This window comes from Myotis nattereri (genome assembly GCF_964212035.1).
Source record: "Myotis nattereri genome assembly, chromosome: 8".
Lineage (NCBI taxonomy): Eukaryota > Metazoa > Chordata > Mammalia > Chiroptera > Vespertilionidae > Myotis > Myotis nattereri.
Window position 1 is genome coordinate 60810139 of NC_138083.1, and position 288358 is coordinate 61098496.

A 288358-nucleotide genomic window follows, 5' to 3' on the forward strand; every position below is an offset into this window, starting at 1 on the left:
CTGCTCTCCAGCTTTCTAAGAGATCGTATAAGGCTGACACGTGGCTTCACTAGAAACACGCGCTGGACCCCCCTCCCATCACTATCTGAACGTCCAGGGGACCCCCGTCCTTTCCAGCGCCTCCCCCCCCCCCCACACACACACACCTCTCCCCTCTCCCGCCGGTGCCCAGGCCCCTATCTATGCAGGATGCGCAGGAGCCACGCTCCTGGCAGCCGGCAGCCCGGGTGGCTGTGGGTCTCCGCCGCCTGCAGAGCTGCACAACGCGGTCAGGTGAATGGCTCCGCCCCCGGGTCCGAGCCCACACCGCCCACACCTTCCAACGGCCGCCAACGGCCACCAATTGCCACCAACGGCCACCAAAGGCTAAACCCAAGCCACAGGGCGGCCCCACTCCCCCATCCTCAGGGCTCCCTGACCCCGCCCCTCCGCCGGGCCAGCCCCGCCCACCGGGCCCTCCGCGCTCTCAGGTCCCCCCCCCCCCCCCCCGCCTTTCCCCGGGGGTGGCGGGGAGGCGGTGGAGCCGTGGCCAGCCTGGCCGCAGTGAACAGCTTCCTGGGCCGGAGCGACTCCGCATCCCGGGCCCTGGTCCCCTTCCCGCGCCCCGCCACGCTGACCCAGAGGACGTGGCCGGGAGGAACTTGGCGCTGTGTTCCCTGCCTGTCGGCGGGAGAAGTGGGGACCGGCTGAGAGAGCCAGGCAGCCGCTGCCCCGCAGGGGAAAGTCTGAAAGAGGCCAAGAAAGCCAGCCGTGGGGACCCGGGAGGGCGGCTGGCAGACGCTGGCTCCTGTGACCGGAGACCCACGCTCCGGGGTTAGTTGCGCGGGCAGACGGGTCAGAAGGGCTTGGGGCTGGCTCTGAGCGGAGCCAACGCGCCCCGAGGCGGGAGCCAGTCCCAGGCCAGCGGCCACTCCCAGCACCCTTATCCTGGCTGCCAGCTGGGCCAGCTGTACTCCGTGCCACCCGCTCCTCCCCAATTTCTGTACCATTTCTTTCGAAAGTAGACCAATGCCCACGGCCATCCATAAAGATGACTGGAGTCCTGTCCAGAGATCCTGGCTGGGCGGAGGTCGGGGTGGGGGGTCAGGAAACGCAGAGTCTGAATGGGGCTGAGGATCTGAGATAAAGGAGGCACAGGCAACAGAGGTTTCAGGCGAGATTCCAGGCCAGGGAACCTGGGCTGAGGGCCGCTCCCGGCTGTTATGGCCCTGGGAGTCAAGGACAGTGCTCAGGAAGAGCCACGGGCTCAGTAGGATCTGGTAGATGTGATCCTATCACCTGCTCAGGGAAAGTGGGTGAGGCATCAACAGCTTCTGCTCCAGCATGGTAGCTGCTTGCTGGGGAGTGGCGGGAGGGTGATAGAGAAGTGACCATCATGGCCTCTGCTGGTGGGAAAAGGCAAGGCAGGGCTGGATTACAGGATGGTGAAGGTTATGTGCTCTTTTGACAGAGGTGGTTGAGGCTTACTTCAAAACTAGATGCACAGAAACAATGGATAGGGCTTGCTTAAGGCAAAGATAAAACTCTCACTAAGAAATTATATACCTGGGGTATGACTACCCACCATGACCCTGCCCAGTTAAGAATTTGTGATCAGATCACCCCCTGAGGTTACTTTTCATAGAACCCCCTTTTTCCTCCACATTATAATGGGATCTCTACCATCTAACACAGTGGCTAGCACGTGATAGTTGTTCAATATAAATTGAATAAATGAATGTTATCTTTAGCAGCTTGGAAGTATAAGATCTTGTGATTACTTTCTTATTCTCCACTGTTCATTATCTGTGAGAGTCATTTATGTAATAAGTAAAAGCCCATAAGGATTATCTTGATTAATAGCTTGGTCTAAAAATACTCCCCTATGGATTATTTTTAGTCTAAATTGTCCAAAAATAACTTTACCTGTGAGGTCAGTACTGCCATTTGGGAAGTAGGCAGCTGTTTCCAAAAGTTTTAGACCAATATTCAGATTACTTGGGCTCCCTGTTATTTATTAGATGTGATATATTGTATATAGGATATTGACACTCCTCCTCTGTGAAATGAAGAATCTCATTTCTGCCTGCTGCATAATCATTGTTAAAATGAGATCATTTCTGTAAGAGCACTTTGAAAATTCTAGGACTCTTTCTAGAACTCTAGAACTGTTGGAACTTAGTTATTTTTGTTATTTCTTTTCAGTAATTGATCCAGGCCCAACCACTCTACCTTATGGTTTGTTTACAGTTCACAATACCCATATGGAATGATGACAGTACCCTCCCTTGCTCTCCCCCACTTTGAACTTGATTTCTTCTTAAAGACTAGAGGCCCGGTGCACAACATTCATGCACTGGAGAGGTGGAGGTCCCTCAACCCAGCCAGCGCCCCTCGCAGTCTGGGATCCCTCGGGGGATGTCCGCCTGCTCCTCCCAAGGGGTCCTTAGCACTGCAACAGAGGAGGGAGAGGCTTTGCCAGCACTGCTGCGCTGGCCAGCTGTGAGCCCAGCTTCTGGCTGAGTGGCACTCCCGCTGTGGGAGCACACTGACCACCAGGGGCCAGCTCCTGCGTTGAGCGTCTGCCCTCTGGTGGTCAGTGTGCATCATAGCGACCAGTCATTCTGCCATTCAGTCAATTTGCATATTAGGGTTTTATTATATAGGATCTTTGGTTTCTTTAATGTTTCTTCTTAAAGGTATTTACAGATGCAATTAATCCTTTTATTGTCTGTGCAGGAGTAAGCTCTCTAATGTTTTATTTGCATCCTGTATTAGATACAATGCCACACACATTTCCTTTGTCCAGTTACTTCTTGATGGCAAGAAAACTATTTGTGGACTGAAATCTGAGGTATAAAATGTGCCATTCTTCACTATCAAACAATCTAAAAGCACATGAAACTTGAAGTGATTCTGCAGAATAATGACTAATGCTCACCTGACAAAATCCCAAACTCTGTTTTAGCTCTATTAATAAGTGGGCAGGGAGAGTAGGAATGAGGAAGAGGGAAGAGGGAGGGAGGGGCACAAAGTCTGAGGCAACTCTACAGTCTGCTCTGTCCCCTGGTTTGAATCACTGCTTCACCCAAGGTGCTAACCTGAGGTCTAGAATGGCCAAGCTGTCATCTCCTGCTGTGGATGGTTTCCATAGAAACATGAACAGAAAGGCCACCCACAGTTCCCTGAGGGCCCCCTTGTGCACTTTCACTGCTAAGATGCAAATGCTCCTTTCCTAACCCAGCGGCCCAGGTGGCTGCCTTTAGGCTGCAGGAGTGTGCATTCTTAAGTTGCCAGGTGCTACAGAACTCAGACTTCCCAATGGGCTGCTACCTTTCTCTAATATCTTCATGCAGACTTAACTGGGAAGGATGTGCAGATGGCCACAGGAGTTCAGAAACATGAGCAAGGCACAGAAGATGGATATAGGGAACTTGACCACAGTTGCCTTTCTTGTTTATCAAATTAAAATCTCTCACAGAAATAGAAATTGAATTTATCATCCTCCAGATTGGAAAAGCAGGTCACTGCTAAGAGAGGTAGAGACCTCTTCTCCAAGTAAGCATTTGAAAAATGAAATCAGTTTTCTAAAGATTACGGAATAACAATCATTTTGACCCCAGCCATGGCCACAGAGCAAAACTAAATATATTTGGAGGGAATCAAATAAGACTTCAGAAATCTGGGTTTAAAACTGCTTAGTTCATTGAAAAGAATGTATGTGTGGCTTTTAAATTTTCCTTCTTTTGAAATTGTACACATTCTCCCAGAGAAAGTAACTGATTAAGGAAAACTGTCTCATTCCAAGGGGTGAAAATAAAAAGACAATGAAGGAAGAGCAAACTAGTTGCAATGCCTTTTGTCCTGAAAAGTGCTGTGATGTCCTGGCTCAACAACGATACATCTAAAGGAGGTTCCAGCTCTTTCCTTTGCTCCCTGTACCCCCTGACCCCCTGCAGCCGATCTTAATGCTTATGTGGCAAACAGCTGGTGCCCTCTGCTGGAGAATAACCAATAGCACTGCTTCCCTGTTGTAGAAATCAGAACTTAAAAATTTTGGTAAAGACAGGAAAGTATTCATTTTCTGCTCTAATCTATTATATTCTATAATGATATTTTATTTTCTAAAATCTTACAAATAAAACTGTGAAATTCTGTCAAGTAATTAACAGAATTATTCAATGTTTACAAAGATTCATTAAAAGAACTTGAACGAAGCCAATGAATTCAGTGTACATTTTAAACTATTTAATAGAGGTATTTGTTGTACATGTGGTTTTAGTTTAACATAAACACAAACTTTCTCTATGAAAACACTTAACCTGAGTTGGAAATGAAATCTGAAGAAATTTTAATTCACAAAAATAACTATTCAAAATATAAGCAATAATTGATCTGAATTGAGGAGTTTCCCTGAAGTTCAGGGCTCAGACCCAGGACAGGAATGAGGGAAAACTCCTTGTATTTCAAAAGCTCTGCTGAAGTCATAGGATTGCACTTGCGGGCCCTTAATGAGAGTGAGCTTTCTCAAACAGCCCCGGAAGGAGGTCTTGCTGCTCAGGCAGTTTTGCTTTACATCAGCTGTTTGGGAAAGAAGAGAAGTCCTGGTTAATTTTGTTAAAATGACATGCACAACACAATAAGAACAAAAATAAACTCAACTGGCTTTTATATCAAAATTAGAATAATATTCTTCCACACATGTGGCTTTTGTGATATGTCGATGAAAACTTTAAGTATGTAATAATTTAAAGGCATAGTTGTGACTTAAAATGTCATAAGAGGTGTTTATTTTATCATTTGTAACAGTTACTTGGAACGTCTGAAAATGCATAATTCTAACCCAAAACCAATGTGGGAGGATGAGATATGTATTTGTCTTCTAAAATGATTATCCACCCAAAAATGATTCCTTATACTGGGACTCACCTACGGTGAGTTGCCTCAGTAAACTCCCCCAGCTTCTTTTGCATCACATCAAATATTCTCTGAGTCTTACCTAATCATCAATTTACATGTGTATTTTATTTTAATTTCCCAAGAATTCCTAGGTATTTGAAATAGCCTTTCTAAAACGGTAAAGGATTTGTTACCCAAACAATGTATTTTTCTTAATCCCTATTCTGTATCCACCTGAATTAAGACTTCCCCTAGCGACAATGCCCTGAAAAGTGAAAGAGCAGAGCTGACACCCATACGTACCAGGATAGCCACCAACATAAATGGGATTGTTGGTGTCCACTGAGGTGGACTGGATGTGTGGACTTTCAGCATGAACGGCGTTCCCATCCACGACCAGCACCACGCGGTGCTTGCTTTTGTTTGCTTGCAGTGTGTGCCATTTTCCATCACAGAGAGTGTGGGGAGCTTTGGGCTCGTACGCCGCTGTTATCCTACCAGCACCATTGTTAACATGAAATAAGAGCTAAACAAACAACAGACACAAGCAAACATCTTAGTGAAGCTTTCCGTATTTAAGGAGCACAGTCCATTTCTATAAATCACTTTAAGTGGATAAAATACTAGCCTTTTGCCAAAAGGGGGAGCAAACTAAAAAGTAAGCACTCGTTTTTAAAAATAGCCTACGGTTTGGCTCGGTGGATAGAGCGTCAGCCTGCGGACTGAAAGGTCCCGGGTTCGATTCCGGTCAAGGGCATGTACCTGGGTTGTGGGCACATCCCCAGTGGGGGATGTGCAGGAGGCAGCTGATCAATGTTTCTCATCGATGTTTCTAACTCTATCTCTCTCCCTTCCTCTCTGTAAAAAATCAATAAAATATATTTTAAAAATAAATAAATAAAAAATAAAAATAGCCTCTTAAAGAATTCAGATGCTATCTTATCCCTGAAATTTCAGAAAGGGCAACGGCCACCTCCATGGGAACACGGCTGAGCCACCACCTAACTTAGCATTGTGTCCTCAAGTCGATTCCCCCTTTTCAGGACAACAGGAGCTGATGGTTTTACTGCGGGTGTCAGTTCCTAGCAGCTGCTAGGACCTGTGGAGCAACATTTACTAACTCCCTTCTGACAAACTATCGATGCTCCACCACAACCACATGGGAGGGGAGAATTTTAAGTATACTCTTGTAGGGTTCTTATGTTATGTGTGAAGCTACTCAGTATTATTTCAAGGTAGATTGTGACAAATTAAAGATGTATATCGTAAACCCTGGGGCAACCACTAAAAATGTTTTAAAAGAACAATAAAATAAGCCAGTAATAGTGGTAAAATACACAGTACATCAAACATTACATTTTTTACAACTAATACACTGTGGAGAGTGGCTACAGCGTTTGGACAGGTTCAAGCCTGAGATTAACGTGAGGACACGATGCTCTCGTGGCAAAGCCACGTGCATCTCCCAGCACAATTAGAGCCAACGGCTATAGCTGTGACCTTGACCTTACGGTCCGAACCTGTGGTCCCACATGGCTGAGTGATATGGGCTGCAGGAGGTGCAGGAAGTAAACAAAGCTTGATGAGGTACATGGAATTGAGTAGAATCGAAACCTGGGAGAACATTGTAACCACACCCTTACTTTGCCTCTTGGAATCTGACTATAAAATAAAGACTCAGCTTGCAGGCTGTGGCACTGCCTCTCCATCAGAGAGAGCAACACCCCATCTAGACCTAGCTTTTTTCTCTGTCTTTTCTAAATCTTTCACCGCTGCCTCACAGGTTCACCCATGGCCATGCCGGCTCACCACATTACACTTCTGATAACATTTTTCAAATGTCACATAATTTTCAAAATCCTTTTGAAGTACAGAGGAGGAAGAAAGTTGGCTATAAGCCACAGGGTAGAGAGCAGCAATATGATGTAGAGGCAGTTTTTTTTGGACATGATGGTGAAGTAAGAAGGAGAAAGGTGAAGCAAAAGGTCAGATGACTTCTATTCTCCCCACCCTCATTTAGGATCTCCTAAGAACCAAAACCCCTGTGGGGAGTAAGCAGGAAATACTAGAAACAAGAGGTAAGTTTGGGGGAATCCAGAGCATAGAGACTTGTTCCTTGTTTTTCCAGGAGGCAGTAGCTCAAGAAGAGCCAAGCATGTTAGTCCCAAGCAACTTGAGTTGACCACAGTGCAATAGAAATGGTGGCAGAAATGGTAGAGAGAGGACCCTCTTCCACCACCCTGACTCCCCATGTCTTATGAGTGGCAGGGCAGACATTCCCAGGTTTTCATAGGACCCTCTGGGGGATATAGAAGGTGGCCGAAGATGAAGAGGCAGCCGTGCCTATGACAGCTGGGATGGGAAGCCTGGTCTACAAGGGACATTGGCCAAATCTCCAGGAGCAGTCCCCTTGCACTGGCAATGCTCCTACAGCCACCAGGGACAACTGGCCAAGTGCACAATAACAGGCTGTGTCTGAAGATCTGGAAAGTGCTTATACCTCACCTGCTGTCAGGAGAGAGCACACGGAAAAGGAAAAGGCCAATTAAGGCTCCCTTCCCCTTAATCTAGTAAATAAAGCACACCCGGATGGACTCGAAGGGGAGAGGAAGAATGAGAACTGGCAGAAACAATGAAGGAGACATTTTTAAAACAAGAGACTAAAGTACTGTTAATTATTGAGATCATTTTGTTCCCAACACGAAGACTAGAGCCTGAAAAGCCAGAGCAGAATACTTATAGAAAAAAATGTGTTTTTTTGCATTAAAAAAATTAAACTGTGGTACATCATCCCATGGAATACTTGGCAAATAAATAGAAATGAACTATTGGTGCACATAACAACCCAACTAAACCACCAGGAAATGAGGCTGAGTTGAAAAGACAATCTCAGTAGGACACATACTGTATGACTTCATTTGTATAACAATCCTGAAGATGAAGAACAGATCAGTGGTTGCCAGGGGTTAGGATGCAGGGAGAAAGTCAGAGGGGTAGCTCCAGGGAGACTGTAGTAATGGTACAATTAAGGGTCTTGATTGTGGTGGGGTACATGAAGCTACACATATGGTAAAACACATACATGTATAACTGGCTCAACTTAAGCTCAGTGGATTGTGCCAATGCCAGTTTCATGGATTTGATGTTGCACTAGAATTATGCAAGATGCTGCCACTGAGGAGCCTAGGCAAAATGTGAAAAGAGGACCTTTCATTGCAACTTCCTATGCATCTGTAATTATTTCCAAATAAAATTAGGAAAAATGGAGCATCTGTTCAGCAACTTAGTTTCACATTGTTCAGGAAAAAGAAGTTGTATTATAGTTGCAGTTTTGCTTTAAATTCAAATTTAAAATTATAAAAGAAGTTCTTTAAAAGTATTTTAGGACTAGAGGCCCGGTGCACAAAACTCATGCACAGGTAGGGTCCATAGGTCTGGCCTGCGATCAGGTTCTCCGCCTCCCCACCTCCCTGCCTCCTCCTTCCCTCTCTCCCTCAGCACCCGCTGCCACTGGTCGCCCGCCATGTTTGTACCGCCCCTGGTCGTCAGTGCATGTCATAGCAAGCAATCGAACTCCTGGTCTCCCGACTGAACTCCCGGTCTCCTGGTCAAACTCCTGAGGGGACACTTTGCATATTAGCCTTTTATATATATAGATTATCTATTTTTTAAATATTGAACCTTTTCTCCATTCCATTAAAGTGTGGGTCTAGGTATTTCTACTATTTCTCAACTGCTCTTATCTCAGACCCTGGGTCAAAGGGTGACTTGATGGAGATAAGCACCTACCTTGCCATTCACAATCTCTAATCCAATGGCATCCACTTTGGCGCTGCTGATCCCCAAGAGAACGCCGTTCTCTGAGGAGGTACGAAACTCAAGTGTGATGTTCACATCTGAACGAACTTTGTAGCCTTCTTTGACTGAAAAACACAAAGAGAGCCCCGAGTTATGGGTGAGTCTTGCCTGGCCTAAGAAGGCTCAGGTTGGAGAGATCCCACCAACCCACAGTAGGCTGGACTGGATGGACATTTGGACTCCTGACTGAGGTTCAGGAGACCTGGCTCTAGTAGCTCTTTCTCTGGATCCAGCTCCACCACCTGCAAGTCACCTCTCTCCTGTGAGCCTCAGCTTGCACATCTGTAAGATGAAGTGATGCTTCTAAAGACACACCATCAGTGGGTCTAAGCCAGACTGGAGACAAAGCAGGCCCATCCTCTCATCTAGAGCCACGCAGGGAAAAAGCAAAGGGATTTATCATCTGTGCAATAGTCCATTTATTTGCCCAATATCTACATACTGGGTATGACATCATTCACTGAGTATATTAGAATTCACACAAGCTTTTTAAAAATTGTTTTAAATTAAAAAAATTATTGATTGATTTGAGAGAGAGAGAGAAACATTGATTTGTTACTTCACTTATTTATGCATTCATTGGTTGATTCTTGTATGGGCCCTAACTGGGGATTGAACCTACAACCTTGGTGTATCAGGACAATACTCGAATCAACTTAGCAACCAGGCCAGGGCCCCCACTAGGTTCTTTTGTTTGTTTTGTTTTTCTTTTTTAAGTGGAGACTTAATTGAACAAATTTTTTATTCGGGTGAATAAAAAAGCTGAGATAAATTGGGGATACTAGCAATAATAGCAGGCAGTTACCACACCCAGGGCTGAAGGAAAAATGGGAGCAGGTGGTATTACCAGAGCTTGGAAGCACAGAGTGGAGGAGAAAAGTGTACTAGCTTCTCCCCTTTTCCCTCCTGCCCCGGTCTTCGCTGAAGCCGAGGGCAAATTAGCCAGAGAGGTTAGTTCCCTGTGATAGAAAGGAGAACAGAAAGAACAGGAGCATGGTTCTGAGTGCAAATAGGAAGCCAACCAGCAAATTAAGTATCTAAAATGAGGAGGCAATGCCAGGTACATTATGAGGGCTAGTTCTAAGCCTGGAGGAATTTACATTCTAAAGCAATTTAGAGATTTAAAATTCCTCGGCTTCTAATCGATATTTTCAACAATCTAACTGGAGTTAATTTCTTCATCAAATCCAACTTGCATTTGGCTGGCTGGTATTTTATGCTGCTGACTTTTAATTCAAAGGCCTTTATGAACTTGGACAGCAAGAGCATGTCTTACATAAACATGGGGAGGGTACAGATGAAAGCAGGGCCACATGTTGCCAGGAGCTGCACTGCCCCTGGGGTGGGAGCCTTTGTCAGGCCATCTGGGTAGCACAGGAAGTGAGAAAGCTGTACATTAGAAGTGGAGAAATCAGAATACACTGGAACATGTAACTAAATGGTCTTACTGCAGCCTTGTCCAGTGGGTCCTGTCCTGTCATATAACTCCCGGGTCCAAATCATCTTACAGTGCAAGAGAATCCCAGAGATGTCTTTTGAGATTTTCGATAATACATACCAAGAGCTACATATCCACTTCCTTCAAAGAAAGTTCCTTCTTGGGCCTCTGCATAGCACTGGGCTACTGCAAATGCAGACACTGGGCTGCCTTTGTCCAGCTGCTTGCTGTTCACTGTCACCTCCCCAATGCAAGCGGGGATGCTGTGGGTGACCTAAACCAAACGACGTGAGAGGGGATGGCAGTGAATATAACAAGGAGGGCAAGGGCAACATTTTCCTATAGTTCCACAAAACACATTCAAATACTATCGTTTGATTTTTAAAATGGAATTGCCACAGTACTTCACATGAATGTCTAACTGAAAGCATAGTTAGACGCTTTAAGTATCTTTGCTAGTAATGCAGTATATGTATTTTCTATTATTTTGGAGAAATATCATGGAAATCAGGAATGAGTTTTCTAATCTGCAAACACAAAGTCCCTGGACTTTCCCAAATTTCACTGGATCTGAGTAGCTGTGGAAAGACAAATGTTCATTAACTAAAAGGAGGGCCGGCCGGGCTTCAAGGGGAAGCCCACACACACAAACTAGAGATGTGGTTTGAAAGGTTTGCATCTTGCAGCCAAACCCCAGGTCCAAAAGCAAGACAATTTAAACAAAGACATGCTCCTCTAAAAGTAAACGCAACAAAGATAAAGGTAATATGGGCCCCATACGGAAAATGCTGCTTACATTTCCAATGTTCCTGGGCCTGTAATCGGAGGGAAGGCCTCCCAGGTACAACTTTCCTTCCACATCCAAGGTGGTGCCATCTCCCACCGTGCTCACCATGGGGGATTCCTGGCCATCAACCGTCATGAAGCCCTTTCTTTTAAAGTACTCTGTCTTGACCTAGAGCAAAACGAAAACATCCATGATTTTTAAGGCTGGGAAAACATTAACAGATGTTTGTTTGAAACTCGGTTCATTAGAGCTGTAATAAGCTGACTGACATCCTAAAGGATGGCTCAGTTTTACACAGCTGGCGTTGCTAGGAGACTGAGCCTGGCAGAAGACGGAAGTAGGCACAGGCAATGCATGTTTTAGAAAAGTGTACCAGAGTCTGACTGATAAGAGAGCAGGTGTCATGATCTCAGGTTTGGGCCATTCACACCGTGGGTGACTTAATTTACTTCTTGTCAAGTTGAGAACATTTTGGGACCTTTCATTTATTCCACCAATGTTTGCTGAGTCCTATGAGGGGTCAGGCACTGAGCTAGGTCCTGGGGATATTTCAGGAAGCAGGAAAGGCCCCTGCCTGCAAGGCACTTATATTCTATAGGAGAGATGACACGCACAAAGCAAGCTAGAAACCCAAGGGAATAATGTTACTACGAGGGATAGATGGAATAACACTTGGAAGGCGTGACCAGAAGCTTCCTGGGAGCGTACCGTGTGCCACTTGCCATCACTGAGCAGCGCAGGGTGGGAGACCTTTGTCCTTCCTTTCCCAAGGTCAAACATGAAGTGGAGGTGGCCCCCGTGCAGCTGGAGTGTGGCGTAATCCACTTGGTTCTGGTGGGCCATGTAGTAAATCAGCCCACTGGAGGCAAATGTTCGGATACTTAGCTGAACTGAGAGCCTGGAGGAAAAGAAGAGCTCAGCCCGCAGAAAAGAAAAAGCTTTCCTCACATTTACTTTCTAAAATAACCTCAAGGAGAGGACCCAGTAATTATTCCAACATTATATGTAGCATCTCAGGAGAGTATGGTTACTGCATGCCCATATCTGCCAGGCACTGTTCTAGGAGCTGAGGCTAAGGCAGTGAACAAAAGGAGGTTTCCTTCTCCCACGAAACAAATTCCAGAAATATACCAGAGAGCTGAGACTGGGTCGTGAGGAGGCCAGTGGTGGCTATGTTAAGTAGGCAGGAAGGCAACCCTGAAAGATGGTATTTCAGCTGAACTCGGAATGACAGACTGGAGCAAGTCCCATGAACCTCTGCAGGAAATCCTCACGACAGCCACGTGGGAGATGGCACCACACAGTGGGGAAGGGAAAGGCTGTGTCTGGTGATCTCCCACAAAGGCAATGTGGGGTTATTGAAGCAACCTGGGATAGGGAAGGGGTGTGTGGCTCCATCCTCATGAATGAGGGGCTCTGGGAGGCAGTATTTAGGTTTCATTTTAAGTGAATTGGGAAGTCACAGGAGGGTTTTAAGAAGAGGAGTGGGCATGGCTTGATTTATATCTTAAAAGAAACTTCAATGTAAAGAACAAATCTGATGGGGCCAGGGTGACAGCAGGCTCAGGCAGGCAGCTGTTAGAGGCCTGGTGGTGGCTTCGGCCAGGGTGGTGGTTGGGGGGGATGCAGAAGAGGTGATCTAATGCATGAAATGCTCTGGAGGAAGAAGCAATAGGACTTGCAGATGGACTGAATTTGGAGAGGGAAAGAAAATAACCTCAAGATTTGGGCCTTGGACAACCAGGTGGATGGTGATGATGTTTACAGAAACAGCAGAGACCAGGGGGACAGGTTTGGGGAAGACTGTGAATTTCCTTTTGGTGTGTTGAGATTGAGGAGCCTTTCCCAATCCACAGAGATGCCAAGTAGCCAGCTGGGTACACAACTCCTGAGTTCTAAGTGAAGGTCAGGGCTAGAGATGTGGGTGTTGGGCAAATTGAAGGTATTTCAAAGTCGCCTGGGAGAATATGGGGAAGGGCCCTTGGCCTTTACTGGTGGAAGATGAGCCAGCAAAGGAGACTGAGCAGGGAGAGAGCAGGAAATCAGGAGTGTGTGGGTCAAGCATGTCAAGTGGCCAAGTGTGCATGATGCTGCTGAGGGCCCAGCAGCAGAGGTACAACAGGAGGTGCCATAGCAGGTCTTGGGACAACTCTGGAACTAGGAGCAGAGGAGTGCCTGCTTTGGCAGCACATACAGGAAAATCAGAACAATACAGAGAAGATTCGCATGGCCCCTGTGCAAGGATGACATGCAAATTCAGGAAGCGTTCCATATATATATATATATATATATATATATATATATATATATATACATACACATACACACACATATTTATATGTTAACATATATATGTGTTATATGTTAACATATATATATATATATGTGTGTGTATATATATGTTAAAGAGCAACAGAGGAGTGAGGGGAGGCTGACTGGATGGGTAGGGGAGGAAATGAGGGGTGAGAAAAGGCAGACAGCCACATAAAACAACTCCTTCAAGAAATCTTACTGCACAACAGACCCAGGATACCATTGCGCAGTAATGGTATCCTGCAGAGTTTCTACTTTAAAAGTTAAAAACTACTAGAGAGGGCATGGTTACAGGCATAAACTCTAGGGCCGCAGTGCCTGGGTTTGAATTCCAGCTCTGCTGTGTGACTCTGAGCAGATGACTTGACTTCCCCGTGCCTCTCAATTTCCTTGTCTATAAAGTGAAGGTAACAAGAATACCTTCCTCCTAGGATAGCTCTGAGGACTAAGTTGGGGGGTGTGTGTAAAACATACGGAGACAGTCTCTGGCAGTGTTTACTCCTCTGTTCTCATTGATGATGGGAGCGATGAGGATTCTTTGTTGATGAGAATTGTGTATGAAAGAAGGAGATATGGTTGCTGCTGTTGTCTCTGACAGGAGAGGTGACAGGTTGTGGAGGGCGAGCGAGAGGAGAACGAGGACTGTTTCTCCATGGTCGCAGGGGAAGAGGGGGAGGGTGGGGACAAAAGCAGTGGAGTGCTCTTTTCGGAGATGGACAGATGAAGTTCTGTCTTCTCAGTGAGGCAAATCATCAGCTGCGGCAGGAAGTGGGATATATGAGTTTTGAGAAAAGAGGAGAAACTATGAAATAATAATAAAAATATATAAGCATAATAAAGAAATGTATTGGCTCCCCATGTAGCCTGAGGTTCTATGTGTAGCCATAGCTTTAATGTCAAACCAGGTAGGAAGGAGACATGCATTTCTGCAGCCTTGACCACCAGCTTGGGTTCTGGCATGAATTAGTCCAAGAACCAGTGTGGGTTTTACCTGTAGTCAAGGTAGAGGAGATGAGGGTATTAAGGGGGTTTGCAAGGGAATGTGTAATAATGCCATCCCACCTCTCAGAGTAGGGGATAAATTGCACTTTGGGGGTAGAGAAGGGGGTGATGATCATGAGAAAGCATGAGGGCTTAGAGGGCTTGATGAAGCTGAGAAACAGAGTAGAGATGAGGAAGAGGTAATTACATAGGATGCTTAAAGTAGAGACTTTGGAGGTGGAATAAATACTTATGAAGTAGGTAAGGGTATGCCCATGGGGAGAGAGTGGCTGGGGAGGGAGAAAAAGCTCTGACAGACCGGAACCAGAGGACTTGGAAGGCCCGGTGTTGGGTGGCCGTGAAATCGTGGAGAATGACGGCAGGAGTGGTACCAAAGGACACTAAGCTACAGGCTGAAGGTGGTGGGGGTGGGGGTTGGTCACAGAGGGCAACAACAAGAGGAGCAGGGCCTGGCAGAGTCTAGAGACATGAACTTCAGATCAGCCAGAGATTCGATGCAGAGAGGAGAGAGGTGGAGTTGGAGGTACCTTGGCCAGCCTCAGGCCTCTAGATCTGCGGCATGTGAGCCAGCGTCCCCTGAGAAGGTTCCTTGGGGACAGGCAGTTTTGAGGGCAAGATAGAATGTGTCGACCAATGTGAATGTGGCCCCGGGGAATTCTGAGGGGCACAGTGAGAGTTTGGGTAGACAATTTCATGAGATTAGTGAATCCTTACAATAGAATGGTGTTGAAAGTCTATAGACGATGATAGATCTAGAGGACTTTGGTTCTGGACTGAGGAGTGACTTAGATAGATTCTTCATGCTTTCCTACATCACACAGAGGCTAAACCAACCATCATCTACAAAAGGTGAAGATAAATCGCAGGAACCCCACTTCTCCACGCTGTAAGCATCTGATTTGCATGAAGGCTGCTTTCCTATCTCCTTGCCTTCTCATTGTGCCTTTCTGTTGCCAGTTGAGCGCTCCATAATCAATACAAGAAGCTGTTTTGGGGAAGGCCCATTGCAAGGAATACCTCCCTATTCATGTAGCAATAGGACGCCTTATAAGAACGTCAGAACAACGCCTACCTCTTTCTGACAGCCAACTGATTGAAAGGCAGCACGAAATGGCTGCTTTGTGCGAGTCCAAACTGGTGAGCATTGGGGACATACTCTGGGGTTCCGTCCATGGCGCACTGTTGCTGTAAGAGACACACAAGACTCTCAGCCACACACCTCCAGGACCCCCACTAACACGTGCACAGTTTTCCATGAAATAAACATCTCAGAAGCAATGGTATCAGAACACCAACAACCATAAATACATGTTTTCACTGATTTAATCTTTGTTTTAAAGAATTTACTGGTGGCCCTTTATCTGTCCACAAAGGCAATTGGAGTGTCTGTCTTTCCCCTTAATCCCACTCAAGTGGTGAGGCCTTGCTGCTGCCCACCTTCCCGCAGCTCGGAAGAGCCTGGAGATGTCAGCCCCGCAGGAGCCGCTGCAGCACAGGCCTGGGACACCACAAGTGCCCACAGGTGGCAGCAGGGCCTCCGAGTTTGATGTCTCTAATTCCTCATGGACAGGAGGCGAAGCCAAGAGGAGTCCAGCTGGAAGGGGCCCCTAGACCCCCAGGCAGAATGTGAGGAGCCAGAGAAGGTGCCCAGGCACCTGTGCCCCACAGTGCCCTCCACACACTGACCCCAACCCAGTGAGGCCTCGGACTCAGTCTCCCAGCTTGGGGTGGGCAGATGCTACCGGAGGACTGTCCTGGATGCAAACACTGGCCCTGGGAAGGAACTGCTTTTCCCGAGACAGCGCCAGCATCTAAGTAATTAGAGCGCGTGCTTTCAACCAAGGAAACGGAGAAAGCACAAAAGGGAAGAGACACTGAAAACTAATAATGGCTGTTGTTAAAAATATTTGCTCAAAACTGGCTTTTCCTAGATGAATCAAATCCTTTTTTTAAAGCAACAGTGATATGTACAATGGCTTGCATTAAGTACTTATTTTCATATTTCTGACTAAATCCAAAGTGATCATGAATCCTTAGAGAAACTCTGTAAAAAGCTTGTGGTTTGGCAGCCAAATGTAAGTGCTTGAGTGCTATACTCAATCCGTAAAGGCTGCACCACTTCACCTGTGAGTCTGCTGAGGACCATACCCCGCCCTGCCCCTGCACTGCTTTTCATCGCAGGGATGACTCCTTTAACTGTCCAGGCTCCTTTGAAAAGTGGCTTCCAGCTGGCTCTACCAATGGAGGGTCATGCTGGGAGGTTGGAGGGCGGGTGGATGGAAGAAGCTGAGTGCTTCCCCCTCCCTTCTGGCTCACATTAGCCTCCCTGGCAGGGCCCGTCTTCTCTGTGCTTCCATACCCACCAGAAGGCTGGCTCCCTCAGCAGTCCTGCCCCCAGACTGGCGGCACCACCTCCTCCCTTTTCATCACTGCTCCAGTGGGCTCATTCAGCTTCCTCTACTCTGTGAAATGAGTAATTTCCTCTGGGCTGCGCCTGATACAATGACAGAAAACTCTTCTTACTGGACGTGGTAAAGGATGAGGCTCTGGCAGGAGCTCACTGTCCTCTTCCTGAAGAGCCAGCCTAGGCTTTTCTGAAAGCAAGCAGCTGTCCAGGTCCACTCGTTCATAGCCGGCCGCACCAGTGAAATCCAAAGGTCTAGACACAAAGTGTTTTCAAAAATAATCAAAAGATTGCAAGCTAACACACAAATCAATGTCACCTACTTATTGAACAAATAAAATTCTTAAAAAAAATATTGATATTGTTGCAGAAGACCAGAGAAAAACCAAGCAATGCTTTGGAGCAGTGGTTCTCAACCTTCTGGCCCTTTAAATACAGTTCCTCATGTTGTGACCCAACCATAAAATTATTTTCGTTGCTACTTCATAACTGTAATGTTACTACTGTTATGAATTGTATGTAAATATCTGATATGCAGGATGGTCTTAGGCGACCCCTGCGAAAGGGTCGTTCGACCACCAAAGGGATCTCGACCCACAGGTTGAGAACCACTGCTTTAGAAAAAAGGAGTTACACTGTTTATTACGCCAGCGGAATAACTCCTCAATTCTGAGTAAAGTAACATGCAGGGGGCTTCTCTTTTATATCTTTCTGAGGTTTTGTCCCTCAAATATGGATTATGCTTCTGGTCCCTTCACAGGCTTTGCAAAAAGGCCCCAGGTGTTGGGGGTCTTGAGACCATATCTGATGGTCTGGCCTGGCGCCAGCACTAATAACCGCTGCCCTCCGGGGCTGCGCACTGTTCAGCGTTTACGGCCTCTGTACTGAGGTAACAGGTTTTGCAAGGCCAGTTTCTGTGAAAGAGGCAGTGACTTAATTATAGGTTATCAAGAATGTACACTGGGCTTGCTGGCACAGATTCAGATTGCTAGCCCCCCAAATATCAGGGTTAGATTGGAATTAGCCTTTTTAGCCTTCTCAATATAACCAAACTGACCATCTTTCACAGTGACTAGAAGCCCAGCTATGCTTATATATTCTCGTTTGATGTTTCTGCCTCCCACCTCCTCCCCACATTGTTGTCCACCCGGCCATTCCTGAGCATCCTTCAAGAACTGGTTGGAAGGTGGTCACCTCCTCCTGCAGCCTTGGCTGGGCCGCCTCAGGGCCAGATTCTGCCTCTGGCTCTCACAGCACTGCCCAGTGGCTTCAGTCAAACACTGATCATTTCTTAACAGGTTTCTCTTTGCCAGAAAGTCATGAACTACACTTGTCAGAAGTCTCTTTACCCTGAAGCCTGGCAACATATCTGCTGCCCACACATACCCTATTGGCACATGCCAAGGACATGGCCATGTACAGCACAGAAACGTTTCTGCCCTACCACGTTCCCAGCCTCATGGCTTTCAGGAGTGTAAAGATGCTTAGTCAATTTGTTAATAAGCAAACAATTGGGCAAATAAATATATCGTGTACAAATAACTAAACCTATAGTCTGACATTATACTTGTGTTGAAATCCAAAGCAATGTGTTATTGCAAATTTCAAAGACTCCTAAGGGATTCTTTCACAAAGAAGGACACTGAGACCATGAAGGATCTAAGTCCTTGCTCAAGGTCACAAGGCAAGTCAAGAGGGGAACTCCAGACTCCACTGCTCAGGGCACATTGAGTTTCCCCTGTGCACACTCTGGTCTGCCAGGTCCAAGCATGGCTTTCGTCCCACCAGCATGCTGACCACAGACACAGGCTGAGTGGGAAAGAACAAAATGCCCATGGGCACATGTTCATTCTCCTCTGCATCATGAGCTCCACACAGGGGGTGGTGACTTCCAGTTCCTAATGAGGCAGTTATTGTTTTGGGAGGAGCCATTACTAATATGAAGCTGCAAGTAGCACAGTTGTAAGGGTTCCTTTAAATCAGTGACCCCCAGACAAAAAGAATCTTCCATCACAAAATCTCTAGTCTCTTAAATACATGCCAACAATATATTTGACCTCTGCTGTTTATTGATAGTCCTGTGGAACTAACGTTTGATGATTTTTTTAAAATTTGTGATGACCAGATTTATCCATTATTTTAAATCCATTTGGGAGACTTCCATGATAGAATAATGGGGTTCACTTCAGGTACTTGTAGAATTTTAGGCAATCTCAAACAGAATAATTAGGTGGCAGATTAGTGTCAGTACTGGTTATTAAAAAATCTGGAAGTCACAAACATGCTGAGCGCAGTTGTACTTACTCCATGTTAAAGATGAGGTTTCTGATACAGCCATGGAATGACCTTCTCATCTGGAGCATCGCTGCCCCGTCACCCTCTGGAACACCCCCTATGTACAGGTTGGACACATTTATTGTCATGCTTTCCGCCAATGGGCCCAAGTTCATTTCTACAGGTTTTGTCTCATCCAGTTGGACAGTGATAATTCTAAAAGGTTGAAGGAGAAAATAAAAGAAATATAATGAAAATTATCCACTTTAATACATAATTCCACAAGTCTGTATTAAATAATAAAAGTTCCCTGAAAATAAAATTTAACATGACATTATGTGTGAATGAAAAGGTGAATCTTGAAAGTTATAACCTACAATTGAACATTCTCCAAAAATGAATGGAATGTTATTAGATATTATTAAATTCAATTGCTTTTAAGAGAGTTTTTTTTACTTCTTTACCTGTAATAAAATGTCCAGTGTGCTTTTAAAAAATTTGATCTATAGTTTTAAAGGGAAATATAAAGGAATGTTGATATTACACATTTTACTTATTCTTTATATTTTACCCTGTATTATTCAGTATTGATAGAGTGCTATTTACTAATACTCTTTGTCACAGAATTATTCCAATGTAAAGATAATTTATACTGGGCCTCAGAAAATGGCAGAGTTAAGGTTCAATTATGAAAATTCTGCAACTATGACAAAGCATATAAAATAATTCCAAAGGAGGGGTTCTAGCCAGGTTCTAGAATTATTTTGAATTATCTAGAACTATAAAAACTGTGACTGCTATGAGAAACTGACTGCCAGTGATGTCACAGTAATCACCCCACTCACTCACAGAAAGAGGCATAACAAGATTCCTACTGTGGAGCCTTGGTGAGGTCACCATGCCCTAGTTACACAGATACCTCCCGCTCCGTATCAAGGAGACAGAGTGCTCTTGTCCGTCGCTGTACGTGCCGGTGGGAGCGTGCAGGAGAGCTCTTCTCAGGCTGGTCCCATCCCCAGGATTAACATGCACTTCAATGTGGCCTTCAATGAGCATGATGGAGAAGAAAGGCTGGAAAGATTTCATAGAGAATTCCACAAAAAACATGACTATATGATTTTAAAAACTGTCATCTTATAAAGGTAATGTGGGAATATTATCATCAAGTAAGCAATTTCTTAAAAATATCACCATCTAAAACAACCATTTTAAATTTTCTATATTACTGTATAATCTCTACTCATATTTTATATTCTGTATTATGTTATTATCACACACCATATCAAAGGTTTGTATTTCCACATCATCTTCATACTTATTATTGCCACATTATGTACCAACAAACAAATATAAGTCATTAATCTATTTCTATTTTTTCCCAGTGTATAATTCACATATTAACACTGTATTAGTTTAAGACGTACAACATAATGATTTGACATATGTATATGTTGTAAAATGATTACAATTAAATTTAGTTAACATACATGTCTTGGCTATTATAAAGAATGCTGCAATGAACATGGGGGTGCAGATATCTTTTCCAGAGAGTGGTTTCATTTCCCCCCAGTATATACCCAGATGTACAACTGGGTCAGACTGTAGTTCTATTTTTTAACTTTTTGATAAAACTCTATAGTGTTTTCCATAGTGACTGCACCAACTTATATTTCTATCATGAATGCAGTAGGGTTACCTTTTCTCCAGAGCTTTGGTAACATTTGTTATTAATTGTCTTTCAGATAATGGCCACTCTAACAGATGTGAGTTGCTAACTCATTGTGGGGTCTATTCCTTTTACTGTTAAAAATTTGGGTAGTTTGCCCTGGCCAGTGTTTTTCAGTGGTTGGAATGTGGGTCTAAGCACCAAAGGTCAAGGATTCAATTCCCAGTCAAGGGCATATACCTCGGTTCAGGTTCAATCTGGGTCTTATGCGGGAGGCAACCAATCAGTATATCTTTCTCACATTGATGTTTCTCTATCTCTCTTCATCCCTTCCTCCCTTCCACTTTCTCTAAAAATCAATGCCAAAAATATCCTTGGGTGAGGATTCACAACAACAACAAATTTAGGTACTTTATATACAATTTTTAACAATCATACATAATGAACATTTAACTTTTTTTCCTGTGAAATTGTTTCTAATATTTGTAAAAGTGGGATTAAAGAGTTGAAGGTTTTGAAAATATTTAAAGCTCTTTAAACTTTTGGTGCCAGATTGAAAAGAGGTCCGTCCACCAGCAGAACTGCTAGCATTGGGTGACAGCATTCCTTTTTGCTAACTTAGTAGCAAACTTTGATTTGCAAGTGGTCTTGTTAAGACTGATGGAGGCAGACAGACTGATGGTTCCTCAAAAAGTTAACCATACAATTATCACATGGCCCAGCAGTTCCATTCCTAGATATGCACCTAAAATAAATGAAAGCAAGTACTCAAACATTTTTGTATGTGAATATTCATAGCAGCATTATTCACTAGCCAAAAGGTAACAACCCCAAATGTTGAGCAATGAACTAATTATGCTATGTACATACATGTATGTTAGTTATAAAAAATACTGATGCATGCTATAATGAACCTTAAAAACATGTTAAGTGAAAGACACTAAAGATCACATTTTGTATGAGTCCTTTTATATAAAACATACAGACAAGATAAATTAATTCACAGATATAGAAAGAGGATTGGTGGTTCCCAAGGCAGGGAGAAAGGGAAGTGGGAAGTAGCTGCTTAATGTCATAGGCTGTTACTTTGGGTGATGAAAATGTTTTGGAACTAGATAGAGGAGGTCACAACACTGTGAGAGCTCTAAATGTCACTAAATTGTTCACTTTAAAATAGTTACTTTTATGTTATATGAATTTCACCTGAAGTGAAAAAAAAAAGAAAAAAGTGGGTGGAGCTCAGAAACCAATCTGGCATTGTTAGCCCTTCATCAAGCGGCATGTGAGGTGTTTCAGTCCTAGCTCTGACCCATGTAGAATAGCTGTATGAGCTCAGGCAGGCTAACCAGGCTCTCTAAACTCACTTCTTCCCCCGCAAAATACAGGAGCAGCATGCACTCTGCAAAGTGGTTGTGATAACTGCACAGCAGTGTCTGTTTAGTGCCGTCCAGAGCAGAGGACTCTGTAAGCTGTAGCTGCATGGCCTCTACTTCATTAAGACGATACATTAGCATTTGTGAAGGTTCTTCAGATGATGTGGTCCATGCAAGTTTGAGCAGAGGAAAGGGTAAATGTCACCTATGCTACTGAAATGAAATATTAACATGGAAAAATATCAACTTTTCTCTCTTCTCCTATGCTGATCCACTCACTGCTTATCGCAGGCCACCTTTCTCTTTCTGCTCCGAGAGAGAGAGAGCGAGAGAGAGAGAGAGAGAGAGAGAGAGAGAGAGAGAGAGAGAGAGAGAGAGAGAGAGAATGAATATGCAAATTAGACCAGGACGCTGTAACAGTCATGGCCAGTCAGGAGGAGGCGGCCTGCACACTTGAGGCCCAGAGAGGAGATGGGGGTCCTGCCTGAGCTGCTGCGCCACCACTCCGGCTCGGGCAGCCCTGAAGCAGACACAGGTAGGGGGGCGGGGGTGGGGTGGGCCTGGGGTGGAAGTCAGACCTGGGTCCACAGCGGCCTGAGGAGTACGCAGAAGACAGACCACTGAGGGTCTTATATACCATAGCAGGGAGCTTAGATTTTATTCCACAGAAGGAGGAAAAGCGGAGAATGTCAAGCATGGGAGCATCCTGGTCTCGCTTTCATTTTAAGTGGACCATTCTGGTGACTGTGGGGAGGATCAATTTAGACAGCTGCAGTGTTCTGGGGCCCAAGGAAAAGAGAGACTGATGTTAGGACTTGACAGAGGCAGTGGATCAGAGACATATTTATGAGGAAACCTGATGGAACTATTTGGCTGATTACCCAGGGATGAAAGCAAACAAAGCAAATGGTATTAGCCTAGGGCAGTGATGGCGAACCTTTTGAGCTCGGCGTGTCAGCATTTTGAAAAACCCTAACTTAACTCTGGTGCCGTGTCACATATAGAAATTTTTTGATATTTGCAACCATAGTAAAACAAATATTTATATTTTTGATATTTATTTTATATATTTAAATGCCGTTTAACAAAGAAAAATCAACCAAAAAAATGAGTTCGCCATCACTGGCCTAGGTTTTCCAGTTTGGGCAACTTTGTTGAATGAGTGATTCTAATAATTGGGAGAAGGTATCAAGGTAAAGGAACAGTGTAAGGGAGCTTGCTTAGTTCAGCAATAGCCAAACAATCAGGACAGAAGACAGACTTAGTGCTCTTTCTTTGCTGCAACGTTTGTTTTTCTACCTTCAGCCAAAACCATGTAAGGCTAATGTGCCATCTTTTCTCCTAATCTAGGATATTATCTATCTACTACACATTCCTATCACCTAAATTAGCTTTCCTGCATGATCCCTTAAAAATACTTATCGAAGTCATTCAATGCCCTGTGAGTATGGGGACTTTCAAGATGTGGAAACATTATGAGCCTATACAGATTGATAAAGAGATATTGGGTGCTCAATTTTTAACAATAAAAATCAGATACTGAATGTGGTCATGCCAGAGGCATAATTTTAATGAGCCAATGTCTCTTTACTGAAGTGTCACACTTCAAAAGAGATCCTGTCAAATAATACAATGCATAACACTCATCTGGGTTGCCTGTTAAAATGTAGGACCACACCTTGAAAAACACTCCTTTTAGAGCTCATTTTGGTGGGTAAATCTCCAAGTAAAGTAATCCTATATAATAAACGTGTAATATGCAAATAGACCAAACGGCAGAACAACCAGTCAGTGGGGTGGCAGGGCCAGCAAGCAGGTGTCGCCAGGCCAGCCAAGGCACATGCCAGCAGACAGAGGGAGGGGATGGCAATGGGGTGTGGGGGAGGGGCGACAACCAGCAACAGTGGGACGATGGGGGCTGGCGCCATCCCCTGATTGCCCATCTGGTTGCCTTCTGCATAGGGAGGCCATGGGCGGCAGCAGTGGCGGGGTGATTCAGGGCAGGGCCGCCCAGCACTGTCCCCAGATAGGCCTGCTGGGGCTGCCTCCCGCAGAGGGAGGCCACCAATGGCTGTGGCGCAATTGGGGGCGGGGCTGGCTGCTCACTGCCCACACCATCCCAATCGGCCTGCCGGTCACCTCCCGCAGAGGGAGGCCAGACTGAGGCTTAGGCCCACTCCCCACTCCTCTAAGCTGTCAGTAAGACATCCCCTGAGGGCTCCCAGACTGTGAGAGGGGGCAGGCTGGGCTGAGGGATCCCCCCCTCCCCTGTGCACGAATTTGGTGCACTGGGCTTCTAGTCCAGTGATGGCAAACCTTTTGAGCTTGGCGTGTCAGCATTTTGAAAAACCCTAACTTAACTCTGGTGCTGTGTCACATATAGAAATTTTTTGATATTTGCAACCATAGTAAAACAAAGACTTGTATTTTTGATATTTATTTTATATATTTAAATGCCATTTAACAAAGAAAAATCAACCAAAAAAAATGAGTACACATGTCATCTCTGACATGCGTGTCATAGGTTTGCCATCACTGCTCTAGTCCTATAATAATAGGTAAACAAAATCCTGCTTCATGGAACAGTATTCTAAATAACTTTACAGAATTTCAAGACTTGCTGTTTTAAACAAAGGATAAAGAGTAGCAACCATAATATGTAGAAGAGAATTCAGTATATACTATCTGAATAAGTTTAAAAAGGATTAGAGGTAGACAGCAAGTATTTTTCTTCTCAGTAGCCAAAAAAAGGAACATGGATTATGCAACACAAAGAAATCACGGATTCATAGGGAAAGATATTCAGCAATAGTCACTTTTACTTATTAAAAATTCATGCCCATAAACAATAACCATTTCCAACTAAGTCATTTCCATCCAGTTGTTCCTGAGGTCACTTCCCTGAGCTCGTGGCTCAACAGCATTTGAGCTACTCACCCCATGGACCTGCCGATTCTCCCCTCGCTTGCCCAGGGCAGCCAGGATGATGCCACTGCTGCTTGTGGTGGCAAATGTTGCCAACAATTCCGATTCTGGTGACAGAGGCTTGGGTGGCAACTCAATGTAGCCGCCTTTCAAGAAGCTAACACTCCGGATAGGCTGGTCACAAAGGAGAGGAAACAGCAGCGTCAGGCCCGTCACACGCTGACCCTCCCGTGGTGGAGGCCACTGTGGACTTGCCCCGCCTCTTTCCTGTTCACCCCACTGCTTTTGGTTTTATTACTTCATTGCGTTAATAACCCAGTGGGCATTTATAGAAACTCGTTCCAATATTTATAAACTGCTTCCCACCTCAAGGATACAGCCTTTTCTCACTCCATAGGAATTTCTGAGTAAGTCAAAGGTCGATCTGGATATTTCCAGGTTTTTGATACAGCCCACGTAGCTTTTGCTGGCAACGCCTCTCCTGTAGGGAAGGACATGAGACCATTATCATTCCACTTATGAAAGAAGGGATGAAAATGGACCTACAAATAAGGAAGATCTATTTCAAGTGTCCTTCTGCAGAAGTGTGTGGCCTCCCTCTAAGAGAGATATTGATGGTAAAAACTGCAGGTCCCAAACAAATGCTCTCCTTAGGACTAAAGAAAGGGAACTAATTTGTGTGTTTGACTATTTCGATAGCTACCTGGATAATATGTTTACACTTCAAGGGAAACGTAGTCATTACAATTTAAACATACTACAATACAGGCCAATAATAAGAAAGACAGAACACTGTCATGAGGAAATCATAGTGCGGAGATTATAATGCAGTCTCCATGTACATAGAACATTTGCTCCATGGGGGCAAGTGCAGGCAATGCAATTTCCTAGGATCACAGGCTAGAGAAGTCATTGGCTATTGTCCAAACTGCATATTCATGAACTTTGTTCTCAAGGAAATAATTCCACTCAGTGAAGTCTGGGATTATTCACAACCCTATTGTAAACTCCAAGTCAATACCATATTTTTCCTAACGGAAGTTGTGACACTGCTGTGATGGGTGGGGTGAGGCTGTACTGTGGTCAGGCTCTCATCTCTAAAACAGACTACTGAAGAGCTCCACGTTACCATCATAAATATCAGCTGGTAACATGGTTTCCTGTTAGAGTCACAACTCAGTTTTCGTTCTCTCCATGCTGAGCAATGAGCTGTGAATCACAACAATGGTATGATTTAGGGCAAATCTCAACTTTTCTGGATCTCAGTCTCTTCCATTGTAGATAAGGGCTTGGCCTTGATACCAAATCTCTTCTGGCATGAGTCTGTGATTTGGGATATTTCCTAGAAAGGAGGCTCTGACCTTTTCTCCAATGTCTACACTCGGTGTTATTTAAGCAAAGCACAGATGAACTATGACACAGCTTGTTGCTACACCCCGAGCACACCGTGCACACCTAATGACAGACTTCCAGCCCTGGCTCTGTCTTGGTGGAGGGGTAAGACCCGGGGCACGTGACCAATTCCCAGAAATTTAGGTGTATTCATTTCTAAGACTGGGAGAGGGGGGTGTGACTGCCATTGTAAACTATGTTCCTTGAAACTTTCAGAAACTTCTGGCAAAAAGGAGGTTGGTAGAAAAGTGGATTCTGCACTGCTCAACCCATAGCAACTGGAGTGGCTGAGCTTCTGTGCCACATATTGGGATTGTGCATAAGAACCTGGCTTTGCCGAGACCGGTTTGGCTCAGTGGATAGAGCGTCGGCCTGCGGACTGGGGGGTCCCGGGTTCGATTCCGGTCGGGGGCATGTACCTGGGTTGCGGGCATATCCCCAGTGGGGGATGTGCAGGAGGCAGCTGGTCGATGTTTCTCTCTCATCGATGTTTCTGACTCTCTATCTCTCTCCCTTCCTCTCTGTAAAAAATCAATAAAATATATTTAAAAAAAAAAAAAAAAAAGAACCTGGCTTTGAGGTGGGGCAGTGCTACAAATACACCTTTGAAAACCACTGGGCTGCGTGACTGTTTGGACATTTGATGATCCCACTCTCTGAAAGCTGTCTTGTCTTGACAGTGGGTCTTCAAAAAAAGTTAGAGCTTAATTTTCCAATAAAAAATTATAAAACTGAAGACAATGAACCACAGAAAGTTTATGTAAAGTATTAAAGTCACAAAGCATGAATCAGTGTGATAAAAGGATGTCATTGCCTCTCTTCTCTGCCATCTTTCATCCAATTTACTGATGCTGGTTTTTCAGCTTTCACATAGGCTGGTTATTCATTCTGATCACACAAAGAGGGAATCCAGATAAGTCTGCAGAAACATTACTTTTTTTATTTTTATTTATTTATTTTTGCCTAGAAAGAGATTCTATTACTCTAAAATGTCCAGAGAGGAGAATGACCTGTGATGGAAAGCAGGGTCTCCAAATATTGCACAGTAACAATTTCTAGATGCTCTAAAGATTATAAATATAAAATCATTAATTGTACTGCAAAAAGCTTTCTTCACTTCCCAATTAATATGACACAGAGTGACTTGAATCAAAGTAGATGTTATGGCTTAAATGGTGCCCTCCCCCAAAGATGCTGAAGTTCTAGCCCTTAGTGTCTGTGAATATGAACTTATTTGAAAATAGGGTCCTCACAGATGTCGTCAAGTTAGTATGCACTCATGGGAGGAGGCCCTAATCCAGTATGACTGGCGTCCTTATCAAAAGGGGTATTTTGGACACAGAGAGACCCACCCAGAGGGGAGACAGCGTGTGGACACAGAATGTTGTTTACATGCTGAGGAAAGCCTGAAGTTGTCAGAAGCTAAGGGAAGGTAGGATGGAGCCTTTCTCACAGGCCTCAGAAGGAAGCAACTGTGCCAACACCTTGATTTTGGACTTGTACCCCCTGAAGAGTGAGAGAATACATTTCTACTATTTAAGTCATCCAGTTTGTGGTAGTCTGTTATGGCAGCCCTAGGAAACCAGTAAAATTAGTTGATAATTCAGAATATGAAAATTCTGCACAGTGGTATCATACCTTACAACTCTTGAATGAGGTAATCCACCCACATAAATTGGATCCTTATCAAGACGATTGAGGTCAGAAGATGCTCCTGGGGTTTCCCCTTGCTTGGTTTCCTTATAACTGGTATTATACGCATCAACAACTGCTAGGAGTCCTAAAGGGGATTGAAAGGAATCAATACAAAATGAAAGTCGCTTCCTACACTAAAGTAAAACACTAACTTCTGCTAACAAAGGTCATTTACCGAGGCATGTTCTTTTACATTCTGCCATTTTGACCAGCAAATGTTCTTGACTATTAACTGAAAATCTCTGTGCAGGTCAATAAATCCAGAAAGAAAATAGAATTGATTTGATTCTTGATTCCCAATTGAGCCTTTAATGTTAAATAATACATTTGGAAAGCAATCTATGAATCTAATATTCCCCTAGAAAAATATGAATCCTGATGCTTAGTATCCCAATGACTTTTTATTAGAATATCATTTAAGAATACCCAGAAAGCCAAAGTAAGTAAAGACCAGATTTTGGAAATATTTCTTTTCCTATGAGGCCAAACAACATCCCATCCACCCAGCTGTGCACATACCTTGCTTCCGGTTCCGCTGGAAGGCGATTTTGTACCAGCTCCCATTGTTATAGCGTCGGTCTGTTACGAGGGCAAGAGGCCCTGAGCCCAGGTCAACTGTAACTTTCACTCTGCCATGGACCAGCTCGATGGATAAAAAGTCTTTCTGTAAAAAAAAAAAAGTAGTAACCCACGGCTGCATCATTATCACAAGATTTCCTTGTCCTTCAAGTCAGGGATGACAGAAACCTTCTGAAGACAAACTGAGAAAGCTGGACCTGGCCCAACAGCCAGAGGCCTATGCTATGAAACTCAGTGTCCACAGAGGCTTTCTGGAATTCCACACGTATGTGAGGTAAACACATGATCCAAACCTACAATTCAGTAAGAGAAGTAGGATCTCTCTGTATCTGTGTCACTGAGACTGGAAAAGGTCTAGTTCTTAAAATAAAGCTAGATGATTGGGAGGAATCACCAGTCCATAAGATAAAAAACGGGACTATGAAAATCCAGTGAATGGATTTCCAACAAGGCCACAGTGGTCAGTGTGAACAGTGAACAAGACATATTATTTAAGATCAAAATTGAACAAACGCTCAGGTGGCATCTATAATGATGGGAAAGCTATTTTCTACTTGGTGCACTTCCAAAGCTGCTTCTGTACTGACATAATAAATTATTTAAATTAGGGATATAATATGACATATATCAGTAAATATATTAGTAAATGCTCATAAAATAGTCATTAAACATCAATATCCTCATGGCAATCTAACTGTATAGACACAGTGGGGCCAAGTGCCCACGGAGATTCTTACGGTGCCATTTGAAGCGAGGTAGAGAAGCAGCCCGTTCGTTGAAAAGGTGCTAAAAAGCATAATAACGTGTGTCACAGTAGCCCGCAGCGTCTTCTCCACGACAGAATAGCCACTCCCATCAAAATGGAAGGACGCGTCTTCATTCTCGGGGCTGCAAAGCAGAGCAGTGAAATACAATCCATCCTCAGGAAGGGGGTTCAAGAGCACAGATGTCACAGTTGCCCAGTTCTCCCTCATAGAATCATGGCAGAGCTATCATTTCCATAAGTGGATGACAGTGTAAATTATAATATCTTAAAATATGCTTGCCATGGGATTATGCAAGACAAATGCCCAATTGCTTTATAAGAAAAAGAAAGTTCATATAGGCAGTATTCTCTGTTGTAAAAAAAAGAATTCTCCAAAGGATGGATAAGTGCTGTAAATATTTCTACTTATCAACTAGATTTCTATTTGTTTTACTTTCCTTTAATGAAACTATTCTTTGTCAATTCTAGTGCTTTCAGGAGAATTTTTAAACTGGCATTTAACTAATACATCAGTGAAACTGGAATTACAATGGAAAATAAATACGTACCATTGTACCAGAAAGATCACTACAAAAAATAGACAAAGAAAACCTCCAAATTCTGCAGGGTGAGCTTACAACAGAATTATATAAAATAGACCACACCATTCTTTTTTAAACGTTATTTTTTTTAAATTGGTCTTAGAGAGCAAGGAAGTGGTGGTGGTGGTGGGGGGGCGGGGGGAGGGAGAGAGAGAGAGAGAGACAGAGACAGAGAGAGAGAGAGAGAGACACTATGATCAGTTGCCTCCTGCATGTGCCCTGACTGGGGACTGAATCTGCAACCTGGATATGTACCCTGACTGGGAATCGAACCCACCAACTTTTGGTGTAGGGGACTAAGCTCCAACCAATTGAGCCACACTGGCCAGGGCAAGGCCACAGCCATTTTCAGATCATTGTGTTTTCTGGTCCTCCCCCTGCCTCAAAAGGCTGACTTGATACAATATAAAAATAACCCCAAACCATTAAATTACAAAGTAACTTCATCTGGAACACATCATTGTTGTGTTTTAAATACTTATTTCGAATCTCATGGGACTTGTGAGTGAAACTTGAATGAGGGTGTTTGTTTTTTTAAATATGAATTTGAATTTTTCCCAGTTGAAGGTGTGAATAATCCAACTCAGTGCCAACTCATCTTCAAGCAGGACATAATAACCAAACAGTAACATTATTTCCATTAACAAAATAAAATGAATGCAAACAAAACAAAAAATAGCAGTGCTTTGTGAAAGCTGAGATTTCATTTATTGCTTCCTGCAGTCTAACTTTTCCTAAAAAAAAAAATCTGTTTTGTTCTTTTAGGAAATAGACCTTCAAGGAAATGTGCTCTGCATAAACTCTTAAACTGTGGCTTCATTCTCAATTCTTTAATTCTTAAACCTGTGGCTTCCTGGAAGCATGTTCCATTGCTCTACTTCTTAGATGACCATAGCTTCATGTCGCTAAGGACACAGACTCTAGAATCAGACTGCTGGGGTTCAAATCCCAGTTCCCCAACTTACTACCTGTGTGAACTCAGAAAAGTTATCTAACCTCTCTGTGCCTCATCCCCTTTATCTGTAAACTAGGGATAATAATAGAACCTCTCTGGGAGAGCTGTACATGATTTAAAACATGCAAAGTTCTGAACATAGTGCCTGGCACACAGCAAATATTCACTCCATTTTAGTTCTGATGATTCTGCTGTGATCGGGGCTCCTCCATGGGTCCCTATTTGGCCTATGAATAGCCGAGCCTCAAAGATTAAGCACCTTGCCCAGAGGCACACTCAAGTGCCTATATCAGCACCTGCCAAAGTGTGTTCTGTGTAACATAAGCACCTACAGAACACTCCTTTTAAAAAAGAATTTGGGGTCAAATGGGTCTGTGAAATGCTGCCACTCTAGCCTCTCCCAGGACAGGGTTACAGTGCCTAGCCTCACAGTAAAGCAACATGCTTAATTTTTTAACTCAGTGTCTCCCAAACATTTATGATCAGGGCACACCCTCCACTGCCACTTAAAAAAACGAATATCTACTAAATCCTACCAAATTCATATTCTTTTAAAAACATATTTCTGGAAATATTAGTTCATATAATTCAAGAATAGTTAGCTCATTTGCTCAGTACCCATAAAAAATATGTTTAATATTGTTAACCTGACAATAAATGTGTGAGAAACCAAGGTTTGTGATTGGCAAATATCATCAAAGTGATGTTGCCTTATGAAATAGTGACACCTGCTGTTGAACTTAGCCTTCGTTTGATCGAGCTAAGTCCATTCGGCCTTAAAGCTCAGCTGGGTAGCCAGCCATCCCTCGACCCAAAAACGCCAGTTCCAGGATTGACATAGAGAGGATGGTAGCACCTGTTAATCCTTCCTGTCAGTTGAACCTTCATGGTCCCATCAGTGGTCGGGGGGTGGGGGTGGGGGGGCTGGAAATCTGGTGGGAGGGCAGTTCTCAAGGAGAACAAAACTTGAGGCCACCCAGAAAATTGACATCCTCATTCCAAAAAAGAGAAGAGCCAGCAATCATCAAATTCACTTATTGCTGCAGCTTGAGGTCAGTGGTTTTAAAATAACCCTGAAAATAACTGATGAAAATTGGGGATATTGTAACAGCTAAAGCAGGGGGACATTTTTCATATTAGAAATATTCAATTTATGTTAAGATTTTCCTTTCCACAAGTAAGATTAATGATCTGGGGTCAGTGTAGGGGACAGAGTCCAGGGGTTAGAACATCTGTCATGTTAGAATTACTAAATTGCTGGGAAGATTTCCTTCCATGCTAGAGAAACAGCATGAGGAAAAAGTGATGGATGATAAAAAAAAAAAAAAAAAAAAAAAAGCCCTGGCTGATGTGGCTCAGTTGGATGAGCATCCGCCCATGCACCAAGAGGTTGTAGGTTCAATTCCTGGTCAGTTCCTGGTGGGGGCACATGCCTGGGTTGCAGGCTCGATCCCCAGTAGGAGGTATGCAGAAGGTAGCCGATTGGTGTTTCTCGCCCTCTCCCTCCCTCTCTCTCTAAAATCAATAAAAACATGTCTTTTTAAAAAAAAAAAAGTGATGGGAGAGGGGGCTTCATTGTGTGTGCTCATGCTCCTGAAGTTCAAGAGCAGGTGTCATTACCTCACAAGGTAATATCACTTTGATGGTATTTGCCAATTACACATTTATTGTCAGGAAAATAACCCTGGGACATTTACCTGGAAATCAATGGGCTGTCACTGCAGGAAGATCAGAGATGAACATTGGTGAACATTCAAATTTATAAAGTATTTTCATATACATCATGTTATATATTCATCACCATAATCCTGGGAGATAGGTAAAATAAGCATGATTACTGTTTTCCTGTTCTGGAAGAAGAAACTAAACCTCTCTCCTTGAGGTGTAGTGACTTATATCTCAGGCCACTGAGAGATTTGGTAGGAGAGCTGGGCCAGGAGCCTGAGTAATTATGATGCTAAACCCAATACTTTTTTTTATTCCTAAGGCTCTTATAATCATGCTTTTGGTCATAACTTTTTGAGCAACTTAAGGAAGGGGTATTAGCAATTAAAAGGCTTAAACTACAAAATCCCAAGCTAGGAGAAAGCAGACCTGACAATAACAAAGTGAAAACTCTCCCACGGAAGTCTAAAGGTGAGTTGCTTCTAACTGATCTTGTCACCACTCACTGTTAAGTATCTATCTGGACAGAGCAGCCCATTAGGTGGGAGATATTATATCTGATGTTACATTTCTTTAATGGAAAAAGGCAATCTATTGCCTTATTTGTTAAAGTGCTATAAAATAGGTCTTCCATACTTACAGGGCTGTAGTTATTTTTTTAGAAAGTAATAGAGGGGATGTTGAGATTGGTGAGGTTAAGTTATTAAATGCCCTCTATTATATCAATACATGCCAAAAGATTTTAGATAGTTGTTCTCCATTAGCAAGTGCATTTATTTCTAGAATTATAGAATTAAGGAATAAAATTATTTATAAAAATTGACAGCACACACACAAAAATCTCATCCTTGGAAGTATTTTCAAAATGAAAATGAATAGTGGTTTATCCAAAGCTTACTGTGGCTCTTTGAGACAGAAGGTGGTTTGAGAAGATGTCTGTGTTTCTTGATTTTATCGTCCATGATCAAAGCATACAGTATAAGACACAGCAATAAGAGTCCTTTGTAAGGGTTAACAATGATACCCATGTGTCCATTAGTAAATCTACATCTTTTCCTTTGCAATAAGAAGACTGACATCATAAACTCTATCCATCCTTGATATACAGGTAAGTTCTTTAAGCAGTTCTCATGTTAATACACTAACTTACATACAATGTTTAAATCGTGGGGAATATTACCTTCCAAAGCAGCCATGGCACTTGCCCTCCCTTTCAACATAGTTCCATAGGCCGATGGACTGTCCATTCAAGAAGGCTTCTCCCATGCAGCCTTTGAAATGAGTAACCTTCACAGCGGGAGACTTCTAAGATAGATGAACACACAAACACAGCCCACATACATTTGGTGAAAAAGAATAAATTCTCTAAATGAATGAAACTCCTCCCTGAAAGCTTATATCTAACAGATCCAAATTTTGAGAAAACATCAAAAAAAAAAAAAGCCAGTTTGTAATCACTGGATTTCCTTCCAATGATGAAGTAGAATACTAGAATGAGTGACAACTGGATGGATCTTAAAAGATCATCTCAGATAGAAGGGTCGCTGCAGAGAAATCTATTTTATAGTGAGAAACAGACCCAGAGAATGTGTGGTCAGTGGTGAGGGCCTGGCTGGCACAGAGACCCATACTCTCACGTGAGAGCGTGCACTAAATTCACACGACTCAACATTGCTCGGTCAGAGGATAACTGGTGTAATAAAATAAGGACAATGCGCTCTTTCACTAAACACTAATTAGTACGAGTCTACCACTAGAGTTAGAACAGAGATAAAGGAACTTTACAGAAATTAATGTGAACTACTGAATGTCTTGTTTCATCATTGGAAGAGAAACGCAAATAGCGAAATGAACCGCTGACTTCTTTTCCATTTGTACTATTTATTAAGTATGATCCTTTACCCTACAAAACCAACCCAACTCTGCAGATGAACCGTCATTAAGCAAAATAAGAGAATCAAGATCTCTTCATCTGAATATTGATATATTCAACAATTTAGTTACATTAATTTTTATTGAAATAAGTTTGACTTATAACATTGTATAAATTTATGTATTAAATCTATATATGGGTAACATCAGCCAATCAGTTGTGTGCAGATGAATGTTCATAGTGTTACCTTGACTTGTCCTCCGAGCCCTCCAACAAACATCAGTGTTGAGTTGTTTATATCCAGAACGTTAGCTGCTCCCAGGGATTTACTTGTTTTTGGTGGTGGCTTTTGAGTTGCACTCATTTCCTTTACAGTCAATGAACCAATGTTTCCAAACCTAAGGGTCACAAAGAATGGCAACAAGAAGCAAACTGAGTCAGCCCACATATGTACATACATGTTTCACACCCAGGCTCCATCTGCTTCTCCCATGTCCGCTGCAACAGCCCCCAGCTGGCCGCCTGCTTCTGTCTTTCCCACCCCCACCCCTAGTTTCCTCTCCAGAATCTGGCAGAGCAGTCTTTTACCATGTAGAACAGTCACAGATAATGGGCTAAACTATATCTGAAATTGTTTACTGCCTTTAATGTGACTTCCTTTTATTGATAACAAAGCAAAAGACAAAATTCCTAACTACACACCATCAATAACAAACCATAATGTTGCCGAAAAGTAAAAAAAAAAAAAAAAGATATACTTAAAGCTGCTTAAGAGTTACCTTTGGAGAGAGGCTTGATAAGGAAGAAATTTGCTCGTGTTTGTTAAGAAAACCCATTCCCCACTTGTATCCTATCCTCTGGCCTCTTCTGCTTGCATCCCACTGCCAGCCACAGGGGATTCCTACCAGGCTGCCTCTACTACCATCTCCTGGGCAGTAAACATTTTACTGGGCTGGCTGCCTCAGACACACCTACCATTCTAAAGGTAACATAAGTTTTAACCTTTTTCTTCTCTTATTGTTGGTTTGGGTAACAATGTTTATTTCTTCTGTAATAAGAAAAAAACCCTATTTCTAAGGGTTCTTTCACTATAATCTAACTTCCTAGAAGTTTCAGACTATTATATGATGTGGAAAACATCATATGCAGCTTTAGATACAGTTTTAGAAAGAGAGATGTTGGAAGAGAACGGTCTCCATTACCTGGTTACGTAGATACTGTGCCATTTGTTGTCATCAATTGGGAAGTCTGGGAATTCCAAGCGTGCTGCCCCGGAGCCCATATCCCAGAGGAAGGCCACTTTCCCTCGCCGCATCTCCACTGCCAGGAAATCAGGCTGGGTGCAGGGGCGTGAGTTGGCATGAGTATACAGGCCAGACTGCTTGCATGACCATTAAAACACTTCAAAGAATGAGTCCTGCCCCACTGGGGTGGCTCGGTGGTTGTGTGTCAACCCATGAACCAGGAGGTCACGGTTCACTTCCCGGTCAGGGCCCATGCCTGGGTTTCAGCCTGGATCCCCAGTAGAGGGCGTGCAGGAGGCAGCCAATCAATTATTCTCTCTCATCATTGATGTTTCTATCTCTCTCTCCTTATCCATTTCTCTCTGAAATCAATAAAAATATATTTTGAAAAATAAAGAATGAGTTCTTACAGCATTATTTCTGCTCATTAAAAAAACAAAATAACATCTTGTTTTGTTTTTAATTCCCACCCCCGCCTTCCAGGAGCTGAAGCAGAACTCAAAGCACTGAGGGTGGTGGCCACCGGATCCATTAGCACCCCACCACCCTGCAGGGCATGGCCCTCCACAATGCCTCCCATAAAATTCCCCAGGAAGACTCGTGTGTGTGTGTGTGTGTGTGTGTGTGTGTGTGTGTGTGTGTGATCACTAGTAGTCTCCAGGGAGCGTGAAGGATGGTATCTTGTGTATCTGCCCAGTCTGAGAAGGGAATAAATGAATGTGAAATACGCAGTAAGAGCCATGAAATCCCACATGAGGAGTTGCACGTGTTTTGCACCCTAGCTCTTAAAAAGACATTTCCAGTAATATCTGGGCTTGCCAATATTTTCTGCCCTAACACAGACAAGGCTTCTGACCCATTTCCACCACACAGCCAGTTATTAATGGTCTTCATAGGGGACTTGCCCTCTGGGGACCATTGGAATCTCATTGGATGGAAGAGCCTGGGTGAAGCATGACAATGGTGAACAGGCCTTAGGGTGCAGGCTTCCACTCCGGGTAACACCCCCCAAGGTCGACCTTATAGACCCAATGCTAAACTCAGTGGCTGCAGAGGTCACAGAAGGCATTACAAAAAGTTCATCTAAGTCACAGCTTGTGATTAAGATTGCAGATGGAGACACTTTTCCTTCCTCAAAGTCACGTTCCCTCTCACAGATACTGAATTATGTAATTTATTTTTAATCTAATGCTACTGGTTTAGCAAAAGGTTATTTCCCTTAGAACAGTGGTTGGCAAACTGGCTCACGAGCCACATGCGGCTCTTTGGCCCTTGAGTGTGGCTCTTCCACAAAATAGCACGTGCGGGCATGCACGTACAGTGCGATTGAAACTTCGTGGCCCATGCGCAGAAGTCGGTTTTCGTCCTGGGCAAGTCTATTTTGAAGATGTGGCCTTAGAAGACGTGGGGGGTATCAGTTGGTTGGGCGACGGGAGACACAGTGCAGGCAGGCCACGGGACACACAGCGTGGGGGAGCTACATTGTTTTGAGGAATGTTCCCTGAGGTCGACCCCTTCCAACTCTCCCATCCACACTTGTCTATCTGAAACAAGTATACAAGACCAGTGTGGATGGGAGAGTTGGAAGGGGTCGACCTCAGCGAATGTACCTCAATCAGATTGAGGACGTTTTTATCAAAGGCCAGCTTAGGAGTACCCTAATTAAGTTAATAGCAATGTACCTACCTATATAGTTTAAGTTTAAAAAATTTGGCTCTCAAAAGAAATTTCAGTCGTCGTACTGTTGATATTTGGCTCTGTTGACTAATGAGTTTGCCAACCACTGCCTTAGAAGAATTAGTGATTTCACCAAAACCCTGTTGTTTTTTCATCAAAAAAAGTGTCAATTTAGAAAACATAGGCATTCATAGGAGACTCGTTGTTGCTTTCTTTGAGTCCATACTCACGCTGGTGCTGCTGCCGAGGTAGAAGAGAAGGTTATCGGGTTCACTCGTCTTAACATTTAGTGTTAAGGTGTTATAGTTGGTTGAAGAGATCGGAGGCTGGTAGGCCCGGATACAATCTCTGTCTGCAGACACAGCAACTTTAATCTGCAGAAGGAGAAAAAGTGCCCAGTCATTCAATGACACATCACATGGGCCGTGCGCCAGGAGTTCAGACGTGCTATTCCCAGGCAGACTGTCACTGTCAGGCAGGTGCCTCTCCTGACAATACATAATGCTTCAGAAGTGAGAAGTCAGGTGGCGGTGAAGAGAAATTTATCTGGTAAAGTATTTAAATCTGAAAAAGTCAGTCATGGAGTTTTAAAAGAGTGTGTTATGTAGAAAATCAACTCTCTCATATGAGATTTAATTCCTTAAAGACAAGGAACTTGCCCTGACCGGTTTGGCTCAGCGGAGAGAGCGTTGGCCTGTGGACTGAAGGGTCCCGGGTTCGATCCCGGTCAAGGGCATGTACCTTGGTTGTGGGCACATCCCCGGTGAGGGGTGTGCAGGAGGCAGCTGATCGATGTTTCTCTCTCATTGATGCTTCTAACTCTCTATCCTTTCCCTTCCTCTCTGTAAAAAATTCAATAAAATACATTTAAAAATAAAAGACAAGAAGCTTATCCAAGTCATCTTGGAATCTTTAGTCCTGCCACAGAGAGCCTATTTGATGATCACTTGTCGAATAAATGGAGTGTTTATCTACTTCGTCTTTCAGCAAATATTTATAGAGCAAATATTACACATATTTCTCTAAGTAATTGTTTGCATATATAGCATATTTTAGCCTAAGTCTGTATTAACCAGAGCATTTGGAGCCATCTGCTGGGCTCACACTTATTTGGTGACTGTAACTAAAACAGGTGGAAGTCAGAGCTCATGTAAACCAACAGCCCTTTCCAACAGTGAGGTCATTTGTGGGGGGAGGGGTGTCAAAGGGCTGGGAACTCCTGTATCTTGGCTAGAAAACTTAGGTGGATAAGCATTAGACCAGAGGTCCCCAGTAGTGTGACAACTGATAGTCTCTCGAAGATCTTATTTCCCTGAAACGCCTCCCCTCAGGAGCACAGCAATGCCACATGCTATGGATGGGTGGCTGGACAACATCTTCCCAGTGTGTGCTTCTCGGTGTGTCAAGTGTCTCGTAGATGTAGTGACCTGGATGCGTGCAGCATTTGTTCATATGCAAATCGTCAGGTCAGGCTCCTAGAGGATGGACTGTACTGTGCAAACATTCCAAAGAATATCGGATTATTAAAACCACCTTGGTAAAATGATGGAAATAACACCATATGCCACCGATGAAATGCAGAGTGATGTTAACCCTTAGGCAACCATTAGCTAATAGTTATGAATCTACAAATCTAAGCTACAAAACTCCATAAAGACATGGAGATCTCCTTGCTGGCAACAGATTGAAACATGTATGAAAATAGAAATTAAAAAAATGAGACTAATATACTTAAGTAAAAATACCTAAGACACTGCTATGAGGAATCTGGTATTATTCAGAGCTGTCAGCAGACATTCCAGGGACCCGGTGAGACAGAAAGCCATTTCTACAGGAATTCTCTGGAACTTGGAGTTCCCGAGAGTCTCAGCTAGGGGGGTACCGGATGACACTGGTAGCAACCGGCCCCACACTCACCGAAGCTGCTTGTTTCCGGGCCTGGCTGATCAGCAATTTAATTTCTGACAGGTTTCTGCTCAGGTTCTCTTCTAATCTCTTCAAAGGCTTCAACCGATCAAATAAAAGGTTGGCTTGTGTTTCCACATCTTTAACTTTTTTCCCAGCTAACAGACCTAACAAATACAAGGTAGCAAGAAAGTTGGGGTTGGGGTGACGGACACAGAGAAATGGACTGGTCATTACTAATGCACTGGATGAAACATAATATCCTAATTATCAAATCCTTGACATTTTGGTACATATGTAAAAAATGCACCAGCTCCGTACATTACCGTAGGCCCTTCTCTTTCTTTATAAATGGAAATCCAGATGTTAGTGCATTTTCATTTTTTTTTTTTTTTTAGGAATGCTGTTTGTGAACAAGGCACCATTGTGCCCTTGGCAAGCTCAAAATTGCATAATGCAGACTTTCCTAATGGGAAGGGAGACCGAGACATACTGGTCATTGAGGAGTCCCGTAGAAGTTCGTTTGCTTCTTGTAAGGTGGCATTGACCTTGGACAGGTCTGTCGATGTGTTCAGCAGCTTCTGACTCAGTCCCACCACATTCTTCAGCGTGCTCGCAGCACTCTGATTGGCAGATATAGCCAGCTCTTTCATTTTGGTTCCTTTGTCTCTGACACCTGAAATAAATTCATATGCAAGCATGCACACCATAAAACGGGGTTTCTTGTGTTTAATGGCAATATTAAGGTTGCTTGTCATATGTGCTACTGCTGCCTTTTAGGGATAAATGAAATAATTTTGGTAAAAGTTCTCTGTATTGAAATGTGATTTCAATACACATGAGAAAACAAAAGCAGCTAATGGCCATGCTCAGGCTCTCACTTATTAAGAAACTAAGCTGCTTTATTTGGTCTCTTTTCTATTTTCCCTTCTCATATCCATTAAATACCTCTTCAAATCATCCCATGTCTGGGTAAGAAGGTTTGGGGATTTAAATGTGTAGGTGGGATGAATGTGTCTCAGGCTAAAGGAAGTGGTATTTTTTCACAACATAACTGGCTGCTAGATATAACACCAGAATACAGACTAAATGGGCACTTAAGATAAACTGGAATTTCATTTTTCTAGAAAAATCTGGGTGATAATGATTTTTAAAAGGCACTAGTATTCATTTTAAAAGTGTAAATCACAACCACAAATGGGACAAACATTAACACTAGGAGAAGCTGGATAAGAAATATACTGGTATTCTTTTTACAACTTTTCTGCAAATTTGAAATTGCTTCCAAACAAAAAGTTATTTTAAAGTATTTAATCAACAAATACCATGTGTCCTCATAAAGAGAGAGAGAGAGAAACATCCACATCAGAAAATGCCCTATTGATTTAAGGTAAGAAATTCAGAGTGCCCAAGCCCAGCTACCCAAGGTGATTTGTGTGCTTATAAAGTGAACCAGCAGATGGAAATTTAGAGATATTTGGGCAACTTATAAGACTTAAAAAAAAAAATCTTATTAAGAAAAAAAGAGAAGGTTGAGGGAATGTAAATAGTGTACTACAGCACAATTAATTTGTATTACACTTTGTAAAAGTTACCGTATTTTAAATTTTAATAAATACTGCACTTGTAAACCGTCAATATTAAAGTGATCTAGTTTAGAATGCTTCGTTGCCTCATGAAGAAGATTTACCAAGCAAGACTTTTTAAATTTCTTACATTTATATGAAAGCAGGAACATTCCTGCTCCTTTACTTGCTGACTTCTTTGAATGACACTTTTTCAGTTACGGCATGTGACAATTGCATGGTAAAAGCCAGCAATCGATATGGTAGCATAAACTCTCTAGTGCTTTTGTTTTTGAGTATAATTCTGGTATTTCAGTTCAAGTATTCTGACCTTCTTAAAAAATAGTGATCTTCACTTCCAAATCATATTCCTCTGCAAGTAAAAACTGTCAGTCCTGGGCTCATTTCCAGCAAGGGCTCTTCATCAAACCGGAGGCAGAACCTCCTCATATTCATGTGTAATGGCTTTGAAATGAGAAGACATTAATTAAATCAAGAACCCCCTTTTCACTTACCTTCAGGAATTGCTCTAAGTATTAAGAGTGATTCATTGGTCTGCCTAGTAATCTTATCAGCATTTTCTTGAAATGTCTTTGCCGTATTTTTCAATTCTCTCAGTTCCAATGTGATACCTATTTAAAGGGGGAAAGTGTTTCCTTTTAAGATGGCCTAATAAAAAGCTGCCTAGGTTTTCTTCATCACTTTGACCCTTTATGGATTGACAGCTTTCTACCGAGACCCTCCCCCATAAAAGCTTCTCCATTAAGACTTCAAGCCCCTGATTATAGAAATTGTGATTTTTAGCTTGCTTGGTCATTTCTCCTACTTTGCTTGTTGCTCTTCTCACTAATATTTCTTCTTAAATTGCATGTCTAATTTAATTAGAGCTCACCTTGAGGTGTTTCAATCACTCATCCTTAATTGGACACATCAATTTCCTACCTACATCTAAATTGTGGCCACCTTTCTTCTCAGGGCTGTAAAACCCCAAACTGGGCTCCCGCCTGATAATCTCCCTCCTTATCTCCCACCTGCTTCCCTGGCCAGGACCCCTCTGCTTCCTGCTTCCTTCTGACCCTCCCCCATCCCAGCAGGTGCTCGACTCAACCTCCTCCAAGTCTGATCAAAGCTGTTGGATCAAAGCTTCACTTTTAGCATTTCTGTTCATAATACACAATCACATTGGATTCTGAGCACATGTTAAAAAATGAATTATTGATAAAATCCTTGATGAACATGATGGTTCTGCCTAAACTTTAATTGCAGGACATTCACTATTTCATGGCCTATGAAATACCTTTAGTTGTATAGACTGAAACCATAGCCCATCAACATTGATGCTAGAGTTGGTGTTTAATGCTTTATGATTGAGAACTGTGCACTTTCTATATGGTGAGTTGACAATGAATTCTAAACTGCATGACTCACAGAGAAACAAAAAATATGCACATATCCACACCCTAAGGGAGAGACACAGTACAGGACATGGAGGTAGTCTAAAAGGTGGGTGAGCTGTTTATAGACCACTATTTACTCTATAGGAAAAGACTTGACATTTTTTATCTATCTATATAAAAGCCTAAGCGACTGCCACAACCGAAAAAACTGAACGGACAACTGAACAGGCTACGTGGGGCGACCAGGCCGGCAGGGGGTTAGTGAGGGGCGACCAAACAACCAAGCAGCAGGCTGCGTGGGGTGACCAGGCTGGCAGGGGGGTTAGTGAGGGGCAACCAAACGACTGAGCAGCAGGCTGTGTGGGGCAACCAGGTCATTAGAAGGGACAGTTAGGGGCAACCAGGCCGGTTGGGGGGGCAGTTGGGGGCAATCAGGCTGGCAGGCAGAGGCAGTTAAGGGTGATCAGGCCAGCAGGGGGGACAGTTAGGGGCGACTAGGCCGGTAGGGGGGGCAGTGAGGGATGATCAGGCTGGCAGGCAGAGGCAGTTAGGGGTGATCAGGCTGGCAGGGGGGGCAGTTAGGGGCAATAAGGCAAGCAGGAAGGTGAACTGTTAGGAGCCTGCAGTCCAGGATTGTGAGAGGGATGTCGGACATCCCCTGAGGGGTCCCGGATTGGAGAGGGTGCAGGCTGGGCTGAGGGGACTACTACCCCCTACCCCATGCACGAATTTCATGCACCGGGCCTCTAGTATATTAGAATATATTAAAGTGAAAAATACACTATCTTATATAAAACTTCCATGTTTCTCTTGTACAACAGATTCCTGCTGCCATTTTATTATGGATATATCATTATGTTATTAGGTAGCTCATATATATGCAAATCATTGCTTACTGAAACTCTTAAGAAAAATGAAACTGCAAAGGTATTTTCTGAAAAAAAACTGACCTTGATGCTTTCTGCTCAGGCTCCTGCTTTCTTTTAGGAATTTGGAGCTGCGCTGGAGAGCTGCTTTCCCATTAGACTCCATGGCTTCTGGGAACTAGGAAACAGAACAATTTACGCGTGGTGACTGGAGGCCGGGGTGGGACCCTGATGGGGATGTGAAGGCAACTCCATCAGAATAGCCTCCCCTCTGGTTCCAAACAGGGAAGTCAACTAGATAACAGGCAGGGAGAGTTTAATTGTCCTAATGCCTGTTTAACATACATCCTAATTATGGCAGAAGAGAAAGACCACAAGCCATTTTTAAATATACGAAGACAAAAACACCCATTAAATAAAGATCTTCATCACAGGTAAGACAAGATGCCTCAAAAATTGGCAGTTACAAAATAGTCACAGAGATGTATAATATAGCATAGGGAACATAGTTAATAATATTGTAATAAGTATTGTGCCAGTTGGGTACTAGACTTATTGGAGGGATCATTTCATAAGTTATATAAATATCTAACCACTATACTGTACACCTGAAACTAACATAACATTGAATGTCAACTGTATTTTTTTAAAAAAATTAAAAAAGATGCCTTGAGTAGGTATCATGAAGCATTATCATTTTGTAATAAGAAATGGTGAGATTTTCCTCATCTTTACATCACTTAGTCCCTAATCTTTATAAAGAAGTATTTATGACTTTAAGAATTAAACATACCACATAATGGCAGAAGCCATAAACAGATCCCACCAGAAAGCAGTGTTGACAAGCATATATTTAAGCCACCAAGTCTCTGCTCAAGCCTCTAAGGAACAATCTCCCACGGTTTTCTAGAAAAGGAAGGCACCCACCGAAGCCCACACGGCTCTTCTTACCAGGCTCGCCTCCATCACAGTCCTGAGAGCATCTTTTGCCAGTTTTTCTGATTCTTCAATCAGGCTCCGAATGTTGGAATGGATGTGGGTTGCGCTGGTTGCATTCAGGGACACAAATCTAACATTTCCAAGGCCACTATGAAATCAGCATATTTACAGGTATTATGATAAACTAAAATTGGACTTCCCCACTATTCTTAAACGCCTCTTAGCCTTCTTTCCCATTAGAGCAGTACCATCAACAAGGAATAACAACCTGTGGATTCCCCTTTGACTCCAAAAGGAATCTTAAGAAGCAGTGACCACGCTGTCACAACAACACTAAGAATGACTGTTTAATTAATACCCAAAGAAGAGATGATGGCTGTTTCCCATCTTTTAACCATTCATCTGTTTCTTCCAGCTGCCCTCTTTTGGTCTCTCTTCAAACCCCTGCATGTGTCTGGGATGTCACTGAGTCTTTGCATTTATTGTAATCTGTGCTGCTAGGCAATTGCTAATTTTCAAAAAGCTTTCCTAAGCATATGTAAGGCTGCTGAATCTTATTTCAAATGGTGTACACCAATTTGATAAGTTCACTAGAGGTTTTGCAGGAAGATCAGATAGTATTTCAATCATCTGAACTTCACTCTTACAAATGGACAAATCACTTAGGAACTTGCCAACTGGTAATGGTGCAATTTCATCCAGCCACTCTATCTTGAAAATAAAATTTGACAATCGACACATCTTTGCCTGGTGTGTAACTCACTTCATTTTCTTCCCAAGGTTATTGAGTTGAGTGATTCCCAAACCAGACATCAGCAGTTATTACTTGTTACTACTTGACTGGCAAAATTTGGTGATTTATAAGTAAAAGATAATAATGTTATTTTATTTAACTTTATGTATCATACCAATTGCTTTTACTGCATATACTAAGTAATAAATGTTTTGTTCTAGCTATGTATGTAGTCAGAATTAGGTTTTCTCTTTTGGGAAATGATGAAAGATGAAAAGAGAGACACTGAGTACCTAATTCCATTTTCTATTACTGATTCCTGTGGCATCTGTAGGCAGTAGTGCTCAATGCAGCACATAATTTATGCAATATTCTATCTTATGTAGTTTTTTTATTGTCTTCATTGTGTAATCTAATAATTTAGGGCAGTTTCCTCAAATTGGAAATATATTTATTTTTCCCCTTCCACAAAAACACATATTCCCAGTGTATCCAGACCATTTCCATCCATAATTTATAACAAATTTTAAATAAATTTACCAATTAATTCAGACTATGGTGCAAATCACTGAAAGGCCTAAAACACTGGTTCCCTCATTTGCTGCTATTAGACCACCTGGGGATATTTTTAGAAAATAGGTCACAACCCAGATAAATTAAGTCACAATCTTTGAGTGGGGGCTGGGAGGACTAGGTTGGACAAAGACATCAGTTTGTTTATTTTTAAATCCTCAGCTGAGGATATGTTCTTATTGATTTTAGAGAGAGAGGAGGGAGATAAAGAGAGAGAGGGTGGTAGAAATATCGATGTGATAGAATCATCCATCAGTTGCCGTCTATGCCTCCACTGGGTATTGAACCAACCTTTTGGTATATGGGATGACATCCAACCAACTGAGCCATCCAGCCAGGGCAAGGCATCAGTATCTTTGAAGTTCCCCAGGTTATTCCGATGTGCAGACAAGTTTGGGAACCACTAGCCTAACACCGTACTTCTCATTTAAAGCCACTTTTAACAAGTGAGGACATATACCCAAAAATATAAGTTTAAGTCATTGTAATGCTATGGTAGACCTTCAGGCAGTAGAAAATAATCAGAGGTGGTATAACATTTCTACAGGTCCAGTGTGGGCAAACACAGCCTCCATCACTGCATAAAGCCAGATAAAGGATAAGTTCCAAAAAGGTAAGAGATGTAAAGAAGTTAATATCTTTGTTCTGTCCACATGTAACTGAAGAAAGCCCTGAGCACTTAGTAGATGCGAAACAAGGTCTTGATGGCTTGATTTGTAACACTAGAGGCCCGGTGCACAAAATTTGTGCATGGGTGGGAGGGTCCCATCGACCCAGTCTGCACCCTCTCCAATTTGGGACCCCTCGGGGGATGTCTGACTGCGGATTTAGACCCGATCCCAGGGATCGGGCCTAAACCGGCAGTTGGACATCCCTCTCACAATCCAGGACTACTGGCTCCTAACCACTCACCCTCCTGCCAGCCTGATCACCTCTAACTGCCTCTGTCTGCCAGCCTAGTCGCCCCCAACTGCCTCCCCCTGCCGGCCTGGTCTCCCCCAACTGCTCCCCCCCCCTGCCAACCTAGTCGTCCCCAACTGCCCCCCTGCCAACCTGGTCGCCCCACGCAGCCAGCTATTCAGTCGTTTGGGTGCCCCTCACTGTCCCCCCTGCTGGCCTTGTCACCCCATGCAGCCTGTCAGTCTGCTGTTCGGTCATTACTGTTACTGTGACAGTGTCCCAGACAATTTGCATATTCCTCTATTATTAGTATAGATTATATTTTCTTAAATGCCTATTTGGTTCAGTTTGCATTTCTCCATCTTATCTTTATGCTGATTGATGGTCAACCATGTTATCTGACATGGAGGAAATCCCCCTTACCATGTAAACAAAACAGGAATCTTCATTTTTAGACAAAAAAGGAAGAGTGACTTAACATTGTGCTCAAAACAGTCATCCTTATTCTCTTTGATCAATGGATCACAACCCCTGGAATTCCTGCAAAATGTGGTCTCACCTGTCCAGAGCCCCTGCTAGCTCCTGGAGCTCAGCTGCATGGCCCTCAGCTTGGTAGACAAGGTCAAGCGCTCTTCGTTTGGACATCTGCATGACCAGGTCATCCACGTGGTGCCTGATTTTGGCAGTCCACCAAAGCAGCTCATCCCGGAGATGCTCTAATTGCTACACAGATAAATCAATACTGTGAATATATAGGCAGCTATTCAGCAATGTGTGTGTGCATATTCATGATTTGGAAATTACTAGTATATTGTGGCTGTGCTGAGTAGAAACTTACTGCCAGCGCGCTCTGTGCAGCCTTGGCACGTGCTGTGGCAGCATCCAGCAATCTTCTTCCTTTGGCGATTAGCACTGAGGTCGAGTTTTGTTCTTCTCGAACACGCAGCTTTTTATCCTGTAGCAAAAATCACCTTTAAGGATGCTCCATTAAGCAAGTCAGCTTCCGAACACGGGGGCCTGACACTGTGTGTTGAGGTCAGGTGAGGGGGCTCGTCTTTTAAAAAGCTGAAATTCGTGTTATTTACATGGGAGAATTTGGTGACTAGCTTTAACTGAGGAGAGAGCTGTTAAGACTCACATTGAACTCTCGCAGGCTGGCCTTGATAATGAGCAGGAGGCGGCTGCTTTCCTGCGTCTTTGCCTCTGCTTCCCTCACCAGGTCTTCTGCTGCCTGCAGTTCACTGTTGTGTTTTGAAAGGAGGCTGCTTGCTGCTTCTTTTATTACCTTCAACTCTTCCTGTGGCTTCTGGTAATTTTTCTGAATTTGTGACAATAAATCTTCAGCAGCCCTGACAAATATAGATGGTTCACATAGTAAGTCAATGAATGACAAAGCCTCTATCATTGAAATGATAGCAGAGGGATTTTTACACTTCTGTGCCTAGTTTTATAGTGTGCAGTAAGGGTAACAGTGGGCAGAAGGCTGTCCTTCAAAGAGCCTGCTTGCAAGGTCTGTAAAATGTTCCCATTGTTCTCTACCTGATGCCAGTGGCTCACTGCTTCCACTGTCTGTGCAAACAGTGTGGTTTACGCTGAACACCTGCTTTCCTTCTGGGACTGTGGAATTTGGGCACATGCTGGGCAGAGGGTGCCCACAGGACTGCCCCCCAATAAAAACCACGAATGCTGAACCTCTAGTGGGCTTCCCTGGGCAGAAACATCACCATGTGCTGCTGCATTTTCGTAGCTGAGGGAAGAATACGCTCTGTGCTCCCTCAAGGAAAGGAAGCCTGAATGGACACCTCAAGGCTCCACTGTGTCTTTTTCCCCAACCCAGCTGTGCCTCCTTAATACCATAGGTTTATGGGCCATGAGCACAACTCTACGCTGAGTCCTGAGATTCCCGGTGAAACTGAATGTGACGGTGCTCTAGGGGACCCTGACACAGGCATAATAAGCAACTAATTTGTGTGCTAAATATTCCCAACAATAGGATTGCCATAGTTCAGCACAAATTACCAATTTTCTAAGGATTATCATTAGAAAAAGCTGATAAATTCCTAAAATAATCCACAAAATTTGAAATAGCATAAGAACAGGGATTATCCATAGAAAATAAGAAAGTGGAGATCAGAGAACACATTTTAAACTTTAATATTTTAAAATAAAAGGTCTTTTTAATAATAATTTAAATTAGCAAATTAAAAAGAAAGAGAACAGCGATCTCAAGAATAACTTTGTTCTAAATAAACACACAAGACCAATAATGACAGAGACAGGGTGGCCACAGGGCCTAGCAGGCGAGGAAAGTCGGGGGCACTGAGGGCGTCAGGGGGGGAGAGGGGCCCTGCCTTCTCCCCTTCCTCTCAAATGTTCTTCAGCAAATGGACTTTACGTAATTAGACTGCAAGATCCTAGTGGGAAAAAAGATCTCTATTGTTCTCCTTTGTGTCCCCAAGTCCTAGCACAATATCTGCCACTGGGGGCTCATTTTGCTGAATGAACAAGTGAGCTGACTGTGGAAAGGTAATGGTGGGAGAGGATGGCCCCACAAAATGACTCCCATGGATCTCCAGGGAATCTCCGTTTCTTATTAGCTCTTAAGTGTGGCTGAGGGAGGGAGCAACTGAGAGCCCAGGATGAGTGGGAAACAGATGGGTGGGGGGACTTTGGTTAGTGGAAAGGGGGTGGGGCTGGAATCAAATATATGACATTTTTGCTCCATCTGGGAGGCAGCGGGGAGCTAAGGAAGGGTAGGAAGCAGAGAATAGCACAGCTGAGCCTGGGGTAGCACCTTAAGAATGAATGGGTCCTGGGAAGAGGAACATGGAGGTGTCAGCGTCTTGCCTGCCAGTGCTTCTTTCTGCCATGCATGTCAGGTGAGGGAAGATGTGGGCAAAAGGTCGGGGTCAAGGCAACATGATTAATCTAGTGTAAATGTAGCAGCATGGTCTCTGACTTAACGGCCCAATTCCACCCATTGTCTTTAGGGGACTGGGTCTCAGATGTACTTCCTTCTGGGGTTCACAGTCACACAGACGTAGGTTTGTGGTCAGGGTCCGAGGTTGAACAGTGGGCAAGTTACTTGCAGTCTCTGAGTCTCAGACTCCCCAGCTGGATGCTCCCCTTCCCCACGAGGTAGCTGAGAGGATCACAGGACAGAACATGAGCAAGAGGCTGGTGCTCTCCTGCATGGAGGAGGGGCTCCACAGACGGCAGACCCCTTCCCCACCTCCTGGGCCCTGGCCTCCTCCAATCTCCCCGCAAGGCATTTGGTTCCCAGGTCTCTCTAGTTCTCCAAATCCCACCCGGTGCCTAAAATCATATCCAATAATGAATAAAGGTGTAAGCTTAATTCTCCAGGGTGTTGCCAGTAGAAGTGTACATTGTTTTAAGTAATCTTTTAGGAAATAATTTGTAAATGAAAGTCAGGAATCATCAACATGCAAATTCATTGGCTAAATGATTTCACTTCTTAATATCCACCCTAGTAATATAATAATGTGAAATATAGAAAAATATTTTTGTCTATGATACCCATCACAACATTATTTAAAATAGCAAAGTAGATTAAAAATAGTTTAAATGTCACAGTATAGAGAATGGAGTTTTGTGTAACTATTTAAGCCAGTGTTTAAGATATTTATCACAACCCTGGAGAAAAGATAGCTTGTGCTATATTACATCAGGTAATAACTGTGTGAAAATACTAAGAAAAATGCCTGAAAGGAAATTACAAGTTCCTAGCGACGATGTCTAACAATCCTTTGTGATCTGTCATTTCACACAGAGGTTTTCAATTAGAGTTTGCATAGCTAAGCTGAATTATTTTGGCATAACATCCATCTATCTTAGAGTTTACAGCACAGGTAGTAGCCGCTGACTAATTTTCTTCCATGATAACTGATTGCATTATACTTGATCTTCAACAAATACAGTACCATGTTGCTGAAGAGACAGAGAGAAACAAAACCCATGGCCTACCAGCACAAACACAGAGCTATTACAATTTTCTCTATTTGGAGGGCCTGGCGGAGTCTCTTCATTTACATGACAATGGGGCCCCTCTCTTTTGTGACATTTCTTCCACAGTGAGAGCTTTCCTTCTTTTACCTCCTCCCACATGCCTTTTCCCCCTCCATACTGAGGTTCTTTCCTCTAATTCGCTGTGTCGTGAATGGCAGCACTTAGAGACTTACTTCAGTTCAAGGGTAGCATTTTGGTGCAACTGCATAAAATGCCTTTTCTGTAAGGTTTCTAGCAAAAATGTCATGTTCTTTTGCATATTCTGAAGAGTGGAACTGGGTAGCTGGAAATCTTCATCCAAGGTCTGATTTAGAGTTGATGCCTTTTCAATAATATCTATGGAGAAAATTTATCAATCATTTAATAAGTCCCTTAAAAGTGGACGGCACTAAACTGGAAGAACTTAGACACTTCTTCAGTGAGGCTACTCTGTTCAGCTGAACTGGTTGAACCTCAAATCTACTCCAGGCCCCCTGTACATCCCAACATACTCTGGACATCCCCTATCAAAACACTCATGGGGGCCCTGGCTGGGTAGCTCAGTTGGTTAGAGCATTGTCCCAATACACTAAGGTTGCGAGTTCGATCCCTAGTCAGGGCACATACAAGAAGCTACCAGTGAATGCATAAATAAGTGGAACAATAAATCGATGTTTCTCTCTCTCTCCCTTCCTTTCTCTCTCAAATGTCAATAAGATAAAAATTGAAACACACACACACACTCATGGACTTGGGATTACTGTTTATTTAATGTTAGTTTTCCCTAGTGCCCTTACTCTCTGTAAGGCAGGGGGCGATGGCCACTGTTACCTCAGCATTTCCTGCGCTGGACACAGCAGACATTTGCACATAAAAGCTGTTCAACAAGTATTTACTGCATGAATGAATCACCAATACTTGATACTACCCTTCTTATTAAGCATATTATTTATTCTAATAATCTTCTTATCTTTTGCCCTATAAAGTCTGATCTGCATTGGATTCTGTACTTACTCCTTACCAGTATGTCCTTACACAATAATCCAAAAAAAAAAGCAAGAATATATTTCTTGTGGCTAGAAAACTGGAAAAAGCAACCTAAAAGCCAGATCAGACGGGACATCCCAATCGAGCAGTGAGTAAAATACTCTAATATTGTGGCTGCACTCTGGGACCACACTGAAGCTCCACATCACATCGGCTCCTATTGTGGGCAAAGGAATGGTGTCGAGAGTTAGCTCAGCGACTCACATGGCACTGCTGCCTTGACATCCATTTTCTGTGGCCAAGAGGCCTGCAGTGACCTTAAACTGACACTTGCCCCCTCATACAAGCATGTGCCCTAGGCAGTAGCCACAGGGTCAGAAGCTAATGTAAGTTCCTATGGTGAAGCCCCTGTGATCCACAGTCTCCCCTGCCTCCCAGAGCCTCCCCCTGTGTGCCCCAAGGATAAGACCTCTGTGCAGCTTACCAGAAGTCTGCTTTTTTGGTTGGGGCCTTAGCTCAGGAACCCCAAAGCACTGCACCCACAGAACCAAATAAAACAGGTGCCCAGGTTCTGTCTCTCTGTCAGCATCCCTGCCTTGCCTTCTCCATTTGGCCCCTTGAGGCAAGCTGGGTACTTTCTCCAGAACTTGTGACTAAAAATTCCTCTTTTCCATTTTCTCCTACGGTCTGTTGCTGGACCTTGCTTGGCTCATCATCTGGCACCCTGTGCACCACTTAGCAAGTCTTAATTTGGGAAATTCATAACAGATAGGAAGGCACCACATCTACTTGATACTTAGGACGTAAGTGTAGCGCATCATATAGAAAATAAATAAGGAAGCATGCATTTTTTTAAAAGATAAAACTCTCAATGAAAGACCATGATCTGGACACATCAGGATCCCCAGTCCTTGGTTCTAGCAGTTGAGCACAAGTATCACACATCTATTCATATGTTGTATAGAGTGAATGGGACTTTTCCTTGCAATGAGCATAGACTCCCCAAGCTAGACACTGACCACACTACCTTGAATGCTTATCTTCAATTTCTCAGTAAATGTCATGAGATCTTGACTCTCGTTGAGGAGTCTTTCAGTCGCCCTGGCCACATGTTGGCTACTTGTTAACACTCTACTGAGCTGATAGAAAATAAAGGTCTCAGGTTAGTCTGACTTGAATAATATGAAGCTTTGATGTTCAAGTTGTCTCTTTTAAATAACAAAATATATTCCAGAATATAAGTATTTACATTACCATATAAACCAAGGTTGATATTTTGGGGTTGGAAATGAAGTGGTTAATGAAATAATTTACTGATAACTTTGTATGAGAAAAGATGCCATATTTTCAAAAGCAGCCTAAGTGGTTATTATACCACAGATTCTCTCAGAGTCTCTACTATGAAGATTCGATATTCACCATATGACCCAAGTATACAGAATGAGAAAGAAAAATCTTAACCAATTTTTACTGACCGCGAGAACTTAGTCAAGGAGTTAAGAACATGGAGTCAGATAAACCAGGTTTTAGGCCCAGTTCTGCCAACCTGGAGACCTACACTAACATCTTCTAGCCTCATCGATAACCTGGGTAATAACAGCACTTACCTCATGGACTTTATGAAGATAAAATTTGATGATGTATGTAAAGCTGGCAGCCCAGGGGCTGAGACTTGCTGGTAGCAGTCCTCAGCTGGTTGTTTTTTTTTATTATTAGGGAATGTTATAATTGGTAAAAGGAAAGGTTGTAATTTCCAGGAATGTAAAGTAACTCAGACTAGGTCTAAAAGTGTTTTATAGTCAAAATCCAAAGAGAATCCTCTTTTATGCATAGAGAGAATTTATTTAAGCAGCTTATCATTTCCTACCAAATGTTTGCTCGCTGAGGCACATAGAGCCCACTCTTAAGCCTTAAACTCATCCCAAATCATTACTAATTTTAAATTAACAGGAGCCAAGCTAATACTTATTTTTAGGGTGCACACCACTATGTATGTGTGTAGATGCTGAGAGACAAAGAGTAGACACATCTATGTATAGATACACTATTAAATACATATCTAAGTATACACACATACATATGCATGTGCACATAAAATTCGTAAGTGAAAATGATAAATTTGGCAATAGGCTCCCTCGCCATCTGTGAATGAGGAAATTCCATTCATCTGACATGGGATAAACAGACTACTGCTGACTTTAGAGCAAGCTCACTTGCCATTCAAAGTCAGAAAATCAGAAGCACATGGCCTAAAGCCCAAAGGTTGTACGAACACCACACAACCAGCGTCAGGCTATGCTGGCTCTGCCCAGCGGATTGCAGCAAGTGGTCCTGGTGTTGGGGAAGTGCCTCTGAGCACCGTGCTCACCACGTGCTTAGTTAATGCAGCCAATTTAGGAGAAGGAAGAAACCTCAGGATCTTTTAATCCCACCCACCCCTTGATTCATAGGAGAAAATGATGCTCAGATGGAAAGGTGACTGCCCAACGGCTCCCTCAGCAGAGGTGACAATAGAAATTAAGCCAGGAGCCTTCCCCATGAACACATTTCTGCCAAGGTTAAAACTGATTTGGTTATAAAGTCCCTGGAGCACAGCTCCTGGGAGGCAGAGGCTGCCCTGACCTAACTGGAACCTTCAAGACCGCCCCAATGCAATTGCTCACAAATGCTGGGTGGGAAGTGAGCCTTTGTGTGAAGAATTTACCTCCCTTTGCAGGTCATCTGTTTGTTCTGTAACACCTTCAAGTTGAAGTTTTACCAGCCCCTGTTGTGTATTTCCTTTTAATAAAGACTCCTACAAAGAATGAAGAAAACAAATCACAATGCTTCAAAATAAATGTTCTGATTCACTGGTTACCAACTATTTTGTTCACATAAATAAATTCTTCTTTCCTTGAAATTGCATTAAAAATAAAATGAATCACATTTACTTAAGTTTTGATTATAGCAACATGCTCCCATCTGCCACCTTTTGCATAATATTCCCCATATATGCCTGGCCGGTGTGGCTCAGTCATTGAATGTCGATCTATGAACCATAAGGTCACGGTTCAATTCTCGGTCAGAGTACATGCCAGGGTTGTGGGCTAATCCCCAGTGTGGGGCAGGCAGGAGGTAGTCAATGATTCTCTCTCATCATTGATGTTTCTTTCTCTCTCTCTCTCTCTCTCTCTCTCTCTCTCTCTCTCTCTCTCTCCCCCCCCCACTCCCTCCCTCTCTCCCTTCCTCTCTGAAAACAATAATATATATAAATATATATACATAATATATTCCCCATACATACTAGTATATGAATTTAAAGTATGTTGTATTGTGCAGAATCCATTACTCCTGCTATTCTTGGGTAAGTCTGGCTTAATTTCATTAGAGTTACATCAATTTTAACCCTAATTGCTAACACTTTTAAAATTTCACTTTTAAAACTTATTAGGCTTAAAAAAACTTATTAGGCTAAAATACAAAAGTATTAAGTAAGTCTTCATAATCACTAACAATTAGTGCTTAATTTATGCCAACAGTCTTCTAATATTTTACTTGCATGATTGTATTTAAACCCTATAACAACCCTATAAAATGGCTATATTATTATTCGGGGTGGGGGTGGGGGTTAATTAAGTGACTTGGCCAAGGTTGCTGTGTAGATAACAATGAAAACAGTAAACAGTTAAGAGTTTACATCCTTAATCTACTGCATAATTTAGGTAAACATAAAAGTTAAAGGAATTGGAAAGTGGTTTAAATGAAAACATAGTTAAAATTGACATATTCATAGATAGAAGGTAGGCTGACAGCTGTTGGCAGGGACTGGGGATGAGTGAAGGGATTGAGAAAATAAAAGAGAGAAAAACTCATGGACATTGACAATGGTGTGGTGATTTCTGCGGTAGTGGGGGTGGGGGAAGGTAGAGGAGGGTATGGGGGAATAAATGGTGAACATACAATACAATGTACAGATGATGTGTTGTGGAATTGTGCTTCTGAAACCTGTTTAATTTTATTAACCAGTGTCACCACAATAAAGTCAATAAAAAGAAAAAAATATTTAAAATTTAAGGCAAGAATTTATCTCACTTGATAAATTTAAAATAGTTATATGCCTGGGGCCCCTAGTAATAAAAAAAAAAATAGTATTGGTAGATTGTGTCTATAGTGAATGAAAAAAAATTTCATATTTCCTGATTTTTATTTTAAAAATGAACACACACACACACACACAAACACACACACACCACACAGGCACACTTGCCTAAGGAAATGTCTAGTCTAAGAAAAGCTTTTAACTAAAAAAGACAGTCAGGAATGACTATCCTTGACACAGTGAATTAATTATCTCAAATTCTAATGTATAGGTTTTAAGGAAAATTAAGAATAATATTTTTTCCAATTAGCATTAAAAATACTAGAGTAGAATGCTGTCAACTGAGTCTATTTCTAACCCACCCCCCCCCCCGCCCCCCGCCTTTTTGGGACCCAGATCCTATTTGACTAAACATAAAACGGTGATATGCCCGCAGAGATTTTTATATAATCTTCCAGGTTAAAAAAAACTTTTGTGCCTAAAATTCAAGTTAAGAATAATACATTTACAGAACATAGTTATCTTTAGCAGATTCCAACATTAAAGAAGATACCACCTCAATTTATTTCCTGTATTTGTATTAGGACAGCTATTTTCAAATAGCCAAAGGTTTGTCTTAAAGAGGCACAAGTGCACTTCGTGCACAAGGTGAAGAACAACGTGGGGTAGAATTTATGAAAAGGCATCTAATGAATAACTCTGAAACAATTAAGGGGTCCTACAGTAAAACAAGTTACTGTTGGATAATAAGGTCCCTGGTCATGTTCAAGGGAAGGCTGGACACCTCCCAGCAGTACACACCGTGAATAAGGAAGCAGGGGGGACAGACAGAATGACTCCTACTGTCCAGCCCAACTCCATATCTCTCAGTGATGCATCTCTGTATTCCCAGTACCTACCCGGAGATATTTGGTTGTATTTTCCAGGTTTGACAAAATTCCATATGGGACAGGAATAATGCTGGTGAGGTTCACAGAAAGACTGGTATCACCAATATTGTCTAAGTCATCCAGCAGCACACCTACGCATTCATCATCACAAGCTAAAAGAAAGAGAAAGTTAAATTAATGCAAAATGGTCTGCACATTTTCCCTTGGGTGTGCATTAGTCATTTTACAATAACAACATAAAGTCATAATAAGGGCAAAGCATACGACAAAGCTTCCAGGAACGGAATCTCACACCATGGGAGGCAAGCGGAGAACGCAAGTCCCTATCCTCAGATGGTGACTCCAAGACTCAGATCAGAGAAGTGACTTCCCTGGTCACACAGGAAGCAACAACTGATCCGAGTGGGTCCCAGGTCGGGTGCACGTTGTGTCAATAGCTCCGACCTTTGCAGTGCATCTGCTCATTTGGGACATGGACCAATGGCAACGAATTTCGAATGTGTTTCCTTGCCGAGCCTGGTCTGTCATTTCCTGAGATAGTTTGCAAACACACCTCCAGCAAATTCAAGAGAAGGAGGCTGGGGAAAATAATGGGTGTGTTTTTGCTTAAAACAAACACATAAACAAAAGCTCTTGAATGCCATGATCCTGACATTACTTCCCCTCCATCTTCCCCATGAACCACTGAGAAGACATTTGTAGATGAGCACTCATGTACTTGCTACTAAAATAAATCAGGACTGGAAAAAAAAAAAAAAAACCCACAGCAGCCAAGAGCTGAAGCCACCAGTGAAATCTGAGTAACACAAATGACAACCCACAAAGGTGTTCTCTGCGCAGACACTTGGCTCCATTAAAGGGATATTAATGCAGATAAACTATGAAGCTGGAATTACTGTGCTGCTTAGAGTGCTAGAGAGATAAATGCTGCTACCCTAGGACCTTCTGCCTCGGCTCCAAATGCACTATGAAAAGTTCAGTTTGGCAGAATACATAGCAATCCTTGCTTAGTTAAAATAGGACTTTCTCCTGCTGATGCCATAGGGCGCAGTAACAGAAATACAATAGGAAAACAGTTGAGAGGAAAAACCACCTTTAAACAGTTAGGAAGGAAAATACCCACAAACACAATTGCTTTCCACCAGAATGTGCCTGGGTTCACATTCCTCGCATCGCAGCCCCGCGGCCCCTGGCCTGCAGACGCACTGCCCAGTCCTGCGGTCACAGTCCCGGTGAACAGAGCCATGCAAGCTGCAATCACACTTCTGGCAGGTGCCGCCTGGCATTCCAGGGTTCCCATGATAGCCCGAGGAGCACCTACAGAAAGGAGAATATGCAGGTACAGACAACAGTATCAGTGCCAGTAAGATAATATATCAACCATTTCTGCCAAGTGAAGTCCAAAGTACACAGTCCCACTTACCTCATTCTACATTTTATATCCTAAAAGGAGGATGAGATAGTCATAGAAGGTGCATTTACTTACCTTAATACATAGATTTGTTTTGGCATATCAATCATGCACAACCAAACTGATACTCTCAAATCACTTTAGTAAATATGTCCTACAATATAAAGCAGCAGATGTGCCTTGCAATTTCCATGCCATAACACCACAACATACCTCTCACAATATTGCCCTTCATAGCCCAGCACACAGGCGTCACAGCGGAAATCGTGATCACCTTCCAAGACACAAGTCGGACTAAAACTGAGAGAAAAACAATGGTTTTTGAATTTTCAGATATACAATTTCAACTCTTGCTGGTGGTACTTGTTCATTACTCTTAGGGTACAAGACACTGTCCTGAAAATTAAGTGATTACAGTGCACAGTTAGACAAGGTTTTTAGGGCTTAAAATATATTGAGCAAAAATATATTAGGGAAAATAAACATGTAACCACTACTTGTGCACCTCTTGTATCCAAAAGATACTCATTAGACACCTGTCCAGTGACAACCATGTGAGGGGAAGGAGGCAGATCTTACAGATTTCCCCTGATTAGTCACTGGTGAAGGGTCTTGTTCTGAGATTTAGGTGAAGAATTATCTGACCTATTAGATGAAAAGGTGATTACAGAGAGCTGTACATGATGACTATGAGTAAGCACGAAAACTAGCAGAGAGAAGAGAGCGGGACAAATGCTGGTGAATATAATGGGCTGCAATGACAGGCAAGTAGGAAAAGGTGGGGCAAAGAAAAGTGAAGAGTGGGGGTGGAATTTGAAAATAAATGGACCAAACGGTAGGGAGTCGTGTGAAGGACAATTTGAAGCAAAATGATAGAGCTGCTCAGAGTGTAATATCCACTCTGATAATGGATCCCCCTCAGTCATGGACTTCTGCTTTTGGCTTATTCCTTCCTCTCTTTTCAACCTCTGCGCCCACATTTTAAATTACCAATACTCCATGCGCCATCTAGAGGCTCAGATGGATACTGCAAACCATTGAAGAAAACCACCTGGGCAGTCTTGGGTTTGGGGCCAGTTAAGAGAAGTTCGAAGAATGAGTTACAAGATTCTCTATCAGCCCTACTTCACTTTTGAGTCTTTTACTCCTTAAACAGCAAAGGGACAGACTTCAGTGGAAACATAAAATGTGTAGAAAACAAAGCATGCATTTTAGGGCCCGTCAGGTACATAGCACATTATAAATGTCCACAGGCTCTTCCTAGCAGTGTAAACTTTAATCCATTATCATAGGCTCTGGGGGTGGTTAGAACCTTTTTTGACTGAAAAAGTAAAATATTCAAACATTACAGAAATATGGGAAGTAGAAAAGTGATATATTCTTCCAAACATTTCTCTGGGCACATACAGCCACGGAGCTATGGATATGAATATACATATGAATATAAACTTTTTCCAAAATGGCATCACACTATATAGTCACAATTAAATAATTAATTGGCCATGCCTCCAATTTTGTACATATAGATATACCTTATTCTTTTCTCAGTGTTTGTATAATATTTCACTCTAGGTATGTACCACAATGTCTATCCATCCCCTGGAGACAGGTATTTCAGTTCCTCCCCAGTTTCTCATGAGTATAAGCAATGATGAAATGTATGCATCTTTACACACATAGGCAAGTATTTCTGTAGTTTAGATTACAGGAGTAGAATTGAGTCAAATTTTATATACAGATTTAATACAAAACATTAATGGTAACAATAAATTTTAGGATGCTTGGTAGTTTACAAGGGAAGTGTACACAGTGTCTCTCCTTTGGTATTCACCATCAAGCATCGCTTTCTTGGAGATAATAGAAGATAGAAGATTCAAACAAATATTGAAAAGAAAACTTCATTTTAGTATACTAAATGGGTATATTTGACCTTTCTGTGTTCAATGCCGTGTCAAATACTCTAAGCAATGATGAAATGATATTTATGAATTACAATTTTCATTAAAGCCAAAGAGGACACACAGATATTCCAACTTCCACTTAAAATCTCTGGTTCTTTTTGGTGTGCAGGTAGATAATGCTACACAATCACCATGAGTGCCAGGGAGACCGGGCCCCAGTGTCAACAATATGTAGCATTTCTGCATTTCATCAATCATCACCAAATATAAATTCTAAACCTGTTCCCTTACACTAAACAGGAACAGAATTCCTTATGTCATTACTCATAAAATTAATAATAATTCACTTCTAGGCACACTGGATACATAGGTCGGAGGCTAAAATTGGTCTTAAAACAAAACAAAACACACACACTAAAAGAAACCCCAACAACCTGAAAGGCCTTTCTTTAATTGGTTCCATTTTCACACCCCAATACCAACACAGATACTTTGCTTTTGAAAAGATTCTCTTCAAGTACTTGTGAGAATTAAAAACTTGTTCTAAAATTAGCCTTTCTCAACACATGGAGAATATTAATTAAAATAGGCCACGAACAGACCCTGGAAACGGGCTGAAAATGGAATCACCCCAGCTTCGGTGGGGCAGGTGTGCAGCGCATCTGCACAAGCTCACCTGGCAGGGCCGCTGCGAGGACAGGTGCACAGAGAGCAGTCGGTGGCTGAGCCCGTCACCTTCCCATAGTACCCGGGAGCGCACACATCACAGTGGTCACCAGACGTGTTATCGCCGCAGTCCTGGGGCCCCATGTTTAAGAAGAGGGAAAATGGGAAGTTGTTAGAGATCATCCTTATCTGGTAACAGCTAAGCATCACCGCATTTCATGTCAGTTTATTTTTTAATTCTTAGGGAAGGGAGTCTTTTCTTCAAGTTTGTTAAATCATGGAAACATGGCCAGCTCTGTGGCCTTCCTTCATTACAAAACTGTACTTATCCAATGCAGCCTAGAAATTACTAATACATTCTTCTTATGGAAAATATCCACAGAGCAGCTAGCTTTTGATCCTTAAAATTTGAATCTAAAATATATAGAGATTTAAAGTGATCTGAAGCACACTGACTTTACACATGGTTGGGGTCAATGATCACATGTAGGGAGTTGAAAGAACAGAATGAATGAATAAATGATGTGGGAAACAGACAGTGAGGGAAGAAAACGCAGGGTTTAGAGCAGCACCAATAGACTCCTGCAATAACAAAATCGTTTCTAGTTAAAATCTTTGTCATCATTTGGACCTAAAATTAGGCTATTAAAAAAATTAAGCTAAAAGACCAAGCAGTTCTTGACATAGAATCCAACACAAAACCTGCGTTTGGCCTTGGGCGCTGGACTGGGCCTGACACAGTGACAGAAGCCACTGAGCAAATGCACTGCCTCAGGCTTTATAGTGGGAAGCAAGAGATGATGTAGAGAGAAACCTTTGTTTATGTTTGAAAAACTACTTTTACATTTTTCTTATTAAAAATGATTCCAATATTTTTCATTTAAAAATTGTATCCCTACTTTACCTGATGAAAATAGATTTTATTGGGACCCAGTTGGCCCCTAAAACTGGAATCTGTTTAGAATAAAATTTACAACCACTCTCTTAAAAAGAAAATATGTTTAAAAGTTGTATATATATATATATATATATATATATATATATACACACTAGAGGCCCAGGGCATGAAATTCGTGCACTTGGGGGTGGAGTCCCTCAGCCCAGCCTGTGCCCTCTTGCAGTCCACAGTCCGGGAGGCTCCAGAAGGAAGCGGGCCTAAGCAGTCAGTCAGACATCCTTAGTGCTGGAGCCTCTCCCACCACCACCGCTGCACTCGCCAGCCGTGAGCCTGGCTTCTGGCTGAGTGGCGCTCCCCCTGTGGGAGCACACTGACCACCAGGGGGCAGCTCCTGCATTAAGCGTCTGCCCCCTGGTGATCAGTGTGCGTCATAGTGACCAATCATTCTGCCATTAGGTTGATTTGCATATTAGCCTTTTATTATATAGGATACATGTATGGATATAGATATAGATATAGATATATAGATATAGATAGATATGGATATATAGATGATAGATATAGATATAGGTATAGATATAGATATAGATATAGATATAGATATAGATATAGATATAGATATGGCTGTTAAAGACTAAATATTAGATGGTGAACAGGACTGAAGCAGACTTTTTGGTTTTTGAAGCAGACTTTTTGGTCATAATTTAATGTCCTGGGAGTATCTAATCTTGTTAAAATAGTTAGCTGCAAATGCAGTCTGAAAGAACTGATCAACTTGTTAAACTGTTCATGTGACCTTCATCCCTATGATTGGCCAAGGGACCTTCCCACTTAATTACATCTCACTTTATGTTGCCTGAAAAATGCCTCCAACATTAAATGCTCCCCCTAACATATGAGCTCCCTGGTTTTCAAGATCCTAGAAAATCAAAGACAAGCTGCCCCAAAGAGTGGCAAGCAAATAAGAACCTGTTCATGTGAACTGACACGTGGGATGAGTTGGTTGCTATGGAAAGTGCACAGAGAACCTGTCAATTTTTCAACTGGAAAAGGACTGAGTCCTATCTCTTGGAAGAGGATAGCTGGGGAGAGGGACCCCCAGGGTATCTCTCTGCTCTTTGGTTTCCCCACCCCCTTTCAGGTCACATTTCTGATCAATCTCTTCTATGATAATACCAAAGGCCCAGTGACATGAAGAGGGAGGAACATCCTATGTGCTGGGTGAAAAAATCAAATCCAAAAGGTCTTGACACCCACCTATACTCTCACAAGTGCCTAGGGAGTGCTTAAGAGACTTTGTCAAATGGAAATGAATGGTTGTACTCCACCACAAGAGAGGTCTCACAGATAAGACTGAAGAAGAAGGTAAGGTCCCAAGTTCAAAGAGCAAGACCTCAGGTGTTGAACTTGTGGAAAGAATGTAAGCATCTTAGTGTCTGGTCCGTTTGGGTCGGGCAGCAGTGACTGGGCATTGGGCCCTGAGCATGCTTTCAGTCAGATGCTGGCCTCACACCTCAGAATGGTGAATGGACTCAGAACCATCACAGGTGACCAGCATGTGCTTGTACCCTGAGGGTGTCTGACTGAGAGGGCTGAATACTTAGAGCCTGTGGACACATGAAAGAAGAGTCTTGTCAAATGTTTTTGCCAATTACTTGTTAAGATACTGCCACTTTTCATGACCAAATTTGAGCTAGTGGCTTGTCTCCATGACTCCAAACACTAAAACTGTACCAATGGGCAGATGATCCAAGGGCACCAGTCCCCGGAGCAATCAGGGCTGCCCAAAGATGAGTTGAGCTGCTGTGGGAGTGAGCTGGACGTGTGTAAATATACATTAAGTAACTGCTTGGCATGGATATTCTAGTTTAGTCTTAAGATCTGAAGGAACTCTGACAAAAACAGGTCTGTTGCAGCCCTGAACTTCCAAGCTCTAAGCCCAGACACTATCTTCCGTTAGAGTAGGTTTGGGTTACAGTAATTAGCAATGCCTTGTAGGGACAAGGATAGAACACAGATCTTCCATAAAAAAAGAGGGAAGAGCAAGAAGCAAAATGTGTTCTGCTCAACACCGTGATTTATAATCTAGATTTATAATCTTTTGTCCAGTCTTCTGGCATTATGCATGTCCACTGTGGTGTTACTGCAAAATTAACAGGCCCAGGGGAGGTCTTCTAGGGTTCCAGGTCACATCTGGCCAACCATTCCCCAGGCAGGGAACTGTCTGGAAACTATCCCTCATGGTTTATGCTGGGAAGATTCGGCCACAATCTTTCATGTTCTTTCCTAGTACAAATAAACAAGTCAGCTGAAGATCTTGGAACTTTGTTCTGGTGAACTCAGGCCAGGAAAGGCAAGGTCATAATTTAGTGTCCTGGGAGTATCTAATCTTGTTAAAATAGTTAGCTGCAAATGCAGTCTGAAAGAACTGATCAACTTGTTAAACTGTTCATCTGACCTTCGTCCCTATGATTGGCCAAGGGACCTTCCCACTTAATTACATCTCACTTTATGTTGCCTGAAATCAATTCTCCTTAAATCCTCAGATGATATTTTCCCCTTTTCTCTATTAGCACTCCCTTTTGCCTGGAGCATGAGCTCATTAGAATGAATAAATTTTTCTTAATAGTGTTGCAGCTATTTGCATCCTCATTAAGTCCATTTTACCTTGGATGACTGGAATAATTCTTTAATTCCACATATATAATGGGGTTAGCAAAGGTTAACACATATCTTTTAATTGAGAAAAACCATGAAGTACTTCAGTTTCTAAATTCACCTATGCACTGCTGTAATTTAGCAATTTCCCTTGTAGAAACTGCTTTTAAATTCCACATATGAAAGGTGCTTCTCAATAAAAGAAGAGGAAGGCAGATCTAGTGTGACTGAAGGCTAGTTGGTCCTCATTCCTCTGGGCCACACCCAGGACCCTTAATGCTTCCAGTGTGTCTCTCTTGGCAGGCAGTCCATTTTTCTTCAGTAAGTTATTTTACATGAGGCAAAAAATGTATACAATTTACCAATGTTTCCACATCCTATATAATAAAGAGGGAATATGCAAATTAATCCTTATGCCATCACAAAATGGCTGCACCCACAGCAGAGGCGAGATTCCCATAATGAGAGATCAGGGACCTGAGGCTGCATGGTGCCAGGCCAGGTCGGGGGACCTGAGGCTGCACTCCCCGCCTGGTGGGGCTTGATGGGGGACCTGAGGCTGTGACCCCTGACTCGGGGGGGGGGGCTTGAGAGGAGTGGGGGCAGCTGGGTCTGGATCTCGCCCAATGGGGGTGGGGCCAGCCAGGTCTGGATCTTGCACGATTTCAAGGTGCACACAGGTTGCCAGGGACTTGACTCTGGGTCCCATGGTGTGCCCCAGACTCTGACAGGAGGAAGATTTTCATATACATTTTACTAATTTTCTTTCATCTCTGACACTTCTATTATAGAGAAAGGGCAAATAGCAATATTAAAATATTTCCTCTAATTAATTCCCTTTTAGTGTGCACAAATTTTGTGCACCGGGCCCCTAGTGTTATTATAAAGGAAGAGGTTTTAGGAGTAGGAAAAGAATATCGTATTATTCTATGTTATCAATAAGGCAGTGACAACTTAAGCAAAATCATGAGCACAAGAGTTCACACTCAATTAGGGCTACAAGACTTCTGTCTGGTCTTGTGGTCCTTTACAATGATCAGAGTTCTCCTCATGTCCCTGAGACCAATCTTGGTCTCTAGGGGAAGGTGTCTAAGACAGCCACAAGAATAATTTTTTTTTTACAAATGCAAAAAGAGTACAGAGAAATACATTTTAAACATTGGCATTAACTTATTTTAATACTTCCAGGTGACTCCTCAATTTTTTAAAAATATGTTTTTATTGATTTTAGAAAGAGAGGAAGGGAAAGGGATAGAAAGACACATCGATCAGCTGCCTCCTGTAACTGATTGAGCCCACAACCCGGGCATGTGCCCTGACCAGGAATTGAACTAGTGACTTCTTGGTTCATGGGTTGATGCTCAACCACTGAGACACATGGCTGAGCTGACTCTTCAAATTCTATGATGTAAAGTTCTCATCTACTGTGACTATAACCACCAGCATCGTTAAATATAAGCAAGGCCCACTTAACCAATTCCCAAATTGATGCCTGCAAACAAATTCAAGGAAGCAGAATTTTTAAAGAATTTCCATTAGCAATCTCAGATCCCTTAGTTAAAATCTTTCTGAAGAAAACATATGTGTATCTTACATTTCACTAAATGTAAGCTTCTCTCTAAACCAAGGGACTGGTGTGACTTTGAACCGGGAATTTCAATGCTCCCTGCTTACCCTGATTCTAACCTTCAAGCAAGCACCCACCCAAACAAGCATACCAGACACTTCCCCGTTTCAGGGTCACAAGTGTTGCTGTGGTTGTTACAGCTGCAGGGCACACAAGGAGCAAGCAGAAGGCGAGGTCCCCTGTCACCACCTTCCGGAAGTTTCCCTCTGTAGTAACCAGGTGCACAGTCCTGAGGGTATGCAAAAGGGAAGAAAGTGAATAAAAATACGATTTTAAATTGGGCAAAAAGTTTGAGTAGGCATTTCTCCAAAGACACACAAATGGAAATGAACACATGAGAAGATGCTCAACATTACAAAACACTAGGGAAGTGCAAATCAAAACCATAATGACACACCACCTCACACCATTAAGATGGCTACTATACTAGTAAAACAACAAAAATCGGTGTTGATGAGGAAGTGGAGAAACTGGAACGTGTGCTTTGCTAGAGGGAACATAAAATGATGGAGTACTATGGAGAGCAGTATGGTAGCTCCTCAAAACTTAAAACAGAACTACCACATGACCTAGCAATTCGACTGAAAAGCTAGGTTTGGAACTGAAAGCAGGGTTTAGAAAGATATTTGTATACCCATGTTCATAGCAGCATTGTTCACAATAGCCAAAAGGTGAAACAACCTATGTATCTTATTGATGGATGCATGGATAGACAGAGTACAGTCTATACATACAACAAGATATTTTTCAGCCTTAAAATGAAGCACATCCGGATTCACTGTACGGCATGAATTAACCTTGAATACATTATGCTAAGTAAATGAGCCAGTCATAAAAAGACAAATACTGTCCTCCGGTTCCACTCATGTGAGGCACTTAGAGTAGACACATTCATAGATAGAGAAAACAGAGTGGTGGTTGCCAAGGACTGGCAAGAGGGGAATGGGAGTTAGTGTCTAATGAGCACAGAGTTTTAGTTTTGCCAGGTGGATAATTCTAAAGATGGGCTGTACATCACTGTGAGTGTACTTAGCCTTATAAAACTTGAAAATGGTTAAAATATATTTATACATATTTTACCACATTAAAAAATTAAGGGAAAAATAATATAATATGATACGCATACGTTCTGTTCATCACTTGGAGCTGCTATAACAAGCATATTTCAACCCAAAACCAGGACGTGGACTTGCATCCCAGTCTCCCCACCTGACATGAGAATCCAGCAGTGCCAGGAGGACAGAGACACTTCTCCAACAGCGAGGCCACCTCCCTCCCCGGGGGCAGCTCATCAGCCTTTCTGCCGACCTCCAGGGAAATGTGTGAAATCCTGGGAAATGGTTGTGTTAACAAGGATGAGAGAAAACACCAATTTTTAGAAAGACACTTCCTAGAAACAGCGCAGTAGGTAATGAAATTTGCACATGTATTATAGCCGCACTTTCCTCTGGATTACAAAGGAAATGTGTGAAAGCACATTCATACTGTCCTTACACAGTGAAGGTTCTCAGGCCACATTTTAGACTTAAAATAGTGTTAGTGCTCTGGCTGGGTAGCTCAGTTCATTGGAGTGTCTCCCATACACCAAAAGGTTTGGGGTTCGATTCCCAGTCAGGACACATACTTAGGTTGTAGGTTCAATCCCTAGTCAGGGTGCATATGGGAGGCAACAGATTGATGTTTCTCCCTCTCCTTCTCCCTTCCTCTCTAAAATCAATGAAAACATGTCCTTGAGTAAGGATAAAAAAAATAGTGTTACAGAAAAATACTTGAAAGACCTCCTGAAGTCCAGTTTGGCCAAAAGTTAGTGGCCTCCTTTACAGGTTAAGTGAGCAGATGACAGCATTCTTGATATGTTACTTACAAAGAAATGAGCATTGCGGTTTAAGGGCAGAAAATAGCAGAACTTAAAAATATTTGTTTACATTTTTCCTCATCTAAGATATTACCATTATGTACTTATATTTTATACCCACATTAGTATGAGAGATAAATACTCTATGCCATTTTTCATACATTTCATATATTTCATTCATTTCATATATTTCACACTAATATTACAATTTAATAAGGTTTTGGTGGAGAAAGAAATACATATATTAATAAATATAGGAGGTAATGGGGGTGAAGTGAGTCAAATCTCATCAAACCCCTTCACTTTGCTTTCACATAAGAAAAATATTTTTAAATTCTAGAAGCTTCCACGTACCTGCTTTGCTGTAGCCCTTGACCATAAGATGCTTTGATGAGAATGTACTCAATGTTGCTAAGAACAGACATAAAATCTGAGCGTGTAACAGGCTTTTCAGAAACAGAATTAAAGTATTTCCAATAATTCTGTGGATGGGAAACACATTCAATGAAAAATTCAGAGTACAAATTCTCAGAAGCACACAAACTTACAAATTTCTCCAGAAATGAGCCCAGTTCTGTGCATGCCACTAAGTTTAATTAAGGAAGACCTCCTGTCACCTCCCAGGAGGCAGCAGTGCCAGTCTCCTGTATCCCCACACATCACCCATGGCAGCCACACAGTGGCCGGTCAGTCAGCATCTCCCTGTGAATGAATACACACTGCCCAGATTCAAGTAAGTCCAAAGACTTCCTACCATTATGTCCACACAGCCAGAGAGTTGTGTAATAAGATCAAGGATTTAAATGCAATTCCCACTAAATTAACATAAGCCTTACATCAGTGTCTTGAGAATAGGAATTTGAGTCATTTTTAGAAATCTTGCTAAACCCATTGGAATTTTGATGCCAGGCCCTCTGAGCTCACTCTCTTACGAGCAGCTTACTGACATCATTATATCCACAGCAAAGCTCACACCTTTGAGGGGCTTATATGAAAAGAGCACATGATCACCTCTTTCATTTCAGCTTCTTGCTCTTGCCTCACTCCGTTCTCCGGTGCGGGTGCATCCATGTAGATGACTTGCTTTCTGGTCCGGCCTCCTCTGATGAGCACTTGAGGCTCAAGGTTGAAGGTGCCCATGCCATTGGAGGAATAGAAGGCCACACTGTACTTCAGTTTGCCCCCATAGGCCAGGAGCTATCAAATAGTAAATGATTGCTTACTTCACTGACACGGTATTGATTTAAAAACATTTCATTACAAGCCTGCTGCCATTTAGAAATCTTGCATCTTAAAAATACATCACATGGGTAGACTGTGCTGTCTAGAATTTGCTTCCCTCTAATTCTACTTAATTACAGATTAAGTTCACTTAAGCTATAGTCCTTTCTTTGTTAAGTGATATTTACAAAGTTTTAAAAAATTAAGTTTATTGGGGTAACACTGGTTAATAACATTATATAATTTTCAGGTGTCAACATTATAATTCAACAACTGTGCATGCTTTTGTGTGCCCCCCCCCCCCCCAAAGGCTAGCTTCCTTCCTTTACTATATAATATTTGACCCCTTTACCCACTTCACCCTCCCGTCACCCCTTCTACACTCATATATGGACTACAGTACAGTTGTTTTTTTAACCACTTTATGGAGGCACAATTGGCTGTGTAAAAAGCTGTATATATTTAATGTATATAACTTGATGAGTTTGGGGATAAGTATACACCTGTGAAACCATCACCCCCATCACAGTCACATCCATCGCCTCCCGCAGCATCCTCTTGATGACACTGACAATGGTAAGTTCCAAAATAACAATCAATGTAGCAATGGTCCCAATTATTTTCAAGCTCCTTTGAATTACAAATTACGTATCTCTGTAGGCTCGCTGGGTGTATATTTGCACATTTTAACCATCAGGGTGAATTCACATACAGATTCCAATGTTTATATAAACAAAAATGCAAGTGATGGCTTCAATGTTCTTTCCCCGAAACTGGACGATTTCTGAGAAAGACCTTGTAAACATCGCAGCCAGGCTTGTATTGAGCTTATATGAGTAAAAACAATAAATATTTTTTGAATGACTGCTTTAAAAGAAAAAGAGATTATGATTTGAATTTTTAAAAGACTAGAAAATTAACCCACACAGTTAGGAGGATTTGTATAAGTATTACACTTTTCCATCCCCCCTTGGAAGAGGAAATTAATAACCTCTTCAGTGAAGGATAGGCCGGCACAGTCTGTAGTGATTCAAATGACACCAGTATCCCCGGGAGCAGGCACCGCTCTCGGCTGGGTGTGGGCCTCACCTGGTCTCCCTGGAACTGCTCCGGCAGCCGCCAGTAAAACGGCTCTGCGTGGACGTGCCGCCTGACGGTCACAGCATCCAGGAGCACGTCAGGGGCCTGGTAATACACCCCCTGGGTCGTGCCCCGGAGGTTACTCTGAGAAACCACTCGCAGAAGAGGCTGATCTGAGCCCAGCGTTATCTAGTTATGAAAGGGAGGGAAAATGCACTTTAGAACACGACTTAACTCCATACCTTTGATTTGTCAGATTCTACCACTATTTCCCAGACATGATAGCTTCATTATTAAAACCTGAATAATGAAAACCTGAATAATGAAGACTTTTCCTTTAATCTTAAACTTCTGGATTAAAATTACCAGAAAGTGTTTTAAGCATTTAGGGTCAAACTGTTGCTATATGGGGACAATGCTCAGTTATATAGAGACCTTTGAGATGTTGCAGTTTCTCTCCTCTCCAACTAAAGCTTTTGATAGATCAGCTAAGGAGCAACACGGAATGCTTTAAGTTCCAGCTCCATATATTTCTTTGGACAGCAGAAGCAGGATTCTGATTCATAAGAAACCCAAATTAGTGTCTCAGTGTTTCTGATGCCACAGAAGCAAAATTTAATGTAAGAACTTGAACTTTCTCCTTAGCCCCACCCGAATCCCAAGGGTTCAGGCTTAAAAACAGAACATGTTAACTGCATGCCTAACTCACCGATGTCCTCACATAACCCTCCAGCTCCGAGCAGAGCTGTGACAGCCCAAAGCAGAAGCACGGGGTGCAGCCCTGAGGGTTGTCAGCATGGAGAGCAAAGGTACCAGCCCGACACTCATTGCATTGAAGGCCAAGGACATTTTCCTGAAGGGGAAGAAATATTAGACTCATTTTTACCTGAAAAAATATACGATTTCTGAAGAAACAGACATGAAATAAACCAAATCATCCAAATAATTTTGGATCAACAAACATCTCTGAACTAGCTGTTCCTTAACCTCTCTGAGGATTAGTTCTCTCAAAAACTCAATCAGTGACTCCCAAACATAGCTGATGATCAGAATCGTCTTGGACACTTTAGAAAAGTACAGAATCCCTGATGAGAGCCTCCTGGAGGGAACCCAGAATCCTTCTGGAGGTCCCAGGTGACTGATGATGGGTCAGGGTGGAGAAGCATGAACCAGGTCCCTCCTGTTCAGACCATGTATAATGAGAACTGCTGTCACGAATAGGGAGGCTAAAGGTATTCACGCATGTTTCCATTACTCCCTGGCCACAGTACGTATATGAGTTTTCCCTGCCTCATCCCCAGTCACTAATCACCACTACCGTCTGGCTTCCATCACGCCAGACCCAGAGAAGGACCAGAGAAGGTGGCCAATGACCTCCTCATAACAAAGCCCTATGGCAAAACTAATGGAAATAAGCATGAGGTTGAAATCTTACCTCCTGGGAAAATAAGAAACACGAATTCCCTCTAGTCTTCTAGCACATACAAAGAATTAATTACTTACCAGCTCTAAAATCACAAGTCTTCTTAACCCTGTGTATCTACTTTACCTGTATGTCCAAGACAAATCAGCTACTCGGCCAACTGAAGCACATGATAGAAAACTCAGTGTTTCTCAAAACAGTTTCATCGTCTGACTTGTAATAATCAGTAAAGAGCCCACTTAAGGAATCATTCATAGTTCTAGAAGAGTATACACAGACTTACTCAGACCTAGAAGGTAGCGTGGACTCATTAGGAGAAGCCTAAAGCCTAGTGCTTAGTTAAAAGCCCAAAAGTCATAATGAGGAGTGAGAGAGGGGAAGAAAGTGGGGTGCCAAGGACCCATACCTTGCAAGAGCAAGTACCAGTTCCCTGTGCACAGCTGCACAGACCTTGTTCCTCATCACAGGTGTCCCCCACGGTCCCTCTCAGGTCACAGTCACAGGCCACACAGTCTGGAAAGTCTCGGAAACCCAGGGCGCACTGATGGCAGCTCGGTCCACCAAAGACAGGCTCACACTGGCAATGGCCAGTGAGCACCTCGCACTGATGACTGGCTGACCCTTCACTGCTGCAATTGCAGGCCTGAAAGAAAAAGCTTAAGTAAATAAAAAGGCAACTTCTACATTTTCATGTGCACACACTGGGATTACAGGAAAACACTAAATGTGGGGAAATCATACAAATGAATGGTCCCTCTCAATGTTGCCACATGGATTCACTTCCCCACATGCCAGCAGGAGGCAGGGACTGCATTGCTGGACATCTGTGCATTTTTGTGGCAGAGGCACATGGGACCAAGACTGTGACCAGAAATTCAATCTGCTTAATACATCCAAACAGTTCAGCAACATTCTTTTAGAAGCCAAGTGATTTTTCTATTTTCAAAACACAAACTATATCTAAGTTTAACTGAAGAAAGTTACATAGAAAATTGGAACCCTGCCCAGCCAGCATAGCTCAGTGGTTGAGTGCTAACCTATGAACCAGGATGTCATGGTTCGATTGCCTGGGTAGTGGACTCGATCCCCAGTGTGGGGCATGTAGGAGGCAGCTGATCAATGATTCTCTCTCATCATTGATGTTTCTACCTCTCTCTCCCTTTCCCTTCCTCTCTGAAATCAATAAAAATATATATTTTTTCAAAAAGCAAATTGGAAACCTGGAAGACTAGACATAAGCCCCCCAGTAAAGTGAGTTATGCCCTTATCCTGAAAGGTAGCATACATTGCAGAGTATATTTTAAAGGCACTAAAATAAAATTTTTGATCTTTTAGCCATCAATCCCACAGCTAGATTCTTGAAGAAAATTTAGAATAATGTATTTTAAGGGTGCAGCTTTTTTTCACTTTGATTCCTATAATCCACACTGGATTTTAAATATAGCTATTCCACAGGTGAAAAATAAAGCTAATAGGTAAAAGAAGAGGAATAAAACTTGCTACAGCAAAGTAGTTCTCAGGTAAGAAGATGCAGAGGTCAGAGCACACACCTGGCATCCGAGCTCCAGGTCGTAGCCCCAGTATCCGTCCTCACATTCTTCACATCTCATGCCTCCAGTGTGAGGAGGGCAGACACACTCCCCTGATTCTGGGTCACATGTATTCTGAGTGTGAGCGCAGTCACAGGCTACGGCAAAGACAGATGGGGATGTTTCATGGCAACGGAAGGGGTAAGAGCTGGTGCTACAAGTTATTCCCTTTTATTAATAATCCAAAAGAGACCACATGATTCCCAAGACCCCTTAGTGTCTCATGGGAAGTGGTGGCTCCTCCCAGGCAAGAAATGCTGCTGAAAGAGAGGTAATTGGGATGCAGTGGGAGAAAGAAAAGACTGGACCAGGGTGGGAGGAGGGTGAGGGGGAAGATAGAGCTAGTATTTAGCAAGCATGTTCTGTATGCCAAATGCTGTGCTACAGACTATGTACAACTTTAAAAATAACTCCTGGATGGAGACTATACTTAGCTTCTCCATTTTACAAAGGAGGAAACTAAAGCTAAGCCAAGCTAAGTAATTAATCTAAGCTCACACAATTAGTAGAACCTGACCAAAGGTTATGGATGTACCCAGAATAGGCAAACAGAGAAGAGGTATGAAACATGTAGGCATGTTCAAAAGAGAAAGAGTATAGGCACTTCACAGATTTAGGAGTCGAAGAAGGGCCCAAAGAAAAGTCTGGGGAATACGATACTGTCTCAATGAATTCAAAAGCTTACGTGTACAGCCACCGTCCTGGAATGCATAGAAGCCGCGTGCACACCTGTCACACCGTTTCCCAGCTACGCCCGGCACGCAGTGACACTGGCCTTCCTCTGTGCAGTCATCCGACAGGGAGCCTGACGGGCTGCAGTTACAGGGCAGGCAGCCGAGCCCCGTGTCCAACCCGTAATAGCCACGCTGTTTCACAGAAGGGGCAGAAATGTGGAAGCAAGACATGTTTTAACAAGTGACTGACAGTATTAGAATGTTTTCCAAATCAAACATAGCATAGAATCATAAAGTGTCATGACCTCATTCTTTTGTAAACTGATACACCCTCCCTAGATAGGGATGCACAGCACAACCAGTCATGTTGGGGCCTTAGCTCTAACCAGCAGTCACGGATTCACTGTCTTTGAACCAAGGTTCAAGGTGTTAACTACAGAAACGCTGACAGATACTCTAATTGCATGCAATGACCGGCAGGCATCTTACCAAGCACTGGTCACACTGCTGTCCAGTCACACGTGCTCTGCAGCTGCACAGCCCAGTCTCAGGATGGCAGACGTCAGAGAGGGAGCCCCTCCCATGGCATTCACAGGCTGGGGCACACAAACATACTGCTCATTTCCCGTACGGTTACAGTAAGAGCCCACAGTCCCCACAGGAAAACATGTAAACATTCGCATTTCAGGTCACAAAACTTAAAAATAAATACATATATTATTTGCAATAACTTTAAATATTTAGTATTTTTCTGAAGAGTAAGCAAAAATAGGTTTGGTAGAAGAAATCATGACAGAGAAAAAAAACTACTGAAGCTATTAAGATAATAATTAGTAAACTAGCTTGGCCAATTTCATCAATTCCTTGAAATTTTAAAAATGAACCACTAATGTATATCCACAAAGTTTCATTAAAAAATATGCAATGAAGATTTCAAAATCAACTTAACCATTTGCTCTCATTCCAATTATATCTATTTTAAAGCTCAGATATGCCAATCTAGATAAATATGATATTCCATAATTTAATAAAAATATTCCCCTGTTCTAACTCATGAGTCATTTGTAGTTCTAATGTACTTACCTTCAGGCCAGACTTTTCCATCTTATCTACAATTATAATGTTGATGAGACAGCTACAAAAATCCCCACCTTTTTAAAGTGATGCAATTTAATGGGTCCATGAAATGTTTAATCGATATTCATTCCACAGCTGTCAATATGCTCTTTACTTAAAATGTTTGATAAGCTCACTGACAAAATATCCCAGGGACATGTACTATTTATGAATACTTGGATTCAGCAAATGCACCACCTCTGTCATATGGTACAGTGATGTGAAGAAAAGAAAAACTGTGAATATCTTAAGCGCAGGCACACCCATGTGGCAGCACACTGCAGTGGGAGGCAGAGCCCTGAGACATGGGAGTTGGAAGGTGGGAGGGAGGTCAGAGGAAGGTGGGATTTGCCTCCTTGACTGACTATGGCCAACCACCAGGCCCCCCTGTCAGCGGAGGTTTGCTCTGGTGTAAGTGGGATGCTAGCAGCTCCTGGGAGGCCTGTGAAGTGCTGTGGGCCCCATTCCTGCTCTGTCCATTCCTGTACCCAAACTGTGAACACGCCACTAACTCTTTCTATTAAACATGCCTTTTTATTTCCTGCATTTCTGCTGCTTTCCCTTCTGGGACCTTGCAGACTCTGGAAGGACTGTCCCTCCCAGGGCTTGTCAATTCCTAGAGACAGTAAACAGCTACAACACCTTCCACATGCACGCCAGCCAATCCAGAGCCCACACTGCCTTCATTACTGGATCTCAAGTTCATTCGGGCTCTCACCTCCCACTATCCACCTGCCCTAATCACCCCAGGGCCATGCCTGAGATAGCTAGGGGCAGCCCCTGTGCCCCAAAGCCTGCTGAAATCATTGAAACCAACCAACTTTAAACCTGTTTACCCTGCCCTGCCCTTTCCTCCTGTGGAAACCACAAGAAAGGCTCTAGCTTACCTGTCCCCTCTTGACCAACCAGGGTGCTTCCCACATGGCAACCCCCATGCTGGCATCTGTGAGTAACAAACTATGTCCTCAATGCTAGTTGTCTCAGATCTGCTGGCCTTACCTAAATAATAATAAAACCTGTATTTCATATTTCAAACATTCCTCAGCGTCCAACCATCCTCAATGGTGTCCCACTGAAAACACACCTCTCCCTCCCTCCCTCCCCCTCTCTCTCTCTCTCTCTCTCTCTCTCTCTCTCTCTCTCTCTCTCTTCCTTAACTTTCTCTCCAAGGTTCCACCTCCCTGATGCCTATCCTCTCCCTCCCTTCTCCTTAGCAGGCTCTGTCCTGGCACCTTATCTACTAAAACAACTCCTCCCAAAGCCTCCAGGGACTTCCCAAGTGCAAGTTCAGTGAGCAGATTCTCAGTCTTCATCTTGCGTACCTTTCTTCGGGCTGGGACCCTCTGGCCACTCTCTCTTTTGGACCTTTCTTAGCAAGGCTTCTGGACACCCACTCGTTGGTTTCTCCCTGTCTTCCCCTGCGCCTCCCCCTCCGTGTCTCACACACCGCTTCCCCGCCCTCTGGGGAAAATTCAAAGTTCACTCCGAGTATGAGCATCACAAAACATTGATGATGATAATAACAAATCATGTTTATCACACTATGTGCCAGTCAGTTTGTGCCTGTCAGATTCCTGGCAATATTTCATTTAACCTTTGTAACAAACTTAGGAGGAAAGCACTATAATTTTCCACATGAAATCTAAACCTTAGAAAGATATGGAACTTGCCATAGGTCACACAACTTCTACATCCTTCTATAACAATTATAATACCAATTATTACTTTAAAAATTGTTCATGTTATAAATAATGCTAATTTAAAATAGTTGCCAATTATAATAGCTATCATTTATTTAATGTCTAGAATTTCAAATTTGTTATCCCTTTGACTTCTCACAAAGATCTTATATATATATATATATATATATATATACATATATATATATATATATATATATATATATATATGATTATGTCCATTTTATGTATAAGAAAATAGTGGCTCAGAGAGGTTAACACATTTGCCTGGGGCTATACAGTTGGTCAGTAATCAACTCCGGACTCTACCCTACATTAGTCAGACTCCAAAGCCTAATAGCGCCCCATTGGTGCTTCTCCTCGACACCATCATGTGTAGCTCCCCAAGAGACTTGAATCATAAATTCCCAGCTCCTATCACAGTACTTAGAAATGTAGGAAATAAAAAGTGCCTGGGAAGTAATAGATACTTAATAAATGGCCAAGATGAAAAGAAACATCATGAGAACTGTAAAAGCATTCCATAAACTTTGAAGCTTTATAAAAACACAAGTTATCAATGTATCTATATGATTAGATTGATGTGATAAACAATCAGATGGTAAGCTATGAAGGTGGCCACACTGCTGAAGATCAGGTTGATTGGCCCAGGGCTATAAAACCTTGTTGTTCTGTGGATGTGTGCCTATAAAAATATTTTTCTGTACCTCTAGCACCATCTTGTGTCTCTACATTGTAATAGCATAGTAGGCCTTCCGCATTTATAGAAAAATTATCCAAAAAAATTTTATAATTGACATTTTAGATCTTTTGCTCTTTCAAGAACTGTGCAAAAAATAAACATCTGAGAGTTGTCTTGGCCTTTGGGCTTTAATTCTGTCATTCGGGACACAGGAAAATCTACTTTTCCTCAGTGAGTGATTCTACCTGATCCATAATTTCAAGGACCTAAGCAGAACCCTGCAGGGCGATGTGGGATGGCTGGGTCAGGCACAGACCGCTGAGACATGCCAGTTTCCAGGGCTAGCGTCTCCCTACTTCCCACGCCACAGCTGGAAAGCCCATCTGCTTCATGAAACCCCTTAGCATCTCCCTCACAAACGTGACAGGCTTTGAGCGTCACTCCTGCTTCATCTCAGTCCCTGGGAGTGGTGCCCAGCACTTTGTAAACTCCCACTTTCTCCTCACCCGGAAGCATGCATCTTTTCCAGGCCATCTGACCTTCAAGTGGAGTAACTGATCAAACTACCGTAAGGACAGCTCAGGTATTGAGTCTATGTCCAGCATAAACACAGGAACCGCTCAGATAAAGCTACCTCAGCACTTTTTGACACCTGTAAGTAAATGGATGGAGACTTCACAGGGTCATGAGTAATGGACTGACTTCACGGCCCAGACACTCACCTCGGCAATTTTTAGCAGTCACAGCATCTCCGTAGAACCCGTCAGCACACCTCTCACAGTGGGCGCCATCCGTGTTCCCAATGCACCGCAGACATTCTCCAGTGACGGAGTCACAGTGCCCGGCCTCCAAGGGGTCGACATTCCCGCTGCAGTTGCAGGGAACACAGGATTCCCCGGGCACTGTTGGGTTTCCGTAGTAACCGTCTGCGCATCTGCATAAAACATCAAAAGAGGGATCCAAATAAATTCCATTTCTCTTGACATCACCCCACCATCCAGGGGTTCTCTGAATGGTTAATCAATCAGACTGACTCCTGTTACATAAGATTTACTGTGAAAGGAATGCAACTATAAGTTCAGGCATTCACAGATTTCCTTCACTCATTTATGGCTCCAAAATGAGCCATAAATCCAAGGGAATGTGAGCCTGGCCCCAGCACTCAGGGATGTCACCCTCTCCTACGGACTGTAACCAGACTCTGCACCGAGACTTAGAGGTGGAAACAGACAACATTGACCTTCAGGCTCCAGAAGACAGCTATTAATCACACCTCCACCCCCATGGAATTATTCAGGGTAATGGGATCTTTAAATGTGTGAAGAGTAAATACTGACTCCTCAGTGGTTCCCATTGTTATTCATGAGAACTCAGATTAGCTCAAGGAGCTCAAAAAATCCCCAGGAAGTTTCAACATTAATTTTTAGTCTATATACTGGCTTTTCTCTATAATTATATCAAATGACAATTACATGCCAAAACACTAAAACCACACTTAACTACACATTTAACAATAAACACACAGAATTTATATTAAAATAGATGTTCAATGCAACTTTTGGAAGCAGTTGAGCGATGCAGTGTACCTCTCGCACCAAGTCCCTGAGTATCCGCGGGCACACTGGTCACACACCACTTCATCTCCATCGTCCAGGTGGCACGTGGGGCTGAAACTGTCAACACATTAGAAGCGAATGCAATTTTCCAGTGGATTGTGTGGAATTTCTAAATAGTTTAAGTGCTTAACTTCTACCACTCCTGTCCTTACAAACTTTAACTGAGTCCTCAAAATTTAGCCCAGATCCCAAGGCCCCTGGTCTCACAGTCAAGCCTATGGGCACCAGATCCTCACACCTGCTCATCCCTCAACCCAGAGTGCACTTCTCCCCCTCTCTGCCTGGATTCACCCAGTTGAACCCCAACGCTCAGCTGTCACCTCCTCCAGGAGGCCTGCTCTGAGTTCCTCTCCTCTGGGTTCCCTGGCGTGGTCTGCCTGCCTCAGAGCCCAGTCCACACAGGCACGAGTGAGCTGGCTTACACACTTCAGTAATCACATTTCCCAAAGGACCCCTCTGCTGACCCAGGTCTCTTCAAACTAGTCCTGAGTCTTGGGGAGGCCTGTGAAGGGGGGTTTAGGGGTGGATAAGAGTCCCTCACAATTTCATCCCAGTAGCCCTGATTGTATCTGTTTTACACACTGGAGTTTCAAATAAAAATCCCCACGGGGGAATTTTTGGATGTGGATGGAGGAAGTTCTAAAGGGTAAACCAGTGAGGGAGAGGGGGCTTTCAGACCGCTGGCCTGCAGGAAGCACGGCCCAGCATGATGTGCAAGGCCTTGCACCTGACTGTCTCTTCCACCTGCCCTCGTGCCTGTGCTCCGACCACCTGCATTCCTCATTCCTCAGACAGATCTGCTGATGCTGCCGCTGCCCACACTGAGTTCCTGCCTGAGATGCCCTTCTCTGATGCCTTTAAATTCCTTCTCACCCTTCAAGACTCAGATCAAGAGCTTCCTCCGAATCTTTCCTGGACAATTCCCACCGTACAGTGGACATGCCTCCCCTGTGGACATGACCACACTGCAGATTCTGGGGGCGGGCAGCCACACTGAACGGTTTGATACTCAGAGTACCTACCACAATACTCAATATATCGTAGGTGTGCAACAAATATTTTTAATAAATTAAATGAAATCTGCCCATTCTCAATGAGCTGAATATTTTGATCATTATATCAAAAACTTTTAAAGCCCAGGAACATGTTTAATTCATCTCTGTATCTCCTATACCTCCTAGCCCAGTGGTAGGCACACAGTATACACTTTATGAAAGACTTGATGACCAAGTTTAGACCAAAAGGGAAACAAAGTATGCAGATGTCCTTGCAATCACACAACTTTCTTTGCATAAGTTAAGACACCAAACTTTTTTTTAATTTCTACCACGCCTGTCCTTAAAAACTTTAACTGAGTCCTCAAAATTTAGCCCAGATCCCAAGGCCCCTAGTCTCACAGTCAAGCCTATGGACACCAGATCCTCACACCGGCTCATCCCTCAACCCAGAGTGCACTCAAAAAGAGAATCCATTCCTCCATTTTAAAATCCTAATTAATGACCACTGGGCAAAATCCACACTCTCATTGCACACACAGTGCTGCTCTGGAGCTATCAGCACACATCTGGATGGAAATTCTGGCCATGTCAGGTGCCAGCTTACTTGTTGGAGGCTGAGGCGAGGGGGCAGGCACAAGGCTGGCAGTCCCCAGGAGTCCCTCGGGCAGGCCGCCCGTAGAAGCCAGGCAGGCACTGCTCACAGTGGTCCCCGGTGGTGCTGTGCTCGCAATCCTAGGACACACGCAGGAAAAGACAGCTCAACTCTAGGTTCTGTAGAGGATTCTCAGATCCATCAAAAACAACTTGAAGTACAATGAAAAAAAAAAAAAAGATAAAATGCTAAAAACTGTTATATGAGGAGGGGTTGCCTGTTGACAGATTAACTAATAAAAATTTTAATGGGTATAAATGGAAGCGTAAGAGCTTATCAGTGTAACTGGTACCCTGTTGTCTTTCTGCAGGAAACAATTAGAAAACTGGGACAGATCTATAATGCAACTGTTCTCAGGCGCCGGGCAACAGAGGGTGCAGGTCTGTGATTCCGAGAGAACGAAGAAATTGGGATGAGTCCTGCAACCACATGTCTTTCTGCCTGGAGACACTTGCCAAGAAGCACGGGGGTGGGGTAGGAGGGTCAGAGTTTAGGAAGGATGAACCTGCTAGAATTTGGGCTTCTTAGAGCAAGAACTCCAGAAATCTATTTGGGAGTCCCCTTCAAATAGCTACTGAATACTAAGCTGCTTGTGTGAAGAATACAACTCCTTGAGGTCAAAGAAAGACAGGTAACCCATAAGCTGAAAAATTCAGAACTCACAAGACATTAGAATTCTAAGCAGTCTGTGTGGGAGACCCCGGTAAACACCCAGCACACTCAGTAGAGACCCCAGACGTAAAATTAGTTCCTAGTACTGCTAACCCTGCCACTGAGTAAAACCTGTACAAGAACCGCCCCCACGAAGTTTTTATTATAAGCCTTGAAACAATCATGCTGACATGCAGGAACTTACCTGTCTACCAAAACAAATTTCCCAGTTCTTTAAAACAAAAGCAACAGAATCTAAAAACTCAACAATATAATAACATTCACCGAACAATATTCATCACACAATCAAAAACTACTGGATATGCTCACACTGCCCAAATATGGGAGAATTTGGAATTCGTGAATTCAGACAGAAAGCAAGTAGGTAAGCCAATAAAGATGTGGGGAGGAGAGAGGGTTTTTGCTTGTGGAAGAATGCTTCCTGCCAACCAACAAGCATGGGGGAAGGGCTGGAGGTGGAGAGCCCTCCTTTTACAGACATTGTAGTGGGTACTGGTTGGGCAAGAATCCTCAATGACTGCAAAATCTAAGGGGAAGTTTGATAATAGGATACTTGCATGGTCTTAAAGTGTCCCCCTCAAACTGCTGATTAATTATAAAAGAAAAGAACAGTAAATACATAGTGGACCAACACCCAGCCTGTGCGATCAGAATGAACACCACCAGTGAAGGAGTGGACATGGTGGGCTCCAACATGCCATGTTCTGAGAAGGACACACTAATGAAGTATTCTGGCTGGAAAAGTATAACCAGAATCTATTCACAGGAAAATAAGAGAAGAACCCCAAAGGAGCGACATTCTATTTTTTGGAAAATTATTATATCCTTCAAGATGCCAATGCCATTAAAGACAAAGAAATGCTGTGCAAATATTTAGACGTAAAGGAGACTAAAGAGACATGACAATAAAATAAAATATCCAATCCTAGATGGGGTTCTGTAATGGAGGGGAAAAATGCTATCTATATATATAAAAGCCTAAGCCACTGTTCAACCATCTGACCAGTAGCTATGACATGCAATGACCACCAGGGGCAGATGCTTTGACTGGCAGCTATGATGTGCACTGACCACCAGGGGGCAGACACTCAGTGCAGGAGCTGCTGAGCTGAGGTGACTTGGCAACTGAGGTTCTCGGATGACGCACCCAGAACCAGAGAGGAGGGAGCCCGATTCCGAGGTGCATCACCCAAGAACCGCCCTCTCACAATCCGGGACCCCTCGGGGGATATCAGAGAGCCAGTTTCGGCCCCATCCCCGCAGGCCAGGCGGAGGGACACCACCAGTGCATGGATGCACTGGGCCTTTAGTAAAATACATAATTGAGTCGGTTGACAACGTTGAAAAATAGACGGTAAATTAGAAAAAATATTAGAGCATTCATGTTAAATTTACTGCAGTTAATAACTGTGCTAAGATTACATAACAGCATATACTTATCCTCAGGACATACATACTGAAATATTTAAAGATAAATGGACATAATGTATGGAACTTATTGGCAGGTAGTTTTAAAATATCATGATTAGATAGGTAAATAATGAGAATAATAAACAGGGAAAACTATGAATAGTAGGTGAATCTGCGTAAGTGGTGGATATTCTAAGTACTGTTCTATTCCTACAATATTTGCATAAATTTGAAATCATTTCCAAATACAGTATTTTTGTAGAAATGGGGAATGAAAACTACTAAATATGAATAGAAGAAGAAAATGTAATCCATCGCCAGGAGAAAAATCTGAAAAGCAGGCAGAGAAAAAAGACACAGCACACAGAGCATCACACAGATAAGAACTGCACTCGACTTTCCATTTGAAACACCGCAAGCCATAAGCAAACGGAACAACTTTCAAGCACTGAAAGAAAAATGTGTGAAAACATATTTCAGCAGTGAAGGTAAAAGAAAGCCTTTTTCAGATAAACAAAAGATAAGAGAATCTGTCAGCCATCAGATTGCAGGGGAGAAATGCCGAAATAGTTCTTCAGGTGGCAGAAACAGATCCAGATGAAATCTGGATTTACATCAAGGAGCAAAGAGCATCACGAATGGGAAAAAAAATGAATAAATACAAAACACATTTTCATTGAAAACATCTCTTTATAAAGTAAAATCACCCTGAGTTAGGTGTGCAGGAGGTGCACAGGAGAAAGGAGATGGTCACACCGGCTGAGGAGGCAGTTGTATGGCTCCAGGGAACCCTGCCCCTGCTCTGCACATTCTTTCCTCCCCGGCTGTCCCATCGGCCTCATCCCTGTGCAGGTGTCACCCAGAGCTTCCTTCTCTGACCTCTACCTACCCCTGCCTGTAATCACCCACCTGTGAGTCCTCTCCTCTCCCCTGGTGTCCACGCTGCTCCATTTCCTTTTACAGCCCTCCTCCTAAAGCCACTAATTTTACAAACACGTTCTCCATCCAACAACTTAAATAATATGCCCAGTTTCTAACTATATCCTTTTCTATGATTCCCAAGGTTGAAAGTTTTCCCAGAGAGTAAATTTCATTGGGGACTATAAACATTTGTATTACATCCCTTTGTACCAGGGTTTCATGAATTTCATTTAAGGTTACCCTAGACCAGAGCTTCTAAACTTGAACGTGTACCCAAATCACCTGAGTTAATTATTGATTCTGACTCCAGAGGTCTGAGAGGGGCCTGAGATTCTGCATTTCTAAAAAGGCTCCCAGATGACACCCATGCTGCCGGTCCTCAGATGATATTTTAGTAGCAACGTCTTAGACTCTTTTCATTCTCCCCACCCCCCTTGGTTTTGATAATCAGTACAAATCAATTAAAAATGCAACTGGCCTTGATAAGCAATTACATAAGCTTACACAAAATAACTAGCTTCATTAAAATGCATTTGATTATGTACAACTGCAACATGCCTGTGATATGTTCTCTTTGCTCAAAGGGCCACATGGGGACTTCTTTCTCTTTGGGAAAACTGTTTTGTAGCTCTTTTACAGAACCTTCCGAGGGTTCGCTTCAGTGTTTTCTCAGGTGTGTGCCACCATCCCCCTACGCGACCATCTCTGTTGGTGGATCTGGTATGCGAAGGATGGAAGGCTCGTAAAACCAGGGAAGTAAAACATCTTCTCTTAATTGGAAAGGAAAGACATGAGGGCTCAAGACGTGCACAGCTGCATTATATGCTCCTCTCTTTGCAAAGCAAAGAAACTGGCTTCTCTGGGACAAGAACAGGGAGAACCCAGAGAAAAGAATAAAGGCTGAGGTAAACTATGGATTTGGGGTGATCATGATGTGTCAGTGTGGGTTCATCGATTGTAACAAAATGCACCCCTCTTGTGGGAGGTGCTGATTACGGGGGAGAATGTACATGTGTGAGGGCAGGACATATATGGGAAATCTCTATACCTTCCTATTTTGCTGCAATCTAAAACTGCTCTTCAAGTGATGAAGTCTTAAAGAATAGGAACACTAGGGAAAAATGGAAACTTCTCTCTAATAAACCATAAATAAAAGGTTAATTTCTGAAAGCTAGAGAGCTATGTACAAGGCCAAGGGCTATACACAGCTACACAAAAGGCAGAATTAAAGGTTTAAAAACAGAACAGAATAAAGCCAAGTTAGATTAAACAGGGAAATGATGCTACTGAGTTTGATATTCCTTAAATATCTAAATTTGTTATTATTTTTGCTGCTTCAAACATTACTTATTTAAAAAGGAAAATAACATTACTTCGGAAAATCCTGGCAGACACCACCTTATTCAAGTGACCTTGGCTAACAGCCCCAGGAAGAGGATAGTGACAAAACCGGGGACGCTGGGGATACACCACCTCCATATCCACCTGCCCCAAATAAACGCATAACCTCCGCCTAATCGTGAGAAAACAGCCCAGCCCCGCGGAGGGACATTCCACAGAAGGCCCAGCGCTCTTCAAAAGTGCCTCCCCCATAAAGACAGGGAGAGAACAGACGCTGTCACGGGTTAGAGGAGACAAGAGCAGTGTGGGGTCCTGGGTTTGAAAGGAGAAAGGACAGGAATGGAAACCTGAGGAATCTGAGTGCAGTCTGCAGTTTAGTTGATGGGACTGTGCCAGTGTTAATTTCTTAGTTTTGATAGCTACTAGGTGATTCAAGATGTGAGTGTTAGGGAAAGTAGGGTGACGCTTATACAGGAAGTCTACTTTGGTAACCCTTTTGTAAATCTAAAATTAATTCCAAAAATTTCAAACTATAAAAATTACCATTTGTGGTGATAGAGCTTTAAGGGCAGTAGCTGTTGGCATTTCCACTTAAATGCGAGTGCACATTTTTGTAAATACATACTAATGCGAGCATGTGCAGATATTCGTCAGCCTACCTGCAACTGGAGCCATAAGTGGCAGGGCCACGACCTGCCGACCACTCCAGATGCTGCCAAAAGCCTCTGCCAGGCTGGCCTTGCACACCCCACTGGCAAAGGGAGAGACGTTTCAAAGCAACAACCTCATCCAGCTGTGGGAAGCTGCGCGCCTGAGGAAACAGCCCAGAGGACTGAGCCTGTGTGTAAGCCATCATTTCACACAGTTCTATAGACACTCTACTTAGAGAACAAAGACATGAACAAAGAACGGAATGAATGCTGTACTTACAGAAAAAAGAACAATTGGGCTCTGGAGAGAAAAAGCCATCCCTGACATCTTGCCAGGCTCCTCTCCAGGGTTCTGATCATTTTCCCTAGCCCTGTGACTCAATCAGTCTCTTTTGGAAAGGGTGTGAACATATCCCTGTAGGATGAATGGGATTCAGCTAATTAACACATGCATTCACTCCATCTGTGAGGAGTGAATCCAACAAAACTCCGGAGTGTGGCCTGGCTTCCAGGCATAAGAGCCTAAAAGAATTCCTGATTGAAGTTAAAAACCAAGTCTTGCCCTGTATCTGCCCCAAAGCTCATTCTCAAGATTAATTACATATTTGCTAAGCCCTGTTTCAGCTCATATTGCATGAAAGAAGTATTTGTTTAAAGAGTTGATTCAAGCTAACAACCATAAAGCATTAGTATTGTACACATGAGTGTGATTATTAGTTTTATTATCCTTCTCATGATATATAATTTTTAAAAAATCCTTGCATTTGCATTTAAACATCTGATCCTTGTTATTTAATCAGTGGACAACGTTTTCTACCTTTATATGGCTTTTTATGGTTTTATAATCTTGCAAAGTAAATAATTACTTTTCATTATTCTAATAAAAACCTACAATGAAGTTATATACCCTTTTCTACTATCACCAAAATAACATATTTTTTCAAAAAAGAGGGGGAAAGCAGGAAATATTTTATGACATGAACTTAAATCTGCAAATTTCCTTTGAGGTTTCGAGGGGAGACATATTCTCCTGTGGAGGAATCATGTTTTTAAAAAATCACTTCTGCACAGCAGGTGACTATGGGGTGGGTAGGAGGGGGGCAGAAGGTTTTGGTAAGACTCACAAAGCAAACGCCTTGAATATCACACTCAGCTGCATGGCCGTGGCATTCACAGGGCTGACAAATTCCTCCAAAGGGTATTCCATCCACGCGGTAATAGCCGGAGAGGCAGGACTGCAAAGGAAGGACAGGCTGCTGAAACCACCTTCCCAATCTATTAGAAACATACACTGCTCGGTCTCCACGGATAGAGAAACTTCTTTCTTTTCTTTTTTCTTATTTTCCCCAAACAGCTTTATGAAGGCATCATTCATGTGCCTTTATAAAGTGGACCCATTTTAAGAGTATAATTCAAAGACTTTTTAGTAAATGTACCAAGTTGTGCAACCATCACTGTATTCCAGATCCTTATTTCTTTTTAAAAGTAGAAGCAAATGGACAAAAGCTTACTGAGTCAGCATACAGCTGTGTGGTATCCCCTCCCCCCACCCCCAATATTGTTAGAAATCATGTCACAACACACAGAACTTTAATAGTGTTTCAATTCTCCCAACTTTATTTCTTTTTCTTTTGCTTCAAATTCATTAAATGTTGCTACCAAAGTGTTTGAATACAGGACCAAGTCAAACTACATCAGTTTACCTGAGCAAGCATTACCGGTCTGCATTTGGACCTGAGTGCTGAGTAGACAATGTGAGCATTCAAGGATGCCTCTCTCTGACCATGAGGAGCAGAGAACCACTCCAGACACAGGAATTCACTTAGTCCTTGTGACAGCTCTGAGAAATATCACCTCTGTTTTATAGACATGGAATCTGAAACACAGGGCAGCTAGATAATGTGCCCATTGTGCCAGTGGAGTGATTCAAAGCCAGGTATGCATACCTCCAGGACCCGTGTCCACCTGCCCGGGGCTACAGCAGCCAGGAAGCACATTTACAATGTAGACTGGGATGATTCGTTTGGAGGCCAGCGCATGCCCAGGGGGCACGGTGGAAGGGGTACAGATTTGTTTTTTATTATAAGAATGCTTACAGAGTGTTTTCATTCTATAGGTAATATATAAATGCATTCATCCACACTGACCGTGGGAAGCTCCCTGACACTTCTACACAGCCATGCTCGCCTTGTCTGCAGATGGGCACTGAGCAGATAGCTGCCTGGAGCTCTGTGTGGTGCCTAGACCACAACCAAAAATCCGGATTCTTTAAGTCAGTCAGCTTCCGAGTAAGAGTTGGATTAAGCAACGAGTTCTTCTGCTTAACAAAAACACTTGAAAATGTGTATTGAGCTTCTTATTCAGACTTTAGTCACCGTCCCATGCACATCAGCAAATTTCCCTCCAAAGCCCAGTGACTCGGTTTCCAGCAGCAGCTGCTCATTGCTGCCCCCGTGCAGTGTGGCTGGCCTCAATTTCTACTTCCGTGATTCTACCTGCCTGTGGGCTCTAGGCTGTCTTATTCCCATATGCCACATGCTAAGAGGTGTTAGAGTTTTTTTTATCCATTAAGCATTATGCACTCAGATATCAGAATCTATAAATATTTTCTGGGCCTAAAAATAAATGTTTCGGGTCTAAATAAAAGTTCATTGGTTAAAAAAATGCCGTGAGTCCTAGCCTGTGTGGCTCAGTTGGTTAGAGCTCTGTCCCATGCACTGAAGGGTCATGGGTTCAATTCCTGGTCAGGTCACATGACTAGGGTTGCAGATTCAATCTCCGGTTGGGGCACGTATGGGAGGAAACCAATCGATGTTTCTTTCTCTCTCTCCCCTCTCTTTTCCTCTCTCTCAAATCAATAAAAAACATATCCTCAGGTGAGGATTAAAAAAAATTTTTTTAAACCCTGAAAAATATTTAAAATAGAAATATTTCATTAAATATTCACACCATGAAAACTTAGGCCAACTTTATGAACCGCAAAGTTTATAATCAATAATGATTCATAAAAACAATTCAGGGTTAAATGTTCTCACTTCATAAAAAAAATGATTGCCAAGAAATCACAACCAATGACAAATGTTCATAACCATAATCAATCATAAACAATTAGAGGCAGGATCACATGATGCTTAACAGACGGATGAAGTTCAAATTCTGATTTGACCACTTCAGTTTCTTAATCTGCAGAACAGAAAGCATAGAAGTACCTGCCTGTATGGTTGTTGCCAGCATTAAAAGAGGTAGCATAGAAAAAGAGCTCAGGATACTGTCCCTCCAGAGGAACCAGATTTCTTTAAACAACGTGGCTTCCAATATCCCTATAGTCCCTCAAAGTCTGAAGTTTAGAAATGCTGGGTTTCTAAAGTTAAAATTCAAATGTGCATCATTCCATCACCTTCTCTGCATGTTTCCCCTTAAGAAGGAGGAAAAGGAAGAAGGCAGGACAGGAGTGTTACCTCGCAGGAGATCCCTGCATAGCCTGGGGGACATTCACAGTGCTCCACCTCGATGGCCAGCGCCAGGTCTATAACGTTAGGGCTAGCTGTATCCAGAGAGACAGAATCCAACCTACATACAGAGATAGGGGTCATTATTCCACTTATTTGCAAACAACACCTAACCTGAAGAGATTCGTAAAGACAAATCCAAACAAAACGGTGATATGACTTTTTTTGTTAAGTGAAGATTTTCATAATACACTTTCTGGAGCTTTCATTATTCCTTGGAAATGCCTTCAGTATTTGGCGCAAAGACGCACTGCTACTTAAAGACGGGCTGTGCCACCCATTCCGAGTTGAAACACTTCAGAAAAATTAATCCAGTCAATTGTCTCATCTCTAATACAGATAAATTGTCCTCACTAATAAATGTGTCATTCTGCATTTGTTTTAGCTGCATCCAATGATTATGCTTAGCTTAGCACTGCCAGAAATTTTAATCTCAAAGTAATAAAATGACTAAGGATAGACACATTAGCTTAAAGGGACTGTAAAATCTAAGACTGTTTACATCAGGAGGGTAAAAACCAGATGCAGTGTGGCCCACAAAACTGTCATCTCATCAGGCATTTCTGAGAAAACCACCCTGAAAATTTCTCACCCTGACGTCAAGTCTATCTCCTACTAGATACATTTTTCTGACAAATATTCTGGCATCTTCAATAAAACGATAGTAATAAAAGTAACTTTTTAAGACAGCTGATTCTATTAGCTGTGTCCTTAAAATAACTGAGTAAAATATATTAAACTTAAAATATATAATGATAAATAAAGACAAGAGTGAAGTATCTGCCTTTTCGATACACACCTGTAAAGAGCCATTTTTGCAGAATTGTAGTTGGCTCTGATCAAGAGATGGGTCACATTGGCCAGGACAGTCATCAGCTGATCTCGATCTATCTCCCTTTTGTTATTAAAGTCTCGGAAGTTCTCAGGAACAAGTCTAACCACGTTAAAGTACTCTTCGTAGGGCTGCAATGACAGGCCCTCAGCCTGGGTGCATAAAGTGAGTCCATTTCCCTAACATTTTGAAACAAGAGGAAATATATTTATAATTCCATGTCATGATCAAAAATGAAAGCAAATTTTGTAATCAGCAACATGGCTTTTCATTTGTGCGTACGTCCTTGGGTATTGGGGTCTATAACTCTTGGTCCGACTATTAGTGATGTTTCATTGTATTCCTCTCAGAGGGATTTGAATAATAAATCTAAAATCTGTGTCCTTTGCTAGGATGCAGAAAAAAAAATTATACTTTTGCCCACAGTTCTCCTCAAAGCAACCAACCCGACACTCCTAACCCTTAATTGAAGAAAAAAAGTAGAAAAAGTAAATAAATATACTTCCTACTTCTCATAAAATTGCCATTAAATTTCCTGTTAAAAATTAAAGATTGCTGTTAACAAAATGTGTGTTTGGCCCGTAGTTTCCAAGTGCTGCAGGTTGGGGATGGAGGGGCAGGACATTAAAGGGAACGGAGAGGTGCAGACACTGCAGACCAGAACCCGAAATATTTCTGACCACCCTGGGAACCTTGTGCACCAGGCTGAGCTGGGGCTTTGTGTGATGGGGGAAAAAAGGGGTGAGGAGAAAGGGACAAGGGACAGGAGGGGTGAGGATTGAGGACAAACATAACAATGCATCTCCTGTCCCCATCAGGCACTGCTGCTGAATCATTCATACGGGGGCAACGTGGCAGGAAGGGGAAGGGGCCTTAAAGGGCCTAAAAGGTAGGTCCACGTCGGAACAAAACTCATCTCCCTTTAAAATGTGACAAGGCGGTCAGCTGTAGGGATCAAGGGAGGAGTGACAGGTGCTGCCCTGAGGCAATTCCAGAAATAGGCCCAAAGACAGAATTCTCACACTCAGTCTCCTGCTATCCAGAGGAGGCAAACCACTGCCAAATGGCCACTTGGCCATGAGCTCCTTGCTACTGTGGCCACGCTCAGCCACTTTGTGTCATACAACTGTCACCCCCCTAAGCTCTTCAGCTCTGTAGCCAAGCAATGGAAAAGCAATTACCTTAATGATGACATCAGCATGAGACATGAGGGCGCTATCCACCGTCTCCACTGGAACATCATAAGACACCGTGTACTTCAGGAATCCACCGAATGCAGTCAGCTGGAATGTTTAGGTGAGAGTGAACACCAAGTGGGGGGCGAGGGGGAGGGGCGCAGAGGGGTTCATGACCGTAGCCCCTCAGCTAGGGGAAGTGGTTGTTAGGAGCCATCTGGAAACAACCAGGCTTTAAGGTTGAAGGGCCATGATATGTAAGGACGTTCACATTAAAGGCAGTGAAAAGAAAGCATAACACACAAATGTTTTGTTTAATGGACATTACCAAAATACAGGACATTTTTAAATGCATCAAAGAAAAATGTACCCCTTTTTAGAGGTCCCAAGGTAAATACTGTAAATGTCTGCTAATCATATAATAGATTTATCTCACTTAAATACTCTAGGGCTGTGGTCGGCAAACTGCAGCTCCCGAGCCACATGCGGCTTTTTGGCCCCTTGAGTGTGGCTCTTCCACAAAATACCACATGCGGGAGCACGTACAGTGCGATTGAAACTTCGTGGCCCATGCGCAGAAGTCAGTTTTCAGCCTGAGCGAGTCTATTTTGAAGAAGTGCTGTTGATATTTGGCTCTGTTGACTAATGAGTTTGCCGACCACTGCTCTAGGGGGTGGAGAGTTTGATCCACAACCATAATCTCAAAATTTTTATCCCATTGCCCTGTCTGTAGGAGAATAATAAGAAACCTGTTTGATCAGCTAAAGAACTAGAGGATTTTTCTTCCTGATCAGATATCCTTTGATGTAAAATACAGATTTTACTTTTGCCAGGTATGTTATAACAATGTAATGTTCAGAATCCAATATTTATACCATAAAGTTGGAGAGGCGATCTGAAGAGACAAAGAACAAGCCAAGAAAACCCCCACAAAATAAAAAACTATGACCTTTGATGATATACTCATATTATAAATAGAAAACATCTTCTATGATTATAATTTGATGGGAAAATAATCATTTTCAAAAATAAACACTATATAAACATGTATAAAACAATCTATAAAATAAAAATATAGTCATCAAGTTAACTAGAAATTTCCCAAGCTACACGACCTACACTGCTATGCAAACACACCATTACATTAAAACACACCAAACTCATGGGAAAGGGGAGCAGAGCACTCCAGTTACTGAGAGAGATTCCACAGACTATACCTTCAGATTAATCAGAATCTGCAGAACAGTGTTATAATTGGGGGGAATGGGACAAAGTCACTGAAAGGAAAGGTGAAATCATATTAACCAACTTTTCACTTTGTAGAATCCCCTTTAGCATTTTCTTAAAATGGAAAGGATTCTACCTGCTCTTAAATGTGAACAACCGTCACCATGATCATGAAACCAGGGGGCATAGCAATAGCCCCCATGTACAGCCTTTCCAAGAGTCTTCTACATGTCAGACTAAAATAAGCACACAACTGACTAACAAATAGGAATGTGACTGCACTTCACGGGGGCCCACAAGACCCAGGGACCCAGAGGACAGCAGATCAGTCTTGGGAGAAGGGACAAGACTTCACACAACAGACTGTCTAGGACGGGCCAGGAAGAACAAAGTTCCCATAACAAAAAGTCAAACAAGGATAAAAAAGGCCCTGCGAGTCAGGTGTAGGTAAACGCTGTATAATTTTCTGTCAAACACTCAAGTGACCAATAAGTTGACTTAAAATGCCAATACAAGTTATTTCTTAATGTGCTCTGAGATCTTTGTCTAAGACGCTACCATGAGAAGTACCTTATTTCCGAGGTAGGCCTTCGGGGCCGCCCAGTAATACTTGGAAGTCAGCCGCTGCATGACCGCGGTGTTGTTGATGCTGATCTGATGACGCCCACCTAGAGCGTCCTGCTGAGATGGAATCTTACGTGGAGTGATCAAGTCGGTGATCAGCCAACCAGACATGTCTTTCACCTTAAAAAAGGGATCCAAGAATTTTAGAATTTGAAGTAGAAGTCGCCTTAGATTTAGCCCAGGCTAGAGCTAGTATGTCCACATGAAGAGACCCGGAATGCTTAAGTAGGGATGCAGTTTAACACACGGGGCCCATAGAAGTTCAGGACCTGTGACCCTTTTACTTGCCAAAGAGCCAGAAAACCTGAGTAGGAGCCACATGTCCCCCAAATCCAGATCAAGTGCAAGCAAATAGGTGAGCAAAGTTGTAAAGTTGTAAAGATGACAGATATATATTTTTAGATTAAAAAATAGCAAAGAACGGAATAAATGCATTGGATAAATTGTCTTTGCTAACCATAACTTCTCCTTTGCTGTTGCCCCCTGCTTTTTAGCCAAATGCCGAAAAGTGTCTAAAAATAGCCTTCAGATCCCATCCTCCCAACTTGTTACCTACGTAGAGATGACAAGTGATCACATATAGGAATTCACTTCCATTCTCAGGGATTGCTAGAAGTTTTTCCTCCCTCCTCCCAACTGCCCCATTCCTCACCATCCTGATGGCAGGTAAGGGAAGGAGGGAAAGGGGATTCAGTGAATAGCACCCCCCCCCCCCACCTGATGCTGAGTACAGGTCTCCTGAGATGGGCATGGGGAGGAGAGGTGGTTACCATGGGTAAGTTCTCCCCTGCAGCTCCTTCCTAACCTCCTGCCATCACACTGTTCCCTGCTAGTCACAAGTTGTTACTCACCCTTGAACTCATCTCTCCAGAACTCGTTCCCAAAACAACTGGGGATCCTTTGCCTGCCCTCATCAACCCTGTGCCACCTGCTGCTGTTCCCACCCTCTCCAGCTTCTTTGAGCTGGAAAATTCTGCACGTCCCCATGTTCTGTGCTTCCTGGACTAAGACCAGTGTGTGCGGGGGAGGGGGGGGAGGGGAAGGTGAGGGGAAGGAGGGGGAGATCCGATCCCACAACTGAATGCATTTCCCCACAGAAAGAAATTAAACACAATGCATTCTACAATACCTTAATATCCTATTGTCTTGAATAGGGACATGTATGTGGGGACAAACACATAACTAGGAAGACACTGTAGCAACACTTTAGTAGGCTGTCTTTGATTCATGCCCATTGTCGTTCCAAATGAAGGAGAGAGGCATTATAGGGAAAAATCAGCCCTGTGGCTTCATAACACAACTTCTAGAGAGCTCATTTGAGGGACACTTTTTTTATCCTCACCCGATTATATGTTTATTTGTTTCAGAGAGAGAGAGAGAGAGAAAGAGAGAGAGAAACATCAATTGATTCCTCCCATATGTGCCCCGACTGGGGATGGAACTCGCAACCTAGGATGTGCTCTGACAGGGAATAGAACCGCAACCTTTTTGATGCATGGGACGATGCTCCTACCACCTGAGCCACTGGGGCAGGGCAGGGGGGTGCACTTATTAAGTCCCACTTCCTGGACGGTGCCCGCACCTGAGTGATGGGCCAGGAAAGACTATCACAGACGTCGGAAACGCCAAAGCAGAAACACGCAGAGCAGCCCTGGGGGTTTCTTTCCTTCAAGTTATAAAATCCTGGCCTGCAGCGATCACAATTTTTCCCTTCAACATTTTCCTGCAAGTCAGAGTAAAAGATTAGCTTTTGAAACCAGTAGGTAGACAGAATAAAAATAACATTAACATAGTATTAAAAAGAGGTGTTTGATGATTCAGAAAAGATGTAAATAAAAACATACTTCGAGTAATGTGAAGCCTGATGATGTCAATATTTCCAGAACAGATATTTTGAAATACCTGTCATTTGATTTTGCAGTCAAGAATGAGGCTAAAGCTCTTAGAGCAAGATCATTATATAGGGTGTCCCCAAAACTGTATACACACACTTGGAATAATTATAAAGGCAGTGTTTATTAAAGTACATTTAATTTTCAAAATTGAGATATCAGCTGTTAAGGTGTGTGTACATTTTTTGGATATCCTGTATAAAAGTGGCACTTTTGTATTATTATTTTTTAATCTTCTAGCTTTGCTGATCTTTCAAATATTTTAATGTTATTTGGCTATGTGACTATTTATCTTATTTACAAATGCTCAAGATTATTTCAGTCATATGACACATGTGCCTAAGACTCAGCTTACATGGAAATAAGCACATAAATTATAATTGAAAGTCCGTAGAATTATAGGGGAAATGGTTATTGATATCAGATCGCCAAATAATATGCCTCCCCAGCCACCTGCCTTTAATGAATATTCTTAGAAATTTAGTGTTTTCCTGGTTCTCCTCCAAACATAAAACTGAAAAATAATGTCATATAAGAAGTAATAGTCAAGGCCTAAGAAATGCAGTATTTTTGGTTTCACCGAGGAAGTAACAGAAATTTCTCTGGAATATATATGGCCATTGCCCAGAGGCACCAAAAAAGAAACCCAGGAGCCCATCTAAGTCCAAGGACATACCCTGTGGCCAACATACCGTCCAGCTTCTCAGGAAGGTGTGAAGAAAGTGGGGAGTTCTGCCTAGACCTTGCTGCTTCGCTCAGGAGCTGACCACCTGAGCCAATGGAATGTTTTCCTTTTCCTAGAAACCTCAAAGAAAACTCAGGGGCAGCTTTAACTCCACGTACCTTGCAGAGACAAGGCTCTGAGCATGGGTCCTCGTTCACGCTGCCAGCCGGACTGCAGTCACAGCGGACACAGGCTGGGTAACCCTTGTAGCCAAATTGGCAGCGATCACATTTTGCTCCTGTGTAGCCTTCCTTGCATGGACATTGACCTGGCCATGTCCCTGGAAGAAAAGAGTGGCAATGACCCAACAGGCAGGGAAAAGATGTTTAAAGCAGCGTCAGCAAACTGTATCTGTACAAGGCCAGAGAGTAAATAGTTTAGGCTTTTTGGCCAGAGTCTGTTGTACTCAGCTCTGCCATTTTTGCTTGAAAGCAGCTATAGATAATTTGTACACAGATGGGCCGAGCTCTCTTCCTATAAAAGTTTATTTACAAAAACAGGCACTGTCAGATATGCTCCATGGACACAGTTTGTCAACCCCTGGTTTAAAGAAAGAAAACAGAGATGAAAGCACGGAGGCTGCTGGGAATGTAAAATGGTACAGCAACTTTGGAAAACCATTTGGGCATTTTAAAAAATGTTAAGCAGAGCCCTCCCAGCATGGCTCAGTGGTTGAGCATCGACCTATGAACCAGAAGGTCACGGTTCGATTCCCAGTCACGACACATGCCCAGGTTGCGGGCTCGATCCCCAGTGGGAGACAGGGAAGTACAGGAGGCAGCCAATCAATGATTCTCTTTCATCATTGATGTTTTTATCTCTCTCCTTCTCCCTTCCTCTATAAAATCAATAAAAATATATATTTTTAAAATGTCAAGCATATAGTTACCATATGATCCAGCAATTCCACTCCTATGCATTTGCCCAAGAAAAATAGAAACATACATCCACTGAAACACTGCGTGCCCGTGTTTGAAGCAGCATTATTCATAACTGCCAGAAAGTCTAAACAACCTAAATGTTCAACTGATGAATGGACATACAAAATGTGCAATATACATACAATAGAATATCTATCATTCAGCAATACAAAGGATTGGAGGGCTGATTCATGCTACAACATGGATGAACCTTGAAAACATTTGCTAAGTGAAAGAATCCAGTCACAAAAAATAACATATATTATATGGTTCTATGCATATGAAATGTTCAGAATAAGCAAATCTATAGAGAGAAAGTAGGCCAGTGGTTGCCTATGGCCAGGAGGAAGGGTGGAGGGAAATAGGGATGGGTAAGGGTTTTTTTACGGGGTGGTAAAAATGCACCAATATTGGATTGTGGTGATATCTGCACCCATGAATATGCTAAAAAACATTGTACATATGAAATAGGTATACTCTATTGTATGGCAATGAATTACATCACAGTATAAAGTTTGAGGGTTTGGGAGATTGTTTCTTAAGCACAGAGGCAGATAGTCAAGGGCAATAAGCACGCTTTGCTTTGAATGCCAGCCTTGAAACTTTCTGGTTCTGTACCCTCAGCCAAGTTTCTTAACTGCTCTGAGACTGTTTCCTTGACTGTAAAATGGGTTAAATGATTTCTATCTGTATGGTTGAAAGTTAAAATGATATATATCTATTTTAAGTGAACCCAGTCAAGGGTAAATGTCATTATCATCATCATCCTCTCATTAACAGGGCAGTTAAGAATCAATACAAATGTGTAATGGACCCTCCACATTGGCAGCAGGCCCCACAGTTGGCACTTCCCTTCCTGCAGGTCATTATCCACTTTACCTGCTAGTGACCGAGACTTTGATGGGGTCACAGAAGTCTTTGAACAGATGCAATCTATTTGGGAGACAGGTATTTCCATGCCCACTGGCCAGTTTTTTGAAACAAAAAGAACACTGACACTTACAGAGTTAACTGGAGGATTTGCTTGCTCTGTGAGAGGAGGTGTATAGCAACATTCCCGTGTCTCCCCAAAAGCTAAATCAAGTGATTGCTATTTACTGTGTTCCACATATGACTTTAAATAAGCCTTATTTCTTCTTTCATCAAATGCCCAATTAACCTCTCAAATGGCATTTCATCACCTCAGCATTGCCATCTCCACACTCTATCTCAGTTCAATCATGATTCTGAATTTGCTTTATTCCTGTGGCCCTTAACCTTTAACCTTGCCTGGCATTGTACTACAAATGGATGTGTTTGTATAGAGTTTGCCTGTGAGCAGCAACCTTGATCATCTTGTTCAAGTATGTGTTCCTAGATCCTAGAAAACTGCCTGATACACATTAGGTACTTGATAAATATTTGGTGAACAAAAGAATCAATAGGAAATCATATCACCAAATTACTACACAACAGTAATAGTTCTTTTAGGGGAAGAAATAGAATATTGGAAACGAATTATAATTATAAGAAGTATTAATCATGCTCTGTTAACCATGATGGCTCTGCTGTGATTAGAGAAAGCACATTGTAACCTCACTGAGAGTTGTACTCCCTGGGACAGGGGAGCTCACATGGAATGCAGTCCATCCTCCTTCCGAGAACTGCCTATCAGTATGGAAAGATTTACGACCTCATGGCCGAAACAATTTAGTCCAGGAGGCACCTGCTCTTTACAACCCCCTGCCCCTATTACCTGCAATCTGGTCCCAGGGTGCCCGGAGGCACCCACCCTCCTGCAACTGCAACTTCCCCCCTCCCCCAAGCCCGCATGACTTGTGCCTACTTTCCCATGCCTGCAATTCCTACTTCCCCACATAATCTTTGTCCTGCTATCCAATATAAGCAGCTGGCTTATGGTGGGGTGCAGAGCAGATTTGTGTGGATGACCTGCTGCTCTCCCATAATGCAAGCATTATTGGAATAAATGCTCATATATGATTCAACCCTGTCTCTGCTTAATTGGCTGAAGTAGTGACAGACAGCCTGTACCCTTTTGTTGTCCGGTTACAGTTTCACTATGTATAAATCTTCCACAAACACACACACAAAAAAGAAAAGAAAAGAAAGAAAAAAGAAATCAATTACAAGCACAATGTACCTCTGTGTAAGTCGGAATGGAGATCATCCTTAATACAGACAGAACTGAGGGACCCCAAAGGGTCACAGTCACAGGGATGGCAAGGGTTGTCCTCGTACGGAGACACCTGAAAGGTAGGGGTTGTCCTGGATTATTTTACTATAAATAATATCAATAATATCAATAATAATATCAATGACAAAGTATCAATTTTTTTATCCAGGATATGACTAGCACAATGATTTGTGTATCCAAGAGGTGCAGGTCTCAGGAAGATAAGGTGAACTCAAGCTAGAAAGCCCAATCAGCTTTTTGATGGTGACAGCAGCTGGATTCATTAGCAGTGCCATCCTTTCCCTTTATCACTACAACCCACTGCCCTCCCCCGCCCCCTGCTGACTCTCAGAGTCATAGATAAGCATCACTTACATGTGCATCAGGTCACCTATGACCAGACCACCACAGGGATTCATGAGACAACTACATTTCAAGTCAATTGAGGATCAACTGGGCACTTCCTATGGGCAAGATACTGGTACAGCTGCTTTAGTTACTGGCTGACTCTTTGCATTGACAGTATTATAAAACTCTGAGATTACATAGCCAAGGGGTCCCCAAATTCAAGTTGAAGAATAATAAGTGGACATCCTAATCTGAGCAAATAAACAGGACTGATAGAGTAGGAAATCTGTATCTGAAAAACACTACTGAGTATAAAAGAAATATTACAAAAGGAAATGAGTCTCCAAGACTGATGCTGACACTTGGGGAAGTCTCCTTTCCACTTTAAGAAGACAATGAAGCTCAGCTATGGAAAAAAAATCTTACCTTGTGTGGTCTATAATATCCATCGATACAGGTTTCACAATTGATTCCCATGGTATTCTGCAGGCAGTTTATGCAAACCCCTCCTCCTCTGTACTGTCCAGCAATATTCAAACTTTTCTTCTGATTTGCAACACTTTCATCATAGTAACAGTCTTTCGCTTTATTGTGGCAATTACATTCTAGAAGAATATTTTAGCATATATATATATATATATATATATATATATATATATATATTCCTATATAAGTTTCTATGACTATAAATTAACTGAAAACTATAGAATAAATATTTTTGATAGCATATGGGCAATCTTATGCATAGCAATTGGAAATAGCTACCATAATTATAAATGTGCACTGTCGTTTGACCCATCAATCTATCTCCTGGGATTATATCTTGCAGAAGTCCTTTCACATTTCTCAATGACATATACAGGGGTAACCATTGCACCATTGCTTATGTTAACAAAAGACTGGTAATAATCAAAATACCCACGATAGCTGTTTTAATTATGTTACACCCATATACAATGGAATTCAATGCTGTTTTTAAAAACAAATGGAAAAAATTAAAAATAATAAATTTTAAAAAATTAAATTAAAAAATACGTAGCATTTCATATTGCAAACATGGAAAGATTCTCATTCAAGATCTATTGTTAAGAATAAAAGCAATGCATTGAATGGCACTCACAGTATGTCAGGTTCTGTGTATAAACTGTGTGAGGTGCAAGAATATATCAGTATATGCTTTGTTTGCATAAAACTTTCAGGAATAACATACTAGGAAATAATAAAAAGTAGAAAGGATGGAGATAGAAAGTAATGCTTTTAATATCTACTTTTATATATTGTTAGGTGTTGGAATCTTATGACTATATTGCCTATTTAAAAATTAAATCCAAATTAATAAAGGATACGCTCATCTCTGGGAAGGAGAATCTTAGATAAAATAACAAATCCATAAACATAAATTCAGGTTTCAATAAATAGTCTAAATTTTATAAAAGTAACCTGCAGATTTGGGAACTACTTAATTACCTAAAAGGAAATTATGTATTCATTACAAATATTGTTAAGTCGCCATAAACTTCAGCACACTAAGAAGAGAAAAATGTTTACATTTTTCCAGTTCTCAGAGGACTTACCTTCACACATGTTACCCGAAGAAATGGTCCCAGGCCTCCAGGGCTGCTGGTGGTACCCAGGACAACACCTGCTGCAGCTCTCCCCACAGGTGTTATGCTCACATTGACACCGTAGTTTCTAGACAACAGGGATACAAAATGGCACCTGAAAACTTACCTGTATATTTTTCTTAAATTTATTTTAAAAGAAGTGTCTCACAGTCAAATACATAGCAAGACTTTAGAATTGAGGATAGATGACTATATCAAAGCAAACTTTATATTTAAGAGCAAACTATACATACATGAGTGGGTTATAAGGAGAAAGTGAAGAGGAATAAAGCAAAACTAAAATATGGGTTAATTAACAAAAGTTTTTCAAAAAAGAGACATTGACTTTAAGGGTTCGAAATCTCCTATTAATAAGTTTCTTGAGGTTCATCTACATATTTTCAGCATCAATAAGAGAATAATCCTATTTGAGTTAAATTAATACAACGATTGGAAAAGAAATCAGAAGTGACTTCATGCAAGTTTAAAATAAGAAGAGAGATGTCATCTTATTTACTGAGTATTAGCTAAAATAGATCAACTTTATCTTGATTTTAGTACCAGAAAAATTGGAAGAGGGAGACTAAGGGAGGAGGGGAATCCTCCTTTTAAAATAATATAAACATAATTTATAACTGCACATGCTTTTTGCTTGCCTCTTTCAGAGAGAAGAGCTTCAAATTTCATAAGGTCACTGAATGGTACAGTTTTAAATGATTAAAATGGTAAATTCTATGTTATGTATATTTTATGACAAAATAGTATAAATTAGAAGTATATTCTCCAAAGAAAGCAAAATAAAATTGTTGAAAAAATTGAAAATTTATGGTGACCTAACAACAACAACAAAACATGAAACCAATTAAATTATCAAAAAATCCTTTTATAACTTCAGCATTTGCCTTGAATAAAAAAGCACAATGCAAACATTACAGCTATAACTTCTACTTTGATGTTTAAGCAAAATGAAATACTGGAACTCACCTTTGTAGTTTCATCCCATGGGCAGCTACTGGCATGGCCATAACAAATACACATTCCTCCAACAGAAATGTCTTTTATTGAATAGTAATACTAAGGAAAAAAGTTTCAAACAAAAATTAAAACCTATTAATTGCACTGAAAAGTAAAAGGCAGTATTCCAACAAATATCCCAGTTGTTATTGATAATCTGAAGATAATTAGACATATATTTTAAAATACATCATGCACAAAGAATTTTTGCGTGCATTAAAATGTATAATGATCTGCCCTAATCGGTTTGGCTCAGTGGATAGAGCGTCAGCCTGCGGACTCAAGGGTCCCAGGTTTGATTCCGGTCAAGGGCATGTACCTTGGTTGCGGGCACATCCCCAGTAGGGAGTGTGCAGGAGGCAGCTGATTGATGTTTTTCTCTCATCGATGTTTCTAACTCTCTATCCCTCTCCCTTCCTCTCTGTAAAAAATCAATAAAATAAAAAATAAATAAATAAATAATTTAAAAAAATAAAATATATAATCTTCAATTAACTCATCAACAGAAACCAAAGAAGTTTAAGAGAATTTCTCAACTTGGTTGAATCTTAAACCAAGGTAGTCATTCAAAAGTCACACTACTGCCCTAGCTAGTTTGGCTCAGTGAATAGACCCTGCAGACTGAAGAGTGTTGGGTTGGGTTCCAGTCAAGGGCCCATGCCTGGATTGGGGGGCTCAACCCCCAGGAGGGGGCGTGCAGGAGGCAGCTGATCAATGATTCTCTCTCATCACTGATGTTTCTGTCTCTCTCTTCCTCCCCTTTCCTCTCTGAAATCAATAAAAAGATATTTTTTTAAAAAACACACACTACTGAAAACCCTAAAAAATATTGCTAAGTCAAATATAGCACTATATAAAAAATATATTATCTCATGACCAAGTAGGATTTATCCCATAAACAGTTAATTTAATACACAAAAATCAATACGTGTAAATCACCTGGTTTAAAGGTGGAATTTTAACAAAGCATATATAATGACCCTCAATAAAATAAGAAAAAGGCCAACCTAGGAGGAAAAGGCCAACCAAAAAGAGTATATTTCTTTTAAACCAGGTAAACTTCACAGTGGTCAGGAGCTCTACCATGGACTTACTCGTCTTGTCACGATAGGATCAAGGTCCTTCAGGTCCCGGTGGCTGAGGGTCATCAGATCTGCATTGAGGGTTCGGATGCGTTGTAAGCGCAGACGGATGTATCGTGCAGAAGTAAATTCCAACAGCTTGGGGGAAAGATCATCAGCGCTGGGTCTCCCGTTGATTAGCGATGTATGAATCTAAAGGCATCAAAGTAAACAAATACCAGTTTTACGCAAGCAAAAATATAGTCCTGGCTGTTTAATTTCAGGCCAAACTCTTTACAGATACTATCTAAAATCAAACCAAACAACTAGTTTTTTGCAGAAATCTAGCATTTGTTAACTACTTGTGAACATCATGGGCACAATACGTCTTCAATTAATTTGAAGTTATCTAGTCCATGTCTCAGAGATTGCTGGAAATTTTTATCAGGGGCACCTCCCCAGTGTGCTGAGGGTATGGTGACATGTATCAGGAGGCTATGACTTCTCTGAAACAAATTCTAGATGCTGTGCATAGACCTGGGAGGATGAGAGAGAGTGCCAGGAAGCTTTGTAACCCCCACTCTCTTAAAGCATCTCTGCCCTGCCATGCAGGGCCTGCTGCGGGGTTCCTGCCATGCAGGGCCCTTCGGAGAGCTTTTGCAGCTTCATCTCCCCAGCCAGGTGCTAGGAAACAGTGGCTGGTTTGGGTTACACTCTGACTTTAATGAAGTGTGTACAGTCCAGGTGTGCTGAGCACCGATCTGAAATACCTCACCAGCCATCTCCAATCCTCAACACTGCTGAAGAAAAAGAGACCTTCATGGAGAAAATCGAGAACTATATCTTTTAGAGGCGTTTTAGCTCTCTCTTTAACATTTCACCAAATGTTCTTGCCCTGGTAATATGGGCCAAATGCTCTGAGAAGGATCTGATGTAGTTATTAAGTCAGAGCAACAACTGAGAAATCTCCTTGAAGGGGAGAAATCAATGAGGTGAAATGTACTGCGTATGAAATTAATCATCAGTCAACACTAGTCAATGATACGTTAAGTGCAGCTAGACAGTTACAGGACAGTTCTTTGTAATCTTTACTAAGAGAGATTCATTTTGAGTGTTTCCTTTTAGCTCTTGTGATGGCTATGTTAACATTCGAGGTGGGGGTGGGGGTGGGGGAGTCCTGGTGTCGCAGTGGGCACAGTACCTCTCCATGCTCCAGTGGCACCAGCCTAGAATAATACGAGGTGCAGATCACTTCGTCATCCGCCCTGTATGTGGGCGGCCCCCGTCTTGGGGTTATATTGTAACGAGTCAAACACTCCGTGTCACTAACTGCATAATACTGCCAGGGACTGAACTTGGTGCCATCCAGGGAACGCTCCAAAATCCAGTTTCCGGGTCGAGGGGCATTAGCAGCTTTGATGATGACGTAGGCGACCTGAAAGACCTGGAAGAAAGACACTGAAAAATCTCAGTTAAGAAGCAGTGGCTCAAAAACCAAAGCTCTCTCGAGAGAACTGTTAAGCGATGATTGCCAACATCTCTAATGCTTAGGAGAATAGTTGCTTATGAGTGAGTATTAGTCAGAAATGTGACTTACGAATATTCTCCTGTAAACTCAAAAAATACAAATAAATTTGCATTATTGTTAATAGTGTTAATAATAATAGTGCTTGCTTTCTTGTTCCCAATATCTTTCTCCATCTGCATTCTGAAGGATAATAGTTGTATTATATTACATTAATAGTAGTGTTAAATATATTTTTCATAGTTATTTGGGGATAACACATCTGAATATGAGAAAAGAAAGTCAGCTCACTGCACATGTGTCTATTAGGATGGCTAACCTTGAAAGCACACACTACCAAATACTGGCGAGGACATGAAGCAACAGGAACTCCCATTCATTGTTAGTGGGAATGCAAAATGGTACGGCCACTTCAGAAGACAATTTGGTAGTTTCTTACAAAACTAAACATACTCTTACCATACAACCCAGGAGTTCCACTCCTTGGTATTTACCCAAATGAATAAAAAACTTCCATAAGTGAACAAATAAACAAAGTGTGATACATTCAAACAATGAAATATTCAGAGACAAAAAGAAATGAGCTCTCATACAACAAAAGGATGCAGAAGAACTTAAAATGCATATTGCTGAGTGCAAGTAGCCAATCTGAAAAGGCTATATACTGCATAATCCCAACCATATGACAGTCTGGAAAAGGTAAAGCTACAGAGGCAATAAAAAGATCAGTGATTGCTGAGGGTTAATGGGGAAAGGGAAATGAATACAGGGAGCACAGGGCAATGAAACAGTATGATGCTGAAATGGTGGACACATGTCACTATCTACTTGTCAAAACCCGTAGAATGTGGAACACAAAGAGTGAACCCTCATGTAAATTCTGGACTTAGCTGATAATGATGTAATAGCATGGGCTCATCAATTGGGACAATATTCCACACTAACAGAAAATGTGAATGGGGGACCAGACGGAGAGGAGTGAGGGGGAATATGGGAACCTGTACTTCATGCTCACTTTACTGTAAACCTAAAAGTGCTATAAAAATAGTAAGGCCTATTAATTCAAAAAAATAAAAATTAGAGAGTAGAAGAGAAGCAAACAGAGAAAGGGGGATTTAGATGACAACTAACAGCCTGAGGAAATGAGCCAGACAAACCTTGGATCTGGAAGGGACCGTTAAGATATCGAGCCATAATTCACAACCAGGCCCTGTTGGAGCACTTGCCGTGTCAGGAAATTCACTTGTTCCTAAGATGGTTCTTTCGTTTTATGAAAACTTCCTATTAGATGATCTGTTCTTGCATTGATTCAGGGTGCCCTATAAATTCTATGCTCTGGGGCTACAGAAAAGATGCTGACTCCATTTTCATGCAATTGTCCTTCAAACATTTGAATATAAGTATCATATATCACCTCTAGGATGCAAAGTTTTCAGCATCAACATTCGATTTTCTCATTTAATAAGACCCCATTGCCTAGTCATAATGCAGTGGACACCATTTTATTTTGAAACATGGTTCTGTATAATGAATTTCATACAAAACCTCAAATTCTCTGAATTGGGAAGCACATGGTGAAAATATTATGTCCCTTGTTTTAGTAACTCAGCCTTAGCAAGCATTCACTTTTGTGATAGTAAACTGGCATTAGTAACTCAAGTTTGGTTTTCACATTGATGCCCAAACTCACTGAAGGGAGAACTCCCTCATCTTTAGCCATCCCTGTCCAATGGCTTTGTCAATATTTTCATCATAAAAGTAAAACTCTATGAGCATGCGGGCCATGACTGTTCACACTGTCAAATAGGTTAAACCAGACTTTACAAAATGGAGGTGCCAAGTGGGACAGGGGGGTGACAGCTCATTTGAGAGGAACAGAAGACAAAGTCACTTGCAAGTGAAATAAAACATATTTCCCTTCATTTTTTGTTTCACATTTGCAAATGGAAAGAACGAAGTGTTTACCTCATGCCTGCTAAGAGCTCTATGTGCAGCATCTCGCTTAGTCCCAGCAACCCCGGGAGTTTCCAGTGCTTCTTCCCACTTCATATATTTGGAAAACGATGTATAGAGATATTAACAGACAGATTACTGAGTTGCAGGTACCAGTAAGAAATAGATAGTCACTCTCCAGTCTTAGCCACCACACATATTCCAGAGAACTGTCCCCAAATGTCCACACACACCACACCTAAGGTTACTGAAGTTTCTTTTTGTCATACCAGGAATAAAAGGCTCCTCCATTCACCCTTCCCTGGGGCACTGGGCACTGGCAGCTGTTCCAGCTAACGCTGCAGTCTGTGCATGGCAGCCCAGGAAACACAGCCGAGAGGGAAGAAGGGCATGCAAGAAACAACAGCGAACCCTGGCTAATGTTTATGTAGCCTGACGGTCCAGGGGCAATGCTAAGTGCTTTAGGAGAATCGTTGGCTACTCTTGGAGCTACATTCATCTTATAAAGGACGTATTGTTATTTCCTCCACTTTACAGATGAGGAAACCAAGGCATAGAAAGATTAAGTAATCTTCCCAGGATCTCACAGATACTAAAATGTACACCACAGATACTGAACACAGAACACTATGCCATACTTCTATGGATTGCAAAGAAAAAGGAGAATGAAATCCCACGTTGAGGCAACTGGTGAGAACTAACTGTGTTTTGATCCTACTACTTCAACCAGAAGAAAATATTTCAATACCATGTTCTCACACTTTCATCAAACCCTGGTCAGCTTTCATATGAATTGCTTAGTCATATGTATCGAAATGATACCAAACAGAAAAAAAAACCATAGTGGAAAAACTTCAGGACAATCTATCAAGGAGGAATGTTTTAACTCTGATCAACTATGAACCTGGGCATTGTTCTCACAATCTCTGTTATTCTCCAAGTCCCCAGATTGCAGACCAGGAAACAAGCCAAGAAAGGGACTGCGAGCTGTAAATCTGCAAAAGAGGAAAAGGATGCTATGAAGCATTTAAACACAATTTGTCATTTCTTAAGCCACATTACTGGCTGAACTGTGTTTCCCAAATTTATATGCTAAAGTGCTACCTCCTGGTACTTAAGAGTGTGACTATATCTGAAAACAGTCTTTAAGGAGGTAATTAAGGTTAAATGAGGGTGGGACCTAATCCAATATGACTAGTGTCTTTATAAGAAGAAAAGAACTGATACCACAGGCCAAGGGAGACTCTGTGAGGATACAGCGAGGAGGTGGCCAATGAGAGGCACCAGAAGAAATCAACCTACCAATATCTTGATCTTGGACTTCCACATTCCAAAACTATGAGTAAAAAAAATTCTGCTTTTTAGACAGCCCTAGAAAGATATAGAAGCTCTAATTCACCAATTGTGTATTAACAAACATATATATTAAAAAGTGAGGGATGCTCTGCTAATGTATAGAATATTAAATCATTGCTCAAATGAAATCCATGATATTTCTGTTGCTCTTTTTTTTTTTGCATGGTTGACTAAACTGCCTTTTTCCTTGATACAGTGGGGCCTTGACTTACGAGTGTCCCGACTAACAAGTTGTTTGAGATACCAGCTGCCTCTCGGCTGATTTTTTGCATTGAGTTGATAGAGTAATTTGAGTTAACGAGCTCCTTAATGAGCTCGGTCTTGGAACGAATTAAACTCGCAAGTCAAGGCCCCACTGTACAAGGTTGGCTGAACACAAATTGATGACACAGAGTTTTCACTGAATTCAGAGTCACTTCAGCCTTGCCAAACCTGCAGCTGATACAGCCAATTAAAACTCCACATTCATCACGGTTTCCACCGAGAGGGCTTTGTTAATGATCACTGAAATGCACATGAACAGTGTCACAGAAATAAAGTAAACACAGATCAAACACCAGTTTCTACAGAGGAATCCAGACAGGAATTTTCATGTGGGCCTCAATCTTAACTTAGATACATTAAATCCACCTCAGGCACCGAGATCTGAAAGAAACAGATAGCTTAGTTGTTCAACATCAGAGGTTAGTTTCAGATGCACTTGGGGAAACAAGTCTCTCCCTCCAGGGAGAGTGCGGCTGCTGCCTGCAGGATCTCTGCGTGTGATCTGCAGGGGGACCGGATATGAGGACTCCCCTTTAGAAATTCTCCATACAGCACTTATCTGCCTCTGTGGCAGCAACCAAACAATGGATGGAAGAATGGTTTCTCTCTCACAGGATGAAAATGAACTTTTCTCAGACAAAAGGGATTTAGGTTAAGAGTCAAATTACATTAAAAAGAGTTAAATGTACCTGAAAAGTAATATTGCTCAATTATCCCTATGAAAGTGGTGAATTTGTGCTTTGTAAGCTTTATATTTCATGACATTATTAGAAACTATAATTCAAAATAATCATTTGACTTAATATGTGTTACTCCAAAATAAAGAAGCAATTATTTACTAGAAGGCTAATTACCAATGGCAGATAAGAAGCACTTTTGGCTTTACAGAGTATTGATCACTAAAATAGCTAATCAATTGATGATAATGTGAAATAGCAACAACAGCTAGCCAGAATAAGAAAAATTGGGGCTTAGAAGTTTACTTGGCATGTTGGAATACATGCAAAACACATTTTAGGTAAATCTTTTCTGGGCAACTACCTTAAAATGTCATTTCTATTATATTTTTGTTGGCTGTTTTACTGTTATCTTCTCAGATTAGGGCCTGTATACAAAATTAACAAACAAAAGAAAATAGTTTCATGAATGAGAAGAGAATCATGGAATAATATAGATTTTATTTTTCTTTAAACTTGGTGCTGTCATCATTAAAAGTGCAAAATGAACATGGCAAAGTGCATTCTCTTTTTCCCTCTTTATTTTCTTCTTGCCTTTTTTTTTTTTTTTTTTTTTTTTGGTGGGGCACCTGGGGGGACTGGCTACCAGTAGTGACAAATTTAGATCATGTAGGTTTCTCTCCTTAAAAGTCTTAAGACGTGTGTCTCAGGGTATCAAGGAATGCTCACTTTGGAACCAAGCTCAGAGACGTCAAATAGACATGGAAGAAAAGCCAGAATAAGAAAAATTATCTCCAGCAAATGGAGGGCACAGAGATAGGAAGCCACCTAAAAGTAAACAGTAACCTCTAACCAGTGATCGGAAGATGGGATAGGGATGTTGAAAACACCTGTCAGAGTAGCTCTGTTCTTCATCATCCGGAAGAGCTATTTCACAAAGAGCCCACCAGGAAGCTGTCCCAGGTCCACGTGCCATTGCTCCCATTTAAGGATGAGGAGTAGCAGTATTTCAAAGGTAAATGTCAACCACTTTAAGAAGTTAAAACTGCAAAGTCAGAGGTTGGTTTCCATTCCTCGTCTCGATGTATTTCTCCATGTAACTGTTCCCAATGCTCATTTCACCAGGTGTTCTGGAATGGTTTTGCTATATTTGGTGGAAGATTAGTAGGAACACCTGTACTTCAAAAGCATAAGAAGCACATTACCAGATGCCCTTTGAGGGGATCTTTATTTTTTCCCCACCTTGTAAGTGCCATCCAACAGTGGTTCTCAACCTTCTGGCCCTTTAAATACAGTTCCTCAAGTTGTGACCCAACCATAAAATTATTTTCGTTGCTACTTCATAACTGTAATGTTGCTACTGTTGTGAATCGTAATGTAAATATCTGATATGCAGGATGGTCTTAGGCGACCCCTGTGAAAGGGTCCTTCGACCGCCAAAGGGGTCGTGACTCACAGGTTGAGAACCGCTGGCCTAGCCCCTAATGAGATAAACCATCAGGCCATTCCAGTACCCAAGACACACACAGAGAGCCCTTCCCATCCCCTGACTCCTAACTACCACCTCAGCCAGAGCTAACCAGTTTTCACCTATGAATATCTTAGCATTTGAAATTACCTTAGACTTTCCCCAAAATGCAGTGTCCAATTTGTTCATGTTGCAGCAGATGTGCCAATAACTAGCATCCCTTTTCCCCGCTTCTGACTGTGGAAGAGGACTCAAAAATCTGCTATGGAAATTGAAGAAAGAAGTGAGCAATATTCCAGCAAAATTGGAGGTTGTAGCTCACAAGGGTGGCTGCAGAGACACTCTACCTCCTGTGTCACAGGCTGAGCAGACATGTGCACACCTGCTTGGTGGCCTTGTCCTGAGGGTCAGGAACCTGTGTGTCCAGTAAGTGACGAGCAGAGAAGTGGCCCTAGAGAAGCAGGGTCTGCTCTTCCCCTGGGGAGGAGAGGAGGGATGGACAGAGAAGCAGAGGAGTTACTCTCAGAGAAGCACGCATGAGATTCATTCAATAAACATTGACTGTAGCAGGTATTACAAACACAGCAGGGAAGTGGAGGGCATGGCCAATATAGGCTGGATGACCTACTGGGAAAGAGAGAGATTGCCCAAGTCTTCATGGAGAAGGACAGGTATTGAAGGTGTCTGGGTGTGGCCCGCTAAGTCCGGGGAAGGTCTGAGGCACCTCTGAAAAGAGGGGAAGACTGCGTCGGACACGTCTAGGTAAAGACAGTAAAAGGGCAGAGGGACAGGGAGCAAAGACCCCTTGGTACCAGATCGAGTTGCCATCTAGGACCTGCAGAAGGTCTGCTTGGTTTGAGTATAGCAAGCGGGAGGGAGGCTGGTGAAGGTGCAGGTCTTTGGACCATGGTAAAGCTTTTAGATCATTAGAGAACTTTTAAACCAAGAATTATGAGGTCACCAGGGATGAAAAGATCATGGAAATTGGACGCTGGTGCTGGGAAATCATGAGAGATGTTGGTGTTGACATAGGAAGAACCAAGACTAAAATAGAGGGGGGGAAGTGAGTGGGTCTCAAAGAGTTACATAAATGTTCAGATGTGAGTGAGCAAGAAAACAGAGACCAAGCAGGGCGTTCCACCTTCAGCCAGACCCTCTTCCCATCTCAGGAAGGCAGGCCCGGCCGCTCCCACGAGGACAGAGCCCACAGAGCCCACACTCCCCCTTTCTTTCCTCAGTCCCAGAGAATTTCTAGCTGAAAACTTTCGAAAACTCAACTTCCTTTCACTTTATCTCCTAGTCTTCACTTTGACCTCTCGTGCCCCAATCCACCCAGCGATGGTGAGGACCTTACAGTCTCACATCCCTTTTTCTCATCCTTTATCATGAGAAAACACAGTGTCATCACAGCGATGAAAGTAAAAGGCACTCCTAATCAGTCAACCTCGAAAATCCAACCGGCGATACAATCTGAAAAAGCTGTGCAAATCTGTGCTTGACTAACTCCATTAAACAGTAACCTGTTAGTTATACATTTACAACACCTAGAAGCAATTTGTTTCTTTCCTTTGGTCATTAAATCCAGCTGAATCTTTTATACTTTTAACATTACAGACTAGAAAGCATTTTTTTTGGTACTACTTTACTCTTTATGTGGAACTATGGTCTAAATCTTATTTGAAGATTCTAATTTTTCTTTAGATATATCTGATTTCAATGAGCATCTATGATTTGTCAGGCATCAAACTGACAAGTCATGGCATTTAAAGCTTATTAAAAAGATAATATATAAAGAATGATCTTATATAGAAAGACCTTTGTTTATGTAAAAAGATAATGGAGGGAATGTAAAATGGGATAGCCATTGTGAAAAAACTGCATGGTGGTTCCTCAAAGCAATTAAACATAGAATTCCCAGATGAGCCAGCAATTTCACTTCTGGGTATATACCCAAAAGATTGAAAGCAAGGACTCAAACAGATATTTGTACACCAATATCTATAGCAGCACTATTCACAATAACCCAAAAGATGGAAACAACCCAAATATCTGTCAAGGATAAATGGCTAAACAAACTGTGGGATATCCATTCATTGGAATATTTCTCAGCCTTAAAAAGGAACGAAATCCTACTATATCCCATAATATGAGTAAACTTGAATTATATTATGCTAAGTAAAATAAGCCAGTCACAAAAGGACAAATACTGCATGATTTCATTTATATGAGTTACTTATAGAAGTCAAGTTCATAGAGGTAGAAAATAGAATGGTGGTTGCCAGGGCTGGTGGGAGAGGAATATGGGAAGTTAATGTTCAATGGGTGCAGGGTTTCAGTTTGGGAAGATGAAATAGTTCTGGAGATTGAAGGTAGTGATGGTTGCACAACAATATGAATATACTTAATGCCACAGCGCTATACTCTTAAAATATGTTTGAAATGATAAATTTTATGCTACGTATATTTTGTCACAAGAAAAAATGTGAAAATAGGGAGAATAGTGAATGGTATGAAGACTCAACTTTTGTTGGAAGATGGAGATTTCTAAATGGAATGTGGGTAGGAATGTGGTATTTTCAGTCAGGGACTAACTTTGGAGAAGCCAACTAAACCATCTGGAGGTCAAGCAGATAGCTCAGAGGGAACCTTTGAAAGCTAATCTTTCCCATGACCCTATTTCTGTCATGTTGTTACTAAGCTCTGATAAGGCATGATGATGCTTCAAAAATATCATGAGGATTAAAAAAAAAGACCGACAATTCTTACAATCACCTTCTAAATCAGAGCCCCAAACCATCAGGGTTTGAAAATGAAAAGAGGCCCTGACCAAAGAGCCATAGTTCAAACAGAATGTTTCCTCCTTGGTGCCACGTCCTAAACAGTGGGCAGCTGGCCTCGGGGAGCCCCACTTCTTGCCTGGCCCCGTGTATAAGTCTGGTATAAAGTCATAAATGATCCCAAATGGTGGCCATCTCAATGAAGGCCTATTAAATGGTTATTTCACTAGTTTTCTTGTGCTTCTATCATATGAAGGACAGAGGTAAATATCCTTTGATTACATGCCATAAAATACTAGAGAAAACAGAATATTTTAAATTATATTTTAAATTTAAATTTGCCCTGTCCAGATGGCTCAGTTGGTTGGAGCATCGTCCCATACACCAAAAGGTTGCAAGTTCAATTCCTGGTCAGGGCACATGCTTAGGTTGTGGGTTCAATCCCTTATCGGGCTGTGTATGGCAGGCAACCAATCGATGTTTCTCTCTCACATAGATATTTCTATCTCTCTCTCTAAAAAATCAACAAAAACATGTCTGCTGGTGAGGATTCAAAACAAAAAAACAAAAAACAAAACAACCCTGACAATTCTTAAAATCACCTCCATTAAAATCACCATATTTAAAGGAGGAAAAAATTCATAGAAACTATTGAAACTGCACTAGTCACTTTATGATTTACTTTGTAAAAAAATGATGAATAATAGCCTATATTTTATCAAAAAATATTACAGAGTGGATATAGGGGAACTCTCTATACTTTCCATTTAAGTTTTCTATAAATCTAAAACTTCTCTACAAAATGAAGTCTATTAATTTAAAAAATAACAAAACAAAAAATCTATTTCCACATAGTCTAACAGTTGTCCCTTAACCTAATAAAGCTTTAACCACCCAGTTGGCTAACGAGTGGTTCTAAGACTCCATCAGATTTCTCAGGCCATCTTGGTTTGGACAGCTGTGGTTCCCAGCTCATTATCTGCAGGCTTTAATTTGATCTCACAGCTTCTCTGGCTTCATTTCCGTACCTTATGGTGCATAAAGGGCAGGACAGGGCGAGTCAGCGCTCTCCAAGTATCTGCACAAATTTCAAAGGGACCATTGGTCTGAGGAAATGAAATTGGCATAAACAGGCGGCTGTCCTGGTCACTAAAGAGGTTCTACTTTATCGTGATTTTGGCAGCTCTGTCCTCTCACCAAGACTGATGCTGACAGAATTAGACTTTCAGAACCACTCACCCCTCATTCCTCCAAAAGAAGAAGTGATAGCCAATTAGTAAACTTTTAATTTCTTACAATCTATAAAATTATAAAACAAAATTTAATGTTTTCCATGATTCAGGCTTAAAATGAGAAACCCAGAAGGTGCTCTGTGTACATTATTTTCACTGCATTATTCACTGCATATTTCACTGCATTATGAATAATGTGAAATATATATATATATATATATACATATATACATATATATGTATATAATGTGTGTTTGTGTGTGTGTGTGTGTGTGTGTGTGTATTCTTTGGATTTCTCACATCATTAGTATGGAATAATGATTAGGAAACATGTATAAAATTCACAAATCTCATATAAGGTATTACTATCAGATTTTTAGTCACTTTCTCCCAGTACAATAGTTATTCTCCTGAAAACTGACACCTCTCAAAATATTTAGTTAATTCAATTTTTGTCTCTTTTGTTATAATACAATTTGAAAATTCTGTCCTGCTATTCAAATATCTAAAACCATGTTACAGTAGAGATTAATAATCATGGCATAATTTATACATGTGAAGATAATAAACAAGAACAAACATTGTTTAAGCATCTGAATTCAACCCAGGGATCCAAAATATATAAACAACATGGTGACATAATGTAACTAATATTTATTATACCTGAATAAATGATTTACTGACTGAATGAATTAATGAATTATCTGCTATTCAATTGGCACAGAACTAAAAATGAAAGAAAATTTTAATCTCCATACTGCTGAGGGTTTTGGTTGTGAGACACACATTTTTACTTATGTTAGTGAGTATATAAATTGAAAAATACAAGGGGGCTAAAGCAGGTTAACAACAATAATAAATAATACAATAGCTAATAAATTAATAATACACTAATAAACTCTGCTCCAAGTACTGACAACTGTAAACCTACTTCTGTCAGCCCCTGTATGTTTTTCTAATTCACCAACCTGTTTTCTTTTTTTAAAGAAAAAATATTTTTATTGATTTCAGAGAGGAAGAGAGAAGGAGAGAAACAATGATGAGAATCATGATCAGATGCCTCCTGCACGCCCCCTACTGGGGATCAAGCCACAACCCAGGCATGTGCCCTGATTGGGAATTGAACCCCGGACCCTTCAGTCCCCAGGCAGATGCTCTATCCACTGAGCCAAACCAGCTCGGGCTATTTTTATTGATTGATTGATTGATTTGAGAGAAACACCGACTTGTAGTTCCACTTATTTACTCATTCATTGGTTGATTCTTGCTCTAATCTACTGAGCTTCCTGGCCAGGGCCTGTGGCACCTTTATTTATAAAAGGCAAAAAAACACACAACAAACACTGTAGCAACTATTAGGTAAATAAGTTCTAGAGCTATAATGCTCAATACATTCAATAATTCTGTATTAGAAACTTCAAAGAGGTTAAAAGACTAGACCTTAATTATTCTGAACACAAAAAAGAAATGATAATCACTTGACATGATGGAGATGTTAGCTAGTGCTACTGTAGTAATTATATTGTAATATATACATGCATCAAAACAACAAATTGTACATTATAAACTTATACAACAGTACATGGCAATTATATTTCAATAAGAAAATAAATACAATAGGCACTGAAAAAAGAACTAAACTAACCTAAACAACCTAACAAGGGCATGGATAAACAAATTTTGATATATTCATGAGGTGAAATACTACTCAGAAATAAAAATAAAACACCAATAAAATTAACAATGGATAATTCTCATAGGCCTAATGCTAAGAGAAAGAAGTCAGACACAAAAAATTTCATCATTTTATTCCATTTATATGCTGTTAAATAACAGGCAAAGCTAATCTAAACTGAAAAAAATATTCAGAACAGTAGTTCATCTTGCAAAGGGGAACAGTCTGGAACTGAAAATGTTCTGTATCCTGACAAGGCTGTGGTTTCCACCTATCTGTATGCATCAAAACTCATCCAACTACACCTTTAAGACGCATGCATTTCACTGTATGTAAATTGTTTCTCAATGAAAAGGAAAAATAAAAGAAACATTTATTACAGGACTGGGTGAACTATTTTAGCTCCACAAACATGCCTTTCCCATGCTGCTCTCTCCTGTGCACCTTCCTCATTCCTTGCTCCCTTCCTTTGAGTTCTTCCTTTGGGTTGTCTTCCTGCCCACTAAGCTGCCCCTCTTATATATGTTCTCCTTCCATGAGTTCTCAACCCCTGCACATCCTATAGCCCCAAGACTGAGCAGTCTGTGCACTTGCCCATCTCCCCCACGAGACCAAAGCCTCTGAGGGCCAGGGTCAGCCCCAGATAACAACTGAAGTGGCAGTGATAAAAACCGACATATAGCCCCTGGCCAGTGTGGCTCAGTTGGCTGGAGTGTTGTCCCTTGCACCTGAAGGTCACAGGTTCTATTGCAGAAGACAACCAATTGATGTGTCTCTTCCACATCAATTTCTCAATCTCTCTCTCTCTCTCTCTCTCTCTCTCTCTCTCTCTCTCTCTCCCTCCCTCTCCCTCTCCCTCTCCTTCTCCCTCTCCCTTTCCCTCTTCCTCCCTCCCTCCCTCTCTGGAAACAAAAGAAATAAAATAAATAAAAATTTAAAAAAAAAACCCAACATATATAAGGAACATATGTGTACTTTTTCTGTAGTAAGGGCCTTCCTTGGATGTCATTGCTGTCTTGTTCATCAATGAATCCTGCAGAGATCATGAATTATTAATATATTTAGTGCTCTCAGATATGATGGAATGTATCAAAAGGTAATTCCTGGTTGTTAGAATTGCAAATGATTTTTTAAAAAACATTTTCCTTATATTTTTCTGTATTTTTTAAAGGTTTTACTTTTATATCAGAACAAAGGAATTTTCTGTATAGAAAAGAGGTCAACTGAAGGCATTAAAAACAAAGAGCTTGTGAGGTATAGCTGAGCTACTTTGTTTTTTTTTATTTATTAAAGCTTTCTTTTTAAAGATGAAGGTTGTTACAATTTGAATAGATTACTAAGTAAAAAGCAAAAAAAAAAAAAAAAGCAAATGCTGGAATGAATTCCAACAGTACTGTAATTATCAAAGAAATATTTCTTTGGAAATTACAACTTATCTTTTTTTTTAGCTTTAATATAACAGGAAGAAATAATTATTTCAGAATGGACCTCCCCTTCTTTCCATAAATACACAAAAAAGCTTTATTTTGAAGCCAAAACAGTTGGGGATCTGAAAGTATATTTTTACAGAATCTTGAAAACGATTTTCCCTAATTCACCAGAATTCTTTCCAAGGCCCAGTCTAAGAAGAACTGACGAGTAAGAGATACTGTAATAGTATGGCCATTCAAAACAAAAAGAGGGGGAAAAAAGCGGGGGGAAAGTTTGGTAAACTAAATTTTGTTAAATGGAGAAATGGTTTGGCAAACCACCATTGATAATACACAAGTGATAAGGTTTAAAAATAAAGCTTGTCAAGAAATGAAACTCCATATAGTTCTTAAAGCCTGGCCTCAGTTACTTTCATTTATTCAGCTCACTTGTCATTAACATCGAACAAATTAAGGTACAATATCTGTATCCCCATCTCTGGTCCCCATTTGATCCTATAGCTCTGTCACCTACAGGTGTGGCACCTGGAAGATAAGCTGGGGGAGGCTGCCAGGAGAGACCTTTGCAAAGTAAGAGGCAGTGGTAGCTTTAGGGCTCAGGTTCTTTACCCCCCTCCCAGGGACAGCCAGGATTGCTTCATGTTTCCTCCGTGTGAATCTCTGCTGACTTCAGTGACTGGGTGGCCCATAGAGCACAGGGGAAGTGGCATGTGTGACCCTGGAGGCCAACTCTACAGGGACACAACTTCTGCCTCTTTCTCTGGAACGTTCATGCCGGAGCCCTGAACTGTCTTAGAACCAACCTACCTTAATGCCGCCATGCTGTGAGGAGGCCAGTGGCCCACATGGAGGGCCACGCAGAGCAATCCCGGGACCACATGAAGAGCGAGCCTGACCAGCCCCCAGCTGCCCAAGCATCCTCCCCTGCTGCCAGGACACCCTCTCCAGCTTCACCACTGCCCCCACCCCAATCTCCCCCAGCACCCCTTCCCAGAGGCTCCATCTCCAGCCCCCAGGGACTGCAGCCTTAGACGCCCACTCAATCAAGCCTTTCCTAAAATCTTGACCCACAGAAATTTAGATAGATATAAAATGAACATTGTTGTTTTAAGCCATAAAGGTCTGCAGTGATTTCTTACACAGAAATAAACAACTGGAAGAGAAGCTGTGTATGAGAAAATAAAATGAGATCATTAAAATGTGAAATATATATCTATGAGAACAGCAGAGAACAGGACAAAGTAGAAAAAAAATGTCTGAATAACAAGAAGTTAGTGTTGATTACTTCCAAATTGTAACGAAGACCTTAAGATTTCTTCTAATCTATTCATTTTGCCAAACAAATTCAAGAAAAACTTAGTATTTTAAATTGGTTGAGACTAGTATACAGTAATAGAAAACTGAAAGGGAATCATTTAAATAAACATGAGTGCACAGTAGGAGGAATTTCTACCCGTTTCCAGGAAAGGTCTCTGACTGACCTTTTTAAAGAAACAGCCAAGACTCATTTGTAATGAGAAGCTCCAATTTACATGCAATTCTTGTTCTAAAAAGCTTTCAAGATTTTCAGCCTTAAAAAATGTGCCTATTCTTTTCTTATTTACCCTGTCATTGTACTTAGCAAACACTCTCTATTGGATAGTACAATAATAAACCTCAATCTAGTTCTGGTCAATTTTTCAGAAATTTTGGGGGAAAAAACAACAGACATTCAAATTAATGAGGTTTTATAAAACCCAGCAAACAAGCAGCTCTTGTCTAGGGGTTTGCATAAAACAAAGGCCCCTCTGTGATTATGTTCCCACAACAAAGTGCTACTTCCTAATTAAACCTACACAGAAAACAAAAGCCGTTCTTCAAAAGGCAGCTTTATTTTCAATGCCTTAGGAAACATTTCCTTTTCTATGAAATATATTTAGTCTTCTAAAGGAACATTACAAATTTTCACTCACAAATCTGACCACTCCTAGTAAAATTTTCACCCAGGTTTAAGCCTTTTTTTAAAGGAGAACACAAAACACTGATTTATTTTCCAGTTTCTTGGCCAAAAAACACATTAGGTAGCACCCAGATCTACCAGTAACAGCAAACGCATGACCAAGTGTTAAAACTGCCTCCATGGAGCGGGGAAGGACCCTCTGAGCCACAATGCATCCTGGGCAAAGAGAATAAGCGGAGGGGCTTGGGAAGAATCTGAACACTCCCAATCAGGAGGAAATTGTAAGAGCTCCTGCCGTTTTTCCTATAAAATCATAATTCAAGGGGAAACAATGATAGGAAGCCAAGAATAAATGAGGTGGGATTGAAACATAGTATAGAAGGAACCAGGGGTCCTGATTTTCAATCCCCGCTTCGTACACATATATACATTCTACATGCTATACATAGGTTATATACTACATATAATTCTATAACACTATATTACTAAATTCTACATTATTCTAAATTCTATAACACTACATTCTATATACTACACATAATCTATATACTATATACAGATTTACATATATATATTTACATACAGTGAGGCCTTGACTTACGAGTTTAATTCGTTCCGAGACCGAGCTTGTTAAAGAGCTCGTTAAGGAACTCGTTAACTCAAATTACTCTGTCAACTCAATGCAAAAAATCGGCAGAGAAGACAGCTGATATCTCAAAAAACTCATTAGTCGGGACACTCATAAGTCAAGGCCCCACTGTATTCGTATATAATATATAGATTCCTATATAATACAGGCAATCAACATTCCTTTTGAAAGGAATAATCAAAATAAAAAACTAACCACAAACTTGCAATATGAACCTTAAAATTGATATGTATTCACTTCATTACTTCACTGGCATACATATGAAAGCAATCTTTTTTTTCACCTATAGCAGAAAAAAAAAAAAGCAAAATGCCTGGCATGGGAATTCTTATGCAAATCATGGGTAAGCCATATAGAGGAATATTGATGCAACTTTAATTATACTGGGAAATGCTCCTGCTCTGAAGTTAAATAAAACATCAGGACATAAGCATGTCTGACATAAATCTCAGCCTAAGGGATTGTATCACCCAGTGATGCAGACAGAACCCAGGCCCTGAAGCTCAGTAAGTGCGTACCCTTGAGCAAGTTCCTTAGCTCTCTGTTTTAGTTTTTGTCATTTGTCAAAAGGAGATCATAATAGAACCAAATTCATAGGCTGAATATGACGATTCAATGACATAACCCCCATCAGGTGCTGAGCACAAGGTCTGGCCCACATTACGCATGCAAGAAAGGATACCGCGGCATCACTGAATGCACAGAAAAGCATGCAAACGTCTAAAAGTAAAATGCTGATATTATCAGGGGTTGCTTCAGAGTGAAGAGAAAGGATCGTAAGTTTTTCTACCTCTTTACACTTATTGTACCTTCTATGTATTTTTCTACAATTATCCCATTTTACTTTTCTAACAAGACAAAAAAAATAGAATTGACTTATGAATTTGCTTTCTCAAAATCTGCTTAATTGCACTTCTTGCCTAACCCTATTAGCTAACCTCTATTAGATTACAGGAAGGTCTTGTTTAAAGATTTTCTTGGTGAAAGCTGAAGATCTCTGGGACTTCTCAGTCATCTGTGGATTACAAACATGACAGGGAGAAAGGAAACGTTTGCTTAGCATGAGGAATTTGTCAGGCGCTCGACCAGGAGCGGCCCTCCTTCTTAATGCTACAGCATTCTATTTGTAAACGAGGAAAACATAGCACCCACTACACTTTACACATCTCCCCCACACCGTACAACCCAAAACAATAATAAATACATACATGCATACATAAATAGAACTGCTAACACTTTTTCTCCACCACCACTGTCCTTAAAGTCACAGTACCAAGGTGTGACCCTATGGCAGGCTCTCAGCTAAGATCCAAGGACACCTAGTCTGTCAATGCATCAGAAAGTGGTCCATGATTTCACCACAAGAATTCTAAATTTTGCATCTTCACCCCAAGGTTTATCTAAAAACTTAATATGAGCATATTCAAGATCAGTATATATATAAAATGAAAGTCCTTTGTAACAAAATTCTGCTCCAGGATTTTAAAGCTCCATCTCTTTTTTCCTTTCATTGCCCAGGTACAAGTAATCACCTATTGAGAAGATAGTATTTGTGTGGATTGCCAAGTAAATCTACCTTTTAAGCTCTGTTTTGTGGGGCTTTGAGTGGAGGTACTAGCAGGAGGCTGAGATACTAGAGGAGGTAGGGAGGCTGGAGGAGGGAGGCAGGGAGGCAGGGAGGCTGGGAGACGTATTGCTCCTCTCTGTGTACCTGCTGTTCTGCTGGTGCCCTTCACCCTGGCTGCAGCACTTGACTGCAGTCTCCAGCCTCCCAGCACTCCCCATATGAGCCTCCTCATCACCAATCAGAGGTAAAACATTCTCTTCCAAGCCTGTAGGTGTGAATAACCCATCAATCACCTCCCTAAGTTCCTCCTCAGCCCTTACTATCTCAGCGCTATCCTGGAACTCCCTTCCCACTTCTCCAACACTATTTAGCCAGTTCCTCACACTAGATATGTTCCTTTAAATACCTGGTATGGTTTCTGTTTCCCTGATTGGACCCTAGCTGATACATAACAGCATGTATTTCATATACATTAACTTTTTAAAATTGTAGTAAAATATACATAACACAAAAATTACCATTTTAGCCATTTTTAAGTGCACAGTTCAGTGGCATTAAGTAATTCACATTGTTGTGCAACCATCACCACCATCCACCTCCAGAACTTTTTCATCTTCCCAAACTGAAATTCTGCACCCATGAAACAGTAACTCCTCCCCCTCCTTCCCCATGTGTTGCATGTATCAGAATTTGCTTCCTTCTTAAGGCAGAGTAATATTCCATCCTCTACATATGCCATATTTAGTTTACCCATTCACTCTTGGACACTTGGGCTGCTTCTACCTTTTAGCTGTTGTGAATAGTGCTGCTGTGAATATAGCTGTGAAATATCTCTTTGAATTCCTGCTTCCGGTTTCTTTGAGAATATACCTAGAAGTGGAAATGCCGGATCACATGGAAATTCTATGTTTACCTTCTGGAAGAATCACCACAGCACTACATCGTTTTACATTCTTACCAGCAAGGCATGAGGGGCAGCTGCCCTTCATCCTCCCCACTCCTTATTTTCTGTTTTCAATTTTTTTTTACAATAGCCATGTTAATGAGTGTGCAGTGGTATCTCATTGTGGTTTTAACTTTCATTTCCCTAATAAGTAAAGATGCTGAGTATCTTGTCACCTACCCAGTGTATTAACTTTTAAAGTAGTGTGTCTCTAACTGGAAATCCTTGGGGTCTTTTATCGAGAAGCTTTACCGTAAAGTGTACCTAGTGATAGAATTATCAGGGCCTGAAAGAATGTTGACAATTATACAATTCAAGATCCATCAAATGTGCAAGCTCTCTTTCTCTTGGTAGAATTTCTGTAAAATTCTAAGTTGTCACAAAAGGTCCCTGGCTCACTCTCGTGGTGTAGTGCTAAAGAAACTAACACAAGTATGTTAGCTTTACGTTTGTTATTTTTCTTAAAAAAAAAATACCACACTCATTCAATACCCATAGATTTTCAAAAAAGGAAGGTATTACTAAGTACCTAAGTGTTAATTCCAAAATGTTGTGAGTCGATGTAAAAAATAAAGAGTAGGCACTATTTTGAAGAAGTAAATAAATCAAATCATTCCTCTTGTAATATGTTACTAAAGCAAACACTCTGTAGTTAAATCTTATTGCAAACCACACAACATTTATAGAGTTTCTGATAACACCACTTTTTATTTTCTTCAGTTTATCTTTCAGGCAGCCAAACATCATACACTGAAGCTAAAAAAATATCATAATTTCAATGGGATGATCAGCCAGAGAATCAAGATCACGATCCATGTCTTCAGCATAGCCAACACAGAATGAAAGTGACTAATTTGGTCATGAAACCTCAGGAGCTGACATGTTATTAAAGTACATGAACACATTTATAATATGAAGCTGTTATGACTCCTAATTATATTAAAGTCTATAAATTTACTTTAGAAACCTATACTTTAATTACACATTTTTACAGGAATGTAACTAAGAAGTCAAAAGGCTCATTTATCGATTGTCATCTTTTAATCAGGCTGCAAACAAAAAAAGAGGAGGGGAACGTGAAAAAGCATTCATTAGCACCGCAATGATTCACTCAGTGCCTCAACTCTGCCAATGTCTGGGCCTGCAAGAGTGAACCAGGCAACCCTCAAGAAATATTAACCGGGAAAGGAAAGGAAAGAAAAGAGAGAGAAGAGGAGGAGGAAGAGGAAGAAGACAGCTGTGGCCTCTGCCTTAGCGGGGTGTATAATCCAGAAATTAACTAGTACCTGGCTAATGGCTGACTTGCCAGAGAAACATGCAGATTTGACAACAGGAAAAAGTCATCAGAAGGTGTAGCCATGCTCTAGATTGGAGTGTCAGTGAGACCTGAAAACAAGGGTGTGATGTGGGAGAAAAAGGAGATGACTTTATAAGGGAGAGATCAGGCTGTCAACACCTACACAGGATTCAAATTTCATCTCATTACAACAGAGACAACCAAGCTGGGGTGCAACCGAAGTAGCCATTTAACTGGAATTTTGAGTCTTTAGAGCTGAGTTTAGTTTGTAGGAAATAGAGGGTATAAGGAACAAGTTAACAAAACCATGATGAAACAATCTGACAGACCCAGAACGTGGGCTGTTCTACAAGACTATTAGCCTAGCCCAGTGATGGCAAACCTTTTGAGCTCGGCGTGTCAGCATTTTGAAAAACCCTAACTTTGGTGCCGTGTCACATATAGAATTTTTTTGACATTTGCAACCATAGTAAAACAGAGATTTATATTTTTGATATTTAAATAAATACATCTGAGAAAGTTTTGCTCAAAAGTAAACATAATGCACTTTAAAAAAAATGAAAGCACAGCAGAGATTTTGCATTGTGTAAAAGGAAAAAAAATCACTGAGCACTAATTATTTTAAACAATCTTAATTTATAAGCTTATCTTAAAACACTAGAAATTACCTAGCAGTTTATAACTGTATGCACAGCTGACCCTTGAACAGCATGGGTTTTAATTCAATAAATTCCTGTAGTGTTTTCGGTTCCTGGTTGGGAAGCTGTAGATGCAGAGTGCCCCTAACTCACTCCTGTGTTATTCAAGGGTCAACTGCACATGCCTGTTTTTAAAATATGCCTTAAAGACCTAAAACTGATACCCCTGTGGTATTTCTCAAGCTGACGCAATTCAACTTAAAGCAAAAGGTTTCCCTTCGGGATGAAGTCAAGCGTGACATGTTGCAAGACAAAGGACAGTCTAAGATGCATCTGAAGTCAATACATACAATGTCCAGCAGTTTCTTTGGCCAAACTCATATAACACCACATTTCTGATGAAAATGGTTACACTTTTTCCCTTAAAAAAGGAAAATAAATTGAAAAGGTGATGGGAAAATCAAATTCTCCTGCAGAAGCATCCTTCTGACTGAAATAAAAACAAAATCCAGGGTGGCCTGGCCAGTGTGCCTCAGTTGTTCCATGCACCGAGAGGTCACTGGTTCAATTCTGATCAGGTACATGCCTGGGTTGTGGGCCCAATCCTCAGTGAGGGGGTGAAAGGAAACAGCTAACCAATGTTTCACTCTTATCAATGTTTTCTTTGTCTCCTCTCTCTCTCTCTCTCCCTCTCACTTCTTCTCTCTCTCTCTCTCTAAAGTCAATAAAAATGTATTTTAAAAAAACAACAACAAAACAAATTCCATGGCAAAAAAGGAGTTCCTTTATCTATTTTTCTCTAGGTGGGTTTGAAAATATTAAAGCATGACATTAATTCAGGACATATGGCTGAAAAGCATCAGAAATGTTATTTTACTTACATAATACTATGATCCTAAATTTGGAAAAATGTCTCCTGAGCTGTACATGTTGGTCATTACTGTATTTACTGTTATAAGAGATCAAAAGCTCCTTGCACATAAGTATACACAGACTTGCCGTGTCTTCTCCTTAAAATCTTGCACATTTTTAAACTATTACCTATTCAAAGAATTATAATAACTTGTCATTAACTCTCCAAAATTCCTATTACAACCCTACAGTGCACATTTCAACTATTTGTCTCAACTGACATTTTACATGATATTGAAGAGTTCTAACAAAAGAGAATCAAATGGAAATAAATAAGAATATCATGCAATGGCTTTTCTTGAGAACTGAAATCAAATTGTGGCAATAGCTGACATCTCTCTTTTTCATTCTTTGACTCAGATAATTTTTACCCATTTCCAGAAATTTGGGTGCAACCAGGGCCCATGCCATATTTTTCTCCATTCTATTGCATGGTCTTGAAGCAAATCCAGAGGATGCAAGTGTGGCCTGAGCCAATTATACCTTGTCTTTCCCAACTCAAGCTGAAGGCTTGCTCACAGAAGTACTGGACAACTCCACCTTACTCATGGCCCTCACAGACAGCATGACAAGGGTGAGGCATGGTCAAGAGGTTTAACAGTATCCTCTTTTGTTTCCAAGCCTTATTTTCTACAGTAACTTGGCACAGTAATAATCTACATATATAAAAGCCTAAACACCCAAAGGACTGAACGCAGGAGTTGCCTCCTGATGGTCAGTGCGCTCCCACTGCCAACCTCCCATGGTCGGCCAATGTCCCACAGTCCCTCCCCCTGACTGGCCAACCTCCCGCAGTCTCCCCCTCCCCCCCAGCCAGCCAACCCCAATCACCCCAATATGGACTAGGCAAGACAGCCCCGATCGGGCCCAATTGCCGGCCAGGCCAAGGGACCCCAACTGTGCATGAATTCGTGCACCAGGCCTCTAGTGGCAAGATAATAAGCTTGAAAGGCAGAAAATACATGGATGTGTCTGTCGTCATCTGGTACACAGTCTGCCATAGGCTCCTAAATGAATGAGGGTGCCCTGCTGACACAGTTTCTAAGAGCATCAAACCCCACTGAAAAAAATTTCACTCATTTTCTCAAAGATTCCTGGGAATGAGAAATGTGACAAGCAATGGTACCATGGACTACTTTTGTATATCCCTTAACTTCACCTTGGAGAAAACAGTGAGAACAGAACGTAAACATGGTTAGAAATAAGGTAGACTTTCCCAAAGGTCAGCAACCCATAGACATTCTTCAACAGTTTTTGCCTTACCTACCTGTCTTAAGTCCAAAGTGATTGTGACCCAGTGATATTCTCTCCCATTTTGAATACTGGGACTTTGCCACCAGTTATTGGTGCCATCTATCGCATTTGATATTGGATGGCGTTCTGTTAAAAAAAAAAAAAAAGAAACATAATACCCTCTAGATCCATCCATGTTGTCACAAATAGCATGATTTTATTCTTTTTATGGCTGAGTAATATTCCATTGTATATATGTACCACATCATCTTTACCCATTTATCTATCAATGGGCACTTAGGTTGCTTCTAAGTCTTAACTATTGAAAATAATGCTGCAATGAACGTAGGGATACATATGCCTTTTTAAATTAGTGTTCAGGGTTTCTTTGGATAAATACACAAAAGTGGAACTTCTGGGTCATATGGTAATTCTATTTATAATTTTTTTAGGAACCTCCATACTACTTTCTATAGTGGCTGAAACTAATATAATATTTCATATCAACTGTAATTAAACAAAATTATAAAAATATAAAAGGAATAAAAATATGCATACCTCTCAGCTTTTGGTTTAAAATTTTTAACTTCTAAACTGTATGCTAGTGGAAATGAATAGCAGGTTAACACAATCCTCACGGTTTCCTAATAAAAGTCTTCACAATCATTTCAAAACAAATAGATTCCCACGGGTACTTCCAAGTAGAAGGAGCAACACTTGCCTTTGGGGTTGGCACTATTGCCATCGCAGATCCGGCACTGGGGGTTCCGCACAGGTCGACCGGGCACGTGCTCCACGAGTTTGCAGAACATTTCAGGCCCCTTCTCACCGCAGGTCGCATTGGTGATGATATGAGCATTGCTGGCAAGATTGAGAATGGCAGGAAACAGGCCTGAAAGTGAAAATTCACCAAATCAGTTCAGCCACTTGAAATAGAAAAGGAAAGGATTACTTCATCTCACTTTTCAGGTGAATCAGAAAGAGATTGGAAATCTGTGTGCTGAGTGAAGGAAGTCTTACACAAAAGCAGTTATATAGTGGTTTCATTTATATGAAATTCTAGGACAAGACAAACTCATCTACGAGAAGAAACTCTGACCAGCAGTGGCAGAGGGTGGGGATTTACTATGAAGGGACACAAGGAAACTTTCTGAGGTAATAAAATCATATGATGCTGTTGTGGAAAATCATAGAATGCATGAGATTTGAGTTGATTGGTATGTCCCACTCTACGTAAATTTTACCTCAATTTTAAAAAATCATAAAAAATGTTGGTGTAAATGCTGAACAGTTTAGGAGTAAAGTGTACTCACTTTGAAATGCACCGAAAAATAAGCTGGATTGATGGGTAGGTAGAGATGGTTACAGGGACAGACAGGTAACAAAGTGGAGTAAAATGCCCATTGTAGACTCTCAGTGGGAAGACAGATGTTCACTGTACAGTTCTTTCTGCTTTTCTGATGCAAATTTTTCATGAAATGTTGTGAAAATAGATTTTAAGAAGTTTCAAATGATCCAGTGCACATATATGCCAATGAGATTCAAACACCTTTCACTTAAAAGAAGGGCATTCATTTCCTACCCATGTTGTTCCAGTCGCCTCTGCTAGCACTAACAAGGTCTCTCCTATCATTACCCAGGATACTTTTCTCTCTCCTCCTCCTTTCTGGCCTGTTTTCTTTGGTGAGTAAAACTTGAGAGCACAAAGATCTATTTTTTCCCAAATTCTCTTCAATTCAGTAGTAATCTTTGCCTTTGTACAGTTCTTTTGTCTACAGTGAATTTTATCTTTAAGCAGCTGGTCCAAATTATTCAGAAAACAATTTTTCGATGACTGTGAGGAAAATAACTCCATTAGGTTCTTTAGAGATTTGACTTTATCTTGGGATGAGAGGATAATAGCAGTGAGATTCTATGAAGACCCAGAAAGCACATGTGCAGGATGTTGAAGAGGCTGCTACATGAAAGGGCATCGTGAATGGAGAGAGAGTATTGAAAGGCGGGGTCTTAGCTAAGTGGGGTTTTTCTAATTTACAAGAAGTTGATCTTCAGAGATCACAGAAGATAATCCTTTCTTTATAAAGAATATAGAGTCAATGTTATTTCTGAAATATTTCCTTTCCAGTGAAATTTTTTAAAAGCACAATCTAATGTTAGTAATATGGAAGCAATTCATGTCTTCGACTTTTATTTTTTTTTAGGCACTGCTTAATCTTGTCAATAATCTTTATTATAAATAGTTTAATGATTTAATTTATAAAATAAAATGATTATTTCTGTAAGAGTTCCTAAATTTAAAGACTTGCCATCTACCTAAAAAAAAGTAACTTTTTTTAAAAGTGGCCCATCTTTATTTTTTTATCTTTTTATATTTTTAATTTAAATTCTTTATTGTTTAAAGTAATACATGAGTCTCCTTTTTCCCTCATTGACCACTCCCCAGCCGCTGCCACCCCCCAGCACATGACCTCACCCCCCTGTCTGTGTCCATTGGTTATGCTCATATGCATGCATACAAGTCCTTTGGTTGATCTCTTAACCCCCACCAGCTCCACCTTCTCTCATAGTTTGAACAGTCTATTTGATGCTTCTATGTCTCTGGTTCTATTTTTGTTCATTGGTGTATGTTGTTCATTATATTCCACAAATGAGTGAAATCATGTGATATTTATCTTCCTCTGACTGGCTAAAAAGTAACTTATTAGATAGTCTTTCAAAGACTTTCCATATAAAACAGAGCTACCTATTAGTAGTTCTATCACAGCAGAATGACCCTATTCAAGTCAACAGTCCCTTAGCTTCTCAATAGAAAATAGTAATTGGATATTTGTATGTTAGAGCATTAATTATTAATGTTGGAGCATAACACAGACACATCATATACTATCTTTAATATGTTACATTATATTTTCAATTTTAACTTAAAGTTTTTCATTTTTATCATATTCCTTTAAAGGGATTTATTTTTCAATCAAAAAGCCTTTATGAGGAAACAGATGAATCTTTATCTTTAATTATGCAGTTCCCCAAATTAGTATTATTTTTTTAAATTTTGTTTTATTGCTTAAAGTATTACAAATAGTATTACATATGTCCCTTTTTTTCCCCCCACCCCCTTGACCTCCCCCTGGCCTCCCCTACCCCCCAGTGTCTTGTGTCCATTAGTTATGCTTATTAATCCTTACTGAGGACATGCTTAGAGGGAGGGAGGGGGGAGGAGAAAGAGAGAGAGAAAAAGAGAGAGAGAAACATCGACCAGTTGCCTTTTATATGTGCCTGGGGATCGAACCACAACCTGTGTATGTGCCCTGACTGGGAATTGAACAGGCAACCTTTCAGTGCACAGGACAATGCTCAACCAACTGAGCCACTCCAGCTGGGCCCAAATTATTATTTTTATCAACCACTAGTTAGACACTTACACTTAATGGAATGATCTACCTCTTGAAGTGACATGTAATTCTTGGGAGTGATACTTAAATGGCGAAGGAGCTGATATATATTGTTTGATACTGAGATAAATATTAATTTTCTCCATCGTTTATGACCATAACCTTCTAGTTATCTGGTTCGAATGTATCTTATGAGTTAACAATTGCAAATACAATATGGTTTTAAACTGTGGTGTCTTTTTTATCCGAATACCTAAGTGATGTTTTCCTGGCTCTGAAGCACATGTATGCATTTAGATTTGTAGTACAATCAACTCTCTCCATTCCCTTCCACAAGCTAGTCAAGCAAGGAAGAGAAGCCAAGGTCACCGGTACTGATTTAACAATGCATTTTTCTATCAATAAACACTTCACCAGATAACTTAACAAATGCTCCCACTGTTCTTTATTCTCCCCTCCAGTTGCTCCACATCAAGAGAACTCCCCACTTTCTGCCCAGGGCTTCCTCCCATCCAGGAGACCTTGAGTTACTGGGAGGAGTGGGGGTGGAAGGGGGGAGGCAGTCTTGAGGGCACCCTGCTCGCTGTACTCAGGAGTCCATGCTCTGAATCCCTGAGAAAAGGAAGGCCAAATGTGGACATAAAAATCGTATCTCAGTTGTACTAATCAGTATCAGGTAGTTCTTGCCCTAGAAAGGCTGTAAAGAACTTCCATATTCCCTTACCTGGCTGGTATTCTAAGTATGCTTTTTAAAGTTAAAAATAAAAAATAAATTCCTTTGTCAGCATGGCTGTGTAAAAAAAGAACTTTAAATAATTAATTTCAAAAATATACCCTGGTTATCTTTCCCTAGAATTAAATAAATCTTTCTTCTCAGATATACTAGTATTTGAATAAAAACTATTTACTAAAATTATTATTCCTTATATATATTACATTTACTCTTCATAGTTATTATTATTCCTGGTTGCATATGATCACATCTGCTAGAAGATGAAAGAAAGTTAGAAATATGTACTGGAGAAAACATGTTTTAAAAAGAATTCTTTTAAAAAGTCCCCTAGGTTGCTGAATCATTTCAAAGACAACCGAAATATTTCAATTAAAGGGAAACTATGTGAGCTTCAACTAGGAGGAAGGATGGGAAATCAAAGGGTGAGAAAGGGCACTGGGATCAAGAACCTACCAAGAACAAAAGTTTGATTTTACAAGGAGGGCCGTTGCAGGAGACACGTGACAAGTTTTACCATTACTTAGCTGTCACCTAATAAATTAGACGACACATTTTTGTTGAGAGACATTATTTACTTTAGTTACTAGTAGTATTACTGGAATACTAATTTGTCTTTTCCCCCCATTCAGAGCACACAATGGAATCACTTTTCCATCCCTGTATTGAACTGGTAGCTAAAGGCTTTATAAGGCCAAACTCCATGGAGCATGAAATAAATTCCTTCTCATTCACCAGTAGCTTAAAAAAATCCTTTCTTCACAGCCTGAACACATTTGGTTTTCTTAAATATATTTCAGGACCACATTAATCTGCTAGAAATTCATTTATTACTGTTAGATGAAAAATTGCCACAAAGCTGACAAAAATGCTACTACACACAATTACCAAAGATTTCAGCTGAGAGACTTTGATAGTTGAATAATTCATTTTTAGAGTCTTCTGGGTTTTTCCCAGTAGAAAATCTCTTCACCACCTTAAAAGAGAGTATATATAATGCTGACTAGCCCTGAGGCTCAATGTTTCTGAAACGATTCAGGGCCAATGGCTCAGGGCCTTCACGATGTATTTGTGTGCAAGAGAAGCGAAAGTTTTTTCTAATGAGTTTTTTTTTTTCTATTTTGGAAAAAAAAACAAAAACAACGCAAGTTCTACAAAACGCTATTTGCCTAATCCATATCATTTGATGTTATGGGGTAAAAATGATTTGCAATTCTTAGTTAAAGGATGTGTGGTGATATTTCAGGTCATTTTTTCTCAGCATGAAATTAAAGATTATGAATATTTTATAAGACTGAATAATAAAAGTGGCTTCTGGTGTCAGGAGTTTTTTTTCTAAAAAACAGTCAAACCTACTTGTTCAATCCATGAAAATATTTGAAAAAATAGGAATTTAAAGTTTCTGAATTGAGAAACTTGTGACTTTTAAAAAACATTCAAATTCTTCCCCCCCCCCATAATTACAACTTTCACTTCCCTAATCTCACCCACATATCATGTAAATATCTATAAATTGATTAGGGAAGACTGCAATTACAAATAAACTATCCTGTTTCCAGAACTCTCTTTGAAATATGGTATCACCTTATTGAACAACAAAAGCAGGACCTCAAACAGCTACAAATGGCATTAGTTAGTGAGAAATCCTAGGAACGTTTAATACTCTTCCAGAATATAACATCAAAGTATTCTAAAAATATAGTTTAGATATTCTAATGACATAAATTTCTAATAGTTAAGGTATTCTAATAATATTTCAGGTATTCTAATGACATAAATTTTTAAAGGATGCGTGAATTCACATTTAGTAACATATTCATATGTCGTAAAAAGCAGGTGAGAGCGTTGTATTAAGATCAATAAATTTTTTGCCCAGATGGTGTGGCTCAGGGGTTGAGCGTCAACCTATAAACCAGGAGGTTATGATTCGATTCTGGGTCTGGGCACATGCCTGGGGTTCGGGCTCAATCCCCAGTAGGGGGTGTACAGGAGGTAGCTGATGGATGATATATCTCTCACTCTTCCTCTCTGAAATAAAGATACTTTAAAAACATGAACTCTTAAAAAAAAAGTTCAATACATTTTTAATGAGCTCTTAGGTGCAAAGCACTATGCCAGGCATCTCCCTGGGACACCAAGATGAAGAAGCTGTGCTATTCCTACCCCAAGACTCTTCTTACAGGCAGGAGGGAAAGACAGACATCTATAAATATATTCTGATAAGTATAGTATTAAAAATGCAGCAATACTTAAAATAGATTCGAGGAGAGAATCTAGAATATGAAATTCAGTTGGGCATAACCCAGGCAGGAGTATGAGGGCATGTGCCCAGGCAAGAGCAGGTCTAAAATCCTTATATGGCTCCTCATTGCTCTCCAAATGGATTTCAGTTTCCTTCCTCTGTACCTTTCATATATCCGTTCATCCCCTACTCATCCTTCAAGCTAAGCCCAGGTCTTCCCTGAACTCCAGGCTAATACAATGTTCTTCTTTTGTCCTGCCTTATATCAGCATGCCCTCTCCCTGCACTTACCATTTACACAGAGATCATTAACTTGCTGATCAGCCTCCCCCCAGTTCTTCTCCCCTTACTATCCTTCTCCAAAAAATATAAACGACTCTCTATTAACACCTGAGTTCCTTCAGGGCAGAATCCTGTTCTGTTTGCTCTAGGCCAGCCTCTGGCCCTGTGAATGTCCTATATCTGGGACCTGAATGAAAAAATGAGTAAATGAATGAAGTGTTCTCTCACAGTCTTGGATTACCAGCAAGTGCACAAAGCAGGAGACTAAATCTAGATTGTCATCCTGGTTCCACCACTAACCAACAATATGTCTGGCCAGTCAACCTCTCAGAGTCTCTATTTCCTCAATTATTTTTTAAAATATATTTTATTGATTTTTTTACAGAGAGGAAGGGAGAGGGATAGAGAGTTAAAAACATCGATGAGAGAGAAACATCAATCAGCTGCCTCCTGCACACCTCCCACTGGGGATGTGCCCGCAACCAAGGTACATGCCCCTGACCGGAATCGAACCTGGGACCCTTCAGTACGCAGGCCGACGCTCCATCCACTGAGCCAAAATGGCCAGGACATATTTCCTCAATTATTAAATGAGTGCCTCTATGAACCCATTTTTCCTCAGATACTATGATTCTAGAATTTTACTTCTCTCTCTCACTATTTGGAAAATAATTTAAGAATAGCTTTTTTTCCATTTTATGAAAGTACAGAATGGCAAAGAGAGTTAATCTTCTTGGATAAAATAACCAAATAGAAACATAAAGTAGCATTACTTTCTTTGCTTATTTGAAAGTCCCTCTTCAGGACATCCACCTGATGAGGAGCAGAAGAGAAACAACTGATGTTTCATACGACCTTGATCCTAAGCTGAAGGACCCTCAGAGGCTGGCTGTGCTTCCCATCTAAGCTTATGGCAATAGCCCTTTCTGGATTCTTGCTTACTCCTCAGTGATAAAATAAAACAAAACACAGTTAGCCCCAAATGGAGTTGCTCCTATTAAATCCCATGTCGCCAAACCAAAACTTAATTACAGTTTCTAGCTCTCCCAGAAATGGAATCCTAAACCGGTCATGCAGGAATTGCCTGATCAGCACTAGTCAGGTAATCTGCGGGTAGACCCTTGCCATCCTCTAAAAGGAAAGCAATCTTGCAATAACCAACCTGTCTTTTTGTCCAGTATAACTTCCTTGTTCCCGCTCTCTTTTGCCTATAAAAACCCTTTCATTTCATACAGCTCATCCAAGCTTATTTCTATTAGATTGAATGCTGCCTGATTCATGAATCACTGAATAAAACCAATAAGATCTTTAAAATTTTGAATTTTGTTTTTCAACACGTGTGTGTGTGTGTGTGTGTGTGTGTGTGTGTGTGTGTGATGGAATTCTTTCAAAACAGTTAAGTTCTATTTCCTATGGCATATTTAATATCTAACCTGTCCAGCCTTAAAATAGAAATGTCCATTATTCCAATCAGGTATTTTATATGAACTCTGTTAGAATCATTAGTGCCTATGGAACCAGGTGGTGTTGGGTAAGTAGTAGGAACAATGGCTTTTGAGTCAGACAGCCCCCTAGTTTGAATTCCAGGTCTACCACTTGCCAGCTAAAGGGCTTTACCTGTCACTCTCCTTGTTTATGCAATGAGCAACATAGTGCCTGGGGATTTTTGTGAGCATTAAATGAAATGATGTGGGTAAAAAGCTTAGTATAATATCTGAAGAGTTCAATGAAGAATTGCTATTATTATTTTCATATTATCAGTGGAGATCGCTAATACAAATTTTCTCAAATATAATTAGACTTTTATGGTTATATTTCATGTATTTGTGTCTCTGTCCTTGTGATTAAATTTTGGATGAAGTAGTTGGTTTGCATATAAGGGCCACCGAGTAAGAAAAGTATCTACCTTTAAATACAAGAAACACACTCAGCCGGTGATGTGCATCATGAGAGAGGCATGGAGGAGACAGAATGCAGGCTCCCCTCACGCTCACTCCGGGGACGAACCGCAAGAAGGCTGAGCAGAACTGCTAGATCTTCTCACATAAGTCACCCTTCCCAGCCTCATTCCCAGACCCTTTCTCTTTTTTTTAACTTATTACTCTGTCTATAGTTGCCTTTGAAACACTCTGTATGTTGTTGAATCCCTGTAAGTTAATTGCACATTTGTCAATCACAATCTTCTTTCATTGTTCTGCAAGCTGACAAATGAAGGCATCTCTGAGAAGGTGACATTGGAAGAGTTACCTCAAAAGTGACAAGGAGATAGCTGTGCATGGGTAGCACTCTATTTTAATATATTTGAATTTCTTTATAATATATTTTTATGCATTTAAAAACATGCTGTGAATAGGTCTGTGAGCTCTGCCAAAGAGCACCAAAAGGTCAAGAACGCTGGTAGGGAAAGTGCTTTGGTTAACCGTTAAGGTTTCCTTTCCCCACCTCTTCTTCTAGGAACTTAGTTCCAGGAGGTCCCTGGCCTTTGGATGCAGGTAGATTGTGAAGGTGATTGAGAGGGACTCAGGCCAATCTAAGAGTTCATGTCCTGCTCAGGTGAGCTCCCAAGTAACCTGACCAGGTGGGCCTGGAGCAGCAGCTGCCTCCAGCTCAGCAGAACTAAATGAAAAATGAGTCCTCCATATTACCCAGATGGCCTGAACCAGAACTTTCTTGATACCTTTAACCTCTCCCTCTCAGGAAACAAAATCACTATCATGAAATGTAAGTTATCATTTGGTTTCTTGCATTTGGCATTCGAACATATTTTAGGGACACATTCCCTCTAAATGCCGAGTATGGTGGACACTTATAAAAGGAAAGAAGGGTACAGACAGGGGAGGGTTTAAATGGAAATTCCTTATAATAGTGCATCTCCAACCCCAATATATTCAGGAGTCCACTAACAAGCTGTAGCAAAATTTATCCTAACTCAAACTTTTTTTTTTTTTTACAGAAAACAATACAAATATAACTGTTCATTTTGAAGTTGATGTATTTGAAACATAAGCATAAATAAAACTGTTTTCCTACTTTAGAGAGAGGGTGTATGGTGAAATGGTTGGACTGATAAGGGGATAGTAATATCAACCCCGAACAGATTTTTGTGGAGAGCGGCTACAGCGTTTGGACAGTTTCAAGCCTTGGACTAATGAGAGGGCACAATCCTCTCATGGCCACGTGCAAGTCCCAGCTTGGAGGGCAAAGCCCTCCCAGCACAATTATAGCCAAAGGCTATAATTGTAAGCTTGGCCTTATGCCGAACCTGTAGCCCCACATGGCTAAGTGATATAGGCTGCGGGAGGTGCAGCAAGTAAACAAAGCTTGATCAGGTTCATATAATTGAGTAGATTTGAAACCCTCGAGAACATTGTAACCACGCCCTTACTTTGCCTCATGAAATCTGACTATAAAATATAGACTCAGCTTGCAGGCCCTGGCACTGTCTCTCCATCAGAGGGGGCAGCGTCCCACCTAGCGCCCAGCTTTCTTCTCTTGTCTGTCTTTCCTAATCCTCCACCGCTCCCTCTCAGACTCACCCAGGGCCCAGCCCAACGTGAGGCTGAGTTGGGGACTTGGGGCCGGCTAGGCAAAGATTTTTGGCTTAGAATTGGCAGAAGTCAAGCTTGATCTGACATGGCAACTAATTTCACCTCATTATACACACATTGTAATACATTAGCTTACTAAACACACACCCTGAGCAACCATGATCTGAAAAGAAACCCATATAAGGACCCAAAATGGCCAAACAGAGCTCTTTGGAGAGGTCTCTACCCTTTTTCTCACCCTCCCGTCAAAAAAGCCTGAATATTCCTCCCCCTTGTTGAATGTCCTGTCCTTTGATTAAATGGGCTTTAATAAAAGAAATAAATCCCAAGAAAGAGAGGCTGCTCTGTTGGTGGAATAGCCCACTCTCTGTCTCACTCCTTCACTAATAAATCCCCTTTCATTTTAAGCTCTATGCTGGCTCCTTTTGGAATTCTTTCCTGCACAAAGACAAGAACCACAATATGTCAGTGACCTTCGGGTCCCCAAACCCTGGGAACACCTGCATCACTTTTACTTCTGATTGATCAGCAATTGATAGCAACTTCTTACAACAAGTGGTTCCTTACTCCTCTGCTCCTTTCCCATGAGAAACCTACGCCAAATACTTTGTCATAACAAGAGTACAATATTTAAAGAAATTCTATTTCATGTAACATAATAAATTAAAAACCATTTTAATCACTGCTAAATGAACTTGTTTTGTATATCAAATACCGGTATTCTCAGAGTGTTTAAATAACAAAACATCAAAGCTAATGTTGAAATACATGGAAGTCTTGCTTGTTTATTATGAAACAAACAGGGCTTTCATTGCCAGTGAGAATTATCCAAATGTTACCAGATAGTTATTTTATTTCTCAAATAAAAAAAAATCTAACACTTGGGAGGGTTTTAAGTGAGGGTAGCTTGAGTCTCCTGCAGACATGAGCTAGCTCTTCAGCCCTACAGAAGCATGAACTAGAGAATGGCTGCTATCATCCCCTTCCTCCCACCCGCCACAAAAGCAAGTACTCAGTTTCTGGACTAAACCAACTTAATCATTGACAGCTGTTAGTAAAAGAAAAGCCTTCTAGAGATTCCAAGGCCCTTTCCAGCACAGTGAGAAGGGGGTGGGGGGGAAGGGGGCCGAGGGGGAGAGAGAGGGAGAGTAAGAAAGACCCTCACACAAACAGTGAGGAAAAGTCAATCCAAATTCCTGAGAGTTTGACCTTTAACATGGTTGATTTTATTTTTCTCACATGGGAAAACGAAGAGAAGATTAATCTCCGAAAAACCAGAGGGGTTGGTGAGTGAAAGACCTTAGCAGGGCTTTGCTAGACTTCCATTTCCATCGCAATGGGCTCAAGATGTCCTTGACAAAGACAGAGTTTTCACTGTGAGATAAAGACGCCTATGAGCCAGCAAGGCACAAGCACTGTCTGTAGAAAACAGGGCCTTATCAGGGTTCACCTACTCCTCCCACAAAGGCTTGTTTAATACTTGTATTCCATGACACTGCAGCTTTTAATTCAGCATAGAAGTTCTGTTGCAGAAAAAAATACAATTCATTCATCATGAAGTGTTCTCTTTTGTTGCCAAAAAATTTAAATTGTTATTGAAGAGTAATGATTTAAATAATTCTACCTGATCGAAATCATAATTACACACAAACCACAAAAGCAGCTTAAAGTTTGCATGTATTTTTAAATGTTATATCCTTCCCAAGTCCCTACAGGAGTGAACTCCTCTTAAAGGAAAGCCCAAAAGCAAGGACAGCCTAAAAACATCAATTCAGCATGTTCATCAGCCCAAACACTTCCAAAGACCATCAATTTTTCCGCAAAAAAAGGGTCTCAGTTATTTCTTCACCTTTCCTCTGCCCCTCTGGGTTCTACTGTATAGATTGTACTTGCTTATGCTTTGAAACATTGGCATCCTCATTTAGGAATAGGCCCAGGGCTGCTTCATTAGTGTGTGTGACCAGTAGTCACCCTTGGTTTAATGCTCTGCTGAAACCATCTTGAAATTGTTCATAATTTAAACAAGGGGCCCCACATTTTCATTGTGCACCAGCTCTTCAAGTTACGTAGCCGGCCCTGGAAGTGCCTAGTGGAAGCTTCAACTGAGGATGATCCTCACAAGTGTCCGAGAACCTCTGATAAAATCATTTCACATTCGAGATGGTGTCACTACCTCAACCTGAACTCCAGTACCATGACCCCGACCCACCAACTACAGCTTCTTTTATTCTACTGCATATCTGAAGGGACATTTTGCAAACAAATAACTCATTTGAGCTATCTTTCACCTTGCAGACCAACAGTAGTCACATATATTTAAGAACTAAACACTTCCATCAAAAGTACAGAGTTAAATTATCCTATATAATAAAAGAGAAACATGTAAATTGACTGTCCCTTTGCTACGCTCACCAGCCAATCAGGGTGAATACGCAAATTAACCTGACAAAGATGGTGGGTTAATTTACATACACAGATGCCAGGCGGAGAGCAGAAGAGGGAGAGCCAGCAGCTTGGGGGGATATGGCTCCCTCGGTCACTCTCAGCGCAGGGAGCACCAGGCATTCTGGGAATATTAGTTCTGATGGCAGCCCTAGGACCAGAAGTGGAAGCCCAGAGCGTGGGGAGAATCAGGAATGCTGGGAATCATAGTTCTGGTGGCAGACGGATCTCTTAGACCAGTGGTTCTCAACCTTCCTAATGCCTCAACCCTTTAATACAGTTCCTCATGTTGTGGTGACTCCCAATTTCATTGTTACAAATTGAACATAATTAAAGCATAGTGATTAATCACAAAAACAATATGTAATTATATATGTGCTTTCCGATGGTCTTAGGTGATCCCTTTGAAAGGGTCGTTCGACCCCCAAAGGGGTCGCGACCCACAAGTTGAGGACCCCTGTCCTAGACACTAGAGCAAAGTGAACCTGGAGCAAGTTACTGTTGCAGTGGGGGATGGAGGGAAAGCAAAGAAGAGAGACATAAGTAAAATCAGAGTGTCTAGGAAAAATTAAAGGGAAGATATCCTAAAACTTCCAGGAAATCTCCACCAATGAAGCAAAGAAAAAAAATGCCTCTATTATTCTGTGAGCAACAAACCAAACTGGGTTGAGGGGTCTCAGACAATTAATTCATATGACTGCAAAGATAGACAGAAACTCCTGGATTGGAGAGGGGTCCCCTGAGGGCTCCCAGGTTGGAGAGGGTACAGGTCAGGCTGAGGGACCCCTCCAACCCCCACCCCTGTGCACGAATCTTCATGCACCGGGCCCCTAGTCTTGGTATAATTCTCACTGGGGTAAATAATACTGTATAAATAATATTGAGTTCCAGTACCCTTGGTGTTTGTTTTCTAAAATTTGGCTTCCTCTTTATATAGATACATACGTTAAATATAATAGTTTTCCCATTGTTTAAAAAAAGCTGTTACTATGTCAAGGACATTTATAAGACTTGTATTCACTGTCTCCAGCTCCTTGCCTCACATTTACTCTTCCCTCAATTCCGGTTGGAATTCTGTACCTTTAAGTCAATAAATTGCCCTTTTCAAGGCCTCCATTAACTTCCATTTTGTCAAACCCAACATTCAGTTTACTTTGTTTACTTGACCTCACTGTAGCTTTTGTCAAAAATGACCTTTCTCTCTTTCTTAAACACCATCTTCTTTTGGCCTCCATCACACTACAGACCCCCAGGTTTTCCTTCTGTCACACACTCGTGAGTCTCGGCTAATTCTGTGATAGGCAATTAGACAGACTTAGCAGAACAGAGATGATGGGCCAGGTACAGAAGGTCACAGGGCAGAAAGCCCTGGATACCTAGCAAGGGGCAAAACTGAGAAAACAAGGACCTGGCCCCAAGGTAACCTTTCCTTCCCTAACATATCGATGATCATGCAGTTTGGACCCCCTGATCTTCATATCACTGGTCATGCACTTTAGACCCTGTGACCTTTCCTCCCTAGAGATAACCTAGGCCTCCATTCTAGTTAAGCTTCAGACCCAGAAAAGCCGAAAACCCAGGTGGGTGATGCCAGGACCAGCTGTAATGACTAATTACCACTGCCCTGATGCTGACCAATCAGCAGAGACCAGGACCCTGAAAGAGCAGATCTGAAAAGCTGATGAATAATCTATTGAAATCTTTCTCTGGGACCTCCCCTAAGATTCCCACCTGCAAGAGAAAAATAAAAACCCTCTGGATGAAGGACCCAGTAGGCACTGAACCATTCCCGTCCCCCTTTCCTTCCCCCACAGGTGGGCATCTCCTAAATTCACAGCGTCCCAGGAGACTTGTAACCAGGGGAGCAATGGGCAGTGGCAGCTCGTTCTGGGCTCACCCCCTGAACCTGTCTCCAAGGCCCCTTTTTCTCTGACTTCCCAGTGAGCCAAAGCAGCCCAGCCTAGGGTTTCCTGTTGCTTCTCTATGCTAAGTCCTTCCTTGTTTCACTGTCCTGAGGGTGCTTTTTCTATGGCCAATAAAAACTCATACTTGCGTTGCTGCACTTTGTCTCTTGACTGAAATCTTTCCTTCAAGAAGACAAGAGCTGAGGTCTCGTCGTCTCACCGGTAACAGCCACCCTAGAGGTCTCCACCTGAACTTTCTTGGAAAGGAAATCATTCCCCAAACAGGTGCATCCTCGTGGGGAAAGTGGAAAGAAGAGTGCTTTCCCAAAAAGATATCTCTCCAAACAAGAGAAGCAACATAACATATATTGGGTTGAGGGCAGACACTTGGGTTTCCCACCCCATGTGCCCAACACTTCATTCTTTAATAATAATATTGTTTAATATTAGTAACCCTAATTTAGGTAATGATGTAAAAAGACATCCTATGTGTGGTTTGTGGAGTTAGTGGAATCTCAACAGTGGCCAAAATAAAACGAGCACAAGTATAATAAGGATATATGCAAGACCTTCTACTCCCCCCCCCCCCCCCCCCGCCAAACCCTCCTGCAAGCACAGCATAGTCTTGGCAAAGGTAGAAAAGACATTACAGTTCCTGGTGATAGAGATACACAATATGAGGACATGTTATGAAAAATATCAACATGATCTAAGGTTGAATTAATAATGCCATACTATTAAAGACAGAGGAAGATGACCCTTAGCAGTCACAAATGTAATAACTATGACCTAACTATGCACATATATTAGAATGTCATTCTATACACAAGCTTGCAAAGAGGAAGTACTTCTCAAATTTTATATACAGAAGTCACCTGGAGATCTCATTAAAATGCAGGTCTGGGGGAGGAGGGCTGAGATGCTTCATGGCTGAGCATCTTCCTGGGGTGGCTGCTTGAAGTCCAAGAGATTAAATGATCTCTTGGCTTTTTTTCCAGTTCTAACACTCTAGAGTTGGCCAATTCAGCCAAAACTTGGCACAAAGATCATCAGACTGGTTAGTGAGGTCATGCTTACTCCAGCAACTTTCTGTCACTATTTAACCAGAACTCCAGACTTCCCATCCTGCACTCAATTCTTGGAGAGCTTTGACAACTATTTTTAGAGGGAATGAGGTGCTTCAGTTAAAACAAAGGTTTGGCTTACTGTAAGGAGGAAAGAACCTTCAATGGCTCCAAAATTAAAGACACAACATACAAACAAGGTCAACTGAGCATCCAATAGGGAAATCTATTAAAGCCAACCAGTGCATTGATTTTTCAGCCCTGTTCCCCTTAAATGATGCTGCCACTGGCCTGGTTCGTTCATATTGAAAACAATGCTTTTGAAGATGTGGTGAAATGGTTATAACATAATGTTAAAATTTAAACGGAGGGCATTTACATAGCACTAGCTAATTTCTGACAGAGGGCCGCCCATTTAAGCCCCAGTCCTGCTGGTTCATGGAATTTCGACCAGTCTGATGTGGCAGAGGATGAGGCTCCTCCAGGTGTCTATTCACAGAGGGCCTGCAGGGATGGCTTTGCACAAGGTGGGGAGAGGTTGGTCTGAGAGGACAGTAGGACATCTGTTCCCTGGATGCCTCAGGACCTTGCATTTGAGCTTCCAGATTCTAGGTCTAGGTGACAGATGAAGAGAGAGGAGTTTTCAAGAGAGCCTCTGAGAGCAAAAGCAGGGCCATTCATAGAAGGTGGGGCTATCTCCCCATTCTGATGAAGAAAACAGCTGATAGAGATGAGGAGGGTCAAGGAAACACCACTCATCACCGCAGCAGTACCCTTCAGACTCTCTCTCTCTCTCTCCTCTTCTTTCCTTTCTTTATCTCATTAAAATAAGAGTTTTAATATTACTTCCCTTTTATTTTCTAAGTTCTTCCTTATAACATATTTTTATTATGATACCAGGTATATAGGCAGAGAACATGCACTTTATTTCCACATGTTAGTAATAAAGAAATCAGAACCCAGGCCAGACCGCAATAATAGGTTGCTCTCAAATAAACCACATTTATATACATCTTCTGTAACATATTTTCTTTGAGAAAAAGACACTAAAAAACCAAATGTCCTTCCTTTACTGCACACTCCACTGGGGTTCACATACAGGTTTCCCATTTTGAGAAAACTGCAAATCTCTGATATGTTGTCGAACAGTGAGGTCTTTCAGTTTAAATTCTAAGTTGCACCTTCCATACTTACTGTGTTTCTTCCTTCTCAGTTAGCGCCTCAGCACAGACCCCGACCTGCTGTTTTCTCCAGACACATGGCTTTCACCCTGAAAAAGCTGGCAAGTTTAGGGGCCTACTTTGTGTATAGCAGAATGTCAGCCCTTCTTGGGACTGCATTCCCAAACTTCCAATACAGCACTTGTTTGGATGCAGGGACTTCAAATCCTCCAGAGTTCTTCACCACAGTGTGATGACAATTACTCACTGAGGACATAAACAGCTTTGACTCAAGATGAACATCCATTTACACATAAACAGTAACTAGTACAGTATCTGAAATTAAAAGACTTCAATATAAAGACCGGTATCACATGTGTGTGTGTGTGTGTGTGTATGTGTGTGTGTCTGTTACTCATGTTAAACTACCCATAAGCAACTAACATTAAACTAGATGCTGCACCTTCCAAAGGTAGTCAGCTGTATTCCAGTCAGGAAGACTGCCATAGTCCAGACGCACCCACAACTATGTTCTGTTATTTGTCTCCATAAACATTAGGACTTTATTACTTAGCAAGTGGAATATCAGAAATGGATTATTAGTAAAATTGGTGAATTGTTAATGACATGATGAATAATAGAAGTGGATTCTCATTAGAGAAATTCAAGTAGTCAAGATATCTATATACATTAAAATATTTCAGAGGGACTTCTGGCAATGGCAGGATAAAGAGGTTGAAAACCCTCCTCTAATATGAATAATTATATAACTAAACAAAATTTTCAAAAACAACCATTTCAGCCCTCGCTGGTTTGGCTCAGTGAATAGAGCGTCAACCTGTGGACTGAAGGGTCCCGGGTTCAATTCTGGTGAAGGGCACATGCCCAGGCTGTGAGCTCAATCCCCAGTCGGGGGCATGCAGGAGGCAGCCGATCAATAACTGTCTCTCATCATTGATGTTTCTCTTTCTCTCTCTCTCTCTCTCTCTCTCTCTCTCTCTCTCTCTCTCTCTCCCCCTCTCCCTTCCTCTCTGAAATCAATAAAAATATATATTTTTTTAAAAAAACAACCACCACCATTTCAGGACTCTAAATCAAGTGAAAACTAACAATAAATCAGGAAACTTTTCTCTATGAAAATCTGCCAGGGTTTCAGATACAACCACTAGAAGAGATCAGCCCTCTGCCCAGGGCTGTCCATGTTCACCAAGCTCATCAGCGTTATTACCAGGGCGAGGCCAACGTGAAACCAGCAATTTCTCTGCTGGAGACCCAAAAGCTGACTTGATCTGGAGCAGAGAGTGGAAACACATGGCCAGCCATGTTGTTGTAAAAGTCATAAACTTAGTAGAAAATGAGTGGGGAAAGCTCCCAGCTCCAGGAGCTTGAGGTTGAGGCCCCAACAGAAGCAAGCTACAGACAGCTGGGCCAGCTACACACTTCACAGGAAGATCCTGGAAACAGGAATTCCAAAGAAGGGCTAGATCCACTCTCCATGCATTCCAGGGTTTTTACTGAAAAAGAAGAAAATACTTAAGAAAAAATTTAACAAAATAAATTCAAGACCAATATACTGAAAACTATAATACATTTCTGAGAGAAATTAAAGAATATGAATGAAGAGATGTTTCTTATTCATAGGTAGGGACACCCAACATTGTTAGGCAGCAATTCTCCCAAAACTAATCTAAGGATTCAACCTAATTCCTATCAAAATCCCAGTTGGCTTTTTTTGTAGAAACTGGCAAGCTGACACTAATAAAAATGCAAAGGACCGACAGCTGCCAAATTAATTTAGAAAAGGTCCACAACACTGAATGGCTTATATTACCTACTTCAAAACTTCTGTAAGAAGCCAAATGAACCCAGACAGTGGGGTATTAGCATAAGAACAACATATGGATCAATGAAACAAAACAGAGAATCCAGAAATATGCACTTACATGTATGGCCAACTGATGTTTGACAAAATGCCTAGGCAATTTTGTCTAGTTTGATTACCGGGATTCTTCCTTGTTCTCCATCCTCAATTACTATCTGGGTGTCCCACTAAGGTCCCTCAGGCTTCTGGAACTGGAACCCTGTCCTTTCCCTGCCCACACTCCCCAGATTATCACTCTGCTTAGTGACTTCCCTAATCCCAACTGCCTGTCCCTCTGGACCTCAAAATAATGACCACTGGATTCACCTGGGCATGGATGTTATTAAAATCCGATGTGTAGCCCAGAAAGCAACCTTCCTATTAACTGTGTTTGCTCTCCTAGAGCACACCGAAGAGCTAGTTACGTCGGTGAGCTCTGAGTTCATGGGAGAAAGGGAGCAAACAAAATATAGATGGCAACTTCCACCATTGTGACTTTAATCCAACTACTCCTTCTTTGACTATTTCTTATGGAGAACATTTTTTCAATATATGCACTGTTGGGCCCTAGTTGGTTTGGCTCAGTGGATAGAGCGTCCACCCATGATAGGAGGTAGCCGATCGATAATTCTCTCTCATCGTTGATGTTTCTATCTCTCTCCCTCTTCCTTCCTCTCTGAAATCAATAAAAATATATTTTAAAAAACATATATGCACTTTTGGTTCTGTGAACTTCAAAAGCAAGTCCACCAAGAATGTCAACAACTTCCCCAGAATCATAGTGAGGATGGCAGCTGAATGTACATCCCTGACTCAGTGTCCCCGTATTTGTTACCGCATGAAGGAATGAGTGAATAAATGAATGAGCAAACACAGGAAAAATAATTAGAAAAACTGAATAGAAATGATAATCGCACAAGAAAATATTTCCTACCCCAAGAAGGTATGAAATATTTAAAATGCCAACTCCCTTAAAGAAAAGCAATGCGAGGGGAGTTTAGATTTTACAAAGGTAGTGTTTGGGTGAAGGGGTCAGAGGTACAAACTTCCAGTTATAAAATAAGTAAGTCTGGGAGGTGCACTATACAGTGGTGACTATAGTTAATACTGTATTTCATATGTGAAAGTTGCTAAGAGAGATATTAAAAGTCTTCATTGCAAGGAAAAAGGTTTGCAACTGTATGTTGATGAATATTAACTAGACTTATTGTATGATCATTTCCCAATATAAACATATATCTAATCATTATGTTGTCTACCTGAAACTAATATAATGTTATATGTCAATATACCTCAATTTAAAAAAAAAAAAGAAAAAAGGAAGAAATGCCAGAATTAGAAAGTCAGAATAAAGGGGTTGAAAGTGGAAATTTTGATGGGTGGGGAAAGAGTACTAGCCCACCACAGGGTACAGCTACAGGGACAGAAAGTAAGCCAAGTGGCAAAGACAGGTCTGGAAACAACTATGTAAACTAGAAACCCAAAGGGCCTACTTGAAATTACAAAGGTCTTTGTGCCTCTGGATACCAAAATTTGAATATGGCTTTTTGAAACAGAGTCCAGATCCCTCCTAGACCTGCCGAATGGTCATCTCTTGGGTAGTATGAAGCCTAGGAGGCTGGAGGACCTCATGGCCAGAAGGGGCCAGGACTTAGAGCTAGGAGTGCAATCCAGGGACTAGTTAGACAAAGGTTGTATGGCTGTTAAAGCAGCCCGGCCACTTCTGCAGTGTCAGAGGGTGTTACTGCCCTCCCCCTCCCAATGGGTTAGGCGTTAGTTTTAGAACCCTGTGCCCTCAAGTTATTTGTGTATTGAAAGAAATGTGCTGAGAACGAAGGTTTTGATCTTTGAAGGAATAGTGCCCCTTCTTTTTGGCTTTGATTGATGGCATTCAGGGCAAGCCATCTAAAAGAGGACCTGATGGCAACTCTGGTTGGGTGGGAAGTCTGACTTACAAGGTACAGTGCAAATTCAGAAACAGGGCAGTCGATAGAGGCCATAACACCAAGGCTGTCCTAGGGCCTAAGTTGCAGGCTGTGTATGGGTGTCCCGCGAGGTGCTAGGTAAGGAATGAGGGTGCGATTCAGGAGAGGGAATAACGGGAGCATAGCGTGCAGCTGAAAGTCAATACCCACTTGCAGTTAGAGAGGAAGGAGATGTTCAGGATAGAAAGGGAGCATAGGGCTAGTTGCCTGTGAATTAATTTGGAGGGATTACAGAAGGCAGTGGCCTATGGGCAGGAGCAGGAATGGATGAAGCAGAGGGGTGCATGATGAAGGCAGTGCTGTAGCAACATTAGCCTAACGCATGTGAGACCAGATCAAGGGAAAGCCAGCATTATTCAAAGTGGCTCATGGTAGTAAGTTAGACAGCTGGTGATCATTTGCAGTGGTAACAGGAAAAGACAAAAATAAATCAAGGAGTTCTTTAAAGGAAGAACTAAAATTCAGAGAGACAATCTGGATAAGGAGATTTTTAAAAAAAGAAGAAGAATAGTAAGATGAAGCCACCACGGTAACCGAAAGAATGTCACGGACTGGGAGAAGCAGAGAGGGAGTCATTGAGGCAGGAAAGAATTACTGTGCTGGGACTGCGACAACAAATAATCACTTTCTGAAAGTAAAATTCTGTCATTACAAAAATGTTGGAAGGCATTTAAATGTTTTGCAGTGTGAGGTATGTTTTTTCAAATCTAAATATTCTCTTTTAACTGAAAATGATCTACTAAACGTAAGCATCTTCTTTATTGTTGTAGAGACTGTCCTGGGATTCTGGCAGGAAATTGTGGAGCAATGGAACAAAATGCAAGAAATTCTTTAGGGAATGGGAGAAGATGGCACTTTCCATAAATACTGAGTTATCTAAATTTGACATTCCCACCAGCAATACAGGAGGTTGTCTGGCACAAGAATTCGAGTCATACTGCCTGCTGGGCCAACAGATCAGGCTTCAAGATAACTTCAGGAATGAAAAGATCCAAACTTCAAATGGTGGATTCAGAAAAGAAAAAATAATGTGCATCACGCTGAAATCAGAACCTTATGTAAGCCTATGGTGTTTCTGGATTAACAGTCTGAGATAAACGCTTACCTAGGCAAGAATGTTATCCACCAAGCTGATGTGGAATCTCGCTGTCTCCATTGTCTGTCTCCTGCCCCCAAGCAAAACACAAAATCACTGGGAACAAGTTAACGCAAAGAAAGCTCCCCTGATCCAAACTTGAGAAAACAAAGACCCAAATAGAAGGGCTCTGTGCTATTAAGTGGTTACTCTGGGCAGGGACTGTCACCCTCCACAAAAGGACATGAAAATGCAGCGAACCCAGCTACAGTGTGGTGTTGCATGCTGAAATAGCTCCCTGGGACGCATGTTCCAAGTTCATGACCTTAACTAAATTACTTCTATAAAAGATTGTTTTCTCCTCATTAATTTTGAAATGCATTTATTTAATCAATTGTCCATAGATACATATTAGTATTTTAGAAATAAAACAAATAAAAGAATCATTTGCAAACATAAAAAGCTACATATATCTTTCATAGGAGACCACAGTTCTCTTGTTCATCCAAATACTTCTGAGGAATGTAACTAAAAATTTCACCTAAGATCTATCATCAAGAGTTCTCTCTAGTGGTCTTCAGTTAATTTTTGTATTCAAAGTACAGGCTTAACTTTATTCACTGGGAATTACTTTTAAAAAATAAGTTTTCTCACCGGGCTGGTGTGGCTTCATGGCTGAAGCTCAACCTATGAACCAGGAGGTCACAGTTTGATTCCTGGTCAGAGCACATGCCCAAGTTGCGAGCTCAATTCCCCGTAGGGGGCATGCAGGAGGCAGCTGATCAATGATTCATTCTCTCTCATCATTGATGTTTCTATCTCTCTCCCTCTCCCTTCCTCTCTGAAATCAATTTTTTAAAAAATTTAATTAAGTTTCTCCGTGTCTGCCATAGGTGTTCCAATCATGAGTTATATTTATTGATGAAGTAAATAACACACTATGCTAAACTTCTAAAGAATTATCCTCAAATTTGACTTCTCTACACCATAAATCTCCTAAGATATAGTTTTAAAAATTATTTACTGTTTAAGGAATAGCTTATTACTACTATTGGAAACAATACTTTTAGTTTAGAAGGAGCACAATGTTGCGAAGTCAATTGATGATCTAGTTTTTAAATTCCAAAAGATCTAGGCAACATGGGTCTAATGCTTTCTGTGAAAGACTATCTTGGAAGGAACAAGTTGGAAGGTGGAAATTTTATAAGTGTGTACATCCATTAAGTGATATATTACTATCCTGCAATAGGTACATCGAAGGAGTAGAATGGCAGAGGGTAGTGGAGAGAGGAATATTGTTCCATATTTTATCAGGAGACTACCGGTACCTCCCTTATATTATTAAGGAAGAAGTAGGTTACATAAGTAGCTTGCTTTTGAGTTACATGAAGAAATGTCTATGGAAGGATACTCAAGAAAACAAAAGAAAATGATAAAGTCAAGTCAAGACTTAACTTTTTTCTCTACAGCCTTTAGTACCTTTTGAGTTTTCTACCATGGGCATGGATTATCTATTCAAAAATATTTTTAAGTTGCTTGATTCATAACTACAGATCTTAATTTCAACTTGACTCAGTAAAGGTAGGTAGCTGTTAATGTTCAGGAACATTGCAAAGCAATGAATACACAGATGTAACTAAAACAATCCCTTCCCTCAAGAAGCCCAAGCCAGAGTGAGGCACAGTGGCCAGCCGACTGTTGACACCACCATGGAAACAGCGAGTATGACAGCAGCGCTAGGAGGAGAGCATTGGAAGAGCATCCAGGGACTGGGAACGTTTTCCAGGGGGTTAGGACCCACACAGGGCACTTGTCCTGCACGTAACAGCCCATGTGCCGGCAAACACTGGGGAGTTATGAATAGGTGCAGGTGTGCCCAAGATTACACCTGTCAGCTCTGGGACATAAGGTGTGCTGGAGTCTCAGCCTCCTCGGTTTATCCCCAATGTGACCTGCCCCAGAGTCATTCTGTATGTGTATGACATGAAGTGAAGGGTTTAGGAGGTGTTGGTCCAACAAAGGGTGGTGATGTTCCTAGAAAAATCAGCGGTGGCAGTACTGACAAAGAAGGGAGGCCTGATGGGAGAATCATCATAATATTTCCTGGGGAAAACAAACAACTGCCGAGCCTAATCAGCAGTGGGGGCAGAAGATGGGAGACAGATTGCAGATTTTCATTTGGTTAAATCAACAAATCTTAATGTGGGCAGTGACAGAGGGAGGGGATCCAGGAGGGTGAGCATGCAGGACAGGCGGACAGTAAGAGCCACCATCATGGATTGCATGCCTGTGACACTAGGACATGCCCAACACTGTAACTGTTTTCATGTGATATTTAATCACATTAATCCCGTCCTTTATAAACAGGAAGACAGATGTTAAGAATTCAGATATGGCCCAGCGTGGCTTAGTAGTTGAGCACTGAGCTATGAACCAGTTTGATCACAGTTTGATTCCCGGTCAGGGCATGGCCAGATTCCCAGTGTGGGGTGTACAGGAGGCAGCCAATTAATGTTTCTCTCTCATCATTGATGTTTCTATCTCTCTCCCTCTCCCTTCCTCTCTGAACTCAATAAAAATATATTTTTTAAAAAGAATTCAGATATGTAAAGAAACTTTACCAATGTCATGGCTCATCAAAGTGGCAAGTCTGGTATTTGAGCCCAAGACTTTGATTCCTAATCCAGACTCCAAGTTTCTAAACAATTATATACACCAGAGAATATAGCTTGGAAGAGGGCCTCTCCAATAAGTCTGTGCAAAACAGTTATACTGTAGTGATGCTTGCAGCTAATAATTACTGAGGGCTAACCCTATACTAAGCCCTGTTCTACGCACTTTTATTGCATTGTTTGTAGTTCATCATTAACAGCATCTTCCAGGGAGACACCATTATTATTCCCATTTTTACAGATGACAAAAACTAAAGCACAGAGAAGCTAAGTAATTTGCCCAGTTTCCCACTAGTAAGGCTAGAGAATACAACACATAAAGATTTATCTTGTCATTTTCCTATAGAAATTTCCTGTAGATAATAATGAACACCCATAGGGCTTTATGAATAAACTATTATAAAATGGTAGCGTGTTTCAAGGATGATTCCCTTGAAATAAGTGGTCTTATATACATTTTATAATAGTGGCTTTTAAAGCAGTACAATTCTAAGAGGGGCAGAATAAGACAGAACAGTGTATATGTTTATTCCATATCCTTGTCACATGTGAATTCTCCATCATGCTAGATTAACTACAGATGTAGGCTTTATATTTAATGTCTGAAAAAGAGAGGAAAAATGGAGTGGGCCAAAGTCCAGGAGATGTAGGAGGTGGGCAGTAATGTTTTTATTACACATATCTTTGTTTCCAACTGCTAAAAATCAATATTTTATATTGGCCCTTACTTGGGGAATACAACTAAAAACAAGGAAAATGCACTTTTTGAAATCCATTCAGGCACACACAGTTTACTACTGAATACATACATGCTAAATATGAATACTATGTCATTTATGATAATGAAGTAAATTTTCTTTCATTCACAGAATAGACATTTTTTTCTGTATACTTGGAATTGTCTATTTGTTACTTAGAAGGGGAAAGGGCAGTTTAAAACAGAAGAGTTGATGAGCCAACCTGTGAAGCAACTATAATTATAAGTAACTGTGAGCTGTGGATTTAACACAACATTATTTGTAGAAACACACCACCTCTTATACGTATATAGAGCTTACTTTAAGCCGGTTACATTTCAAAGGAAATTAAGTCATTGGGTCACATACTGTGAGTCATAAAGTAATCTGGAGAAACTGCAGAAAGGATAGAGGGTTACTGAGCATGTAAATGCTATTAGATAATCATTGCTTTCAAAAACATAAGCTACCTCAGAGATGATACAGATCAGTATTATTTTATTATGACCATGTTATATAATTTCACTAATTCATGCTATCTACATGGGACACAGATTATTATTATTTTTTTTAATCAGAACTCTCTCAAAGATGCCTGTTAGGAAGGATGATGGTTGATGGGGTGGGGACTGAAGGCGGTGTGCCAGATTCAAAGGCTCCAGCTGTGGGTGGGTTTCCACAGCATCTTAAAGCAGGAAAGCCCCAGGTGGCCCACTTTCTCCAAACACCATTCATAATCGCCCTGGAGGGGCACAGAAAACATGAAGGGCATCTCCTCCTCCGTCCAGGACTTTCAATTTCTCATAACAATAAAGCTGAGTCAAGCTGCTCGCTCTCCACCCTGTGGGAAACTGGGACGCGTACACTTTCTGCAACTTGAGGGAAAAGAATTCAGCTCCCAGCTCCAAGCCTTCTCTCTCCTAGGCCCCCTCTTTTCTTTCAAGGATAACTATGCAAATTCCCCTCTCTCCTGGCCCTAGCTGGGCGCAGAGCTGAGCTATTCAGAGCTGTGTTTCCAGCTCCGGTCCAATGCTTTCATCGTGAATGCTTGAATGAATGAGATGGTCTTGTTTCTGCAGACTGACTAACTCAGCACAATGCCCAAACACATTTTTCCCACGACAGTATTTCGCATGCCACCTACCTATTTTTGACACGTGCTTTTTTCTTAAAATGCATTTAATAAAAGATGTATTTGTACGCACATGCCCATGGCCATGTGTTGCATCCATTAAGATGTTTTCAACATCTTGTGACCGCTTAGCCAACAAGCGAGCAACGCTGGGAAAACTTAACCCTATGGGCAGAGTGAGCAATGGGGTTGGGTTGTCCGTACACAGAAAAGAGGGTTTCTTTTTCTCTCTTGGCATTGACAGAAACTATGAATATTCGCTTCGGGTTTCTGTTCTTCCCAAACGTTGCCACCAGAGCCACTGTACCCGAGCAGGCGAGTCCTCCCTTCGCCAATGGCTCTCTCCAGAGTGACCAAGGTCTGCACCAGAGCCGGGAACCAGCGGGCTCGGCCCCCTGAAGACGCCAGGCACAAAGAGCGCGGTTGGGGGCGCGCATCTGGGCCCCAGACGCCGTCTGCGGTGCGGACCGGCCCCCCTGCTCGGGACCGCTGGCTAGGGGCGAGCTTCTCGCCGTGTCTCTCTCCACCTGGGCCGCCAGTGGCCGCAGGAGCCTGCCCTTCCCGGCCGCGCACGATGGGGCTTTCTCACGCAGGACAGTGGGGGAGCCCCGGGAGAACGCCTTTCCATTCATTCCCCGCGCCCCGCACTCCGCCAGCCGCCCGCCCCGCGCGCCGGAGCGCCAGAGCCCGAGACCAACGCGGGGCGGCGCTCCCCGCGCGCCCCCCCTCCCGACCCCCCGACCCCCCGCATGGCGCTTCTCAACAGCGGTCTGGTATCGCAGAAGTCAGTGAGCGGCCCCCAGAGCCCGACAAGTTTTCAGCCGGAGGTCGGAGGAGGGGGCTGCTACCGTCAGGGGTGGCGCCCCGGTCCCCTCGCCCCCCGCCGGGGAGACGCTCGCGGGGAAACCCACGTGTCCGGTCCTCCAGTCGGAGGGGAACGAGGATGCGAGCACCGACCTTGGAAGAGACAAAGCGCAGGGCTTTGTCCCGCCACCACCCCCCGGCTGGGGGCCGGCCCGGCTCACCTCTCTGCTGGCACCGCGCCGCGACCCAGAGCGCCGAGGCCAGGAGCGCGACCCCCGCGCCGCCCGCGCGCATCTCGCCGCCGCCGCTCGGGGCCGGGGACGGAAAGCCGGGACCACGCGCGGGGACTCGGTGCAGAGCGCGAGGCTGCCGCTTCTCCGCGGGGCACCCGCCCCTGCGACACACCCCCGCCGACCTCCGCCACGCCCGCCCCTCCCGCCCCGGCCCGGCTGCGGAGACCCCTCCCCCAGCAAGGCCGGTGCTCAGCCGCGGGACCCGCCGGACCGCTGCTCCCAGGCCGCGCTCAGCTGCCCCCGCCCTGCGGTGTGCACAGTCCCCGGCTCCGGATGGCGTGGGGGCTGCCCTGCGGCCGCCGCCGGGTCAGAGTTGGGAGGGCGGGCGGAGAAAGTGGCTAGGGAAGCGGGGGAAACTGCTGGAGTTGGCCCGGAGGGGTGCTTTCCGAGAACATATTTGCCCTGTTGACCCAGCCCTACGGTGGCTCTGCAGCCACCAACCCCGCCACTCCCGGCGGGCTCCGGTCCCGAGCCGCTGGACCCGCGCCGCAGCTCCCACCAGCCCGCACCTTCCACCTCCCCCACCCGGAGGGTGTCCCCGGGGCAGGCGGCCAGCCTCCTCCCTGGCAATGGGACCAAAGCTTAGCTAACCAGAAGGTGGCCCAGGCCATGGCCTAGACGAGCCTTCCCTCTCAGGAGGGGAATCGGGCTTAGCTGACCAGCCGCCCCCCTCGGCTGTTGGAGTTTGTGAAGATTTTTCTAAAAGTGTGTTGTAACTTGGTTCCCATTTTTTCTAGGGAAGGCAAGAAAGATCGCTTGGACTTTATTATTATTATTATTATTATTATTATTATTATTATTATTAGCTTACACTATCAGCGGTTCTAAACCTGTGGATCGAGACCCCTTTGGCGGTGGAACGACCCTTTCACAGGGGTTGCCTAAGACCGTCCTACATATCAGATATTTACATTACAATTCATAACAGTAGCAACATTACAGTTATGAAGTAGCAACGAAAATAATTTTTTGGTTGGGTCACAACATGAGGAACTGTATTTAAAAGGCCAGAAGGTTGAGAACCACAGCAACTGCTCCAGAAAGAAGTCTCATACTTTTTTGAAGTTCAGTTTTAACGCAAGATTTCAACTGCTTTGTTGGTGTTTAAAACAATTTTCTCTGATTTTTATATTCAAATTGTATTCCTTACACTTTGCAGATTTCACTTTCTCACAGTACAAACACATAGGATAGTAAAAGTCCCTTTTACAGTCTCACTCTCTCATTTTGCCTTTTTTTTTCCTATAGGGAGATAATTTTATCTCAGTTGTGTTAATCAATCTGACAACTCTACCAATTCCAGTTTTTCTAAAAACACTTCCTGAAATCCTTAATGAATAAATTATCATTATAATATAAGCAATTATTTTTTAAATCATAGAAATATATAACAATAGGTAGAATTTGGCACTTTAAAAATGATGCAGTATGGTTGTCTACTACATATAGTACCAAACTTAAAATTTAGATGTTTTTAACTAGTAAAATATTAAAGCATTAAGTATTTATCAAATAAACAATTAAGTAAATTTAGTATTTAATAAGTTATAAGTATTAAGCATTTAAATATTCAAATACAGAATTATAAATATTTCTGCACTGAAATAACATTGTATGCACACGTCTATACATATCTTTCCGAGTGTCCTAAGTGCATTCATGTAGATTATCTCATGTGACCTTCCCAGTTCTATAGGATAGGCAGATAGCCTTGTGTGAGACAAGGAAATGAGTTCAGGGGGTTAAGGTCCTATCCGGACCTAGACTTCTGATCTGATTTGGTCCCTAGTTCTCTACATAATTTCCCTGAGATCATGACAATGAGATCAAAGGCAACAGGAGGGATCACAAAGGGTTATCTATCTCTCTATATCCTGGGCTCCTATAAATTCAGTCTGAACTTCAGTTAGACCTTATCTTTCAACTGCAGAACAAGGGAACTCACACTTGTGATTTCAAGAGAAGCAATGGGTCAGCACATTTGGAGAGTGACTAGGAAATGGAAGTGTTAAAACTTTCAAGTTGGCACAATTTGTCACAGTTCAAGATTAAGCAGAATGATTTCAGTGGAAGGAGAATTTCAAAAGCCAATTGAACAAGCTTGGATAAGATGGAACATTAAAAATGTCACAATTCTATGTGTCTTGCACAACCCAGCAGTACCGATTTTCCCATTCTGTGTCATGCTTGGAAATGTCTAAATTACCTACAGCACCATGAAAGTTCAGGGCTGGCCTGATTAAGGTAAAAATGATACACAAATGTTCATGTTTAATGAGAAAGTAGAATTTCAGCTCTACTAGACCCACAAAGATGCTTGCTTTGAAGTCACCTATAAATAAGGAACAACAAAAATGCCTAAAGGCCAAGCAATAGCTAAATGGCTAAGTGATTTATAGTAAATCAATGTGATATGCTATTTTGTAGCCATTTTTAAAATACAAGAGTGTAAATTTGCATAAAACACTGTGATATATTAGGTGAGCACACTTTGAGCAGTAAATCCCTGGGTCACTGTCCTCCATCTTGCCTGTATATTGGAAGTGATGGAAGAGCTTTAAAAAATACTGATGCTGGTCCATAACAGACTCAGACAGAGATTTGATTCATTTGGGATGGGGTGAAGCCTGGATATCGAGATGTCTTAAGACTCTAGGTAATTCTCATGTGCAACAAAATTTGAGAAACACTGGGCTAAACTGACCAGCTCCTGCGTGGAAAGCAATTCAGTTTCGGTCATTGGTTGCTGGGAGGCTGGATGAGCCAGTCCTAGAGGATGATGGTCACAGGCAAGCAGAGGAAGGACAGCCTGGCAAGTGTCTTTCCTGCACAGCCTGACACCCACATAGCAGGGATCCAGCCCATGATGCCCAGAGTATGGAGCAGGAGTGCTCTCTGGAGGCTTGGTGCAAGTAAGCTGTCCTATAGTTCTAAAGGAATTGAGATTCCAGGCAGGGACTTGGGCACGGGAGCACCACACCAGGATTCGGGTGCAAGGCCTGGGGTATACAGCTGTGGGCTTGGTTACTAAGGAAAGAGGTGAGAGGTCAGTTACTAAAACCAGGTTACAGCGTCAGAGTCTGTCCAGGACAAGGCTAAAGAGACTGTGTGTAGGTTAAGCTCCTTACGATCAGTGGCAAGAAATAAGATGATTAGGAGACTAAGTCTTAGGCCAGAGGAGAAGACAAAGTAGACAAATTAGGGGTGGTAGGCCAGATAATTGTACCCCAAAGGGGTGCACATCCTAATGGCTAAATCCTGAGAATATATTATGCTACATGGCAAAATACTGATGTGATTAAACAAGGACTTTTTTTCATAACTTTATATATTATTTCATTCATAGCAATAATATGAAGCAACTGGAAGCAAGCCATGTGTCCATCAGCAGGAGAGTGGAATTAAAAATTGTAGTCTGTTTTACAATGGAATATTACTTGGCAATAAAACAGAAAGAACCATTGACTCACAGGAAAACAGGAATGAATTTCAAAAACATTATGTTAAGTGGAAGAAGCCAGACACAAAAGAGTACTGTATAATTCCATTTATATGAAATTTAGCAACATGCAAAACGAATCAAAAGGGAACGGTGGCTGCCTATGGAGAGACTGAAGATTGAGTAGAAGGGGAAAAAAGAGGAGCTGGGGCAACGGAAATGTTTTGTATCCTGAATGGGGTGTTCGTTGGATGGGTATAACATTTACCGAAATTTATTCAATTATATACATTTAGGATTTATTGCATTTTTCTGTATAAATAAGAATCTTGAGATGAGATGATTTTCCTGAATTATCTGGGCGGGCTCAGGGTGGCAGGAGAGTCAGAGGAATTCAGTGTGAGAAGAACTCAACCTGCCATTGACGGCTTAAAGTCAGGGAAAGAGGACCTTGAGTCAAGGGGACCTTGAGTCGGGTGCTGGAAAGGCAAAGAAGCAGAGCCTCCAGGAAGAACCAGCTCTGGGGACACCTTGATTTCAGACAAGTAAATGTCCATTTGTACGTCTGACTTCCAGAATGGTAAGGTGATAAATCTGTGTTGTTTGAAGCCACTAGATGTATGTTAATTTATTTTAGCAACAATAGGGGACTAATACATAAGGTAAATACTCTCTCCCAGAAATCATGTGTAGATGATGTTATGGGGGGAAATAATGCATAGCTATATTAAAATCTAGGTAGATACTGAAGATTCCATTTGTGTCAGTGATAAAGGTCAGATAAAGAAGGAATTTGAAAATATTATGTGAATTATAAAGGAGAAGAGGAAAAAGAATAAAAACTCAAGGGAACCCACTAGATAGGAGAACATATTTGCCAATGATACATCTGATAAGGGGTTAATTTCCAAAATATATAAAGAACTTATACAACACCAGGAAGATAAACATCCCAATTAAAAACTGGGCAAAGGACCTGAATAGACACTTCTCCAAAAAGGACTGCTCAATGTCATTAATCATCAGAGAGATGCAAATTAAAAACACAAGAGTGAAGGGGAATGGGGACTCGTGCACCTGTGGGGTCCCTCGGCCTAGCTGGCACCTTCTCGCAATCCAGGACTCCTCGGGGGATCTCAGACTGCCAGTTTCGGCCCTATCCCCACAGGCTAGGCCAATGGACCCCACTGGTGCACAAATCCGTGCACCAGGCCTCTAGTATGCATATAAGATCTTTGGTTAGTCTCTTCCCACCTTCCCCTCTCCCCCTTCCCTCTGACATTCATCAGTCTGTTCCATGTTTCCATGCCTGTGCGTTGAGCATCTGCCCCCTGGTGGTCATTGCACATCATAGCTCCCTAACGGTCAGCCGGTCAGCTGGTCAGCCGATCAGCCAGTTGCTTAGGCTTTTATGTATATAGATATGCGTAACCCTTGGACACAGACAATAGTGTAGTGAAGACCTGGGGGAGGGGAGAATGGAGTGGAGAGGGTCAATATGACAATAATGTTGTTGCATTCAACAATATGTAATAATGTTGCAGTTCTTGTGTGTGTGCTATGTTCTAAGCATTGTGCAAAACATGTAACATAGACAATCTTAAAGTTCTATAAATGTCCCAAAGTGGCAGAAAGTAATGTAAGCTACTAAATATAAACAGAATTCACAGTTACAGCAACATAAGCTAACTGGCCACCTTAAAAAAAAAAAAGACAAATTAATTGGAGAGATATTAGGAGGCAGGAAGAATGGGGTTCACAGAATCCACAGGAGGCTGGAGGACAAGGCTTGAAGAACACATAAAAACCAAGAGAGTTAAGATTCTAGGCAATAGGATCATGGCCAAGGTCATCCACATAAACAGTACAGCTGAAGGAAACTACAGCACAGTGAGCTGTCTGACCTTCGACATTCACTTCACCTGTTTTACTAGCTCAAGGTCCAAAACCAGGGGAACCAATAACTGATTAGTTCAGCTTAAATTGTGTGCCTCAGGTGAGGGTAGTAGAGGCATCACCCCTCTCTCCCATAGTAGGACTTGGGAGTGAGGAAGAGAGAAAAAATATTTTACACAATAGGAACCCTTCCCTCCCCACACCGCAGTCCAAGGAGAGAACAGTGTGCTAACAGGAGGAGACAACCAAAATAGCTAATGTCTTCTACTGGTTGTCAGGAAGAGCTTTATGGAAAAAATGAGACTTGATTAGTAAAGAATCAGTATGACTTGGAAAGGCAGAAAAAGAAGTTTGCGAAGAATAGCCTAAGCAAGGAAACAAAGGCAAAAAAACACAAAAAACAGGACATGTTTGGAGGGTAGGGCCACAGGCAGACTGGATGAGACACAGCTCAGGTCATCTCAGTGCTGGACCAACCTGGCACCTGCCTGCGCTCTTGGCCCGCTGTCTGGCCTCTCCTGACAGCTGTTGGAGTTTCTCTTCTTTCTTATACGGTTGGCCTTGCTGGAACACCCCCTGCCACACTGCTTAAGATCTGGCACCTGAAGCAGCTACCAAATAGCCAATGAGAAAACCCAGAAGTGGGATCCAGTTTATTCCCTGTTGGGGGGAATGTTGATTAATGAGAAACAGACAACAAAGGGAGCCGGATTGAGGCGTGCCTCCTGTTTCTCTCTGCCACGCACAGCTTGAAGGCCCGGTCTCCCTGCAGCCTGCCCCGAGAAGTCCAGCGTGCAGACACCTTCATCAGGCCCCGAGTGAGTTCTTGTTAGCTCAGCCTGAAGCAGAAGCGGCACCTGACACCTCTCTCTGTGCAGTTTCCCGCCTCTCCTTCCATTCCCGCACTCTCTTCTCTGTTGCCATGGATTTCACTTTTCAAATAAAACATCCGCATTTTCGCCTTTGCCTCAGCATCTGTGTATGGGTATGCTTAGTTAAGAACTGCCTCTCCTAAAGGGAGTAATTCATTGATAAGCAGGTAACAGGTTTAGATACTGCAACGAGGCCACCATGAGTAGGACTGTATCAGGGTGAGGAATTAGAGCTTGAAGCAGAGGTCACGTGAAATTACTATAGAGTCTTAAGCAGAGAAACAATAAGACGAAAGTCTTTCTAAGGAAAATCTATCTGTTAGCAGTAAACAGAAATAGTGAAATCAAGAGAAATGGGAGGTGGGGACCTAGGATAGTAACAGGGTGGAGGTGGGGAGGGCATAGGACAGTGATGGCAAACCTATGACACACGTGTCAGAGGTGACACATGAGCTCATTTTTGTTGGTTGATTTTTCTTTGTTAAATGGCATTTAAATATATAAAATAAATATCAAAAATATAAGTGTTTGTTTTACTATGGTTGCAAATATCAAAAAATTTCTATATGTGACACGGCACCAGAGTTAAGTTAGGGTTTTTCAAAATGCTGACACGCCGAGCTCAAAAGGTTCGCCATCACTGGCATAGGAGATGGTGGCAGTGGGAATGGGGAATGGAGAGAATAAAGTGGGATTTCAAAAGAGGAAACATGACTTAGAAACTAATTGGATACAGATGATAAAGGAAATTGGGAATTTAAAATTTCCTTTGTGGGAATGAAAAAAAATAGGTTAGAGGAGAAGGTGAGCCAATGGGAGAGGAAATAATGCGTACAGTTGATTGTTGTGGTTCGGCAGTTACCAGATAGTCAAATGGAGATGTTAGAAAAACAGCTGGGAATTCAAGACAGATGGAGAGCTCAGTCTTCTCTGCATGATCACAAAGCTGTGGACACAAAGGAGCTCACAAACAGTGGGACTGCTCAGAGAGAGGACGTGAGGGGCTCCCGTGAAAGCGCGGCCAGGGAAGAGCTCCTGGCGGATGGCAGACAACTTCATGAAGAGGACGTGCAGACTCGGTCCGGTGAAGGTGACAGTTATAGCAAGGAAATCTGGAGAAGGAGAAAGCATCAAGGATGAAGCAATGGCTATGGGGAACCCTCCAGAAAGTTACTGCGAAGAGAAGTGGCACTCACTTTAGTGGGCATTCTCTGCTATATCGGCTGCTTAAGCCTCACGTGCAAGATAAACATTATTTCCTCAATAGAGGCTCAGAGAGGATAATCAACTTGCTCAAAGTCACTCAGCTGTGAAGTGTATCAGTTAGTTTTTGCTATGTCACAAATCAACCCCAAATTTAATGGATTAGAGCAAAAATGATTTCTTTTTCTCAAATGATTCCATGGGGTGGTGGTTGCGGTCGCTCGGCTGGGTGCTTTTCCTGCTGGTCTTCCTGGGTTCCTTCATGTGTCTGCAGTCAACTCCAGATTAAGGAACGAGGTGATTTAGGGGAGCCACAGCTGGGATGCATGGGGCAAACACTCAGAATTCACCATTGTCACAGAATGCTAATAGGTTTAGCGAATTATAAATTAGAACAAAGTTAGAATTAGAACAAAATATCCCAAATAACAGGAATTCAGAGCAAATCTAATTATAGCAGTTGCTGACAGCACATCATAATGACAACAATTATTAGACCTAACAGCTATTGAGCATTTGCAGTGGGCCAGGGACTGCTCTAAGGGCTTTTGTAGATTATCTCATTCAGTCTCCACTACAACTGAGGCAGCAAAAGAAGAGCATTACCTGCTGGATCTTAAAGTTTCCATTTACATTTATTGGTCAAGGGAAGTCACTTGGCCATACCTAATCTCAGTAGAATCCCCTCAGGTGCTTGTAAGTAGAGGAGAACCAGAAACTTTGAGAGAAATTGTGCCTATGACAACAAAGAAATTCTTGTGGACTATGCTAAGACATGATGAGCAGGCAGATTAGAGCAAGGACACTGATATAAGAATCCCAGCTGAGTGTGTAAAAGTGTAGCAGGCAGTTAAGACAGGCATGAGCAGAGCAGGAATGATGAGCCAGGTGCAGAGATCAACAGGTTGGATGGCCTCGGGTGCCTGGCAACAGGCAAAACTACAAGCCCTTGCACCAAAACTCCCTTAAGCATTAACCCCTAGAGATGACATGTAGGCCTCCGTTATATTTCAGCACCAGGCAGAAAAACCAGGTGGAGCTATATGATGGCTAACATCAGGACCAGCTGCAAAGACTAATGACACTCTCCCATGGACCCAGCCAATCAGTAGAGACCATGCCCTAAGGAGACACACCAAAAAAATTCATGAATATTCTATTGAGATCCTCCCCAGATGCCTTGGGTAAAAGCCCTCAGGATGGAGGGCCAGGCTGCTCTCTTTGTGGAGCACAAGCCTTTCCCCACTTCCTTCTTTCCGCAGGGTGTGTTTTTTCTCTTTCCTCCCTCAAGGTGCATATCTCTCTCCCTCTTCCTCCTAAACTCCAAGGGCCTTTTGCTCTAACTTCTTTCCTGAGCCCATTTCTTCTACAAATCACTTCTTCTCCCTCTGTGACTTTCTAAATAAGCTTTCTCAAAGTTTGTCTTGGCTCTGAATTCTTCTCTTAGCCAGAGCTCAGGAACTGAGGTTGCTGAACCAAGGTGACCACCTGGTACAATTTTCCCAGGGCTAACAGGAGGTGCAATGGAGAGCAAGAGAGGAAGATGAGCTGTGAGGTCAGGTTAGGGGTGAGCAAGATCAACCCAAGCTAGTATCAAAAGCACAGTGAAGATCGCTTTCCAAAGGTAGTTGTGCAGATGAAGGATGCTGCAAACCGGGAAGCTTATTATTAGGGCAGCCTGGGGGTTCTCCTGAGACCCTCCTCCAAGCCAGGAAACTCGATTCTGTGTTAGGATTGGGAGGTTCTTTTCCTTCTGGTCTGTCCTGAAGGTCTGTCCTTTTAAGTCTGTCCTGGGACAACATATGCTCAATTCAAGGTGTGGAATGAGACAAGAGAGACCTTAAGTAACAAGCGACCAGAGTCACATTATCTCCAGGGCCCAGGTCTCCACACTGGGCATGAGCCAGGGGCTCTGACCGAGACCATTTGAAAAATCAAATCGTTCAGCTGTGAGTCAGTATTTAATTTAGGCTCCTCATTACGATTCTTCCCAAGGTTTCCTAACAACTAAGACAAAAATGAAAATTCCAATGGCTACATAGTTTTCTTTTTTTTAATAAAAGAAATCAGCAGGACGAACAAATATAAATCCAAGAATGAATTCATTATTTATAAATTATCAACATAATGGACAATATTTTCAGTCACAGGTTTCCAAGAGACAGTGCTATTCAAACAGATTCTTCTGTTGACCTTCTGGAGTGCCCAGGGCACAGCGTCACATCTGTAACAGGGAGGGCTTTTAGGAAGAATGGGGACTATTGAGATAATGAGGCCACGTTTGTTTGTTTTTCGATTACCTACATTCCTAAGGTATTTAGGGCCTAAATAACCTAGAAGCATGCACCGATTAGATCATTTTACTTAAATATCAGATGTTTCAAGTAAGCCTGTACCAGATCTCAGTCACTTTATGCTTAAATTCTCTAACAACTACACTAATGCATCAGGAGTAGAGAACGTAAGTTATGCATAGCTCCATACCTCACATGTGAAAAGCTACAATCCTGTAATCCAGTCTTATTTTAATGAGAACCATTGGTGCAAGGCAGACTTCTTAAATTTCAGCACAGACACCAGAGAAGAAAGCAAAACATATGTAGTGGGGAAAAATAAACAGATTTCAAGAGCAAAGCCGCATATGTCTTTCCTTTCTGAGAGTTAAGCCAAAAATGTCCTCCCTTCAAAGCCAGAAGGACAAGCTAAGCAGCAAGGATTCAAAACAAAATAACCATGTGAAGGAAAGGAAAAGAGAGAGTTGAAAGAAGGTCACATACCACATGTGCTGGTCACAATGTCACGACTGTTCAAGGGGGAGCTTAATCTGCTCCTCTCCCCATTGCCAGCTCATTGAGCTGGAGGATTTGCTTGATATGTGTCTTAATAGAATTGGTATTTTTCATTAACATTTTACACAGTTTTGGTTTTCAGGAATGGTTCCACAGGCAATTGCTACTCATGAAAGGCTGGATTTTACTAGTAATTATAAGATGAAGATCATATATGATTAATTTTACTAAGGACATTAGTGATAGCCAAAGCCTGTATATATGACCGTGGATAGAAGCACTACTGGTTAAAACCCCACCTTCCTTCTTGCTAACAAACCCTCAGATTATCCAAGTTTAAGATTGTCTGGGTCCAAGGGAAGGCAGCTCTTTCTAACCCCCAGGAATGAAGTTGGTAAATTCATATTGATCCAGGTAATTCTATTCTGTTTGCCAGGATTTACTTAGATACAAGCTGGTGACTCAGCTCTTTTTTCTTAATCAATATTATTGAGATATATTTATGAATATAATTAATATAATATAATAAATATAATATAATATAATATAATATAATATAATATAATATAATATATAACTACAGGCCCAGTGCATGGATTCATGCACTGGTGGGGTCCCTCAGCCTGGCCTGTGCCCTCTCGCAATCCGGGACCCTTCAGGGGATGTCCGACTGCCAGATTCGGTCCGATCCCCACAGGCCAGGCCAAGGGACCCCACTGTGTTGATCCTCTTTCACTTAACATAATGTGCAATTCATCCAAGTTGTGTACTTCAGCAGCCTATTCCTTTCATAGTTGAATATTTTTCCTTATATGGCTATCCCAAAACTTATCAATTTGGGTGACTTAAATTTTAGCTCATATCCAAAAAGCTGTTGTGAACATTCAAGTACAAATCTTTGTGTAGGCAAGTGTTATCATTTCTCTTGAGTAAATACACGGAAGTGGGTTTGCTGAATCATAGGGTAAATATATATGAACTTCTTAAAAAGCTACAGAAACGCTTTCCAACATAGGAGTCCCATCAGCAATATATAAGACTAGAGGCCCGGGGCACATTTGTGCACTCGGGCGGGGCTGGGGGGCGGGTAGTCCCTCAGCCCGGCCTGTGCCCTTTAGCAGTCCAGGAGCCCTCAGGGGATGTTCAACTGATAGCTTAGGCCCGCTCTCTGTGGGGAGCAGGCCTAAGCCATCAGTCGGACATCCTTAGTGCTGCCACAGAGGCAGGAGAGGCTCCCGCCACTGCTGCTGCGCTTGCCAGCCATCAGCCTGGCTTGTGGCTGAGCAGTGCTCCCACTGTGGGAGTGCACCGACCCACCAGGGGCAGCTCCTGCATTGAGCATCTGCCCCCGATGGTCAGTGCGTGTCATAGCAACTGTTCGTTCCACCGTTCAGTCAATTTGCATATTACCCTTTTATTATATAGGATTTCCAAGATTTCCAGTTGTTTCAGGTCCTCACTTACATTTGGTATTGCCACTCATTTTCATACCAATGACTCTAGTAGTGATATCTCAGTGCAATGATAACAAATAATATGACATGATATTGAACATCTTTCATGTGCTCATTTGCAATTTATGTATCTTCTTTGGTGAAGTGTCTGTTCAAATCATTTGACTATTTAAAAGACAATTCAGTTGTTTGTCTTCTTAATATTGAGTTGTAAAAGTCATTTATGTATTCTGGATATAAATTCTTTGTCAGATATGTTTTTCAAATATTTTCTACCAGCATATGCTTATCTTCTAGTTTTATAATGGTGAGTTTTTGAATGAAAAGATTTTATTTTTTAGAACTCATTTGGATTTACAGAAAAAGTGAGCAGATAGTACAGTATTTTTATTTTATCCTATTCCCCCCCCCCCCCCCCACACACACAGTTTTCCCTATTATGAACATCTTACATTAGTGTGGTGCATTTGTTACTAGTAATTAACAAATATTAATACGTTGGGTTTGTTCGTTATCTTTTGTTTTTTTGAGCATTGCGTACTTTCTGGCTGTACAAGGTGCTCAAGACTGATCTCATATATTTTCTAACCCGGCCCCAAAAGCAGTAATTTCTCCAACAAGCCATAGTTTCTTTTATTGAAAAATGGTTTTAGAAACCAAGATCTGGGTGCTAGGTGTGCTCATTGCTGCTAGTATGTCATGTCTCCTAGTCCCGTCCAGCTGACAGAGCAAAGGAATATGTGTGTGTGTGTGTGTGTGTGTGTGCGTGTGCGTGCATGTGTGTGTGTGTGTATTATGTGTATAGGTTGTTAGCTATAGGTTTTTTGTACAAGTATGTTATTAGGTTGAGGAAGTTCCCTTCTCCTTCTAGTTGGTTGAGAGTTTTTATCATATAGATGTCGATTATTCTCAAATATTTTTACTGTATTTATTGAGGTTATCACATAGATTTTCTTTATTCTTCCAATATATTAAACTCACTTTGTATTCCTCAGAGAAACTTCACTTAGTCATTAAGTAATTGCTAATGTATTATGTTATGTATTACATTTTATGTATTACTATATTCAATTTGCTGAAATTTTACTGAGGAGATTTGTATCATGCTTCTGAGGGACATTAATTCATAGTGTTCTGTATACTTATGGTTGTAGCATTAGGGTAATGTGGCCTCCTTATCTCTGGCACTCTATCTACCCCACAAATCATGGCAGAACTGGTCGCTGCACTCAAATCTTAGTCTCCTCAAGTCAGCAAAGCCACAATATGCAGTTTTGGTTGTTCTCCCTGTGCTGTGTCCTGGAAACTATCTTCAGCCACTAATCTTTTTATTTTTTAAAATATTTTTTTTATTGATTTCAGAGAGGAAAGAAGAGGGAGAAAGAGATACAAACATCAATGATGAGAGAGAATCTTGGATCAGCAGCCTCCTGCATGCCCCACACTTGGATGGAGGCCACAACCCAGGCATGTGCCCTGACTGGGAATCAAATCATGACCTCCTGGTTCATAGGTCAACACTGAACCACTGAGCCATCTGGCAGGGCTGCAGGCACTAATCTTGAGCATATGTATGCCTCATTTACTTCACTTCTCTCATGAATTCCAGTTCTGCACTGTCCAATGTCTGAAAATATTGTTTTATATATTTTGACCAGTTTTCTAGTTGATATGAGAGATTATATCTTGTCTCTGTTCTAGATCATAGCCAGAAAGAGTAATCCTAGGATATAATTCTGACTAATGAGACAGAATTGTGTGAGAATATGCTATCTAGGGTTACATAGCTATCCTATGACCACAAGGGTAGTGATTGACACTGTGAGAATAAAAGATAGAAATAGGCAAATAATTTGGGTCCGTAATGATGTTGCTGGGCTATTGAATTACACAACCTGGAGCCAGCTACTTCTAGACTTCTTGTTATGTGGGAAATATTTTTTACATTATTTAAATGAATTAAATTGTATTTTATGTTACTTGCAGCCAAAACCACCCTAATTGACTCATTCTTTTAAATATACATATTACCAGCTTTTTGCCAGCTTGGTTATTCTAGGTTGTTTGGTCATTCTCATTATTTTTTTAAGTTGAATTGAATAAAAATTATTGAGTGAGACTCTGTGCCAATAATTATGGGAGATGCAGAGCTAAGTATTACTTGGTCTCTAACTTTGAGGTACTAATATTCTTGTACGGGAGAAAATAAACTAATATCTATGCTAAAGGAATAGGAAAATAAATGTCATAAAAAAATATAAGGTTAATAAACAAACGCTTTTGAGTGAATAATTGGATGAATCCAGTTGAGTCTTCAAGAATGTAGGCCTGGGTCAAAACATTAGGTGACATAAGTGACCTCACTCTTAACAAGACCCTACTGTGGTATGTCTTGCATAATATTAAGTATTATATATATTTAAGTTAAATGAAGGAGCAAAATTAAACAAAAGAGCAAACCCTTCCCAAATAATATATTTAGCCATAATAACAACATATTTTCACTTCAAACATTGGCCTAATAATAGATTGAAACATATATATGTGTGTGTGTGTGTGTGTGTGTGTGTGTGTGTGTGTTTGTATGCATATGTATATATCTGACTTAAATCTATTTCTACCTTTTTTTTTTTAATTGATAGGAAAATCCTAAAGAAATCCTCACTTTTTGGAAACAAGTATAAAAAAAAACTTGTTTTGGAAGTGATTACAGTTACTCTATTGTCTTCCAAATTAGGTATGGTCAAGAATATAATTAAATCTTTTTAAGGAAAAAAAGTTCTGCTTGACAAAACATGAAGTTGGACTTTGCTTATCCTAAGAGCCTAACCTGAACAATGCTACTTCTTTTTCCATTATGTCTATACCTGGTTGAAACATGTCTACAAATGTGCCTTAGATTATGTAGAAAAATGTGATGGAAAAATCACCAGCATCATGAATTAAGTGGGACTATCAACCTCCAAGAGAAAGAAGAGTAACCAACAGCCATGAAATCCAGAAAGACTTGAATTGAGATACAGAATCCTTGGTGATGGCAGAAAGAGGATATTTTGGCAATAATGTCAAAGGGAGAAAATGGCAGTAAAAGATCATTTCTGACACACAATTAAAACAAGGGACAGGACAACCTCCCTCCTACATTTTTTGGGAGGGACGATAATTAAACATTTGAGAATTGTGCACTTTCCAAAGATGCTTTAATCCTCTGATGAAAGGCCCTTGGACACAAGAAAGAGTGATAAAGACAGGAGGATTAGTCTTGTCTGCTGATAGTGCATTCCAATATAGTCTCAAGTAAAGATTTGAAGACCTCTCACTGCCCGTGGTCCTCCTCCTTGTCCCCCGCCTCAACTAAAATCTCCATACTGCCACACACTTCATTGGAAATATTGTTGACACCAGGCTACTGGGTCCAGTTCAAGTGCATGCTCAGTAATGTCACCATAAACATTTCACATTTTTCTCTGGCACTCTACAAAGTTTTTCCCACATTCATTATCTAAGTTAAGACACACAACAAACATATCTGGCATTATTGTCCCTATTTTATAGATGAAAAAACAGAAGCTCAGGGGAATTTCACTAGCTTATGCTCTTTAGATGCTAAGATCGTTGTATTAGTTTTCTATTGTTATGTAAATAAGCATAAAAAATATTAGAAGCTTAAAACAACACATTTCTTTTTAAAAAAAATATAATTTTTATTGATTTCAGAGAGGAGGGGAGAGGAAGAGAGAGACAGAAACATCAGTGATGAGAGAGAATCATTGATCAGCTGCCTCCTGCACACCCCATACTGGGGCTTGATCCCTCAACCCGGAAATGCAACCGTGGCCTCCTGGTTCACCGGTCAATGCTCAACCACTGACTCACACCAGCTGGCTGGGGCACAACACTCATTTTTTTTTCTGTTTATTTATTTTCTTTATTGATTAAGGTATTACATATGTGTCCTTATCCCCCCCCCCCCATTGCTCCCCACCCCCCACACTCATGCCCTTAACCCCATGATGTCTGTGTCCTTTGGTTAGGCTTGTATGCACTCATACAAGTCCTTTGATTGATCTCTCCCCCCACCCTCCCCTACCTTCCCTCTGAGGTTTGATGGTCTGATCGATGCTAACACTCATTTCTTAAGTCATAGTTCTGTAAGACAGAAGTCTGTCTGGTCTGTGCTTAGGGTCTCAAGTCTAAAATCAAGGTGCTGCCCAGATTGGGCTCTTATTTGGAAGATCTGGGGGAAATGTGCTCATAGGCTCACTCAGCTCATTGGAAGAGCTCAGGTCTCTGGCTATAGGGCTAAGGCCTCCATTTCCCTACTAGAAGCCAGCTTGCGGTAGCTCTCAGATCCAGAAGCTACACTCTGATCCTCACACATGGTTTCTTCCATCTTCAAGCAACAACAGTGCATTGTCTTTATGCTGCAAATCTCTCTGAGCTCCCTTTCTATGACCAGCCTAGAAAACGCTTTACTTTAAAGGGCTTATGTGATTAAATTAGGCCCACCTAGATTATTGCTCTTTGGGCAATTACATAGCATAATCACAAGAATGATATTTCATCATATTCACCATGTCCACCAGCAAGACCTGGGATTATTGAAGGTTATTCTTAGAACTCTGCATACTACAATAATGGACATGCTTGAACTGGGGAGAGGAAGAGGGAGAGGGAGAGGAAGAGGAAGAGGAAGAGGAAGAGGAAGAGGAAGAGAGAAATAAGTGACTGATCCTCAAGACCATCTAGGCTTGGTTTGGCTCAAAGTATTAAAAAAAGGACGAGATAGAGAAAGAGAACTCAAACAGCTAGCCGGGCCCTAAGACAGTTTTAGGAGCTCTATTCCTCATAAGCATAGGACTGTTCAGTGACCTGCCAACCAAAAAATGTGACCCAATCAATGGCTTGACCTATGGGGTTAGCATTTCCTGTTCTGGAAGAAAAGAGGTAGGGGAAGAGGAAAAAGTATTCCTCTTTCCTTAACAGGGAACCAAGACTTTCTAAACCACATTTATTCTACAGCATTTTTCTCCTAGAAATATACCTTTATGTTCAGGAGCCTCTAGGGATGAGTGGGTATATATTCTCTATTTGCATTTATTCAAAAGCTATTCACTTGTCTGCATCCTCATAGTAGACATAGAGATTATTTCCAAAATTTAGACCTTAGAAGAGTCTGTGATAAATATCATTAAACACATACACTTATATACTTCTCCAAATACAAGCTACTTAGTGGTAATTTATGCCTGTAATTTAAATATTTGCATGAAAATGTTAACCAGGAATGAATTTCTCATTATTCTAATATTTCTTATTATATATCAATACCAAATGCCTAACTGCTTACCAAAAACATAACTAAAAGTTAGCAAAAATGACTATATCAGATAACAAAATATAATGGCACCCAGAATTTGATCAAATTTCAGAGTTTAAGGTTAGCATCCTCCCTAAGACTGCCCTGACTTCACATGCCAGCCACAACTTTAGAGTTCCCCAAAGTCACCCTCACTTCTGACCAGCTGGCTACAAATTCAGGGGTTTCCACATACCCTCAGGTTTGATAATTCACTAGAACGTCTTACAGGAAATCTATATTTACAATTATAGTTTTATTATCATGAAACGAAACGAATCAAAACCAGCCAAAGAGAAAGACACATAGGGAGAGGTTTGGGAGGGTTTCCAATGGGATCTTGTGAATTTGGGATGTGTTATGCCCCTAGCACATCAATGTATAACAATAAAGAGAGGGTATTGTTAACTAGGGAAGCTCATTATGTAGGCATGTTTGATTGCATTATCGCCCATGTGACTCAATCTCCAGTCCTAGTCCCTTCCCCAGATATTGGACTGATAATAGGTGGCTCAAAGCTCCAACCCTCTAATCTCATGGGTGGTCTTTCTGATATGACTTGGGAGGGGGACCCTCTTGAGTCACCTTGTTAGCATACATTGTCAGGTGTGGTTCCAAGCGCCTACAACAAATGACAAAGAAACTTCAATCACTCTGGAAATTCCATAAGTATAAAGGTTTCCTCCCAGGAACACAAGAAAAGGCCAGCCAAATTCCTTATCACACATATGGTCAGATGCGAAAAGCTTAAAACATCAGGTTCTGATGATGAATTAAGAATATAATTGTCTTGTGTTTCTCTGATGCCTCAGTTAGCCCAATATCTGAAGTATATATCTCCTTTGTTGGTACTCAGCTTGCTTCTCAAAATGTCTTTACAAGATGCTAATGTTTTGCCAACTATATTTGGAATATTACTCAAAACTTTTACTACATGTCATTTTGTTTAAAATGTATTAAGCTTTTATATGTATACTAAAGGCCTGATGCACAAAATTCGTTCAAGGGGCTCAGCCATCACAGCCCTGGCTTCATCCGAAAGGTCGTTAGGAAGGACATCCAGGAAAACGTCTGGTCTAATTCCTATATTACGCTTTTATTATTATAGATATACAGCTATATATAATGTTCTGTATGTATATTGTATATAAACTTATAGATTGTGTATCTATTATGTATATATTTGTTGGCCTCAATTTTCAAATTTGGGAAATTTTATCATTGCTGGGAAAGATTAGGGTACTTTGGTTTTCCTAGACTCCATTCAATGAGATTTTCTGAAAAGAAATATCAAGGTCCCATTTCTGAAGAAAGAGAGAATGGAATCTGGGTGGGCAAAATCCTTTAAAAAAAAAATATATATATATATATATATATATATATATATATATTATTGATTTCAGAGAGGATGGGAGAGGGAGAGATAGACATATCAATGATGAGAGAAACTCATTGATCGGCTGCCTCCTGCATACCCCAACTTGGGATTGAGCCTGCAACCTGGGCATATGCCCTGTGACTGGGAATTGAACCATGATCTCCTGGTTCATAGGTCAATGCTCAACCACTGAGCCACACCAGCTGGGCTGGGCAAAATCTTAAGATATGCATTACTATGACTATAATTCATACACCTTAGTATAGCCTACAGGACTCTAATAAGGTAGACCAAGCCTTCCTTGACAAGAGTTTTCTCATATGACTCTGGCCTCTCTCTCACACTATGCTCTGGCCACACTAGCCTTTTTATATTTCTTAAGCACCCAAGTATTTTTATATCCTCATGCTTAAATTTCAGGTCTCAGCTAAAACACCATCCTTCTTTGTGAATCCTATCTGCGGTAGGTAGTCCCCTCCCCACAGTTCCTCTTATCATATTATACTTTTATTTCTTTCATAGCATTTAGTAATTAGTTTATCCCCCCCGCCCCTCCAGTCAATCCTGTCAAAAGTAAGTTGCTAGAAGATATGGTTCTGTCTATCAAGTTCACTAATCTATCCCAGAACCTAGAAGTCTGTCACATAAGAGTTGGGCAATAAATTCACCTTGAGTACATCCATACATCAAATTGCTAATTCAGCCCTAGCCGTTTGGCTCAGTGGATAGAATGTCAGCCTGCAGACCAAAGAGTCTGGGTTCAATTCCGGCTAAGGGCACGGAGCCTTGGTTTCAGACTCCTCCCCAGCCCGGGACCTGGTCAGGGCTCGTTCAGGAGGTAACCAACCCATGTATTTCTCTCACATTGATGTTTCTCTCTCTCTTTCCATCTCTCTTCCACTGTCCCTAAAAATCAGTGGAAAACATCCTTGAGTGTGGATTAACAGCAACAAAATTTGATAATTCACCTGAACTAAGGGCCTAGTTATTCATCCTTTTCCAACATTTTTCAAAGTGTAGCCTTCAAACCATTTGTATCAAAGTCCCGGTGTATCCATTAAAAGTGAAGATTCCTTGGTTTTGTTCCAGATTGACAAACAGATTCTAGGGTTGGGCCATAGCAAAATACATTTAAACCAGAGCACAATGATTCTTAGAGGATCTAAAGTTTGTAACAATGGTTATTTAAAGTATATTGTTGAAGACTTGAGCTATTACATGGTATTATGTCACTTCATTATAAAGGGTACAAAGAGTTAAAGGGATACTCCCTACATCAAGTAGCTCACAGTTGAAGCCAATACCAAAGGGGAAAAAATAAAGAAAGAAAGAAAGAAAGAAAGAAAGAAAGAAAGAGAGAGAGAGAGAGAGAGAGAGAGAGAGAGAGAGAGAGAGAGAGAAAGAAAGAAAGAAAGAAAGAAAGAAAGAAAGAAAGAAAGAAAGAAAGAAAGAAAGAAAGGAAGAAAAGAAAGAAAAGAATCACATAATGGTGAGAAAAAGCCTAGAAGCAAGAAAGGCTGGGAAATGTAGTCTTTTAGGCAGGAGACAGTTTTACCCAAGTAAAATCAAAGTTCCTTAACTAAGCAATAATTTCAGGGTGAATAATTGCAAGGTACAGAGATTGTTGTCTGCCACAACTCTATTACATCATCCCATCCCTAAATATATATATATAGGATTGACCTAAGGATCTTTCTCCAACCTTTCTCCCTTCCCTTTCTCAACACCCTGCTCTTCAGTATTTTTATCCGAGATAGATATCAGCAATTACCTCTCTGACAGCCTGTCACTGGTATCACTCTCAATCTTTCCTGTAAAATACTGCCAAGTTCAATTCCCCGAAGTCCCCACTGAATGGTTTCCATTGCCTATCAGGCAAGTTCCAGCTCTCCAGTAAGGCTCTGTCCCTCTACAACCAGCCTGATCTCCTTTCAATGTCCTTTCCCAGTGCCCTCTGTGCATCAGTAATTTTAAAGTCGACTTCTGCTTTTCTCCAAAAACAATTTGCCTTTCTAGCCTATTTTGCTTTGTGTGGAAAGCCCCTTTTACTGATTCCATCTGGTGAAAGGCTGTCCATCCCTTTAAAGGAGGTGTAGTCATAGGAAGACACAGCTGATGGCAGATACACGGTGCCAAAGAAGGTAAGGAACAAGGAAGGAAAAACATGACCTCTCTCCCCTCTCCTTTTTATCTCTGGCTGGTGTCTCTGAATGGCTGAATCCACCAGAGCAGTGGTTCTCAACCTTCTGGCCCTTTAAATACAGTTCCTCATGTTGTGACCCAACCATAAAATTATTTTTGTTGCTACTTCATAACTATAATGTTGCTACTGTTATGAATCGTAATGTAAATATCTGATATGCAGGATGGTTTTAGGCCAGTGATGGCGAACCTTTTGAGCTCGGCGTGTCAGCATTTTGAAAGACCCTAACTTAACTCGGGGCCGTGTCACATATAGAAATTTTTTGATATTTGCAACCATAGTAAAACAAAGACTTATATTTTTGATATTTATTTCATATATTTAAATGCCATTTAACAAAGAAAAATCAACCAAAAAAATGAGTTCGTGTGTCACCTCTGACAAGCGTGTCATAGGTTCACCATCACTGTCTTAGGCGACCCCTGTGAAAGGGTCGTTCGACTGCCAAAGGGGTCACAACCCATAGGTTGAGAACCGCCGCACTAGAAGCAGATCAGACAGGGAGTTGGGTGTGGTCACAGGGATCAGCCTCCTGGGACATGGAGCTGAGCAGAGAAAGGCAGAGAATGGAGTGGAGCTGGGAACAAGTAGAGAATAACCAATCCAACATGTAATAATGATGAATAAATTTCAATACTTAATGATTATTTGTTAATTTTTCCTGTAACATTAAATACAGAAAGAATGCAATTGGAGTGATCCATTGGAGTGTCAAATTTTGCCAAAATATATAGATATTCCTAAGAAGCAGTTTTTGTGTGAAATGAAGGTAGGGGATCAAAACTGGGATTTGCATCACCTTCCATCTATCACACCTAGCACAATGCCTGCTCCCCTAGTAAGCTCATTCTCCATGAAAATTTGTTGATGGAAAGATTGAACAGTGATGTGACTCTTGCTATATCTGCTAAAATAAAACCAAAAATCTTTAAGCTGAAATGGGATCTGAATTTAACATAAAAAAACAGTTTTAAGAAAGGTAGTTATGGAACTCCCATTTGACCCTGTGATCCCACTTCTAGGAATATATCCCAAGAAACCAGAAACACCAATCAGAAAGGATATATGCACCCCTACGTTCATAGCAGCACAATTCACCATAGCTAAGATCTGGAAACAGCCTACGTGCCCATCAGTAGATGAATGGATTAGAAAACTGTGGTACATCTACACAATGGAATACTATGCTGCTCTAAAAAGGAAGGAACTCTTACCATTTGCAACGTCATGGATGGAACTGGAGAGCATTATGCTAAGTGAAATAAGCCAGTCAATGAAGGAAAAATACCACATGATCTCACTCATTCATGGATAATAGAGACCATTATAAACTTTTGAACAATAATAGATACAGAGGCAGAGCTGCCTCAAACAGATTGTCAAACTGCAGCGGGAAGGCCGGGGAGGGTTGGGGGGCAGGAGGTAGGGGGGTAAGAGATCAACTAAAGGACTTGTATGCATGCATATAAGCATAACCAATGGACATAAGACACTGGGGGATAGGGGAGGCTAGGGGACTGTCTAGGGCGGGGTGATAAAATGGACACATATGTAATACCCTTTGTAATACTTTAAGCAATAAATAAAAAAAATAAAAAATAAAAATAAAAGAAAGGTAGTTATCACTTTTATGTCTTGTAATTCAAAATGGCAAGTGAGGTTCATTTGTTTAATGAGTTCAAGTAAAATTTAGTTGATTTGATAGTGAACTTTAGTGGCCTACATAAGTAAAATTAGCTTTCTTTGTAGTCCAATTAAAAAAATTCTGACATAAAATATTTTATAGTTGATAGTATTAACTCAAAATAATCATGAAAAAATTAACATGTATTTTATTCTTGACCAAGACTTTTAAATTTATGAAATATTATTTTAGAATTTTGTATGAAAAATTAAAAGTGATAATTTTGTTTTCATGAACATAGTAAAAAATTAAAAGGAAAAAATTGTACACAGTGAAAAATATTCCTCTGGGTTTCCCTCAGTGGACACTGGATGCCTCTAAAGAGAACTGCTTTAAAATCTTCTGACAGAGATTTTAAAGTTCAAGAACATAGGCTAATGTTTATCAAATTCCTTTTATCTTCTAGAACTGTGCTATCCAATAAAGTAACCACAATTTCATGTGGCCAGTTATGGAGCACTTGAAACGTGGCTAGTGTGATGGGGGAACTGAAATTTTAATTTAAATTAAACTGAAATTTAGTTCACTTAACTATCAGGTCTAGAAAATTATATAAACTCAAGGTTCTCTCCCTATAATTTCTTAGAATGAATATTGTGTGAAGCAGATTCTCTAAAATATGGAAGTGCACACAGATGACTATGAACTTCCCATACTATGTTCCACGAGAGCAGGTTATGCCAGTATTGACCCCACTGTCTGCCAGGGCCTGGTGAACCCTAGCACTCAATATTTGCAAAATAATAAAATGTTGTGTGAGATAAAGGTCACTGTTTCTTCCCTTCATTCCCCCTTCCCCCACCCAGTTTTAAATGAATAGGCATTATGGCAATGAAAAAGTCTTTTGCCATTAAATGTTTATCCCAATCTGGAATAAATTATATTGAACACATACAAATGGAGTAATAGAGTTTTCCCTGTGGAAGAGGACACGTCTTCAGACTTCCAGGCCATGAATAGTTTGTTCAGAGTGCCACTAGATGGCGCTGCTTATCCACGCTACCAGATAAACCTATTGTCCCTGGAGTTAGTTTCCAAACATATTCAAATGTGCCAAGCCTGAATTCCTGTATGAAATCATAGAGTGAGTGTACCATTTCACTTGTCTCTGGTAATCATCTCTCACTAACCAAAAATGCTACCTCCTGATAATGTGTAGCACACTTAGAACCCACTCAACTATCCAACCCCATTCCTACTTTGGGTCCTTCTCCTAAGCTTTACACCAGAAAAGTGAGAGCCAAAAAACAAAACCAAACAAACAAACAAAAAACACACCCCTTTCCTCTAATAGTAGACGCCTAGAATGTCCTTCCCCTTCTTGCAGTTCTACCTCCATCTTCCTCACAACCCTATTGCTGCCCTAAAATAGCTAACGCCCCTGATCTCCATGGCTTCTTTGCCCAGGGCCCTGTGCCAGATCCACCCCTAACACCTCAGAAATTGGAGCCAGCGTTCAGCTCCTCCCCTCTACCTGGCATCTCAAGTCTTCGTGGGGACAAACATTGTTTGGCCAGTTGTCAAATGCAGCATTTTACTTCCACAAGGATTAAATGGGTTTTAGGGAACTGGTGGAAAATCTAACCACCAACCCTAACAATCTTGTCATTTAAAGGGTGCAAAATTCAAAGGGGGTGATTGACAGAATTAAAAGGGGATCAAAAGTGGTTAAAGTAGTACATATTCCATATTGAGTGCTGTAATAGGGCCCCGAAGAAAATGCTGTGGATGGGGGTTATTCATTCTTCATGGTGGTGGAAGGCTGAAGGAAGGCGTTGCAGAGGAGGTGACACTGAGTTTGAAATCTGGAGAGTTTGCTCAGTGGAGGTGTGGGGAGGCAGAGGGGGAGCCCACAGAGTTCATTGTCTGCTGCTGGGCGGAGAACTTATAAAGGCTTGAGTGTAGACTGAGGAGGAGACGGGCCAAACACAGGACTGGAAGGGGACTGAGGACAGACAGAGACTGTGAATGCCCTTCTGATACTTGTATGTACCTGAAGTACTAAGCTATGAGGAGCCAGCAGAGGTTGCCCAGGTCTGTCAGAGATTAGACTATTCCTCCCCACAAAAAGATAATGTTAGGGGCACCGAAGGATAATGAGGCCAAAAGTGGTAAGGGATTATAAATTTATTGGGTCATCTAAAAACCCAGATGGACTAAGCCCCAAAATGGTGCCAGCACCCAGGGACAGGGAGTCAGAGATTTTAAAGGACTCTAGGCGGGCTTTTTCTGGGCAGAGAATTCTCTGGGCATTCTGGGTCCTGGGAAGGTCTGCAGGAGAAGGATAATAGCCTTAGCAAGTGGAATGTGGTCTAAGCGAAGGGAATGTCAGTTGTGAAGTGGTCTAAAGGTCAGTTCCTGAGGGGAGAGGGTATTGATTCAATTATTTGGATTCGATTATTTGATCAGACCTAACAGATAGGAGTCTTAACCCGAGTGCCTGTGAATGTGACCTTCTTTGGAAGGAAGGTCATGGCAGATGTAATTGGTTCAGGCAAGATGAGTTCATGTTGGGCAGGTGGTCCCTAACGTAACATGACCGGTGGCCTCATAAGAGAAGAGACGCAAGCACATGAGGAGAGAACACCATGTGATGAGAGGCAGAGACTGGAGTTACCTGGATGCAAGCCCTGGATTGGACTGTGGCAACCACCAGAAGTTGCAAGAGGCAAGTAAAGATCCGCTACACATTTCAGAGGGAGCACGGCCCCACTGACACCTTGATTTAGATTTCTGGCCAGCAGATCTTTGAGACAATACATTTCTGGTTTTTCAGTCTGTGGTGCCTTGTTACAGCAGCCCTAGGAAAGTAACACACGGTCTTTCTCAGGCTCCTTCTTGTTTCCCACAAGCCACCAGAGCTTGGCCTGCAGGGCGCACCCAGGTCCTCACCTCCTCCATGTCCTCCTATCCTTACCGTGAGGACTGATTCAATGCTCTTCTCATCACTGCTCCCTCTGGGGGGAGCGGCAGTGTCAGAGGACCCCAGCTGTCTGTGTACCTGAAGAACCCACAGGAGCAGTCACTATGGGATCACTGCCACTCAGATATCAGATAATGAAGTCACACAAATAGCTCCTTTCACCTGTCCATCTCCACCATCCCTCTCACAGCTGCCGGGTGTTGCCAATCCCATATCAGGCCTGAGCTGTAGGGAGCTGTGATTTGAATGAGAGACATAAAGGGTCTGGACATTTGAAGGACAGAAAGTGAGACTGTTCGAATCCTTGAAAGTGACAGTGAAAGCTTAGGGACATCTTTCAGGCCTCGGAAATAGAGAGCAGACAGCGCAGGTGTGACGGCAGTAGGGGGAGAAAAGTTCCCTTCTTGTTTCCAGCAAGGTGAGTTCATCCAAAAATGAGTTACATATATGGAATGTTTTCTTCCTACTGACTTTATTACCTTCAGTTTTTGAAGAGTTGGCATTTTAAGTGATCTTAACGACATCAAATCTATCTTAATTATAACCTTTCCTCTCAGGGAACAGAGTTGTCTATGGAAGAATTTTCTAAATTTCTTAATTAACCTGAAGTGACTTTATTTTGCCGAAGATTGTGCTTTGAAACCATTATGAGATATTCTCTACATGCTATCCCAGAGTAGTTAAAAAAAAAACAAAAAACTACACCATAAAGCAAAATCCTATAGCAACAGACTACTCAGTTATAAAAGGATATAAAGACTAAAGGAAATAGGCAATAACTAGGTTAAATATGTAAGGTTCCAAGGTTGTAGAGGTCAATGTTCATATTCTGCCCACATCAATTCCAAGGGAACATTTGAGGATGAATTCTATTGTTTTTACCTGCTTCAAATCTAATTTTTGATGATGAAGTTTTTATAAGCAAGTTTAAATTCATTAATATGTGGCTTTTTACTATCTACTTTATCTTTCAAAGAAAGTAGTAAGCCATTTCTCTAAACAGAGGCCATATCTCCTCCTTTCTCTGTAGGCTCTAGTCCAGTGGTTCTCAACCTTCTGGCCCTTTAAATACAGTTCCTCGTGTTGTGACCCAACCATAAAATTATTTTTGTTGCTACTTCATAACTGTAATGTTGCTACAGTAATGAATCATAATGTAAATATCTGATATGCAGGATGGTCTGAGGCGACCCCTGTGAAAGGGTCGTTTGACTGGTAAAGGGGTCGCGACCCACAGGTTGAGAACCCCTGCTCTAGTCCCTTCCAGCAGCAGAAGACTTCCCTGGAGACTAATGAAACCAGGGTCCCCACTCAGGTCTTTTGTAGGGCCTGGGAGGGACCAGATGGTGTCTTTACCTGGTCATTAGGCAGATCCAAATGACTAAATTAAGATTATTTAGCTGCAAAAGTTTAAGAGCATCCTATCTTTCCACTCCAGCTTGCCCTTTCCAGAACTTCCTTTGAGTTGGGTGGCATTGGGGAGGCTGTGGTCATTTTGGGGACTCACCTAAGGCAAACTTGAGCTAATCTGGGTTCAGGGGATACAGATATGAGGTGTTGGTGGGGAATCTCTGGCCTCAGGCTAGTTTGTGATGGGCACTGCCCTTCAGGTGCTGTCCCTGGGGAGGGTCCTTGGGTTGCAGGGGATGCTGACCCTGGGCCTGTCTGAAAGCCACATATGCCTTGCTGAGCTCGGGGGATGCCCCAGTGTCCTGCTGTCCTCAGCCTTTCCTGTGCCAGGCCTCCGACCTTCCTCCTGCTTTTGGAAGCTGTGATTGGAGGCTTCACTGCAAGGTTGTAGCCCCAAGGAGACAGCCCAGGGCGGCACAAAGAAGCTGCATCCACTCCCTACGCTATTGGTCTTCTGGGTTAGACAATTCTGGACACACTCGCCTCTACACTTCCTGTTCTGTAAGAAAATAAAGCTCTATTTCCTGAGTAATATTTTAGTCATGCATTCTTCTATTTGCAGGTGAAATCAGCTGAACAAATCTGTGAACAGATTATAAATTTGTAGGATGTCATACATTTTTTGATCCTTTACTGCATCTAATGGATTGTCTTCTACAGATTAGATGCTAATGACATGTTGGTTGCATTGGTAAGTAAGTGAAAGAGAGAGTATAACAGGGATGATGCAAGGAAGTGGAAAAAGATCACATCTATCCATGATGCCACAGGGGGAAAAAAATAACAATTATTATGATATAGTCACTCATATAAATCCTTTACACTTATAGATTTGTTTGATTTTATGAGATAAGTGCTATTATTATCATCCCTATTTGATACATGTGGAAACAGACCCTGGTGCTAAATGAAAGGTAAGCAAAACACTTAATAATCAAGAAAAATGTCTTAATATAATATTTTAAAAGTCAAAATTAACACAAAACTTTATGATGAATAAAATATTAAAATTTTAGCTAAAGATCAGATTTGACCCTGTACTTCTACAACCTGGCTTCACTCGCCTCACCCTAATCTCAGCTCTGCAAAAAACACACATTATTTACAAAAAAGGGAGGTCTGCCATAGTTTGTTAATATGATTTAAAAAAAAAAAGTCTAAAATATTGTCTGTTGCCTACTGATTGCTTTGGTGCCTTCTTAAACTTTGTGCTCAAGCTGCACGCCTCACTTTTCTCACCCTAGTCCTGTCCTGAATGGAGGAGCCTGGATTTGAACACATGTAGCCTAACCCTAACCATGTGTCTCAAGCAGTGAACTCACCTTTCTTTATAAGGAGTGGAAGGGAAGGAGCATTGGGCCGTCTTTGAGATGGTTCCATTTTCCCAGAAGACCTTGTGAGGCAAGAAAAGCTTGTATTTATCTGCATCTGAAAAGTACATCTCACATGACCTACATTATGTTCTTTTTAAGAAAAACATTTTTTTTACTATACTTATTTTAAAGCTTTGTAAACAGATCCAGTGACATCAGGCACTTTGCCTCAGTTCACACAGCTAAGTGGATGGGCCAGGGTTTGACCCCAGACTCTGCTTTAGAGCCAAGATCTTTCTGTGACCCCGTAGAATTCCTGTAGCATGTGGTAAGCATATTTAGTGTCGTCAGCGGAAACTAGACAAATGCAGGTCTGGAATAAAGATTTATTCTAAAAAGAAGCCAAGGTACACAGACGGGGTAATCAGAGGCACCAGCAGAACGATGTGGGTGTGGGTGTGGGTGTGGGAGGGGAGGAAGGGACTAGCAAAGGAAAGGAGCAAGGGTGGAGGGATGCAAGCTAAAAGAATTCTGATCTCAGGGATATTGTGACCTCTTTGTAACCTCAGGCTGTGAGGGCTAGGAACATCCTGTTTCTTTGAATTGGATTTTTTAAAAGTTAAGAAAAAAGGACGCCTGGTTAATTGACAATATTTTCATGGCCATTTGTTCTTGAATAAGCAGGTTTAAGACCACCTACCACATAACTTTTGACTTACTTTCCCTTTCAACTTTAATGAAATGTATTTCTTATATACAATTTTTATAATTTTACTTTCTATTTTGTTAGTATTTGATGATGAGCATGAAACTAGCTGAACTTTCTGTAGATTTTCAAGGCAGCTGATTGAATGTCAGCTTCTTTCTCATAGTTTCTTTATAGCCTCTCTGAATGATTAGAGAGTGCTTTCATAATTGCGGCAAGCTTGAAGTGATAATGAAACACTCCTAATCAGAAAGCGGCTGAACAGACATGCAGAAATGATTGCTGGTTTACTGAGCAACGAAGGACTAACAGCTCCCCCTAGTGCAGTTACAGGGGTATAAATGTTTATACTAGCTAAATCAGGAACCCCATTAAATCAGCACAAATCCAGCTTTAAACCACAGTGTACTCCAGATTTTCACTGATAGAATAAAAAAAAAACTATAAGTGAAAATTCTAATTGTCAATTATAAATAAGTTAAACACTATATCAATTATTCTTTTTGCATTTATTTAAATTGTTTTAAATCTGAAAAGACAGTTAAAAGTTAATTATCTCAGGACAATCATTCATAGTGACTTATCAAAACATAACCATAAAGACTTATAAGAACAGCAAACATTGATATACTTCTGGTAAGACCAAAATAGTTTTGACTAGATTTTCATGAGAAATTAGAAATATAGTTAAGTAACCTCCACTAATAAGTTTGAGAAAATTTATAAAATACCAAAAAAACAACCCATAAAACACATATTTAAATTTTCTTTTCAAATTTTTCTTTAAGTGTGAACGATGCTTATGCTTAGTTAATATTGATTACATTTTTCCTTAACTGCTTTATTCATCCAAATATAAAATTTTTCTGCCTAATTCTAAGTTAATGTGCAATAAGAGAAAAAAGATTCCCAGAAGACTTTGAGAATTACCTGGAAAAGACCCAAAGGCTAAAATTATATGGAGTTACAAATTGCACAAAGAAATCAAATCAATAAGATTTGATCATCTGATGGAAAAGGCTTGATAGAGAAGAAATAATTTATTTCAGACTCTATTAGTCATTGAATATGAATGAGTGTTAATGATATTTATTTACAATCTAACTGCATTCACTTAACAGGTTAGAGGCAAGCTACCATTAAATTAAATCTAAATACGTAAGCCATATAGAGTTGGTTAACATTTAATATTAGCCCACTTTTTTTTGCAGTCAATAAAGTGCATGAAGCTTAAAACTAGGAAGTGAGACATTCAAAGTTGTTTTGGGTTTTCAGGCAGAAATACAAATCTAATAAGCCATGGTTAGCTACAGAGTATCTGATATAAACACCCAGAAAATGAGTTTCATAGAAATTAGTTTTAATAAACAGAACCTGATGGATAAAAAAAAAACCAAAAAACCTCACACAGCATTTTAATGTGTGTGATTTCTAGAATGGGATCTAACTCTGGAGTCCTGGCTATGCCCAACTGTGGTTACCTGGGCCTATCCATCCTGCCCGAGCCTGTTCAAATGCACCTCTCTTGACCACAGAAATGCACGGCATGAGAGGAGCGCATTGTTTCTGGTGCGGGAGTTAATATCGCTTATCACCCATTGGCCTGCTTTTAAAACCCTCTGTGCCTCCTTGATGACCTTGGTTCTTTGATTCTGTTTTTTTATTTCTTCTCTATCTATATGTCTTCTCTCAAAATTTAGCTCTGAGGACCAGAAAAGGAAACATGTTTTGCAAAAGTAGCATCTTTTCAATCATGATAAATTAAACTATATTGCCATAATATGACAATTGTTATGATTAAGATAAAAAGACAAGAGCGCTTGTGATTCCAACAGTCTGGGTATAGATATCCCGACTAATTCTGCTTACATGAACTAAATATGTCAGTCTGCAAAATAATTCCTAGTATACTGACAAAACAACAAGAAATTAACGCATACATGCAGGTGCCGAAAGTTAAGTGACGGTAGAACCTGAAATAGAAAGTAGATAGGAGGCAGGTTTTAACCCTGAGTACATTTGCCAAAGGTGGTGCCTTGGTCTTTGGTATGGCTGGTCCAAGAAGAAGACTCTAATACAGTGGTTCTCAACCTTGGCTGCACATTAGAATCACCTGGGAATCTTTTTAAAATCCTGATTTCTGGGCCTCATCCTCTGGAAATTCTGTTTCTTTGTTACTAATGTTGTGGCCCCACCCCATAACAAAGAAACAGAATTTCCGGAGGATGAGGCCCAGAAATCAGGATTTTAAAAAGATTCCCAGGTGATTCTAATGTGCAGCCAAGGTTGAGAACCACTGCTCTAATAGGAGACCTCCTTGCATGAAGCTGGAACCTCAAATGATTTCCCACCTGCTGTCAGGTTGCTGATCTCCTGAACTCCGGCCGGCGGCCCAGCTTTCCTCGTGGTGCTTCCCTTCAGGCAGCGGCAGGGCAACCTTGTTTGTTCCTCTTGTCTTTGGAATCACTGCACTCATGTCAAATGTCTGAACTCATCGTTTCATGTATTTTGTCCTGTTTCTCAGACATCCCATCTTGACTATAAGCGAAAGTCTCAAATTCACTACTTACACCAATTTTGATACCCGTAATTCTGCCTTTTCCGCTTGCCTTTTCACTTCTTATCACATGCTAGGATTTCACTAAGTCAAAGCCATGCTAAAGGGCATCCAGGGTTTGGAGGAACAAAGGAACAGACAATTAATAAAGTGAAAGAAAAGATAGTTCAGTACATTTTTACTGGGTTCCTTCTACTTGTATGGCCCATTTCAAAACAAAACAAAACAAAACAAAACAAACAAAAACAGCTTTTATGAGACCTCAGGATTTCTCTGTAAGAGGTCACCTCATTTCTTTTGCTCTTTGTTTCTTCCTCCATTTATGTCCCAAGTTTCTTAAAAAAGTATTTCCCCACCAAGACAGCTATGTTTGCTACTAGGAAGTTCTGTGTATCTGTGGTTCCTCCCTCATGGCCACAGGCTTCCTGAGGCTGCCTACTCAACCATTCAGCCCTGATTTGAGAAGAAACGATAAAACCATCAGCTGCGTCCACTTAGGGATGGCCTTACCAAACCTGACTCTCGTCCTCATCTCAGCTCCATTACGTGTCCTGTTTGCCTGAATTTGCCCATGCTTTATTTACGTTGGCACCTGGGCTGCGGTGCTGGCCTCTTAGAGCAATGTGTGCCCTTGCAGGAGCATACGTTCTGCTACATTTGTGTCACACATTCACTACACAACGAAGGGCTGATGCTAGGAGGTTCAAGGAAATGTCAGCTTGTGATGGGTGTGAAGCTCAGCAATGCTCCTCTAGCTTGCAGAAGAAACATTACTTTAAATTGATCTGTCATTTGCAAAACCACAGTTCTAATAAATATTTCATTAGAGGGTGCTACCAGCCTTTATGGAGATAGGGCAATCTCCGAAGACTCCAAATCTGATCTAATTCTTAGACTTGGGACTTTTTGAACTGCCAACTGAATCAAATAGTAATTTTTCCTTAATATAAGTCTAGCTAAAAAAAAAAAAAGGTTCTATAGTCCCCATAAGGGTAGGCATGATACCCAACCATGCCCCTCGTGTGAAAGGGAAACCCAAGAAGTTGTTGAGGTTTGGAGACGACCACGTGCCAGCCTGTAGTTAGTGAGAACCCACAAAGTGCATGACCGAGGACACAAAGAAGAAAACTCTTCTCCGTCTGTCCACACTGGGCTGCAGTGACCCTCAGTCATATTTCTTATTCTTCATACCTTGTCTGTCTCCTCTCTGAGGCTGAGACCGGAATGTGCGGCTTTATGTGACTGCTGAGTGCCAGAGCAGTGGCTCACAGACAGATCTTCGCTCAAGAACAGCCCAGGCGTCTGTCCGCACATGCTGTCTCCCACTCCTGAACCAGCCCAGACGCCCATCTCAGCTCTTCTTTGAGTTCAAGTAAAAACACTGGCAATGGAAATCCAGACAAGCTAAGTAACCTGCCCAAGGTCACACAGCTTTCAGTAATAAACTCAGATTACAACCCAAGATGGCCAGCCACAGCAACCCGAGCTTATGACATTGACCGCCAGGCTGTTGCTACCTTTCAATGCGGTTGCTATGAGCTGTATGGCTGGGGCATTTTGTAATCAGAGTAATAATAAGCCACTTTACTAAGAAAAATAATCTGTGTAGAGGAAAGCCAGGTATTTGCATGGTAGAAAGAGAACAGGAGTTAGAGCAGAAGACTAGATGTTGATAATAATGCTGATACTAACGAGGCTTGTAATTGGAGCATCAATTAACCCCACTGAAGGTTGGCTTCACCAGATTTAAATGAGATTAACAATACTGGCTTCTCGAGTCTTATGAAATCAGAGAAACCATTAACAGGGTCTAAAACAGCTCTTGACCCTAAGTAAATACTCTTTAAATGTTAAGGTGAGTGAAAGATAGATAAGAGATGCTTCACAGATACAACATTGATTGGCCCTGAAGAGAGTGTAAAGTTCATGAAAAAGGACAAAATAAAATCAAAGGCATGGAGAATATTCAGTAAATGCATGTGTATGTGATGGGTATTTGTGTATAATACCTACCATTTATGTGAAATCTATCATTTCCTGGGGAATCACCATGTACCATCACTCTACTGTGGATCATGGCATCAGTAACCATGGTTTAGGGGATTTTGTTATATACTTTGGGTTTCGTCATTGCATGCGTTTTACAGATGCTTAACCATGGGCTGTCCTGAGGACATGGTGGTTTAACAGAGTCTCTCTGCAGATGTCTGTGAAACCCAGCATCAGGCTGTGCTTGGTGCAACGATGAAAAGAATTTTTTTGTGTGTATGAAAGAAAATACATTGAAGAAGATATGCTTAGGGAAAACATATAGATTTACATATGCAAAATGTTAACTGGGTTATCTCTTCAGACTTTTCTGTTAACATTTTTTAAATCAGTAAAATTGTTATTTTAATAAATTATTTAAACATACACATTTCTTTTTTCCAAAATTAACAGACATAATATGTCTGTTAAGCTGAAAAACCATCACGAGAAGAAAAGAAATTATTTTCAATAGATATTCCGTTAGTGTGAATTCAGGAGTAGCTTTGGATGTTTTTATAACCCACTATTTTATATTCTCATCATTTCAGTTTTATTTGAAGTAGGATTAAAAAATAATAAATGTCAATTTTTATACATTGGAATAATTATCAGTTGGAATACACAAAAATGTAGTAAATACATTGAGCATACTAAATGCATTTCAATTATTACATATTTTTTTTAGGTTTTAAAGACAGCCACATTACTTACCATGCTCTGGAATTTCAAAACTTTGTCCAAAAATGACTCCTCCTGAGACGTACTCCAAACTGTAAGCCTCTCAGAGAGTCTTGAAAAGTCTCTTTTGGAAAAAGTCAGATGTGTGGTCTCCATAATGAATCATAAAGCCAACAAACAGCATTACCTGTTACTCTTTGTTTGTTTGTTTTTTAAATAAAAAGTTTATTTAAAAAGGAAGGGAGGAAGAGAAGAAGGGAGGGATGGAGGGAGAGAGGGAAGATGACAATGCTGTTACTGTTTATTCCCCAGGGGAAATATCAAAGTAAGCAAAATAGAAGCTGCCTTGAATTTGCATGCTTTCACCAGAAAAGAAGTGATGTGACTTACACTTCCCTACAGTGGTCTCATGTGTAGTGAGAATTCAACTCACAGAGTGAGAAGTGGCCCTGGGAAATCATCTACCTGAAAGGCCTGTCTTATAGATGAGGACAGGGCCTGAGACCATGACCGTGCTTTAGGCGACACAGGCTCTGACTGCAAACCCATGGTTAACTAAGGAGGCAGTATCTACATTTCAAAAAATTAGAAGAAATAAAGTTAGCTATTCATACAGCTTGTCCTTTTGATATATGAGAACCTTGCTAGAGAAGAACTGAACTATTTTTGGAGGGGATTTAAATCCATTATGTCAAAGTCTTCTGGAATGATATTTTAACTTTTGCTTTCCCTGTTGCGATGGGGTACAGAAAGCAGGATTAATGCCTAATTATGTAGTTTATTTTTATGTATGTAGTTAACATAGTCATTTCTTTAACTATGTTCTCTCCAGACCTAGCTTTCAGCAACTTGAAAAGAACACACACAATCTAGCCATAGTTAATCCATCTTTCTACAAGGATAACCCCAGAGTCTTCTAATAGTTCCAGCAGGTGGTAGAACTGGACTAACTGGGTTTGAATTCTGTGTCTGACTTTGACTAGTTAGATACTTGAACTTGGGCAAGTGAATTAATCTTGCATAAGTTACTTAACCTCATCCTATCGTTGTTTCCTTATCTGTAAAATAAAGATAATTTTAATACTTCTATCCTGCATGTAAAGTGCCTAGTGCAATGCCTTTCACATAGTAAACATTCAATAAATGTTGACTATTGGTAAATGCTCACACAGTTATTATTGGAGAGATGTGTTAAGAGAAAAAGAAAGAATTGCCACAAAGAAGAAAGCTGTTGATTCTTGTTTAAACCATCCCAGCTCCTGTTATTTTCCACATTTCAGGAATTCTAGCATAATTTCTCCTGCTCATGAGAGAAAAGAGGGGAAAAGAAGCCTAGCTAACTTTTTATAAAACAACAGAACCCTACTGTCATATGCACTTATAAGGCAGGGTTTGCTCCAAAAACTTAGGGCACAAATTTAGCTACCTTACCTCCCTCCCCCAATTAATAGAACATTTAAGTATTCCATTAAAAAAATCCACTCTCCACCTTTGTCCAAGGGTTTACTCAGTGGAAAGGGGTCAGATCTCTTTCAAATGCCAAGTGGAGTGAGAAATGGCCTTGCATTGCTTTATACCTCCTGTTGCTGCTCCTGTCCAGACACTGGCCACTCAGTGGATGAGCCCACAGATTCCCCAGGCAGCACCCAGTCAGGGCCCAGCTCTGGCTTCTGGCCTGGTGATTGGACTCTGAGACCAAGGTCATAGGACCAGCATCGCTGTCCAGGACACACAACTGCTCTGCTGGGGGCTGTGCACATGGGCTGCTGCCTGCAAAAGCCACATGCTTTCCGGCCAATCCAGCCCTCGCTACAGACTGCAAACCCTTTTCTCAGAACATGGATCATCGACCCAGATATCACTTCTCCCTTTAATCATGGCCTATTTTTATAATTAATTAATTAATTTTTTTTTTTTTTTTTTTTTTTTTTTTTTTTTTTTTTTTTTTTTTTTTACCTAGGCCTCATATCTGCCTCCTCCCCAGCTGTATCAGCTGCTAGGACAAAGCACCGCAGACGGAGTGGCTTAAAGAACATAAATCTGCAGGGTACATGCCCAAGGCCAAGTGTCCATAGGAGAGGTTGCTTCTGAGATTCCTCTCCTTGGCTTGCAGGTGTCAGGCTTCTCCCTGTGTTCTCACGGGGCCCAGTCTCTAAATTCTGAGGTCCTGGGAGTTAGGACTTCAACATTTGAAATTTGGAGGAGACACAATTCAGCATATAACACCAACTATTAACCCCCTTTACTTAGGGTACAAATTGACTTCTTATTTTTTAAATTCAAGAAGGTGGGTAGGTGGAGAGAGAGAGAAGGGGAGGGAAAGAGAGAGAGGTATATACCCAGGGAGGTCTCTCTATACCAATGGTTCTCAACCTTCTGGCCCTTTAAATACAGTTCCTCATGTTGTGACCCAACCATAAAATTATTTTCGTTGCTACTTCATAACTGTAATGTTGCTACTGTTATGAATCATAATGTAAATATCTGATATGCAGGATGGTCTTAGGCGACCCCTGTGAAAGGGTCATTCGACCGCCAAAGAGGTCGCGACCCACAGATGGAGAACCGCTCTCTATACTGTTTTGTTTTTGTATTTTTCCAAAACAGTGGGCACCCCCTGCTTACCTTACCAAGGCAACCACTTAAGAGGCTGTTCAGACATTTAAAGGGCACCCCACAAAACTCGGAAGCCCCTGTAAAACAGAGGTCCCCAGAGCTCTCTGGTTGAAATGGGAGCGGGGGTCTGGACCCCCTTTCTTCTCTCCTCACTGACAAGCATCCTGTAAGACCTCTGGCCTGGAGGATTCCAGGGGTCCGGGCCACTTCCGTTACGTTTCCACAACTACCGAACTCACCAAAGTTGAAATGAGTGAGTCTATCATCTGAGGATCCTTAGCTTTGGAAACAAACTCTGTCACCAGGATTTAGTCCAGTTTCGCTCTGGAGCCCTGATGAGCCGGCCACCATGGAGCCTGGGCTTTGCGTGGCCTGCTTTATTCTTCCTCTTTGCTTCTTTTGGGGGGTGGGCTTGTTCATCGCCCCGCTCAGCGGTGGTACCCAAGCTAAGCCGAGAGCGGGCAGTTACATAAAGCCTCCCTGTGACCTGTTTGCACACACCAGCCTGGTTAACCCCGGGCAGAATGACAGTGACAGCTGCCTTGCAACAAACAGAGGGAGTGAAGGGTTCAGTTCCGCAGCCGCCGCAGGGACGAGTATATCATTACAGCCCGCGGCTCCGAGAGACACCATCTAACCTCACCGCCTGTCCCGAGTCTCCTCTAGGACATCTGACCCAGACCCTCCGGGAGCTTCCTCCGCCCGTGACTGCCCGCCGGCCTGTCCTCACCTCCGCCTGCGCTCCCTGCCCGCGCCAGCCTGGCTTTCAGCAGCTGGGGTAGGACTCATCCCAGCCTTTGAGCCCCAGGGCGAGAGGGGGGAGGGAAAACACATGGGGGCCAGGCAGTCCAGGGCCGGTTGCAAGGACAAGGGCCCCGGGAGGATGGGCTGCCTGGGGAGGAGGCAGAAGTTGTCCGCCTGGGATGATGCCCTGCTCTCGGGAAGGGACCCCCGGGCCCTGCTGAAGCGGGGCCTGCGCCACATCAGCTTCAGCCTGGTCACCAAGGGGATGACGGACATCCCCGACTTCCTGTGGGGCTTGTCCGAGGTCCAGAGGCTCAATCTGTCTCACAACCAGCTGCGGGTTCTGCCCCCCGAGGTGGGCCGGCTGAGCAGGCTGGTGGTGCTGAACCTGTGCGGGAACCATCTGAAGAGCCTGCCCGCGGAGGTCAGCCTCCTGCAGGGCCTGAAGGTGCTGTTCCTGAGCCTGAACCGCCTGAGCGAGCTGCCGGCCGAGCTGGGCGCCTGCAGGAGCCTGGAGGTCCTGAGCGTGTCCCACAACCGCCTCTCCCAGCTGCCCGCCAGCTTGGCCGACCTCTCCCGGCTGCGGAAGCTGAACCTCAGCAACAACTGCTTTGCTCACATCCCCGTCTGCGTGTTTGCACTGAAGGAGCTGGATTTCCTGCACGTGGGCTCCAATCGCCTGGAGAACATCGCCGAGAGCATCCAGTGCCTGGGCAGCCTTCAGATCTTCATCGCGGAGAACAACAGCATCCACTCCTTCCCGCGCTCGCTCTGCCTCCTGGCCAGCCTGGAGGTGCTGAACTTGAACGACAACGACATCCAAACCCTCCCGGAGGAGCTCTACCTGCTGTGCAGACTGGGGAGGATCGCTTGGAACCCCATGGACAAAGGGCTCCACATTTCCCATAACCCCTTAGCCAAGCCTCTGCCCGAGCTGGTGGAGGGGGGCCTGGAGATGCTGGTCAGCTACCTGAAGGACAAAAAGCACAGCTGAGTGGCCGCGGGGCGGGAACAGCAGCCAGCTCGCCCGGACTCTGCCCACGGGGTACTTCTCTAGTCCGCGCTTTCTCCTCTTACTGTTGGGTTGGTCAAGGCGTGTGTTAATATTTGCTCAATTGTAGTTGAGTGGCATTCTAGGCAGGGGTTTCTAGGCAGGGGTTTGCTTTGAACTCTGCATGTTCCTAATAACCCCAAAATATGGTCATCTCATTCTAAATATAAATGGAAACAGGACTTCGGTTTTCTCCGAAGAGAAATAATTGCTCTAATTTTCCTGAGGAGCAATGGGACTCGGCCCTTGGAATAATGGTCAGCAGGCCTGATTCAATGGAATCCAAAAGTTAAATATTCACTAAGTATGTGCCAAGGATGGTGTGAGGCATTGGCAGCATCTGGTGTCAACCCTTGAATTGGCAACCGGAGGCCAGGTAGCCAACAGCAAGACAGGCTCCTGCACCAGCCTGGACCAAGCCTTACCTGGGACCAAAGGGCCAGCTGGAGCCCTGCCCTTCTGGCGATGACCAAGTTTGGCAGAGCTTTCCCTTCAAGTTCAGTGGGGAACAATCAGGGGAAACTTGTCTCTAAAATGCCTGTAGAGTAACAATCAAGCTGCTCAGGTTTACGTGTGGTGCTGAGTGACTGGCTCATGATGGCTTTTAGATAATAAAAACAACCCGATTTTAATGTGCAGTTTCAACCTTCTTTCCCAACCCTCTTGACCATAGTCATGTCCCTGAGTTTTCCTAAAGATGCCAGCCATGCTTGTCATCCTTTCTAACTTCCCTTCTCCTCCCTTACTGGGTCTGCCCTCTCAGAGGTGAGATAATAATTGAGGAAAAAGAAGTGGCCTTAAGGCAGGAAAAAGGAGGTAAGGCACAGACAAGGCACACACAAAATGTAATTGCCCTTCTAACATTCAGGGGAGGGCGATATTTGCCGCTTGGCTTTCACTTATGAACACTTACAAAGGACTTTAGTGACATTTTTTTAAAGCTCTTTGGACAAAAGGCTATAAAATATTACATTTGTTTTGTTTTTAATTATAAAATACACAGCTGTTAGTTAAATGTGATAGCAGGACGAGCAATTTTAGAGTTCCTGCCACAAGGGTCACTAATTCTTACTGTTGTCACAGTAGCCGAGAGCCCCTAAAACATTTACTGTGTATTAAGAGTTAAAGAATTAGGATGAAGAGGTGGCAGTGAAGAAAGTACAGCCCCTGCAGGTCAATGGAGAGCCCACTGTTCAAGTGTCTTGGCACTTTTGACTGTAGAATATGGCTAACTATTTTGAGACAGAATTTGGGTTTGCTGCCAAGACTTGTCTAACTTCTTAATGCCCCTTGGCTTAATTCAGTTAAACTCATATTTGTTAGCACCATCTCTTCACTCCCGTGGGCGGGAACCAGAGAGGAGTAAAGCTCTGCTCCTTCTACCAAGGAGCCCACAATGTGGTGAAAAGGACAGAAACCCACGTGGCTTCCTGTGATGTGCAGCAAGCTGTGATCCCTCTCAAGAGAAATGTAAGTGACGGGCTGGAGTGAGGGGAACACACTGGATGGCGTAGACTAGACCAAGCCCCAAGGACTCAATAAACAAAGAACAGTAACTAAAAAAACAAACAAACAAAAAAACAGGACTGGGGGAAATCAGTCAAACCCTTACCCCCTGCAGCCATTGCACCCTAATTCCTCCCTCTTCTCCCTTTATTCCCCGTGGGAAAGAGCAGCAAAGGGCTGGGGCACTGGGTCTGAGCACAGGCAGGTTTAGTATGGAGCTGCTGTCTTCTAAGAGCTGCTCAAAGAGGATCCATATCATTTATTAATAGGATAGGTGATTTTCCAAACAGACTTCCAAGTCAATTTCCCACTCATAGAAGACGAAAGTTGTTATCATCAGATACGATAGGTCATTAGCACATCTGCGCATGAGCTCTCTGTCAAACCATTGCAAACAGATCTTACCAGTGTCACTGGGTGGCAGCTGAAGTCCCCTCTTAAATTCCCCCTCCAGCAGCAACCGGAGACCTGCCTCTCCCTGCCAGGCACACACGGGCACACTCCAGTATCTTCACCCACATTAGCCTGCCAGAGCCAAGACTATTTAAAGACATCAGTGGAGGTTTTACTTGACCTCATGACTCAGTGGGAAATTGCAGGGCGAGCCTCTGCAGGATCACTTACCGAGCGCTGGCTGGAGCACAGGCAGCTGTCAGACAGACACCGGTGGGTGCCAGATCACGCCTGTCTGTGGCCACTGCTGAAGAACCAGTTGGGCTCCCGCCTAATTTCCATGATCTTGCTGTGGGCGGAGAGGCTGGCTGGGACAGCAGCACCCCAGTTCTCCTGTTGAGCAATCATTTTATTTCCTCTCCTTGCTTTTCCAGTCACTTGACCCCAGAGTAACTTTACTCCAGAAAAAGAACCTAACCATATATTGAAAGTGACCCAAGAGCTCATTATACTTTTTATGTGAAAAAAAAAAAAGTGTTATCAACATAGTGTCAGGCTTCCATTGGTGCTTTTCAAAAAGTATAGCAGCAAGGTTTTCTTTGTTAACACTTAGCATTGAGGAAATCATAAAAGTAATAGTAGTTGCCTAATGTTCTTTAGATACCGATTCTTTGTGAATGCTCCTTTTTATTGATAAAGGGAAGTGCTGATTATAATCTGCTTAGTTATTCAAAACAGGAATGTGGATGGAGTTTGATACTGCCTTCAGTGTTTCTCTGTCAAACCTACAGTTTGCTGATTGACTGTGAAGTGCTTCTTGTGTATCTTGTCGTAGTTCAAATACTGCCACATTCAAATAACTCCCAGGTATTTCTAAGGCTTCTGAAACCAAAGGACTGGAGATGACTGCATTGGCTGCGGAATATATTTAGCCAAAGAATACCAGCTAATTGGGAGCTTGATGCAGGAGCTGGCTGCTCACAATCTTGATGATCCTATGGTTTTCATGTCACTTGGCTCTCGGTACAGAGCAATCTCAGTGGTGTGTTCAGAAACACTATTTAATGCAGTGGCAGCTTACAGGCATACAATTAAGAAGAAATCCTATGTTCATAGGAAAGAAAGACAGCTTTGAAAAGACACATCTGTTCCAGGAAAAATACTGCTAAATGCATAAAACTGATGTATATTAGAAAGAAAAAAGTAGTCATTACTTAGCTTGTCAACTTAATAAACAGTTAATAGAAGAAATGTACTCCATGCTCAGGCTTCAGTTAATAGACTGCCTTTCTGTAACAACCAAAGAGAGAGTGACTTCAGGACTCTGCACCCGTACTTCACAGTGATGTCATGTTTGTGCTGAAAAGAGATAAAGAGGGAATGCTGTCACTATTTGCAAGGATACATTAAACAAAATCCTTTTCTTTTGGTAATGGATTATTGCATTTAAAAATTCATATGCCTCAAAGCACATACCAAATATACATTTGATAGCTGTACATTAAAAACAGAGGAAGGTTAAAGAACTGTGGGCTTGGTCACTGGAAAACACGTGGAGATATCAACATGGACTGGGTTGATTCATTTCAGTAATATACAAAGACTAGGGCGAGTCTGGATGGAGTCACTGAGATTCCATTACAAATGGTGAAAAATAGAAGATGAGTTCAGGAAATGGTCTAGAAAGAGAGAAAAAAATGCAAAAATTTGAGCTGTTAGATTTAGCCAATTTGAAGTTACTAAATACTCAATTATTCCATCCATATCTACTTCAGTAACCACATGTGCTCTATCTTCTTACTCCATTAAAGAATGCTTTCCAGTTCTGTGAAACATATACTTGAGAAACACAAAATATCCAGCCTAGATTAAATGTGCAACTAAGTAACAGTACCTTTGATGATGCAACTAAGTACTAGTACTCATTATAATTCATCCAAGAACAGCAAAATACAACTCCGTCAGATATTTTAAGAAAACAAAATAAAAATATAGAGAAACAGTAAAGCTATTATAACAATAATGGGAACAATCTTGACCTTGTTGAGAAAAGAACTTCTTACAAGTGTTCCTTTTAAGTTACCTGTCAAGTTACATGTTGAATCCAAAGCATTACTAATTTAAAAAGAAAAGAAAAGGACAGCATAGTAATAAAAGGGAAGCAAAGAGGGCTCATAACAAATCTGTAAGAGCGGGGGCATCATTAGGAACGCATAACGGAAAGCTATTAGCATGAAGCTTGTTATACAGATTTTTTTGGAGTGTCATAGGAATCTACTTGCAAGGAGAGACCTTATTTTCTACTGTGTCTAGACTTATTCCTTATTTCAGCACAAGATAGAAAATAAAAGATGAAGTGTCAAAGTATTTCCTGATACCTTTGTGAGAAACATACACTATGAAAGCCAGAAGACTATTGGCTGTGATGGTATGAGTTAGAGCTGCCAGTGGAACACCACAGAATCACCCACATTCTTTGCTCTTGAGTGACTTGAGTTTCCTAGAAGTCAGGGTGCCAGGACATGCTTTGGGGAGGTCTATTATATTCTGTCTCTGGAACATCATGCCCATCACCATATGCATGCATGAGATAAGAGCCCTATGGGATGTCGGGAAAAGCTCCCAGCTGAGAGCTGGCCATGTCAATTGCATAGCACTTCCTGAGTACCTGTGCATCCTAAGATTAAGGCGGTGCAGGTGTTGGGGACTTAGCTTGGGAACTAGCTCCCATCCTCCACAGGGTCTTAAGTCCTTGGACAAAGAAGATGAGGCTCAGCTCAACACAATGCAATCCCGTGATTACAATTGCCTTAACAGGTGCATAAACAAGTACAAAGGCATGTGGGTGAGATGGCAGGAGGGACAGACATGTGATGTGATGAAATGGTGTGGAGAACACACAATCTAACAGGACAATTATTGACCCAGCGGTTACCTTGTTTTAGTTTGCTTTGCTGAAAAATGTGTGACTCTCACTGTCCTAGAATGGTCGGCTGTATAATACCTACCTGAATCTAAGATGTTGGGAAGGCCCATGATGGGAAAGTCTGCATATTATGATAATGGCCACAGCATGTGTCATGGGCTCCAGAGGTACTCCTGAGCCTCTCCTACCCCACTGTGTGGGAAGGTCCTTCCTGAGGGTTCTGAAAGAAAGGTTGGCAGTGGTCCTCAAAGCTGCTGCTTGTCAAAACCCCTGTGGAACTAAAAAAAAAAAAAAAGGAAGAAAGCCCTGGGCCTTAATTTGAGAGATTCTGACATAGTCTGAGGGAGGCCAGGGCTTCTTTAATTTGTTTTTAAAGCTCAGTAGATAATCTGTTGCTGACACTGAACTGAGAAATAGGCTCCTACCTAAAAAGTCAGAAATGAGACTTTTAAGCCAATTGGGTGAAGAGCTTACCAACTGAAAAAGGGCAGTAAAAGGTGGGAGGTCACTGACCAGCAGGTGAAGCTCTGCTGGTGCCTCCTGATTAGGTTCATCTGGACACTTGTTAAAAATTAAAAGTCCCAGGTCTCATTGGTATCCTTTCAGATTAAGGAGGTCGAGGGCAGGGCTTGGTGTCCTTGGGTCTAACCAGCAATCCAGGTGTTCCCTATCAAACCGGATGGAGAGTGGAGAGAACCTGGGCTAGCACAGTATGTGCCCGCTGGAAAATGGTAAACACTGTACGTATCCCAGGCTCAGCGGCTACCTGGTGCTGCTGCTTTTCCTGACCAGCTCTGTCTGAGACTTTAAACTCTGCTGATCTTTATCTTTGCATCCAGCATAGGGAAGATCCTCAATAATAATGTAGTCAATGAATGGACACATTCAGTAAATGAAAAAGTGAACCAGTGCACACAGATGACTTGGTCTCTCTGGGCCTCAATTTTCAAGAAATTGAACTCATTCTAAAGTGAACTCTCTTTAAGTTTCTTTCAGTTTTGATATTCAGATTATATATATATATATATATATATATATATATATATATATATATATATATATTTGCTTTGTCTTCCCCTTATCAAATGCCTCAGTAAATAGATATCTGAGCTTATAATTATTGTGATTACTCAAGAAAAGCAAAAAGCATTGAGGAGATGGGTCAAGTTCAGTATGAGTGTTTTAATATCCCCTTGCAGTACCATAAAAATATAATTTAATTTTGGTTGACTTTCAAAGATATACAAAGAACTAAGTATCTATCTATCTATCTATCTATCTATCTATCTATGTATTATAAGCTTTATGATGATTTTATTGTAGGTAACCGCAATAACAACTGCCATTCAGAAGAGTGAAAAATTAGGAACATACAGCAGCCACTGGCCCATAGCAACTGTCAAATGCCACCAACAGGAATTGCAAACCCTCTGCCCTGTCTGTGCAGGGACCCCCGGGTTAGACTGTGACGCTTGGAGCAATTCCACTGTGGATTGTCCTCCCTGGCCCTTTGGGAGTTTTCTTGTCCTTTATCCTTGATGCCACAGATGAAGTGGGCAAAGCTGGTTACTCGTTGGTGAAGGTTTAGGAGGCTGGGGATTACTTTAAGTTTCAGATAGCCACAGGCTTTTGCAGGCCAGTCTTGTAGTTTCTTTGGCAATACAATTCCCTTAAAACCCAATAAAGGTATAGTCTACTTGCTCTTTGTCTGTTCCAGATACTAGTAACCCCTGCCAGAGATCTCATCTATCCATAACTCTTAAGCCAGCAGATTCTAGGAACTAAGCATTTATTAAGGGTGCATCTACTAGTAGAAGTTTGCAGACTTCCAAACTGTCTGGATTCCATCTCTAACTTTTTATTGGATTGGGGGATCAGAGGTAATATTCCTGTTTCACTTTGTTGATTTAAAACTTCTATGTTTTTGGAAGAGAAGGAATTCCTAATTATCTGTTTTTTATTGTTTTTAAAAACCTCATTGGATTTGATTCAATAATATTATTTGGGAATTTAGAGCTGAAATCTTTCCTGTTAAAAGAAAAGGCATAATGCGTTTCAAAGAGTGAGTTGAGCTCTTGATCTGAATCACTCATTTCTCTCCTATTTAAGCAGAAGCAAATAGCTTTCTTTCAAAACTCTAAGTAAATAATATCCTTTATTTTGGCTTCATCTCATATTCTCTCTACAGGCATGGAAGCACCATAAAGTCATGCACACGGAGGAATTATGGTGCTTCCCATTCTTATTCTTACATGTGGGGAAGAAACTGCCCCATACGTTACACACGATGGTCTGTTTTCACAAAAGTCACTGAGAGAGGGTCTCCCTTTCTGGGACCAAAGCAGGATGTGAGCCATTGTTTCTTTCTTTTATTTTCTTTTTCTCTCTCTCTTTTTTTTTTTTTTTTTTTTTTTTTGCACAGGATATTTGAAAAAAAGTAAAACACAATGTCGAATAGTTTTGAAAAACAAAGGAAAAGTTCTACGGGTATGTACGTGCACCTATTTCTCCCACACATTGGTCAGATAATCTGATTCTCATTTAGATCCTGCTAATTCCAGGGCTTTTGGATAGATTCGATAATCCTACCTTGAACTGTAGAGACAGCTCATAGAACTTTATCTCCACACTGGGAAATTATTTTCCCCACATGGGTTTTGATGATGACAGGCTTTTTTTTCCTTCTTGCAGTTCCTCCTCCTTCATGGAATAGAAATGTAGGGAGCAATTTCCGATTTGATACTTGCTTTTCTACCCACGTATCGCTACATGCCGGGAGCCGGTCCATGCTTGCTGTTTCAAGGGACCTGGCATATATGGCCTACCGTTCTTAATATGTTTGCTCACCTTCTTGGCACTATGTGTTTTAACCAAGGTCACCTCTCTGAGAAAGGTTGTTTCCCCAGGTAGGGATTTTCCCCTGAAGTTAGGGAGGGAATAAAACCTCTTAAGTAAGTGCCAGGCGGGTAATTAATCACTTTAACTACGAACAATCATGCTTAAGCTTCATAATCTTTACTCCCTGGAATGGAGATAAGAAACGCCCTAACCTTTGTAATAGAGATTGATAGGATTGAATCAACTGGTATAAATACAGTTGTAACAAGACAGCAAGACACAGAACTTAGAACACAGAACTTAGGAGAGAGAGAGAGACAGAACCTAGGCACAGAACCTACACAGAACGTTCTCTAGAGACAGAAGAACTTCGCTGGAGAGAACATGGCAAAAGATCCTGGACTGAACCTGACTACAGAAATTGGCAAGAGAACCTGACTAGAACCTGGTGACTGAACCTGGCTGGAGAACCTGGACAGAACCTGGCTGGAGAACCTAGTGAGGGAACATGGCTACAGAACCTGGCTGGAGAACCTGGAGAACCTGGCTGGAGAACCTAGCAAGAGAACATGGACACAGAACCTGGCTGGAGATCCTAAGCAGAACCTCTCTGGAGATCGAGACCAGAACTTGGCTGGAGATCCTGGCTAGGCTGCTGATCAACTGAACGCTGTCTCCATGTCATTCCTTCTTCGCCGACTCCGTCCACGCCTTTGGGAACCCCTGGACCCGCTGGGACTGGACCCCGGCAGCTACAGTTTAAAAACTGTCTACAAATTTGCTAACAACGTACTTTAAATCTATATTTTGGAAAAATGCGAGACAAAGAGGAAGAGAAATAAGAACCTCTAAAAATAATACATTTGTGAAGATATATAAAGTATTTAGAGGAAAAAATGGTTCACTAATTCTATTGGATGTATAGCATTTGCATAAATCTACACCTATGGGGGCTGGGCAGGTGATTTCTAGGTAAAGTCTTATAATTCTGCCACATAGAAAGCCTCGCTCTGAGTGAGGATATTTCCCTCTATACCCTTCTTAATTCAAAACTATCATAGTCCATCATTAATTTGAGAAAAGAGTGACCAGTATTTCTGTTTACCAGCTAAAATGAAACACAATTCAAAATTCACAGGATTTATCAGCTTTGAAACCACAAATTTTGATTTTTTTTTAAACTTGCAGTGGTCGGCAAACTGCAGCCCCTTGAGTGTGGCTCTTCCACAAAATACCACGTGCAGGCGTGCACATACAGTGCGATTGAAACTTCGTGGCCACACTGAAGGGGCCAAAGAGCCGCATGTGGCTCTTGAGCTGCAGTTTGCTGACCACTGACTTAGGGGATTGACATTATTTTGAATTTTGTGCAAAACTAAGGCTTTATGATAATGTTACTACATTACTTCACGTATTTTCAAAACTCTAATTTTTATATAATGTAACAATATTGTGTAATGCAGAGAAGTGGCAATTAACTTTATATCAAATGTAATAAAAATTATAAGCTGTACCCAATTCCATAGGTCAAGGGATGGCTAAACATTTATTTTTTCTTTTCTTAATATTATCAGACTAACATTCTTGCAATGGTTGCAAACTTTAGGATTAAAATAAACAGGCATTAGAATTCATCTAATCTAAATTTCTCCATATATATTTTTTAAAAAAGATTTATGCTCAAGTACTTGCAGTAACAGGGGCTCACCCATATGAAAACAGTCCAGTCAATTGGTTTCTTGATAATTTTCTCTTAAATATTATTCTTCCACCTTGTTTTCCACATAGGAACCTGGAATTCATTCTTCCATCTCCCTCTCTAATCCTTTCATCTAATTTGTCACCCAGTTCTGAGATTCTACCTCCAAAATCCTTCTTTCCATTTCTCCTATCGGCCTGACTAAGCCACCATCATGTCTCTTATCTCCCCAGTTCCTCCTCTCAGCTCCTTTTCATCCATTCTCCACGCAGGCACAAAGAAGGATTTAAAAAATGCAAATGGGATCATGTTGGATCCCTGCTTGAAGTCCCTCAGTATGTACTTGCAATAAAATTCAGATCCTTAACATGCTCTACAAGGCTTGGCAAACTCAAGCTCTCTTTCTTCCGACCCATTGCCCACCACTCTGTTCTCTCACGAATGTGCACCCATACCAGCCTTCCTTGGTTCCTGAATATTTTCTGAGCACTGGTCCTGTCTTCGGACTTTCAAACACACTGCTCCCTCTCCCTGGAATGATCTTGCAGGCCAAAGCCTAGTTATCCATTAGGGTTCAATTCAAATATACTTTCTCAGAAAAACTTTCTCCGACCTTCCACTTTTCCTTCATAGACTTACCATAACTTAAATTATATGCATGTGCTTGTGTACACATATAATTAATGTATATGTAATTACACATATAGTGACACAGACGTATAACTCATATAATATGTTTCCCAATGCATAACAATAAGTAACATTGCTGCCTTATTTCACTGCTGTATTATTCTGCATATAACTTTTTTCTGGTCCACATTAAGTACTTAATACATTGTATAGAATTCATTAATTTCTAATTATTAGAAATCATTAATTTGGAAATTGTGCCATAGTTGAAATTTCCTTAAATCAATCAACTGATACATGTGAATCCCCAATTAGGAAGTACCTTTTAGTATAAAACACAGTTACTTTTTCTAAAATATATTGTACTTGAGAAGTAACTCAACATATGAAAGCACTCATCACTTATTTAGGTTAACTTTAACATTAACAGTGCATACATAATTAAACTCACAGTCATGAATCAAATAAATAAATGATTAGCTTGGGGACAGAATGGTCACCATTGTCAGTATCATCTCATTTACTGTTTGTCAGAGGGCATTATCTAGTTGCTGCAATTTAGCTACTATGTTTTCTAGTTGGTGGTATGTAGAATAAATAAAATAATGATTAAATATGGTAATAACACAAACACAGATACCATTTATTGAGTACTTACATTGAGTCAGATGTACTTAATTCTTACATGATTATTACCCTATTTTACAGGTTGGAAAACTGAGCTTTGGAGAGCTTAAATTACTTGTCAATCTAGTAAGGGAAGCTAGCTTGGCAATGGCCACAGGTCTGTCAGATTCCACTGTTCTATATGGGGTGGGAGGTGCACACCAGAGTCACCCTGACTCCAGAGGGGTATGAGTTTGGGCATCTACCACTAGGAACTCAAGGGTCATGCTGGGAGAAATATGATCGGGGGGATGCGCTGGGTGCATCTCAAGTGCAAGTTCTAATATTCCTGGAGGGTTGAACTGCAGGCCATCATGGCACAAATGTGTTTCCCTGATCTACCCAGGGAGGGCATTGGTGTTGTGACTATAGGGACCCCCTCATTTTGCTTAGATACCTCTTCTTAATAGCACACAAAAGATTTAACTCAAAACTTTACAAGAAACGATTGAATTAAAGAGAGCTATGTAGTTCATTGATGATTAAATTCAGTTTGTACATCTGAATGTGTATTTAAGAAAGAGATCATTAATATTCAACCAAGAACATGGTAGTTTTTGTTATTACTACCAATTCCCTCAAAATTGGTGTTGGTGAATCCTCATGTAGGAACTGATTTACACTGAGTAACTGTATTTATATCTTCCAATCAATCTCTGCAAGAACCCTATTCATTGGCTATTCTCCATAAATGTGGAGAGTGGGACACAAAGGGTGCCCACAGTTTTGGGTCAGGAACGCCAAGCCAGAAGGGAGTGATGCCTCTCTCAGCCTGCCGGGGGCAGCTGCACTCATCTCAGGAGCACCACTATGACACTGCCTGAGGGAAATTTCAGGATCCACTTGAACATTCACCTAAGGCAGGGACCCCAGGGGAGAATCAGAAGTCAGTGGGAGTCAAAGCTGGAGAAAAGAAGAGAAAGGAGGTGCGTGGGAGATGGTGAAACCTGAAGCGGGTTGGACTTCACAAACTTCCAGAAGGAGTCACGGACTGGTTAATGAAGGACCCGGCGGTGAGCACATCTCCGTCCATCTTCATTCCTCCTGCCATTCCAACAAGAGCTTTTGGGGCATTTTGCGGCCCGCTTCTGGGCAGGCCTCTTCCTTGCACATTTGGCTTTGATTCTTCTCGCTTGCACCGTCCCTGTGCCTGCTCTCACTGTTAGAGTGGCCCCTTCTACAACAGAACCAGCATGTTCCTCTAAGAGAGCCCTTAGCTTTTGTGCCATGATGGCCTGCAGCTCAACCCTCCAGGAATATTAGAACTTGCACTTGAGATGCACCCAGCACATCCCCCCCGGTCATATTTCTCCCAACATGACCTTTGAGTTCCTAGTGGTAGATGCCCAAACTCATACCCCTCTGGAGTCAGGGTGACTCTGATGTGCACCTCCCACCCCAGGCTCCAGAGCGTCTGCTGCTCTTGTGGGCACATTCCCAGACTTGGTTGTTGTTTGCTGGGAAAGAAATTCCCATCTGGGGTGCATGCTGGCAGAGAGACCTCTGCCACTGACTTAGGCAGCCTCTCCTCTCCTCGTCTCACTATCTCTCACAGGCATCTTCTGTCTGACTCTTTGGGCTGAAGTCCAGGTTGAACGAGCTGTCTGTGACACCCTTCCAGTCTACAGTCCAAGCCCGGCACTGTGGTTAATTGCATTAAGCCCATTTCATTCCAGGCTCCAGAGCTTTAGACACGCCAGCCTGTCCCGATCCATAGTCTGTCATTTCTGACTCAAACAGGTCTTCAAGCATTGTAGTGATGTTTTACTGATTATCTTTCGCAATAAACAAATACAAACATTTTTACACTCCGGTTTCAGTTGCAGCAACTCTTAAAATATTTAGCTGTGAAAATCGAAGACAGTTTAAGAAGTGTTGTAGACATCAACTCAACCCTACAATAATGCGTTCAATACTTCTGAAAGTGACAGTAAATCAAGGATGAAATGAAACAGTAAGCAGAGCGAAAGCAGATTTCACATATGGTGGCAGCTCTGTCATTTCAAACCTCAGATGGAACACTGAATCAAAATGCCAAATGTGATGGATGCTGCTTGCATGTCCCAGATGGGTTATTCTGGCTGGTGACATAGAGCATGCTTTTTGCACTATGTATTCTGAGTAAAAAGAAAAAAAAAAATTAAATGTATGGCAAAGTTTAGTCTCATCCCATGGGAATCTGCGTGCCCTGGGATCTCCTTGTAAGATGAGCATGTCCACACTCGCCATTCCGCAGTTTGCCCCTCCCTGGGAGAGAGCAGCAATGAAGAAGGAAGAGGTCAACAGCTCTACCAGGGCTCCCGGGGCTCCCCCTGCAGAATCCTCATGTGCAACCCCAACTCCCAGAGACCGATTCTATCCCTCACTGTTGTTTCATAACAGCCTCGTTCACCAGCAGTTTACTCAAGCTCAAGGCCCTTTTCTTCCGGGCCTTGCCTTCATGCTTCCTAAGGCTCCCTGGGCAGGGTTTCATTTCCCCACTGCAGTGTCTCCAAGTTCTGTTTCTGGGTCTGGTTTCTACCCAGACTCCTATGTAAGTTATTTCACTCGGCTGTATAAATCCTTTATTGTCAAGGTCCAAGTTAGCCGCTGCCTGCTCTGATCCCAGGACTCTACATGAGATTTGCTTGCCCCCTTTATGGGATGTGGTTCTGGGGCAGTATATCCCCATGTGTTGCAAGTTTGAAATGCTGTTCTGGCATTCCTTGTTAAGTGACTGGAGGGATTAGTGTCACTTGCCTCTTATCCTTTTATTGTGCCTCTAATTTCAAGAGTCGGGAGGTAGAGCCACCTGTCCTCTACTATATTTGTCAATACATTTAGACAAGGCTAATCCCACTACTGTCCTAGGGTGTCTATAGCCTCTGGGGCTGACCTCACAGCCATTGCCTAAGCACAGCTCTAGGCATGTGCCTATGAGGGACACTTGTCAAAAGATGGCACCTACTTGAGTGACCAGATCTTTTAATGTCTTCTGTTGGTGATAGTAGCTTTGTGGCAACATGGATGTCATATGGCAATGTGTGAATTTCCTGGCACAACCCCACTACTGCCTAAAATAGTTCCCTACATGTGGTCAACAGGGTCACAGAAACCATATTATAGGAGGGACTTTCCAAGTCTGTGTAAAAGCTGGAATTAATACTGTCTCCTCTTATTGTTCCTTTTGAACTAAATCAGAGTCAGCAAATTATGACCTGCACACCAATTCTGGCTCACTGCCTGCTTGTGTAAATAAAGTTTTATTGGAACACAAGCATGCTCATTTCTTTCTAAGTTGTTTCTGGCTGGGTCCACATTACAACGAGTTGAGTAGTTGCAACACAGATCCTTGAACTGTATCATTGAGTCTAAGGTTTGTTCCTTTGTGAACACAGGACTTCATTAGTGTTTGAGAATGTGATCTTTCCTTCAGTAAAGTTTTGATGATAGTGTGGTCATGAAGAGTGATTTGTCCCAAAAGAGAGAGACATTCCATCTATCACAGCAATGGCTTGAGGAAAGAAGCTAATCAACTTCTGATTCTTCCTTTTGTATACATATCTAAGGTTAATGATCATAGTGTCCCAGAAATGCTGTTCTAAATTCATATGGAATTGAGATTTTTTTCTGCTATTTTGTCCTATTTATCCTGCCATCTATACATTTCATTTTTCCTTTCTTTTCCTCTTTTGTATTTAAATATTTTTCTCATGTATTTTCTTCCATACTAGTTGGGAAGTTATGCGATATGTTTTTCTAGTGCATACTTGCCAAAGTCTAAAGTTAATCTATGTCTCTAGTCCTTTACAAGGTCTTTAAAATAATTATGATTACCTCTTTCCCTTCTAATTATTACACATTTTCTCACATTGTAGTACACATATGCACTTTATATATTGTGAATGTGTTCTCTTTCTTTTTAAAATAAATTACACAAGACATTTTTATTATTCTTTACTACAATTTATGTTTTAGTTTTGCCCACATATTTAGCCCATTTTTGTCTTATCATTCTATCTTGTAACTTAGACTTCTGATCTAGGAATCACATTTTTTTTCTTTATTGTACATCCTTTTGAATTTCCTTTGGTTAAAGTATATTAGTAGTTATTAAAAAATGATATCAGTTTTTATTCATCTAAACATATCTTATATTTGTTCTTATTACTGAATTATAAGTTTTCCAAGCTGACTTATTTTCTTTTATCACATTGAAAACTTATCCACTGTATGTTGTCTTCCACTGCTGTTTTTAAAAAAATCAGTTTTTAAAAAAATAGCAGTCTAATTGCTATCTTTTTAGGCAACTCCTATTTTATCTGTGACTGATTTCATGGTTCTTTTCAACTTTGCTTCTGTTGTCTTCACTTTCATTGTGGTGTGTCTTAGTGTTTTATTTATCATGCTTGATTGGGATTCACTAGCTTCTTAAATTTGTAGATTGATGTTTTTTCTCAGTTGTGTAAAATTCTCAGCAGTTAATGATTGTTTTTCTCAATTCTAACCACACTGGTTTCAACTCCAATTCCGTGTTAGATTTTTCTCACTCTATCATAGATCTTAACCTCTTTTTTTTCTTATTTTTTAAATCACTTTCTTCTTTGTGGGCTGAATTCTGGAAAATTTCTTTAGGTATATCTCCTAGTTCAATAATTTCTCTTCAGTTAAGTTTTGATCAGTTAAACCACAATCATTGAATTTTTAATTTCACTAGTTATGTTTTTAATGTCTAGAAATTCTTCTTGGATCTTAGTCCAATCTCCTAGGCCCGTGGTCGGCAAACTGCGGCTCGCGAGCCACATGCAGCTCTTTGGCCCCTTGAGTGTGACTCTTCCTAAGCCTTAGGAGTACCCTAATTAAGTTAATAACAATGTACCTACCTATATAGTTTAAGTTTAAAAAATTTGGCTCTCAAAAGAAATTTCAATTGTCGTACTGTTGATATATGGCCCTGTTGACTAATGAGTTTGCCGACCACTGTCCTAGGCCTTTCTTTCTGATATTTTTCTCATCGCTATTTTTAATGCTTTTTCTTTCCATGTCTTTTAAACATCCTTTTTTTATAATCCATTTTCTGATAATTCCAATATGTAATGTTTTATCTCTGTTCTGCTAATTTTTGTTTCTGTTGCCTATTGCAACAGAAATAATCATCATTGTTGCCTTTTTTTACTGGGAACTTTCTCTGAAGAAACTGAAGGAATCCTTTGACAGCCAGGTTGAAGGTTGAGAGGGTTTATCTAGAAAGGATCTGCATCTGCTTCTGCTCCTTCCTGGGTCCCTCACGTATCAGGGATGGCTTTAAGGTGATGTATAGGATTAAAGCTTTGGATTACCCATTCGGTGCAAATTTGGGCTGCACACCTGCTTGAGACCCAGCATGTTGTATAAATTCTAGGTGGAGATTATTTTTTCTACCCAGCCCAAATCTTCAAGATTGAACATTTCTATAGTATCCACTGAGGAGAGGAATGTAGATTTCTTCCCAGTTCACATTTATCTTGATGGTTAGCCATTTGGTTACAGTTGAGGTTTTTTGCAGGAAAAGGGACATATTTCTCACCTAGGGCAGATCCCAGGCTCTGTCACCTTTCCTCATGCTCCAGAAAGCTATAGAAATTTAACCTCAGGTTTATCTAGGTCTGGCAAATACTTTGGTTGGAAAATACAAGCCTCATTGGTTCCCTTCCTTTTCTGAATTCCCACTTGCCAGGTCACTGCTGCATGCATCTAAAATAATTTTTAGGCCCTGGCTGAGTAGCTCAGTTGGTTAGAGTGTCATCCAGATATGCCATGGCTGCAGGTTTAATCCCCAGTCAAGATACACAATCAACAAATCATGTTTCTTCTCAAATCAATCAAGTAAAATAAAATAATTTTAAAAAATATGATACCCAGATTTTTATGTTTTATGTGGGACCAGATAATTGACATGTTATGAGAATGTAGGCTTATATTTCCATCTAGCTTTTAAGTAACTTCATGTGGTCATAACATACATTTAAATGGGAATTTTTTTGGGTAACATTTCGTAAATTAAGATTCAACATAATGTAAATTTATTGTGTGTGTTCTGATTGTAATATTATTACATGCTCACTACATACATTAAATTAAATGAAAAAGTATCATAAGAGTGATATCACCCCTACTCCCACCATCCAGAAAAACACACTACTCATATTTTGTTATATCCACTTTTATCCAGCTTTTGGTACGCTATCCTATTTTTAAGTAGTTCAGAACACATTGCTTTACATATATTTATTTAATTGGAAGATGATTGTTCTTTTTTAATATGTAAGTTACAGAAGAGCATTGTTTCTCTTCTTTTCTATTCTGAGGTCACAGCAGATCAGTTAACTGCTTGTAAGATATTCCTCATTTCTCAGTGTAATCTACCCTGCTGGATCTAATCAAAAGAATTCACTCAGAAAACCATGAGGGAGTAGTAATTGAAGAAATAGTGCCACTGGTGAGGGGTGGTAATGTGTCCAGCTATAAAAAACCAAGGCCACCAGCAATGACCTTGCCATCATTTAAATGCTGCCGCCGGCTGTGCTTGGTCTCCATTAAACAGAACAGGGCTTCTGATGAAATTAGGACTGGGATTGAAAGGATGGCCTGTATTTTACAAATAAAAGTGCTTCAATATAATACTCCAATTACATTTACAAAATTTCACATGCGCTCAGACCTCTGCGGGCTTGTCTCTGAGATGGGGATAGAATTACACCCACCTCACACCACATGCAAAGCCCTGCACATGCCCATCTTGACTCCCTGTGGTAGAAATGGGCTTTATGTCCAAGTAACTAAAATTTCTGAAAAATGACAAAAGTCTCCAATTGATCTGAAATATTTTGACCCATAACCATATTTTCCTCTCCACGAAAGCCTGGAAGAGACCCAATATCCTTATGTTTGGAGGTGTAAGGGGTGTGAATACAGCAAAAGAGGATTTCAACAAAAGAACCTAAGGACACAGATATCAACCCCTCCCTTTAGAACTCAGTGATTCATAAAATAAAGTATAATATAAAAAACTCCTTCAACAGGAAGTCCTAGGTAGGTATGCACGACCTTCTGACTCTTTATGAAGGGTAACAGCCATTACACTTTATTTAGGGTGAGTAGGCTCTCCTTCTATTACAAAAAGCACAGACCTGAGTCAGCAACTTCCTGACTGCGTGAACTCACAAGTGGTATTTAACATCTCATCTATCACATAGTGATGGTAATGCCTATTGTTGCAGGGCTGCTGGAAGGATTACAAATGATCTCTCTAACGCACCTGGCACAAGGTAAAAGGCACTGATTCGACCTGTCTGTATAAGTCCATGATTTCTGGAACCCTTCCTTGATCATCATTGTTTCTAAAATAGCTGCCATGTTGTAGTGCCTATGAATAGTCACTGAATGAATAGATAAAGTAATCTGGCTTAGAATGAATCAATCTTGAAAGATAGAGGCAAAAGGTGCATTGCTCTGTCTATTAACAAGCTCTCAGTGGGACCAACCTTGATGATTTCAGACTGGGTGTGCCAACTACTCCAAGGATGAAAGAAATCACTTCTTTGACTGCTGCAACCTCAGGCATCTGGACTTGGTGGTGGCCCTTTATTTCCTTGCTTATTGCCTAAGGCCTGACTCTGTCCGACAGATTGACCAGACATCCATCTATACCAACTTTTGGTGCCCCACCCCCTTTAACCCCCTCCCCATTGACTGCTCAGCATATCCACCTGCTCCATTCATGTAGCCAGGATTCACCAGCTCCCACTCATGGGAAATAGGAAACAGATGGATGCAGAAGGAGGAAATGTGTTTGCAGGTATGGCAGAAGAGGACACTGAAAGCCGAGCCCAGCTGTGAAAAACGATCAGATTGTGTTACTAGGAAGCAGATTTAATCAATTATAGCAGTGAGTCAGTAGGGTGATGTCAGATAAATTAAATATTCAACACGATGTAATAATCCCACCAGTAATGTTAGAATGCTTTCATTTATTAACATAAAGCACTCCCCGATGAGGTGGCTGAATGGTTGAACATGCTAGAAAGATTCTCTCTTAATTCATGGATCCCCCAGAGTCAGGGAAGGGAGATCCTCTTTCATGGTCTTCTCAGGGTGGTGGGATTTACCCCTCAGTACAGAATGCTTTCTTCTGATGAACAAAGAAGGAGTTTCGTAAAATACTATCTTGCTCTCTCCCTTGTGGACAGAATTTGCATGTGCTCCCTGTACATCCCTTGCTCTGGTGGGAAAGGTTGGTAAAGTACCTCTGCTTATCTTCCACCTTGCAATTTGGTATCTGAACAGGGGAGACATGCAATAGACATGCCCCAGCCTGGTGGTTAATTTGCTTGTTCACAAAACTGGGACCAGCTGAGGCTTTGTCAACTTTCAGGTTTCTATTTAGAGGCATAAAAGACAAAAAAAGAGAAGAAAAGAGGAAATAAGTCTTTATTCAGAATTCCCAGGCTCACATAAAATAGAATTGTTATTCCAAGACCAAACTGCTTTGATAACTGACTCACAGCACTGTTATTAATTTATGTGTTAAGTAGCTGGTATCCATTTCTGGATTGTTTTCATTTGATAATTAAGCAGTACTACTTCTGAGGGAGACAAAGACGATTGAATTGTCACTATGTCCCCTCGAACCCCTTTGCTGGCTGCTAAGTCCTTCCACAGGACAATTGTGAACTCACTGAGGGCCTGCTTACTGTGTGTGAGATGGAGGGTTGTTGCTTCTGCCACCTGCCAGTCACTCTAGGATACCTCAGTCCGCCCTCCCCACCGCCTCTCTGAACTCACCACTTATGCCTCCCACTGTCAAAGAAAGCTGGAAACCAAATGGGAGTCTGGAGAGATGGCTCTTGGCACAAATCATTCACTCATCAGTTCTTTCATGCCTGGGATGAATTTTGGGGTTATTGGTTAATGCATTTAGGTGATAAAAATTATCTAATTAACCAGACTCAGATAGCATATATCTGCCTGTGTGGTAGTTCCAGAGTTTCATCTACAATCTTTCTGGCTGATAAAAATAGGGGATGCCAATTACACCTTTGGGACAGTGGCCAAATATCTATCAAAGGCTGGAAAACAGTTAATCCTGATATTTGCAGGCAATGCAGGGTTTTGTCACAGCCTCCAGAGGAGAGCGACTAACAGTTTTACTGGCTGCATCACTGAAATGTTTCTGTTTTGACCAGGAGTTGGCAAGAACCATGTTCTCTTACTTTGCAGAAGTGGCTAAAACAACTGTTTTACGATGTTCTTCTGGAATAGCAGATACTGGCAACCGATAAGCCGCCTTGTCGCCTCTGGGACCCTCAAGGCATTCTGGGATTGGGAAAGCTGTAAAACAAATACATATATGCATAGGTATCCATTTGGACATTTGACTTTTTGTCTGTGAGTCTATTCATTTGTTTCAAAATCCCCAAACAAAATAAAAACATGTTATTGGTAACATACAGTGTTTCTGAGTGTTCATTACATCATTATGCATTATAACCATCATATGTTACTTCAGATAGTGTTCACTGCTATGGAGAATAGTATAGAGTAATATGGGTGGAGGGGTTGCAGAGGAGGCAATTTTTGACCAAATGTTCAGAGAAGGCAAGATTATATGGTACTCACTCTTCCTGCCGGTGGTGCTGAGGACAAAGCCACAGGCACCGTCAGCTCTCCATACAATTTCTTTAAGTCAATGTTATCAATATCATGAAAATATCTATTCTGACTGACATACTTTGATATTCTTTAATATTTTTTGAGATTTACCTTAAGATACTTTTCCCTTGCCCAGGAAGCCTTCAATTATTGAAATGAAAATGTTATATCACCATAGAAACGAATTTGACTTTATTGGCTTCTATTGCAAATAATGAGTGAGCATACATGGAAGAGGAATTCTGGCCATTGATATCCCAGTTAACAGTGAGTCACCGAATGCCACATTCAGCAATGTTGATGCTCCATTTTAGGAAATTGGATCAGAGGAAAACTGAACATAATCCAATCACTGATGAGTTAGAAGCACCTTAAGGTCTTGTGGTGTCTCCTGTGACTATCACTTGATTCTGCTCATGTACCAGTGAGTAGATTCATGGAGAATTATATGGTAGGTATCAGAGACAGGTGGCATGAATACATTTGGATCATAATGGGGAATGTTATTGGTGGCAGGACAGGGGATAAATCACATATCTATCACAAAGCTGTGAAGTAAGTTCCACATGAAATAAAAATGAAGCAGTCAAAGGCTGAAAGGAGAAAACAAGACCCTTTCTATTGAAGGCATAGCATCTTCCTGGAGGTTATGTACACTGCTGGCTTTGTAAGCAGGATGTCAGCGGCCTTGGACCGGTGCTCACACTTTCCAGGCTGTGGGTGGAGAGGCTTCGCTGGCAGAAAAAGGAAGAGGCACGCCTGAGGTCGGCTGTCGGATCACAGCCTGCTGCGCTGTGCTGGGTCTGGTGCCCCGCTTCCCTCTGTCCCCCTGTCTTGATCGCCATTGCCAGTCCATTTTGGTTTATTTTGTCTCTAGCTCACTCAGGCTAGACACACTTCTCGCGCATGTGCACAGCTCCAAAACTTGTTTCCAGAAAAAAATTTAATTTAAAACCCTTTGCTTTTGGGAGTAGTGCATGTGAGTCTGTGTTTTCTTCTTTTCCGTGGTATTTGCATTTCAACTTAAATTTTACTTAGGTCTCTTGTTGAAGTTTCAGAAAATGATTGGGGACATTAGATTCCCGCCCCCATCCAGAGAGGAGGTTAACAAATAATATTTATCACCATCATCACGGTCATCATCACCACTCTCTACCTTCAAAGCTCTTTCATAGGCACCGTCTTCTCTAGTGCCCTAACATGGCACCTATAACCTGCCAGCCATTCCACCTACTCTGTATGTCTTGCTTTGGCTCTTGTAAAAAATATGCAAAGACCCTTTCTAGTTCTAACATCCCACGGCTCACCAATTCCCTGGAACAGGTTTCTGTAATCTTATTATTTTATCTAATCCACAGCCACAGTTATTTATTTCCATATGTTAATTTGTTTGGTTTTGGTTCTACCTGCTAGGAGTTGTGCTAGGAAGTTGACATACTTCTAATCTTCAGATGAAGTACCTGTTCAAATGTTTTTATTGTTGTTGTTTTTAGAGAGAGAGGATGGAAGAGGGACAGAGAGATAGAAACACTGATGAGCCCCTTACTAGGGATCAAGTAACAACCTGGGCATGTGCCCTGACCAGTAATCGAACCAGCGACCTCTTGGTTCCTGGGGCGCCTCCTCAGCCGCTGAGCCACACCAGCCAGCATGCCTGCCTGGGTACCTCTGGACGTGTGGAGATAACCGGGCAGGACCGGACATCTTGTGGAAACTAAAGTGGGAGCCATCATGCCTGTGTGCCTTCATACAACGTTAACATCGAATGTTTTTGTCCGCAATTGTCCCACTTTGGGCATCAGCTGTGAAGTAACCATGACGTTCCGGTCTGACAATGGACAGCAGGTGGCACTCTTGTCTTAGGATTCCCACTCTTAAGTCAACAGTAACAAGGGAAAATTTCAGGTGCATTTAAAAATTTATTTACATATATTTTTCTCTGCCAAACCAGAAATGCAGTCCATTTTCTTTAACCAGGTTCATTTGCTTCCTGCTGTGTTACTCCAATCGGGTAATAGTCAACCTGACTCTCTGGCTATGTTCTCACCTAGAGCCGGGCATGAGGTTTGGATTTGTTGGAGTTTGGGCCTTAGTTGTAAGCGCAGATATGGCAGAAAAGCTGTTTCTACAGGCAGAGCTGGTTCTCCCTCAGGTAACTCCAAGGGGTCCCCTGCAGACACCCACCGGCAGGGGACATGCTTACCCAGGGGTTAAGACAGTGGCTGCCCTGCCCTGACTGAAGCAAGGGAGCCGGGAGGAGGGAGTGAGAAAGGGGCTTGCCTCGAAAGCGGGGTTGTGGTCTGGGTGATGGGGATGGGAGTGCTCTGGGATCAATCCTTGCTGGCCTCCCAGCAAGCACCTTTGTTCACTCCTGCTGGGTATGCAGTGAGCATGGCCTGTGGTCATCTCCCGAACAGCGCTGTGAGCATTGGTTCATCCATTCAGTCATTCATTCTGCAAGTCCAGGCCTCCTAAATCCCCAAAGTGCTGTTTGCGGGTGGTGCCAGTCAGGAGACAGAAACCTCATAGTCATTCTGAGAGAATTTAATGTGAAGAATTGTAAGCGATAAAAAAAGGGGAGGGGGTATATTCTTAGCTTCCCCTGGAAAAAAAAAAAAAGAATTGTAAGCAATGCATTAAGTTGTTAACTAGGCACAGGTATCCAGGGTGGTGACCGGAGGAGCAGCTGCCACCTGTGGCTGGGGCATCCTCCTGGAAGCTCAGGAGCTCCTGGTGCTGGGCCTGGGCCTCTGAGAAGAAGGCTCTGCTCAGCTGGTGCTGGTCTCTGAGCCCACGTGATGAGGATACTTCCGCTGGTGTTAGAAAAACTGCAAGTTGGATTCATTCAGCACAGCAGTGAGGTGGCTGCTGGTGGCAGTGCAGGCCACACAGGGCAGGGTGTGGAGACAATAGATGAGTCGCCACTGACTCAGACACACTCACAGGACCTCCCCAACCTCCACTGAGTTCCACCAGGACCAAGGGCCAGGGGACTGGAGGACAGGTCCTCTGTTCTGCGATGTGGTTCCTAGCCTCAAAGGGAGCCTTAGGTCAGTTGACTCATTTTCTTTAATTGCTTCAGTGGGACTTAAGTTGTGCTGCTTTTAGTGAAATTTTAACTCCTCTCTTTTTTATTTTATAAAATAAAATGTCTTCATTGTATCTTTTCACCCTCCCCCATTACATCCTCATATTTTCTTAGCATGGATTTTACTTTTCACACAAATCAGATCCAAGAGGAGGAAAAGTATGTCAAAATGTCATCGTGTGTCTTTTGTTAAATGCAAATGGACGTGGCGAATTGAATTAATGCATTTTCAAACTAGACAGAGTGACTACACTTTCAACAGCTTTCATTATCATGCTAACACCTCTTGTCAGACCTAGTAAATTTGACATGTATTGGCATTCCCATTCTTTGTTAGGATGTTGACTTATGCCTTTTTTTTTTATTCAGGAAAAGTAGAAGTGGAAAGGATTAGGGAGGTTTGGGTCCAAAGGAGAGAAAACAAGTGGATGGAGAAGTATATCTCTTTCTATGTTTTTCTCATGTTCCACAGGCCAGAAACTTGGACGCCACATGTCTCCTTCTCCCTTGCTAGGAATGTTCTGCATGCATTTAAAATTCCATCAGTGAGTTGAATTCACTTGATATTCGGCAGGTGGAATGGTGACAGGAGCCGTTTTGTTTCTTCCTCTGGAAGTCAGGTGTGGTCTTGCCAGACAGGAGTTATCCAGCAGCTTAAGCCCTAATATCTAGTTCCCCTAAAGCCCACAGAGGATCACCTGAGGGACCTGCAGCAATTGTCTGTAGGTTCCTGATTCAGAGCAGCATCCCCTCTTAACTTTCTAATGGCAAACCCAAAAGTTAAGGTGGTCTCAGGTTTTCCCTTCTTCAGGCTTCCAGTGGTTTTACTATAAGCAACTCAATCCCTCTGTCTAATCCCTTCCTGTTTGACCTAGAAAGAGAGGTCTTTACTTTCCTGAGCAGACCCACACTGATTCCGAGGGGTAAAAAGGCACATTCCATCAGTAGGTGAGTGGATAAAAAGCCGTGGTATATTTACACCATGGAATACTATGCAGCTGTAAAGAGAAGGATCTCTTACATTTGAGACAGCATGGAGGGGCCTTGAGAGTATTATGCTAAGCAAAATAAGCCAGTCAGAGAAAGGTAAGTATCAGATGATCTCACACATATGTAGAATTTAACGAACAAAATAAACTGATGAACAAAATAGATCAAGAGACACAGAAGCATGGAACAGACTGACATATTTTGGAGGGAAAATGGAGGGGGGCAGTGAGAGAGATTAACTAGGGAAATTATATGCATATATGCATATCCCATGTACACGGACAATAAATAGTGTGGTGAAGGCCAGGGAGGTGTGGGTGCCAGGTGGATGGGGGTCTATGTTGAAAAAAGGGGAGATATCTGTAATACTTTCAACAATAAAGATAATTTTTTAAAAAGTCATTTTTATCTAATAAGTTAGTCTTATTTCACCATATTTACCAGCTAGACAAGTTTTAAGAAACTCAAGAGATTATATTCTTGATGACCCAACTTAGATTTGGACAGATCTTGGGAGATTCAAAAATCTCTTGGCCTCAGTCCAGAGTTAACATATCCTTCCAGTATCTTTAATATACAAGGGACAGCTGAGGTGGCCATGAGGAGGAAATGACTACCTACTTTTGCTGGTCTGAGCCGGGCAATCCAAATCAGAAGCAAGAAGCAGGTGCTCTGCTTCCTGCTGACAACATTAACAGAGTCACTCTCATGCAGTAGACCTGACTCAAGTCCTTTCCGAAATGTAAAATTTAATATTCATCCCTGGAATGGAGATTCATCTCTTTAAAAGCTGCTCACCATCTCACTCAGGTGTTCCTACTCACACGGGATGAATGGAGAAGGCCGCATCAATTCTGTCTTCCCCAGGGTTCTGGATCTGTAGGAAAAGAATTTAGTCCCTAAAATGAAATTCTTTTGAACAGTGCTTGTCCCAAATATGCCTTTTGTTTTTTCTCTATTTTCCCACTCTTTATCTTTTTAAAAATCTGTCTTAAATGTGCATCATCTTAAGAGTTTATAATTATAAGATAACTAGAGGCCCTGTGCACAACAATTTGTGCACTTCGGGGGGGGGGGGCGGGGCAGTGCCCCTCAGCCCAGCCTGTGCCCTCTCTCAGTCTGGGACCCCTCAGGGGATGTCTGGCTTGTTTTGCCCCCGCCTCCCTCCGCCCCCCAGCCAGGCTTGTTTCACCCCCACCTCCCTCCGCCGCCTGGCTTGTTTTGCTCCCACTTCCGCTGCCCAGCTTGTTTTCGGCCACCTGGATTGCTTCGCTCCCAGCTGGTATATGCAAATTAACCGCCATCTTTGTTGGTGGTTAATTTGCATATCGCGCTGATTAGCCAATGGGAGGAGTAGTGAAGGTGCGGTCAATTACCATGTTTGGATATTATTAGATAGGAAATTGTAAATTGCATTTGGTTAAATACTTTATTATTATTGTTTCTATTCATAATTTCTTGAATAAGTTTTTTCCTTGGGAATGCTGAAAAGTTACAGGATTGTTCATTGGCCAGAAAAACAGCCTGAAGGGAGGCCACCTAGTGCGTCTGGTCATGGCATTTCTGAGAAGGGAGCATGCTGAACTATGCAGACCGACTCTACAAAGCTACGTATATTTGGTGTCAGAGCTGAGAGACATTGGCTGATAATACTTAGTAATTGCTTTTCTTAAGTGTTATCACAGATTGTCGTATGGGTTGGTCATGATGGCACTGTGAAGTAGGTAGAACAAGTAGTAGCAGGCTCCCCTCTAATCCCACTGAAAGGAGACACACTTTTCTCTACAGCCATGAGGGCTTGGTGCCCGGTGTGGCCAAGAACAAAATCACCTGGGCCATGCCCTGTAATTTTGGCATGGCCCAGGGAATTCTTGAGTCAATTAAAGAGTAAGACAAAAAGAAAAATCTAAAACCTTCAATAAAAGTAGGAATCAAACACTCTCAGCTATTCTAAAACCCTAAAGGTTGAAAGAGTATAATTTTTATCCTGTCACTCAAAAAGCTGGGATTCTCTTTGACCACAAACTCTAGCCAGCCTTCCACGCCCTTGATCAAGGACAACAGTCACCAAGACCCCTCAGTGGCCCTACTAGCCCCACCTGTCTGCTCCTCCTCATGGCCCTACAGCACCAATGAACATACCATGAGTGTTGGTGGGCTGACACAGGGTGCCCCAGATAGTTCTCTATTTCTCTCAGTGTCTTGTCATATCTCCTGACTAGATTGAAAGAGTCTGGACAAAAACTGTGTGCTGGAGAGCCACACACAGAACTGGGGCTATCCCCCCAGGCAGCTCACCTCACATGAGATGGGCCCAGGACACCATGTGGCTACTTCTGACCCTCTGGCAGCCTTCCCTGGCACACCCAAGCACAACTGCACAAGGAGGGCAAAGGCGCAATCCTCCCTGTGGGGCAGTGTCCAAGTTTAACACCCACCCTCTTCAACCCAATACGTATGTGAATAAAGGAGGATGGTGAGCTCATGGAATTGGGAAGACAGAAGGAGAAAGGGCCTAAAGAAGGGTGGACAGAGTGATGCAAATAACATCATCATTCTCTCTCCCTTTTTTTCTCTCTCCCTTTTTCTCTCCCCCCAGTTGGTCTTATCTTGGTAAGCTGGCTTCTTCTCTCCCTATTAATTGAAGCAGATTATATCCACCTGGCATAGAGCACTGCTAAAACCAGGCTTAGGTCATGTCAATGAAGCAACCCCAGAGGAAAGGAACCTCTCCCTTCTGCAGCAGTGTATATGGTTCCCAGGGAAGGTCTCTCGGTGGCCTGGCAAGGGTGGCACACTCCCTGCTGTGGCCAGTCATTGAGTGTGGGGCTAATGCTTTCAATCTCCAGGCTGGCTATCAGGAACTGAATAGAGCTGAGGAAAAGCAGCTCTCCTCACAAAAGGGGCGGGTGTCATACCCACATTGAGTGTACACTCTCGTGATTTTTCAAAGAGTCAACATATCATTTGTGCAGTGAATTCCTCCTTCTAATAAAGAAAACAGCAAGAATGAATATTTGACTATACACACACACACACACACACTGGCACAAGTACCCACTGGCAAGGTCTCTTGGGGTGAGCAGTAGAATTCAGTTCAGAAGTCATTCTCTCTGACAGAAACATGCAAGGGAGGCATCCTATGTGGTGGTTCTGGGTATTATGCTTGGCTCAAGCCAACATTATCTGTCACTCAGTTTCAGGAACATCCAACACACCTTTTCACGCTGAGAGCTAATTGCCCTATTTTCAAACCTGGAACTGTCCCTCTTGTGATATTTTTCCAATCTCAGTGATATATTTGTCTAGCCAGCAGGCGCTGCTAAAGCCAGAGCTATTCTGGAGAGGAGTTAGGGTGGGGAGCAGGAGAATTATTCACAGTAAACAAAAAGAAATTCTCTCTGAATCGAAAGTTACAAAGCAATTGCATACTTTCCTTAATAACACATGTGTGATAATAAAAATGGTTTGCTATCCATTTTTAATCTTCATGAAATGAATACACTCAATCATGGAAGTTATAGGGGAGCTGCTTACTTCAAATAATGCAATGAATACATTACAAAAGTAATTAAGGGAGAACTCAATGAAGTAGAGCAGTATTCTATACCAGCCCTTCTTTACAACAGAATTAAAAAACAAAACAATCCACAGGAAAGACTCAGGAGAAAGATAAATGAAAACCAAGACAATAGGTACACAAAAATAAATAAGGCTACCTTTGAACATTGAGCTAGGCCCCACACTTCCATACCCCTCAAATTAGTATTTTTTTTTTTTTTACCTAGGAATAAGGAAATAATAAATACTCCCTCTAACCCGTACTTTGATGTATTTATTACTAATAGTTACTTATCACTTGCTACATATAAAACATTCTTGCAAGAATATGGTGCATACCAAACAAAGTATAAAACATTGATCCTTGTCTTCCAGGAGATTAGAGCCTAGTCGAGGAGTTATGTCCAGGGACACAAAACTATAAACTTCGGTGAGGTGGGCAATATATCCTATGAGTAGAATACATTCTATTTTCCTCTGGAATTTAGAAGAAAAGAGAAATTAGGGCATAACTTGTTGGAGGTGCCATTTGTCCTGATCAACTGTCATGATACCACAATGCTTGTGTTCAAGTGACCCTATTTGACTTAACTGTGGTCTCAAACTGCAAAAGTAGTGAATGCTGGGAATTCAGATATGCCAATGAGAAGCCTGATAGTGCTTCCTTTAAGTGAAAGGTATGTGTGTAGAGAAAAAAAATATAGTATAATTAGGGTTTGGTACTATTCATAGTTTCAGGCAAACACTGGGGGTCCTGGAATGACCCTTGGTGAAAGGTGTGGGGAAGGGAGAAGGATGCCCAGTGAGGCTGTAGGCAAAGGTTGCTATTTATAAAAGGTAAGGGATGAAGGGGAAGGAAAAAATAGTATAAATATAGTGCCCACAGATAAAAGCTTTATTTTTTTTTTTTTTATAGAGCATAATTCAACACATTTAGAGAGAAAGGGAAGGAGGCAGGAGACAAGAAACCAAAGATAATTCAGGGAAGCACAGAGAAAGGATTCAAACAGGCAAAGAAATTCCTTCCAGATATGGAAAAGCTATTATTTATTTACTTATTTTTTATTTATTTTTATTTCTTTATTGATTAAGGTATTACACATGTGTACTTACCCCCCTATAGCCCCCCCCGCCCCCCCCACACACACACACACACTCATGCCCTTACCCCCTGTTGTCTGCATCCATTGGTTAGGCTTATATGCGTGCATACAAGTCCTTTGGTTGATCTCTCCCCCTTACCCTCACCCTCCCCTACCTTCCCTCTGAGGTTTGATGGTCTGATCGATGCTTCTCTGTCTCTGGATTTGTTTTTGTTCATCAGTTTATGTTGTTCATTATATTCCATAAATGAGTGAGACCATGCGATATTTATCCTTCTCTGATTGGCTTATTTCACTTAGCATAATGCTCTCCAGTTCCATTCATGCTGTTGCAAATGGTACGAATTACTTCTTTTTTTACTGCAGAATAGTATTCCATTGTGTAGATGTACCACAGTTTTCTAATCCACTCATCTGCTGATGGGCACTTAGGCTGTTTCCAAATCTTAGCTATGGTGAATTGTGCCTCTAGGAACATAGGGGTGCATATATCCTTTCTGATTGGTGTTTCTAGTTTCTTGGGATATATTCCTAGAAGTGGGATCACTGGGTCAAATGGGAGTTCCATTTTTAGTTTTTTGAGGAAACTCCATACTGTTCTCCACAGTGGCTGCACCAGTCTGCACTCCCACCAGCAGCGGTGGTCCCTTTTTCTCCACACCCTTGCCAGCACTTGCCCTTTGTTGATTTGTTAATGATAGCCATTCTGACAGGTGTGAGATGGTACCACATTGTCATTTTGATTTGCATCTCTCAGGTAATTAGTGACTTTGAGCATGTTTTCATATGTCTCTTGGCCCTCTTTCTGTCTTTCAATAAGTGTCTATTTAGGTCCATTGCTCATTTTTTGATTGGGTTGTTTATCTACCTTTTGTTAAGTTGTATGAGTTCCCTGTAAATGTTGGAGATTAAACCCTTATTGGTGATAACATTGGCAAATATGTTCTCCCATGCAGTGGGATTTCTTGTTTTTTATTGATGGTTTCTTTTGCTGTGCAAAAGCTTTTTATTTTAATGTAGTCCCATTTGTTTATTTTCTCTTTACCATCACACCAAAAAAATTAAGATACCTAGGAATAAACTTTACTAAGGAGGTAAAAGACCTATACGCAGAAAACTATAGGACACTGAAAAAAGAGATATAGGAAGACATAAACAGATGGAAGAACATACCGTGTTCATGGATTGGTAGAATCAACATCATTAAAATGTCCATATTACCCAAAGCAATCTATAGTTTCAATGCACTCCCCATTAAAATACCAATGGCATATTTCACAGACCTAGAATGAACTTTCCAAAAATTCACCTGGAATAAAAAAAGACCCCAAATAGCTGCAGCAATCCTGAGAAAGAAGAACAAAGTCAAGTTGTATTACAAAGCCACTGTTCTCAAAACAGCCTGGTACTGGCACAAGAACAGATATATAGATCAATAGAATAGGATAGAGAACCCAGAAATTGACCCAAACCACTATGCTCAATTAATATTTAACAAAGGAGGCATGAGCATACAATGGAGTCAAGACAGTCTCTTCAATATATGGTGTTGGGAAAATTGGACAGATACATGCAAAAAAAAAAAAATGAAACTAGACCACCAACTTACATCATACACAAAAATAAACTCAAAATGGATAAAGGACTTAAACATAAATGGGAAACCATAAAAATACTAGAGGAATCCACACAGGCAGCAAAATCTCAAACATATGCCAAAGCAGTTTCTTCACTGATACTGCTCCTAGGTCAATGGAAACTAAAGATAACATATTTACTTATTTTTAATTTATTGATTGATTTTTAGAGAGAGAGGAAGGTAGAGAGAGACAAGAACATCGATTTGTTGCTCCACTTATTTATGCTCTCATTGGTTGATTCTTGTATGTGCCCTGACTGGGGATGCAACCCTCAAGCTGGGCCTATCAGGATGATGCTCTAACCAACTGAGCTACCTGGCTAAGGTGGGGGGGGGGAGTAATCTTTTAGTTAAGACAACAGAAAACAGAGAAAGTGCAAATGACGACAAAGATACATTAAAATGTAAAAGATGGAAAACAAGGGAACGCACACCTGGTGATCTCAATTTTCTTGGTAAAGCTCAAGGCAAAATGTAGTAGAAACATCTGGATGAGTTAAACTCGACTTTATGTTTGGGAGTCAGAAAAGCTGTTGGAGACCAAGGTCTGCTGCAGGATCCTGAGCACTCCTTTCTTTACCTGTTTGCTGCTGACTAAAGCAGGAATGCTACCTCCCCTGAGCACAACTGAGATACGGATGTGAAGGCATTTTGCACACTGGGAAGTTGTCATCATTATTTCACTTATTTCTTATGTGTATGAAGATTACCCACAGATAAAGCAGATCCTCAGGACCATCTTGAATCCAAATGAATCTCAGCCTTCAGATGTCCTGGGGCTCCATCCTCAGGCCAGATTGGGCTAAAATAGACCTAATCTCCAATATGCTGAGCAGACACCCTTCCCAAGAGCTTCCCACCTTCAACCATTGGACCTTGAATTCGGTACTTTCATAGCATGAGGTACTGAAGCATTTACCACAGCATCCAGAGTAACTTAGAGCCCACACAGGGAGAGTTCACATGAACGTAGCTGCTAACACTTCACAAATTACTTTAGTTTCTTGCATTTTTATATCAGGATGTCATATTCCCTTCTAATCTAATATATCACTTCAGGATACAATGTCATTCTAAAAATTTTGAAATATTATAGAAAAGATTATCCACTTCTTTGATACAAATCAATGACTCTTATGATTCCAAAATTGCTACTATTACTCTTGGATTGATGAACTGGTTAGTTTCCCAAAGTTTGTTTGAAGTCAACTGTTGTTTTTTCCCAAGATGGAAATTTTCTATCACAAAAAATTATATACCTGTTGGTTAGGTTTCCAGGTAAACTTACAAAAATTGATATAAATCTAAAAGAGAATGGGACACCACATTTTACACCACCCAGTCCAAAGCAACTGAAAGTATTTCTTTTAGTGGCTTTCTAAGAAGCAGAGAGAAGCTTCTTTCTCAGAAACCTTCATTGCCCCAAATTGGGTCATATGTCCATTTCTAAACACTTCCTCTGGGGATGGTATGTGTTCATTTACTTCAGCCATTTGGGGGTAGAAGTGATGTAAGGTCTCCCTGAAAGTCTGGGACTGAAAGATGAAAGGACTAATAACTGATTAAAACAGGAAAAGAAGGGAGGATGCTGGACTGCCAAATGCAGCATCCTATTCACTACATGTGTGCTATGGAAAGAAGCAAGAGAAAGTGTTTTCTCTCTGGATCCTTATACAAGCTCAGGTTATGAATCTTGAACTTCACCTGTCCTCACTAAATCCCTCTTTTCAGCATACCCAGGCTCTCACTGAGGCCAAAGTAAGTCCACATCAAAAGAATAACCTGTTCAATTTCTCTGAGTTCTTCATGTTAATCCATTTCTCTCTTCCAAACCCTCAATCCTCATTGGTGTTGCTGATCTCACTTGATTAGTAAGAAGAAGCTAAATAGAAGCTAGACACATTGAAGTTGGTAAGTCACTAACTCAGATATTCCTGTTTTTAAAGTAGATGATTATTTATACCCCCAACATCTCAATAAACCTCATACTGGTGAAATTTTGGGCTGCATAAACATAGAGAAATAATAAAGGGAGAACGAAACACAAGTAGAGATGACAAGCAAACCAGCTGTGTCTGGGTCTGGCTATGTCTAGATGTCTTCCTCTGGATACACTTTCCTTATTACTCCTTCTATTTATGAAACCTTTTCTTTCCCTAATTCTGAGTTGAATGATACCTTACAAGCTCTAAGGGGACACCTGAAAACATGCATGGCAACGGCAGCAGGGGAAAGGAACAGAGTAGGGGACTGTCACATTTTGATGTAAGTTATGGACTCCTTCCACATGCATCCATCAAGTAAAGGTCACTGCATGGAGTTATAGATGAATTACTAGATAGGTATGTGACGGATGATAGATACAAACGCACCACATTCCATTAGCTATAAATCATCATCCATTATATGAAACATTATTTTATATAACACCAAGAAAGGAAAAAATACTGCCAATTAGAAGAGCCATCAGTGTTAAAAATGGAAAAAATGTGCATTTTAGAATTGATGAAATACAGTATATACATTCTTTCCAAAATTAGATAATTTTCTATCTAATTTAACTGCAGTTTGAAATGGGTAGGTAGGAGTGGACATATGCCAAGAAAGTGTCAAAAGAATCTCTTATTGCAGTTCAGGAGTAGCCTTGCAGGTGAAGATTCAGAGTTAGTTTATTTTATTTCTACTAAAAATTCAAAGCAGATTTTCCCATTCCTGGGCCCTTAAACTATTCAGTCAAAAATCCACTAATAATGTATGAGAACACACTATATACAAGTTAATATGCTAGGCTTGGTGGAGAGTACAGATAAGTATAAACTGTGGTAACAGCTCTTAAGATGTTTATAACTTAGTTGAGATGAGAAATCATATAAAATAAAAACTTAACAGAGGAAACCATTATACAGAGTGGCATAAAAGTAGGTTTACAGTTGTTTGTATGGAAAATAATACAATAATTAATAAATAATAATACAAAAATTAACTGTGTTTTAAGCACTCACAACTGTAGACCTACTTTTGCTCCATCTTGTATAATGTTCCAAATGATTCTGAAAAGATTACTATGGCCTGGCACCAAAGGAGAGACTGTGGACTTGAACAGTATCATAAGGAATAGGTAAGATCTGGACAGTGTTGGTAGGAGTTCTGTGTTCTACTAAGAGGGGGAAGAGCAAAGTGCTCTGATGTGAAAATACATCTGAGACCTCCTGAGCCAGCTGGTTGCTTACCCACTCCTATCCAAACTCCATTAGAGAAAACAGCTACAGAATCAAAGGCACAGTGAGTACACTGGTTTGGCTTCTTCCACCTTCACCAGATTGCTTCTCTCGTGATCTTCTGGCCAGTGAATCTAAATGAAGTCTTTCTAACTCAGTTCTTAGCCATGCATCCTGCTTAATTGAATTCTCTTTATGCCACAACTACCAGTATCATGGGATCTATTGGTAAAGTTGTTATATAGTCAGATTGGAAACTACCCCGTGGTATTTTGAGAGCACTTGGTCAAGAAGCCAGGACTATGAAAACTCACCCTTGATCACAATTTCCTCCGAAGTCTCTGAGGATCTAGGACAATAATTAGCAAATCAAGGGCTAAGAAATGTTTGCGTTGCCTTTGGCTTTGACCCAAATCCCACTGAAGAACTCCAATAGGCTGGACTGGGTCCTGGCAAAGACTCATTTGTCCAGGATTGACGCCTAAGCAGCCACTTTTCTCTCCGCTCAAACCTAAATTGCAGATTATACTGCTCCACAAAGAAAGGTCAAACATATACAGTCCTTCTGTCAAACAGACAGAAAAGAACAGGAACAGAGAGTTCTCATTTCCTAGTAAAAGATTAGGCCTAACCCCAAGCTCAACCTACCTGAAAATGTGGCCTTATCGGTTGAGCCAGCCTCTCCTCTTTGACAGTAGAGTCAAGAGTACAGAGACAACTCGCCCCTAGGGAGTCATGGGAGTGACCCTTATTCTTGACCCCCAAGTCCACCCCAGACTACAGTGGCTTGGCAAAGGAATAAAACTTAAATTACATAGGATTCTCTTTCTAATGAACACTAGAAAGAATAAATGATGTGAAAATCTAGGTGCTATAAAGACCAGAAAAAGAGATAAAATATTCTCTGAAGTTATATATATGTATATAAACAATCAGAATATCTCAGATTTTTAAACATGTAAAAATCTTCTCTTCAAAAGCGAGTTGGGGAGGGGAACAATGGAGACCCCCTGCAATATCAGAATTATTACAGTATCTCTGTACTTGGAACCCTTTGAGCCATCCAAATGTGGACAACTGGGTCAGCTCCTGGCTTGAAATGCCAGCTCGATAGCCTTCATGCCCTCAGTGTCACGTACAGCCCTCATCTATAACCATCATGGCCCAGCATCTCTGGCTTTGTCTGAAATGTTAAATAGTAAAAGATCCCAGAGAGTTCTTGACTTACTCTTTGTTTTAAATTGATCAACCAATTACTAAAAATAAGGTTACAAATCATGTCATTCTATGGTAACAACAAATTATGAGTTATTAGTCTAAAGCAGAAGGAAAAGATTCTAGACAAAGTTTTACCTTCCTGATACATTAAAAAACAAACAAACAAACAAACAAACAAACAAACACAAGAGTCAGTGAGATGTTCATTTGTCTGCACGGCTTCTGTCCTCTGGAAAAGAAACCAGATCTCCAGTGTGGAATGTGATTATCTGATCAGCCCTCCTGGAGGGTTGACTGAAGGAGTTGAGGTAGAGGTTAGAGGCCTAAGTGGCTTTCTTCCTTTCCAAGACCAAACATTAATCACAGAGTACAAGCAAAGGCAAACTCATATGTACTTGGACTTCCACCCACCTATTCTTCTCTCACAATTGCTCATTCCCTATTTCTCCCAGGCCCTCAGCCTAAGGGTCCTTGCCTCAGAAAGCTGTTCCTTCATACCATGTCCACCAGGTCAGAAGGGGTGTGTGTGTGTGTGTGTGTGTGTGTGTGTGTGTGTGTGTGTAATTGATCTCATAACACACAAACACATGTACACACATGCACAAATATACCCCCATATACACACATACTTGCATGCACATACACACATCACATCTGCACAACACACACACACACACACACACACACACACACACGATTTTTTAAAAAATTGTCAGAATGCATCCTTTTCAAAGCAAATTCCTGGCTCTCTATCCTAGCATTTCCTCTTTGAGTTTACAGTGATTGTGTTATAGTCAAATGCTGTAAATAATACTCTCCAACTAAATGACACCCACTGGAAAGTTACTTCTTTATGGTTTTCAGAAGGCAGAGTTGGAGTGGGGGAACGATGAAAGATTCAAGCTTTTCAAACATCACCCTATCGATTTATGTATGAAAAATATGGAATCTGTCAAGGCAAACAGCGCTATGTTAAATGTAAACTGTAATACCAGCTGTGGTGGCCACTGCTGCCAATACATATATTTTAGGAAATCAATTTACTTTTAAATGGAATTTTAACATTGGTGAAAGGAGTCATACTGAATCCCTTATTTATATGAAAACTGTCTTCAGCAGAGAGGAAAAATGCACATGCTCTCATAATCTGCAGAGATAGGAAACAAAGCAAACTTCAAGGTACATGTTTGTTTTCTAAATTATTTATTTACATCTGGTGGAGTTTGGCAAAGATGGGGAAGGAGGTGGCAGGGGAGAAGGAACTGGGAAGGTCTGCTTCACAGGTCTGCCAGCTCTCCTGCTCCTGGCCGCCCCTGACTCATGCCTTTGGTTGGAGCTTCTTTCTAGCGCGAGTGGCCTGCCCTTTCGGGACTTGGGGAGCTGCCTTCCTCGGGAGAGATGGGAGATGATGACTTCAGATAAGCCATACCACGTTGCTGAAGACCTGTACAGAATGGAGGTCCCATTCTCTAATTCAGCCCTGAATTAGAGCGCTGTGACCATTGGCCTGTTACTCAACATCTCTGAGCTCAGTTTCTGCATCTGTAAAGTAAAGATGCCAACGCTCACCTCTCAGCATCTCATGAGAACTAAATGAGAGGACATATGTTCAAGAGGCACAGGGCCTCACTAGTCAACAAAAAATATCTACTACTTGTCTCTTCTTTCTCTGGTTGAAGTGAAGACTTATGTCTTGGTTGAAGTCTAAGAGTCAGGTGGATGGGGCCAACCTATCTTTCTGATTCATAGCCACAGCCAAGGCAGCCTCTGTCTGCTTCACAGATGGGGGCCTAAGAGGAACGGAGACTGGTGAGTGCTAATGATTCAGGTAACTTGGTTAAATCTGTACACTTCATTAGCTGAAGCTCTGGTTTGTTTTGGCACAAGGGCACTTTTTCTAAGAGCTTAAATAAAGTTGTCTGAATAGTAAGCCAGAAAATCCCCATGGCTGGGCTGAGCTTACCTAAGCAAATAGCAGTTCTGATGAGTGCACATTTTCAATGCCGGGATGCGGTCCTCTCTTTAGGCAGAAGCAGCAAGTCCCTTCTCTCCCCTCCTTGTGGAGCAGGGAGTTGCCCTGGGAGAAGGTCACAGAGGATCCTCTTTAAGAACAATAGATTCCTAAGGTCATGGGCCTCCCATAAGGGAATTCGAGATCATCTCTCCAGTTCCTGTCTGATGACTGGTCCACAGCATCCTGTGGGGTCTCCAGGGACCATCGGTAAGGGTTCCTTGTTGCCTCACACACGGGCCTGTTCACAGGCCCCAAGACTGGGGACTCATGGGAGACGGCCTCTCTCTCTGATCACCCATCTTGGTTACTTAACTCTTTTAAAAACGACATAAAGAGTTTCATTAATATTGTAATGTACAAGGTAATCCATGGGAGTTAACAAGAACTCACACAGTCCATTTTGATTCTTATCAGAATCTGAAAATAAATTCTCCACTGTGAAATTTGTATCATTTAATTATTAAATAATGTATCCTGTCCCTGTTATTCCCATATTGCAGTACCTTAATATAAATATCAGTATAGAATGGATTACCTGCTTTTAGTTTTGTATCATGAACACTGATATGTGCATTTGGAAAGAGTTATTATAAAGAAATCACTTAAGTACCATAGATCTTCCCTGGCCCGTCCCTAGTCCCTGCCACATCATCCACATAGGCTTTGGGGAGACAGACACAAGAACGCAAGGAAAGGAAAATAGACTCCTGACTCCCATCATCCCCAAAGAGCTTTTCATATGTTTATGACTACTCTCTCTCTCTCTCTCTCTCTCTCTCTCTCTCTCTCTCTCTCTCTTCCCCTCTCTGCAAGAAAAAGGCAAAATAGATTCCAAATAATTCCTTTTAGACACATCTATCAGAATTACAAGAATTATAGGGTCAATTCCACCTGTTGTTTTTTCTTTCCTTTTTACACTGCAGGTGCCTTGGGACATGTTGTATTAAAAGCTGACTTATTTTCTCCATTTGGGCTCTAAAACACATTTAATTCATCTTGTTTTGAATTTCAAAGCTCAGTGTTTCTGGATGGCCAAGCACTTTGAGTTTTCAAAACAGACTTCTTACAGGCTATTATTTTCTGTCCTTGATCACAGTGAAATAAAATGTAGGTTTGGGGCCACACCCACTCCAACTTTGTTTTCCCTGTGCCCCTAACAAATCCAGAGCTTGTGGCTGGAAATACAAGACAGAGACTCAAAATCTAAACTAACCAAGACCCAGAAATATGCCTGGTGCTGCCATTTTATGCATACCCTTCATCGGCACCCACACTTCTCATGTCAGGAGCGGGGTGCCTCTGCTGCCGCCTCCCTGCAGATTCCTCCGCCTTGAGTAGCACTTAGCCTATACCTCCAGCTCTGCACCTACCAGCTGAGTGAACCAGGGGGAGCAACCTTTCTCTGCCTCAATTTTCTCATCTCTAAAATGGTAATATAATTGCACTTATCTTACAGGGTTGTTATGAGAATTAAATGAGGAATCCAGAAACGTGCTTAATAGCAAGCATTCTCACTTCAGCCATCATTATCTCTCTAAAGCAGCCGTGGGCAAACTACGGCCCACGGGCCAGATCCAGCCCGTTTGAAATGAATAAAACTAAAAAAAAAGAAAAAAAAAAAGACCGTACCCTTTTATGTAATGATGTTTACTTTGAATTTATATTAGTTCACACAAACACTCCATCCATGCTTTTGTTCCGGCCCTCCGGTCCAGTTTAAGAACCCATTGTGGCCATGGAGTCAAAAAGTTTGCCCACCCCTGCTTTAAAGGTTCCTCCTCCAGTGAGACATAATGAAGCTTAAATCTGCATCTCTTGCCTACCATTGCTTCCCACTCCAGTCTTCCCTGGTCTCCAGCAGCCAACATGGCTACTCTACTTTCTTCATTCTCTTACTCTTATTTCCTACAGGGGCATGGGCCATTATTTGAAGACTCCTCAGTCCATTCTCACCCAAGCAGGTCTGGCTGGCCTTTAAGACATCCATAATTCAGCCAGCTCACAGCCTTTGACTGCTTTTCCCCCTTCCCAGAGATATTTCAGGCTCCCCCAGAGGACAGGAAGTCTCTGCAGGTGCTGCTCTCTGCTCTCCACTCAACCTTCTCGCCCCTCCTGGTCTGGGAACCCATGCCACACACACCCTGTTGCCACTCCGGGCATTCTGTCTCTCTGCCCAGCCTGCCTGTGGGCTTCTGTTCCGGTTTCACCTCTGGCTCTGCTTGTAGCACACCCTTTGATCCTAGAAGGCGTCACCCTTGCTTCCTCAGCCAGCCCAGACCCCCCAAATCCGTGGTCTCAGGATCCTACTTGTTCAGTGAGGGTGGAAAGGGGCTAGACAACCAGAGTGGATATTATCATTGTTGCTTTACAAATGAGGCAGTTTCTCCTTGAAGAGCCTGTGAGATTTTCCCTGTGTTTTTGTGTGGATATATGTTTTCAATTCTCTTATTTTCAAATCACCCGGGAGTGGAATTGCTGAGTCATATGGTATCACTTGGAACTTTTTGAAGAACTACCAAATTGTTTCCCATTGTTGATGCACCACTTTCCATTTCCAGCAGCAATGCATGTGTTTCAATATGTCTGCATCCTTGCAAACACTTGCTAGTGTCTGTCTTTTTTATTATAGTCATCCTAGTAGGTATGAAATAGTACCTCATTGTGATTTTGATTTGCATTTGACTAATGCTGTTTAGCATCTTATGAAAAGAGGGACAACGAGTTGGGTGGGGCTGGGGAGAAGGATTGAGAACAGTAGCCAGGTGTGGGACAGCCTCTGAGGGCAGAGGGACAAGCTGAATAGGAGACCTCGTGGCTGCCCCATATAGCAGCATGGGGGTGGAGGGCTGCAGAGACAGCTGGTTGTCAGCCCAGATCCACTCCCCACTTTCCTTACTAACAGAACCCTATTCTGTTTAGAGAGGCAATGTGACAGTATTCATCAGCCTCCATGTATCCAGGGGTGGCCTGCCCCTAGGTAGTCCTTTCATGAAGGTTTTTTTTTTTTTTTTTAAATTACTTGTTTGTGGACACATTCAGCTGGCACATGCCCTTTACCCTTTGACCCTTTTCCTTTCTGGAATGCAGACATAATGCCAGATTGTTGGGACCATAAGACAACAAACACGAGGACAAAAGCTATATGCTAACAATGACCGAATGAGGAGAGAAAGAGCCTGTTGTGAGTGCTGTACATGTGCACATCAGCCCTGCAGATTTCTTATGGGGGAAAAGTGAACCTCTATGTGATTAAACCACCAGTGTCAGGCTTTATCACAAACAACCAAATACAAGGTCAACTGATACAGGAGGGAAAACATGTGGGCCTGCTCCAGATTGGAGCTCAGCACGGCAGGGTGGTAGGGTGGAGGGTCTTGAGGAAAGAGCGGTTACATAATCAGCCATTGAGTCCAGGCTGGAGTGGGGAGGAAGAAAGGCCCAGAGAGAGGCAGGATGCTGGGGGGATGGTGGGCCAATGACACACGGGAGCCGGCATGCTTAGTGTGTGAAGGCTAGACACCATGGAGGACAGGAATCTGGACCTGTCTGTTGATTTCAGGATAGAAGGAGAAGAGACACAATCACTGAGAAGTGGAAGCCAGCACCCACTTCCAGCAGGGCTCACAATGGGTTACTTTCTCAGGGATGCCTACGACAGTGCCGTAAAGATCAAGGCCATCCCTCTTCTGCTTTCAAAACTTGGTGGGTTTGTAATAACTTCATCTCGGTCCCAGAGGGTGGCATTCAGCCCTGTTCTTAGACTTCCGGTTACCCTTCTCTTCTTTTCCCCTCAAAGATAATTCCCTTCACAAAGGCGTTAATGGATACTTTTCAGAAACTGCTAAAGCTCTGTCAGTAATATTTCCTGCAGGGCTGCAAATTTGAGCCAGTCTCCACAATACATAACCCGGTTAGAAATCATTAGACCTGCTTTTCCAAAGAAAATGGCACTTCCAGGACAGATATCCACTTCTGGTTCTTCACAAAATGACAAATGGCCCCATACCGAGGCAGCCGTTACATAAGCCAAACCAGGCCTTGATGCACGGCCGAGGGAAGAGGTTAGTGAACGACATGAACTGAGTGGCCCCAGCGGCCCCTGCTCAGGGACCCTCCTGCCCTGGTGCCACACTTTGACCCAGCAGCCCCTTCCGTGCATGCCCTTCCTCCTGGTTGCTCCCAGGGCCTCATAAAGAGGTAACTGTGCTCCAGACAATCATGTTGTGACAGCAACTCCCTGTGTTTTCTTCTCACTCGAGAATCCTCCGAAATCTCTCTTCAGACCCATTAGCTGGTGAGTCGGAAAGCTCTAAGCCTTAAGACGGGATGATTTGTTACCCCAGAAACATTTCATTTTAATTCTTTAAGAAATTGCTCAGGCTGATTCTTGGGGAAAAAGAAAACAAATTTAAGAACTATAGTGGAAACTTTTTCATTCAAAACCAGTTGCTGGTAAAAGCACTTGCCGTTAAAAATCGACTCCCTTTTTTCCCCCTGAACGCTTGACTGATTACACACACCCTCCCCTAGAAATATTGACGGATTCTCAGGCTGTGTTGGTTCCCCGAGCACACATAACACATAATCCTTGGTGAAATTACGAAAGGAATCATTTATATGGGCTAGAAGACTGCAGTTCTCCTGGAGAATTGCATTATTTCTTATCTCAACGACACTGCTGTCACTCTCCAAGTGGCCCTGCACCATGGCTCCCTGGAGACCTCCCACCGCAAGGCTGCTAAGGCCGCTATGCCCTGGCCGCTGCCCCCTGGGGTGGGCAGGGCATCAGGTGTGAGATGGAGAGCAGACGCCAGGGTCACTCCTCCTCCTGGGAGTGCTTCTGCTCTGCCCCGGTGGACACTGAGGCCGTGAGGGCTCCGCTAGGAACAGAGAAATGGCTCAGAGTGCGGGTTCGGGACTGGTGCAGGCCTGGCCTCGGCTAATTTAGTCAGCATCTATCTATGCCTGACGCCCATCTGCATCTAGAACGATACTATCTGTCTCTCGAATTAAGGATGAAATTGGATCCAGCTGCTACAGAGCCAAGAAAGTTGTGAGCTATCCACAAGGGTCCTTGTCATGCTAGCACCTGGTGACAATGTGCCCTGCCCTGCGAGGCAAAGGCAGTCTTAGTCCGGATCCAAACTGGAAAACCAGATTGTTCCTAAAACGCACCCAAACCGTTTGCTTAAAAAACTGATTCTCCAGTTATATATCTGGAGCAGGGGAGGGAAAGAAAGAGAAGGGGATCTCTATTAAATTCATAATACAAAGAAGCAAAGCAAACCTCAACTAACTCCTCCCACCTCCTGGTTGAATGTGCAGGGGACAGATGTTCCTAGGAAGGGCCCAAACACCTGCCAACCCACTCCCCCGTCCCTACTCCTGGTGTGTGTGTGATGCTTCCCGAGAGGGGTAGTGATGGGAGATTTGTATGTTAATGAAAGGAATCATAGTTTTAAAGTTTAATAAATACTAAGTAATACATACATTGACATTTTATAGTCTACTGCTCTAGATTATTTTTCCTTTCCCCCAATATTAATTAAACATCCAATCAATCTTCTGAATACCCTCCAAAATATTAAATAAATACCTGCTACCTGCTGGATTTCTTCTTGCCCTGGCCTACAGTGGAACACTGGGCAGAATGCTGTTTATTTAAAAGGACCCAACAAATATTAATTGAGTATCTACTATGTGCCAGCCACGGTTTTAGAGGTAAACAGAAGAAAGTATCTACCCATATGGAGTTTATATTTAGGTGAGACAAACACTGCACAAACATAAATAATGTAATTTAATGTGGTGATAGGAGCTATGAAGCGCATAAAGAGAAGTCTCAGAGTAATGCCTGTGGTGGGGGTGGGAGGGTGGGGGGGAGGGGAGGGAGGACAGAACTGCTGTTTTAAAGACCAATGGAGTTAATCTGTCTGAAAAAGGGATTTGGGATCATGATAATAAGTGAGTGATGGGAAGATCCAAGGTAGCAAGAACAGCATCACACACACGGGATGCTTTTGGTTACAAGCTGAGTCTCTCCCGCTTGCAGCAGAAGGGGGCCTGACCAGCTCATAGAGCTAGCATGGTTTTGATTTTGCAGATGAAGACACTGAAGTTCAGAGAGGTGACTTGCCCAAGGCCCCACACTGATAGGGTCAGAGCTGAGACTGGGATTGGGTCTTTGCCCACAGTCTCTGCTCTCAGCACCATAGCATTCTGACTCTCTAGGGATACCTCCCAGCGCTTCCCTCTGTCCCACCAAATGACATCTGTTCTGCAGGAAAATGACTCTATGCTGGAGAACTGGATAATAATAGGAACTGAGGTACACTGGGGGGCAAAGGAGGGTGAGGATGGGGAACAACGGTGGGAAAGAAGACTCTGCCAGCAGCCAGGATCTCAGATGACATGGATTTCTCCAAGCAGTTGTGTGCTGGGACTTCTGTGGGCTTGAGAAAGGGGATGAAGCACGATGCTGGCCCCAGTCTTGGCCCTTTTCCTGTATGCTGGACACTTTTACCAAGGATGGAAGGCAGGGCTCAGCTGTCTGAGATGGTCGCTTTATGTACCATTCCCTGGGAACATAAAGCAAAGAAATAAAAACAGACCTAAGAGCCCATGACAAGAAAGCAAACAGATTTTATTTTCTCAAAAATAAAAAAGTCACCACACGTGCGTAAGCTGGCATTCAAAGGTGGTTACAAATCCATCCAGCAGGAGCTATAAAAATGCACGTTGATCCACTCCAGAAAAACAAAAGGAGAATAAAATCTGAGAGACGAAATGATTGGCTTGCTCTCTAAGCAGGCTGAATACTATGTCATTGAACAGCCACAAGTATTTCCACCACTGAATACTGCAAAGGTGAAATGGAATAAAACATATTCAGATAGAATCAGATCATTTTGTTGTATTGAAAATACCTTCAGAGGAAACATTGCTCTCTCTCCTGTGGCTGACGCATTCTAGGAAACGCAATGGGCCTGGATTCATGGCTTTAGTGGGTGTGCATGCTGAGTGGAGGGGAATTTCTGCGTGTTATGCCATCCTAATTTCCTGGCGGTGTGTGGAGAATCCAGGAAAATCTGCATAAGGCGGTGTAACCAGATAGCAAAGATGGTCTTGCGAGAAAGGGAAATTACTTGTCTCATTTGTAGTTTTCTCGCCACTTCAAGAGCTAGGGCTAGGTTTAGGGTTAGGGTTAGCATCTGGGTCTTAGGAAGCACATTGGACGCATCTGGAGAGTTAGGGTAATTGTAGTGTTAGTGCTAGGGTTACGGTTAGTGTCTGAGTCCTTAGATGCACATTGTATACACCTAGAGAGTTAGGGTTCAGGTTAGGGCTAGGGTTAGGATTAGGATTAAGGGTAGGTGAGGGCTAGTGTTATGGCTAGGGCCTTGGGTAAGTTTAGGTTTTGGTTTTGGGGTTAAGGTTAGTGTTATGGTTAGGGCTAGGGTTAGGGTTAGGCCAGTGGTCGGCAAACTCATTAGTCAACAGAGCCAAATATCAACAGTACGACGATTGAAATTTCTTTTGAGAGCCAAATTTTTTAAATTTAAACTATATAGGAAGGTACATTGTTATTAACTTAATTAGTGTACTCCTAAGGCTTAGGAAGAGCCACACTCAAGGGGCCAAAAAGCCACATGAGGCTCGCGAGCCGCAGTTTGCCGACCACGGGGTTAGGTTTAAGATTAGGGCTATGGCTAGTGTCAGGGTAAGGGTTAGGGCTGGGGCTAGGATTAGGGTTAGTTTAGAGTTAGTGCTAGAGCTAGGACCAGGGCTAGGGTTAAGGTTAGGGTTAGGGTTATGGTAAGGGCTAGGGTTAGACTTAGATTTTAGGGTTAGTTTTAGGGTTGAGTCTGGATTAGGGTTAGGGTTAGGATTAGAATTGTGATTAGGGCTAGCACTAGGATTAGGGTTAGGGTTAGGTTTAGGTTTAGGTTTAGGGTTAGGGTTAGGGTTAGGGTTAGTGATATGTTTAGGGCTAGAGCTAGGGTTAGCATTATAGTTAGGGCTAGGGTTAGGGCTACTGTTAGGGTTAGGGTTAAGATTAGGGGTATGGTTAGGATTAGAGGTATGGTTAGATTTAGGGGTGAAGTTAAGGCCATAGCCAGTGTTAGGGTTATGGAGAGGGTTAGGTTTGGGGCTACAATTAGGGTTAGGGTTTAGGGTTCTGGTTAGGGTTAGGGTTAAGATTAGTGGTTATGGTTTAGGTTTTGATTAGGGTTAAGTTTTAGGGTTAGGGTTATTTTTTAGGGGTAGGGTTAGGGTTTAGCGTTATGGTTATTGTTCAGGTTAAGGATTATGGTTAGGGTTTGGGTTTAGTGTTAGGGTTAGTGTTAGGGTTTAGGGTTAGTTTAGGGCTAGGAATAGTGTTTAGGGTTATGTTTTAGGGTTTGGGTTTAGCATTAGGGTTAGGTTAATATTAGGGTTTAAAGTTAGGGTTAGGGTTAGGGTTATGATTTAGGTTTAGGGTTTAGGGTAGTGATGGCGAACCTTTTGAGCTCGGCGTGTCAGCATTTTGAAAACCCTAAGTTAACTCTGGTGCTGTGTCACATATAGAAATTTTTTGATATTTGCAACGATGATAAAACAAAGATTTATATTTTTGATATTTATTTTATATATTTAAATGCCATTTAACAAAGAAAAATCGACCAAAAAAAATGAGTTCGCATGTCACCTCTGACACGTGTGTCATAGGTTCGCCATCACTGGTTTAGGGTTAGTGTTAGGCTTTAGGGTTAGGGTTATGGTTTATGGTTAAAGTTAGGGTTAGGGTTAATGTTTATGTTTAGGGTTAGGGTTAGTGTTAGGGTTTAGGGTTTGTCTTGGTATTTAGGTTTAGGGTTAGGGTTAGGGTTAGGGGTTAGGATTAGGGTTAGGGCAAGGTTTTAGCATTAGGGATAGTGTTTAGGGTTAGGGTGAGGGTTAGGGTTTAGGTTTAGGGTTAGGGTTTAGCATTAGTGTTGGTGTTTAGCATTAAGGTTAGGGTTAGGTTTAGGATTACCCGTAGCGTTAGGTTTAGGGTTAGGGTTAGGGTTAGGGTTTAGCATTAGGGTTAGTGTTTAGTGTTATGGTTAGAGTTAGTGATAGGGTTTAGGTTTATGGTTTAGGGTTATGTTTCAGTGTTAGGGTTTCTGGTGAGGTTTTGGGTGGAGGTTAGGATTAGGGTTAGGGTTAGGCTTAGCATGAGGTTTAGGGTTAGGGTTAGGGTTTGGAGAGAGTTTAACGTTAGTGTTGGTTTTTTGTGTTATGTTTAGGTTTAGTGTTAAGGTTTAGGGTCTAGGGTTAGGGACAGGATTTAGGTTTAGGGTTAAGGTTTAGGGTTAGGGTTAGGGTTTAGCATTAGTGTTGGTGTTTAGTGTTAGTGTTAGGGTTTAGGTTTAGGGTTAGGGTTAGGGATAGGCTTATGATTTAGGGTTCAGTTTTAGCATTAGGGTTAGGTTTAGGGTTAGGGTTATGATTTATTGTTAGGGTTTATGTTTAGGGTTGATGTTAGGGTTTCAGTTAGGGTTAGGATTAGGGTTAAAGTTGTGGTTAGGTTAGGATTTATGTTTACATTTAGGGTTAGGGTTAGAGTTAGAGAAAGTGTTAAGTTCAGGGTTAGGGTTAGTGTTAGGATTAGGGTTAGTGTTTAGGATTAAGGTTAGGGTTTAGAGTTGGAGTTTAGGGTTATGTTAATGGTTATGGTTGGGGTTAAGGTTTAGTGTTATGGATTAGGATTAGGGTTAGGGTTTAGGGTTAGGGTTAGGGTTATGGTTTAGCATTAGGGTTAGTGTTTAAGGGTAAGGTTAAGGTTAGGGTTTAGGGCTCAGGTTAGTGTTAGGGTTAAGGTTAGAGTTTAGAATTAGAGATAGTGTTAGGATTAGGTTAGGGTTATGGTTAGGGTTTGGGTTAGAGTTATAGTAAGGGTTGGAATTAGGGGTAGGGTTAAGCATTATGTTTTAGTGTTAGGGTTAGGGTTTAGCGTTAGGGTTAGTGTTTAGGGTTAGGATTAAGGGTTAGGGTTTGGGTTTAATGTTACAAATTAGGGTTAGGGTTAGGGTTTATGCTTAGGGTTAGGATTAGAATTAGGGTTAGGGTTTAGGTTACAGCTTAAGGATAGGGTTAGGGTTAAGATTTAGGGTTAGGGTTAGGGTTAAAGTGTAGGATTATTGTTAGGGTTAGGGTTTAGAGTTATATTTTAAGAACAGGATTAGGGATACGGTTTAGGGTTAAGGTTAGGTTAAGTGTTTAGGGTTACAGTTTAGCGTTTAATGTTACATCTTAGGGTTAGGGTTAGTGTTAGGGTTAGGGTTATGGTTAGGGTTTTAGGTGAGGTTTAGGGTTAGGGTTAGGGTTTAGTACAGCCGTGGGCAAACTACAGCCCTAGGGCCGGATCCGGCCCTTTTGAAATGAATAAAACTAAAAAAAAAAAAAAAAGACTGTACCCTTTTATGTAATGATGTTTACTTTGAATTTATATTAGTTCACACAAACACTCCATCCATGCTTTTGTCCCAGCCCTCTGGTCCAGTTTAAGAACCCATTGTGGCCCTCGAGTCAAAAAGTTTGCCCACCCCTGGTTTAGTGTTACAATTTAGTGTTAGGTTTAAGGTTTAGAGTTTGGCTTAGGGTTAGGGTTAAGGTTAGGTTAGGGTTAGAGTTTAATGTTACAGCTTAGGGTTAGGGTTTAAGGTTAGGGTTAGGGTTAGGGTTATGGTTACGGTCAGCGTTAGGGTTAGGGTTAGTTTTAAGGTTAGGAGTTAGCAAGAAGGTTAGTTTTTATGGTTAGGGTTAGGGTTTATCATTGGGGATAATGTTTAGGTTTTTGGTTAGGGTTAGTGCTTAGGTTTATGTTTTATGATTTGGGTTATGCTTATGGTAAGGGTTAGCCTTAGGCTTACAGTTAGGATTAGGATGTTAGTTAGGGTTATGGTTTCAATTTCTGGATAGTGTTTTGGTTAGCCCCAAAACCTAAACTTAGCCATAACCCAAAGCATAACCACTGAACTTAACCCTAACCCCAACCTTCACCCTAACCCTAACGCTAATTCTAACCCTAACCTTAAACCCTAACCCTAACCAGAACCCGAACCCTAACCTGAACCTTAAGCTGTAACAATATACCCAAACCCTAACCCTAACCTTTACACTAACCCTAACCCAAAGTTGTAAACTAAACCCTAATCCTAAAACTAAACTTAACCCTAAATCCTAACCATAACAATAACCCTAACCCTAACTCTAAACATAACCCTAACCCTAAATGTAAATCCTAACCCTAAACCTAACCCTAACCATAAACTTAAACCCTAACCATAAGATGTAAAACTGAATCCTAATCTTAACCCTAACTCTATCTCTAAAACCTAAACCTAAACTGAAACACTAAACCCTAACCCTAACCCTAATCCTAAACTTAACCCTAACCCTAACCCTAATCCTAACACTAAGCTGAAAGTCTGAACCCTAAAAGTAACCCTAACCCTAAACCCTAACCCTAACCCTAACCCTAACCTTCACCCTAACCCTAACCCTAAACCCTAAGTTAACCCTAACCCTAACCCTAATCCGAACCCTAACCTAACCCCTAACACTAAGATGTAACATTAAACCCTAACCCTAACTATAACCCTAACCCTAAACCTAAACCCTAACCCTAACCCTAACGTTAAACCCTAAACCTAGGGCTAGGTTTCGTGTTAGTGTTATAGTTAGGACTATGGCTTGGGTTAGTGTTAGGGTTAGGGCGAATACTAGATTTAGGGTTAGGATTTCCTCCCAGCATTCTTCATTCCTTGTCATCATAATGGCTTGGGAGCTCATGACTCTCCCTCTCCTGTTTCCTTAAAATTTCCTGAAACTTTAAGTCTGACCTGACTTCCTCTATCCGAGATACTATGGTTACTGTGACAGGTAGGGCTTGGATGTTGTTGCAGGAGGGTCTTCTTCCTGATATTAGTATCCAAGTTACTCATCGTCTTTGTGCCTTGGTTTTCCCATCTATAAAGAAAAAAGCATGAAATAGCACTTATTAAGGCCCTGTGAAGATGGAGGAGTTAACCAAGATGAAGCCTTCAGACAGTGCTTCGGACATGGTAAACACTCAGTAGAGGTTGGTGATAAATTTACCATTGTTATCTTTCTCAAAAGCAATTTTAATTATTTCCAATTTTGGCTTTAAAAACTTACCATCATTTCCAGGTCTTCATTTAGAAGTAGAGCTTTCCAAGCTGTATCACTCTCTCTAGATTTCCCCAATCTAATTTTTCACTACTGTCCTAAAAGCTGATTTGCATCCAGGAGATCTACCAACGTCTATGTGCCCTCATTCAACATTTGTAGAAATTCCATTATGTGCCAGGGGCTGGAGTAGGTGAGGTGAAATGAAATGAACAATGCTTATCTCCCTGGAGATAACAAGGCTCTCCCACACTGCTCTGCTTTATCACAAATCACCGGGGGTCTCTGTTTCGCAATTTTTGATTGATACAATTGTATAGAGCTTCTGCCATCCACTGTGGGAAGAGGTATGTTGTTGATTGTAACACTGATACTGGTGAAAATATATATAATGAATGCATAGAAGTGTAGGAGTATAGCTCAGTGGATGTTATTCTGTGTATGCTTGTTGTTGTTTTAATCTTCACCTGAGGACATGCTTATTGATTTTAGAGAGAGGGGAAGGGAAAGAGAGAGGAACATCGATGTGAGAAACATCTATTGGTTGTCTTCCTGTACGTGCCCCAAATGGGGATCAAACCCACAACCAAGGCATGTGCTCTAAACCTGGAATTGAACCCATGACCTGTCAATGTACGGGATGACGTTCCAACCATCTGAGCCCTACTGGGAAGAGTTGTATGCTTGTTTTTCTCTCATAATGGCTAAAGAATGCAACACGGCAGTTCTGGTGTTGAAGTCTACTTTGTGACTTAACAGGTTTACAAAGAAGCAACCGTTCATAGAGGTCCATTGACTGACATCTAGGTTGTGGCCTTGGATCTTATCAGCAATCTTGGGGAAGTAAAATGGCTGTAGGCCTGTAGCAACTTCCTCTGTGCCCCAGAACACACAGCACCAGTTACCCAGTCCTACTTCCACCTCTGGGGTAGCCTCTAAGCCTAGGAGTGCATGATAGCCCCAAGGCCTGTTAAACTAAATGCATGAAGAAAAAGAGGTAGACCCTGCCATACTTTTACATAAACCTCTCAGCTTATATGAAAGGACAACAGGAACATCACTTCCCCAAAAAGATTCTGTGAGAAAATAGAACTGCCAATGTTTATTTCTTTTATCTCCTCAAGTGTGGACTATGGGATTTGCCATTTATGCAAGCAGGCAACACAAAGTAGCTTCTACCCCAGTGCCTCTGAGGTGGAATGTGCACACACAAGTGTACAATGTGATCATTGGGTGAGGGAGAAAATATCAGAAATTTAATTTAATGTCAGCTTTAAACAATTTATGTTATGTATACTTTATAATGTACATAATAGATTAGCACAATGATAAATGTAAATATGTAGAATATATGTGTATATATTGAGAATGCTTAAAATTTGTTGTTGAGAAGGGTACAATGCAAATGTTTGGAAAGTGTTGATCTGAATATTATATACCACATCTGAGTTGTATAACTTCTGAATGAGTATTCGCACATATTTACGTACATCTATGATGTCAGTTGTGACTTGCCAATGGTTCTTTCCAGTCTCAGGGCCATTTCCTCTTCTTAAGATGGGTAAACATAAATTTCAAAGATGAATAGGTAGATGGGTGGGCAGAAGGATGGAAAGACAGATAGTGCTTACTTATACTTACTTTAATCCCTGGGTGTCAGGGATTCTGACAATCATCTAAAGTTGCACACAATATCCCCCTAAAAGGTTAAGGTTAAAAATTAGGGGAAATTTTTAGAGTTTTTATGATATAATGTAATTCAAGATGCTTAAAAGCATTTTATTCTTTAAATCATATTATCCTATATAATAAACAGGTAATATGCAAATTGACCATCACATCCTCACACAAGATGGCCATCCCCATGCGGTCACAAGATAGCCACCATAAGATGACTGACAGGGGAGTGCAGTTGTGGGTGATCAGACCAGCAGGGGAGGGCAGTTAGAGGTGACCAGGCCAGCAGGGGAGGGCAGTTGGGGGCGATCGGGCTGGCAGGGGAGCAGTTAGGTGTCAATCAGGCTGGCAGGGAAGTGGTTAGGGCAGCCGTGGGCAAACTACGGCCCGTGGGCCGGATCTGGCCCGTTTGAAATGAATAAAACTATTGAAATAAAAGACCGTACCCTTTTATGTAATGATGTTTACTTTGAATTTATATTAGTTCACACAAACACTCCATCCATGCTTTTGTTCCGGCCCTCCGGTCCAGTTTAAGAACCCATTGTGGCCCTCGAGTCAAAAAGTTTGCCCACCCCTGGGTTAGGGGGTGATCAGGCTGGCAGGCAGAAGCGGTTAGGGGCAATCAGGTGGGCAGGCAGGAGAGCAGCTGGGAGCCAGCAGTCCTGGATTGTGAGAGGGATGTCCAACTGCCAGTTTAGGCCCAATCTCTGTGGGACATCCACAGGGGTCCCAGTTGGACATCCCCCGAGGGGTCCCAGATTGGAGAGGGTGCAGGCTGGGCTGAGGGACACCCCTCAGTGCACGAATTTCATGCACCAGGCCTTTAGTTGATTATAATGGTTCATATAACAAGATTACGCCATGGGAGAGTGATTTGAACAGAAAAGGCCCCCTACTGTAGATTTTTATATGGGGAAGACAGGAAAGGGGTGTGACAATAGAAACAATGTGGAAATAATAGAATTGCTTTTTTTTCTCTTTGCCATAAATGTAATTTAATCCTAAATCAGAGGTGATGATGCTTAATACCAATTAGCATTTCTTTAGACTTTAGACATTTACTGATGTTATTTAGCTTTGAAAACCTTGTCAGAAGATGATGAGCTTTGATTTCTTTAATTATCCAGTGTGGCAAATAAAGTCCAGGGCTTAACAGAGTTTCTCACTCAATACAGGCAATTGAAAAACATTTGTTCCACTGAATGCCTGCCCTCCCCAGAGCTCAAGGAGCACTTGAATATGGAACACCAACTGCACAGGCGTGATCCTATTCCAACACCAGGGTGGGTCAAGGGGCTAGGAAATCTACTCAGTCCCAAGGTTCTTGTCTTCTTCCCTGTTAAAATTTCAACAGAAAAAAAAGAGAGAGAAAAGAAAAGAAAAATAAGGAAAAACACCCCACATACCAGGATAAAGCCATCATGTTGATGAACAGTGGCCTTAATTGGTATTAAAGGTTATTTATGTTGGGAAGACTAAGTTACAGCCCCTAATTGATTGAAGACACTTGAGTAATGGGATCCATGGAGTCCCATTAGTATTGTGTTGACATATTAGCTTATCTCTGTACTTGATGGCTAAAGGATACGGATGAGAGCCTCGCCCTGTGGCACATCCAGGGTAAGATTTCTGACCTTAGATTTATGTTATCTGCTGGTAAAGCAACAAACCCAGCTGCCTCCTGCATGGTCTGAATTACAGATTTTCCATTCAGCTGGACAGCATGAATCTGCTGCTACTTTCAGCCCTCTTGAGCGCCCTCAGCATTCTAATGCCCTTGTTTACTTTAGCTTCTGCCTTTCCTTGGAGTTCACACGGGCAAAGCCCACTCCCTTGCCCATGGAAGGTGCTGCACCTATTCCCTTGGCAGAGCTGTCACCAGACAGAGGCCAGCGGTCTTCTCAGGAGCGACTTCCCCTGCCAATCTGTTCATTGCTGCCTTTCTCTCTTCAAAGGAGACTTTCTTTCATCAAAACTTTCCAATCTCAAGAATAATGAACTCAATTCTCCCTCTCTGTTCAGGGAAAGCACATTCCCAGAGCAGAGAGAGAGGAGCTTTAGAAATTTAGCAAGTATTGGCTGAGCCCTGTATTGCACTTGGCACTTGGGGTGGGAGAGTGTTTGGGTTCTGTGCCACCCTCAATGTGTCTGCTCCATGATTTTCTTCCAGCTGCTTAGCTCCGGTCCTGTAATTTTGAAATATAGTCTGTATCCTACATCCAGGCTCTGCTTCTGAATCTTTCCTTTTTCCTTCCTTTTTTCCATTTAATGAAAATATGGTCTTATTATATGGGCTGTTTTATGATCTGCTTTTCAAAAATGTAAAAGACTTTTAAATTGCCATGGTGATACCTCTTTACTTCTGAAGTTCACATATTACTTAAGTAATAAGCTTTCAAAGAGTATTTCCAGATTATTTTCAATACAGATGTAAGTACAAGCATTAAAATATAAATACATGCTTAAAATAAAAATTTAATATACAGTGTTTCCTGGAAATTACTTTTTGTTTTTAATTGGCACATTATGGATATCTTCCACATCAACAAATTATGTCTGCATCATTGTGGAGGCATAGGTCAGATATTATATATTTAGAATATTTCTTGTATTTTACAATAAAAAACAATAAGATTAACATTCTTTTAGCTGAATCTTTTTCCTTTTTATTATGAAAAATTCAAACAAACACAAAATAGAGACAATCCTAAATAATAAAAGCCTAATATGCTAAGTGTCCAGTCATCCAGTTGTCCGTTCAACCAATCAAAGTGTAATATGCTAATGATATGCTAAGGCAGCTCAACTGCTCACTATGACATGCACTGACCACCAGGGAGCAGACACTCCAACTGGTAGGTTAGCTTGCTTCTGGGGTCCAGCTGATCTCGGGACTGAGCAAGACAGGCTAGACACGCCCTAGAGCCCTCCTGCTGTCCCTCCCCAGCTGGCCAACCTCTCATGTCCCTTCCCGGCCCTGACTGTGCACCGGTGGGGTCCCTTGGCCTGGCCTGCACCCTCTCACAATCTGGGACTCCTAAGGGGATGTCAGAGAGCCAGTTTCGGCCTGATGGCGGAACGACAGATCGCTATGATGTGCACTGATCACCAGGGGGCAGATGCTCAATGCAGGAGCTGCCCCCTGGTGGTCAGTGTGCTCCCACAGGGGGAATGCCGCTCAGCCAGAAGCCGGGCTCACGGCTGGCGAGCACAGCAGCGGTGGTGGGAGCCTCTCCGCCTCCACAGCAGCGCTAGGGGTGTCCAACTGACAGCTTAGGCCTGCTCCCCATGAGCCATCAATTGTACATCCCCCAAGGGCTCCCAGACTGTGAGAGGGTGCAGGCCAGGCTGAGGGACCCTCTGAGTGCATGCATTTCGTGTACTGGGCCTCTAGTAGTATAATGAAACCCTACATCTCTATTACTTAACTTCAAAATTATCAATATCTGGCTTCAAAATTATCAATATTTTGTCAATCTTGTTTCATTTATCTCCCGTGCCCCAGCACAAAACCATATACACATTACACACACACACACACACACTTCTTTTTTTTTTTTTCTAGAATATTTTGAAACAAATCTGACACTTTCTATGGGACAGAAAAGGAAGTGTACAAAAGGACCACCAGATAAACCTACGTCTTCCTCTCCTCTGACTCATGCGACCTCCTTGAGGTGCCCTGGATGCGGGGAGGAAGCTCTGCCTCCCTGCTTTCCCTATGAAATTAGAGTGCCAGGCTTGTGGACACCTACTTTATAAGGTGGCAGTAGCATGCACCGCAGAATCAGTAAGATGTGTGTTCTGTTCTTGCCTTTCTCAGTCAGTGGCTTTCTGAATTTAATCATTACTTAGCTTTTCTGAGCTCTACACTTGGAATAATAATAACAATCAGCTCACAAGGCTGTTCTGGGAAGTAAATGAGATCATGAATGTGAGTCAAGCACCAAAAGCACAGTTCCTGGCACAGAGGGGGAAACACGTGGCCCACATTAACCTCCTGCCCTGAGGAAAGCAGCTCAAGCAGAGACTCTGGGCACCTGAGTCCAGCAGCCAAGCCTTGACCTTGAGGAAGGTGGCTCTGCAGCACAAGTATGTATCCTGACTTGTCACTCAGGCATGAAAATAAATACTCTATTGCATGTCTCTATCTCAGAACCATATCAGGCAATCAATTGTGACTGTGTCATCATCCATCCAAGACTAGTGAGAAAATTAGTTATGAATTGCTGCGAATGTACATTGTCTAACCAAACTATAGGTGGTTAAACTGAGTCGTCCATGACTTGGATTTTCTTGATGGAGCACCACACAGGTTTTATTTCCTACTCTGGGGCCTGAGACTCCAGGTAGGTCATGTCACATCTCTGAACCTCTTCTTCTCACCTGTGGAATGAGGGCACTGGATTCCACTAGTCCAGTGAAGAAGGCGCAGTTAGAACAGAAAACCACTAAAACCACTAATCTCCACATTGGCTTGAACCTGATTGTGTGATCGAATATGGGATTGTGTAGTTGAAAGAACACAGGATTCAGGATACCAACAGCGTATTTCAAGAACCAGAACAAATATTCCAAAAATGTGTATGGAACCAGAAGTACCCTGAATAGCAACAGTGATCTTGAGAAAGAACAACAACGTTGGAGGTATCACCATACCGGATATCAAACTATACCAAAAGGCCATAGTAATCCAAACAGCATGGTACTGGCATAAAAACGGACATATAGATCAATGGAACAAAACAGAGAGCCCAGGAATCAGCCCACACTTTATGGTCAGTTAATATTTGACAAAAGAAGCAAAAATATACGATAAGGTAAAGATAGTGATAACCAGAACGGTGAGCTGAGGTTTTTTCCTGGGGTCGTGTCTTGTGACACGGAAGAATGAGCTCCGTGGACCAGAAGATTTAAGCAAAAGTGTGGAAAATTTATTATAAGCAGATTCAGACTCCCCGCATGGGGAGGGGGCCCAATAATGGGCTGCCCATGTAGCCTTGTAATCTAGGGTACATATTTGATACAAGTCTGATCTATATCTACCCTTGTGGTCACCTGATTGATTCCCTCAATTGTTCTTGCTCAGCAACGGACCTGAACTTTCCTTGTTTCTATGCATCAGTTCACCTTACTGCTGCAGATTCTCCCTAGTTACCCATGCCTCCCTCTTTGGGTCCAAAAACATTTTGTTATTCCTGCTTGGTTGGTTCCTGTGGTTAGGCTGCTCAAACTGCCGTGCCTGCCCCTGCCTATGTTCCCCCTGCCTTTGTTTTCCACTCGACCCCTGCCTGTGTGCTTGCGTGTCAATCTAATTCCTCTCAATAGTGTACCCGATAAATAGTGTTGAAATACTGGACAGATACATGCCAGAAAAATGAAACTGGACCACTTTCTTACACACAACCATAAACTCAAAGTGTATTAAAGACTTAAATGTTGGGCTAAAAACCATAAAAATCCTAGAAGAAAACATAGGCAGCAAAATCACAGACATTTCTTATCGCAATGTTTCTTCTGATATATCGCCTTGGACAAGGAAAACAAAAAATAAATAAACAAATAGGACATCAAACTAAAAAGTTTTTTCCTGTTATTTCTATTGTTGACACTATTGCAGATGTCCCCCATTTTCACCCCCTTGGCCCCTGTCCACCCGGCTTGTGCCCCTCCTTCCCTCTGGCCATCACCACAATGTTGTCTGTGTCCATAGGTTAGGCATATATGTTCTTTGGCTAATCCCTTCACCTTCTCTCATACAGCATCCCCTCATCTCTCCCCTCTGACAGCTGTCAGTTCCCTATATCCATGCCACTATTTCTATTTTGTTCCTCAGTTTATTTTGTTCATTAGATTCCAGATATAAGTGAGATCATATGGTATTTGTCTTTCTCTGACTGGCTTATTTCACTTAGCATAATGCGCTCCAGGTCCATCCATGCTGTCACAAAGGGTAAAGGTTCCTTTTTTATTGCTGTGTAATATTCCATAGTATCAAGCATGTCAAACTCACGGCTGATGGGCCGCATGCCTCATTTAAATAAACAAGATTTAAATAAATGAGGCATGTGGCCGGCCGGCCAAGAGTTTGACGTGCTTGGCAAATGTACCAGCTGTCAGAGGAGGGTACTGGGTGGAGGAGGTGAAGGGATTGAGCAGAGAAGGAAAAAAAGAGAAAAAATGTCTCAGGGACATAGACAACCCGTGTGGTTATTGCTGGGTGGGAGGGTTTGGGTGGAGGCAGGTGGAGGAGGGCATAGGGGTGTCAATGGTGATGGACGGAGACTTGACTTGGGGTGGTGAACACACAATACAGTGTACAGGTGATGTGTTGTAGAACGGTGCACCTGAGACATGTATAATTTTGTTAACCAGTGTCACCCCAATAAATTCAATAAAAAGGAATAAAAGGAGCACAGGCTTTACAGTCAGTCGACCTGTATTATTCAAGGCTTATTATTCATTATTCACTAACTCTGTGACTCAGAGAAAGTCTCTCCCTCACTCAATTTCTGCTTCCTCAACTGGAACTGAGATGTAATAATGCCTCTACCACAGGGTTATTCATTCGTTCATTCACTCATTTCTTTCATTCATTCTGTGAATCTTACTGAGAACCTGCAATGGACTGTCCTAGTTGCTGAGAAGACAGCAGTGAACAGAACAACCAAAATCCCTGCCGGCATTTAAATGGAGACACACAGCTCAACCGCAGCATCATTTATTTGACTTACACTTCATTGTTGATATTTAGAATATTTTCCATTTTTTATGGTCACAAACAATTGTAGGGTGTGGGTAGTGGTAGAAGAAAGGAATTAAACAAAAATAAAGGGTAAGATGAATTTAAATGATGGAAGAAAAATAAAGTGGGAGGTGGGGACGGGAGTACAAAAGGTGCAGTGAGAAAGGGGACAGTGTTGCAGTTTTAAAGAGGCAGCCAGGTAAGACTCACTGAAAAGATGACATTTCAGTGACATCCTGGAGGAGACGTGGGAATGCCCATGAAGACATCCAGAGGAAGGGTGTTCCGGGCTAAGGAAACAGTGCAAAGGTCCTGGGGCAGCACCATGCCTGGGATGTTTTAGAGAGGAAATCAGTGTGGCAGGAACAGAGTAGGTTAAGGCCAGCCAGGGAATGGGGGCAGTTCATGTTGTAAGCACTGGCTTTTTATTCTCCCTGTGTCTGGAAGCCATTGACAGGGTCTGAGGAAAAGCATGATATGATCTCACTCAGCATTTTTCTAAGCATAGTCTGGGGACTCTTCACACAGTCAAAATATCTTCACAGAAATATAAGACATAATGTGCTCTTTTCATTCTCATCTTCTCACGAAAGACAGTGGAGTTTCTAAAGGCTGCACAACACATAATGGTTAATAGATTGAAAGCAGAAGCAGATAGGAGTATCCATCTATATTCTGTTAACTGAGCTATTAAGGTGCTTTTCAAAATACATATACTTTCCAAAATAGTTATAGTTACTTTTCTCACTTCATTGTTTTGTTTTAGAAAATGTTATTTTTCATAAAACTGTTTTATTGATGTTAATGTGCAATAGGTTTGTTATTATTTAAATAAATTAATTATGTTTAAACTTTCAGTTTTAATTTATTAATATCAATAGATATTAATTTACATAGCCAAAGCTTTTCGGGGTCCTCAATTTCTTCCAAGGGTTTAAAGTGTTCTGAGACCAAATGCGTGAGCACCACTGGTATAACAAGGTTTGATGGGGCCGCAGGTGTTGAGCGGAGACTGGGGAAGCATATCAACGAAAGGATGGTGGTGACTAAAGTGGTGGCACTGGGGAGGCTGTGAAGTGCTTAGGTTCTGGATATATTTTGAAGGTAAAACTGACAGAAATGACTGATGACCATATGTAAATATGAGAAAAAAGAGTTAAGAATTACTCCTTGGTTTTGGTCTGATTAACCAGAAGAATCGAATTGTTCACCGAAATGAGGAAGACTGGGGGGGTAGGGGTGGGCAGGCTCGAGGTGGTAGGGAGAGGAGCGGCATGGAGATCAGAAGCTCGGTTTTGAACATGATAAGTGTTAGGTGTTCAGAGATTTCAAGTAGGTAGATGTGCCTACAAGTCTGAAGAGAAGGAATCGGGCTGGAGATATACCTTTGGGGCGTCACCCCTATTTAGAGGCATTTAAAGTCATGCAACTGGCTGAGGGCTCCAGGGAGTGAGTGTGGTTAGAGTGAGTGTGTTCCCTGTATAAAGGGTAACACATTCAAAGATGCTGCAACATCTAGAGTTGGAGAGAAGAGGAAAGAGAGGAGGATACCGAGAAGGAATGGGAGAAAGAGAAGAAGTGCGGGGGTTCCAGATGCCAAGCGAAGAAAGCATGTTAAGAAGGAAACATGGTCAACAATCTTGAACAGTGAGTACTGACTACTGAGTTTACTAGTACTGCTGGAGGTCAGTGTTGCCTTTGATCAGATGTTTCTGTGGGTGGGTGGGAGAAAGTTGACTGGAGTGAGTTGGTGACAGAATGGAGAAGATGAAGATGGACAATTCTGTTGTTTGCTGTAATGGGAAGGAGAGAAATCAAGTGTTAGTAGAGAGAAAGCAAAGTCCAAACAGCATATCTAATTTATTTTCTCCTTTGATAGAGAAGAGGAAACAGTATTCTTTTTTATTATTATTATTAGTTAAGGTATTACAAATGTGTCCTCATCCCCCCAATTAACCCCCAACCTTCCCCCCATACACAAACTTATGCTCCCATCCCCCTGTTGTCCATGTCCATTGGTTTGGCTTATATACATGTATACAAGTCCTTCGGTTGATCTCTTCCCCTTACCCCCGCCCTCCCCTACTTTCCTTCTGGGGATTGATAGCCTTATCGCTGTTTCTCAGTCTTTGGGTCTGTTCCTTTTCAGCAGTCTATGTTGTTCTCTATGATCCACAAATGAGTGAGATCATGTGGTATTTATCTTTCTCTGACTGGCTTATTTCACTTAGCATAATGCTCTCCAGTGAGGAAACAGTATTCTTATTCTTGTTTTTAAATTGTTATTAAATGTACTGGGGTAACTTTGGTTATTAATATTATACTAATTTCAGGTGTACAATAACACCACATCTGTGTACTCTATTGTCTGCTCACCGCCTGAAGTCTAGTTTCCTTCTGTCACCATATATTTCACCTCCTTTACTGTCTTTGTCCTTCCCCAATCCTTCCTCCTCTGGTAACTATCATTCAGTTGTCTATAGCTATGAGTTTCTTTTTTGTTTGTATGCTTGTTTTATTTGTTCATTTGCAGATTTTTTTAAAATATATTTTATTGATTTTTTTTTACAGAGAGGAAGGGAGAGGGATAAAGAGTTAGAAACATGGATGGATGAGAGAGAAACAATGATCAGCTGCCTCCTGCACACCCCTTACTGGGGATGTGCCCGCAACCAAGGTACATGCCCTTGACCGGAATCAAACCCGGGACCCTTCAGTCCGCAGGCCGACGCTCTATCCACTGAGCCAAACCGGCCAGGGCCAGATTTTTGTTTTCTATCCCACATATGAGTGAAAGCATATGGTTCTTGTCCTTTTCCATTGGACTTATTTCACTTAGCACGATACTGTCAAGATCCCTCTATGTTGTTGCAGATGGCTGTATTTCATATTTTTTTGGCTGAGTAGTATTCCATTGTACATATATATCACATCTTCTTTATCCAATCATCTGTTGAAGGACAGTTAGGTTGTTTTCATGTCTTGGCTATTATGAAAAATGTGGCAATGAACATAGGGGTACATATATCTTTATTTATAAGTATTTTCAAACTTTTCGGGTAAGTAAAAGAGTAGGAAAGCATGCTTTGACAAGACAGAAAAGAGCCTGGGAAATTAATTGCATAAAGGAATTCTTAGGAAGGAGAGAGGATGGGGTCTAGTGAGAAGTGAAGGAGTTGGCCTTGCCCAGAGTGGCAGGAGGGAGATAAAGGACATGCATGCAGGTGCAGGAGGATGGAGGGTGAGCCGGTTCCCTTTTCTCTGCTCCTATTTCCTCAGTGAAATCAGAAGCAAGCACATCATTGAGAGTTAGGCTAGGGTAGGAGGTGATACAACTTAACAACAAAAAGAATGTGTGAGATATGGTAGTTGTAAGACTACGTGGCATATTCTTTAGTTCTGGATAAATGCTTGGCGCTGTTTATTCTTAACTATAGATTTGGGAAGGCAGTGCTATTTTTCACTGAGTCTTATGTATCCCCAGTATAAAGGGTATCATTATTTTCTATTGGTCGAATGCACACATTTAGTAATATTTGTCTTCCTATTGACACTCTCCCATATTTCCCACTGTAATCCTCAGGTCTATGGAGATGTTGAGGAGACACTGCTTTATAATATGTTCTTTAATGTAGTTTTGATGACTAAAGATGAGAAATGGGTTCATACCTCTGGACCATAGTTACCCACCAAAAAGCCTAGTGGAATTAGAGAGATGAAGTAGGCCTGTGCAATTTCATGCAGTTTATGGAGGACGTGCCTGGAAAACTCTGCCGTGTACATACATCCAGAGCTATAGTACCTATAGTCGGAGGAGTGCCAAGTGAGGAGGGTAGGAAGAATATTAAGCCATGTGTTCTCTTTCCAGTCAATTTCTCCACAGGCCCCAGGGGCCTCCCTCCAGCCCCGGCAGCTAGCAATGATTCATCACTGTCTTAGAGGGAAGTCACTTTGCAGAATCAAAGGCAATAAATTCTCGGCTTTTCAGTTCAAGAGCTTTGTCTTTTCCCCTCCCTCCCCCAAGTAGGAGAGATAGACATGGTTGCCCCCTCACCACCACCCCCCCCCCCCCCGCCCCACCGTCCCAACCCCTAGCTGTATTGGGGGTGGTAAAAAGGAGTAGAAGCCCAGGGGGCTGAGAACCCAGTGACAGAGGGAAATCATACCAGCGCTCATCGACAGCAGAAAAATAGGAATATAGCAAGGTGGGTCCGGGGCTGGGAGAGTCTGCCTCAGTCTCAGAGAAGTCAGGGAGAGCTTTCTCACATTTCCTGAGTCCAGGAAGAGCCTGTGATCAGGACAAGAAAGACACAAAGTGGAGACAGCTCATTTGAAGTGATAGTAGGACTCCAGGACGTGCACAGGAATGACTCCGCAGGAGGATCAGAGAGGACGCTTGCAGGATGCCGTGAGTGCCAGCACACACAGGCCAAGTCTCAGCATCCAATGCCGGTCCCTCCTAAGGATATTGCCGCACTTTGTAAGTTCGCCAGGACTGAGTGAGAGCCCCTGAATTGAACTTCCTGAATCCAATCTGAAGATGACCAAGTCTTTTCATTACATACATTGTATTTCTTCCATCAGGAGAAATACAATTAGAGATTAGTTGGAATACAGAAAAAATAGAGAAATTCACTTTTCTATCCATATGCATCGTTTCTCATTAGGACCACTTACAAAATGGAAATATTCATTGAAGAAATAACATCCTACGTCACTAACATCTTAGTATGAATGATCTTATCACAGTGGCTCTCAAATGTGGAATATTTTGCTCCTGGAGGACATTTGGCAATGTCTGGAGAAATTTGACTGTCACAGCTTGGGGCAAGGGGTTGGTTGCTCATGGCATCTAGTGGGAAGAGCCCAGGAAGGCTGTTGAACAGCCTACAATGCACAGGTCAGACCTCTACAACAAAGAATTTTCCAGCCCCCAATGTCAATACTACTGAGGTTAAGAAACCCTCAATTTCTCTCCAGAATCAAAAGATAGGTTCATCACAAAAACACCAACTTTCTCAGGGAGGAAGTTGGTACAGATGGAAGAAGAATATAAATTGAAACAGGGAGAAAATAAATCCTAGCTTACTCCAGATTCTGAAGTACTAGTAGTTTCAGCATGGTAATTTATTATATCTAATACCCAGAGAAAAACAACTTTACAGCTAATTGCATCCTACTTCCAATAGTACACAAAACAAACACTCAAAATACTAACAGCCACACAATACAACAAAAACACTAAGATTTTATTTCATCACCATCTGGCATGCATAACAAACACTTCTCACGTTAAGTTTCTTGAGAGTCAGGCCAAGTTAGGCTTACAGATCAGTGAAATTCTATCCTTGGAGGTTAGTAAACTTTGTTCAGTCGTCAAAGGCAAGGTAAGCCTTATAGTTCTTTCTCATCTACTTTTATATACTGCTCCAATTCTGAGGAAATTGCTTGATCACTTTCAAAAGCCTAGTTTAATGATAGCTCCAGGCAGAAATGACCACACACACACACACACACACACACACACACACACATACATACACACACACACACACACACACACACACCAGCCTTTCTCACTTTATGCTTTAGCCACACTGCCTCCTAGAGCCAATGGTAGCCATCCTGCCTCAAGACCACGAGTCTAGGAGGCAATCTCCACACCATGCAGAATGGCAGGAGGAACTTTCCATCCATCCTTTATCTGGTAAAAGTGAAACATTTTTGACAATGGAAAAATGAGCACACTTGCTGTTGGGTCAGAAGTCAGCAGTCCAACATACTTTCCATTCTCCCCCACTCCATTTCTCTACAGCATTCTGAACTAATGGGCTGGTCATTCCCTCTATGATGGCCGTAGTTTTTGTGAGGCTGTCATGTTGGTTTCTCTTCCTCTCTGATTGCTCCCTTTGGGTCTTCCTGACCTTCTCTTCCTCCTGCTGATTCCATTTTGTTCTTTCCTCTACTCCTTTGCTTCAATCTCTATTTTGGCAACTCACCTGGACCCCTTGACATTCTCCATCAGATGCTTGTCTCTATTTAGAATTCTTTCCTGAGGTCAAGGCCCGAATTTTCAACTGTTTACTAGTCACATGACTCCCTCTGTCCAGTTTCATCACCTCTAAAATGAAGATAATAGTAGTACCTATGTCACAGGGTTATTGAAGAATATATGAGGTGATACTCTGCTTGACATACAGTAAGCACTCAAGAAATGTTGGCTATTATTATTATTGTTATAGTTTTCCACTTAGAAGCCCAAATGCTACTTCAAACTTATGTCCACAACCAGACTCACCTTCCTCCAAAAACCTGTTTCTTTCTTTAAAAAAACACACACAAAAAAACAGGCAACAAGCATTCATTTGAGAACCAAAAAAATAGCTATTTGAGAAACACTAATTCAGGCAGAAACAAACCCAGACAGTGTTTCCACTAGGGGGTGAAGGCAAGGAGATTTTATGAGAAAGGGAAAGGGAATAATTACCTAAATAGAAGGAATGAACTTCTATTGGTGTTAAAAAGTCAAGGAAAGAATTTCAATAGATGCAAATAGGCTTAGTTATTCTTTAGCTATACATGACGGTGCTAATTCTAAAGAATGGCTTTAATTTTCAGTCTGCTTTCCTGTTAGCTTTGCAAAGGGTTAGTTAGAATACAGTGTTGGTTTGTCCTAAAGGTTATTTTGCCCAACTTAAACATTCCAAAGGTTTGAGGCATAAGACAGGTCAGGCAGTTCTTGGGGTAGCAGCTCTGACTCCATTTTGAGGTGGATCCATTTATGTTATTTTTCACATTTCCCCTGTTTGATGATCTTTCCTTGAAAGCATCTCTTCAACTATTGGAAACCAACACTGATCAGTCACGAAAAGTACAGTATCACTGGTGCTCCATTGTTAGGAAGTCTTCTTGTTAGGTCATGATTTGCATCAGAGGGAAAGATCTTTCCTTAGGAGCCGTGGGCCACATTTGAGCAACAAGAACAGGCCTGGCCCGTGGCTCAGCTGGTTGGAATGCCGCCTGTACGCCGAAAGTTTGAGGATTCAATTCCCCGTCAGGGCACATGGGCTTTACCATCATGAACCTTCAAGGACAAACATCTTCTGTAATTTCTTGAGGTTTCACAGATGAGGTCCCATAGGCCTTAATAATAGTCTAAAAACATGAAGTAGCCATTATCTGTGGTGTCTTTATAACATCAAGCTATGCAAAACAGAGTTTTATAACAGCAACATTTTCTATAATAACAAACAAAATGATAAGTCCAATTTGGAGAATAGATCTGAACCAGGAGGCAGTACCTGAAGGCAGCCAGCTGAAGATATCCAAGAACTATGGGTATCAGTGGGCACTGTATTTAAGAAACTTGTTTCACCCTTCTACTTACTCATTTCAACATCACCTCTAACTAAGGTGATCATATAATTTATTGTCCAAACTGGTGCACTTGTAAAGAGAACACTATTAATCATGATACCAGGTCAAAGCCACAACAGTCCCTGGCAAACTAGATGTGTGGTCCTTCTCCTTTAAACCTCTTCTCTTCCCATCACTAGTGGGGCAGGCCCTTACCCGGACCACTGTCACTTCTCATTTGGATTACCACCATAGTCTCCTCACAGACCTCCCTCTCCCCTACTTCTCCCCTTCTGTTTCATCCCACATATCCTTTCCTGCTGTAAAACTTTCAGTTTCATAATAAGGAATAGGGCATAAATTATTTACCCAGTTCAAGGCTTTCTAAGATCTCAGACAACAACAGCTATACATTCATTGCTCAGAAATAGGTCAATTGAATACACCATTTTCTTCCCACAGATTCACCCTGGACTTCTCCTTCTTCCTTTTTGTTCTGAAATGTTCTTTTATCTCCTTTTCCTCAAGACCTCCCATTCCCCTCCCATCTTCATAGATTCACATTCTACCTACCCTCAGAGCTCATCTCCCCTGACTCTCTGCACAAGCCTCTCTACAACAAAGAAAGCCCTGACTTCCTAACTACAACCTTCTCTCCCTTGAACCCATATCATAATTAATTTTTATTTTCTTTATGGCATTTACTCCCTCTAATCTGAAAGCAGTTACTTGGATTCATTTATTTATTCTCTAATAATATATTGAAAATTCCTTCAGAACAAGGATGTGAATTCAATAATTTATGTAAGGGACTTCATTTTAGCACTTGGTAGATACTCAGTAGATATTTGTTGACTGTGTGATACTTCCATAGGCTCTTTGGAATATTTTTTATTGGCTGCATATGAAAGTATACTGAATATACTGGTTTTGTCATTCAATGGTTTCAGTTCTCAGAAGCTAGCTCGAGCTCTCATTTCCTTTCTGTGTGTGTGTGTGTGTGTGTGTGTGTGTGTGTGTGTGTAACATGGAAACATGGCATGAGGGACGCTTAGAGAGAGCTGGAAAGAAAATATGAAGCTCATTAATATTCATGTTAAGTAAAGTGTCATAGGCAGTGGCAATTTGGGTTTGCGGATAGGCAAACCGAGGCTCAGGAAGTATAATATGGCTTTAGAAGGCAGTTCTGACCGACATCCGGGTAGCGTCATTGCTGAGAGTTATCTCAGCCACCTCCTCCCTTTACCTCAGGGAAACCATGACACTGAGAGGTGAGGCGAGGTGACTCCCCGTCACCCCAGGCTACGTGACAGTCAGAGCCCTTATCGCCTGCCCTAGATGGTTTGTATCTATAAAAACTTACATTCTGGTGAAAGAGATGGATGAGTCATTGTTTTGTATCTTGTGAAGCAGAAAGGAAACATTTAGAAACTATAATTTCTGTAAATGAGTAACTTCTCATGTAGTGAAATGTGTGCAGTTGCCAATGGCATAGTTGGTCTGAGGAGACTGGGTGGCCTGGCACATGCCTGACGGGCTGGTCACTTCCTGTGGGTCACAAACTGGAACGGTGCTGCTTCCCACATACCAGGCACAGCCCAGAGCGCTTTAGCTCAGCCCCTCATCTCATCCTCACACACCTCCATGAGCTCCCTGTTCATGGAGATTAAGCTAAGTGGAGAGTTGGGATTTGAATTCAGGATGCCTAATTTTAATAACTTACTGCACATAGCAGTCAGGTCTGCTATGTGCAGTAAGAACTGGAGGAGGAGAGGAGTGGGGAGAAAATTTCATAATCACGCACACACCCAGGCCCACAGCCCAAGAGGAGAGCTTGAGGGGTCAGCCTGGTTCCCTCAGAGAGGTCCATTGAGGTGCAGGCACACGTCTTCCAGAGGCTTCTTCCCTTTGCTCACAATATGCAATTTGTCTCCGCTCAGATAACGATAAGCAGGGCCAGCCAATATAAAACCCAGACACTCCCAAAATTGTTTCTGTCCTCCCTTTTCTTTCAATAGCACCTCCTTCTAACCCATGCCAGGTGGCCATTGCTTTTCTACATTTTCCTCTATCACAGCTATTAAGACCTGATGTCATTTTATACTGCTTGCCAGAAATTTATTCACACTTTCGTGCAAGCTCTCCTGGGCTTTCGTACATTTTAGCTTCTTGCTATCCCAGCAGAATAAATGGCGTGACTCCCCTGAAATGAGTTTTAGGCAACACCCAGGCCTTAAGGGAGAGACGTGGAGGGTCATGGAGTCTTCTAGTTGTCCCTAAAATTGTATTCTGCCTAAGGCCTCCCGTGAGGTAAACCTGCTTCCCTGATGGATGTGGCTGGGGCCCAGGAAACCCAGAGCCTGGGCCACCTCCCAGCTGCTCTGCACCAATAAAGCAGAGCAGAAGGGAGGGGAGGATTCACAGCAAACACCAAGTACGCATTTCCACTTCCCATGTTGCCTTTGCCTTCCTGGCAGTGGCGGCAGCAATAATAGACTCCATCTAGTCAGGACCTACTGTGTCAGGCACTGTGCTCAGTCCTTTGCACACTATTCTTTCTAAAGCTGTGATTGTTGAGTGTTTGGATTTGCATATCATGTTATCATAGTGCGTGACATTGAAGATTTGCTGGAAAGATAAAAACATATTATGTAACTACTTAGCACAGAAACGAGCACATAAGAAGTATTCTGCAAGTGTCAGCCTTTCAAGGTAGGTTTTACTATCTCCCCTTTACAAATTTGGAAGCTGAAGCTCAGAGAGGTCAAGTACAATGTTTAAGATTATACAGCTAGAAAGTAGAGAAGTTAGGCTTTAAGTCCAGACCTACCTAATTTTCTCCCCTACTGGTGTGCTCCATTGTCAGACGAGGGACTTTCCCTATTCTGATAAGGCAATATGGAGCTGTTTTACAATAAGCAACTTTTATTTTCAAAATAAAAATTTCACCTTTTAAAATCTTGAGATCTTATTGCCAAGGTCACTCATGCCCCAAAACCAAACCATAAGCCCTCCTCATTCCCAAGTCAGGGCTCTTGTATATGGTAGCTCAAGGAATGAGACTGCCATGGGGGTTTGTGGGGATCAGCCTTTGTGGTCTGTATGAGCACAAGCAATGACCTACCAAGTGCCCAGACAGACCCACCTTAAATCCCATTGAAAGGGCTACAAGAGCTATTACAGCTACCTACGCACTGGCTTTAGGCACTATTTCCCATTACCACACCCAAGGACAATTTAAAGTCAGGCCCCAGTGGCTGTCTGTTCTACTTCAAGTAAGTGGCTTACTCATTTCACTTTTATTAGTAAAGTCTGGGCATGGCTATTTTCTTCTAACCGGTTCATCCATATCCCACTATCCCAAAGGATGACTCTTAGGTTTCTTTTCTGTCCTTAACTTGCTAAAAGCGCCGTGATGCAGGCCCTTGGGTCTCTACACTCTTGTTGCGGGAGCTGGGACCATTGATTCAGTGTGGTGTATTCTCATGCTGTGGCTGAGATTGTACGATAATATTACCTTTCACAGTCAACTCGTGACCCCCTCAGTAGGCACATGTGCAGAATGAATATCAGTGCAGCTATATTATTCACAGCCTCCATGGCTTTGAAATTCGTTTCTGTCCATCCCTTCGGCTGGATAGCATTGCCTCTGCAGAGCACAGAAAAATGCAAACATCTCAAATCCCCCTTTCAGCTCAGCTGCAAAGGGATATTAGAGTTCATCTTACCTCCCTAGGACATGATCAGGCCAAACAGTATTTTTCAAGGTCTGGGGTTAGAATCATTGGAATGATCCAAGGCAGTGGTTCTAGAGATATCTGTGTTAAAGGACCAGTTCTATTTGTGTGTGTGTTTTTTTACAATTTATAATCTATTGCATACTGACACTTATTTTAAATACAATAAACATGAATTATTAGAAAATTAAATGAAAAAAGACATAAAAATATAAGCCCCAAAATTAAAATTTAGATTCAGAAGATATACTATGGTTCTATCAAATTCCTAAAATAGTTTCTCAGTGCTTACTTTCAATTCTGGACCATCTTCTCATGGACCTGCAACAAATTGCATAGGCAATTTGAATGTACTCTACGTGTTGAGCAACGGACAAGGCTGCTCTCTCAGAACCCTCATCCCCACCCTCTGCCTCCCTGCTCTGATAGCCAAAGTTCTACGTCTAAAGATTCAGCCTGTGCAGACAGCATCACTTCACGTAGCCCAGGCCAAGTGCTCCTTCTGTGGGCTGAACAGCCTTCGGCTCTTAAATTATGACCCTGATTGTGTCAGTATCTGGTTCAAGAGCTCAGCTGACTGTTATCTACTCTGTGCATGAGCACGCAAATCACAGCTTTCCTATCTGGACCGTTAAGAAGGGGTGCCTTGCTGCTCTGATTAATTATGCATCAGTTAATTAATTTGTTGGCTTTAGTGAATGGAATCAATTATTTTAAATGGCTTTTAATTGCTAATATATGCATTATAACAAAAGACAAAAGCTGTTAATAGAATTTAACATGAAAACCTCCCAGGATAGGACATGGCCTTGTAAAATAAATTGAAGTTTCCCAAAGTGTCTCTGTGACTCCCCCAAAGCCAATGGAATCAGAAGAAATATGAGATTCTGTTTAAAGGCTCTTTTAGAAATAATCGTAAACTAATACAAATGAATAAGGTATGAGAATTTCTTGACAGCTCACTGTCATCCATACAACCATCTCTATGCTCCTGCATTAGGTCTCACAGGAAATCTAGAAGGTTCCAGGAGAGCAGGATCTCAGTATAAATCCTATCTAGAGCTCAGTGTTGTGGAAGTAAGGCAGGCATTGGGTGTGTCTGTTAACAACAATGAGTGGCTTGGAGGATTCTGGATTTTCTCTCACTCCAGGGAAGAAGATAAGTGAGAAGGTAGAGCCTGGACAATACTGGGCTGGGGGTGGGGGCGGGAGAGATTCTTCAAGAGCCACCATCTTGTCTTATCCAGTCTAGAAACCTGGGACAAGAAACCAGGGGTAGAATAAGACATGACACAGCTCTGCATCCCCTGAGGAGGGGGAGGGACACCCTCCCTCCTTCTTTGTTCCCGGGTTAACTCCATGGGGTGTGAGAGGAAGAGAACAGAGGGAAAATTAGAGAGTGGGATTATGCAGTGAACAGTTTTCTTCCCTACAGTAACTTACTCAGCAACCACAGGGAAGATCTTCAATAATGAGCCAAAGTAGCTCCTTGGCTAAACTTCACTGACTGTAATATTTTTACTGGGAGTTCAGAGCTGATCCATAAATAAGCCTCATTTTATAGACTGATTCCTGCCTTTGAAAAATGTCCCAGGTGTCCAAAAGATGATGGTTGGTAATCAGAAGAATAACTGTCTTTTTTAAAAAAAACCTCTCAGATTAATTCATTTATTGCTCAAACATTTGAAAGCCTTGTACATGCCAGGCTGTGTGCTAGGTGCTGAGTTAAAAAGAGCAAGCTGTCTGTCTGGACTCTCAAGGAGATGTAAATCTGGTACCAAACAATTGGAGTATCATGTCATAAATGCTACAGAAAGGTGAGTAATGAGGGCTATAGTAACATAGTGAAATGCCACTTAACCCAGGTTCGCAAAACCATGACGGGTACAAAAAGTAGGTGAGTCCTGAAGGGCAGGGCAGGGGTGAGCTAAGCAAAAAACCAGGTCAGAGAAGGAAGGTGTCTGGCAGAGAAAGAGCCAGAGGCATGTGAAAGCCTTGTCAGGGCTAGAGTGCAGGGTGGCTGGAGGTCCAGACTGAATCGCACTGGTGACAAGAAGCCATTGAATGGTTTTAGGATAAAGAACAACATGATTATGCCTGTGTTTAGAATGATCATCATAGCAGCAGTGTGGAAATGGATGGGAGAGAGGTGAAGACAATAAGCAGAGAGATAAAATAAGACCCTGTTGCAGCAGTTCAGAAAAAACGTAATGGGAACCCCAAGTAACTAACCTGCAAGGATAGAGAAGACGACTTGGGGGTGGGGGTGATGTGGACACTGTGATGTGTCACTCAAATGCCCCATCAATGAAGCACTTGCTGCCCCAGTTATTGGAATGCCAAGTGCAGCCCGTGTTCAGCTGCCAAGCCCGTCAAGGATTGCTGGAGTTGCACAGCGTCCTCACCGGAGGTCACTTCCCATCTCAGTGTGGTCCAATGACTGAGTAGTGTGTGGGCATGAAGGCTTGGCCAACTTGGTCCAATGCAGGGCCACTTTGGAGGGTCGTTCTAGCTCCACTGCTCTCTGTGGAATGACACAAAGCTGTGTGCTGCTCCACCTCTCCCTCTGCCCACTCCTGCTCCCTTCTCTTCCCTTCCACAGGGCTGATCACAGGCACACAACCTCATAAGCATCCTGCATACTACACTCCATCTGAGTCTGCTTCCTAGGGAACTCAAGTTGCAACTGGATTCATAGGGAAGGAAGTGGGGGGAATCAATAACAATTCCAAGATTTCTCTCTTAGGTAAGTCAGATAGGAAATAAAGGAAGAAGAACAAGTTAGAAGGGGAGCACTGCATCCGTTCTTAGCACTGTCTTAATTTGTTAGTGACATCACAGTTTTCATGTTTCCTTGGCTTGAAACCCTGGAGTCATCTTGGCCCTTTCTTCACTTCAAACTCAATTGTCAGTAAGTTTTACCTATTTTCTTTTTCATATGGATCTGGGATGCAAGCCTTCTACTTTATTGCTACTTCTTACTTTTATCTATTCCAAGTCTCGCTGCTTTATGCCTAAATTGCCACATCAGCTTTGGAATGAACCTTTTTGGCCTCTGTTCCCAACCTGTTGGTTCCTAACAGCTTCTCTAAAGAACCGTTTTCATTATGCTACTTTCCAGCGTAGCATATCACAAAGTTTAGCGCCATGTAATAGATATTGGTAAACTTATTGTTCCAGTCCATTCATCTTTATTCTATTTAAGAAATGCTGCTTGAACTGCTACTATAATCTAGGCATAATAGTAGGATCTTGGGGATCCAATGCGAATAAGAGATAGTCTCTGACTTCTGGGAATTTTCGATTTAGTAGAAGACTAATACTTAAATAATAGTGAAATAGTGTGATGAAAGCTCAATTGAGGCAGAGGTTTTTATAGAACACAGGGTAGAACGGAATTATTTCTGTCCAGATTCTTTCTGATGGTTATCAACTTTTTCCAATGTTCTATCAACTAGCTCCACCCTGCTCATCCGTTCTAATTTTCCCACTCTCCAGGTTGGTGTATTCACTGCCTGTGGGTGATAACCAGCCTTCAGCGATCCTTCGCTTCAGATATTTATGCTCCGTGTGGTCTCTCCTTACCCCACTCCCAACACACACATACTGGAGAGGGACACTTTCTCTAACCATCAGGATATTGTGGAAAGGATGAAGTTTAAGTTCTAGGGAGAGGTCATAAGACCCTTTACTTTCTGTGACTAAAATGTGACACCTGGGTTTCAAGCCCCTGGACATCAGTAATGAAGGAGAGTAATGGCTGAGAGGTGGGAAGCAGATGGTGACTTTCTGATTTTATTGCCGTGAGAGTTTCCAGGGCACAGCACAGGAAGGGGAGGCCAGGGGGAGCAGACTCACTAAGTTGATAATCTAGGGAGAAGAAGGTGGCTAGCATTTGCAGGTCAAAATATTAGAGAGGCGAGAGAACTCCACAGAGATCTGCAGAAGGCACCTTCGTGTGGTCCGCTGTGTACTAATGAGCACATGTAGGTGAGGAAAACAACCCAAAGATGGACAGAGAACCATACTTTCTTATCTTAAAGGATAAGAAGGAGTAGTACTCAATCCTCACGCAGAGCTGGAAACGGTGCCTGTTCCCAATAGTCAGACTGAAAAACTTAATTCACAGAACACCGGGTAAAGCAGGGGTCCTCACACTTTTTAAACAGGGGCCAGTTCACTGTCCCTCAGACCGTTGGAGGGCCGGACTATAGTTTAAAAAGAAACTATGAAAAAATTCCTATGCATACTGCACATATCTTATTTTGAAGTAAAACGGGAACAAATACAATATTTGTATTTGCATGTGGCCCGCGGGCCGTAGTTTGAGGACCCCTAGAGTAAAGCATTCAGAAGGGTCTTGCCTCACTAGCATTGCCTCACTAGTGAATTCTTGTCCCACGTAACAAATCTTAAATGAAAGACCTGAAAGGACCAAAACATTTCAAGAAAATTAATTTTATCCCAGAACAAAATACTGATAGACTACAAAACTACCCAATACCTCAAAACATAAAATTGAAAATTTCTGGCATCCAATAAAAAATCACCAAGCATGCAAATAGCAGAGATATATGACTATTGCGTATAAGTAAAGAATTAAAACTGACCCAGTTTGCCATGGTCTGTGTGGCTCAGTCGGTTGGCGTTGTACTGTGTACCTAAAGGTTGCCGCTTTAGCTTCCAGTCAGGGCACATGCCCAGGTTGGGGGCTTGATCCCCAGTGTGGGGCGTGCAGAAGGCAGTCAATCACCATTTCACTCTCTTATCAATCTTTCCACCCACCCCCTCCGCACTCCCCTATACCCAGAGAGCTGGCTGGCTGCTCTCTATCTATGAGTCTATCTCTATTTTGCTTGTTAATTCATTTGGTTCATTAGATTCCACATACGAGTGAAATCATATGGTACTTATCTTTCTCTAATTGGCTTAGTTCACTTAGCATAATGCTCTCCAGGTTCGTCTATGCTGTTGCAAAGGGTAGTATTCCATTGTGTAAATGTACCACAGCTTTTTTTAATCCATACATATATTGATAGACACAAGCTGCTTCTAAATCTTGGATATATCAAATAATACTGCAATGAACAGAGGGATGCATATTTTCTTTCAAATTAGGGTTTTGAGTTTCTTCTAATAAATTCCTTGAAGTGGAATCACTGGGTCATAAGGAAGTTCCATTTTTAATTTTTTGAGCTAACTCCTTACTGCTTGCCACAGTGACTGCACCAATCTGCATTAGCACCAACAGTGCATAAGGGTTCCCTTTTCTCCGCGTCCTTGCCAACACTTGCTGCCTGTTGATTTACTGCTGAAAACCATTCTGGCAGATGTGAGGATTTGTGGTCTTATAAGAAGAGAGAGGAGACCTTGTTCTCGGTCTCCACTGTCCACCATGTGGGAACACAACAGTAAGGACACATAAAAATCAGGAAGTGGTTCTTCACCAGTCACTAAATCTACCAGCACCTTGATCTTGGACTTCACAGCTTCCAGAACTGTGAGACATAAATATTTGTTGCTTCAGCCACCCAGCCTATGGTATTCTGTTATAGTAGCCCACATCATGTAAGACAAAATGTGAACTGGTGCGATATCTTTTGAAGGTCAACTAGGATAAGTTAATGATGTTTACTATCAACCCTAAGGAACCAGTTAAATAACAAAATAAGTAGTTGGAGCTAATATGCCAACAATGGAGATAAAATGCAATAATAAAAAATACTCAGTTCATAAAGGGGGCAGAACAAGAAGAATATAAAACAAGTAGAGAATAAACAATAAGATGGTAGATATAAACCAGAACATATCCATATTCATAGTAAGCATTACTGCTCTAAACATTTCAATTAAAGGCTAAGATTGTCAGATTGTATAAAAAAGCAACACAGCTGTATGCTGCCTACAAAGGATACAATTTAAATGTAAAGGCACAGATAGATTAAAAATAAATGAAGAAAAATATATTTCATGTTAACATTAGTCAAAAGAAAGTTGTGGTAGCTATATTAATTTCAGACAAACTAGATTTCAGAGCACAGAATATTACCAGGATAAAGAAGTTCATTTCATAATGATAAAGAGGTCAATTTATCAATAAGACATAGCAATCTTCAATATGCACCTAATAATAGAGTTTCAAAATATATAGAACAACAACTGGTAGAAGTACAGGAAAAACAAACAAACCATTATAGTCACATATTTCAGTTTCCCTCTCTCAATAAATGATAGAAAAATTACACAGAAAACCAGTAAGGAAATAGAAGACTTGAACATATTTATGAACCAACTTGATCTAATTGATATTGATTCAAAATAGATCATATGCTTAAATGTAAAATCTAAAACTATAGTTTCTAGAAAGGAAGATAGGAGAAAAGCTGTAAGTCTGGTGAGGCAAAGATTTTCTAGATGTGAAGCATGGACCATAAAAAACAAATTGATTAATTAGACTTCATTAAAACTAAAGATTGCTTTTTAAATATTGCTGTTTAGAGAGTGGAAACCTAAGCAAAAATTGGATATATTGAGGAGGCTATGGAGGAACTAGAAATCTCATTCACTACTGGTGGAAATATAAAACGATACAACCATTTTGGAAAGCAGTTGTTTTCAGGTTCTTAACAAAATACACATACGCCTAGCAAGTAGATCCAACCATTCTTCATATACAGGGTGTCCCAAAAACTGTGTACACACTTTAACTGCTTGTAGCTCAACTTGGAAAATGAAATGTATTTCAATAAACACTGCCTTTATAATTATTCAAAGTTGTGTATACATTTTGAGGGGACACCCTATATTTACCCGAGAAAAAGAAAAGATATATCCACACAAAGACTTGTACACAAATATTCACAGTAGCTTTATTTGCAAAAGCCCAGACCAGGAAACAGCCCACATGTCCCTCAGCAGGTGCATGGATAAACAAAACTGCAGCATATGCATACAATGGAATGCTACTTAGCAACAAAAGAGGACAGAATTATTGATATATACCAAAAACACAGGCAAATATTAAAATAATTATGCTGTATAAAAACATATGCAAAGGATAGAAACTGTATGACTTTATTCATATAAAATTATAGGAAATACCAGCTAATTTATAGTAAATATAAAGCATGTCAGTAGTTGCCTGCAGGTAGGGAGAGAGGAAGAACAAGCAGGCAGGATCACTGAGGGGCAGGAGGAGACGTTGGGAGGTGATGGATATGTTTACTATCTTGACCATGGCAAATTTTTCACAGGTGTATCCATATATCAAAACATCAAATATTACAATTTAAATATATACATTTGATTGTATGTCAATTATACCTGAATAAAGTGGTTTAAGATAAAAAACTTTGTGAAAGTCATTAGTGACATTATAGTTCCCAATAAATCTGATCTGGCTATGTAAGCAGCCTTGCTAAGGAACACATACATTATTCCAGTCTTTCCCTGCCAGAAAGTGTGGCAGATAAAGGGACAGACATCAGCATTTCCCCCCCATTAGATTATGCACCTGCCCAGCCCTTGTGCCCTGACTCCAGCAGAGCTGGCCTTTGTTTGCAACCTTTTAACCTGCAGCGCAGAATGGAAATTTTTGCTCAGACAGAGCCATCTTTCCCTGGATGTTGCAGGTCAGCACCAGGTGACTGCAGAACTCCCCTGGAAAACTCACATCATTATAAGAGCTAGGCTGGTTTTCAACTGGTCCAGGGAGCCCCTCTTCCGCCTGCCCTGCAGACAGGCAATTGTTCTCCTTTATTGCTCTGTTCAACCTTCCCGGCCTCCAGCCACCACTCTGTCACTCTAATGACGCCAGGCACCATGTTGGACCATTTCCAGATGCCATAAGCTCCTCAAGGAAGGGTTACGAGCTGTGGCCTATTCATCTTGCACTCCCTACACCAAATATAGTTCCTGAACCAAAGTCAGCAGTGAATACATGTTTATTTTATGAACAAATGAACAAATGAATGTTTATTGTAAAAGAGACAACTTTCAAGGTAATCCAAATATGTAAAAATACATTATAAATACAGGTTGTGATATAAATCTTAGTTCTTAAGAAAGTTACTTAGAATTAGCGACATATTTGCTTACAGAATAATGATAGCTAACATTTATCATGTACTACTGTTAAGGCACTTTTCTAGGCATTTCATTTTGCATTGCCCCCTGGAATCCTCACAAGCACCTGTATTAGCTCGCCAGGTCCTCCACAACGAAGTACCACAGCCTGGATGGCTTAAACAACAGGCATTTATTTCACACAATTCTAGAGGCTAGAAGTCCAAGATCAAGGCATCAGCAGAGCTATTTTCTTCTGAAACCTCTTTCATTGGCTTGCAGATGCCCATCTTCTTCCTGTGTCTTCACATGGTCTTCCCTCTATGTGTACCTGCGTCCTAATTTCTTCTTATAAAGACACTAGTCAGATTGAAATAGGGCTCACCCATGGGACCTCATTTTAACTCAATTACTCTAATAAAGGCTCTATTTCCAAACAGAGTCACATTCTGAGGTATTGGCAGGTAAGACTGCAACATATGAATTTTAAGGGGACACAATTCAGTCCATAATAGTACCTGTAAGTTCAGTTATAATTTTCGTTCTCATTTTACAGCTGAGAAAAACAAGGCAAAGAACAGCTGCACTCTCCAATGTTGTATCTTTAAGAAATGTCAGAGCCTGGAAACTAAAACAGGAGGTCTGAACATTCCAGAGCTGCATTCTTCTTAAATATACATACATATATATATTTCAGAGAGAAAGGGAGAGGGAGAGAGAGATGGAAACATCAATGATGAGAGAGAATCATTGAGCAGCTGCCTCCTGCACACCCACTACTGGAGATTGGGCCCCCAACCCAGGCATGTGCCTTGACTGGCCTGTGATCTCCTGGTTCATGGGTTGATGCTCAACCACTGAGCCACACCAGCTGGGCCAGAGCTGCATTCTTGATCATTATGTGGTAAGGACTCACAGTTGACCCAAATGTTCTCAGTAGTGGGCAGCGTCTCAGCCTAGTCCCCAAAGCCTAATTCATCACAGTTGGAATCAACACAGTTGAATCACTACTAGGGTACTCCAAAGACCCAGTGCTGGAAGCCTTAAGGCATTAAGAGAAGTTGAAATGGGAAATTAGCACGGGGCCTCCATGAGCAATGGGTCCGGGGCATTGGTTGGGTCAGGGGCAGCCAGGAACTCTGATGCTCTGTGACATTTTAAGAGGACAGAGGATCAATGAAAGTTTCTATGCAATGGCCTTTTATTAGTGAAGTAGTTTAATTTTGAGATTACCTATATTTACAAAAGAGACAAAATGAAAGTTATAATTAATGTGCCATTGGGACCTTGAAATAATGTAGATTGTTTTAGGGCTTTTAATTTACTTTAACTTTCTTAATGCAATATAATTTTAAGTAACTGGAGGCTTTCTTTTTTCATAATAATTAATTTCATGGCATGGGAATGTTTCATAGACTAAATCTCTCTGGCAGCAGACAGCTTGGACTCCTTTCCCCTCCACGTACCATGTACGCAGAAACCTGTCTATTCTCTAAGCCATTCTATGAAGAATGAGTGATATAATGTGTATGAAGGCAAATATTCCATGACTAATCAGATTAGGAAAACATGTTAACTTGATGCCGATTGTAGATATTTGAAACTTGTAAAATAAGAAAGGATAAAACTAAAATTTGGGTGTTTATTTTCTTTTTAATGGGCTTCCCACTACTTATGCTTAACTATTGCATAGTACGTAAATTTGAATATGCCAAATTAACTTTCTTGTAAGTTTCATTTCATTACAAAAGAAAGTAAAGGAGAATTTATTATGGAGAGAGCACTAAAGTTAATACATTTATACACTATTGTATTATATATGTATAATATCTATAATAATAAAAGCATAGTATGCTAATTAGATCAGACGTCCTTCCAGATGTCCTTCCTTCCAGACAAAGCTGCAGTGGGTGGGGGCCGCTTTGATGGCACGTGGGGGCCGAGGCCAAGGCTCTTGCACGAATTTCATGCATCTGGCCTCTAGTCTATATAGATATAGATATAGATATAGATATAGATATAGATATATTATGCAAAGTGTCCCCTTGGGAGTTTGACTGGGAGACTGGGAGTTTGATCGCTTGCTATGACATGCGCTGACCACCAGGAGGCGGCACAGAATGAAGAAAGGCCCCGATTGGCCATGATCACCGGCCAGGCCTAGGGACCCTACCCATGCACGAATTTCATGCACTGGGCCTCTAAAATATATATATATATATATAAAATAAAAAATATCTATATCTATATCTATATCTATATCTATATCTATATCTATATCTATATCTATATCTATATAAAAGGCTGCTAAGTGTTCATCCACCCATACTAATGGAGGTCGCTATGATGTGCACTGACCACCAGAGGGAAGACACTCAATGTAGGAGCTATAGAGCTACAGTGACTTGGCAGCAGCAGTTCTCAGGTGATGCACCCTGAAACCAGAGAGGAGGAAGCCTGATTCCTCACTGCACAATTCCACTTTCAGCCGTGGGTTATGTTGTTGCTGGGGCACTGTTGGCCTCAAATCTGGTTTACTGCACACTTGCATTTGCATTCCACACCCTGTAGGACAGCAACTTTGCAGAGTGCCCTCTCACACTCCAGGACCCCTCAGGGATGTCAGAGAGCTGGTTTCTGCCTGATCCATGCAGGCCAGGCCAAAGGACCCCACCTGCCGGAGGGACCCTGCTCACTCTGTAGATGCCGGGGAGGGACCGAGGGAGGTTGGCTCCAGGGTGTGTCCAACCCCTCTCGCCCAGTCCTGCCCCACTGGCCAACTTCTAATTAATTTCCTTTCAATGTGCACAAATCCATGCACTGGGTTACTAGTAAATATATAAGTATATATATAAATTGCCATTGTATTTTCTGCTCAAAACTAAAAAGTTTTGAAGAAAAAAAGTGTGTGACTAATTAGTAGCTAATCTGATAAACTAATTTTAGTGTTGATTTAATAGTTGGTAATGGCTAATGGCTTGCCACACATAGATAATATGCTATATTTTAATAAACTTCTTAAACATCTTATCTAAAGATTGATCAGCAGAAGAAATTAAACTACCTATATTAGGTTAATTTGGAGATATTTTATATAGAATTTTCAGTATACTTTAAGTTATATTACAATGACAATTCAGAAGGCAGACGTATTTCCCTCTCCTTATGAAACTGGTTCTTCTCCTAAGAAAAACAATATCTACAGCATGCAACTGAACCAACCTCATGATAAGAAGGTGGTCTTTTCAATTTTTCTAACATTTTGCAATTTGATAAGTATAAAAAGGTTTAAAATGCAAATGAAACCCCAATATTTTCCCTTGCATATATTTGACTACTAATGAAAGCCACTGTAATCCAAACAGCCTGGTACTGGCACAAGACGGGCACATAGATCAATGGAACAGAACAGTCCAGAAATCAACCCACACCTTTATGGTCAAATAATATTTGACAAAGGAGACAAGAGCATACAATGGAATAAAAAGTCTCTTTAATAAATGGTGTTGGGAAAATTGGACAGGTATTTAGAAAAATAAAGAAAGAAACTAGACCACCAACTTACATCATACACAAGAATAAACTCAAAATGGATAAAATACTTAAAAGTATGTCACGAAACCATAAAAATCCTGGAAGAAAACATGGGCAGTAAAATCTCAGACATCTTGCATAGCAATAATTTGCCAAAAAATCTCCTAGGGCAAGGAAAACAAAGAAAAAAAATAAACAAATGGGAATACATCAGACGAGATCGGGCGCGTTCAGGGTGGTATGGCCGTAGACACAAATGGGAATACATCAAATTAAAAAGCTTCTGCACAGCAAAAGAAACCATCAACAAAAATGAAAAGTCAACCCATTGTATGGGAGAACATACTCACCAATAATACTTCTGATAAGGGGTTAATTTCCAAAATATATAAAGAACTTACAGCCCTAACCAGTTTAGTTCAGTGGATAGAGCATCAGCCTGCGGACTCAAGGGTTCCAGGTTCGATTCCAGTCAAGGGCATGTACCCTGGTTGCGGGCACATCCCCAGTAGGTACCCTGGTTGCGGGCACATCCCCAGTAGGTACCCTGGTTGCGGGCACATCCCCAGTAGGTACCCTGGTTGCGGGCACATCCCCAGTAGGGGATGTGCAGGAGGCAGCTGATAGATGTTTCTCTCTCATCGATGTTTCTAACTCTCTATCCCTCTCCCTTTCTCTCTGTAAAAATCAATAAAATATATATATATATATATATATATATATATATATATATATTTTTTTTTTTTAAAAAGAACTTACACAACTCAACACCAGAAAGATAAACAATCCAATTAAAAAATGGACAAAGGACCTAAATAGACACTCCTCCAAAGAGGACATACAGATGGCCAATAGACATATGAAAAATCCTCAGTGTTACTAATTATTAGAGAGATACAAATTAACACTGCCTTTGGTTATCTGTGTTTCTTTCTATAAACTGTCTTTTCATATTCCCTTTCCATTTTTTAAAGTGTATTTTCCTTCCTTTGAATTTATAAAAGCTCTTTGTGTTGTAAAGGTTATTATGATATTTTAATAGACAAAAGTCTAAAGATATAAATAAAAATATTAATTTAATGTAGTCCCATTTTCTTTTCTAATTTTATAATAATACAAGTTTCTGATTTTACAAATTTACAAGGATGGGGATTGGCTACAACTGAATGCACCACCTCTATCCATCCTGAATCCAGCGTCCTATTGTTGAATTAGCTATTTTGCCCCAAAAGGACAGCATATAGTATTGTTCTTCCCTCTTTTTGACATTTAAAATATTTAAAATTTGCCAAGATAAGAAGACTAGTAAAGAAAACATCAGTTTCCTGTCATGAATCACCCACAAGAGATTTTTCTACTGTGTAACTGGCATTATATTTGCATAAAGTGAGAGGTTAGGCCATATAAAGTGTTTGATTCATCAGCAAAAACAATTTCCAAATGTCACATTTAAGCTGTCTTTTACAGTTAGCCAAATAAGCAGTACAATAGGATCTTACATTTGTTCAAACCATTCTAAGGGGATCTTAGAATCTTTCCCCGACTGTATGGCCCTCTTGCCTTTTATATGACTGTGCTAAGTTAATCTTTCTCACCTACTTCTCTCTCATTTATTAGGACACATTTCAGATATAAAAAACACATAGAGACTAATTTATCAAGTATTAATTTGTCCCTACTCAGCTTACCCAATGAACATCACAAAAGCAATGGGCACTCCCTGTATTGATTCTTATCCCAAATATCCTCTCCCCTCCCCACTCAGAGTTAACTGCCATCCTGGATTTGGTATTTATCCATCCCATGCATGACTATACTTACGTGTGCATGTACCTTTAAACAATATGTAGAACTAACTGTTTTGCACGGTTTTTAAACTTATGTAACAATACAATACAACATCTAACCTTTTCTCAACATTATATATTTGAGATTTATCTATGTGGCTACTTGTAGCTCTAGTTAATTTATTGTCACTGCTGTACAGTATCCTATTGTATGATTTCCCACCGAACTTGCTCATTTCGAAAATCATCTCTGGCATTTATTTTCCTGCATAATGCCAGAAGATGTTCAGTATCTCCCACTCATTTCCACCCCCATAATTCCAGAGTATGTCAAGAGAGCAAATATCTTCTCCAGTGTTAACTTTGTAAACGATTGTTCAGTGCATGTTGGTTTTGTTGCTCTTATATTACCCTTTTGCATTATCTGCTATTCTCCCCTCTTCATTCTCTATCATTTTATACATAGAAGTAAAAATGAAGTGGAAACTTTTTTTCTGAAAGCCCGGACTCTTATCACGGTTCCCTCCTTTGTATGCAGGTCATTGCTGACTTACCAGAAGGGCTGCGAATTCCTTGGCTGACTCAGACCTTACTCCTCCTTCAGCAACACCGATACCCGGCCCTTGACCTTGTGACTTGCTGCCACCAGCCACAAAGTTATGAAATGGAGGAAACATATCACCAGAAACACAAGCCTTCCCGATTTTTTTTTACTTTCTTTCATTCAAAATCTAATGGAGTGTTGCTTTTTATCACAAATGAAAGCCTTTCGTGTTTGAGTTTCTATCATAGAACTTCAGGCATCTGCAAATGGGAGTGGAGGTCAGAGGGGTGAGGGTGTCTGCTCTGGCCACACTGTTCTCTGGGAGTCGTGGCTGCTGGTCAGGGGACGCCTCCTCCCAGCCAGCTTTGCTGGATGCTGGCTCCCAGAGAGTGCACATTACTCACCCTCTCTCAGCCTGCACATCCTCATTTACAAAGTAAACTTCTTTTCAGGATTGTATAGGATTAAACATATTACATATGCAGAAGCAGCACCTAGAGTAAATACTAAAAAAAGTGTTAGTGATCTCATTTTCTTTCTCCCCTGACTATTCTTCCTGGAGTTCTGTTCACACCCAGATAAGGCCTGGCCACCTCTTCACCCCAGCATTCAGAAAGTCCAGGAGCCCAGCATGATTGCACCCTATCATCTATCTTCAGAAAACACCTCTTTGGTTTCTTGAAAATGGACTGAAAAACATCATAATAAAAATTAAATGAAGTTTAGTGCTTTGAATAGATTCAGTTGCATTAGAAATATTCTGTTTTATACCTCCTTCCAGCCATGGCATAGAAAATAATCATTGCAATGCCAAGTTCCTGAACTCATTTATACCTGCTCAGACCCGAGACTCAGCATAAACCCATCAGCCACCTCATCCTACACAGCTCACACTCCCTGAAGAACCATGGCACCCCCTCCTCCAGCTCCTACTCCCATCCCAGCTTTTAGCCAAAGATCCTACTCACATATCCATTTCCTCGATGTCTGCATCAATGAGGACTGTCCAGAGTGTCCCTTCTCCTGGGGTAGGTTCTTTCCACGATCCCACTCAGCCAGAGCCAGCAGAGAGGCTGTGGGCCCTCCCTCCTTCCCAGTCTCCCAACCCCCAGTTCAATATACAGATTTCTTCTCTTTCTCTTTGTACCTGGACATAGTAATGAATAATTACAATAATAAATATTCAACAATATTTTAAGAGGCCTTTGACTATGTTCCAGATTTACCATTAAATACCCTAGGGATAAAAATACCTGCTATGAAGAAAAGTTTAAAAGCTTTTTTGTTTGTTTATTAATCCTCACCTGAGGGTATTTTTCCATTGATTTTTAGAGAGAGTGAAAGGGAGGGGAGAGACAGAGAGAGAGAAACATCAATTGGTTGCCTCTAGCATGTGCCCCAACCAGATTGAGGATCAAGCCTGCAACTGAGGTACATGCCCTTCAATGGAATTGGACCCAGCACCACGGGCCGAGGCTCTATTCACTGAGCCAAACCAGCTAGGGTGAAAAATTTAAAAACTTTAATTGGGGGTTTTGAAATTCAAACCAAAGACATGCTAGATACATTGCATCCAATATTTCAACCACATGTGTCCAAATTCAAAACCTTCGTTAGTTCCAGTATATCGTGCTACAGTTCAAACAGGACTTGTCTTCAGCTTTGTATGTGCCATGCACTGTGCTAAGTGCTTTACATGGTGGGATGGACATTATTGATCCCAATAAAATTCCTTCCCAAGTGGCAGAGTCAGTTCCGGAACTTAGCAGGAGTTTGGAGTCCTTGGCTGTAAGTGTCTTGTGCTACTATTTACCCTTATATTGCCCTGATTTTATATCCTTTAGAGCATCGAGACCAGCGAGGGCTCCCCCTCCAAAAACTGACCCCAGTCACAGCAGGATGGGGTGTGCCAGCGTCCACAAGATGCTGAGAGGTTGGAGAGGAATTAAAGGATGAATGAAATATACTAGTACAAGCAACCAGAAGTGCTTGAATCCACGATTATTATATTTCTGCTGGGGTAGAGCTCAAGAATAATGAAGCATGCTTCTCATCAGGTTTATTGTAGAATAAACAATTCAATAAACATAAGACAAAACTGCTGAGAAAGCAGTTTGCTTCATGAAGCATAAAGGGTGCAAGCATTAAAAGAGCTATCCTGAAGCATTTAGTGACCTCAGAGAAGCTCTGAGTTAGCAACAGACCTTGCCCAAGAAGCTCGAGGTGGGAAAAGGGTGAAGTCCATTCTTAATGTCAACAATGCCTCTTTTGCCCGTTTGCACATTAGACGAGAAGGAAATACTTGTCACACAGCTGGGAAAATGTGTCTGCATTCCTGTGCTTGCAATTGTGGCGGTTATTATAATGGACAATAGAGCAATAGCCCACAGCTGTACTGTGGGTTGAGGAAGCGGTGTTCAGACTCCCATTGCAAGAGAGACACTCAGCTGAAGATCTAAGAACACTGACCCCTAATGAGTGTTGACTGTAAACTCTGTGCTGGGCCCTGTGCATGTGAGCCTCATGACCATCCTTCCGGGCCATCACTTTGAGGATCCCATCTCACAGCTCCTAAGTGCCAAAGCCCATGTCATTTGGCTCCTGAGCCCAAACACAGACTCTGTGCTGTGAGACCCAGGCACTGTGGGCCTGGCACTGCCCTGGGTTTTCCGGCCAGTGCAAGGCACCGCTGCCACCCCCTATGCCATGTCCAAAGCCTGTCTATGGCCCATCTGGGCCTCAGTCTCCCATGGGAAGATTAGGGAATGGCAGCCACACAATATAAGGGCCCAAGTGAATAGGCTGCAGAAACCACAGGGCCCCACACCACCGTCTTAGCCCCCTCCTGTTGCAGCTGCTGTTGTGAGAGATGGTCTTTGACATGCTGCCAGTGGGGCCACGCCAAATGCCCACTGTGTCTTCCATCATTTCAGCCTCAGGTCTTTGTCCAAAACCCTGAGAGCTCCTTCAGTCCAAGAGCAAGTCAGCCTGGCAGGTGGGGGGAGGGTGTGGAAGGGCAGACAGCCCTCAGCCAACAAGACTGGGAGTCAGTGAATAGAAGGAAATTCTGAGGCGCATTCTATATGTTGCTTAGAGGGTCCCCAGAAGGACTGAGCCCAAGTATCCATGGGGTGAGGCAGCTCAACAGTGCCCACCATGTGAATTTTCCTCCTCCTCCTCCTCCTTACGTTCCTCACTTCTTACTTCTGCTCCCTGGTGTCACCTCACAAACCCATGACCCCCAAGCCTTATCTCAGGCTCTGCTTTGGAGGGAAAGCAAACTAAGACAGGAGGTATTCACGGAGCAACCCTTCCACAGCAATGGCAGCAAGGGAGAAAGCACAAGAATGGACTCTGAGCCTTGCCCTGCGCTCCTCCAACCACTCAATCATCTCCATGGCCCAAACCACCTTCTGGGTCTACTGCAGTCTGATCCCTGGAAGTTGATGCTGAGATGGAGTTTGGAGGGCAAGATGTGGATTAGAGATGGGCACCTGTGAGGGGAAAGGCAAAGCAGGATCAGGAACAAGGAGAAGTCAAGTGCAACTCAGGCCCTACAAAGCCTCAGCCCAACTACAGGCTCTGAAACAAACATGGCACTCCATCATCCTGTGTTGGGCCTTTATCCCCCTGGCATCTCTGCATCATGGGATGTGGCTGCCCAGGAAGGGTGTGACCTTGGACTCGGGCTCTGTAATACTGGGCAGCAAGTCCTTCTCTACGTGGAGACCTGGCCTCTGTGTCTGCAGTCCTGTGGATGGTGCTGCTTGTTCTGGCTTGTCTGGTCCCCAGTGTACAGGGAGAGCCTCTTGAGGGCAGTGACCTGGTCTTCAACAACCTGCAGGTGGCCTGGCACATGGGAACCACCAACAGCCGTTAAATGACTTAATGTTTGATATCAGTGATTAGAAAAGCTCCTAGTACATCTTTCATTTTACAGAAATAAAGAGCTGGAGTCCAGCATGATTAAGTGACCTGCCCAAAGTCACACAGCCAGGGAGGGACAGAGGCACTGCTAATCCAGGACGTAGACTCTGAGTCCGCGATCCTCCCACTGTTCTCAAAAGCCCGGACCGGTAGTAGTACACATTTTCTCACGTTGATTCTCTGTTGGATGCACACAGCCCAGCAGACTCCCAGCCATATTAAAAATAATAATGAAGAGAAAATCCACAACCACTCACTACCTAGGAACCTCAGGGCTAGAAGCATACAAGGACATTGCTCTGTATCCAGGGAGGAGGGGAGAGGCCTAGTTGGCACCGTGGGCACTGGATGGAGGCAAATACTGTATTTCTTGAAAGGTGGTCCCAAACTTTACTTTTAAAAAAGACTGTGTAGAGCAAGTCTACATGCTAGATCCAAATCCTGTCTCGGGGCTGACGAAATAATACACCTTCCATGCCACCCTCTCAATTCTGGAAAGTCACCCTTAAAGCAGGGCAGGTCCTTCGGACAAAACTATAGCTGAGCCAGGGTTGCTCAGCGATCAAGAAGGCGGCATGTGTGTCCCCCTGGAGTGCCCCAGTGAGGGCTCCATGACAGACGTGGCTCCTGACTACGTAGACAGAACCCACCCTGTGATCGAGGCGGAGACTCTCCCGGGTTCTGCCACAGCCCAAAGCCCAAACACTGCCTTGTCAAGCCACCAGCTGCCGTTCCAGGGGACTCTGATGATCAGGTCCTAAGTTTGGCCATCTGCAGGATGTGAGAAGAATAGAAGGAAGCCGGGGTCTTGGCGGCCACATTTATAATTAGCAATGTGATGATTTCCAGGGGGCTCTGAATGGAACTTGCGTATTCGTGCTGCACTGCTATATGGTGAGCCGGCTTCTTGATAATTACAGCCATTTGTATAGAGTCAAGCATCTATTCCTATTGGGAAAGCAAAAAGGTGCCCTGTACAGCTTACTCATCAGGGTTAGCAGAGTTGCCATGACAGGCAGGCAGGAAGGCCCATAAATCACGGCATGAAAGGAAGCTTGGCATATTTATAACACCCAATCTTAGGTCCCTTTTATTTATGCACTTACTATTCTGTGCCACCCAGCAAAATCCATTTCCTTAAAATACTTTGGACTCTGGGGGTGGAAAAAAGAAGAAGCTGGAGCACAGCTGGGTCCTTCACATCTGGTGAAAGAAACCCCTGGAAAGGTTGGCACTTCTCTTGCCTCCCAGGGTGAGCAGGCCAGCAGGGTGTCCTGGTCAGGCCTCTTCACACACCAGCCCCAAGGAAGACATGGAAACTAGAGTCAGTGAAAAGGGCAGCCTGCGTCACCCCTGGCTGCAAGGGCTCATGGGCACTTTTTCTCGTTTTGTCCCTGGGGTGGAGTTTACAGACAGTCATTGCGAGTGGATTCCACTAGGCCCAGGCAGGTGGACAACACCCTTCTAGTGACGGAATGATCGAGGTGTCTAAAGGGAGGCCATGAGGACAACAGGTACGCACATGCTGACACACAAACACAGGCACAGCTTGTCCCATTATCTGGGAGATGCGAGGAAATGTCGGTGAGAGAGCTCTGAGAATCTCCTGATACTGAGGGTGGGGGAGACCAAAAGGGGAGGGGATCAACAGGAATCCCACCATCAAAGAACCATCACCTTCCTGGGGGGAGTGTGTGTGTGGCTCCCACTGCAGATGTAAACCCGAGGTTCAAGGGCACACCTGCCCTGCGCTGCTCCTCCAGCCCTTGTCTGTGCAACAGTGCTCAGGGCTGCCCTCCTCTCTGCTCCTCCTTCTACAGCTTTCCACCTGACCCCTCACTCACCTTGTTCATGACATGCACATTTCACACTGATGACTTTCTCCATGTAGTTTGTTCCCTGGTGGCATAATCTGCAAAGGACTCAATGAGAACTGAACTGAAATCAGAAAGGCCCGGGCAGACAGGCAGCTGAATGCCAAGCACTCCTGACTAGGGGAAAGCAGCATTCCTCACACGGTACCACCCCAAAAGCCCAGGGACGGCTGCCGGGGCAACTTTGAGCAGGACGCAGCGACCGCCCTCGGAAAACTGACCCAGTGCTGACTCCCGTGGGAGTGCATCCTGAGAGGAGAGAAAAGTTATTGACTTTCAGGAAAAGATGTCATTTTCTCCCAGAAGTTGAAAGTGGGGGGAGGAGGGAGGTAGGAATTCATCAAGGCAGCACAGCCAGATATGGCCAGTGTTTTGAACAAACATCTTATGGGTTATTTAAATTAGAGACAGTCACAGATAAAGATATATTTCAACCAGCTGTTTGCTCAGGACTTAGCCCTAATTCTATCTCAAACGCCGTTCATTGTTTAAAGTCTTTCTATTCCGAAGTTGTTCCCAAGCATATCTGCAGGGGAAGGAGCAGAATGCTGATAGCATTTGTGAGCTGTGTTGGCCGGGCTGGGTCTCAGGAAATAGAATGAGATAAACGCCCCAGTGGGAGGCCCCCTTTCAGTGGCTGGATTCTGTGCACAGGCCAGACCTCAGATGACACCCCAGCTTTGGGCTCCCCCTTGGGCCCTCGGAGTAGAGGGGCCAGCGCAGTTAGGACCACCCTAGGCCTTTTCCGGAGCCAGGTCCTGGCATTGAGGCCAGGTGGAGGAAGAGGAAGAGGAGTGGTTTCCTGTCTGTGTGTATCTTTCCCAAAGTAGGGCCCGCTGGCCTGGGCAGGAAAAAGATGGCCTCTCTGATAGGAATGCTGTTTAATTGTTTGGAACAATAGATTAGGGTCTTGGTAAAGGCGTTATTTGAACTCCACTGTTTTGTTGTGTTATGAAAAAGGTTATTATGTGATCTCGATCTGATTATTGTGTAGCTGGGCTAAATGATGGATGATGCAATTGCTTTTCTGAAATGCGAAAACCACAATAAGCTTGGATTTAATCTTTGCAGATATTCGCTAGGATTTCTAAAACAGTTAAGGGCAAAGTGCAAAATAATATATTAAGGAAAGAGGGATAAAATATATTAGTGGTTGCACCCCACCCCTATACTTAAGGAAGTGCTCAAAGAGCCTGCAAGTGTTAGAAAGAGAAACACTTTGCCTGATGAGGAAGGCCAAAAGCTGACCAGGAATTAGAATATGAGAGTAAGAACGTGGAGCTAGAAGGAGCTCACTCCTTCATCTTTTCCAGGTGAGGAAACAATGAAGAAGTGTTTGCTTGGAGCCAAACAGCTTATTGAGCCATAACGAGGTCACAGCTCCAGTTCTGACTCCCAGTACAGTGCTCATGGAAGACTAGGAGGAGCAACAGGGGCTTCTGGAGACACCTGAGGTCTCAGGGAGATGTGAGGACAGTCTTGGAGAGGGAGAGGGAGAGAGAGAGAGAGAGAGAGAGAGAGAGAGAGAGAGTGAATTGATGGTCAAATTAAAAGGGCAGATTGGAGATGAAGACAAGATCAAATGCAAGAATATGCAGAGTAAAGAACGAAGCCAGGAGAGATCAGAGAGGATGCAGGGCTGGGCGAAGGCTCTAGCAGCAAGATGATTCATAATGGCTTACCCAAGGTCACAGTGGCAGGGGTTAGATTTTTTCCACTACAGTATGGCCATGGCGAAGCCACTGAACCTTACATGAAACAGCATCATTTACTTCTCTTTAAAATCTCTTGGAGAAGGGTAACAAACCTACTTGCTCAGGTGCAAAACAAATTCACTACTATTCTTGAGTGTAAATTGCATACCTGTGTGAGGGGCATCTATAGGGCCCAAGAACAGGAACCTTTCTCTGAGGTAGAAAATTATTAGGAAGGGCTCGAGTTCTTTTTCCCCCAGGGGAAAAAAACAAACCAGCAAAAACATTTGTTCAATAGAAGCCAGCTGAATATGTGTTATGCACCATGAATATTCATGATGGATAAATGCTAGTTAATATAGGTTTGACATCAGTCTCCAACAAGGACAAAACTAAACAAAAACAAGGTCTCAACTTAAATGCCTACAGGATCCAGGCAGAAAAGCAATAAGTGGAAAACAAGATTACTTCATAAAGTATCTATTTGGGTTATCAATTGCTACATAACAACTATGCCCACACTTAAAGGCTTAAAACAACAGTTTATTATTATTGCTTGTGTTTCCATGGGTTGATTTGACACAGAGGGGACCTAGCTCCAGAAGTCCTAGCCTGTAATTTCCACCGTTTATTGGTCAAGTACATCACTGTTAGCCCAGATCCAAGTATATTTGTTCCTTACTCTCTGCATTCTTACATCTGACCTTCTGGCCTTTATCTCCAATTCTCTCTCTCTTCTCTCTCTCCCTCTCTCTCTCTCTCTCCAAACTTGCATTCACCCACCAGGAGCCACACTTTAGAAACAGAGCCAATGTCTAGGACTCCCTATTATTCAACTGACTTTTAGTTTTCCATGAGCACTGTACTGGGGGTCAGAAGGACTGGACCTGGGACCTGACCGTGCTGCAGATAACCTCAGAACAAAACATTCCATCTGTATTTCCTCATCTGTGACTCTTACCTGCTGTTGAGGGGTGGCCAGTCACATTACAGAAAAGCACAAGAGATGGGAGGCCAGGCCACAGCCATCTTTGGAAAAGCTTTCTTTCCGAATGGATTCACTTCACTTTGCACATTAATTACATAGACACAGTCTTCACAAATAATAACTATACTTTCTCCTATTTTTCTTGACATAGACAACCCTCCCAGGTCTATTTTTCATTTTCCTTCTTTTGATAGAGACAGAGTACAATAAATATTCCAATTTCCTTTTAACACATCTATGAAAAAAATGACAGTGCAAACATGATGACAAATGGGAGCTCATATTATCACAGGGAAATCAGGGAGAAGTAGGGACTGTGGTGAACTGGAGCATGCGTGCCCCATCTAACAAGTGGCTGGCACTCGGCTGGAGCCGATTATTATCACGTGAGAAACACTGTTGATTATATCGCCTATAATTTACTTTAAAATACTCCAGCACATTCAGTGTGGCCCATAAGTGTATACAATTTAATTTTAATTTATGCCCTAGGTGCAGTTAACAGTTGAAGTATCCTCCAAATTAGAAATCCACCCTCCAGGGGTGGTTAGTTACCATTTCGAAGACCCTAATCAAAGGTCTACATTTCAGACACAAACACTTTAAATATTGCTGTCTAAATCCGCGCTAAATGGTTCGTTAATAATCTCAGAAGGGTGACTATACCTCCCAGTGTCGCCGGTGTACACCTCCTGTTCAGACACAATCACACACAGTATGAGCCCACCTTGCCCTCTGCAACTCCAGGATCCCATCAGCTCCACTAAAATCAGGGAGCCCTTTCGAATGACCAATTTCTTGAGGCCATACCTGGCCTACAAAGAGAGCAACTCCAGAGATTTTCAGAGATGCAGGTGTTCCCCTCATTATTAGATTTTTCAGTGCCTGAGTGAAGGGACGGTCTTCCAGACCTCCGTGGCAGTTGTGGGGCTAGTGGATACATAGGTCACACAAGATAAACTCAGTTTCAAATTCCTTTCTTCCTAAGTCTTCAGATTGTCTCCTCTACATCATGCCGGGGATACTCTGGCACCTCATCTTCACTGTATGTAGGCCACTGTTGAGTCAGAGTTTCGGTTAACCCAGCAACTTTATTGTTAGGGCCACCTCCAATGGCAGGAGCTGACACATGAAATTCCAAAACTAGTAAATGCATTGATACTAAGGAATTTGGTCCTATTCACTATTACATTCCTCCCTCCCTAGTCTATTACCCTTAGAATTCACCCACACACGTGTTCCCCTGGTTTGTATGGATATATGTTTGAAAAGTCTTGCAATCCTTTTGGCTTGCAGTCGGTTTCTCCCTGGGCCATAGTGTGTGCCTGTCCCCCTGCAGAAAACTGAGATGTGAGCCAAGTTATGGGTTAGTGACAACAGGGGGTGATTCTGGATGGTGTTGAGAAGAACAGACAGACCACTTCAAGACATCTGCCCCACTGGGGAGAGGTCATCACAGGGTTTTCAAGCAAACACGGCTAGTCTCCCCAGATTTGGGAGAACAAGACACTTCTATTGGTAGGTGAGACTTTGATGTCAGCTTCAGGTGACAATCCATCCAACCAGATGTTCCCATTCTAAGTTTCAGGAACATGTTTTTCCCCTTCAATGCCCTAGCTTTTACATGAGAAACTTGGTGAGATTGTGAATCCAACTGTCAAAATCAACAAATACAATTAAATTTTGTATTTAATTTTCAGCAATGTGAGCCCTATGACAACGAGAAATAAGAAATTCTTTTAGGGCTGTCATGGAAGCTCAGACCATGCATGACTTGAACTGAGAGTAAAAGGACCTGAGCTTGTCATTTTCTTTCTGTCCGCGCTCAGGTGCACTCAGAAGGATCCATCCTACACCACAGACCTTTAGTGAGTATTAGAATGGCCAAGTGTACCAGTCCCTTGGGGTCTCAAGGCATGTGCTTCATCACAACTCACCACAGGCAATAACTTGATGAATTGTGATGTTACTTGTGCCGTGGCTTACTAGTATCCCAGCTCCTATTGTTAATGAGCTCAGCATTCTGCTCAAACTAAAGGCAACACCTAACCAATCCCCAAATGCATCTTTTGCAAGTCTATTTCCTGGGACCGCTCACTCTAGGTACCAATTATGTATCAGCCAGAGTCCAATCAGAAGACAGGAAACACAGTAATTTGTATAGAGGAAGTTTAATATAAAGAATTTGTCACAGGAGATTAGGATATGGGAATTAACTGGTGAGAGTTAAAGAGAATTCTATAGAATTATAGATTGCAGATATAAGGCACAGCCTTGTCCCCAAGGCTAGAATATAGCACCCATGGAAGCAACATACTCCCACACCTGTAGGCATGAGTTCCAGGCTTCCTAGGAGAGGATATGGTTGTGGTTCACTGGGGAAATCAATCATTTTAGTGCCACACAGGTGGAACTCACTATAATTCTGCCTTCTAGAGCACTGAGGGAAGCTTTCCACTAGGAGGTGTTGTGTCTCAAAACTTTGTGACAAAGTCACCAGGGGCTTCCAGGGAAGCCATGCACAAAGAGGTATCTCCCTGGTGGCTCTGGGCTGCAAAACTGTTCAAGGGGCTTCTGGGGGAAGCTGCTGGCTGCTTGGCATTGCTGGCCACCATGTGCTACCAGAGCCAGGTGCTGGAGAAACCACATGTGTAATATCCTGGAGAGGAATATACCAGAAGCAGGAAGGGAAACCTCACCTCCTCCAATGTCCCTCCAGTGTTCTATACTGACAAAGCATCACGACATTCCAGCTGGCTAAGGAGAAATATTCATAGAGTTTATCTGTATTACAGTGGAGCAAGCAATGGAGAGTGGATTTGGAGATGAGGTGCAATAAACTGAGAAATGGAACAATCATCTTTATACTTATAAATGTTCTGGTTTAGATAGTAGATTATATCATTATCCTGATCATCAGGGCTCTTAGAAATAATTTCTTAGAGATGGAATGAGTACATCTTTTCATGCATTTCTGTTCTTTCATGAATAGGACTTGAGAATCTTGCAATCTCAACATCTTGGGAGTGGCACCTTTGGTCTGGAACTGTGTTTGATCCTTTGTCTCAGAATTTATTGAATGGTAATATTGCCTAATCTCACCAGAAGATTAGAACACTGTCTCATTTTTATCTCAGAGTGAATCTTTCAGAAACATTGTTTTTCAGAGTGCCTACAGACAGGAGTGGGGACTTTGCAGAATCTACAAAACAGATATGACATTTTATGCATATTTCTAATAAATGTTGACATTTTATGGCTCAATTCTGCTTGTCATAGGGCCCAGTGTCATCATATCTTTTAATTTTGAAATGAACACCACCAATCTGGATATTTTTTCTTTATTTTATTTTTCCATCACCATTTATCCCCCTATACTCTCTTCCATCTCTTCCCTCTCTCTTACCCGCCACAATCACCACACTGTTGTCCATGTCCTGTCCATGAGTTCTTTCTCTCCTTTATTATTATTATTATTATTATTATTATTTTTTTTTTTTTTGCTCAATCCCTCCAAAATCTGGATATTTTTGTACAAAATATTCTAATTTGTAAATGTTGGTAAGTCAACTTGCCCCATGTTGTTGGACAAATAAAATTCACATATGTGTAACCTTGGGCAATTACTGAACCTCTCTGTATCCCCATTTTCTTATCCATCAAATGGGGATAATAATAATACCACTTCAGAGGGCTGTTATGGGCTAATCAGTAAATGCTTAGTGTTTAACAGAGACCATACACATATTAAAAACTACGTGTGTTGACAATTAAGAAATAAATAAGCCCTGACCAGTTTGGCTCAGTGGATAGAGCGTCAGCCTGTGGACTCAGGGTCCCAGGTTCGATTACGGTCAAGGGCATGTACCTTGGTTGCAGGCACATCCCCAGTGGGGAGTGTGCAGGGGGCAGCTGATCGATGTTTCTCTCACGTCGATGTTTCTGGCTCTCTATCCCTCTCCCTTCCTCTCTGTAAAAAAAAACACAATAATTTAAAAAAAAAAAAAGAAATAAATAAGTAAATTTCTTCCAGCTACATGTTCAGGGTCTGCCCACTTTTCCCATCGTCTCATCCCATGCTTCATTCTACCCATTTGCATTGTTCTATTAGGCTCATCTGGCTAATCTATGGAGGAGGCAGAAGTAATATTTTTTAATAAAAATAAACTGAAGGAAGAAACTTTACCAATGAGTGAGACAAGTGTATATACTGGAAGAGTTTTTCAGAACTCACACTTGTCAAGATGACTGCCTTCTCTCCCCTCTGTCATTCTGTTCTCCCTCTGATAAAGGCAAACGTATGCATTGCTGCAGCCAAACAGAGTTAATTTAGTCCAGTTTTGGGCACAGGGTAGGTGCCCAATAAATGTGTTGACTTATCTGGACACAGTAAACACATATGCTCATGGGAACTCAAAGGCCTTATCTGAGAGCCATCTTTCTCTGGTAGAAATGTTGGCTCAGCACTTTGGTATTTAAAGCACCAGCAATCAGCCTATTAATTCCTATTTGAGCCAGGCCCACTGGTGAACATCCTGAAATTGGTGAAGGAAGGAATTGATATAGGAGGCAGGGCATCTCTGATAAGTCTGTCAGCTCACGAGAAGATATGGACAGGCAGCAGGACTCCTCATCAGCCCCTGCGTAGAAGCCTTGGTGGAGCAGCTCCATCTCGAGTGGCCTTCTCAAAGCCTCTATGCACTCAGAGGAGTATAATTCTGATGTGGACAATGGCAGCCAGAAGACTGACATAATCTGTCCCTCTCCTTCCCATGGAGTCACTCTGCTCATCTTCCCTGTACCCTGATCCTCAGTGTTTCAGGCAGGTGTCTCTGGGCACTGCTTCAGGCCCCAACTTACATTTCATATTTTGAACTAATGCTTCTCTCTGCCAACATGTGTGTAGTAAACAGAGGTGAAGTTCTCTAAAGTTCTCCTAATCTTCACACTCAGTAGCCTATATTTATAATGTCTGCACAGCACTCTAAAGAGAAAATCAAAGGGCCATGGCTAGAAAGAGTGAGGGATCTCCTACAAGTGAGGGTTTTCCTTCCTACCATGCTGACCGCCCCATCCTAAAAGGGTCTTTGTTCATAAGACACAACGGCCTCTCCAGTGGCAGATCCTCAGAGGAAAGCGAACATTTCCCTGAAAGGAAGGACCCCCTAACATCCACTTGCAGTTAGGGAGAGAGGAGATTTGGGCAGTACCTCATGCTACATGGAGAGAGCTCTTGGCTTTAGTTTGAGGCCTGAATGGAACTTATTCGCTTCCCTTCAGGCATACATCCAAAGTTTGGAAAATTTTACCACCTCTGTTTGGCTTCCTGAGAAAGAACCTTTTATTGGTGACTAACAGGTTCAGCCATGTGATGGCAAAAAGTGAGCTGCTGGACCCCAGGGACACCCCTGACTCAGAGACTATTCCTGCTGTAGAGAAGGAACAGGAGCTAAAGATTGGTGTAGGCCAAATGGCTACATAAAACATATTAGTAAACATGTCAAACTGATTAAAAAATAAAATTCAGTCACTCCTATGTATTATTAATGATATAAATCCAATGGGACTATTTGGTTCTCACTGGAAAAAACTACAAGGAGAAAACATTCACAATATCACATTTTAATTCAATTTCAACCCTAGAATGCATAGTTACTGATTCAAAGGCTTAATTTTAAAGTCTGTCTGCCTGGATATGTATCCTGACTCTTCCAAATTTTAATTATGAAATAAACTTCACTTCTATACACTTGGTTACATTATCTTTGGAATGAACATGTTAATACTACCTCCACCGTAGGATTCTGGTGATAATTAAGTAAAATAAAAAATGTAAGCTCAGGACAGTGCCTAGCATACAGCAAGTGCTCAATTACGTTGCCTAT

The 288358-nt window shown here is 41.9% G+C and overlaps 2 protein-coding genes across 2 annotated transcripts; one reads left to right on the top strand and one right to left on the bottom strand.

Moving 5' to 3' along the window:
- Positions 1 to 4207: 4207 nt before the first annotated feature.
- LAMA1 (laminin subunit alpha 1) lies at positions 4208 to 152906 on the bottom strand (the record flags this gene model as incomplete). Its single annotated transcript, XM_081096498.1, has 63 exons — positions 4208 to 4560; positions 5182 to 5404; positions 8668 to 8801; positions 10295 to 10448; positions 10971 to 11129; positions 11670 to 11859; positions 15349 to 15461; positions 16800 to 16935; positions 18985 to 19170; positions 19874 to 20025; positions 24931 to 25092; positions 25285 to 25399; positions 27949 to 28090; positions 28525 to 28669; positions 29322 to 29472; positions 33732 to 33856; positions 34672 to 34822; positions 35627 to 35760; positions 37576 to 37719; positions 39263 to 39417; positions 39744 to 39926; positions 41331 to 41447; positions 43163 to 43256; positions 44030 to 44165; positions 46783 to 46946; positions 47062 to 47178; positions 47362 to 47572; positions 50423 to 50585; positions 52243 to 52354; positions 53920 to 54009; positions 56193 to 56335; positions 57307 to 57500; positions 57808 to 57894; positions 60172 to 60293; positions 65436 to 65573; positions 66554 to 66674; positions 67554 to 67681; positions 68211 to 68396; positions 69510 to 69689; positions 70210 to 70353; positions 71330 to 71566; positions 72474 to 72610; positions 73198 to 73378; positions 73676 to 73782; positions 77407 to 77618; positions 78271 to 78357; positions 79903 to 80030; positions 86069 to 86179; positions 88403 to 88514; positions 89253 to 89464; positions 90467 to 90568; positions 92258 to 92431; positions 93894 to 94034; positions 95047 to 95207; positions 97988 to 98093; positions 98795 to 98973; positions 99943 to 100060; positions 100957 to 101046; positions 102081 to 102260; positions 103249 to 103491; positions 125617 to 125729; positions 126304 to 126474; positions 152834 to 152906. The coding sequence occupies 63 exons, from the start codon at positions 152904 to 152906 to the stop codon at positions 4400 to 4402; spliced, it is 9237 nt and encodes a 3078-aa protein (XP_080952624.1). The 3' UTR covers positions 4208 to 4399.
- Positions 152907 to 190248: 37342 nt separating this feature from the next.
- LRRC30 (leucine rich repeat containing 30) lies at positions 190249 to 191154 on the top strand (the record flags this gene model as incomplete). The annotated part of the gene is made up of 1 exon (XM_081097936.1): positions 190249 to 191154. The coding sequence occupies one exon, from the start codon at positions 190249 to 190251 to the stop codon at positions 191152 to 191154; it is 906 nt and encodes a 301-aa protein (XP_080954062.1).
- Between the last annotated feature and the right edge of the window lie 97204 nt (positions 191155 to 288358).